This window comes from Anolis sagrei, chromosome 3, assembly GCF_037176765.1.
Source record: "Anolis sagrei isolate rAnoSag1 chromosome 3, rAnoSag1.mat, whole genome shotgun sequence".
NCBI lineage: Eukaryota > Metazoa > Chordata > Lepidosauria > Squamata > Dactyloidae > Anolis > Anolis sagrei.
In genome coordinates, this window is record NC_090023.1 from 207691646 (window position 1) to 207943662 (window position 252017).

Here is a 252017-nt window from a genome sequence, read left to right on the forward strand (position 1 = left end):
CCTTGAGTGGGCATGCTTCAACCTCCTTTCTGCTTTGAGTTTAATGCTTTCTTAAAGGTGTTTCTGCTTTCTGTTCTAGAGGAGAGGTAACCAGATGTGAGTAGTTTTCAGAAAATGTGGGTTTTTGTTTTGTTTGCTGGGATTATTGTTGTTGTTGTTGTTGTTGTTTAAAAATATTTGAAGGAGAGGAAGGGAAGGAGAAAAAAAGCTAAAAAGCTGATTCTCCCAAGCCCCCCACCCACCCGTCCTGCATGTCCTCAACACCCAGTCACTCCCACTAAATAAAAAGAATCAAGAAAATAAAGGACAATAAAAAAAGATTAAACTGTGATGCCGAATATGGGAGGAGGCACCGAAATCGGCTGCCACATGGTCACGTTTTAGACGGCTGGGCCCTTGCCATTTGGGCATCCAAACAAACTGAAGAAGCTGGATTGACCAAAGAAAATGGCTAAAAATGAATCTACACTTTCAAAGTATGCACTAACCACTACCTCCTCAAATCCATATGGATCATGTATTCAATCTCTGTTAATAAAGACCAAATATGTATAAATTCTTCTTCTGGTGCAAAGTAGTTTTTCCTAACTTTTAAAAATCAAATCGCATTGTCTTACATGTATTTCTTGATTCTTCACCTGACACGGTCAGAAGTAATGACTTAAAGTCACCAATCTTTCTTGACAGCCATATTTGGGATGCCTTAGATTACAGTTTTTGTCATGAGTGCTGCACAGTCCCTACTCTCTAGGCAGCTAGTCCAAGAATACTTTGATTCATAGAATAATTAACATACTCACATTACATACATGTTCCTATTTTAAATGGGAGATTGGAAGCGAAAAACTGGTATTTAATTTGGCAGCTATGGAGGGGGCATGAGCCATTTTCTCAGATATCTGCCACTCCCCAGGAGAGCAGGCAATACTGTTCCCTTTTGGTACATAAGAGGCTGCCATTTTGGCACTGCATTTTTGGCATTTTTGGCCTTGAATTTTGTTTCTTATCAGTGGTGCGGACTCAGATGGTGGGAGATGTAAATGGCTGTGCTTATGGATGAGAGCATCTACAATCCAAACCTTTGCATGTAATGATGGTTATGATTAGTATTTATTTATTTATTTATTTATTTATTTCCAATATTTCTATTTTGTTCCTTCACAACCCCCAAAGGGGGACTCAGGACGGCTTACATTGGCAGCAATTTGATGCCACTACATATGACAGAGCAATATAATAACAATTAAAACACATTAGTAAAACAGTCATTAAAACAATAAAAACAGTATTAAAAGCCATATCACCATTCCAGTAAATTCCATATCCAAAGGATATGAAGAAATGGGATAGTTTCCAATTGGCAAGATCAGGCAAGGCTGTATTTAATCAACCTATCTGTTTCACTTGTATTATTATTTTAAAGTTTATGTTTATGATGTTTATTTATACCTCACTTTCTGTCTCTGCAAAAGAGATTCAAAGCAGCTTACAGGAAAACCAGATGCAATACAATTTAAAACCTAAAAATATACAAACATTAAAATAGAATTAAATATTAATGGTATTAAAAATAAACAGTTTAAATCTTTAAAAATGATCCATGATTGTACACTACATCATACATAAAGCTGAATTAGACTTTAAGGAAGGAGGCGTGAAAATTGAAGGGAGGAATATCAATAGTTTAAGATGTGCAGATGACACTACACTATTAGCAGAAAATAATAAAGACTTGGAACAACTACTGAAGAAAGTCAAGGAATAAAATGCAAAAACAGGTTTACAGTTGAATACTAAGAAAACAGAAATTATGGCCACAAATTATGTATGGGGATGTTGAGTTAGCCAAAGATTTCCCATGTCTTAGCTTTGTTGCTCACCAAAATTGTGTTCAAGATATCAGTGGGCTAGGATTGGGAAGGGCAGTTATGAATGAAGTAGACAAGAGATATATCATTGAATACCAAAGTCAGTATTGCCCATAGTAATGTGTTTTTAATTTCTATTTATGTTTGTGTTTGGTGGACAGTGAAAAAAACTGGTAAGAAGAGAACCATCTAATCTGAAATGTAATTCTGAAGAAGAGTTCTGCGGCAACCACAACAAATAAATGGATCCTAGAGCAATTCTAGACTGAACTCTCCTTAGAAGCCAAGTCAACTAAGCTATGACTGCCATACCTTGGACATATCACAGGAGATATGACTCAGTAGACAAAAAGGTAGAAAGCAGTAGGAAAAGAGGGAAATGCCATTGCAGCTAGGTAGTCTCAGTCAAGTAAGCCACAGCCCCGACTTTCCAAGACTGAGGCAGAGCTGGTGTTTTGTCATTCATAGAGGTGGCAGCAAGTGACTTTATAGCAGTTAATAATAACAATTGGCTGTAGTTAAAGGATCTGCTTTTACTGACCTGTTGTAAATGTCATCAAAACGTAGCCCAATCATTTCTATCATCCTCTTCCCCAAATATCAGACTAACCCAGTGGTTCTCAATCTGTGAGTCCACAGGTGTTTTGGCCTACAATTCCCAGAAATCCCAGACAGTTTACCAACGGTCAGGATTTCTGAGAGTTAAAGGCCAACACATTTGGGCACTCACAGGTTGGGAACCACTGGACTAACCTTTAAGCCAGGAAAATGGTTGGAAAATGAAATGATGGCTGTCATTCCAGTTAATGCTAGCAAGGAAAATTTAGTGGCTTAAACAAACTCAACTATGAGGTGAAAAATGTCCTTGTACTGTTTTTAGTTAAACAATTTAAAAATAAGTTTACTAGTGCATCACTTATCAGACAATAATGAGAAGCTCATTAACTTGTTTTTTGGTAGTGGTATAAGGGGTGGGAAAGGCTACAACCAGTAGCAACAGAAAAAAAAACAAAACAACAGAAGACCTGAAGGGCAAAAACTCTCTCACCTCTCAATCTCAGTTGTGAGACTGAACTTGTACTGCAACTAGTAGCATCATACCCTTGCAGGCCTTATAATTCAGAAAGCTAGGTGGAGAGATTTTAATCTCACCTTTATATGTTGTGCACTCGCAGCAAGATTGTATGTTTTTAATGTGTTGCCACAAACACTCCCCATATGCCACATACCAGATAGGTTGTCCTGCCATGAAATGAATGTGTTTATTCTATTTGTAATGTGCCTTTCTGGCCAGGATTGACAGCATGAGAGCTCATTGCAACACAGTTGCTTCTGTCTGGCTCAGATCCTGGCCACCAACTACTCCTTACTTTCTGAACAAACACTGTTTTCTAGTTCCTACTGCAATTGACAAATCCTGCTGAAAAAAAAAGAACAAAATTACTGTCTGCTTCCCAACTGAACATTAGACAGGAATTTGAGCCACTGAATGCACTTTTTAAAAACCCACTAAATGTTATGAGTAAGCTACTATGTTGGCAAATGTGACATCGCCTCCACATTCCAGGAATTAAGACATGAGACAGTAAATGAGCTGATCTCTAGAATCATATAACAATACCAATTTACATGTCTCCTCTGCAATATTATTGATGCGTTTAACCTGACCTCACCAAACTCAATGTGGTTGGGCTTCCTACCAAAGTGAAAGCAAGGAGAGACTATCATCTTCTCTTGGTTTGTATGCAGAATATCAGCCTGGAGTCAGGCTGTTACTGTTGTCTGTCATTGCCTACAATCTAGAAGGCAGTCCATTCAGTAACATCATCCCCAAATCAGGAAACCTCAGAAGACAAATAGACCTTCAATGCCTCAAAATCTCAGAGCCAGGTCTGACTCCCTTCTGACTCGTAAACTGGGAGCAGTTGTTTGGAAATACAGTAAGACCTACCCACCCCCAACCACAGAATTACTACTTTACCATACCAGTGATGAATTAATTCTCCAATGAACAAGACCGACATGAGAGTAGTGAGTGCTACCATGAGTGGGAATGATGTTTTGAGGAGATGAGAGGAAAGAAGCTACATGACAAGAAACTATAGACAATGAAGGTAAATGAAGAATGCAAAGTAACAAATAGATAACGCAATAAACTTGAAGAGAGGATACATTAGTTGAAGGATTACAAAGAAAGGCAAGAGTGTACAGTGCAGGCCAAAAGACCACTAAATGTTGGAGTTATATAAACTATGGATTTTTTAAAGTAGGAGTAAAGCAGAAGATATCATACTTCAAAATAGGATTTTGAAAAAGGCAAAAGAAGTTAGGGAAATGGGCAACAAAATGAAAAATCAAGGAAAATATGGAGTCAAGATAAAACCCCATACTGGTTAGCCATATACCATTCTTTTCCAGGATATATCTTTTTCAGAACTATAATTTCCATTTGGATGGTTTTTCAAAACGCCTGGGGATTTGCCTCCTGCCTGCCAACATTGCCTTCTCATTACTATATTGCCAGCTCCCGCAAGAGTTCTGGTAGGGATGGAGGCTGGTCTGGTGGGGCACTCGGAAATAGATAACAAGACAGCTACAAAAGGGTGACGAGTGGGAGAAGGCGACTTGTAGGTGAAAAGCAAGCTAACCAAGCCTACAATTACATGTGAATGAAGAAATATGGAGTCTTGGTGAAGCGGATGAGACTGCTTTCAGAAGGCTAGGGCTATTTCGAGTAGCAATTTTCACAACTTTTTTAGCTATGGCATTTAAAGTGAGATTCGTTATTTGATGTAGTTGGTTGGTAAATCTGTCTTCTTTTTCCTTTCAAAACATGATGACCTTATATATAAGCAGATAGAGAAGCAAGTAGAGAAGTAAATAGGAAGGGTGTTCGAACAAAAATAGGGGATAGCAAGCCAATGGAGAAAAGGGTAGTTGTATCATTACTCTCAGGACTGTTGAATCTTTAATACTTGTGGAAAATAAAGAGTAATTTTTCTAGTTATGGCTTTTGCTATCACACTGCCCTATGATAAGAACAAAGGCCTATATAGTCCCCCCAAATGGACAACTATATAACTTGGGGAAACCCATAAAAGAACACTTGAGTATAAGAGATGCTTCTGCGTGTGTTCCCAACAGCTGATAATCATGTTTCTGGAACATAACATGGAAGGCCTAACCGCTTTTAAAGTATGAGCATCAGATGCTGAATTTCACATATGTTGAGTGAATTAACAACTTCATTCCTTCCATTTTTGCTTTTTAAATTGTTTACAGCTAACACATAACAAAATGTTTGTTATAATTTCCTTTTACTTTTATTTCATGTCAAAAGCATTGCATAAGTAAGTATAAAACTGATAAAATGGAGGGAGCACAAGCAGCTAAATAATCCTTGACCAAAAACAGGCCATGGTGACTGCATTGTCTCTAGGAGGTGACACTGAAAGAGCCTCCTTGAAGATTGAGTAAATACAGTCGGACGTCCCCTGGGCAACGTTTCTTGTAAATAATCTTTCCAATCCAAAGGCATTACTTTAAAACATTGTAATTTCCTGGCAAATTCCCTGTGCGCAGTACAAATGTTCGCCAAGCAGCTTTTATCACATGGGAATGGGATGTAGGCACAAATATTTCTGTCAGTCATATCTGTTTCTATTCTGCCAAGAAAGAAGTGATATTTCTGATTCTATACAAACCCGCAAATTCATTGTATATATCAGGTTGCAGTGTTCTTACCTCTCTTATAACTAGAAAAATCAAAACCGAATTTTCTTCAAATTCAAGGAAAATGACACAAACTTGTGCCCCATTGACACTCTCATTTGAGTTTATGTAGTGTTTTGGGACAGGTATGTGTTTCGGGATTTTTTTTTTAAGGTCACGTCAAATATCAGGGTGGAGACATTGTTTATACAGTATATTATAACTTTTCAGGAGTTTTCAAAACAGTAAGAAAATAATATGTGACATAATTCATTTTTTAAGTTTCCAAAAATTTGTTTTGGAATGCCCCTATTTCTTTAGCATTTACTCATCATGACTCCAGATTATTTTGCTACTGACCTGTAGGTGGACTGATACTACAATCCTATACCCAGGCACCTAAAGGGAAATCTTAATAAACTCAGTGTATTATTGTTCTGACATAGTTTCAATTTTTCCCCCGAAGCAAGTCTATTAAGTGGGACTTGCTTCAGAGTAAACTGTGCATAAAATGACAAAGAAGGTTCTCAAAGAAAAATCTTCTCCATGACAATTTCTTCCAATTTTCTTTTTTCTGCAAGAGCCCTGAAGATTTTTCTCTCTCTCTTGCAGAGTAACTCTAATGTTTGTACCAACATCCTTCTAAGTTCATATATTGTGTTCACACATGGCTACAAGTCCCTAAAAAGTACAGTGAATATCTTTATTGAGCAAATAATGTAATGCAAATAACATAAAGAATAAAACAAAAACAAATCACACGTTCATGATCTGTACATCCATGGATTTTGTGCAGTGCAGAGTCTGAAGCTGGAAAACTCTCAGAACAGATACATAGTTGATAGACAAGCATGTGCTGGAAGCATTAAAATGCTGAATTTTAGTTAGCAAATAACCGTAAATTTCTGTATACATTAGATTCTAGCATTTTGTGTGTTGCAGAGGCATTACATTTTGCAGCAATGGGTAGCTGATGAATTGATTTATATGGTTTTCCAAAGAACCAACTCAAATAATGACATTAACACAACTCTTGACATAGTCTTATCTGCAAATTAAGGATCTAAGATGGGAAATTGATAATGGTGGCTTCCAAATTTTGACAATGGGGTTTTGTTTTGTTTTTTTGCAGATTTTGCTGGGAAAAGTACTAGGGATCAAATGCTAATTTCCTAAACAGCCAGAATCCTGAAGATTTTTTCAGTATTGTGGAATATCTGAACTGAATGCCAAACTGAAATAAATATTCAGTATGTACTTTCACTTCTTCCTGCTGCTCAGTGCACTGTGAGGAAAGGGAGGTCATACTGTATCTACCCAAGAAGGAATATACATGTCTTTCACCTGCATCTGAAACTGTCTCCCATGTGAGAAGGATTTGGAAATATTTCAGTTTTGCATGTCCTAAAAGCTATGAGAAGTATAAGCATGAGTCTGCTTGTACTTCTTCAAACCTGGTATTTGAACCTTCGTATATTTTATTGGGCTTTTCTTACAAGTATCGTGTGTACAGTTGAAAGTGGAGAATTAGAATTTGGTAACTGAGATTTGGATTCGTGTGTGCAATTTTGGGGACCCATAATCTCCAGATGCATTTGTCTCCCTGGAATTAGTGAATAAATACAACAGCCTATTGGTCTTTGTTTTGTTTCACACCATTCAGATTTGAAATATTTCAAAATATCTTCAGGGTTAGGCAGGTATTTACCACTGAACAATTAACCCAACTGACTGGCCTAAATCAATTTGTTGGTTCCAACTAAAGTAGGTCCATTAAATCAATGGGAATTTGGTCATACATCATTGATACTGTGGGTCTTACTCTACACCTGGCAGTTTATGTTCTAATTGATAAGTGATTATTCTAAGCAGCAATTCTACTGAGACAGATGTAAAACATGCCATGTTGAACACCACCTGCACTAGGGATTAGGGAAAATTAAATAAACCCTACAGGTAAATGAGCTGCAAGTCTTCATCTGCACATACTAAGTTGCTTTTATTAATCCAGAACTGCATGCTACAGATACTGTACAGCATGGACATTTATTCATTACAAAAAATGGCTTCCAAACCATTAGAAATGAAAAATTGGAATAAGAGCAATAAAACGGAACAGTAACATCACAACTGTTAGGAAACATTCAAAGGATTCACAAAAAAATGTCATAGTTAGCATCTTAATAAACCAGAGAAGAAAACTGGAGACAGTTTTACAATCGCTTCATGTCAACTACAATGGCACTGGATGAACAGATGAACATTTTTTCAGCTTTATACAGCATTTTATCTTTTTAAAAAAGTTTTGCAACATCAACATGCCTAGGTTTTTTTTAAAGTTTGCTACCTACCTGTATGTAGTAAGTTTACATAAAAGTGGCAGTCTGACTTTTTTCCTTTTATGAATAATCTAATATACAGAATTTGGCCCTTTAGGGTTTATACCTCTTCATTTTTATATGCTTTCTGGACAATCTGCTACCAAACACGTCTGTAATAGGTGACATTAAAAACTACATACATATCTACCTATGTAACATCACAGCAAAACAGGATGAACAAAAAAAAATACATCATAAAAAAGTTGTTGGGAAAAGAGAAAATCACTGAGAATTTTGGCACATAAAAAGTTTTGCTCACAGCCTACAAGTGTCGGGGGAAATCATTGCAGTTCTGAATGGAGACACTGCTGCTCTTCCAACAGCATTGCGAAAAAGTCCCATGCTAAATTTTCAAGTCTTATTTCATGTAATGGCTTTTAAAGCATTTTTTTACACTATTGATCCATCTGCAAATGTCCATTTGGTGGCAACGATGTGACAAGAAAAATAATAATAAAAGAAATTAAAACAAACAAAAGAAGCCAACAAAAATATATATATACACTTTTTTATATAAACTTAAAAACCTTGTACAAATGAGTTGTTATATATATGATGCTTACACTAAGGAGGGGAAAAACTTTACACAACGTTTCAAGGGGAGTGGGGGGAAAGGAAAACATTTTTTAAAAAAGGGACAACGTACAAGTACAACAAGCAATCTCTAAAGCAATAAATACTACTGGTCCAATAGCGTTGTGATACTTTTTAATTGTTGAGTAGCATTCCCTCCCCCAGAAAAGAACAACACCATGGAACAAGGTATATTAACACATTTTAACCCTTTGTTTCTGTACATTTAAACAATAACAAGGAACATCACAAGAAAAGTTATATCACACAAAGAAAAAAAAGGAAAGAAAAAAAATAGCGGCACTGCATTCATTGTGCCCTTAAAATGTTTTAAAAACCAGATGTAAAATGATTGGTTCGCAAGCTCGTATTTAATACAAATAATAAAGAACCAACGCCTTCAGCAAGGGCTGCTTCAAAATTGCTTCTTTTTTCATTTTTAAAATCAGTCTTTGAAACTAAGCTATTGGAACTACATAACAGTTGTGTATATATATATTTATATATATATATATAATATTTTAAACGCTACAAAGACTTTAAACAGCTGTTGATAAAAATTTTGGCAGAATCATGAGGCTTTTTTCTTGATCTACATATTTAAAAAGGAAAAAAAATGAAATAACAATGGGTCAAATATTGACCAATGAACTCGATAGACATCAACTAATGTAGCCAGCCATATGGCACAATTTGTTTAAAAAAATACAAACAAAAGGGGGAAAAACTCTTGACACACATACACACGCAAAATAAAAATAAGGAGGTCTACAAGAGGCTAAAGCTATTCTAAAGACTTGGTTACAAGTGAAAGGGGTTGGGGCTGTGTCCCAGCCAAAGAATTATGGGAATGCAAAGAGGATGTTGACGGTTGTACTAACGAAGAGGAGGACGGTGCTGACTGCTGTAAAGTGGCAGACTGATGGTCCAGTGCCCCGTTCTGGCAATTACTAGCAGGCAGCCCCCTCGGTTTGCTAGTGGAGCTTTCAGTCAGAACTACGGAGGAGGAGGATGCGGGCGGCATCAGTGGGAGGTGTGCCAGCGGGTCGGGTTTCAATGTGAGTGAGAGAGGTTGGGTTTGTTCAGTCTGTGATTTTGAGTCTCTTGTGGGGGAGGCTAGCATGTTAGGAGAAGACGGAGGAGAGTCTAGTAGGCTTCCATCTGAAGAGGGTGGGCTGACGCAGCTGCCTTCACCTTGTATGTAGCGAACGCACTTTTTTTTTCTCCTAGAAACAGGGAGAGAGTCATCTGTGAATAGAGGGGCAGAAATGCTATTGGAAAAAAACAAACAAACAAAATAAACCCCCGAGTCACCAGAAACTATGCTGGGCTCTCTTTGACCACACCCAATGTGCTTAAAATGATGGTGCTGGTTAACTGTAGATAGCATATCTTTGAGGAATCACCCTCTCTTCCCCTAACTAGACACATTTGATGATATACTCATTTGTGAGTTTTTTAGAAAAACAACAATTAATTCCTTCCCACCCTAAATTTACCATGTGATATTTTATATTCTCATCACCCCCTGAACATTTAACATATACCAAATAATCTGAAAGACTGACTCAGGAGCCTCCCTGGAATGACACTCTGCCTGCCTTGGATGGAATTCCACCTTTGCAATAAGCTGCAGCCGATGACCTACCACTCTTGCTTGTTTCTGTTTAGAACCACACCATATGGAGAAAAAAAGTAAATCAATTCACACACAAAAGAGAAGAGAAAGTAACAGGAAGAATAAAAGTGGGGAATCAAGAAAAAGGAAGATGAACAGAAATATCACCCAAAATTAACAAGAATAACTGGTTGTATAACCTGCAGGTTGTGGATTACCACACATCGGGGTTTGTTTGTTTTTTTAAAGGATGGGAGTGGGAAAAGGAACTGCCTATTTTAATTTATATAGGAATGTTGTCTGAATTCATTCCTGTAACTTCAGTTAAAATTCAACACTTGGTTAGATGCAGTGCACAAACAACATGTATCTTCATAAAACAATGAGAATTTCATTTAAAAATCAATTCTATTAAAACAATCCACAATCAACCCCCGCATATCAAACTTGCATAAAGCAGAACACCTATCAATTGCACCTAATGCATAGAATACACCTCCCATAGTAGTATAAAAATCTTAAGCATGCACCATCTTGTACAGCAGAGGTTCAATAGCAAAATGATTTTAAGGGAAAAATGGTCCAAAGCAAATGCAGATATTTCTGCCCAAAACATCCACATCAATGTAACACAGTTTAGCTAGGACTCTTGCAACAGCAAATGTGTTAAGTGAAATTGAGTTAAGGTTTGCAAAAAGGTGAAAGGTATGGAAGCTCAAGTAGCCAGTGGAAGTGGACCATGAGTTTGAAGCTCAACCACACTGCTGTAAGACTACAGTACAGAAGGCAATGGCTCTAGACTGACCCATATCTAGAATTAGAAAGGTCACCTGAGAGCATTTTCTGTTATAATACCATACAAAAGCAAATAAAACAACAATATCAACAAATTGTATATGTGGTTCAAGAGTTCCCACTAATCCAAGGGAAACAAATCCAAGGGAAAACAATATGCCCACTTTAAAAGTGCAGCACACCCACCATAAGTTATTTAACTATCTCCTTTCAACTTGATTAATTTCTGCATATGTCCAGCCTTCTGGAATTGCATCTTCAGATACTCAGGGTCTGTCCCTAACACATTCCCATCTAAAACCCTGGAAAGAATCCATGGTTTGACTTGGCATTGGACAGCTTCCTCATCACTCACATTGAGAAGATGCTATCTTCTGCAGTGTTAGGAATCCCTGCAAGCTTTTCTACATATAACCTCTGTAAGTAAGGGCTTAACATTTCTCCCCTTCAAAAGGAAGACGAAGCTTATGACCAAAATTTCACACAGAAGAGTCAATTATTAGGGCAATGGAGAATTTTTTTTACCACTGTAGCCTGCTGATCAATACATGCTAGAAACTAAGATAGCCATGCACTTAAAAACCTTCAGAATTAAAGCAACAAAAGCACAGAGCAGAAAATGATAGGAACAAAGAGCAGAAAGTAATAGAAAGGAGGAAGTGCAAGATAGCAGGCAATAGCAAATCATGCTTTATTAAGGTAAGTTAAAAGGTGAAGAAAAAACCCAACAGTAATTTGGTGGGCTCTAAACAGAACCTTGCTAGAAAGTCTCCTATTCCTCAGTACTAAAAATTGGAAATCTATTAGCAAGAAATTAATGTAATCCACTGGCCCAAACTATTTCATGTTCTTTATGCCTTACTCGTTAATTAATCCCATCAGGCAGAAAGGAGGCAATGTTACCGTATCAACAGTTCAAAGCAGCATTTTTTTAGCAACCCATGGGAAATGAGCAAGATTATATTAACAGAATGGTGCTAATATTGAGGGGGATCCCATTATATGAAGACATTCAACATCTGGCATGCAAAATACTTCTGCCCCTGGCTGAACAAAGCAGGGTTTTAAAAATGGTACAGAAAGCTCTACCAGTCAATGTCACAGAGACTTCGTGAATAAGTCACCATGCTGCTGGTAGGAAGCTCTGCCAGGCCATGCAGCACAGAAGGTAGAGGGAGCAATGTGTGTGCATGCATACACTTGATGGTTCAATGGACACAACATCTAGATGCAACCCCCCTCCTCCAAATCCAACTGCACAGATACATCTCTTGCTAAAAGACTTGGTAACTATAGGCATAACCACAATGGGAAGCCCATAGGAAGCCAACAAAAGCTACACATTTCTGCACTATGAATTTGACTCTTGATTGGACTGGGAACAGTGCTCGGATTCAGTTTCCTCCACCTCCCTGCCCCTTGCTCTTCTTGACAAGCTAAGGATTGCATTGCAATGTTAGGCCAAGAAAAGGCAGAACACACTACCACACAATGTAGCTTGATCAAGGCATATTTATTGCAAGAATGTTGGCTTGGTTGCTTCATTCCTTTCTACAAGTCCTTGCAAAATAAGAATCTCTAATTCAATGTCATTGAAGCAAATCGGTTTTTATGCAGTGAAATCAACAAGAACTGATGTGTCTTAAGACGTGCCTGTTATTATTGTGCACCCCAGTGTAATAGACTAGGGATAGACTTATTGCTGGGCAAATGCACCAGATCTCAAAGGTAGTGAGTGTTTTCGTTGATAGAAAATAAGCAGGTAGCCAAGAAAAGTCAAGATCTATGAGAGATGCTTAGTTTTCACTGTCATCTTAGTTATGGGACAAGGGACAGTTAGCTAGCTAGGATCCTAGGACTTGATACTTGGTCTTATCACCAAGCCCATTTCTCACAGCCTTAAAGATAAGAAACTACCTTATTTTAAAAATATATAAAAGTGGAGATCTAATCTCAGGGTGTTTTACAATAGCCAAGATCTGCTTAAATAGAGCAAAAATGGCTGCAAAATGTTAACACAGTTCTGGGTAAGCCCTTGAGAACACCAACCTGCATTTCCCTCACTTCAGAATTGGTAGATTGTGAGCAAAACATTTAACACAGGAGCATTTGTAAAGACACAAATAAAGTGCCTCTGAGTGTAGTGGTAAATGCTTGCTAAATACTTTTTAACCTTATGTTAAAAATGATTTAATGAGTTTGAGGGTGGGTCTGAAATTGCTGACGACACTTTGTAGTTTCTGTATAGTGATTGGTCTAATTGTAGAAGGAGCAGTAACAACTTCAGAAAACCCAGTGTTAAGAATTAAAAGTCCAGCTAAATTTAGGAAGGATGGACAACTCTAGCAACTCTCATAGTGAGCTACACTAATGAATTTTCAAGCAAAAAGTAGCTGAAAATGAAATCCAGTCCCTTCTGGTTTAAACTTTTAGAATTCTTCCCACAGCAGAGGGTGATTTTTGAAATTGTAAATTTTGGGGAAAATGGTAGCTTAATACATACCACAACTCCATGTAGTGTTTGGGACCTTTTGTGAGTGATTTTTCATTCATTAAAAAAGGAACTTTGGGGGAGAAGTCTGAGAAACTTTGGAGTGCAATAGCTGCACACTACCCTAAAGTACTGAATTCTATGTTCAAGATGCTCATGTCTTCATATTCCCATGAAATATGGACCATGAAATCACACATCTCCAGAGATTAATACATATTTGGAATGCAAAGCTGTTAATAGTGATAATGACACCTGTGTTACTGCCTTGTTGTACTATTTACAAAATCCAATTCTTATTGGATTAACTTGTGTATTATGTTTCAAGCTCTTGGCTTGATTCCTTTTCAGTTGAGATCCTACATTTAATAAAGCATGTGAAAATAAACGGAAGGCTAAAATGTGAGGACAAGAAATAATTCCGTTCTTTATTGTTGAAAATGTAAGAATTGTTTAAGGGAAAGTGTCACAAATATTATAGATCAAATAGAAAATCTTTATCAAATCTGATTTTAAACAGCAAATGCTACCTTTTATGAATTAAACCATTTGTTCCAGTAGGTGGTTAAGAAATGATGCTGGAATAGGTTTAGAATAGGGATAGGTAGGGAGGCTTGAAGCCAAATTCGAATCCAAAGGAATCCTATTTGGTTCAACTTTTTCCAATACCAGGTTACATGGAGATGGCTCTTGTATCTTCCCTATTCTTAGTTTGAAGCAGAGCTGCAGTTTATGTATCCCAGTCATATTGAACTTATGGCAGCGAACAGATGAGGTGTTCAAAAGAAGGCATCTGCCATAGCCTTTATTAGTGTGTATGCTGTAAGAAAGAGGGCCGTTGATGTTATCTGCCACCAAGTCAACTTTGACTTGTGGCAACAGCTATGAATGAATGACCTTTGTAAGTCTGTCATCAACAGCCCTGCTAAAGTCTAGCACATGGCTACATAATAAACCAATCCACCTGTAGTGTGTGATTTCTTTTTTCCTACAGTATTCCACCTTACCAATCATATTGCCCTATTTTCTGTGTTTTGATAGTGAGTCAAATGTTTACAAGTGAATCTACATGATAGGGCAAATATGCCATTCTGCTTCCTAAGACTTTAATGTTCACCTTTTACATTAACCCATTATTCTAACATTAATAATGATGGCTACCAATAAATAACATGGAGTACTCAATGGATAACCCTAACTACACAAAGTCTAGGACATAACAGTGCATCTTCTCATTCTTAAAGCTTATATAGTCTAACTGCTCGGATTATTGTTCTCCTTAAATCTTCTTGATATTGGATAATTTTCTATAGGTACTATTTAGGACCTCTTGTCATACAAATCACAGTGTGAAACGCATGCATCTGATGGGAAGTCACAGGGAATGCTGCCCTTGAAGGACAATGCATGAACTTTATCTAACAATTTGATGTAAAATACATTTTCAACCCAAGTGTATAGCTTAGCATCACAAAACTAATAGGATCAGCATGCATAATATGAATAACTGCTCTACATTCTAAAAAACAAAAAGGAATGAAGCACATAGTATGGATGTGAACCAGAGGGAAAGGTGAGGAGGGAAGCACTACATACAGAAAAGAGTGTGTGTTGGATTGAAATACCTACCATCATAATATTCCAAATTCAAAGACTGCTTGGATCAGAACAGAGAAACAACAAATTTAACCATATTAAGGGAAAAGGTATGCAAAAAGAAAGCGAGAGAGTTTGTTTCTCTTCACAGGAAACAATTGCCTACATATATTTTTTTCATGAAGTTTTAGGTTTCACCTAAATCTGCAGTAGAACATGAGGTGTATCAAATGCTTAGGTGTCCGCTAAGATAAAGCCATACTTTGAGCAATGCAGAACAATGGCCTACCATTTGGATAAAAATCATAAATTACTCATCGAGGAGATGAGAATTTAACAGATCAGTAATGAGTGTATCACTGTTAAGAGTTCCTTCAAGTGCCTTGCAAATCTGCCAAATACAGATTTTTATTTTTGTAGGAATAAGATAAGTTTGTGGAAGTACACAAAATTGAATTAATTTCTCTTTGTGTGTATGTGTGTGTGTGAGAGAGAGAGTGAGTAAGTGGATAGGCTTAAGTATATAATGCTCTGGATCTAAATGGAGTGTCCTGGTGGTTATCCTGCCATCGTTCATAACTAGTTGATTCTTATAGCCATAATTTCCATTCTAAAGGAGCCAGAAAACAGCTATACTGTGATAGGCTCCAGATTATGAGCTGTAAAAGTCTCATTTCTATCCTGTCTTGTCACAGTAAAATGCCAAAGAAGTAAGGTCACTGCTTTCAAACTCTGTGATTATTGCAGGAATACACATACTAACTTGTGAAAAACCCCACTTTAAATAACTTTAGACTAAGAATAACTCAGTGGTGTGTGTATGTGTAATGATTCCCAGTTCTACTATCAAAAGAGAGATTGCTGATTAAGGAAGAAAGGAATTTGCATTGGATTAGCAAAGAACTTTTAAGATAAAAATTTATTAGCACGTAATGTAGAAGCAAGGAGGTCAGGAGGTGGAAGGAGGGGAAGTGGTTAAAAATAATCCACACATGTAACACTAAGATGACAGAATGCTTTTAGTTTTCCCAAAGGCCTAACGGGTAGTATACCTGCATGGTTTGCACCATAAACTCTGTTGGTCAAGCCCGAACAATGCCCGACACTTCTTTGGAGTATTTGCATCTGTTAGCACAAGGTAAACACAAAAATACAACACAATGGTGGATAGAGCTCAGTTGGATGTGAAATCTTAGCTACAGCTAATGTTTCATTCGGTTCATTGGCAATCTCTCAGACCTAAGGGCATGAAAGAAAGACAATCTCTGCCAGGCAACACACACCTACAATGTCTAAGCCTGCTGTGCATTCCCTCAACTCAGTCCTGTGTCTTCTCTGCAGACCTCGGCGTTGTGATATCAAAAGGCACTTTGGCAATGTTTTATATAAAAAAATAGGTATATATGTAACTTTCCAGAGAAGGTGAGTTTGTGTGCAGGCCTAGGCTGATACTGTCTTACAGTGGGAATTTTTCCAGCTAGCGGCAGTGAGGAGGTGGGTGGAGGAAACAAAAATGAGTGGGAAGGGAGGGAGAAGAGCAAAATCCTTTAAAAAGAAAGAGATGATCATTCACAGCAGCGTCCCACTCCCTTGTGTCTTCCAGAGCACAACACAGAGCTACAAAGCAACAAAGCAGGAGAAGAGGGAGGGGCAGGGGGAGTACCAAATAAACCAGCTGCAAAACCAGCCATAGCAAGTCGGGGGGAAGACTATACACACCTGCAGGGACCGCACCAGTTATTCTGTTGATCAAGGCCAAAGCGCGCTCGGCATTTCTTAGGAGCGCTCAGGTCTGAATGAGGTCAAGAAAGAAGCGAGCAGAAAAAGAGAGAAAGTGGAGAAAGAGAGAGAGAGAGAGAAGGAAAAAAGGAGAAAGAGGAAAAAATAAAAATAAATAAAAATAAAAAGGAAATAAAATCAATGACCTCATTATTAACTGCAAAATATCAACTTGATTGTTTAATTTTCAAAGTAGTGATTACCATATCTATCAAACTTTTGAAATCAGCTGTTGCAATTAAAGCTGCAGTATCCCTTTGTAAAGGACTGTCTCTTTGTCCGTCCCCCCAAAAAAGTACAATAGAGGAAGTTGTAATTGATTCAAGAGTTATTGAAGGTGCAAGTGATCAACTGTTCCTACACAAGTCCTAAACAGGCTTGTGTGGGAACAAGGCTTGGTGGACTGCATTGCTGGAATGGATACTTGGTTCTTTAAAGGGAAAGGGGAAAAGGAAGGGAAGAAGCTCAGTATGGAGACCTCAAACATGCTTTTCTACAGACTTAAAATAAAAAGTGAAAGAAAACTATATTGAGGATAATGCAGCTTTTGGAATAAACATTCCATTCATTTTTTAATTAAAAAAAAAAAAGAATAATTGGCTCAGAATAAGCAGATAGCAAATGGATATGTTAGTTTCAGCCAGAAATAAAATGATCAAAAGCATGGAAAGCAAGCAGTATGCAAGTAAAGCAGGTGAATAGCCATGGGTATGTCTGAGTAGATATGCAAAACAAGAGTTGTTGTCTTTTTAAAAATGTGATTGCATGCTGGCATGAAAAGACTTAGTGAGTGCCGCATAAAATGCCATTAGATTAAGGAGGTTCATTAAGTTTCTTCCAGTTTGTATCAGTCTCTTTAAAGAAATACTGCATATTCAATTTGCACAGTTAGTACAACTGAGTTATTTTTTACTGCATTATTGTTTAATTGCAATTGCAATGAATAACAAATCATAAACAAAACCAAAAAAAAGGTACTAGCCAAAGAACATTATGAATATATAGATACAGATGTATGCTGCACACGTGTGAATGGTAGGATTATTTTTAATGTCAGCATTTAAATGTTAATAAAATCTAAAATGGCAGGATAAAAAAAACTAAAAGCAGTTTACAAAAGTATTTTAAACGGCTGAAAATGACATTAGCACCTGTAATCGGAGGAAGTGAAAGGCAAGGATTTAGGAAACATTCGCTGTGTTCTGAAAAAAAAGAACAAATTATACAAAGGCTTCAAAGAAAAAATTAATCAGGGTTTTTTTCTCTTTCAAAATTGACTATGATATTGCCTATGCAGTATTTCTAATTTTCTAGAGAAAATGGCAAACCTCCTTAATTTAAATATTTATATATATATATATATATATATTTATATATATGGCTGCAATTTACCACTGTAAAGGCATGCACCAGAACACACAGACCCATCTCAAAGTATTATCAAATTCACACACATGCTGGGACACTCACACATACACACTCACACAGCAAACACCCTTGATAAAAAATGGCATAGGCATTAACAAACTATGGCTCTACGGTGAATTACTTAGGAATTATTAAGGACCAACATGACTACCATTATAGTATGTTTTTCATGCATTTATTTGGTAACTAATTTTAACAGACAAACAAATAAGAAATTGAACTTAGTGTATTTAAAATCCAACAGGCAAATGCCGGGCACAGTAGTGGCCCTATGCAAGCAAAGGTTAGGGATTTATTCTTAAATAAATCACCTTTCTCCTTAATAAAGAATTGTAGGAAGCCAAGGCCTCCTTTGTTCCACTACAGAATAAATAAAACATTTTACTTACCATTGGTCTCTCCTGGCTGCTTGTCCCTTTTCCTCTTCTTCTTCTTGCCCTGAATGAAACAGAAAGACATGAAAGGATAGTTACAAAACCTTCTTTCAAAAGGAGACAAGGAGGAAAGACTGTTCGGCAAAACTTACTAGAACTGGGCACATCTTTTAAAAAACGAAATTACGAGTGTGTGGCGATATAATACTTTCCACAGATAGAATAGCACAGCTTCCTACTATTTCACACCAAGTCATTGGGATCCTTCAGCATCTCAGTACCATAACAGACATCATATACAGAGAGGAAAATATAAAAGTCGGGATTCATGAGGCAGTGACAATAAGAAACAGAAACATCCTAACCAAACTTTTTAATCTAATATTGATATTTCTAGTTGACTATACATGCATACAAATAGGAAGTGCTGGACTTTTTTAAATCTAAAAATGTCTGTTTTAATACTATTCCTACTTATGTTCCTCTGGTAAAAATGGAAGAACGAGGCAGAGGAAAGATACAGAAGCCATGCTGTAAGGTACATGTTATATGGACAGTTCCTAGCTAGAACAGTTGTCAGAAAACCGGAAGATTGCTTATCTGTTTTTGCTTTTGGCCCACGTTAGATTTTTTAAAAATTCTTAAGTTCTTTGTGTTTAATTTATATGTTTCTTGTGGAAGATTATTTCAACTTTTAGTATGGACCAATTGTATAAGCGAAGAAAGGACCATGTGGTATCTGCCGTTTTTTTTTAAAGATGAGATGTCTACCAGAAAAAAAGATAAATGACAACTGTAATTCAGCATTATAAACATGGCTGATACTCAGGGATTCAAATTTAAATGAAAGCTTAACACTGTTAGTCTGGATGGATGAATCTATAATTTTTACCTTCCCTCATATTTCATTTTTTTTTAAAAAAAATCTTTTAAATACTTTCTGTGACACTTATAAAGAAATGATTAAAATGTATTAATTTTAAATAAAAATAGCAGTGAAATTCTCTATTAAAATGGCATGAAAAGGAAGTATTAAAAATGTGTATTTGTATTAAACAGAAACCAGTTCTAAGGTCCACCAAAAATACAAGGAGAGGAAAGGGCTTCAACAATGTGTGTTTGTCTAGAAATCTTTCCTTTTTTGTGTTACCATCAAGAAAAAAAAGACAAAAGTATAAATGTAAAAACAACCGTTATTCTTTCCTCTTCCCTGAAACAACAGAACTAACAAAAACCAGCTAACATTAAAGACCTCCTTGGCTTCTTCTGGCTTTATCATTTCTGGGTTGACAGACTAGAAACAGCATGGTGGTCACTCACACCTTTTGTCTCAAGTTAAGGGTTTTTTTAAAATGGAACTTGCCAGGGGAGTAACAGACACCAGATATTCTGTTCATCCAAGTGTAAACAGAAACCATGTTCTCAGAATTTAGTGAAGATTGGGCTATAATCCTAAAGAAGATGGAGGGGGGGGGGGGCTTTCCTAGATCTGTGATGTCTTCTCTCCAGCAGCCTGGTCTAGTTCCCACTTCAACTATTCATTTTGGGTTTCAACTCAGCATGTCCACTATGATGTTTATGTTCCCTGGAATGTACCAGTAAGAAGGGGAGATGTGAATGCTCTTTTTGAAGATGCAGTTCCTGCAAGTCTCCAGGAATAAGGCCTTTGAACTTGTTCCTCCTTGCTCATTCTGGCTGTAAACTGCTACCCTGCCGTTTGGGATGTGACAAGTAAAGTCTTGTTCAGGAGAACCTCTGGTGATAGAAGGAAGGCTGTGTTTGTGTCTGCTTGTTTTGTTAAGATTTAATGCACTTGCTGGGAATTTGGTGGCAATACTACAGCAACTGAATAATTACCCACCCGAGTTAAGGCCCCAATTCATCTCTACCTCACATAAAGTGCTTTGCAGAATGGAGCTGGTGTCTCGGTTACACTTCTGTACCCAACCACCAGAAATGACTGATTTCTCAGGGGTTCTTGCACTAACTAATAATTTCAAAGAAAGGGATCATGCAACACAGACGGTTGCATAAATAAGGAGCTACATTTTGGATTTCTGTTTACAAATGCTAGTAAAACACTTAGAGGTTTATGATGTAAAATATGAAACAGGATTATTTATCACACTTAACAAACCTGAAATTTATGCCATGCATAACATATTGAAAAACAATGTATTTCATCAAGGCAAACAGTCTTTTGGCAGAAGGAATTGAGGATAGATAAGTATAATTGAATGCATTATTCCAGAAGTGGGAGTGGAAAAATCAAGAGCTTTTTTACCCAGAAAAACAAGCACAAATACATTTATATTGCCCCAAATTCATTCCCTATCAAATAATTAGAGTTTGCAGGGAAGGAAAGCCATATAACATTGTCTTAAGTATGATAAAATAACTGTATGGCAAAAATATTTGAGGTTCATTTTCTTCCATTTGTTTTTACTTTTGGGTAAAAAAGTAGGCAACTGTGCTAATACTGAAAAGGGATAAAGGCATTTTGTTTACATTGACATTCTGACATCCTGGAAAAGATGCATAGATTTCACTAGAAAATATGCAGAATTCACGTATGCAAGGTCCCACAGTGCATTCCTTTGTTTCCAGAACATTGTGCTTATGCAGCCAAAGTGGCAACACAAAGAAAAACGAGCAGGTTCAAAGAAACCCTCAAGGTTTCCATGTGAAAGAGTATTTAGAAGAAGAAATACTATGAAGAGAAACTCAAAAACCAGCAGGGTCAGACTTAATTAATACTATGTATCTTGAGGTAGAGGTATGAAAGAATCCAGTCTGAAACCCCATCAAAGCCATTGCTAGTCACATTTGACAACACCAGCCTAGTTGGGTTTCTTGTATTCTTATGGTATATTTACTTTTGCCAACTGTAAGAAAGAAAAACACAAACAATTTTGTATTCTAGGGCTGATTTCCTATTTTAGCTAGTTGCCTAAAGACATGCCCTCATATGTCAGCACTGTTAAGATATTTTAGAAGCTTCTAAACCCTAACAAGTCGTTAGTTTTCCTTTTATTAATTTCTGGGAGTATAAAACAGCAATTTAAAAAATCAGACACCAATGAGCAAGTATACTGGATGTTAACCTTGGATGACATTGAAGTGAAATTAAATCTTGAAGTGAAATTAAAATAAACATTTTGTTTTGTGTTTTTTGTCCTAAAACCAACAATTTTAACTATGTATAGTATATCATATTTTATGATGCATTCCAGTATTCAGTTTCTTACTGGCTGACAGATTTTAGACTGTAAAATAAAAATGCAAAATTTAATGTTTGAATTTTTTAGAGTGAAGCCCATTTCAAATACTTCATTTGTAAATACATAATTTTCCCAGACTTGTTAAAAAGAAAAAAATCAGAATTGCACATAAAAGATTTCAGTGCATCATTAAGGTATCACAAATGTCTTTATGTGTGCGGTAAAACAGAAGGAGATGCAAAGGGTCTTCTATTTTTAATATGCATCCCATTCCCCTTACCCACAGTTCTACATACTCCTAGGAATGCTGTTGTCCAAAGAAAGCCTGTGGAAAGGAGAAAACTCCAAGAATTCCGACTGTATGGAGAGAAAAGTAAAGTCCTTGTAGATGATGCGCTTGTGTGATCCACAGCTATTGAGCTCTCCTACTAAAGTAAGGTTCCCCCTGAAGGTCAGGTGGGGATAGAGCCTCAAGCTGCTGGGTATGCATCATCTTTCTTATCCTGTCCTTTTAGCTTGAGAAGAAAGGGATTTTCAGTGCTCACATGCTGAGGACAAATGTAAAGGTCCTAAACATTTAAGACACCATACATGCCCATCTGTCAGTGACACAGTCACACTAAAGCAGAGAGAAAGCCTTTCCTGAAAATCTTTTAAGCATTATGGCACATCCCAATACTACTCCCTTGTGAACTCCCCAGAGAAAATTAGCCTGCGGAGTAACATGAATGAATTGGCCCTGTGGTCTGATGGCCTTATTCCAGCCCATTTCAGCCACCAGTTGTGGGCGGTGAATTGGTTGAGGACAACAATAGAAAGAGATAACTCTTGGATACTAAAATAAAGGTTTCAATCAAAGAAAGAAATTGAAGGCAGTTGGATTAAAAGAAATTAAGGAGGAGGAGGAGGAGGAGGAGGAGGAGGAGGAGGAGGAGGAGGAGGAAGAAGAAAAGAAAAGATATGGTAAAGTATTTGATACCGTAGCAGATTTTTAATCAACACTTCAACTTCATTTGACTTCAGGAATGAAATGATATATGTTGCTCGATAACACATTCCTCTGCCTCTGTCCATAGCAACATTTTTATCTAACCCTAAGTTCCGTAACAATAGAATTGAGAAAAAGAATGCAATTATCCACTCATGAAAACATTTTAAACATATTAAAGGGGAGAAACCAAGAGAGTACAACCCAAAAGAATTGATAAATTTATGTATCTAATTTTATCTCTAAATAATAGAGACTTAGCAGTATGGGAAGTAAGAATGAAAAGATATAATAGAATGACCCAATGCAAAAGAAGGTTAGGGATTCTGTGCCTATTGTGACTGTACAGAAGAAAGAATTTCAGAGGTGCGTCTTCTTATGTAAGCTTGAAAAGAGCAGCACCTCCTGAAATTTCCTCTCCTACATCATTCGTAAAGGATTTCCTTTGCATCTGGTCAGCCTGAAAGACATAAAATAGCTCTCTCTTGATTACTACTCTCTGAAGGACTAGCTGCCCAGGAGACTCATCAAAGTCTACTTGTACTAACTTTTCTGAACACTTGGAAGTCATTTCAATTTAAACCTCAAACTGATAGCTCTGATATATGGAGACATTGTATATGTCCTCCCTTTTATGTTATTATCATTTCTGTATTTATGCAAGTTTGAATTTTAATGTTGATGCATTTTAGAATTAATTACTTTATGCAAATGTTAATTATTTGTGTTACAAACAGGCAAGCAAAATTTATGAATGAGTGGTTGATGCCCTCATCATCTTATCATAGCTATGTTTGTACAACTTGAATATCCCTTAACCTCCATGCCTGGAATTAGAAATGTTTTGGATTTTTTTGGGGGGAGGGGGCGTTGGAATTCCTGTATTTTGATATACATACATCATGATATATCTTAAGAGAAACAAGAGATTAATTTTTGTTTCTTAGTCACTTTATACTGATTGCCAGGAGACAATTTTACGCATAACATTTTAATAATGTTGTGGCTGAAACAAAGGTTGTGTACACTCAGAAAGCAAAGGAGTTGCTACCTCAGTCATGTGTAGTATGGGTTCTGACTTAAGTGTACATGACTTGTAATCATTTAACTGTCTTTGGTAAGACCTATGGAGTTTGTTTATTTATGCCAAGTACAAAATATTTAATCCTGGAATGCATCTTCTCAGTGATAGGTGCATGCCACTTGAAAATTGGAAAAATATACCTTTTTAGACCTCAATTTTCCAATCCTGCTGTCTAACCATGGTGATCGGTGGTCTAGAAACTGTAGTTCAAGAAGTGACATTTCCAAATTCCTTCTCCAAGTACCACATCTATTTAATGTATACATAGTTTGATTCCCGATGCAGCTATGGATATAGGCAAGAAGTCATGCATTTCAGGTGGTGATTTCACATGCAGGTCTGCTTTGCCTTCATATCAAAAGATGCACCCAGCTATTTCAAGACTGCTCAGATGAACCTGGTGACATGCATGTTTGTTTTGAATTCATCCATGTAGACTGTCAAAGATATTTTGTGTACGCGGAGGCCTGTTCTTACACACAACACTCTCTTGCTCTCTTGTCAGGGACACTAATCTCTAAAACCAGAGTATCCAACTTCAGAATCTCTCAAAGGGATGAATCACTGCAACTGGATATATGACATGACGAGATAAACAGATAGCTATCCCAAGGTATAGTGAAAAGAGACCATCAATTAGCAGCATTCTTTAAAAAATTGTGACAGACAATAGTGCAACAACGTAAAATATCAAAGAGTAGAGGGTGGAATAATTTATTTAGCCCCACTTGAGAGCAAGTCTTTGCCAGTCCTTCTCTGAAGCCAGGGTAAGCCATTCTTCCACTTTCCACTATACTCTCACACAGGTTTACAACAAGGCACTAATTTGGAGGGTTGGGGAAGCAGATGAGAATAAGAATAGAGAGGGATCTCTTTTTTCTTTTCTTTTTTTCTTTTTGGTAAACTATGCAAAAGCTGGTGTCCTGATGGAGACACACTGCAAGACTTTTGCTCTCACACAAGCTCTAGTGATACATCTCAAATGAATCAGTGCCAATTGTATCCAATTCAGTTGGTGAAAAAACCAAAACATCCGCTAGAATTACCGGATTGGTAGTGCTTGTCTTCCGTGTGTGGGTGTACTTCAGCAGATTACAGCAGTACTTGTCTACAAGCTCTACTACTGAAAAAAATTCCACCTACATAGCCACCTACATAGTTATCCCGTGCGGACCAGCCGGGGTAAAGCTGCATGTGGAGCTGTCGTTCCTTTCTGGCTAGTTCATAATATTTAGCTTGCTCTTCCCTGGATAATGCATGCCACTAAAGAGAGAAAGAAAACAAAACCAAAAGCAAAACAGCAGGTCAGTCATATAAGGTGTATATGAACTGTATTTATATTCCGATTTCAGAAAAGTAAAACCAATTATAGGAGTTATAATAATGATAGTCAACTTACTTATTATTAACAACTCTGCTCCACCCAAATTAACAAGGGCAATACTCAATTATATACACCTTAACATTTCATTTCTGAAAAGGGAAAGCTATAGCACTTCTAAGAGGGTACACCCTTAAACAATATGCATGAAGGAAATGACAATAATGTAGATTACACCTTAAATTTGCCTTTTATTTACTTGTAAATTTTTGTAACTCTGGTGTACCTCCCTCTTACAGCAAAATATATAAATCAAAAGACACAAACTCATGGTGTGTAGAATGTAGCACAGTATTCACCCGCTCCAACCCTCCAAAAAGAAACTATCATTTCCCAAATGCATAGAATGACCTATGCAACTCAAACTTCATTCAAATGTTTACAGAATGGCTAAATTATCTTCAGCAACAGATTTTATTGTTTTTTGTGTAAATTATTCCTATATTCAGAGTTCAAAAATGTGTTTGTGTTCCTCAAGCTGATGCCCTCCAGGTGTGCTGCATCACCCAAAACACATTTGTCTAGGATGTTGGGAGTTGTAGGCCAGGTCACCTAGAGATGCCAGATTGAGAAAATCAATATGCTGGGATAGTTGAGATATGTCTCAGAGGAGAGATAATTTAAATAAATCAATCAATACAAGAAACCATCGGGGCATGGCTAAGGAGTAAGACTATGTTATTGAGAGGCAGGTCATAGGCAAAGACACCAAATGCAAGGAAAATAGAGAAATATACCTTTTAGCACTTTCTGATGATGTACTATACAATTATACTGTAGACAATCACACAGGTAAAACCTTTATCCACATCCCACTATTCATTTTGGTTGAAACAAGAAAGTTTCAAAGCCCAGCCTGCTACAGCAAAAAACTGGTACTACTCCTAGTTCAAAAGTTCCACAAGTCAGGCTAATACTTTCCTCACAACTAAGGTAACATTTGTGTACTGTGTCCTTTCATTTTAGATGTATTCACTAGGGCTGGGCGGTTTCGTTTCGTTAATTCGTAATTCGTTAAAAAATTCGTTAATTTTTCAATTACAAAACGATAACGAACCAGTCTGGAGCAATTTTTTAAAAAAACGAATTTTTAAATAGTTTCGTAAATGTTTTGTATTTCGTTATTGTATTCGTTTCGTTATCATTTTGAGGTCATTTCGTTATTATTTCCGCATGTCTGGGGCAAGTTTTATAGTTGTTTTTGGTTTTCTAAGGGTTTTTATAGTTGTTTTTGGTTTAATTAAGCTTCAGAAGTTCCCCCTGTCCCATTTGGAGGTTTTTTAGCGTATTGCACAGTCGCGTCCGCCATTAACGAATCGATTTGTTATTGTTTCGGAAATTGATTCGTTATTGTTTTGTAATTTTTTTCACATTTACGGAATTTCGTAAATATCGAACTTTTTTAAAGGAAAATTTTGTAATTATTTTAAATAACGAAACGCAAAACCCCCCAAAAAACGAATCGATTTTAGAAACAAATCTTTCCGTTGTTACCCAGGCCTAGTATTCACATAAGCTTGCACAGACATTCCCTGATTAGTTACCTACCCTTCGACCGAGAATTTGATTGATGGCTGCGCTCTCTTTCAATGTGCATTCTGCTACAACTTTTGCTCTCATTTCCTTCATATACAACATAAATGCGTTAAGAGGTTTCTTTATGTGTGGCTTCTTTTTCTCCTCTTCTTTTTTGGAGTCCTGATGTTTTCTGGATGGTTGACAGGAACAGACAAAAGGTACTTGTACAACACTGAGAACATTTCAACCTCTACCATGCACTTAGTCCTAGACATGTTACAAATGTTGAAATCTGAATTGTTGGTTTGAGATATAGCTCCCTGGATCAATGCAGTAGTGAGTCATTACATGGGTTCTTTCAGGAAATGCTTATTTGTAAGTCTCATTGGAAGCATCAGGATTGCAGATATGAACTGCAACCTCAGTTTTGGGGAACTGTTTTGTAACGATTCCCAAGTCTGATTCAGTGGCTGTAAACTTTGTTGTCATCAAACCACAAATACACAAATACTTAATTTTACATTATGATCATTAAATAGTGTGAAAGATATTTTTCTGGAAGAAGTGGTATTCTTCAAAATGCATTTAGTATAAAATCATGCAGAAGAATTGGAGGCCATAATCTAAGAGAAAGTCCTGATAAAAGCAATTCTAAAACACCCACCACACAGAACTCTTTTTCTGCAGTTAAGCATGCAGAAGGTATTAGATTCTATTCAGTAACTTAAATCCAATGCTACTGGCATTGTAATTCTGACATAACAAATGTTTCTTTCCCTCCTATCCTCCCTGCATCCCGTAGGAGATCTTGAAACCTGGCTACAGATGAACCTGCTGGACCAGGTTCCACAAGTCAGGCTAATACTTGCTAATAGTGGCTAATAGTGTGAAATATCTTTCACACTATTTGTGGGTGCATAGTTGCACAAACTACCCTCAATCCATTTCCCTGGTGGAAACAAGTCCATCAGCAGACATCCCCCTTTGAATATTAACCTATCTGCCCAGTAAGGACAGGAAATAGTTAGATGATCTGTCCTGATAGCTGAAAGATTCTGATATTCTGAATCTGCGGTCATAAATATGAATGCAAAACAGGCTAACAAATGTTAAATTAATATTTTAAAGTTAGTTTTGAAATTAAAAAAGAAAAATGAACTTACGAGCTGTGGAGTGAGCCAACATCATTCTGGGAAGATTCTTGTTTGACTGTTGGGGTGACTATGGCTGGATGAGGAATCCCAGTCGTATGTAAACTATGATGTGGAGGGACCATGTGTGGAGGGAACCTAGAGGAGAGAAAACTGTGTAAATCGTCAGAATAAAAATAAATGAATGGGGAGGGGTGTGTACACACATATAATAACAGCCATATAATAATCTCATATAATCTAGACAAGCATACAAAGGCTCACAGCAATAATTAGTGATAAATTAAACAACACACTTCTTCTTTTTTTTAATCAATAATTCATTTGTTGGTAATGCTAGGACAATACTTTAGAATTTCTAAACCCCTCTTTAAATACAACAGTTTGGTTCATGGACATGTTGAATACAATGAACATTTTAAGACATCTACCTAAAAGTAAAGCATATCATTGCTCATAGCAAATTGTGAAAAACCAATCTCTGATTTGAACCTTAAATATGACTGAGTGGATGTTTAGTTCCTAAGCTTTATCAGTTAAGCTTTATCAGTTAAATAAAACATTGGTGTCACTACCATTTATGTGCAGTTCTTCATCTTATTAACTATATTCTCTTTACATTTCAACCTGTGGCTTATAATATTTCATCAAGGTATAGAAAATCAAACTTTAAATTAATTTGATGGTATTAGGATTAAAAGTGGGGTTAGGATGGAAAAGATCATTAAAAAAGAGGTTCATTATCATAAAATGTGTGTGCCTACCCACTTTAAGTATATTGCACGGGACTTGATCTACAGGGACTCTGGATATTAGTTGGCAGAAATTAAGAGAGGGAAAATGATAGAGAGGAAAAGTAGGAAAGGTTTAGAGGGAAAGTGGCATGCTTGTAGATGTTCACTTCCCATTATAAACAAAGGCACAGCAAAATGATATTCCTTACATAAATGGTACAATCAAGGTTTACTTTGGGAATTATTAATTTTTGGGGAATATTTTTCAAGCCATGGATGAATTGAATTCATAGATACTAAACATTAAACACAATTTTTAATCTGAACTAATCACAAATACAAATGGCTTGACACAGAGTAACAGTAAAAATATTCATCTTCTATGATTTCAAAAGAGCCTTTACTCTAAAAAAAACCAGGTATATATGTGAATGCAGATGTGTAGGGGGAATGGTGGTGTGGGTTGGCAGCAAATGCAACATATTCAGAGGGTAAACTGCCACTCATAGGCATTTCTAGGAGAGGCAGTTCATATTCCTTATGGAAAGAAAAAGAGCAAGTAGGGGGTGGGACTCGGAACAGGCAGAATCAGTTTCTGCTGGCAGAAAGGATGATCTCAGAAAAATGTTGGCAGTGATCTACCAATAGTGTGCTGGCTAAAAATCTGCCAGATAAATACCCCCCCCCCCCCAAAAAAAAAGGATGTGAGTGGAGAAAGAGCTGGGTGAGAAAGGAGGTGAATTTCGCCAGAAACAAATTTCCTCCAACTCAGAAACACAGCCACAATTCCACCAAAAGGTTTGGCCATGACAAGGATAATTTCTAGCACTAATTTGTAGCACATCCACCCTGCTGGGAGTTTTTAGGGATTTAGCCTTTCTTCGCCAAGTCTGATTAAATGGTATAAAACATATGAGTTCTAATAGTATCCATATTTTCCTTTCTTTCTATTAAATGCTATCCTTTCACATAATAGGAAATTCAAACCAATGAAAGGGTCAGACCAGTGAAAGGGAGCAGAGTCCTACCCCTGCACAAGTGGCAAAAATGTTGCAGCCCTTGAGATATTTGCTGGACTTCAAGTCTCAGCAGTCCTACATGGCATAACCTATGGTAAAAAAAAAATCTGGAAGGATCCATGATTCCCACCCCAAGGTGAGGTTCTATGAGTACAGCGTATTTCTTGGTTCTTTTGGTACCCCTTATCCCAGGTTGAAAAGTTTGTTTACAGATGTGTTTAATTTTAAAACACATTTTCCAGGTCTACAGCCTATAATAGGTATGGGAGAAAATGGGATGGGGGCAGGAGAATTAGATGGGAAAGTGAAAGGGTAAAGGAAAGGAAAACAGAGCCCTGCTCCTGAGTTCTACCAATCCTAGTGTTCCAGATGACAGGGTGCTACTTTATTGTAATTTTGGACCCTTGTTTAATAGAGTTAAGCATTCTTGAAGTCTGTTTTGTATGTTAGCTATGAAGAATGGGGTAAAATTTGCAACAGGCTTTTTAACCCCTGGCTGACTGCATTCTTTCAGCAGTATTTATATTAGAACAATACTTGAACTGAGTGCAAAGACTCAGAGCGCAGGCAAGAAGCTAAAATAAAAGGGCCACCAAGAAATCTAAATAAGAATGTCTCTGCTGGAAAAATGTACACTTTTGATCCAGGGGACATTCTTCTTGGCTTTGTTTTTAAAAAGCCTAGTAGATAAATATATATGCCAGTTGTATTCACTCTCAACACAAGATTGCAAATTGTCACCAAGCAAAACATGTGGTGGTCAATTGACACCAAAGCCCCCCAGAACTGGAGTAGCAGCAGGGAAAGAAAATGATTGAATTGGCTTTAATTTGATTTTGTGTTGAGAAGGAAAAAGGGGAGTGAGAAACCAGAGGTGCTATTGTCTCAAAAATGTGTTTACTAATGAACTCCTGCCTTGTTGAAATGTCATTGTCAGGACGAATTTTACAATGCTTTTGATGTAGTAAAGCATCAGGTGTCTTGATCATATTTATAATGTTTGTATGAAGGAGCATCTTCCAATGTTGAACAAAATGGAAAGTTCTCACATCACAGAGATAACATGACAGCCAACATTTTCCCCAGTAGATAATTTTTTCCAGCACAGAATCTTTTTTACACAAACCCTGAATCATGAGATGGTCTCATATTTAAAAATAGCAATACTTATGGATATATACTTTGTCATTGAATAACATAAATAACAATCTAAAAACAGTGTAATGAATGCTAGGAATAAAATACAGATATTACACTAACAAAAAGTCATGTCTACTGAAATGCCTGTAATTGAGTGGCAAGTTACATTTAAGTGGAATGCAATGAGGAAAAGTACACAGAACTTCCTGCATCTAACTAGGGAGGGTGAAATATTCCAATTTATTTTATCAACTTACACTGGGATCTTGATCCAGCTGTTACAGAATTTAATTTTATGTTCTATTGTAAAACAAAAGGTTTGCTATGCTTACAGGATGGGGCAAAGTACAAATGAAGTAAATACAGTTAAGAGAGGAATAGGGCAGTGGTAGCAACAATGGGATGTTTCCCCAATAAGAATTTTAAAATGAAGTATTACTTGGCTCTTAGAAACTATCTGTGAAAAGACAGGGAGGGATTTCTGCCATAGTATTTACATCCAGATGAGAAGGCACAGTTAAAAAATTATTAAATATTAATCATCCTTCCTATATAATTCAATACAACAGGGCATGATCATAAAAGTCACATATCCTATACATGTCAAAGGAGGACAAGCCTAAATCTCAGAGGGTAATAGTGTCATGAATTCAATTACATATGCAGGTTCTTGGTTGTGTATTCATACACATAGTCATACTAATTTTCTTTTTGAAGATGTTCACATAACAAGTAAAAGAAAAATTAAAAATACAGATGCATAAAACAAATGGAGATGCACCTATTTTGGTGCATTTCTGAATGTTCATGCCTCTATATTTTTATAGCTGTTTTTAAAAGCTACAGGTCTATTTGTGTGTGTGTGTGTGTGTGTACACAGCAGCATTATATTATATAACAACACAGACCTCTTTGAGAAATTCCTTTCCACAGAACAGTATTATAGGAATGGCAATAAACACCCTAAAAATTCTAAGCAGCTCATTATATACCCCTGTCTGCTTTTATGGCTCCAAGCCAGAATATAATGATGAGCCGTAACTTGTTAAGGACAACTAATTTTTTGTTCCTGGCTGTCTCAGGGGCTTCTCTCTTACTCACTCTCACTTTACTTCACTGTTGACATGTTTCTGTTAACTGGATGTCATCTGCCTGCCTTGATTTTAAGCACAAGCAGTGGGATGCATTTTTCCATGCAACAATTCTTCTTTAAGTTGCATTAGATTTGTCATTATTCTCTCATTTTCCCCTTGCACTTGTAACATTTCATCTATTCCTACCTTCTTTTTTTCCTGGTTTTTTTTTTTTGAGCCACGGTGCACCCACATTATGGTTTATACATGATCTTGCTCCCTTTGAAGCCGGCAGATTTCAGAGCCAGCCCTCGTCAGGAGAAGTGCCTGCTACCAATTTAGCAGGCTGAGGGCCCCGAGCTCCAACATCTCAATCTAAAGGGGGTCACAGAGTGGCACAAGCGAGTGTCAGCAAGTGCTGTTTAATTGCCAATCTAGGCTTCTCCATGGTGTTTAAAGTATAATGACCCATCACTTAATTCTGAGAAGTCCTGGCCCTGCTGCTGAATAGAATGAATATCAAAGGATGTGCTAGAACAGGGCAAGGAGCATACAATTCCTATAACTGCTGTAAGTATAATAGACTTGTACTTCTGTCATCCCATTATCACAATAATGTATTTAATTTGCTGTATACCCTTTTTAACTAGATCCCTTTCATAAAGATATATCTGAGGAATATAATTTATATCTCCCCATTCTCTCACACTTTCCTATCCTTAGCAAAATAAAATAAAACATACTCCTAAAACAAAGGAATAAGACAGCCTTACAAATAATATATATTTTAAAAGGTATTTTGAAATGGCCTTTTCAGCTGTCCTACCCTTTCTACATAGGTAAAAAGCAATTAACACAAAGGAATCCAGGTTTTAATTACATTTGTATAAGAAGAACCAATTTCTTCCCCACTTTGACTCCCTAAGAGAGGCATCTATAAGGTAAGAAGTTCCTTTTTTGTCTCTTTCTTGTCCTTTGGATCTTCAAGGCCTTCCTCCTCTGTAATCTAACCTCACATATTAATTACAGGGACTGGATAGGTGCAGGGTGGAGGGATTGAGGGATGTGGGAAGCTTGCTATGTAATGCATGCTAATTTAATTATGTGCCATCATCAAAATAGATTAGCTGTTTCAGCCCATCAGGAAAGTCTAAACCTCCACCGATTTAATTAACTAGACTGAAAATCAGATGAACAGAGAATAAAACTATCATTAGGAGCAATTAGTGATTACTTAAACATAGTGCTGCCAAGCAGTTTGTAAATAAAACTAGCAGCCCTTGGAAAATTATCTGGAATTAATTGGAGGTTGGGGAAGAGAGAGAAAATATATACTTCTAAACCTTGGGAGGATCTGGTGGGTCTTTTTATGTCAACTAAAAATGTTTTGAGCTCGGGAATGAGACAAAAATGTCACACCCCTCCTTCTAATAATAATAAAAGTCTGATGCCTCAGTTCTCAAATGAGAGCCAGCAAAAGGGGAAAGGGGTGATTACTTGAGAGCAAATGAGAGCAAAATCCATAGGAGCATAATCTTCTGGCTTCTCAATATCATAGGATTACTATTATGCTCCCCACCCCCCGCCCAAGTTAGTTAGCAATTAAAATAAATGAAAGGGCTTTGTTACTCTAAACGAAGGACAAGGGGGTGTTTTCTTTTTTCCTCAAACCAAAAGTAAGATCATTGCATAACTAAGTCAAGGCATACTCTAGCAAGACCTTTTGGGTCAACAGAGAATAGTAAAGGAAAGTAACAGATGACCTCAATTCTGCAAGCATGTACTTTGAGCTCACCTTGACATAGAAGCATTGACAGTCAAAGCGGTTGGGTAGGGATGCCGGAATCCCCCTGTTGTGATTGGATAGACGGGTTGACCTTGCCTAGAAAAATGGGGGACAGAATGAGTAAAAGAACAACAACAGGATATGCATTTTTTTGGATTTAAACATTTTCTCTCTCTCTCTGCACAGTAAGCTTTATTCTCATTTGATCAGAACAAAAATCTTGGGGATTGTACAGCACGGATCAAAGGGAAGAAACACAGAACAATTTGAATGCCATAAATCTGATACGAATGGCTAATTAAATTTTATAACCTCTGCTTATGTCAATAGAGACCCTCTCCCCAAGCTGAAACTAGGTGTTTTGTTGTAATAATTAAAGGCGAAGTCTTGCTTGCTTTAATGGAGCCATCACACTAATTGAGGGCTACACATCCAAAGGAAAACAATAATGAATGTAAATTTATACCAAAATAAAGTACAGTGAATCAAAGGACTTCAGTTGCGCTTTGGGCCTCTTTCGGTATTTAGATCTCGGTGAGAAAACATTAAATTAACAGAGCTTAATTTGTAGCCTTTTGTCAGATTAACAAGTGTTGACAAGAGTTACCGGGGGAGAGTCCCCAAGAAGTATTGTGGGTAACCAATAGACAATCATACCTCATTACAATAATTAAAAAATACAGCAACATGCAAAACAGCATCCTCATGAAAGCTACACAACTTTTTCTGATTGAGGTTTGTCTATACTGGCTATTCCTTTTCATCTGTCATTCAAATGTGTCAAATGAATGGCTACGTTTTTATTTGGGGAATGTGCATGTATGTTTTAAGGATATTCTCATCAACATTACAATGGAACAGGTCCATGATGGTTTAATGGAGAATGGTCAAAATTATTACTGGCTGCATGACTGAATCCTTTAAAGGAAATTGATCTTTATATTCTTTTGCCTTTCAAAAAGCAGCATAAATGTTACAATAGAAATATATACACAAGGAGAACAAGGAGGAGGGGGAAAACCCTTGATAGCCATTAATTTTAAAATTCAGAAATATCCAAGAAATTATTACTTCATAATTCTGTGGAATCTACTTGTGGTCACAGATGCCATGGAGGAAGCCAACTGAAGGACAAAACATTGTGAAAGTTTCACTGTTATATGAAAACTAATGCCATCGTCCTGTTTCATTTAATGACTGTAATGAGGGGTCATAAGGGGATAATGTTGCATTTCAAGCTTTTTCCCCATCCAAGTATGGCCCTAAACCGGGGCAAACGGCATTTGTTTTTTAAACAATAAGGTTTCCCAATGCTCTTAGAGAACAACCCTGTTCATTCATAAAATAAACAGGAATCCAGTGGGCTGTGAAAATCTTAAATACAGCATTACCCCCATGTTCATGGGACCAGTATCTGGGATTTCATTTATCCATGTCTGATTCATTAGGCCAGTGATTTTCAATCTATGGATCCCCACATGTTTTGGCCTACAACTCCCAAAAATCCCAGCCAGTTTACCAGCTGTTTGGATTTCTGAAAGTTGAAGGCCAAAAATATCTGGGTACCCACAGGTTGAGAACCAGTGCATTAGGTCCTCTTTAGACATTTTCTCAGGACTCTAGGTCAACTCTAGCATATTCTTGAGCCAGCAGTCCTTCATTTTAATAGGATTCACTATTATTATTATTATTATTATTATTATTATTATTATTATTATTATCTTTATTTGTACCCCGCTAACATCTCCCGAAGGACTCTGTGCGGCTTACAAAGGCCAAGGCCCTCAATAAAACAACAGCATAACAAATACAACAATAAAACTCAGAAAGCAAACCAATAAACATTAAAATAATAACAGTAAAACAATAAAACAATAACAACATGACACATTTAAAAACTAAGGGCCGCACTATGATCCATAGTTTGGTGTAAAATGTATTCCCCACAGATATGGGGGTTGCACAGTAATCCAAATCCAACCATTCATTTGGACATTGAGTATGTCACAGGCCAGGCATTTTTTCCACGTTTTCCTCATAAGCACAGTGTTTCCTCTTGTCCTCCAGACAATAAGATCAATACTGTGTGGCATCTGTAGTCATAGGTTGCATCTACACAGGCCAAATAAAGTGGACTAATTTTTCAAGGAATCCAGACTGACATCAGGGGAACCTTAATTTACTCCAGAGCTTCCAGAAAGCTCTAGAGTTATCCCAGTGTTTTTGAGATGCGGAAAGCTGGACTGGGCTGGAACTGGCCCACTCCAGTGTCCACATATAACTGAATAGACACTATCTGGTAAAGCCTTGATGGTAAAGTTGCTTCTTCTGGTCAAAAGGCTATGTACTGAATTGTGGCTTCATCAAAAGCAATGTTGCTAGCAAGATTCTGCCAAGGAGTTGCTTTTGTCCAGCGAAACAGAGTTGGCAGAGGCTCCGGTGTACTCTTGGCCTGTCCATTTGTCTGGACACCAAAGATCTCTGGGGATGCTCCAGAGAAGGGTACTCCAAATTATTTCAGTAGGTGTACCTGCAGCCACAGATGTAAATGGTCATCACCAATCAACTAATAGTCAACACTACAGTGCCACCTGTTTCCTATCCATGGATAGGATGGTTGCTTAAAAATGTATACTGGTTATAATTCTCAAGGCCTACATCATCTAAAGATAGACTTGTTAGCTTTATTACTATGAGAAAAATGTTGACGTCAAAGTAAGACTTGTTTCCCTGCTCCTATATTGATATCATGCATTTTATATTCAGCTTGGCTTTCCATAAAAGTTCTTATCTGCTTAATTAGTGCCCTCTTTCCCTAACTATGTTTCAGTACTTAAAGAATTTGACAAATAAACATTGATCTAAAGCCTTGAAAAAGAGTTAAAGTGGTTTCATGTAAATGTAGTCTTTCTAAAACTAATACCATGACCTAAAAACATCTGGTCAATTGAAACAATTGAACTAAAAATGAGTCTATGCAATTAATTTTATCCTTCTCCTCTTCAAATTCTTGTGATACTGTCTGAAAATTAAGCTTCAGGAATCTCCAGAAGTTATGACAAGTGGAACGATGCCCACAAGCTTCACTCTCATTTAACACTCTGTGACCCATTCACTTTGTTCATTTAATCTTTATTGAGCAAATTATTGATCTCTCCATACCATAAACTGGCAGCTGACAAACATGCTTATCTCAATATACACATTTCAGGAAAGGGAAATAAGCATGATTTAAACCCACCACACACACATTACACACACTACACAGAGACATATATAAAAATGAAAAATAAAAAATAAAATGTAAAAAAAATGGAACTCCTTACTGTGGTACTAACCATCCTAGCGGATGGGGGATTTGTCCTACAGCACCCGGTGATAGTGGATAATAAGGAGATATATCTGGAGGGTGCGGAGGCCGTGGAATTCCTAGGAAAGAGGAAACAGAAGCATCATAAAGTTGGGTCAAGGCAGGAGAGAAAAGGAATTTTAAAAAGAAAAAGGAGGCTGGAAAGTCATACAAATTTCGACACCATAAGTGCCACGTTTCGCCTTTTATGAGTCTACTTTCTGTTCTCAAGGCATGGCCTGCTGCCTTCACCTATCCTCCCCAGAGCGGCCTACTTAAGTACAGTAAGCAAATGAGACACAGAGAAGTAGGACATTTGATCTGTTTTCTTCCCCACAGTCAAAGACCATACAGGACTTTGTTCTCCCAAAGTCTTAAAAGGATGGAGGCTCCCAGCGTACTTTCATTTTTTAGCAGCATGTGTGTCGTCTCCTTGTGCGGCCACCTTCAGGTCATTGAAACGGTGCTTTCTAAACCAAAGCATTTTATGGCTGCAGTGACTTTCTATTTCTGAAAGATTCCTTTCTCAAATCAATATCAGCCATAGTTTTTCCTCCAATTTGGCTTTATTTGGGATTGAAGTTATTTATTTCATTTGCATTGATACTCTTTAACATTCTTCAGCTGTTATCTACAACTAATGACATTCTGTGTACAAGATGGCAAAACCATTTTTACAGTTCCAAATTGTAATAATGACTAAGGGCCCTTCCACACAGCCCTATATCCCAGGATATCAAGGCAGAAAATCCCACATTATCTGAGTGCGGAGTCAGATAACCCAGTTCCAAGTAGATAATGTGTTATTTTCCGCCTTGATATTCTGGGATATAGGGCAGTGTGGAAGGGCCCTGAGTAAAAGCTCAAACAGACAATTTTATCCTCATCTTTAAACTGATTGCTGGAAAGTGTTAGAGCAGTGTGCTGCCCTTCCCTTCCACTAGGTTGCTGGCAAAGTTGAGTGGATCTAGGCATGATCCGCTGTAACTTGTCTAGTGGTGAAAGGTTCTGACACAGGATATTCTGTAAGAGGATGCCATAGAGAGCAACTGGCTTTCAATTCTTAGGGTGAGATAACTTATGCCCATTTGCATAGTATGTTCTTGCTCCTTTCAAAGCCCTAGGTAACACAAAGCAGCCTAAATACAGTGACAAATCTGTTCATGTCCAGCCCCATGTTGGATTATTCTGTCCATTATTAGATCTACAAATAAACTCTTGAAATAAGTATCTTACCAGGAATCTATATTTACGAGAGACTTAAGATGTAGGAAATGTTAAATTAACTCACACTGGCTATTTCAATATAACATAGCCATTAACACAATCATGCAGAAGGGTCCTTTAGTTGTCAGTGTGGTTTCAATACCCCCCCCCCCACTGCAATTTGCATATGAAAAAGATCCCATTCAATTCAATAGTTTTTCTCCTATGTAAGTTGCAGGTATGGAAGAAGTGGGACAGATTTGGCTCAAGCTCAAAGTGAGAGCTGCCTTTCCCTTAATAAATAGGTCCTATCAGGTTCTCTGTTTTTAATTCTAAATATGTGAGTGGAAAGCAGAGGTAGCAGCACAGTACACACTAAGAGTAAATCAGTCACTAAAATTGTTTAAATGAGAAGTATGTAATGAATTGACGTATCAGAAGAGGAGGACAACCAGGGGAATGCAGTGTTTGTCTCCAAATCTCGGGCCCCATCTATACTGATCATTTAATCCAGTTTTAAATGTGTATTAAATAAAGTGTTTTCACAGTGCAGATGATTACATAGAGGCAATGGGTGGTGCAATGAGTTAAAGCCTTGTGCTGCTGAACTGCTGACCTGAAGGTTGGAAGTTCGAAGCCATGGGTTGAGGTAAACTCCTGCTGTTAGCCCTAGCTCCTGCTAACCTAGCAGTTCGAAAACATGCAAATGTGAGTACATCAATAGGTCATGCTTTGGCAGGAAGTTAATAAAGGCACCCAGGCAGACATGCTGGCAACATGACCAATTCTTGTCTACAGACAACAGGCTTCTTGAATAAAAAGAGCACATCCCCATGATCACAGTTGAGCATTGCCTCCAGAAATCAGAGATGAAAAGGGAAGCCTTTACCTTTGTTCTGTGTATTTGTGTGTCATTATTTCACTGTATTAAAGGCATTGAATGTTTGCCTATCTGTGTATGTTATAATCTGCTCTGAGTGATATATTATTATTATTATTATTATTATTATTATTATTTGAAACACAACAAGATGAGTCCACAGCAGACACTCTGCTGGCTGTTGTATTGGATCACACGTCAGACTCTTCCCAAGTGTCTAGGATTGTGTGATGTATCGACGAATAATGCATGCAGATCCCAGTAAAGTGGCCTTTTGCAGCTGGCAGATGGTAATTTTGTCAGCACCTGTTGTTATTACTGTTATTATTGTTGTTATTATTGTTATTATTATTATTTTACTGACACAAAAACACAGTATGTCACAGCAAACGAGATATATTTGCTGGATTTCATATCACAAATTCACAAGTCGAACATTATTATTGGAAATCCTGGAACCAGTTTGAGGCCCAGATGGTCATTGCAGCACAGAGCACTGATACACATTTAGGGATTTCTTTTCTATGTTTTTGTGGGAGTTTGTCTGGTCACCGCAGTTTGAAGCTAGCTTTCAACTGCATTCCATAGCAATGTAGATGGAGCCTCACTTTCTATTTTGTATTACAAACTAAAAATTAGGAGCATTCTATCTTCATCAGAATAAAGTACTGATTGTTATATCTATCAGTGCTGCTCAAAGTGACAGTCCGTGGACTGATACTGCTCTACAAGGAACTGTCTACTAGTCTCTCGTGAGTTTCCAGGAAAAAAAGAAACAACTGTTGGAAATGGACACAAATATGATACCAGTCCATAGCACACTGGTGGGCTTGGGGATTGCAAGTCTCTCACAGTGGCTCCTTGAGAAGCACTGATTGACAGAAATATATGTGAGATTTGGCGCAATAAAAATAAGGGATAGCGTATAAACCAACTCAGTGCAGATATCCAAGATTCAGACTTTAACACCCCTAATAAGCAACAATGCCATTTAACAATAAATTCTATCTACAGGTTTGTCACTAAGGGTACAGTCAGGAGACAGAATGGGCCATCTTGACTGCTGGTCTGAATGTATGAAATACATCTTTCAAAACATGTTTGCCATATGTTAACTTGATAGGCCAGTGGGTTGGGATTTTTGTTTAATTGTTTGTTTTTGTTTTACTTGAGTGCTTTTAGCCTGAAAACTACTCAAGAAACAATGGACAGTTAAAGCAACTATCTGAAGATGGTATTTATTAAATGCCATTTAACTGAAGATTATTTTGCACTATTGATTTTGAGCAAAATCTGTTGTTTTTTTTATTAAAAAAAATGGCTTCGTTAAGTTGTCCGATAAAGACAATGCTATGTTTTCACAGGAAAGAAATGTAAAGAATTTAAATCACCAAAACATTTGTTCAGAGCTGCCCTTATAGCATCTCTAGAGATTCCAATGGTTAAACAGAATGTAGATGTACAAATTGCATTGTTCATATCCCCGAACCTTCTCAACCAAGTACATTTTACAAGGTTGATTTCACAAAGGTCTTGACAATACAGCAAAAAAAAAAAATTAAGAACATTTAAAAAGACACTGTATTTAAAACTAAAAAACTGTTGTTGTTTTTTTCAAAAACAGGCATTCAGGGAGCTTTTAATCTCTAAATGAAATCTTCCTGTGTGATATTTCTGGGCAGATGCAGCTTTTTCTCCATTACAAAAACCAAACAGATTAACTGGGATTTAACCATACAGTGGGCTGTTTGCACACTTGAAAGAATGTTCACAGAAGAAAAGTAAACAGTCTACAGACACTAATCATATGTTTTACGATAACCATTTAAAGACTATTCCCTGAACTACCATTATTTGAATGGGTGTCAGACTTTGCTGCCATGGGCAGGCAATACTCAAAGATGGATGGATGAGGCTCCTTTTAAACGTATGCAAAGTTAGCATTAAATGCTACCCAAAAGAAGCCCAATTGTGGCAGGCAGGAGGCAAAATTGATGTGCTACTTCATTCATTCACACAGTGAGTTTGGATACATTATCTAAATATGTTAATCACAACTGCAGCGGTTCTTTAACAAGCTTTGACATGTATTCACAGTTTCAAATTTACTTTTTAATTAACTTGCAGGGATTTGGACTAACTAAAAAAAAGTAACACATGCTCTCTGTGAGCTCTGTGCAGTCTGAAGAACAAAGACTGACACTATTACATTCTCTAGGGCAACAAGCTAACAAGAGTTTTTTTAGTTAACAAAATAAGTCAAGCTTAGTCTTTAACACTAATACATTTAACCAGGGTTTAGAGCAGCATGGATGCAATAATCAACCATCAGGCTAGAGTACAAAAATCCCAGAAAGCAACAGAGGATCTCAATCCTATAGAACAGTGTCCCAACCTGTGACATGTACACAATTCGAACTTGAGAGTTCATTTAACATGAGATTCAAAGTTATGAACAGTCCCAGAGATAAAACTGACAAACTAACCCAGGGACAGCACACAAAAATTTAGTTCCCCACCCCCCAAACTAGAATTATTAAAATATTATGTGCAGAAATAATTGGAGCAGACTTATTTTGTACAAGAAAAAAGTCAGAACATAAGAGAATGCTTCATTACCATAATTTTAAAATCAAGCATCAAGAAATGGCTCTGAAATGGAGAAAACTGCACAGACTTTTCAAAAACAGAATTAATCTCTGCTTAGAATCTGTCCAAAATAAATTGATAAGATTGTTGGCATTGTTTGCCCTACAATGGAAACTTAATTTATTTCCTTTCTAGGAAGAGTTTTTAATGGTTTCAAAGTAATCAGTTATCTAAGAAGCACCATTGTAGTCAAAACAGCAGCTCTTTGGACTAGTGAGTACTTGCATTTTATATGTGATTTTAAGAAAAGAGTGTAACTCTGGGGACTATGAGGTTTTCCTTTTTTGGCTTTAGTCAATATATCCCCACCCAGTCATGAATGTTAAAAATGGAGAACACTGTAGTTATCTCTGTTTACTTGTTATCATTCAAATGAAATTGAGGCCTAAATGATAGGGCTCATATCCTGAGGTCAATTTTGCAGACAATTATGTCAAACGTTATAACCAACATGCTTATTTTTCATCATTTGAAATGGTTGTTTTTATTATACATAGCCCTAAGGAAATATCCTTCTTCTTGCTCCCCATGCAAACTTTCCTCAGTTGATTTAACTCTGCTATATTCCAGGAAACTTACTTCTCCAAAGCCCTAACCTTTTTTCATACACATTTCTCCACAACAACCTTTTCAACCTACCTGTTTTTGGATCTACATCAGCTGGTAAGTGTGGAGGAGGATTCCCTGGTGTGAAGTGCTCATTGCTGTACGTAATAAGCGGCGTAAGAGGATGTACATGGTGTGGGTGCTGCACAACTGGGACTTTGTTAGACTGAAAAAACAAAAATGAAAAGAGAATTGGAAAAGGGCTGCATTAAGAAAGCTATCCAGCACATGTGTTACGGAGCAAGTTTAGAAACACACACCAAGACATACTACTTTAGAAATAGTTGCAAATATCCACAGTACACACAGCACAATCATAAATCAAAAACATCTTCAGTTATGGTTTTTCTTTTCTTATATAATGCGCAGTTGATATGTTTCCTAATCTTCTCTAAATTCATTCAAAAGTTCATATTAGATTGTAAGCCATGCCTTGTAAAATGAAGACTCTTTAGTTCTTTCTGATATATTGCTCCATTTCTGCAGATTTTCTTTTCATAACATATGCAGTGCACATCTACTGCTAGGAGAAAAATCTTCCCTTATGGAGCAGAGGGGTGGTTTGTAGTATCTGTGTTTTAAATGGGCTTAAATTAAGGCCTGATGCTCCCTTGTGCTCTGAAATTTTGATGGGCTTTAACATCATGAAATAATCAAGCCTAAGGGAGCAATTGATTGTTGACCATTATCAGGTACAGGAGATCACACACATTCACTTTCAGCTAGGAGCAGTTGCCAATGATGTAACATCCAAACTGCTGACACAGGAATCTCATCCACAGTCAGATGTGTGAACTGCAGAGTTCATTCCAGGACACACAAGACTGGCCACAAGTAAGACCTGTGTGTCAGCAGTTCAAAAGTTATATTATTAGCAGGCATGAAGAGGCCGGAGCCAATCGTCCACCTACTATACCCAGTAACAAGTCAACTTTCCTCGTGACTGAAGGATAATTAAAGGACAGACCTTTAAATAAGGCAAACTGGACTCCAGGAAACTCAAACCTGATCCCAGAAAGAGCAACAAATATACTTTTCAATTTCATCTTCAAGGTATGAGTACATTCAGCTCTACCTTTTTACACTGAAACATGTTTACATACATCCATATTCCATATATATCATTTTGTGTTTTTAACAAAGATATAAATGGCCTGAAGGAAAAGAAATTACATAATTTTGGAGTACTTAAGTCTATTAAAAAGGACCAAACACCCAGACAGTCTCTGTCATATCACATAGCAGATCTGACCAAGCTTGAAATCTTATACTTGCTTACCTGCAATTTATGCCCCACTGAACTCTAGGGGACTTACTATGGGCAGATATGTAAAAGATTGTGCTAAAGAATTTCAAATTCACCTGAGCACATAAATATATAACTTTAGATGAAATGGTGAATATAATTTTAAGTGAAAAAATCTTTACTAGAAGCTGACACTTAAAATCATATCTCTATTTGCAAAGAAATCAAGCTAATGAAATAGTTTCAAAACAATGGAAAACTATTATTCATTCAAAGGGGGGGGGGTTAGAAAGAAGAAATAATGCAAAAAGGAAATGCAACTGTCAGGGGGGAGGGGGCAGGGAACAACCTGCTATAGTGTGTATTCACAAGTTCACAAAAAATTCTCAACAGAAACAAGCAAACCGCTGAGCCATTTTACTGCAAGTAATCCAATTGCAACAAGGGATAGGGGAGGAGGGAAAATGAATCCTATTCCCTATAGAGGATTTACACTAAAATCCTACAACAGGGACATTTAACCAGATTAGGTAGCAGCAAAGATAAAGAGGCTAGTATTAGATGACGAATGGATTAGAGTCAACTTTCATTTTCAAATGTGTCTTCATTTCCTTTTATTACTTTAAGTAAGGAACAATTTGCATTAACATCAAGTAAAAGGAATTACATTAAAAGAATCAGGGACATGAGCGCCACCTCAGTCCAGGAGCTGTCAGAATCTTCACTACTTGGATTAGAAATAGCAATTCCCAAAAATGGAATGGACTCTTTACATCAGATTTTGTAAAAGATTTTGTTTTATTTTTAAGAGTCTTGTCAATAAGTTGAGAGGCACTTTAATTGCTTTAAAAAGATTTAAAAAGCAAAGCAAAACATGTACTTGGGGAGTCATATATGTATATCAAACACTAGGATAGTTTACAGTATAGATACATAGCATCACTCTTAAAGGTGGACTCCTAACAACACTTTAGTAGGGAATAAGTGTCACTGAATGCACTAATATGTATGTAATCTTGGTAAAGTCATGCTCTCAAAGACTGAGTTTTCACTCTATATAAACAGGAAGACAGCTCACTGCCTGTAACAACAATTCACCAAGATCAATTGATCAATTTTCACTCTTATGCATTATTTTACATTCTTCTTCTTGGTTTGTTTTTAAAAGAAGAGCTTTGCTATATGCTTATGCAGTTTTTACTCCATAAGCCATTCAAAAAGCGCCAATCTCCACTCAATAATGGAAACTCACTAGGTGACCTTGGACAAGTCACTATCTGTGTGTCTCAAAAAAAAAAAAAGCAATGGCAATCCATGTGACCATATCATGCCAAGAAAACCCTGCGATAGGTTCATCTTAGAGTTGCCACACATTGGAAATGACTTGAAGTCATACAACAAAATGAGAAGTGAATTAAAAAAATGTAGAGTGAATGAGCAAATAAAATAAAATCAGCTATAGGATTGAACTGGTTGTGTGTTTCTAGAAAATTTCAAAATTGAGTAGCTTGGTTACCATCTAGGGGATTATTGTAAATGTTTAACCCAGTGAAATATTCTAAGGATGCATCACCTATCCATAAAAAGTCATTTTACATGCCTACCAGTCTATTGCACAAAAGACAAAGAGAGAAGTCACACCAAAAAGAGCATCATGTAGAATGAATCATTCAGTGTTAATTCATTTTTTACTTGTTCAACTGCTATCTATATAAAATATATGTTCTTCTCACTTCCATGTTATTTTTGCTCTCCTACTATTTTCAGACAAACTGGATGCTTACCATTTTCATATTATAAGGTTATAATATGTAATGGTAAACCACATAGTTTTAAAGGCTAACCAAAGATCCACCTACAGAAAATATCACATGAACACTTCCTGTGAAACATAGACAAGATTCTAGTTCACAGGCCACACCCTTTTTCACATGTATGGCTTCCAGAAGATATGATCCATGAAAACATATGCAAGAACTAGAATTTGGGATCCAGAAGTACTAAATGATGTTGTGGCAACCCCTTGAAATCATTGCTATCATATTTCATACTCTGTATGATACACTGACACCACTCTCAACATAAACAACCATTTCAACATCCTTTTTGAGTTCTATAGGACATCTAACTTCCCAAGAGCATAGAATGCTTTGGCAGCACCCAGATAAACAAAAATAAAATTACTTTTAAAAAAAGATGAGTTTGGAGACTGATTTTGAAACTATTTACTTGGAAGAAAAAAAAACCCCTATTTTATTTAAGAAACTGCCTTAGACGTCGTATGACTTGAGAGTTTATCTTGCCTACAGCCCTTCCTTGCTGCTCTTATCAAATAAGGATTTAGAATTGGCCACGCCGATTTTCCTGCCGGCACATCAAACAATAACCTTATGTCAGAATTTCAAGATGATGCACCCTCATAGCAGTTTCTGAGTTACCATCAGACTCTCAATAACCACAGTAAGAAGGAACAGACCCCTTTGTTTCTTTTTCACAATTGTGATACTGTGAAGTGTTCAATGCCTGTAGAGGCCACACCTAGTATGGACATTGGAGGAGTTTGTTCTTGCAGGTTGTTCTTCCAGTTTCACACCTTCACTAAAGGTAACCTCCACCACCTCAGTTTTTCTGAATCATTTTTATGGTTTACTCCCTTCTCATGCCATATTCTCATTAATCCTCCACATGCTGCCCGCTACTCTTTCGCCTTTGTCCGTTTTATCTAAAGCAAGTGATATTCTTGAGTGCAGTCCAATATAACTTCAGTGTTCAGCACGCTTTTGGCATTAATGTGCATATGAAATGGTAGCAATATTGTCATACAATCTATACATCATTATCTTACTCATATTTCTATGTAGATACACAACACAAATACAACCAAAGAGAGAGAGAGAGGGATCAAGTTTTGTTTCTAAATTACAATTAGCTTTGTCACTGAAACAAGGGGGAGAAATGGTAAGGTGCATCCATTGGAAAACCAATGATGGGAGAAGAAAATCTATATTCAGTTTTAAAATAGCGAACAATTGCCAAGAGAAAGGCACTGCAAATTTTGGAAGTACTTCTGATTGTGTTATAAACCAGTTTGGCTGTAAAAATAGGATTATGGGTTATATTAAATAAGCTTTTTTGCAGGGGGGGGGCACAAGCACAGGGAGAGACTATTAGTAATGTGAGCGATGAGAAGAAAATTAATCCTGCATTTGCTTCTCTCTTTGAAGTGAACAGGGGGTTTTGCCTGATGAAGAAGAGCAGTCGCTAGCAGTATCCAATGGCTATAAAAGGTAAGTCACAGACATCAGATAAAAAGGACTATTAGATCATCTTGGTCCATTCTCTCTTTCAGATGTATTATTGTCCCCTAGAGTATATTTCCCTTTTACTTTGTTCATGCTTATTTTATAATAAAAGCTAATAGCTATTTTGAGAAAATTGAAGTTCTTTGGAAGAAGTATTTTTTTTAAAAATGGCATTAATGGATAACACAATGATCCTTATTTTTAAGTCAGTTATCGAAGTAAATAGAGTTTAAAATAAATGGAAATGGAAAAATCAGTGAATAAGGAAGTAAAGCTCTCTTTTTGTTTTAAACTTGGTAATTAGTGCTCTGGACTGAAAAAGCAAATCAAAACACCAACAATAGGAAAAGTTTGTTCTTTTTCTTGATTGCATATGCCTGAAGCAAAACAGATTAAATTTCAGTCACGAAATCAACAATGAAGTTACCAAACAAGAATTAGGAATGGTTTAGCTGTTGTATACACAAACATAAAATAAACCATAGACATTCCAATTAGAAATGTGTAGCTGAATTGTATTTGAACGCCTAACTGTAGATTCCTATATGGGTTTTCCTAAGGTTATTAGGTCAACCCCTTAACTCTTTTATTGAATCATCCACTCCGGCTAATGGACCATAAGTAGAAATAGGTGGTTTTTCCTCCATTTGCAGTACTCCCATACACCCTCAAATCTATTTTAGATTACTTCCAGAGGATATTTGGGAGATTTATTTTAAGAGGGTTTATGAAGAAAGTCCCATTGTGTAGGCATCTTTCTTCTTGAAGCCACTGGTCATGCAAAGGTTTTCTAGTACTGAAAGGAAAGATAATTAACCACCACAAAAAATACGATGCACTACAATTTTATATGCTAAATATTCAAGAGCTCAGAGAGCATTCAACAGGACAACAATAGACCCATGCAACAGTGCAGGAGGCTGCAACCTGAAAAGAACCCCATACTTTGTAAGTGTACTAGTCTATAGAAGAAATTCTGTCTGCGCCTTCAGCCCACTGCCTCCATTATTCACATTTTGGAGTGTGGCAAGTTCAAGATTTGATTTGAAACTCTCTTCTAGGCCTATATTTAACCCATCCTTTGGAATTTAGGTGAGTAGTATATCAAGAGAAACAGATCACAGTTCATCTCTAAACGTGATCATTGCCACATACCGAAAACAAACGGAAATATAGCCCCCCTGCCCCCCTTCCTGGTGCCCTCCTCGTCAAGACTCCCCAGTGTTCTCTATTTCTGAGGGATAAAAACTAGAGTGGAAATTTGATACTGCCCCTAGAAGTTTAATACACTAAAACAAATGTACAGAAGTAGGTTTTGCAAGGTTTTTTTTTTTCTTTTTTTAGTTTTGGGAAGTTGCATTATACCAAAGTAGAGTTGAATTATTGGCCCTTTCCAGGAGCAGTTATGTGAACAAACTAGCACCAGTAACTCCGTTATATCACAAAATAGTATCCACACATTTTATGCATATTTCTGTTAATGTATCTATTCTGTTCCAGCTTTTGGGGTGGGGGGGGGGGTTAGTGGTCAAAACAAAATAAGTAGTAGATAATATGTGCCAATAGTATTCACTAACATTCATTTTTAAGACAAATGGTCTCATATGACCTGATCTCGCTTATCTACACTATAATTACCTGCTTAATTTTAGCAAGACAAAATAATCCAAGAAATACTTCAGAGCGTTTTAGCCTCTATTCACATATTTGGAAAATGTATCTCTAGCTAGGCATTTCTAGATGAGCCTTCTGTTGAAGCACTTTATATTACTAAAAAAGGATCATTCATACTCTAGAATGTTGAATCTTGTGACATAGTAAATTTTATTTCCACATAGCTAACACTATGATTCTGCTAATTTTATTTTTAATTATAAATCTGCCCATCCGATTCCTGTACCCATAGTTAGTTCTCAAAAACACGTTAACAATGTTTGATTGTGTATTGTTAATTTGAATAAGTTCTATTTTTTCAAAATTTTTGAAAGTACTGTTTTTTCCTTAAAGACCAAGGAATGCAAATAAACCCTTTGTTTTGTCCCTGTACAAAATTTTGATGGACATTTGCCTTTCAGGAATTAGGGACTTAAAGATCACTCTGTTTACCTACCCAACATGCAGTTTATTGACAAAAAGAATGCTTTCACACCTGACTAAGCATTCTCCAACTTCTTCTTAGCCTATTATCATTGATACAGTGCTCTGAACCCTTTCAAAGTTTAATGTAGCTCATTTCTGCCTAAGGTCTTGCCCTAAGCTCTATCCCTATTGTAACAGAAGACAAGGCCACCATTGATAACCATAGTTCCCCATGCTAAAAAGGGGGCTCATTTTCTTCCTTCACACAGACAATGATATGAACTCTGACAGTCATGTATAGGAACAATACTTCCTTAGCCGTAACCACTAGAGGAATGGGTGACTTGTATACTTTTTCTTTCCTTCTCTATTACTTTCAGTGGCTGTTTCCTAGTTGGACACTTGTTCTATCAGTTAGGGCCTACCTGCTTCAGTAAAAATCCATCAATTTCTATGTAATAACTGATTAGCTGAAATTAGAACAATGCCAGTTTCTTTCCTCCACAGCGCCTGATGGTTCATTTCATTAAAACTTTGGGGAAAATGTCTACAGATCCAAAGTCCTCTTATCTACTTCAGTTGACATGTTTAAATATGTTCTTTTGCATAGTGAGATTCACGAAATCAAACTGAAAGATTCTAAGATATTTCCACTTAATTGCACGTAGACAACAACAAAAACAGAAGCGACAGTCCTAAAAGTATCTTTCAGGGAACAATATCTATCACTTCTAGTAAACCCAAGAAAATACACATCCAAGAAAATAGAGCTAGGATTATGCTGTCAATGAAATCATGAGCATTCATCATTTTCTGTGGAAAAAGAAGACTGCACAGAGTTCCAGCAACAGGAAGATGACAAAGTATCCTAAGAAAACCCCATGAAATTCCTGGGAACGCCAGTCGGCAACTTGAAGGCACACACATACACACAAACACTTTGAACAGTCTATCTTTTTCTATAACAGTATATGAAAGATTTCCAGACAAAATAAGACTACATTTAAATATACTTTGAAATACACTGTGTTGTATGCGTATATGTGCCTCCAAGTTGTCCGACTTATGGCAACCCCATGATTTCAATGATTTTCTTTGGGAAGGAATACTTAGAGGTGGTTTTGTCAGTTCCTTTCACTGAAATATAGCCTGTTATTCATTGGTTGACTCCCATTCGTGTACTAACCAAGACTGACCCTGCTTAACTTCCAAGATGAAATATACACAATGGTTTTGTTTTGTTGTCATTTTCGGTTTTATTTTGTTTAGCTTTGATGGGGCCAACAGGACAAAATCCATATCTTCAGGCAAGATGATATTTAAAATAATTAGGAAAATTATCACTGAGATATGGGTAATGTGTTTAATTATGATGAGCTTATTAAAACCACATTTTCCTATTCATTTGTGCTAATTTCCTTATCACAATAAAACAATGCTACTGTTGTTGACCTTGTTCTTTATATCACCTGAAGTAAATCACTAGGCATTTAAATCATTGGAGAATTTATAAAAATCTGGATCGATTTTGTTAGTACTATAAAGAGTACTAACAAGTGTATATCAAACACAGGAAGTTTACTGGCAAATTCATTGTCTTCTCCACATAGCTGTTGGGACTACTGAAGCAAACACTCTTTTTTATCCACACGAATACTTTCCATTTGCTTATTGTAACACTGAATATGACAGATGTGATCAAAATTGAGAAAAGAAAGACCAGAACACCAGTACAGTTTTTACCAGGGAAAGTATTTCCCCTTCTAAAGTGATCTTCAATATTACATGCAAAACTCCCTGTAAATTATTAAAGCAAGTCAAAGTAATTGCTGAAAAAGTAACAGTACACAAAAGAGCAGATAGCTGTGCTTTGGAAATCACATTCTGCTTTGTTCCACAATGTTTAGATTGACTTCCCCTTTAACTTGAATACTTGTTATTTGAAGAAAAAAATATTTTTCCGTTTGTTTCTTTGATTTTCCAGAAAGCATTAACTGAATTGTGGTATGGTGTGCTCCAATTCATGTGGTCCTTAATATTTGTACACAGAACAACATTTCCAAACTATATGGAAAATCATATTGTCTTAGAACAGGGGGAAGTCCAGAACTAAAGTCTATTTCGATATGGATATTTGACATTGAATGTAAGTTCTATATAAACTAAAGAGTAGTATGAGAACTCCAGATTTACTACAAGTTACATAATGTCAGCATTTCCAGGAGATATGAATGGTATTTAAAAATTCAATACAATTAATCCTGTAAAATTAGTTATATATACACATAGTACATATGTACTTTGCAATCATATAGTAAATGATATGCTACTTCCATCTTATGTTGTGTTATGTAATATTATAATAACAAAGAAAAAAGATAGATATTAAAACTAGTGACTGATTTTTTCCCCAATGTTTTCGCTTATTAAAAGCTAGTAAAATTGAGTCCTTTGCACATTTATCTGGAAATATACCCTATTGAACGCAATGCCTCTTGCTTCTGAGCAGATTTGCTGTTAAGGGTAAAATCCCATGACAGCAGCTACAATCCTAAACATTTCTAGACAGCAGGCTCGATTCAGCACTATGTTCAGTTCTAAGTGGATACGTTTAGGAATGACTATCATAAAAAATCCCCAGAGTCAGGATAAATAATATATATATTAGCATTTCAGCAGATCTTGAAGTCTTCAGGAATGGAAGGCTCTCTATAATAAGGCCTACAACGACATAGCTTGGTGATTAAGGTAAAACAAAAATTATAACTCCACAAAATATCTTCTAAAGTTGTCTAGATGTATTTGGGGACAAGATTTAAAATGCTTCATTCCCTTACACATTTTAAAAATTACTCACAGAGCCTATATATTTACAGGATTTCTTTGAATGTGAATATGTAACTCCTTCTTTACCTCCTTTCAATCACATTTATTTACATAGGAAATCCTGCAATGGCAAAAGCACGTGGCGATAAATCTGTACTAATTAGCGGGGGGGGGGGGGGGGGTAGCATTAAACCAATAATACTTAATCAAAACACCATCAAAAAGTGAAATATTACACAAAGTATTTTAAAGTACACATTTAGCAACATAGACACTCAAAATCAGCAAGATTGCAATCTTATATGGTTGAGAGTATGTGGGTGCTGAAGGCGACAGGAGTTACATTCATGTAGACTTTTATATGACTGGCCTGTTACTTTATCAAGCTGAAAAATCATATTTGCCAAGTTAAAAGCTGACCAGTTCTAAAGTAGTAAATTTTGCTGATAAATCTTGAAAAGATAAAATACCTGCACCACTACAAGTGCTATGTATGAAGCATAAAATAAATAAAAGGGGGAAGGTTCTGTTACAGCATATGCCATTATGATACATATCATATACAAAGCATATGTGCATGCATATGCTTTTTTTGCTGCAATACATTTAACAGCTTTAATTCAATAAATGCAACCAGCTGTGTATTTTTAAATACTTCTTCCTTATGATAACACTCCCAAAAGAAAATAACCTTTGTGAAAAACAAAATGAGGAGAGGAAGATGGGAGGAGAAATCCTCTCCAACAAATGTCTTTAAAATTGTCCCCTGCTTTTGCATGCGATGAAAATACATGCTTTCTGTTGTTTTGTAACTATTATAGCATGTTGAGAACTGTCAGTGAGAAGTCATGCTATTCTCCTCCCCTAAACCAACTTGCACTGTATTTTTTTAAAAAGGTATTTCATAAATGTCAAAGCTTGAATTGACTATTCTACCTTTTAAAAAATAAAATAAAATTGTGTCCACAGACACAAATGAAAACAGGTCACACAACTAGTTCAGTGGTCAAGACTGAAAACCATGCATGCACTTTCTCCCTCTCGCTCTCTTTTTTGCACACACACACACACTACTCACCCAGCAATTCAAATTGAGATGCCAAGAGCCAAACTGCTGGAATAGAGAGAACCCAGAGGCGACGGCTCCTCCTTTACTACTCAAATCTTCCATTCCCTCTAAAATTGCATCCCTCGGGTACATAACGGCTTTGGCTTTCCCACTCTTAATCTCAAAAACTTTTTTCCCCTTTTCACTGTCTAGATGCCAATTGTGCTGGCTTTGTATTATTTCCCTTGCAGCTTTTCACTTTCTGTCTCCCTCCCGTCCCCTGCCCGCATTCTCACTTAAAGTACGGCCCTAAAAGATCAAGATGTTGCCAGTTTTGGGGCCTGGCATTCTCTGACTGCTCAGCATCCATCGTGACACGGGATGTCGGCTGAGAGAAGTGTCTTATTTTCTAAGAGTCTGTGGTAGATATCAAACTCAGAATAATCACTTCTATTTTCTAATACAAAAATTCTTCCCCAGCCACCCCCACCCATTTGAATGCCTGCAAAGGCTAGCTAAAAAAACCCAGTTACCTTGGAAATCAATGACAACACGACAACAATTCAGATAATACAGGTAACACTAAGAGTAGTGAGGGAACAACAGATAGCCACGAGGGAGCAGGGGCATTGGAGTACAACAATAGTCATTTTTTCTGAGCTACTGTCAGATTCTAGCAAACAAATTTCTTAGCAAGAGACCTACAAGAAGTTGATTTCCTTTTCACTCTGATAAAAAATGTCATTTAACAGTTCTTTAATTTTCTAGATCCCCTATCCATGCATTTTTCCCAGCAATAAAAGCTACCCCCCCCCCCCCCATTTTAAACTGGTCGCTCTGTTTGGAAGCTGTACAAGTAAACTCCTTATGTTTGCAGACTTCTAACTGATGGTATTTTGCTGTGATTTTATTTTAAAGTTTCAAGAAGTAAAGAGAGATGGAATGTTTCATTTTCCTCCATGAATTTGTGACCAGTTTTTTTCAAACAACTTATCAAAGTTTTTTTTTCTCCCCAATGGGTATTGAGTTTAGAAAAAGAAGTTGCAAAGGGAGTCTTCAGTTTTAATACTGCAATGTGAACAAATCTACAGTGATCAGCATTCAAAGAAGACTATACAGATAAAAACAAAACAGTAGGAAGAGCGCTAATGACAACAGAAAGTTAAAAACGAACAATTTCTCATACAAAGGCACCACTAAATACAATATACAAGTTAATTCTGCCAGAACAAAGTTACTGAATTTTCCCAAATGCAAAGATGCATATACATCTGGAAAATGCACAAAGAGCTATCGGAGATATTGGCACTCTTGTATGTAGTAGCTGAACACACACGGAAATCTTTTTAAAAATGAAAACTTCTGTTGCACAAAATCCCACAGAAATCTTTCCAACTGTTTTCATATTATATTACTATTTTACAGATGTATAGATTGATTTGCAATTCAAAAGTGGCTGCAGAATCCTAAGAACCCCTAGAGTCTTGCCAAGGCACAATCAACTGAGATAGAAAGAGTTCCTCTGTTTGCTTTTCTTACCACCATCCTTTTTCGGCACTTATCTGGCCTTCACACGTAAAGTGTCAGCCAGCAACCGTTAAGGCCCTTAATACCAAAACAAAACCCTGCAATTTCCCTTTACATGGCAATAACAAAAGCAATGAGGCTCCAGTTTGACAAGTAAAAAGCTCCAACAACACGGCAACTAATTGCCTTCCCTCCCTCTATTCACAGCGGCCACCACACTCCAGCGGCTGCTTTTGTCACACGTGCAATTTCTTAAGTAAACTGCAAGTTCTCTTGCTGGTGATGGACAGTTCCCAATCATTTAGCAACAATAACTTATTAAGTGCAGCAAATAGGATGGGCAGGTTTTAAACCAAAGCTTTGCTTCTCATCTGTCCCAAAAGTGGGGGGAGAAGGAAGCAAAATTGAAGGTGAAGTGGGAGCAGAGAGAGAGAGGAATAATTCAACAATATGTTGCCCATTTTTTTTCTCTCTCTTTTAAGTAATCCAGACATCTACTAAGTTTCTCCAAAAATAGCTCCCCAGGAGAACTGATCTGAACAATCCAAACATAACAGAGCCCTGAAATTAATGTCTTGCAATGAAAATTTCCAAAAATATTTGGGTTTGTGTGGAGCAGGGATAGGGGTAGGAATGTTAGAGAAAGAAATACAGCCTAATAACAAAAATTCCACTAATTACAAATCAAGTATTTGAGAGGAGCAAATTAAGACAGCTGTGATACTACCGCTGAAAATGTATGGAACTTGGATAAAGTTACAATTACACATAGGAATGACCAAATGAAACTCCTGTTCCTATTACAGGATCTTCTTATGTCCCGTTTACAGATCTTAAGAAAAAACTTTATTATTTATGAGAATGTAAGGCAGGTGGATGCCACTAGATTTCCTACAAGGGGAAGGGACTCATCTAAAACAATCTGCCTTTTTAAAAAACGTCACGTTAATTAAGAGAAAACGGTGGCCTTCCTTAATCTAGCCTTAAGAAGCAAAGCACTGGAAAGAAATATTGTGCACTTCCAAAAGAACCCAAGCAAAAATGAAAAGAAAAGTCCCTCTGAGTAAATGATGATAGCGAAAACTTTCATGCTAAACTTCCTAAACTCCAAAGCAAATTATTTTTGAAAAATTGAAAAAAGTCTGGTGCTTTCAATTCATCTGCCCTAAAACATTCTGAACTGACAAAAATTAAGATGCAACAGAAACATGCAACAGAAATTAACACATTAGTACCAATACAGTAAATGCAATGTCTCATTTGTGTGAAAGGAGAAAAAGGTATAGCTTACCATTTACAACAGTTTTAATCAGGATGCTTCACGCTGCCTGGTTTCAAGCATGCTGCCGCTTGTTATATTAACATACCTACATGATGTGTATTAAGATGGCTGTTGGTTGATCCACTGGAGGGCAGCACCCTACCTAAACCATTCACCACTGAGCTGCACTGAATAGATAAACACACGGGGAACCAGCTCTACAATGCCAGCTCTTCAGAAAGGATGCTCAAGTCCAGTTCCATTCATAGAATTATCTCGCTTGGTAGAGAAATGAACAATACTCGTATCTCCCCCGATTCAACACCAATCCACCAAAAAAAAAGTGAGGGGAGAAGCTCTCATTTCTTCTTTCTCCCCCTCTCCTCCAAAGCCCGTATATTCAGTGAAAAGAACAAAAGCTGATATTTTGTTTGCCGACTTGGCAAATATAAAAGAAATCTCAGTTCTCCGAAGTTCACCTAACTTGGTGAAAGCACTGCTTGGCTGTTTCCTCAGTGAAATTAAGCTTTAATAGCTATTTGATGCCACTCAATGGGGGGAAACCTGTGGTTCAATTTCAGTAAAAAGTAGAAAATTGTTCCGCTCTTTTTTTTCTTTGCTTACAAAAATTCTCCCATCCCCCAAAAAAGACATGTCAACATAAATAATTCAATTATATATGTTTGCAAAGATGTTTTAAAAAGTAGAGCATAAATGCCTAAAAAGAAAACAAAAGTCAAATCATTTAGTATATACATTTTCCCATGGTTTAAGTAAAAATCACACAAACTTGCGGATGTCTTCCTTTAAAGCGAATGGTCCTAACACATATTAAACCACCGCTGCGCATCTTCTAAGCATAGTAGGAAAAAATGACTATTGATCTTCAAATAGCGATAATTGAAAAGATCAAAAAGATTAAACAAAATCACGAATGTGCTGACTTACCATGCTATGCTTTTTTTGTTGCAACTTTGTAGAAATTTCACTCAAAGAAACTGCATCAGAGGTGTCAAATTTTTTAGCGGAGTGTGATCGTATTACTTCCGCCGCCCTGCCTTCCAATGCTTCAGAACTTTTTTCCCTTTCTCTTTTTTGTTTGTGGTACCTAGCTTTTGCTATAGACTTTAAAAGCCTTCAGCTCAGCAAACCAGCACAAATTATCTTGCCACCTTGCGTAGCTCTGATGCTTTGGCCGCTAACTTTGGAAGGCCCTTTACTACTGCATCAAAATTAGCATTGTCAAAGCAGTTAATGAATATTAATATTGTATTTGTCATTGGAGCTGGCCCGTTGCTGAACTCCGAGTCATCCATCAGGGACAAGATTAAGAACACAATTATTTCTGACTGACAGGGACCAAATCTGCTAGAATTTTTTTTAAACAATTCGGGGGGAACCCCCCCACCACAATATCATCATCTTAAGGTGTCTCCCAAGAGACCGGGAACCAGATTAATACTCTTTTAATGAAGTACAGATCATTATGGGGAGGGGAAGGAGATACACTATTCAAGCTATTTAGTTATGGTTACTGTTAAGGTTTTTTTAATCCAAACTGTATATTTTTTTCAACAGCTGTTCAGATTTTTATTCAGATTGTTCTAAGGAAAAGATGACTTTTTCTGAAATCTCTCCCCCCCCCCCCCTTTAAAAAAAGAACAGAGAAGAAGCCATTCATCCCATCTGGGATAATTTTCCATGTCTTCACTTCTACTACAGCAGCTCAGAAAAGACAGCACAGTAAATAATTCCTACACAAATTTGACAAGAGACACCTTCATCAGCCACAATTCCTTCTACTCCAATTCCCTAGTTCCCCAGAACTGTCTCACTCACTTTATTCTGGATGAACCATTACATTTACAGAAACTCTTAAATTCCCTTTTAATCGTGACATCTTTTTATAATAAACACATCGGAAACAACATTTGAAGAAACCAAGAACAACCATCAACTAACCAGCAAGCACAGTGGTCTCCTTTGCACTCAGAAAAGATCAAACTTGTTAGTTTGAATTGAACTAGATTGCAACTTTTGAACATAAAAAGTTATGCTTTATGCTTAATGATAATTAATTTATACAATCATGAAATCAAAAAGACTGAATGGATAATGGAGGAAATGTTGCATGATTTCCAGAAAAGACCACACAGAATACAGCTGCAAGACCAGTTCAATATTCATTACTTTGAAAAGAAATGTCTGAAAATTTATCTCTTACCTGTTATGAACAACTTATCTGTATCCACCTCGTTCACTTCACACACATGTGCATGCATAAACATCGATCGATCGGTCAATCAATCACTTATTTTATATACCTGAGTATAAGTATTTTTACAGACGCATTTTGGAACATACCTTCGGTGGCTTCTTTCATAGAAATTGCTTCTGAGATTATATTTCTTAATCTTTCCCCCTCCCATGATTTTTGGGATAAATTTCTCATTTTAAATGTGGCAAAAAGAGGGAGAGAACTAAAGGGGATAAAAATGACAGATGTGATAGCTAATCTGTCCAATGAATCATGGGGGTCTAGGTAAAGCTGATGTGGCTACTGCGCTAATCTACAGCTCCCACTGACCAGCCAACTGGCCCCCTAATACCATTATCAACCCTTAGATGAACATTCTAAATTAGAGTTTTGTTTCAAAAGGGTGTGAAGTTGACCTCTGGTGCCAGGAAACCTCTGCCGTACATACAGATGGAAAACTTCTTATGAATTTTGAAAAGAAAATTCTTTTTTAAAGAGGGATTTTGCATTTGCGTATGTATGTGTCCCTCTTTACCAGTGGACTTTTTATAGTTGCTCTCAACTGCATCTCCTTAATGCTTCACTGATATAACAATACTAGTAGTAGCAAAGATAGTAAAATAATAATAATAAAATGTACTACTTTTGTGTATTTTTCCCCTACAAATAAAACATTACCTATCGCAAGGAGACCCCTCCCCCCCGCTTTGCGACAAATGGATGAGCTATCACACAAAAGTGGTATCTTCTTTAATTGAAGTTTATCTATCATACATTTCTATTTTGTGTCTTTGGTTGTATTTAAAAGTATTCAATATATAAATATCATTTTCCTTACCTATAAATTCCGCTTAGAGAATAAACAATATATGGGAATGAGCATCAAATATTGATTTTAAGCACAAAAACTATGACAAAATGGTAGAATAAAAGCAAATGCATATATTTCATTTCCTACTGTTTCTATTTATATTAGCCAGTTTAGTCCCATCAAAAAAAAATTAGTCAGTACCAAGAAAGCTTTGGCAGGAAAAAAACAACATAATAATAAAGGGGAAAGAAATAAATATCTTTGCTCATGTGAATGCCTCTTTGGGGCTGATAAGAGACATAATGCCTTTGAAAGGGCTTTGTTCAAACCTATTTATTCTACAATAAGTGAAAATTTACTTCGATGCCTGTGTTTATGAATTCGGCATTGGTCACAACAGAAAGCACTAGTCTCCTTCAATAAAGCAAAAAGCTCATAGCTCCCTTAATAATATGTTTGAGGTGGGATATTTAAAGGTCAATATTTACAATTTGGGATTTTGTGGATACCAATCAAGACTATCCCCATACCAGTTCTTAATAGGCTGATTTCTCTGCCTCTCTCTGCTTCCCCAGCACGACTGCATCAGCACTAGTATCAAATTAACTCTCCGACTTTGAAACTTATTGATCTGCTATTAAGACACCAGTGAACCTGATGAAATGAGTGCTGTAGGTGCAGTCAAGACTTCAAAGTCTCACACAGCCACATAAAACAAGCGCCTTTGATCCTAACTCCGATCTGCTGAGGGTTTAAAGCCCAATTCTCCCTAAGCTGCCCTTCTCACTCGTCATGTCTGATGTCTTACCAACCAGCGACTTGATAATGTTAATAATGCAAATTTTAGCAAATGATTTTTACAGTGACAAAATTAATTATATGAATTTATGCTCCTTTCAATTTGGGCATCTGAAGTACAACAAAAAAAATCATGGTAGCAATTACAGTTGCAATAAAGAAATCCTCGTCTCCCATTTTTCAAATATTACTATTTGTAACCATTTGGGGGGGGGGGGGGTATTTGACCTGGCAAAATGAAACAGAAATGCCTAATATTTGTTGAAAATTTAATGAGGCTCTGAGCTAAAAGCTGCACAGTAATTTTACCCATCTATAGTTGAATAGGTATTGGAAACAAACTGCAATTTGTAAGCTTTACATTTTGCATTTTGTGCCTGCCTGACACTTGTGTAAACAATAATGCCGTGCTGCTCTCCATGAGAATTTTGCCTATTTTGTTGCAATATGCTTACCTTAGATAATATTTATTTTTAACATATCTGTGAATCTTGAAATGTGCATAGATATGCATAATTAGATACAAAAAACACATCTTTGTTAAAGCATTACATTTCATGGAAAAAGGCAGACTTCTTCAATGCTAAAATCCTAAAGATTAAACACTGAGGATCTTAAATATGCATATCTAGAAGATTTCACATAGATTTTATTCCAATTAAATCAAAATATCCATTTACTAATTAATAATCCTTTTCTTGATCATATTCAAGACACAAATGTAATGGAATTATAAAAGTAAATAGTTCTCTCTGTGAATATGTGTTCTAAGCCTTTTCTCCTACGTACGGATACATTATTCACACAACCACTTCCGTACGGCACTAAAGCAATGTTGCTTAATATTTAAGCAACAGTACAATATCAGATGTAAATATCAGAAAATATTCAAGCAAAGCTTGATTAAAATTATATTACAATGGAACAGCTCTATACTAAGTACAAGTTGTTGCAATACTATATGGTTTCTGTTTCTTGAATATATCTTTTTAAGGGCAAAAAGAAAAAATCATACATTTAAGCTTTCCAGCATATTGCATTTGGGGGAAATGACAGAATTACATGTAAAAAAATGAAAATGGTTTATTTAATTTCATGCTTAATAATAAAATGCTATTTTTGAAAACTTAGTATGCTATTTAGAATTCTTTTTTAAATAAAAAAAATTAGATGAAGGATGAGGTGGGGTGGGGGAGAAGTCCTAAAAGATACTGCTATGTTGATACTCACTTAACCTACTTGCAATTCTAAAGAAGTCAACACTTGATTGTGACAATGTTCAAAAGAATTTCCTATGCCACAAGCACAGTAAAAACTTTCACCAATTAGTGCAGGAAAAAAGGAGGGAAAAGCCACAGCGCTGGTGCTCAAAGAGCCAGGCCTTGCGGCAAAGCTGTCATGTCGAGTGGATTGATCAACAAGACCACAATTTCTAATGGCATGTTGTCATGAAAAGTCAGCCACGGGGAGCCACCTGCTTTCCTGCTCATAGACAGCTAGGGAAAGGAAGGGGGAGCCTTTCATACCTAGCTTCAGTAGACCCCTTTACTAGCAATTTTGGAAAGGGTCTCCTGATTTTTATTCAGTAGGAATATGTCACGTCTCCAAACGCATTACCCAGCCTCTAAGATTACAGTTACAGGAAGAATGAAATTCAATTCTACCCATACTCTTTCTTTCTCTCCCTCTCTCCCTCCTACACATACAGACATAATAAACCTTTTTTTTAAAAAGGTAGACTATTATCTTCACTATCACACATCTACTCAGATCTGAAACATTATTTTTGGTTGTACTTCTAAGCCAATCATGCTTACTGATACCATATAAGAAATGGCTCAAGACAATGAAGACCACCTTCCTTTGTTCTCTACTGACACCTTATACTTGATTTGACAGAGAATGTGGTATTTGCATTGTTTCAGTTTATGGTACCACTATGTTTCTTTCTAAATATACAGGGTTTTATAGTATGTTGATATATTTTTATTTTTAAAGTGAGCATGGGATTTAGTGTGAGAAAAAAAAGCACACAGTATTTGTGGTACTCCTTAATGGAGCGCAATTAAAATCTGAAGGACCTTCAGCCAACATGCCACAAAAATGGATACCATACAGTCTTATTTATAAAGGAAATACATTTACTTGTATTGGCAGTCTTACAATTGATGATGTATGTATATTTGATATACATGCAGCATCATTTGTAAGATGTAACAAGGATAAATATTATATTGTCTAATTTGATACAAGGGAAACTATTGCAGTAATTATGGCTCAGTTGACCAGCAAAAAGCAGTAGTGTATGACAGAACAGAAACTTCAACAAAGTTGAAAATATTTGTGATTTTTTTTAAAAAAACTATGTTTATAAACTTAGAACTTCTTTCATACAGATTTGCTGTTGACCCGCCATATTCTTTTTCCACAAGATTTTAAACATTTTCTACCTGTTTATTTGAAGGCGTCTCAAAACAAGATAAAAATAGTAATGATGTGCAGTGTATACCAATTAATGATTTTTTTACCAACACAAATCATCTATGTACAGAAGAAAAAAGTCAAATAAAAGTTAAAGAACTTTCAAGTTCGGGTAAGCAACCCCCAATTGGCATGCAAATCACGTACTGTAACCTTTTATCGGTGCAGCCTCTGGTCTCATCAGTCGATGAAATTCTCAGCCCGCGGCAACAGCTTAGCCGAGGGACGCAGACCAATGAGAAAATATTCATTGTGTTAGCATTTCAAATGGCGAGAAAGGAAGAAGAAGCGCTAACTGATCACTGCCCATGGAATTAATTGGATATTCCAAGAATAATGCCTCTCACTGAAGATCCTTGGAGGCCAAGTACGAGTAGAGACCACATTTTGTGCAGTGCCTTCAAAAAAAGACCGCTTGGGGGTAGTGGACATATTAGGGGTTTAACGCATTTCCCTAAAGGCCAGAAAATAATCAGATGCACTGAACCAAACTCAGCTAATCCACTTCATAATTATACACACAAAATCCAATAAACTTTGTCACATTACTGGAAAATTAAACTACAATATCAAAGACCGCCATTGTGCATAAGTTTGAGACTTAATTTTGGTTCAAGAAAATTGTGGGTAAAACATTTTTGTTGAAGGAATATTGTGTTTTAGAGTTTGGAAGAAGAAGATTGGGTAGCCGTGAATCTTCCGTTTTCTGCTGGAACTTCCCTGGGTGCCATACAGCTCACTTTCCTTATCTGGAAGAGATTTGCCTTTCAGCGTTGTTGCCCAAAGTCCAACTATGTACAATGACTCAGTGAGATATAAGTATATAGTTCCTTACAAGACATCTTAATTTAACCTTTTCAAGACTAATTTTCTTTCAAACTCAAAACAGCATGAAAATTAGTATTGTTGGGGGGAGCTAGAAGCTTGAACTAAGACGTTGGCTTGGTCCAAAGCGGTAGCCCTCTGGATAAACAGCTGCTTGTGCAACTAAATAAGCGCCAAAAGGCAAAAAGAGGTAAAAAAAAGGAGAAATGAGATTAAGAACCTTCCCAAATGTTCCATCTTTCCTATCGACCGCTGGCCTAGCGTGAGGTGTCAATTTTGACTCCAAAGAGAGCACACGAATTCGCAGCGGTCCCATTATGCGGTCTCTGCGCTCATTGTAAATTCTGTCAACGAAGTCAATCTTATTAACTTCCGCACTGGTTCACACATGACATTTTCTTCAATTTTCTTGCTGACATCAAAAACATCAATTAGCAGCCCGAAAATAGGAAGGAACGAATGACAGAGCCTGATAACGTCAACTATTTGAAGCCAAGGGTAAATCTATTCTCCAGTTCTGAATGCGTTCATTACAATTGCATTTTCAAAGAAGACCTCCAAATAGCAAAGAAAATTAAATTTATCATCTAGAAATGCCTAGAAATTGTTTTTTTAATCCTATGTCTATCTCTCAATCCCAGAGTGTAATACAAAGTATCGCAATTCATTTTTATGATAACATGCCACAAGTTTAATAGAAAGTTTATAAAATATGCAGCCCCTGCCATACTTCCTATCACACAAAAGTAAAAGGGATGAGAAATTTGTCCACCAGATTGGAGCAACAACTTGTCTACTCATCAGTTCCTATAGGCTAGCATAGCACTGAAGAAGTTCTGAGGGGGGAGGAAAGGACACACACCAACATGTACAGAAATAAAGGCTTCATGAGAAAGACAGCTTTAGACTAACTAGTATCTTTAAAACAGTAGCAAGCACTAAAACACTGGGGGGGGGGAGCCCTATATTTGCATTTTCCCCCATCTCAGATAAAGCAAAACCAACTCCTCTTCCATTAAAGCAAAATGAGAAGTCCACTCAAAGACTTTACACTACCTGTCAAAGCCTGAAAGGACAAGTCTTCAATCGTTTCCTTGAACTTACACTAAGTGAAGTATTAAACCCATTTCGTTTTATTGATGTTTTCAAGAAAAAGAACTTTAAAATATCTTCCCTGCACTTTAAATACCTATACAGAAAATAGTATGTTTGCAATATACCACAATATATCTGTGAAGAAGATAGTTGTCTAAACTCGTCTGTGTGTGTGTGTGTAATGCCAAGCTGCTGGTTTAACGAATTTTTTTCTCATCTGCCCGCTTTGTGAGATGTCGTAACTTTCATGCTTGTATTACATCTCCTAGGGAGTGAATGAAAGCAGCTTCAGTGGCTACCAAAGACACTCACTCGGACTTAATGCAAACAGAAAGAGCAGCTACACCCTGATAAACAGATCACATTCCTTCAGCCCATTGATTTTTTGATCTTTTGACATTTTTTAGTTGCTTCCATTCCCTTCCTTGTCTTTTTCTCAATGTCACAAAAGACAAAAATGTCTAAACAATTGACGGTGGGGATATCTATTAACTGTCAACCCGACTTTTTTTCCCGGCACTGACTAACAAATTCCCAAATAGAATGATGAGAACCAGCACGATCATGCTGATCAACACCTAACGTTTCGTCTTTATCAAGAAAAACCTACATGGGAACAAGTCAGGTGTGGGGAGTCTGGAAAAAAAGAAAATCGTCATCATGTGAACATTTGGTAGACACGCAAAACAAGAAAGAAATGGTAAGAGAGTTATATATAGTTAGTTCATAGAGCTCCAGTAAGCTACTTCCAGTATGACACATGTCCCTATCTTGCCTTTTTTCCTAATAGAATAGAGATAATTTATAGATGAATTATTGAATAATATTTGGAAACTGCTGTCAAATGTTTCAAAAGCCTCAGAATAATTTTAAAGGCACAAATTGATGACCAACTTACTATCCTACTCAAAAGTTATTAATTACATATTATATGTAATAAAATTAATTCACAACACATTGTTGGAATATGCTCATTTTCAGATTTCTCGTACTTAAAATCTGATGAAGAACAAAAATGAAGAAAAAAAACCTTCAAACATACATGCATTTTAAATCCCTTACTTTAAAAAGCTTATGCATTTTAAGGGAATAAATAAATCTACATTCCGTTTATGGACAAGTAAACATGCCTAAATTAGACCCTTGAATAATATGTAGGCTATAATCATTTTGACTTTGTATATATTCTTCAACAGAGTGGAAGGATCAGTTGAAAGAATTAAGAAGTATAACCCTTCCCTCGCCTCCTTGCTACAATATTCGGCGGATTCTTTTGCTTTTTTGTATTGTCCTAAACGTAGACTTTTACTTTCAGTTGAGTGACTGCAAATCTTCCTCTTAATCTTCTGTTTGAATTGAAATAGTTGTTTTGAATCTAGCAAGAAAATCCACTGGGAGGCTTTCTTGTCACAATGCAAAAACATGTATTCTCCAACATAGATGTTTTTGCATTGTTCCTGTTGATTTCCTTGGAAATTGTGCAAGAAAACTATGCCCTAATGCTTAAAACATTGTTGTATTTCTTAAACTCGAAGTTGAGCTCCAAATGTCATAAGGGGAAAAAGAGACCTGTTGGATTTTTTAATGAAGCTTGGAGTAAAAAAATATATGCTTGATATAGAGGGAATTAGGGCGGTCTGGTGCATGCACTTATATATTCTCTCTTTCAGCATGTTCAGTTATTGTCTGATGACCAACTTACTATCACTGATAGTACATCAGCACACATACATCAGCACACAATTACACATACCCTGGGTACGCTTAGTAGATTTTTCACGAAACCAAGATGAGCTATCTGTTTGCTTTCATTATGAGGAAACTTTGTCATACAAGTGATTTGTTTTTATCACCATAACATTTTTTTTAAAAAAATAAGATTTTTGAAAACTTTAATACTTTCTGCCCTCCATATGAAACTAAACTTGTATTATCCTTCCCTCCCATGTGAAAATTAAATAGAATTTCATAGTGTGCATGCACATAAGTATGTGCGCATGAACACAGGTATTTTTTAAAAAGAGTCTTCAACATTATAATATTTTACTGACAGTGGCAAAAAACTGACCACAGGTTACAGACAGAATGAACTGCGGTTATGTTTTTTCAACCACGCGCTGTCCTTGAAACAGAGACTGCATACAGCTCCATTAGATAGAGCTCCGGTCCTCTTGATCTATTATTTACACAGAATAACCCTTCACTGCTTAAGTGGTGACTTCTACTTCATACTTCCATTTCAGGTGCATCAAACAATTTGGGACAGGGAGGGGGAAAATAAGTTTATACTATAATTTTATGCAAGCATTTTAAAAATCAGAAATAAAAATATTCTTGTCTTGCACATGTACACAGAGATGCAGATAATATGATTAATTTGATTGCAAATTCTATGTAATAAAGCTATCTGAGGTTTCAGAACTAAAATAGTTCCCGGGGCAATGGGAATTTTATTGAAGCATTAAATAAACTAAAGATTCCTGTGGAAATGTTTTTCATGAAAATGTTTTTTCTTTATGTTCTGTATAATGAATAAAACTATTCTTTAACTATTCTATCTAATTAGAAGTCTTAGATCTCACCTTTGAATTGAACTTTCAACTCTCTGATGCCAATTATAAACTATTTAAATTTATTTTCCAATTGAATTATTCCCTGTGATCATTTCTGACATGAAATAAAGGATGAGGTTTTAAGCAAAATATTGTTTTGGGTAAGAGATGTGAAATTTCTAAATAGTCTAAATATGTAGATTGTGTTTGTTTCATTCTATACACAAAGACTGTTTCCTCAGGTTAACATTTTATCTCAACTACACCTGATAATGTGATAACACACCTTACATTTAAAATATAACAATTCCCATTAATAACAAGCCATTATACTGTGTGTTCAGCTATAAATGGTGTTATATACTTTGATACTGGTATTTTTTTTAAAAAAAATATTACACACAAGAAACACTTGCACACACCTCAGTTATATGTTACATATTTTGTCCTATGGCATTTGTTGCCTATGAGATGCAAAGTCAAAGCCAAATATTAGTAAATGTATTAACCCATATGCAGTATATAGCTGTAGAGGCAGAACCATGGAAACAACAGAACGTGCATTCAATGTAACTCTGCAGCTCATCCAACCACCACAAGCTGTATCAAGGAGCAATTTCTCATTGGCCTCTCCATTTATATATTACATAAGTTGGTTATATAAGCCTGAGTTTTTAAATCTTTGAGGGAAAGCTGTTTCTGAGTCCCAACCCCATTGCAGGTGTGTCTGATGAAGATGCCATAAAAAGAACCCTACATAGTAACTTGTTTTGGGTTCCATATTGCTACTCTGGAGGAAGGCGTGCTATTAATTTAAAATATAAACTAAAATTTTCTGATCCACGAATGAAATATCTAAGGCAAATAACAGCAATATTGGTAACCATATCAGAAAACCATCTACTATGACATCACTAGCAAAAGATGAATAGCAAGAGACACAAGACTAAACAGTTCTATTATCTGAACTGAACATATGACAGAATAATACCACTTTTAAATGAAACTAAAACTTCATTAAAAAGATCTTCTTCCCATAAGGTATTCCATAAACTATATCAAAATGGATAAAATTCTCTCCCATATATCAAACAAACCATGGCACATGGAGGAGACCCTGAGACAAATATCTACATATGCAGACAAGATGCATGCAGAAAATGGCAGTCCTTCCATTATCATGGTTCTATCATTTAGGACAACCTGTGTCCTTCCAGGTGTTTTAGACTTCAGCTTCTAGAATTCCTGACCATTGGGCAAGCTGGCTAGGGCTTCTGGGAGTTGAAATCCCAAACACCTTGAGGGTCACAGGTTGTGCAGTCCTGAATTAGGACTTCAAAGAAAATAACGAGAACTTTTAACTGATCTTGGAAATGAATCTGGTGCATCATCAAGATGAAAAGATGATCTCCACTTAAGTTTTCAAAAATACATTATAATCACATACATAGTTGTATATCTTGCAGTAATAAAATTTGTTTTGTGTGACAGCGGCTAAATGTGCCTTGTGCACTGAAGAGTATAGTTCACACAATAGCCAACTGATACTATCTGATTAAGATCAGGGCTAGGTTGCAGAGTGCTTGAGCCTTACTCTTGAAGGGAGCTCTATCCAAAACAGATTATATATCTATCTCTAAACCAGTTTTATAAATAACTGAAAGTCACTTTTCTTGGTTCAATCTCAATCTGTCCCATCAATCAGTTTTTCACTGATTTCAGAAACTGGTCCAGGATGGGCACTACTTACCTGCTATCACATGACAAAAGATACAGTGCTGGCTGTCAATAGAATATTGCTTCAATAAATGTTAAAACTCTAGACAATCCCTCCAGGTAGTTTCAGGTAGATATTGACTAACATATGGCAGTAGCCAAAGCTGGCAGAATTTAACTTGGAGTGAAACTACAAGTCTTTGCATATTGTGTGTGTTCTCAATTCATATTAATAGTTGTATTGTGTGCCTTGCTCTTTATATTTATTACTAATGGTCCAATGAGCCCCCTAGTGGCAGATCAGGTTAAACTGCTGAGCTGCTGAACTTGCTGGCCGCAAGATTGATGGTTCAAATCCAGGGAGTGGGATGAGCTCCTGCTGTTAGCCTCAGTTTCTGCCAATTTAGCAGTTTGAAAACATGCAAATGTGAGTAGATCAATAGGTAGGTATCTCTTCTGTGGGAAGGTAACAGTGCTCCGTGCAGTTATGCTGGCCACAGGTTCTATGGACAACACCGGCTCTTTGGCTTAGAAATGGAGATGAGCACCACTCCTCAGAATTGGACACGACTACACTAAATGTCAGGGGAAACCTTTACCTTTACCTTAATGAGTCGCCTAAGGGCTGAGAAAAGTGGTATACAAATAAAGTAAATAAATAAAGTAAATTAATGGTCCAATATTTTGTAAAATTACTTTTATTTCAAGTCTTCTGCTTAATATACAAAAAGATAAATCCACCTATCACCCACCACTTTATTTTTTCTAAACTGTAACTCAAGCCAGTTTACAAAGGTGAAAAGATTATACATGTCATTAAACACTTACGGTTAAAGATTGTCAATAAAACAGTTTTAATTAAAACAGTATTCAACTAATAACAAAATTAAAATCATTTCAAACTTTGATGTAAAACAATTAAAGAAGCTCTTTTCTTATAAAACAATTTCCCCAAAGTCTGCTGAACTAAATAAAAAAAGACAGCAAAGAAGAAACCATCCCAACCTCCTTAGGAAAGGAGTTCCTAAGATTGGGAGAAGTCCTGGAGAAGGTCCTCTCCTCTGTTTCCACCAAAGGTGCTTGCAAAGATGGTAGGGCAGAGACAGGGACCTTCCCACAAAGACATTAGAGCTCAAGCAAATTTTAATATGAAAATAAAATAACACTTGACTTCCTTTAGAAAATGTGTTATTTTGTGATCTTTAGCTTACACTTGAAAAAAGCATTATTGTATATAACACCATACTGCAAAAAAGTGCAAGACTGCATAGCTCTACTTTTAGAATTGTTTGGCACCATTAAATATTATATACCTGGCAAAAACTCTTTGTATAGATATACGATCTCAATGGCTATGTTGATTTATAATTTATCACATCCTTCACCAAACATTGACCAGAATATTATTTCGGATCAGTTTGCATATTAATTATTTTTAAAAAAACAGACTTGTATTACGGCAAAAAGTAATAGTACTATGTTGGAACTGAATTACCATGTGTGATTATCACATTATTGTTGATTTTATATCAAGTACAAAAGAACATAAGGACATTTTCCATAGAAGGAAGAGAATTGCTGAGATAACTGCAGTTGGATTAAGGACAACTTTTGATGCAAGGCAATGATTCAGTAGGCAAATACATTAACCAAAAGTGCAGGCTTGGAGGTTAAGAGCAGTGAGGTGAAGATAAACATGTCATTAAAGGCCAAGTAGTAGACTTGAATTTTCATTACAAATTCTAATCCTCCCAATTCTTAGAATTATAGTTAATCATAGTTTTTAGAGCGTATCAGCTGTCTAAACGAAGTGCTTAAAGGCTATTGTAGCAGAACAGGGTGAACCTGATTATGCATGATGATGTTTATGGGAAGAAAAAAATGGACATTGCCATATTTAGTACTTTGCTGCTTTCAGGTTTATCTAAACTAGATTATGGTACATATATATGTAGCCACTGTCTTTTATAGAGCGGGAACACAACATTACTCTTATTACTTTATAGATTGGTATTCAGAAATTACTGCTCTATTTTCTTAAGGGTGGTGTTTTTATTCCTCTAATCCTGTATTGCACAAATAAGAATCATCTAAGTCTTAAAAACCAGTTCTGTACCTGTCTTCTTTAGTTCTTAGCATCCGCAAATTCATCTATTAAAAATACCATTAGGGAGTCACTATTCAGAGATATGTATTTATGTTATCTACAAAGCATGAATTCACATTAGAATGGCATAAAATTGTGGATTTGGGATGTTTGGGTGTGCTTTGTTCTATTTACGTATTCTGTATACATTTTATTTCATTACAGTATATCCATGTCAACAAACTGATGATAGTTTCACATTATTAGTAAATCACCCACCGTTTAATTATCACATTCATGCTGCGTATAGTGGTATTGCATACATATGCAGAACATGCGTATGAATAAATATGGGGAGCATACACTTCTTACACTTACAAGTTATGATTTGTTTTGAAGTTGCTGAAACACTTCATGAATAGGCAGGAAACTTGAACTGCAAATATGATAAGGACAATTTTAAGAATTGGGTGATATTCCTACTACTATAAGCATGACTGATTACCATTCTAAAAGAACCCTCTAATAATTAATGCGCAGAGGGCATGAACCAGCACTTCGAAGTCAATAATTATTTCAATAGTAAACAGCTAAGTATATTTGCATCTCTGCCACTGAAACCAGTGTCACTTTCAGAAGTTATTGACTTTGGCCAAATTACTCTAGGACAGTTTAAAGAAATTATTCAAATTTAATACTAGGAAGAAACAACAGCAAGTATGTTTTTTCCCATTAATCTCTATTTTTAATGAGAAGACTAATTTTAAAACTGACAAAAGTATGGCTATGGATGTATTCCATACAACTGGTTTGTATGTATGTATGTATGTATCCAGTCTAATAACAGATTTAGTGAGACAAATTTCACCGCAAAAGTAATTTCCTCTTTGTAATTATTACCACAAGAACGGTTAAATCAAATCAGACTCAACTGTTACCTCAAGCAAATCCAAACACACACAAGAAATCAAGTGAAGCTAAAATGTTTTATACCACAATTTCACTAATGTTTACAAGGGAACAAATCTTACTAGCCCTTTATATGTTTGCATAGGACTGTTCCTTTATATCAGCATTTCTCTACCTGGGGGTCAGCGGGTCATGAAGGGGTGTCAGAGGGGTCACCAAAGACCATCAGAAAACACAGTACTTTCTGTTGGTCATGGGGGTTCTGTGTGGAAAGTTTGGCCCAATTCTATCATTGGTGGGGTTCAGAATGCTCTTTGATTGTTGGTAAACTATAAATCCCAGCAACTGCAACTCCCAAATGTCAAGGTCTATTTCTCCCAAGCTCAAAAAGTATTCACATTTGGGCATATTGAATATTCATGCCAAGTTTGGTCCAGATCCATCATTGTTTGAGTCCACAGTGCTGTTAGGAATTTTGGGAGTTGCAGTCCAAAATACCTGGAGGGCCTAAGTGTGCCCATGCCAGGTATAGAGGAACTGTTTGACTGAATCAAAAATATGCATTTTGACTGGTAGCAAAAAAACAACAATGAGACACATAATTTCTTCAAAGCATCAGCTAGTTTAACACTATATCATACCATTTTGCTATCTTGGTACTTTAAAAATTTAATCACAGATGCCTTTAGTTTCCAAAACTTTTATCATATTTTCCATGTTATACTAAGATAAACATTATTGTGACACTTTCCATGGCTTTGTAGCAGAGATGTGCACTACCATTAAACTGTGATCCACAGAAAATGTAACATATATGACACTATAATGCTTTACAGCAAAGGAACACCACTGATAAAAATAAGAAAACACAATGCTACGTTTAGAGTTAAGGTCCAAGCCCAAGAACAGCAAAGAATATCATTGTAGATTTCTGAAACTTCCTCAGAACTCTTTTCTTTTTTGCCATATCATGGGACATATTATATTTTTATATATATATATATATATATATATATATATATATATAATATTTTAGAAAATGAATATAAAATACAATTTATGAAATAAACAAAGGTTGACCATTAAACTAAGACCATTGAAAAGCAGTAATACCATGTATCGTATAAAATCTGGTTTCCAGATACAGACGTAAGTGCTTGGGGCTTTGAAGTTAAAACAATGTGGCTTGTCTCATGATAAGCAATCCAAAATGAACAATGGGCATTGGAGGATCATCTAGTACCCCAAAACACAGAAACTGGACCTGATAAATACTATACAGTTCAACAGCTTCTTTTTACTTTAACTTCTGTGTTTGAAGAAATAATGCAAAATATAGTTTGTCCTTCACTGAGCTTCTGTTTTCAAAGGAACCTGAATCCTTCTAAAGAAGTTTCATTCAATGTCAATGATATGGATGTAGATAGCTTTTCCAGTGCTCCCAATTTTACTGTTGCTATTAATAGTTATGTAGCTCCTTCCAGGGCACAAAGTACTTTGAAATTTTCAATCTTGCTAGCATTGTCATTTCTAATACTGTGTGACAACATGCAAAGTTTTCACCTTCCAAATGACCCTGTTCCTAAAAATGATGGTAGCAAACCCAGAGGAGTTGACTTGGCAACCCTCCCACGTTCATTTGGAACTTGAGATATAGAGACCACGAGAGACCTTGGATTGATAAAACACTAATGAAGAATTGAGCCTGAGGAGCAAATCACAAAGACTGAAGTAAAAGGAGAAACATTCAACCATGTTGATATGGTAGAACTCTTGCATTTGGAGAGTCAGCATTTTACAAACAACAAGCAAAAACTTGACTTTCAGCTCAGTTTTTGGTGTACATTAGTACTACAACCTACCTAGCATATTTTCAATTGGTTACTGGGTAACCTTGGGCAAATCACACAGTCTTGGCCTCAGAGGAAGCTCCCCATGACAGGTTCACCTTAAGAGTTGTCATAAATCAGGAATGACTTGAAAACACACAACAACAGATACTTCCGGGCATTAAGAACCAATTTTTCACTCTCTGGCTTCTATATATTTCTGCGCTGCTTGTTAAATTACTAAGATGACAACTGTCCAAGTTTAGTTTTATCTGTTAACTTGATTTGTTATCTGTCCAAAACTTTGAAGTAAAGCGTCAAAATTAATTACATTGCCTGAAATATGTTAATTTGAGATGCATCAAGGGCATAACAATGGTTCTTTCAAAATAACATAAAAGGCTTTTAATTTTCCCCATGTAGCAAGTAATGTTTACTTATTACTGTTTTATTAGGACTGAAACATACTTAGCAGAGCATTTTGGAGGAAATTGCATTCCCTAACTTTTAGACTATTTTCTACATTTTTAAAAACTGTTTTTGAAAAGAAAAAAACAAGTAAAATCACTTCAGTTTTTTGCACTGAAATCTAGATTCATGGCGATCGGTTACTCGGGTTACTTTGCAATGTTATGGAAGTATGTTTTTAAATCCATTTTACATGGTTTTACATAGCAAATGGCATTTCATACTTTTTAATTCATTGGATACTACCATGGAGAATGTAGTATCCAAGTAATGTAATTCCCCACCCGGGCACTAAAAAAATGACAAACTATTTTCTCCATGGTGGTGCAATGGGTTAAACCCCTGTGCTACTGAACTGCTGAACTGAAGGTTGGCTGAAGTGCTCTCCTGAAGGTCAAATCCATGAGACGGAGTGAGCTCCCATCTGTCAGCTCCAGCTTCTGCCAACCTAGCAGTTTGAAAACATGCAAACGTGAGTATATAAATAGGTACCGCTTTGGCGGGAAAAGGCAAAGAGACATTTCAACAATCTTGCTGGCCACACAACCAGGAGGTGACAATGCAGGGTGATCTGTTTGAGAATGGAGAAAAACACCTCCCCAGAGCCTGTGATGAGCACCATCTCCAGAAGCCAGAAATGAAAGGAGAAGCCTCTGCCTTTGTTTGTGTTTGTGTGTCTCATTGTATATTATTGTAAAAGCATTGAATATTTGCCTATGTATGTTGTAATCTACTCTGAGTCCCTTGGGGGAGAAGAGCAGAATATAAATAAAGATGATGATGATGATTCCCATTAACATATTCCCAAAGTGAATAAATAGTTTTTACTCTGTAGCCCTTGATAAGAAAATGTGTCTCAGTGCTTCAAGACAGTCCTCAATGATGTTCACACACTATTAGATTTTTGAGAAATTCAATTCACAAAAGGCTTTTTGCAAAATTTTCATCCCCAAAGTTCCAAAATCCAAAAAGGAACAGCAAAGTGCAGATAATTTCACCCACAGAGACAATTAATTTTGCAATTCTTTGTTCCTGCACATGAAAATAAGTGAGGCTTTGCAGTCCGTGTGTGTGTGCATGTGTGCAACTGAGCAATGTAGAGGTATATACCCTGCATGCACGCACACACCACACACCCCACATGGGTAGAACCAATGATATAAAGGCAGTCCCCAAGTTACAAACAAAACAGGTTCTGTAGGTTTGTTCTTAAGTTGAATTTGTATGTAAGTTGGATTTTGAAAAAATTGGCTTGTTGTGGAAACAACTATTGGTGATAAAGCTTTCGTTGAGACTTCTTTGCCCCATAATAACTCCCCATATTATACACACACACACACACACATATATATATATATACACACACACACACACATACACACACACACACACACACACCCCTGTTCCGACTTACATACAAATTCAACTTCACCACTTTTGGAAAGTCTCTATATTGGGAAGGTTTAAAACAAGTTGAAGATCTCAAAAATTGTTTCTAGACAGATTTTTTTCTGCAGGCAGAGTATTATTATAAAAACCAACTTTCCTCCAGGGTTGTTCTCTAATTACACTATCCTTGCTCTGTTAGAAGCAATTGCTTGCAAACATGGCTCATTCTACATTAGGAAGTTTGCTTCAGAAACAAGTATTGGTGGAATGCTCATTCAGTGGTAGCTGGTACCCAGTGGGACTAGATAAATGGTAAGCCAGATGGCTAACAGTAGCTGGAGCCAGAGCCAGCAGGAGGAGTAGCTGCTGGCCATTTCGGTTTTGGTCCCTTTCAAAGAGACTCAAATATTGCCATATAAAAATTTGAGTTTAACAATAGCTCAAAGGCTCAAAACCCCACTTAGCCCTCTTGTATATCCATGATTTTTATTTTTACAGGAGCTTTCCCCAAAGCATTGACTAAATCTGTCTTCATGTCTTTACTTTTAAAATCACATCCTGTACGCTGCAGCACTACTATGGTGGAAAACCTCCTACATAGACTGTAGAGTCTAAAAAAATCAAAACTTACCAACTTTACAATTCTTAGAAACTGTGTAAAAATGTAAATTTATTACTGATTGTTCCTCCCTCAACACTGGCAGCCATATATAGAACTGAACTGTAAGTGCTATCAGTACTGAGTGTTATAAATAGAGAATTAACTAAATTTTTAGTTAAAGAAATCAAGTTCTCAGTCAGATTTATATATGGTCTTTTATTTTATCTATGTATTGTGTGTGTTTACAATGTTTATTTATTTATATTATTATAGGTAGATTTTGTATTGTGTTTTAAAGTATCAGCAGTTGCTTTGAGTCCCCATTGTAGGGAAAAAAGCAGCATATAAATAAAAATGTATTATTATTATTATTATTTTATAGTTAAATATATATAAAATACATATAATATATATAAAAGGAATCGCCAAGTTATAAATATCCAACTTACAAATGTAGGGTGAAACAAATGGGGGTGAAACAAAAAAAAAGTGAGATAAATCTATCTCTAGGAAGGGAAATTCACACCTGAAAGGGTTAGCAAGGGGAAAACAAACACCACAAAGATTAGATATAGATATATAGATATAGATATGGCTGCTGTTACATTTCAAAAAGGTACCTTTTTCCACTTACAAACACATTCAACTTAAAAACAAACCTACAGAACCTGTGTTGTTCATAACTTGGGGACTGCCTGTATATAAACATATACATTAAAACATGTATATATGTGTGTATTTTACTTTATCTATGTATTTTAACTATATTGTACCCCATTTCAAGCCTTAAGTAGAGGTGGGTAACAAACAAACAAACAAACAAATAATGGTCTAAGGTTGAGTGCATGACAATCATGTAGAGTAGATCATTGTTGCTATCGTAATTCTTGGTGTTCTGTTGTTTTTAAGGAAACACAGTCAATATAGTTGTTTCCCAGATTGTAGAAACAAGTGGAAAAAGAAGGCAGCTTGATTGCTTTCTCACCCATGGGGAAAAATAGAAGGGCTCTTGTGAATGAGTTGTCTGTGCCCTACATATATTTATATCAAGGGCTCAAATGGAAAATAGAAAACAAAGAAAAGGATGCCTGACCTTGTGTGGTTAATAACAATGTTCTGGGGTACAAATAAACAACCACTGCACAATAGAATACACTGCTTTTCAGTTAAATAGTTTAATCTTGGATGCACCTAAGCATGGACATTTGAACTTTCATTGCTACAAAGCTTATAGCTGTTTTGACCCCATATGGAAAAAATCTGCCTCTAAATCAGGTATAGGCAAACTTCACACATACACACACACAGCAAGTGTTTTGGACTTCAATTCTAACAATTCCTAACAGGCTGTTAGGAATTATGGAAGTTGAAGTCCAAAACACCTTGCGGACCGAAGTTTGCTCATGCCTGCTCTAAATGTAGAATGGCCAGACTGATATTAATGGAAATACTATATTAACATATAGTTTATGGAGCTTAAATTTTTATGTGGCTTAATTTTGGCATTGGAGGAGAGTAGACTTTTGTAATATTTATAGCTATGTAGCAAGAAGCAATTCAACAGGTTACAATTTTTTACTTCGAAAGTATAATCCTACAAAAGTTTTTTCTTTCTAACATCCTCTCAAATATCTTAGATGTTTTTGTGGCTCTTGATTGTTTTGGTGTTGTTGTTGTTTTCTAGGGGAGTCATGGCACTTTGTAATTTTTACTTCTGCCCATCTTTCATTATATGCATCAGAAAAAAACCCAATGAAGGGATAATATATAAACTCACCTGACAGTCACACTACACAAATACAGTTCTATTTTATTTTAACAGTAATTAAAATATTGTTGTTGTTGTTGTTATTATTATTATTATTACCATGTATTTATATAGTAACATACATGACAACTCACAAGAAAAAGAACAGGGAAAATGTTCCTTGCCCTCCTGTTTACAAGACACAATGTATAAGGAAAGAAGGTGGCAGCAAAAGTATAAGTGGAACTGTATGAGCACTATAATGTAGTTCCAGTTCCTTTGTCTGAATTATAGCTTAGCAGTCTCCCATCCAAGCAATAACCATGGCTGACCATACTTAGCTTTCCAAGATCAAATGGGATCTGGTGCCTTTGGGATGTTTGTGTTGTTGTTGTGTGCTTTCAGGTTGATTCTGACTTATGGTGACGCTAGGAAATCTCAGAGTTTGCTCGACAATTTTTTTTTCATTAGGAGTTTACATTTGCTTTCCTTGGAGACTAGAAGATTGTGGTTTGTCCAAGATCACTCACAACTGAGTGAGGATTTGAACCCTGTTTTCCAGAGATGTAGTCCAATGCTCAAGCTGGTAAACCACATTTCTTATAGTATTTAGGTGTATCTATTTATTTAGCCATGGTTTTCTCCATAGTCACCTACGAATGTGAGAGCTGGACCATAGGGAAGGCTGAGCGAAGGAAGATAGATGCTTTTGAATTGTGGTGAAGGTGGAAAGTTCTGAGAGTGCCTTGGACAGCAAGATGATCCAACCAGTCCATACTTCAGGAAATAAAGCCCGGCTGCTCATTGGAGGGAAGGATAGTAGAGGTAAAGATGAAGCATTTTGGCCACATAATGAGAAGACAAAAAAGCTTAGAGAAAACAATTATGAAGTGGAACATGTAAGGAAAAAGGAAGAGGGGCCGACCAAGGGCAAGATGGATGGATGGCATCCTTGAAGTGACTGGCTTGACCTTGAAGGAGCTGGGGTTGGTGACAGCCGACAGGCAGCTCTGGCATGGGCTGGTCCATGAGGTCATGAAGAGTCGGAAGCAACTGAATGAATGAACAATATTTATTTAGGTTATTTAGGGATTCATAGCCATAAATACTTTGACGATGTCACAGGAGGAAAATATCCTTTCCCTTTTGCAGTCTGGCAATGTGTTTATTGATATTTTTAAGGAAGGCAATACAATTGGTGTTTTTAATTACTATTTCTGGCACGACTGAGGTGATTAACAGTGTGATTATAAGTGAAAGGAGTAGTTCTAAGACCATTTCATTCTCCAACTGTGATTATTTTTATACATATATAAGAAAAATAAGATCTTCCAAAGGGCTGTTCCAACACTCGTGTTGAGTACTGTAATATAAGAAGAAAACTGCAAAAAAGTTATGGACAGAACCTTTTAGAAAACATATGTGAGTCCCTGAAGACTTGAATTTAAGATGAAAGCCATCCATTTATGGTTTGACTGGATGGCCTTTGAAGTTTCTCCCAGCTCTATGAATCTAACTCTATAGTCTGGTAATGAAGTTCAAACCAGCTCAGCTGGTCTTCAGTGTTAGTAGTCATATATTACATTGCAACTGTATGATATGATGCTCCATGAAGAGAAAAGGATAGGTTCCAGAATATGAATCACAGAATCATAGAGTTGGAAGAGACCTCGTGGGCCATCCAGACCAACCCCCTGCCAAGAAGCAGGAAAATTACATTCAGAGCACCCCCGACATATGGCCATTCAGCCTCTGTTTAAAAGCCTCCAAAGAAGGAGCCCCCACCACACTCAGAGCAGAGAGTTCCACTGCTGAACTGCTCTCACAGTTAGAAAGTTCTTCCTAATTTTCAGGTGGCATCTCCTTTCCTGTAGTTTAAAGCCATTGTTCTGCATCCTAGTCTCCTGAGACACAAGTAGTATTATTTAAGTCATGTTCTGCCTCTTGTCTTATCCATAAATTTTGTATCCACATATCCAAGCATCCACAGCTTGAAAATATTCCAAAAATAAAATTCCAAAAAGCAACATTTGAGTTTGTCATGTTATATAATGGCATATTACTAAACCCCAATGGATAACAGGAACCCACTGTAATTGCTATCATTGCAATCTTATATATGGACTGTGGAAAGTACTACTATTTATCTTATCTGTTTGCCAACATCTGAAGTACTTAGCAATTAGGATTTTGTTGGTTTACCTGCCCCATTCCACCCCAGCCAAAAAATAAAATTTCTGAATTATCAGTCTGGGGAGTATCTGAAAAGCTCACTGTTCTGACTTCACACAGATGCCCAGATGAGTGAATCTGGAGTGTTATCTTTAAAAAACCAGTTAACACTTATATAAGTTGGTAATTCAGTAATACTTAGCTAGGAGGCATTACACACCATTCTACAAAGGACCCTCATTCCAGAATATTATGATGAATTCAAACATTAGCCACCCTGCCCTGAATTAGCTCTTTACTACCCCTCCTCCCTACTGTAAAAAGAAAAAAAGGATCTTAATGATGCCCAGGGGGTGCCAATAAGTTTAAGTAGAAAGAGTCATTTTTGTTAATGGAATTCTAGCTGATTCAGTTTGAGTTAGAAGGATGAGAAAAATCTTTCACTTTGGCTTTCTAAAGCAAATATTTGGCACTTTCATCTTCCAGTGCTTATCTGTCACCCCCAATGCATTCATGTATGCGTTTATAGGGAAAAATTAAGATGTTTCTGATGACAATCAGGTAGCAATAAATTGTATGGGTCTCAAAAATGCACCCTGTGCATCCGCTTCTTGCATTAGCCTCATTGTCCTAAGCCATGGGTAATCAATTGCAGAGGGCCCAGGACAATTTCCCACCAAACACACATCTGCTGTACTTTCCCCTTCCTGCCAAATCAAATGTTTTTTAAAGGGGGAGGGGTGTCTAATAAAACAATGTGAACAATATGAGGATTGTTGTTATTGTTGTGTACCTTCAATAATTTTTTATTTATGGTGACCCTCACAGTAAGCTATCTTGGAGTTTTGTTGGGCTGAAAGTGTGTGATTTGCCCAAGGTCACCGCATGGGTTTCCATGGCTGAAATGTAAGAATATGTGCCTTGTGTTATAGACTACCACACATGCTTGCTGATTTCTGGGGTTGAAATTTGGGGGATGGCAAATCAGGCAATTGCATGTGGCCTGCAGCTTGGCTTAAGCATGACTAATAAACTTACCTTCCCCCTGCAACTATGTGCAGTTGAAATTACTGGAGGGCAAGAGCAAGGTGCAATTCTGTCACGACCAAACTTCTCATAAAAATCTATGGTTGTCACAGAGATTTAAAATGTTCCACTATGTTGTCAATTCAGCTGTAAAACATCAAGTACGCAGACTCCTTGCCCCATTTGATGGATCTGTGCCTGATTTGTCCTTCCCTGACGTTACTCTGCTTGGTATCTCCATTGACCAAGTAGTTCCATTACACTGCTCAGCTTTCAAACCATCTGAGACAAAGTTGACGGAATTAAGCAAGACCAAGAATTAAAAACATGAAATTTAGTTTCATGCTGCAGAATGTGGCCTTTGTAAAAAAAAAAAAAAAAAAAAAGGGGGGGGGGAGGAGGCATTCTGCAATGAGTAGAAAGAGAGGTGCAAGTACCAAGTCATCCTTGGACTTGTTTTGAAGCTTTAATGCACCTTACTTCTATACTATCCAAAGCTGTCATGATTGCTTTTATCCTTATGCTGCTATATGACCTATGCACTTTATTAACTAGCCCTACCTTAGCAACAAAAGATACCTAGAACCTACCAGAAAGCCACATAAGCCTCTCCATGTGACCATTCAGTGTCTGGTGGAGAAGGTTCTGTCAATATGACACATGCAAATTCCCATGTGACACATGCAAACTTGCTTGATTTTCTAGTTCTTTCTTCCTGCTCAGAATTCTACTGAATATTACTTCTGAAGCTCTTACCTCCCTCTCCATATGAAGACACAAAACAATTACACCATCTGCTGAGATTTCTGGGGGGAAACAGCAGACTTCAGTGGATTATGTAACACTATGCAACAAAATCTGAAAAAAAATGTTCCTGGCTTGAAAGTGTTATTCCTGTTTAACTGTGTGGTAGTTATATTGAAAATAATTGTTACAGAAACTTGGTTTTTGTGGCTGCCACAAACTATGTTGAATTGGTTGAGACTCGATGAGATAGTAATTAAAAAACGCTAACAAAATGTGCAGCAGGATGTTTCGCAAAAATAAAGTTTTTGTATTTTAATAAACTTTTTCCATATTTTTATGATAGAACCCATTAGAAAATTACATTTATAACTCAGGAACAAAAGTCATGTTACATAGAGTAATCATTTCACATCTGGCTATGGGGACATATCCAGATACTTCTGTGATCCTCTCTGCTCTCCACCAGACATTTAATGCTGCAGAGCTAAGGCAGATCAAGGAGGGAAATAATTCAACATAGAGTAGTTCCACATGCAATCCTTTGCTGAGCTACACATATACCTTTGCAGTAAATCTATAAAGGTTTTCTTGACAGTCATTCTGAGGCTTTGCAACTGCCCTGTCTTTGATGTCCTTCCATCAGAAGATTTTTAAAGCAATTTTAAGTGTATGCTTTAAATTATGTTAATATTATTAACAATTTCACTCTAATTTTATGTCTTTTGTGTTTGTTTCAGCTATGTTGCTTTAAACCGTAGGCTGATCTGAATCCCAATTTTGGGGGGGAAAAGAAGACAATTATGAGAATTCTCTATTACATGGATAGATGGGCAGATATAGGATTATGAATCCATGGATAATGTTCATTCAGACTATGTGTAATATAATCATTTCACATACTATTTTTATATGTAATGTGTAATCAAGAATGTTTTACTTAGTTGCATCACATTATGTGAAGCAGGAGCTTATTACTGCCTCCAACCTCCATAAAGAATTCACTCTCAAACATCAAATCACCTTTTTAGAAACAAGAATAGTTTAGCATCATTTCTCTAGAACTATTTTTAGGTCATATAAAAGTAATTAAACAATTCCTTATTGTTATTCCATCATAATGATTGGAAACAGCAAGCCGATTGCTTCAGATACACAGCATAGCCACCATCCTATCATTCACATGCCAAATACTTTTGGTAATAATGGGCAATTAATGATACAAAATCTGCCTGTAAGAACAGCTGAGACGCGCTTGCGCCACCTAGCCCTCACCAAGGAGTATAGCAGTTCTTTTTCCTCCTCTCCCCAAAAGTTATGCAACACAAATGCTGGAGCTTTATAGCTTCCTCAGTTGTCTGGAGACCTGCTGATATTCTCATATGGGATATAACCTGATTGCTTCTTCCTTGCCCAGCCTTGCTGCAACTCTCATTCTATTCCACATTCTTTCTCTGGCACTAAAGAAAGGGATTTTTTTTAAAAAGGTATTAACCACCCATCCACTTTTTTCGGCTTTGTGCTTAAGCCAAACTCCTGTCTCCTATCCTCCCTATTCATAAGGAATAGGAAAGTGGGTTACCAAGTATTTAGCTGTTTCTTTTTGTAAGAACTGCTGTGCAGGGGGGGGGGGGGGGACATGAACTTTCTGAATGTAACATGTTGGGGGCAGCAATGGATTTATAAAGGTAAAAGCTGCACTTTAGCTATGCTACCTAAAGAGCATCTCTCTCTCTCTCTCTCTCTCTCTCTCTCTCTCTCTCTCACACACACACACACACATATGAGAGAGAGAGAGAGAAGCAGGAGGAGGAGGTGGAGGAAGATAATGACTGCTCTTTTTACCCTACCACCAGATTTTTACTCTTTCCTCTGTAAAGGACGTATTTTTAGTTTTAGAATTTACAAACAATAACAATGTATCTGACCTAAAGCAACATCACTTATTCATGCATATACACTTTATGCAAATATTAATACGCAAATTTTGCTCCTTCTCCTTTTGCAAAGCCACTTACACTCAAGGCTTAAGATGAGCAAGGGATTGTAATCAAAAAACTGTTTTCAATGCCATTGTTGTGTTGAACAAACTAAACAGTGAAGAGAATGCTTCTGAGTACGCTTTCTCTCTCTCTCTCACTCACTCACACACACACACTTAGTTAACTATAAATACACTGCTACAGAGGTTCCCAAACTAAGGCCATATGCAGCCCTCCAAAGTAATTTACCTGCCCCCTACCCTAAACTTTAGGGTTGACCTAAGTCTGAAACAACTTGAAGGCATACAACAACAAAAATCCTAATTCACTTGACTATCTCATCAGCCAAAAGCAAAGCCACACTTCCAATTGAAATACTTGTAAGTTTTGTTCTTCTTTTTAAATATATAGCCCCCCCCCCCCAAACAGTTTGTTGGATCATGAACTGGCCCTCTGATTAAAATGTTTGAGAACTATATCTGGAAATCCGAAAGGACTTCTGAAAGAAACAGAATAATGTCTAGGAAATATTAACCTTTGTCATTTATGTCTGTTTGTGAATCTAAGTACTGATCCTATGCTATCTCATGAAAAGCCTATTTATTTATTTATTTACTGTATTTGTATGCTGCTTTTCTCAGCCGAAAGGCGACTCAAGGCGGTTCAGAGTCAGCAACTAATTGATGCCCCCACAGATATAAAATACAATTAAAACATTTAGCATATAATATAAAAACCATACAAAACCAATAAAAGCATAAAATCAGTGTCTCCTTACTAAAATGATTTTCCAATTGCATCGTCCAATCTATAGAAACACTTATTACAATATTTATCATGTTCCAGTGATGACTTGATTTGCTCTGCATCGGGTCCATAAGTTTCACATAATGACTGAAAACTTGGAACAAGTTAACTTCTGTTAATTTCTGGACCTCTGGAAGAAGAAATACATCACGGGGCAAGTTCTCATATGGCCTTATTAGAAATAAACCAAGTGTACAACAGATAACTAAAGCAAAAGACTTTGAGAGGTATATGTAGTCCAAAGGTGAAAGACACTATCAAATTCACCAAAGCAGTTTACTTCAATTTGCATAATACTGTACATCGAAGTTTTCACATAGACTCAGCATACTTTCATGCTTAACCCATATGAAATGTGAAATGGAAGAGTCTCTGTGAGAAGATTACACCAAGAAGCCAGTATTTAAGCTACTCCTAAGTGATAGCAAATGTAAACAATGTCTTCATGTTCATACAATGAAGTCTTCACAGAGTCAGGTGGTCCATTGTTTTGCTAAATGCATCATTAGTCAGAAGAAAGTCCTTGTACTCTTGACACTACTAATGTACTTGCTTCTAATATGACCGTTTTACGAGAAAGGTATCATTTATACTATAACAGAAGCAAAAACAAGCAAAGAGGCAGGCTACCAGTTGGTCTACCTGAGGTTAATATACACTTACTCCATTTCACACAATAAAGGACAGAAAGGATCAGGCTAGAAGGTACCACAGCAGTTAGTAGCAGCAATAGTGGTTTGGCCGGGAAAGTTAGTAATGGGCAGAAATTCATTATCCTGACAATCTCCCTCTGCTGTTATTGCCATGTTTCAAACTGTTTACATTGAAAAAAGAAATTAACTAGGCTGAGAAACTATGCCCTTGTACAGTGTAAAGCACAATATACGTAATAAAGAAGCAGATTTTAAAGCATTTAAAACTTCCATGAAAGGTGTCTAATTAAAGCTGAGTCAAAAGGGAGCTTGGAGTTCCGCTGGTCACAACAAATAATTTCTATGTAAAGGCACGTGTCCCTCCCAAAGTATAAAAAGGGAAGCAAACATGTTGAAATACGTAACGGATATAGATGGCAGAAAGTAATATTTGGTTATACATAAGCACAGGAAAGGTGAATACATATCACATATGAAATGGTCCTCCAAAAGTATCTTATTACAATTATTTTTGATAATTAATTGTTTGCTGCAGTACTTGTTATTTGTGAATTGGTTTATAGTACCTTTTCAGTGGCATAGGGATCAGTCTACTGAAGTAAGGAAAGGGCCTAAGTTTTAGGGACAGGGGATCCTTTCCAAATCCTTCATAGATATTTCTCCCCCTCCCCAAATTATGAGAAAGAGTAATAAGTATTATTTAATACACAAAAAGAATATTTATGTTACTGGCCCCCATATTCTGAGAAGCTACCCATCCCATTCCCTGCAACAACAAAAATCCCTCTCCTGTCATATATTTCCACATTTGCAGTTGTGACTTTTTCAGGTTTGATTATTCAAAGATTTAATTAAACTCTTCTCTCTAGGAATTTCTAAGTCCTCCATTTTTTTTTGCAGGAAATTGACCATAGAGATTCCTAGAGAAGTGTACTCTTGGATAACAAAAATAGCCAATTTTAATTTGCAATTTTTCACCTTTGTGGGAAACCTCAGCCCCTAACCCCAGCATATGTAGAGGCCTCACTGTATGTCAAAAATGGAGAAGAAAGCAATGCCTAAGGCATATGGAAGTACTGTAGAATAGAATCTTAATTTACACTTGCGTGCCTTGAACATGTCTAATTGTGTTGCAATAGAAAGAATCTTTGACTTTTCTATGTAGAGCAGCTGAAAAGTGTACTGGTCATTTTTTATGTTGCTTATCTCTGTCACTGACAACAGAGACCTGCAATAGTGCCTACCTCTGAGACAAGGATTAAGTACTAACACTATTCTTACAAAAGTGACATTAATTCATTTTTAAAAACCCAATATTATATTATATTATATTATATATATATATATATATATATATATATATATATATGTCCATCAAGAATAAAAAAATACAGGATGGTCTTCACAGAAAACAAAGCTAAGCAAAGCAATGACACAAGAAAACTGGAGTGAAATGTGGCTATCTAGATAATATATTGGAACTCTCACATTCCTCGCTCTTACCTAGGCCTATTGAGAATTGCAGTCCAACTGTATCACGTGTGCTGCACTTCGCCCACACATGTACTAATGTAAATTCCAGATTCCCAAGGATTAGCTCCAATAAATAAGGAAGCAACTGTAAAGATAGCAATGATGTACTTAGATACTCTAAATATAGAGATAAAATTATGTATTGCCTAATGTGAAACAGAGAATTTAAAAGGTGTCCATTCTCCCATTCAAAAGGTTCTTGAGTGGAACCTTTGCAACTACGTAACAACTCTGACATTCAGATTGTGTTCAAAGTGATTTCAATACAAGTCAATACAAAGCTGCATTCATATTTAAACACATTAATCTAGCATTACTTGAATTAAAATGACAATATCCATAGAACTCTTATCAAACATCTGAAAAATTGGTTTTGCTAAAGATATAGATTTAGGGATTATTTTTACTTTTGGTTTGCAGTAACTTGCAAAAGGCAAGGGATGGATATCACACAGTTCCCTGATTAAATTGTATTAATGTATATGTTCTATTGGCGCCCGAAAGCCAGAATATGGTGTATTTTTGGACAAAGGGCTATTTATTAAAAATGCCTTCATATGCTATGAATCCCTGAGATGTACAGTAACAATCGTTAAAATTTATTATAGCTTAAACTAAACACAACTATAGATTTAAAATTGTCACAAATCAAGAAATGGCAAGGCAGAAGAGGTAAATTCCCAATGTATACTGAAACTGCAACTGAAGGGATTGGGCTCTGGAGTGAAGTCCAACTTTCTTTTCTTCCTGTTGCCATGACCAGCCAGAAAGCACCAGGTGTTTAGGAAGTGACAAAGTGGCTCAGTGTCAACACCTTGGCCAGACCTGAGACTGGTCACTACAGTGCTTTACTTTTGCGATTTTTAAAAAAAGAATTTTATTAGATTTTCCATAATACAACGAAAGAGTGGGAACAATAACAGTATAGAAAGAGAGAGAGAGAGAGAGATAGAAGTATATAAAGAGAAGAAAAAAGAGGAAAAAATATTTGAAAAGTGAAAAATAAAAAAATTGCGATTATTTTTAAAACATTTTATACCAGCATCCTCAAACTGTGGTCATCCAGCTGTTTGGGGCTCCAACTCCCACACCATTGAAAAATCTGGCTAGAGCTTCTGGGAGTCTCACAGTTTGAGAGTACCTGTTTTATACAATTCAGTCAACCAAGCTTGCACGTTGTTGCAGTTATTAGTGTTACTAGAATTTGCTTTGGCTACCTTAATGCTGAGCTTGTTCACATCACTCTGTTGTAGAAAAGGATATGTAAATCTAGAAATTCTGTCCTTTTCTACAAGTGAATGAACTGAACAAGCCTAGCATCATGCCAGCAGAAGCAAACTCATCTTTATATGTGGAAACATTATGGTTCCATTTGGCTTGAAAATGCAAAACTGCACATGCTTAAGAGCTTGTTTTTAGTAGGACTGTCAAACACTTTTCTCCTTTGGCTGCAATTTATTAGGAATGGAAAAGCAATTTGTATAATAAGGAATGGTGATCGTGAGGAGAAATATGGATTGGGTTGGGCATCATATATTATCAGTGGCAGCCCTTGGTTTCCATTTCGCTGGGCTGGTGAATCTGTAGCAAATGTTAGTGGATACCTCTTTAAAGACCAAGTTCAGACTAAAACCCAGAGTGGGTTTATTACCCGATTCATCTCAGGTGTCACTGCATCTCATATAATATATGTGGGTGCTCTAAAGGGATCCCCTGTAAGAACTGGAATCCAGGGTCTGAAATTTACCAAACTGTTTGCTTTTCAATGGCAACTGTCCATTGACATTCTAAATAGATACTGACTTGTTTTTGAATTGCGTAATGTTTGTCTTCTCTTTGGACTCTGACCAACCGAACTGAAGAACTTTTTAAAGCATTAAATTATCAGGATTATAAAATAATAAATAAATATAAGTTTACAGAGGGCACATAAGGTACCATATGCCTTCCAAGAAAGAAACAACCAACCCTGATTCAGAAGGTGATAATGGGAATATCTGTAGCTATAGTAGTGCTATAAATTCAGAGCTTTACTTTTGCTATCATTCCAGATAGTAGGAAACCTTTAAAATTATTTGCAGGAATCGGATAGAGAAAGAGAGTGGTGATAGACAGGAAGCAAAGTAATAAATAATATAAAAGACTAAATGTAATAATAATACAAAGCCTCCTTTTCCTTCATGGTTAACAGTGGCAACTGATTTAACATGTGCTTGGAGTCGTATTTATTTTTCCTTGGCAGCTCCGAGCCTACACTTTCTCAATGCTGTTAAAAGCAAGCTCCTTACCTGTCACTTTAGCTTGTTGTAAATGTAACCCTGATCTGAAAACTGTTGGTACTGATGTCACACTAAAACAAATGTCTACTGATTGAAGGCCCTTGTGATCACCCTTGACCCCAATTCTGTAGATCATGTTAAACCTAACATTATCTCCCTGCCAGTGTTGTTTTCCTAAGAGGCAATAGCTTGGTGCTGAGCTGTGAGCCTGGGGCAGCAAGCTGAAAAACTGTCAAGAAAAAAAATGTTGGAAGGTGGAGCTCTAAGGCAGCTATTGCCACTCAGTGCTTCTCTTTCATTAGTCTCTCTCCTTTCATTTTCCCCCACTGATAGCCTTGATGAAAGAGTTTTTTAAAAAATGCTTCAGCTGCCATAGGAAAGCCAAACCAAGGCATATATTTAATTAACATATATTTTGATATGGCTTAAAATAGGATATATTTGCAGATGTGTTTTGTTTAAAAGCAATTCCCAATTAATGAATTCTTAGTTGGGAATGTAAGGAAAAAGCAGAGACAGTTCTAAAACTAAATGAAACACAAAAACAGCTTCTAACTTTTGGAATTATTAACTCTGTAGGGAAATACTTCGTCACCCGCCTCTACAGAGTTTGGAGACACTACCAGACTTAATTGGATGTATCAGTAGTTTGAACCACAGTACTAGCATATGTTGCTTTTGGGTTCTTCTCTGAAAGTAAATATCACTCTGCATCAGTAATTGCCAAAAGCCCATGGAAAACATCCAGTCAAGAAAACTGAGCCACATATTGGCAGCTATTCAGTCAAGAGTTTTTTGAAAAGAAACTCCACAAGATTTATTTTTATTTTTATTCATTTTTCAAATTTTAAAACTGTCTTTCATTTACAAAGAATCCCAGGGGAGCATACATAATATTTTAAAATGCCAAATTTTATAAGACATACAGTTGCTGATAAGCAGGTATAAAACTCTCCTATCAGCAATTAAGTAAAAATTGAAAATGTCAACTTGAAATGTAAAAATACCAATGTATTTTAAAATAAACTAGGATGTTATAATTTGGTGCCAAAAAGGAAAAAAAAAAACAATGATATGTGTATCTTTTTAAGGAAAGCAAAAGTCACAGCATATCTTGTTTCTCTCACTGATGATACTCAGAAATTGTGCTGATGGAGATATGTTAAGATTTAAAAGGTGATATATGGTCCCTTCAATTTGACTCGGTAGAGCAGTGGTTCTCAACCTGTGGTTTCCCAAAAGTTTTGGCCTTCAACTCCCAGAAACCCTAACATTTGGTAAACTGGCTGGGATTTCTGGGAGTTGTAGGCCAAAACACCTGGGGACCCACAAGTTGAAAACCACTGCAGTAGAGAATAGGAAGGCAATGTCAGGCCCTAAAATCAGTGTACTCCTTGAATTAAAAAGTTTGAAGCTGCCAAGCCAAGTTACCATTGAGTCCACTTGACTTTCTACTGCCCATCAGACTTCATACTTGTTCCTTCTATGGGAGAACACAATCTAAACCAGAATTTTCCATATGCAAGAACCATCTCCCAGATTTCAATTGTAGTTCATTTACCCTCAACCATGCCATCATTACATCCAAACAGCATTTCAGCATTCCCATAGCCCCAACAATTGAATTTCACTCCAAATCCCTGGATTGCTTTAGTGAGTTTGTATAGATTTTGAAAGACATGGGAGTTAAAGTGGAACCCAATGGGTCTACATAGCAAGAATATTGTGAAACTGGGCACGAACCACACATTTCTGAAACTGATATTGCATGTATAAGTGAAATCACTGAATTACTCTCATCCACAGAAGTAGTTCAGCAAATACTGGTGGTAAGAAATGATATTAAGAGGTCAAAGAAAATTAGCAAGGTGGCACTTTCCTTTTCACAAGGGTGAAGCAGGCCATTTCAGTGCCAAACCTTGGCTGAAGCCCCTTCGACACAGCTAAATAAAATCCCACATTATCTGCTTTGAACTGGAATATATGGATGGCAGTGTGGATTCAGATAACCCAGTTCAAAGAAGATATTGTGGTATTTTCTGCCTTAATATTCTGTGTTATATGGCTGTGTGGAAAGACCCAGAATGAAACAGGTCTGAATAATCAACTTCATCCAAATGTCACTGAAGGTGAATTGCTATCACCTTCTTGAACAACTTGTTTGGAAAAAATGACCATGTTAATTACTATAATCTTCATAGTCAAGTGAAGGTTTTTTAAAGAAGCAATCCCACAAGACACGCATCTCACAATGCATTAATAGCTTCCTAGAACCATATTGCATACAATAGGTATTAATATGGTACATTATAATATAAATGTTCTGGTAGTCTTAGCTATAAAAGCATGTCCAATACATATAACCCCCTAAATACTTTGTGCATCATTCCAATTAGTTCAGAACTCAATTTAATTGATACTAGTAAATGTTTTCTAAAAAGCACTTTTGGATATATGCACATCTTACACAGTTATACCTATTCCTGAGCACCAGCTACTGAAAGCAATGAGAATTTTTTGAGACCTGCGCATTACATTGGACACCGTCTTCAACTACCATTAACAACCTCGCTAATTATGTATTTTTTAACCATGTTAGTCTACCAAAACAAAAAAAGTTCTAAAAACATGAATACCACAAACATTTTGGTTTTAGTAACAGTGTCATGAAACCTGAAAAGCTAATAGAGTTATAAGTTTTTGTGGACCAAAGTTCATGCCATCAAATTGCAAACTTATGATACAATAACTATAATAAATTGTAAAAACATCACAAGCCTTTTTTTCACATAACAGACTGGCAGGATTGTTGTTCTGGAAATTGTATCTTTATAAAGACTTTATAATGTACTATTAAAATTCTGAAAGTGCAAACAGTGGGGCCTCAGTATCTGCTGGAGTTTTGTTTCAGAAACCCCTATGGATATCAAAAACCATGGATGCTCAAGTCCCATTATATATGATGGGACAATAAAATGGTGTCCCTCATATAAAATGACAAAATCAAAGTTTGCTTTTTTAGGGGGGAGAGGAGGAAAAGCAATATTTTCAAGTTCTGGTGGTTGAATCCGTGGACACTGAGTAGGTGGATATGGCAGGCTGAAGAACATTTCCGAAGAGATTGTAAAGGATTAAAATTAAATCCATTCATTTCCAGCTCCTGAACTTTGTTTCAAGTATCATAAATAAGCACTTCAACCTTCAAAGCTGAAGTTTTCAGTTGCAAAATTACAAGTGGGAAACTTGTAATTGGAAAAAAGTTATCATTCACCTTTAACAATGACTGAAAAGTCAGAGATTCTCTTTAACAGACATAATACATTCCAAGAGAGTAAATAGGTGTTTGAAGCTTATAGCTTCAATTAACATTTTCGGAAACAAAGGCTCAACCACTGCTGCCTTCTTTGCTCCCATCATTTCAGGGGATTATGGAAGGTGAACCCTAATAAGTATCAAATCACCTACTAGAGCCTCTTCTAAACAACTGCATTCGTCCTCCATTCTTTCATCTGATTACATCATTCAGATAAGCATCTTCCTTGCCTTTTGCCCAATAGCAAATCTAGAGATCTCACACTTTACACACTATTCCCCTCTCCCCCCCCCCCCCCACCACCACCACCACCACCACTCCTGCCCTTTTGGTTGTCATAATAAAGAGTATTATGAAATAACATCAATTTTGGAATTGTTGTCATGGAAAACAGTGCTACTTTTTACTATTGTTATTTTTTGTATTTAAAAATGGTCAAGTATCAGATAAAAATCCAAAAACTGAAAATTCTGCACAGCTATTTTATTATAACTGAACTTAAAGAGGTACCTGCCATTGGCCTAAACAGAAGAATGAAAGTACACAATGTTTAGGAGGTAGACAGTACACACAATACTACCACACACATCTCTATTTAAATGTTGCTAATTTAGTAAATGGTGATTACCAAAACGGAAGACCAGAACATCATCAGGATAGAGTAGGCATGTCAGGCCACTTTTCTAGTAACAAACTATAACTTCTGTGGTGTGGAAAATATCTAATTTCAATGAAACAGATATAAAGGTGCAGAAAAGATGCTTGACTCCCCACGATAATATTTTGGGAAATATCATGATGATCTTGAAAGGCCCCAAGGACTAAAGGCTTTGCATAGGAATGATACAGAAGATAAAGGCCTAGGGCAAATATAAAGGGTCAGCTTCTAATCATGGGAGTTGCCAATAGTGAAATCAGGGGATTGAAGCTTTCAGTTTAAAACATGCAAAAGGTTTTCCATTAATCTATCCTCTGTCCACTAATCCTAATGAGAAAGGACATGTTGTTTTGCTATCAGTAATAACCTTGCTCTTAGAGCAATTATAGGTGCACAGTTTCACCTTTTGCCTGAGTACACACCCGGTTATTGTCATTATTAAACCTTGTTTAATGACCTAAACGCAATTACTTAGGGTGGTTTACTTTCAAATATCTATTGATAACTAAACAAAAGGAAGTGAATGATCCATTTTCTACAATATTTACTTACTTAGCAATATTTACACTACTGATCTACCAATCTAAATGCCAGGTGGCAAGGGGGGCTTATTTACTATCCGTGTGGTGAGCAATTTGGGGGTGGAAGAAATTCTGAGTGGAGGCAACATGGATCCATAAGCATACAAATCTTAGATCATTACTTTAGTAGTTCAGGAAGGTTTCCATGGGCCATGTTAATACCATTTATTTATTCTCTCTCTTGCTATATATATATATATATATAGAGAGAGAGAGAGAGAGAGAGAGAGAGAGAGAGAACACTATGTAGTATGAAAAAATAAAGTAGTACTATACCATGACACTAAACACCTATTCAGCTAGTTATTTTCAGTGGAAATGTAGCTGGGGATGCACATTCCAGCCCTGCCTTCTCTCCATACAGTTTTCTTAGTATTGGCAGAGAATGTCTGAAAAGGAACTATAACCACATTTACTTCAACCTGGTTTTCACCCACACTGCAGAATTATAGCATTTTGACTCCACTTTAACTTCCACATCTCCATCCTATGAAATTCTGGCCAGAGTCCTCTAGTAGAGGAAGGTAAATAATTCACAAAATGACCAATTCCAGAATTTCATAGCTTTGAGCCATGGTAGTTAAAAGTGGTGACAAACTGCTATAATTCTGTAGCAAAGTTGCAACTTTGGTTACAGAGCTCCATGTGATCAAAAGTCTTGCTTAAACTGGGTTTCCCGTTGCATGGAGCAATGAGTAATTGTGTTCATTTACATGAAGCTTATATTGAGTACAGGTCCTCTTCATTAAAAGAACAGAAAGTAGGAAGCTGATGTAGTAGAATGCACATCAATCGTTTTCCATACTCATGTAGAAGATAACTGCATAAATAGGGCTGAAATAATCCATACAACAATATAGCAACTATGTGCCATATAAGTAAAAAAGTAATGTTTAAAATAATACTTCCAAAAAACCCTGTCAAAACAAGCATCTAAATAAGCTTCAATGGAAATGCCCACCTGATGAGGCCAAGAAAGGAATCCTGCAACATTAAGTACTTTCCCCCTGGTGTTTAATATGCAGAAAACATGAGATACCCTTAAAAGTATCTTGCTTGATAAAAGTGGAGTGGGGTAGAGAGAAAGATGGTCCTAGCCAAAGCTCAAACCCCATCTAATTGCCGCCCACATTATCCTCTTCCTTGAAGTAGAAGTGCTCATTTTCACTCAAACTCAAAGGTTGCCTTGCACATCATCTGACCTATGGCCATCAAAGAGGAGAAAGTATGTTGATATGAAAGAGCTATCAATGTAGGCGAGCTTAATGATAGATTGGCTGCCATACTTTAAGTAAAGTATCAAAAAAGGTAAAGGGCGATCAAGTCCATATATTTCACAGTTATTAATTTAGCTAGCTTATGGGATGACAAAAAGTTCTGTCTCTTTCAACATATCCAAAACACTGATAGTGCAAACGTGACTTTACTGAATGGCACAAACTTTGTCTTCTAAAGAGGACTTTTCAGACAGCAAATAAGACTTTCGAGAGCATGGAAAGTTGATTCTATCTTAATCGTCAGTGAAATGGTCAACCTGTTGTTGAGACTCAGCGTCTGTCTCATGCACCTACTACCAGTAGTAGAAGGAAACGTGGCTTAGAGAATGATGAAGCTCAGCGGCAGCTGAAAAGGATCAGGGACTTGTTTCTAGAGAGTACCGATGAGGAGGATTTTGCAGGTTTTACTCGCGAGGAGATGGAGCTGGACGATTACAGAGGTGTAAAAAGAGCAGCCAGCAGCTCAAATAGCGATGTAGGATCTGTTGCTAAGCGCCCGAGAGATGTAGCAGATTGTGGGGACTTTGACAGCGAAGAGGAAGATCTGGATTGGACTAAAGTGCAGGAAGTCATGGATGTCCTTAATGCCCCTTCCTCAAGTGATGAATTCCAGGGTTTTCAGGATGATTGGGCTGTAGATAATTCTTTGCAGGATGGAGCACGGAGTGCTGACTGGCAACAATGGCGCAGCCTGGATTCACCTGAGGAATTGGACCCAGCTGACAGTAACTCCAGCGATTCGGATGAGATTTAAGCAGCAGCTTGGGGACAGACTAATCGCAGAGTTCAAAGTGTCGCATGCCGTGTGCTTTGTGTTAACTCCTGCCCTGAGTTCTTGTTGCAGCTTCGTGTTACCTGATCCTGTGAACAACCCTGCTGGTTCCTGACTCGTGAGTCTTCCGTGCTTTGACCCTCGGACTGTCTGACTACGCCTCTGCCTGTTCCTGTTAACTTCATTGGACCGCTCCTCATGAGGATTGCCGTATGCTGTTTCGTTGGCTTTTGGAACGGACTATGTTTTCTTGCTGAATTCAAGCTGTTTGTTTTGGTTTAAAGACTGACTTTCCTTTTCGTCAGCCAAGGCTGACTGAGACTGGTTTGTTTACTTTTCTGCTGACTGCAAGCCTCCTTAGTTTACATCTCTGAAGTGAAGAGTCTCCTTTTGTTTTGCTAATAGACATTAAACACCTTACTTTAACTCCAAAGGTGCCGTTTGTGTTTCTGCCTGGCCTGGGTCTTGACACCTGTGGCATTGCTGTGTTATTTAGATCTGCAGGATAGGGTTGATCAGATGAATACTTTAGTTTGATGTGGTGGCAGAGGTAAGGGGAACCCCTGAACACAGATAGTGGGGCGGGGTGATAAATATCAGGAACCTAGACTTCTGGGGCACAATTAACCTTTCTTTGATGCAGCAACGGATACAGTGCAGTCTATGAACCACATGTGGCATCTAGAGTCTACTTTTATTAAATGCACTGCCAGTCTGTCAAAGCTCCCAATATCCAAAACTTGTAAGTAAATTTTTGATGCAAAACATGCAGAAAGCACCTCAAACAGCTTATTAACATGAGATGAAAACACAAAAAGCCCTAACACAAAACACCATGAGAACTCCAGAACCCAGCACTGTCCCAAATGCCTTTGCAGTTCTTCTCAAAATGGAAACAGGAAGTGACACAACTTCACTTATCTGTTAGCATTTTAAAAAGTATAGACATATTTGGTAGGCCTGTTTGATCAAGAAAAAATTTGTTTCTAAATTCGATTCTTAATTGGGGTGTTTTTTTGTTTCGATATTTAAAATATTTACAAAACTTTCCAAAAAAATGTTTTGTTATTTACGAATTTTCGTTATTATTTACAAAACATTTTAGAAAAAAAAATTTTCTTGATCAAACAGGCTAAGTGTGAATGTTGCAGTAATGGTCACCTTGATTAGCATTGAATGGCTTTCTCCCACCCTGGACATTCCATAGATATAATATTAGATGATATATAACTCACCATTTGCCTAGTTTCCAACAGACCTCTGAGGATGCCTGCCATAGATGTGGGCAAAATGTCAGGAGAGAATGCTTCTGGAACATGGTCATACAGCCCTGAAAAGTCACACAAGCCGGATGGCGCGCGGAGGCCGCTTGTGAGCCCGCGCGCGCCATCCAATGGGCTCCAGAGGAAGAGGAGGAGCCAGAGCCGGATGGCGCGCGGAGGCCGCTTGTGAGCCCGCGCGCGCCATCCAACGGGCTCCCTCCGGCTCCTGCGCCCCCCTCCTCCTCCTCCTCCTCCTCCTCTTCCTCCAGCTGGGAGGAAGAGGAGGAGGAGGAGGAGGAGGAGGGGGGCGCAGGAGCCAGAGCCGGATGGCGCGCGGAGGCCGCTTGTGAGCCCGCGCGCGCCATCCAACGGGCTCCCTCCGGCTCCTGCGCCCCCCTCCTCCTCCTCCTCCTCCTCCTCTTCCTCCAGCTGGGAGGAAGAGGAGGAGGAGGAGGAGGAGGAGGGGGGCGCAGGAGCCAGAGCCGGATGGCGCGCGGAGGCCGCTTGTGAGCCCGCGCGCGCCATCCAACGGGCTCCCTCCGGCTCCTGCGCCCCCCTCCTCCTCCTCCTCCTCCTCCTCCTCTTCCTCCAGCTGGGAGGAAGAGGAGGAGGAGGAGGAGGAGGGGGGGTGCAGGAGCCAGAGCCGGATGGCGCGCGGAGGCCGCTTGTGAGCGCGCGCGCGCTATCCAATGGGCTCCGGAGGAAGAGGAGGAGCCAGAGCCGGATGGCGCGCTCAGCAGCAGCCTCCATGCCATTAACGAGCGGAGCTTCAGCTCGTAAAATACATGGGGCTGCTGCTTCGATATTTTTAAACCCTTCCGGGTTTAAAAATATGTTTTGATATCGCTTCGGATATGCAAAAAATAACGATTTTAATACGAAATAACGAATTAACGAAACGAAACCGACAGGCCTAATATTTGGGCTTGCTATGATGGGACTGTGGTCTGTGAAAAAGTGTGAAAAGGAATTAACTCATACCTGGCAGTTTATTCTAATTGGAAATCACTATCATAGCAGTAAATTTGGTAGCAGTAAAAAATTAGAGAAGGTTCTGGGGATATGTGAACTACATGCAACTTTTTTTAAAAAACAGATATGGTTGTAACCAGTGGTTGTACTGCTAATTTCATTATGCCTCCTGCTTAGTGCAGCTTGACCCAAAAAAACTGCTTCTGATGTTTTTGTAAATTTCTGTAACAATATGGAATTGGGTGAAAAGACCTATAGTGAATAAGATGGGCAGTGAATACTGGATGCCCCATCTTTTCATATGCAAAAGTTCCTTATATCAACACAGAGCCATCTTTAGATACAACCCTATGAGAATTAACTAGGAATCAATAATTGCAGTATGAGCAAATTCTGATTGTACCAGGCTATCTACAGCAAATCTAATAGTGAGATAAACACTTTTCCTCTCAAAAGTAATCATTAAGCACCTTGGAATATGAGATTAATTGGTAAAACAAACAAACAGAACCAGAGTTTATTATATGTGTTCTAACTCTTTTTAAAAATAGTGAGTTCAATCCAAATCCTTAAACACAGAGTAGATTCAATCATTGATCTAAGTCTCACTGATTTCAAAGTGTTTAATCTTAGAAGTAAAACTGGATCCAACGCAGTGTTTGTGCACATGATCCCATTTTAAAAGAAGTGTCCCAAAGACATCAGTAATAGAAACATGCCATTTTAAAATGAAAGTTAAAGCATTCAGGCTTATAACATGAACAAGCAGATTGTACTTATTTGCCAAGTTTCAAGAGCCGTGTTTGGTTTGGCCTGAAGTACGCAATACTTTATTTGTGTTTTCTTAACAGCAATTATAAGGCCATTTCAAATCTGGATATGTTCCTGTGATTTTGCAAGAACAAAATTAATCAGCTTGATTGTAGGCAAAGGTGTTAGCAGATTATAGGTAGAATTATAGCAGATTTGTTATGCCAAGCTCTCAAAGAAAAGCCTCCTTCTAATAGCAGAGATATATAACAAACTTACAAACTTCTTATGAATACATACTGTGCAAATGGGGTGGAGTCATAAAGCCAAAATGTTTACACATATAATTCTTGCACTTTATCCTTTTCTACCACAAGTGCACTTTCCAAATACAACATTCATCTGTATTTCTCAATACTCTTCCATCAACTCTCCCCATGCTGAACCTCAATCACTGCTCACATTAATCCTCTATTTATTCGATAAATGGGGTTTGTGGCACTGCAGCAGCTGCCAACTCCACTGCTGGAACAGCATACCACTTCGAATTTCCAGAAATGAACAGAAGTCGAATATTATAAGAAGCAGCCTTCTGTGCCTAAGGATGTACACACTAAAAGTCATACATTTAAGGAAAAATCCTAATTGGGAAGGGAATGGATCCAATGAGATCCGGTCGGTCCCCTCCCTCCTGACCTTTAGGAGACAGCTAAAGACCTGGCTGTGGAATCAAGTGTCTGACCCATCATAGGAATATTTAAAGTTAAAGTTGAAAGTGCAATGACTCAAGCGCAATGTTTACAGACAATAGCTATGTCTCCTTGTGATATGTGATGTCTTTAATAATGTTTAATGTTTTATTAGGGGAGGGTCAATTTTAATGTTTTATACTATTTTTATCGAGGGCATTGAATTGTTACCAACACTATGAACCCCCCCCCCCCCCCGAGTCCCCTTCAGGGTTGAGAAGGGCAGTATACAAATATAACAAATAAGAAATAAAAGCATGGAAAACAGCAGATATTCATTGGGATGCGGAGGCAGCATATGGCTGTGGAGGTGGCAGAGGCCAGCTCACTAGACCTGATAAAGCCTTTCATAGGTTTAGTGAAATATATATATAAAAAAGTTAGTGTGTTAATCTCTTCTGGGTCTCTGAATTCTCTTTTCCCACTGTCTCTCATTCTGCAGCCCTAGCTAATTAAGGTCCTGTTTGCTTCTGACCTAAATATCAATGAGAAAATGAAATTGGGTAACCGGTCAGATCAGAGATTTAGTATTTGTTTTCAAATGTGCTGCTGTAACTGAACAGCACCAGTGTGAGATAGTGTCAGATTATCAGTATTCAAGAGAACAGTGCTTACTGAAGACAAAGATTATTCCTAAACATCACATGTGAACAAAGTAGTAATGAGTGGTGAAAACTGGGATTTTTGACCCACCTGGTGAATTTTCTATCAGCAATTATTTTATATGAGGAGTGGGAAAAGTGCACCCTTGGGCATGTTTAGACTTCAACAGAGAAGACTGAGCGGAGACATGATGGCCATGTAAAAATATGTGAGGGGAAATCATAGGGAGGAGGAAGCAAGCTTGTTTTCTGCTTCTCTGGAGACTAGGACGTGGAACAATGGCTTCGAACTCTAGGAAATTCCACCTGAACATTAGGAAGACCTTTCTGACTGTGAGAGCTGTTCAGCAACGGAACTCTCTGCCCCAATGTGTAGTGGAGGCTCCTTCTTTGGAGGTTTTAAAACAGAGGCTGGATGGCCATCTGTCGGGGGTGCTTTGAATGCGATTTTCCTGTTTTTGGCAGGGGTTGCACTGGATGGCCCACGAGGTCTCTTCTAACTCAATGATTCTATTATTCTACTATTCTATGGGGACTGATGAATAGCCCAACACTACTTTGGTGCCTGAATTAAGGATTGGAGAGACAATTAACCCCTTAAATACTTGCAGTCACGCCTGCATTCTTTCACTTAAAAATGGCTGTCATCTTATTTGTCAGTTACAATACCTTAAATTAAATTGTAACTGACAAAGCTTGTAAAAGCTTTGGATTTTCATGTATGATCATGGCACTATTGTCACAAGCAGAAATTATTTTCAATGCCACCTTAAAAGTTACTCAGCTATTACTCTGAATGGTTGTCTGGCTTTCAAGGTGGGTTTTAGGGGTCAGATGAGAGGGAAGCTTAAAGCATAGGTACAACACATGGTTATGTATTTGATGTAGCATCTTGGCCAATGTTTTCAAAACCAGAATTCAATTGGATTTTGGTAATCTATGTGACTATGGCGACAATACCAGAGGTAGAGAAATTCAGTCTGGATCAGCCTGCTTTAGACACGGTGACCCACAAATAAGGCTCTGTAGTCTTGGATCACATCAAGGACAAAGTGGTTCAAATGATGCTAAAAACAAATCATACTTCCCTACATAGCAGAAAATTAAAGAAAATCATTAGGACAGTAACATATAATAGCTTGCCAACATCTGGAGAATGACTCACTCTTAAATAACTTCAAATTAGCATAGAACTACAAAATAGTCCTGCTCTGATAAACCACTGAACTAGATGATTTCCAACGTTTACTTCTCCATATCTATGTAGAAGCAACCCTCCAACTGTGCTGTATGTAAGCTGCCCCCAAGTCCCTTCAGGGAGATGGTGGCTGGATACAATAATAAAATAATAATAATGATGATGATGATGATAATAATAATAATAATAATAATTATTATTATTATTATTAAGTTGTATCCCAGGTACCCGGATATAGCTTTGCACTTTTGGCTTGGTTGGTTTTTTTGGTCACATTTATATTTCTGGATAAAATTACGGTAATTAACAACTTAAATCATGACATGTCTTCTATTTACACAATTTAATGAAATAATATTTTTGTACAAGTCTTCTACAACATTTTAACATATTTTTAAACTATCCACATCTTTAAAAATATGTGTATATTTTTATAAACACCTGCACATACATTTTAGTGTTTTTATTAATTGGATACAAAGTGAAATAAAAAATACACTGATGCTGCTCAAAGCATAGTGGTGTTTGCACTGAATAATTTGTCACATCGTTGTTTAAGCCTAGTTGTCAGACTCCCACTTTCAAAAATTATGCATCTGCATTGAGCTCTGTCTTTCCAAAGATAAAAGCATGTCCTGAATATTCTCTAGTCTTCAGGGCTACTAATTTGAACAAGCTTGTCACTCTTAGGTCTAGGGAGTAGTGGGATATTGACATTATATTGAATTATTTAAGGGAAATTAGCAGTGTTTCTCATCCTATGAGATCGCGATTTGCAAGCAAAGCACAGTGTTCTTATGTTCATGTTGTTGGCACCAGCTTCGTTTTCACAACAAATGTGGAAAGCAAAGGAAAGGAAGAGAGAAAGCCTTGCTTTTGATCCCACAGTCAAAATGAATCTTTCTGCTTTATTGTAAGATATAAAGTCTTACATGCAAACATATTCTGCCTTAGTTTGAACACCTAGTGCTCCAAAAGACCTCAATCAGATATTTCTACAATATTAACTTCACTGCTTGTCTTGATGAGGTTCTCACTTACTCCAACACATATACATTTCAAACCTAATGCATCAGGGTGGTGGGTCACTGACAGTTAGCTAAACCCCCTAGTCTCTTTCTATCTAGCAAACATAGGAAAGGGTTCCATGTGTGAACAAATGTATGTGTCTACAGAATATCCATATGAGGGAGATGGAAAGCCCAGGTTAAACCATCCTTCCTCACATGGGGCAGGTCAGCTTGGCTCATACATTGCCAAGCTGAACCATTTATCCTACCAAAAATGCACACACTGAAGGCAAACATTACAGTTATGATTCCTAGGGTCATGCCTCGCATCAGCTTTCTTTCCATTATTACATAATAATTGGGTGTCCCATCAGTGAGTAGGATGGCATCAAAATATGTACTTATGTTTTTATTACTTTTGTTTGGTTTTTTACTATGTATTAATGTTTTAAATGTTTTATGATGTTCTTGGGCATCAAATCGTTGCCTCTGTAAACCGCCCTGAACCACCTAAGGGGTGAGAAGGGCGGTATACAAATATAGTAAATAAATAAATAAATAAATATCAAAACTTTGCAACATACTCAATATAAGGAGAAGAAGCTAATCTCCATACTATGGCACAAACATTACACATGATAATACCTACTTCTCTGAGGGATGTGTTAGTCTTCAAGGAAGAACGAAGGTGGGAAGAAAAACATATAAAACTCATTCTGTAATCTAGCCACTTTTACCAGAAGAAATAGCACTGAGAATTAAGTTTCTTGGGTTGGAAGATTAACAGAATGATAACAGAACCCTTGGAATTTTGTTAATTTATCATGTTGATGAATTTCCTCAAGGAAATGCACTAAACGGCACATACAGACAACCAGATGTGTACACCTTTGCTTCTTTCATTCTTGAACATAATCAGGAGAAATTTCAAAAACTATATTATGAATTTCAATAATTTTTCTAGTTCAGACTTTTTTTCAAAATTTTACAAACAACAAGTTTTGTGCAGAAACCCGTTTTTTTTAAAAAAAAATCCATAATCTTTGCAAAATTATAGCATTTCTGAAAAAAATATTTTGTACAAAAATAGGGGGAAATTTCAACAAATATGCACAAATTGGAAAAATCTGGCGGTAGCTGACTTATTTTTCCCCAGTGAGTTATCTGGCATGTTGGTACACCTTTTTGTGTCAAGGATGAAGAAATTTGCTACTGCTTTTCAACTGTTCTTTCTTCAGCCCACAAAGCACTGGGGTGGTCCCTTCAATTTCCCCAATGCCCAGTGATCAATCATTAACTGAGTTGCAAAGCTTGGATATCTATTTCTCAACTACATTCCATATTAGCAGCAAAGGAACAATCACTCCAAACAGAATAACTGAGTAGGGAGAGATTTAATATCACAAATTTGCCCCACCCAAAAATCCCGGTAGAAAATTGTGTGTATCTGTTATCTGTATGCCTCTCTGTGAAAGACATAAGTGGTATTTATGATATGTATGTGTGTATCTATTCTGGCCCTATTTCCTGTTGTATAATGCAACACCAGGCCTATTCACTTATGTCCCACACATGTACTACATATTTAGTCCACTGGAACCTACAATCCTAGTAGTCAGACTTTTTTATTTGTAACTACCACTGGGCAGCACGGGCTATTTCCCAGAACTAATTCACACTAAAAAAAAAGTACACTACCCTTGACCTTAACCAAAAGACGTGCAAAGATAACCTGTATCACAGATATATTTTGAGGATAAAATGGGAACTCATTGAAACTATGATGGACTAGATATTATATGAAATCACAGTAGTAATGTGATAATTGCAATGGAATTAACAATCCACACATTATTTTATTAAGTCCTAATAGATGGGTAGATTTCAGAAATTGATGTGCGCATACATGTGTATTTATTGCTTAAAGACTAAACAGTGGTTGTAGAAAGCCAGTATATTGTGTGGTTTGAGTGATGCATTACAACTCCAGATGCCAGGGTTTGAGTCACCAGTCATGGTAACATGAGTCGCCTGGGGGCTGAGAAAGGTGGTATACAAATACAGTAAATAAATAAATAAATAAACTCAGTAGGTGCCCTTGGGAGACTCATACTCCCTCTGCCTTGGAGGAAAATATAAACCAGGGGTCCCCAGACTAAGGCCCATGGGCCTGATGCAGCCCTCCATGGTCATTTGTCTGAACCCAACCCTAAACCTTAGACTTAGGGTTGTCCTAAGTCTGAAATGATTTAAAGGCACACAACAACAATAATCCTAATTAACTTGACTCTCATCATCCAAAAGCAGGCCCAGCACTTCCCACTGAAATACTGGAAAGTTTATGTTGATTACAATTGTGCTTCATTTTAAATATTATATTGTTTCTTTTTTTCCACTACAAATATGAGACTGTAGTGTGCATAATAATCCGTTCATATTTTTTTCAAACTATAATCTGGGCCCCCAACAGCTTGAGGGACCATGAACCGGCCTTCTGCTTAAAATGTTTGAGGACCCCTGGTATAGACAAAGTCGCTTTGAACAAATCTGATCAAGAATGCCCTGTGACAGGTTTGCTTTAAGATTGCTCTAAGTCAGACATGACTTCAAGGCACACAAAAACAAAATATGGAGGTATAACGGGCTACCAGAAAAGAAAAACACTAAGTAAAAAAGGTGGCAAAAAGGTTTATACCCTAGACTCCAGAATGGTGACAGTTGTAATGCCTCCATTTAAGTCCAGTGGGTTCAAAGGTGTGTCACGACATTCCTTTTGCAAACACTATCAGTGTAATGTGGATTGAGAAGTAAGAGATTACTGGTTATTTGTGACTTAAGTCTCTTGGCCTTTGCTACTTGCAGAAATGATTCATCCTTTATGACAGTGGTGATTGGGTGGGGGGCACTCCCATTGTTCACACCGAATGACTGCTAAAAATGGAATTCTCTTTTATATTTGCTTTGAAGACAAAAGCAAAGGCAACAATGAAGTGGGCTTTTTATGATCACGCAATAAGACCATGGAAAGTCACTTGAAATTCAATGGGGGAAATGCTCTCCAAACATAGAATTATCAGCATTTGTTAGACTATTTGCTGTTTAACTTATCAATGGCACTTATGGTACCTAAAACATACTGTGTCTGCTCTTTCCCAGGACTTAAGACATCTGTAGGCTATCCTTCTTTTTCCTCATATTCCCTTTCCACATACTGAAAGTACAGCCAATTTAATGCAGTCGAGCAATTACTACTTAACAGTTTACATTGTTACAATAAACTATGCATCTTTGCAACACATGAGTTTTACTTTACAGTAAGATTCATTCATGCTAAAAGTTTAATAATTAAGAAACTCAGACCATGTTTTCCTTTAATTCAGTAATGGTTAAAATTGTTTGTAAACTGTTTACTTCCCAATAATTCTTCTCGAAAATAAATAATCATTTCCCCTTTCTGCCAAGTCTGGAAACTGACATACACAACATCAGTTGCATTCAGTTTTCATTAAATCTGAAAAGTGCCATAAGTCTACGGTCAGATATAACACCCAATCATGCCACACGTCTTATGTTCTTGTATTCCCGGCCTGTTACGGTTTCCAGTCACATGGTAACCTGGTTTTTAGTAAAAACAAAAACAAAACCCTTTGTTTGCCATGACATATCAATTAGAAAATTATGGTTTGCACCTGCCTTCCATACTAGGGCTATGGCATATTTACAAAATATGATTTAAAACTAAGGGTTTTATTCTATCCAAAGTCAAATATAATTTCAGTTTTGCACTTCAATTATATGAGTCAATTGTGATGCACATTGATAAGTTAAATTCCTGTTAAATAACAAGAGTGAGAAACTCTGGGGTGGGGGGGAGGAGGACTCAGAGAGACTCATCCATGCAGCACCAACAAACTTTGGCATTATAGCTAAACCATTTCACTGAAATAACATTAAAAGAGACCCAAAAGAAACATATCATTTGATAGAGGCAAGAATTAGTTTTCTAAGTTACTGCCAGCATTTTCCCTGCAGAGATAGAGATCCAACTAAACATCTCCATCCTAATATACCTGGCTAGGGATAACATGGTATCAATATACCTCCCAGCAGTTCATTTATTCTGCAGTCTTTGTTTTGGGACTGTGTTTAACTACAGACGCCACTGCTACAACATCTGGCCAGCTGCTAGGATGTCTCTGCTTTTTACTCCAGCATCTATTTTTATATCAGATATCATTTAATGGATAAGTGAGATAAAAATGAAATAAAATCCAAATATTTACCCCTCATAAGGTACCAAATAGCCCACAGATCTCATATAAAACATGGAGGATTAGGGACAATGACAAAATGTAGACACCCCTTTTTAAAAATGAGCACTGTTACCTGGAAAGGCCTCAAGAGTCCAATCTAGGATTTTAGGGGTGGGATAAGGGGGAAATCTGATCAAAATAGAAGCACACTCTCAACAGGTGTAATTATAAGATGAACAAAGCAGGCCAGTTAATATTTTAAAATCATACTGAAAATGATACCTCTATAGGGACACAGCACAGCTGTTGTCAATGTTTGAAAAGATGTCTGAAAGAGAGTTTAATATAAAACTACATATTATTGGAAAAATTAGAGATGAGTGTAAATGGAAAAGGGGCGACAAGAGTTTGCTTTTGGAAAAAATGTAGCAACATTAAAACTTTGAAACCTAAGGCCTCCATTTAGGTCATGCTGATCTGAGTCTCTTTAGTTCTCATCAATTTTACCCGTCACTGAAGATGGTGTACCTTTGATGTGAACTAATTACATTCGAAACATTTTGTCAAACAGCTTAATGTGGATGCCAAATAAGCTCTGTCTGTCTAAACAGGGCTTTAGACAACTTATCACTTTCACTGTTAACTAAGAGCTATGTTCCACTTCAAATAGATCTTTATGCTGAACTCAGAGGCAATCTACATATAAAAATATCTTGCGACAAGAAAGAGTTAAAAATGAGAGGGCTGCCAACTTCTCCCTCTTTCTTTCCTGTATTTGTACTGCACGGAACAGAAAAGGCGATCTCCTTTATACACATTTATATAATATATAGAATAAAACATACAATGCCCAAAGCATGGCTTCTTTTATCTGATAAAACTACCTACATGACAAGAGAAAGTGTTTTAGGACAAGGCTTTCTGTCTGCTGTCTGTAGCATCATTTCAAGACTCTCTCTAAAGAATCTTGTTTATTAAAAATGCATTAAAAAGAATGATTATTGCAAAACAAAGAACAACAACAATAGGGGGAAACCACATACAGTGTGTTAGAACCTTGCTACTGGAGGTGAGAGAATGCTGGCGTTTAGCCCTGTGAGCAAAAATTGTTCTTGTTCAAAGATTTGACACAAATAGTTTTCCTTCTTTGCTTTTTAGTTCTTGTTGTTGTTGTTGTTGTTTTTTTTTGGGGGGGGGGAACAGAAGATTGTATAGATATCTGAAACAAATGAAGTCAGGTAGTTGCAAAGTAGTTATTATTCATATAACTTTCTCAGAGATTTGGGATTATGGAGGGGTATTGTGAGGAGAAAATCATACATATAATGTAGTTCTCATTCAAACAAAAAAGTGAAGGGATATTACTATTACATTTGTAACAAACTTACATGGTGCAAAAATAATCCTAATTTGTCAATGTGACAATAGAGATTTATTATATGATCATTTCTTCTCAACAAGTAGGCTTAAGTGGGGACCCTCTTATTCAATTGGCTTTCTATTTCACTCTCCTTAGGTGATGTTGGACATAGTAAAGAGCTGTAGACATCACTAGAAGAGATGTTAATTTGAGGAAAATTAAGTGGATCCACTGGTACTCTGTAGAATATTGTCTCTGTATGGTTGAACCATGCTGTCAATACAGGGGTTCATGTTACGAGTAAAGGCACCCTACTTTCTGATACGGTACCAAACTGAACACAGAAAACAATATTTTTCCCCAGAATGACACAAGGTGAATTTGGGATTGCATCTCTTCCTGTCATTTTGCTTTAGATTCATATTTCTTTCTTTATCTTTCTCATTAGGACTGTTTTGGGGGAAGAAAATCAAGAAGATGCAGAACATTTTTGCTCAATGACTAGATTTTACCAGAGCTTTGGCTTCTTGATGTTTTTTCAGGAATTCCAGATACAGGGTGAGGCATAATCACTTCCTTTTTTAAAATGCGTGCCATTCAGTCGGTTGAAGACGTAGCGGAGTGCTAGTGGTCTCGTTTGAGAGGTGGGAGTATAAAGTTTTGTCTTGACACAGTTCAGTCGCCATCATGTGTTGGAACAGTGAGGACTGTGCTTTTGCCATTGAGGCCTACTTTTCGAGCGGATTTGGAGTGGCAGGCCCGCTCTCCAGATTTGGGCCCTTGTGATTTTTTCTATGGGGTTTTTTGAAATCCCATGTTTATGTGAACCGTCCAAGGAGTCTACAAGATTTGAAGACCAACATCCAGGAAGAAATTGCCAACATAACACCTGCTATGCTGACAAGAGTAATGACAAACACCAGAAATCGGTTTACTCAGTGTATGGAGAATGGGGGACGTCACCTACCTAATTTGATCTTCAAAACTACGTAATACAAAACTTTAGGCATGCACCTACATTATAAAAAAATCTGATTCATACAATGGGTTTTATTAAGTTTTGAAAAAAGGAAGTTATGCTGCCTCACCCTGTATTTCACACTAAGAAAAATACAAGGTAGCAAATTAAATTATCCAACTATCGATTCAGTACAAATGCTAACCCCCAGTAGACATCGATTCATCCACTGATTGGTAAATAAACACTTATCCATGAATACAATGGATGTACTCTAGTTGGGTCTAGCATTGGATTTAGCCCACATTTTCTCATTGACTGAACTGCTTGTATCAGCAGAAGATCAGGGGCACTCCTCCCATGATCCTTTGGAATCAGCTCTAAAGGCTTACTAACGTGTACTTCATAAGATGGAGGAGATTGTTCGGTCACACAAGAAATACTGGATTTCCCCCTTGGACTTGGACCAGTGAGACATGTGTATGAATCTCTGCTCAGCCATAAAACTGACTCGGTGTCTCAAAAGTCATGAAAAACCATTCAGAATCATGTAACTGGGATAATCTGTCAACATCTATGTAGGAAAGAATACCTCACAAGTACTTGTTTAAGCCCCAGAGTCCTAAGATGGTCAACGAATTAAAGTCATTGGTCTTGTAACCAATATTATTTCCTCATCCTTATTGTTGAAAGTCATATTCATTTCTTCTCTTATTATTTTAGTTGCAATAAAACAACATGTGAGACACTGCAGTTTAAAAAGTCAAATACTGTGGGTGGATGTCATAAAAAGGCAATTTATGATTACTTAACTGCAGTTTTAGTTATGCATGATAAGATAATACAAGGGAATCAAGTGCTATGTGGCTCCAAGCTGCTGGCAAACTGATATTGGGGACATCTACACACAGCTCCAACTGGACATGACTGAACAGAATTCCCAGGATGTTTTCTTAGAAGCCCACATCCATGGAGCCAACTCCCTAGTCAGTGTACTTAGAATTTCAATGTCATTCACTGCCTTTTCAAACAATGAAACAGCAGAGTTTCTGAGAGCTATTAATCCACATAATACTGAGTGGTGAGAAAGAAGTTAAAAAGCAGGTTTCCACATTCAGTTTATATCAGGGGTGAAAAACCTGCAAGTGAAAATGTCAAAAAGAAGCACATCTGGGCTTCCCCACTACCGGATGTAAGAGTAAAAGCTGTAGAAAAGTAGAAGGGAAAGTACTCTTTCTATACCAGGTCCTCCAAAAAAACACAACAACAACAACAACCTGGCTTTCCAGCTATTGTTGGATTCCAATGACAAGCATCACATATTGTTGGAATATCTCTTTGTTACACTTTTTATTTTTTATAAAGCATATTGGCAGATATAACTATCATAAGACATACAAGTGCAGACGAACAACTTCTGCTGATTGCCAATGGACGCTGACATTTTCCTTTGCATGACATTTGCCTTTAAAAAACATAATTGCTGCTATGCCAAAAGGACACTGGGCTGTAAAATTCAATAGCGTGGCCTGAAATCGCATATTATGGATTTCCAGTAGTCATCCAGTAAATATTACAACAAAAGGATTGGCTCCTCTATTATATTTTCCAATCTATGCATATAACTGTACAATGGTATGTGCATTTTGTAAATGGACCAAAATGATGAGCTCCTCCATTCGTGTAACATTCTGGCTATAGAGTTCATGTCACCATAGCCTGGAGGGAATACAAAATAATGGGACATTCACTGATGAAGTGCAATCTCCTAAGAACTCAGAGCATCCAGATCTTCAGTGTCTGAACTGCTTTGCCCCTCCTACACAGCACTTGTACTAACCCCTCCCAGGGCTCCTCAGATGTTGGGGAAAAGTACTGGATAAAAAATAGGGTGATACCCATTCTCTCCTATAACAGCCTTTCATGAAAATGTATATCTTGAGAGACTGGTTGAAAATCAGAAGCTTTGCATGTTTATTGAGATAATTTAGGCCCCAATATCCCTGAAAACACCAGATCCTATCTGACTTTAGAACTGGGCATGACCAGGTCTGATTAGTATTTTTATATGGGAAACACCAAGAAATACCAGGTACCATAAGCTGAATTTCAGACTAATGCAATTACAAACCATCTCTGAGTATTCCTTGTCTAAGAAAACCTTATGAAATTCATGGTGTAGTCATAAGTGAGCAGGCCACTTGAAGACACATATACAACATATACAACACACACATTGGAATAAACACAACATTCACAGATCTTCTGATAAAGAACACTGGTTGTTGTCTGATGCAACTACCAGCATTCTTTATGATTGGCTATTTTTGCTAGCTTTCGAGGCTCCTCAAAGCCAGCATGGCAGCAACAGGCCCAGGCAGCCTCCCTATCGCCTTTCTCGAGGCTGCCGTGGCACCGTTGTTTGATGTTTGTTTGTTTTGGCAATGAATCATTCTTTTGTCTGTAAATTGCCCTGAGTCTCTTTGGGGAGATAGGGTGGTATATAAAATAAATTATTATTATTATTATTATTATTATTATTATTAGTGGATTCACGTATAAAGGATAATATAGAAACTGGCTAAAAAGGATATACGGTGGTCCACGCTCTTGTCACATCCTGAATAGACTACTGCAACGCGCTCTACGTGGGGTTGCCCTTGAAGACTGTTCGGAAACTTCAATTAGTCCAACGAGCAGCAGCCAGATTGCTCACCGGAGCGACATACAGGGAGCATACCACCCCCCTGTTATGTCAGCTCCACTGGCTGCTGGTTCAGTTCCGAGCACAATTCAAGGTGCTGGTTTTGACCTACAAAACCCTGTACGGTTCCGGTCCAGTGTATCTGTCCAAACGTATCTCCCTCTACGTCCCACCCCGAAATATAAGATCATCTGGGGAGGCCCTGCTCTCAACCCCACCACTGTCACAAGTGAGGCTGGTGGGGACGAGGAGCAGGGCTTTCTCAGTGGTAGCCCCTCACCTGTGGAACTCACTCCCGGGGGAAATCAGGGCATCATCATCCCTCCTCTCCTTCAGGAGGAGGGTGAAGACGTGGTTATGGGACCAGGCCTTTGGGCAATCTGGCAATTAAATAAGACAATCAGGCGAATAAGACCAACAGGATTGATGAAGTGGAACGGAAAACTAGAACTATGAGTTAGCGATCGCTGACCATGTAAGAGAGGAATTGAGTTTGTATTGGTTTTATTGATTTTATTGATATAATGCATGAACTAATGTGATGTAATTGTGTAATTTTGTGTCTTGATTGTTTTGTACTGCTGGCATCGAATTGTGCCTTGCTTCTGTAAGCCGCCCTGAGTCCCCTTCGGGGTGAGAAGGGCAGGGTAAAAGAACCCCAAATAAATAAATAAAATAAATTTGGCATCTCCATGTAATGGTCAATTAAGGTGAAAATCATGAAATATTCACTTCCCTGGATCTTTCATTTGAAAATGACGTTGCTAAAAACTTAATATAAAACAAAAATATAATCACATAGATGCATATAATAATTGGCCCTTTTGTCTCCTCTGTTTGTTGTAATCCCAAATAAATTATATCTTAATAAACTATAACAAACATAAATGGATGATAAAACACAAGCAGACCCTGGACATGAATTTGGGTTATAGCACAAATGCCCTGCCAATAAAAATGTTGACAAGATTGGACTAAATTATGCAAACTATATATACCACCAAATGATTACACATTTCCACTGTTTTAATAAGTCAGATAGAAGCCATGATGGAAGTATATGCGCACATGCAAACACATTTTTGAAGTGGCTAACATATTTGGTTTCTGCATAGTTGATCTCTCAGTTAAAATAATTTAAAATTATATTCAAAAGACAGTGTTTTAAGAAGGAAAAACATGCATTAACATTAGGGAAACCAGACTTCTACGAATTATCCTGTATACTGAACAAAAACGAAGGACTTCTATCACTTTAGATGCGAAATCCCTAAAGAAATGATGATTGCAACCATCACACATTAGAATGCAATGAAGTAAAGAGAAGGGGCTCAATGTAATGAATTAAAAAATAACCCTCAGAAATAGTGAATAAGAATTAATGTCAGTTCAGCTGACTACCACTGTGGTGGAAATATGCCCAATTAGATGTTTCCATATAATTTTCACATCAAACATTATGAGATCCATTTCCACCTCCTAAAGCAGTTAATTGCATGACTGGCAGACAAGTTTCCCAAGTTTTTGAACACACTGGCAGCTCTTTTCAGTAAAGCCATTTCTCTGAACATAAGGTTAAAGCAGCAAATACAAACACTTAATTTTTTCCAATTTGCACCTTTAATTTATTTCCACAGAATAACCAGGGAAGGTTTAAAATGTGCATTAGGATACTAACATTGTAAGCGTTAAAAAAAGAAGATTGGCCTTCATTATTTTTTAAAGAGCGGAAATTTAGGAGAATGTAATCAAGATCTATACAATGCTTTTAAGACAAATAGGGCCACTTGTGGTCTTGCTCATTCTTTCTTTTCAGTAAAGGAATGCCCTTGTCTTGCAAATCTAATGAAAGAAGGTGAAACAGGTGGTGGGAAAATCTGTGCCTCTAATGACTTTAGGTGATCTTTACTAATGATCAGGTAGAAGTTGATTTTAGCACAAAGATGAAGCTAGCAGAATGCAGCTCATGAGGGAGTAACTCTGTGTGTAAGAAAAACTCTTCTTCAGCAAGGAAGGATATAAGCTTTCATATCATTATGTTTGTGCAGTTTTAATCACTATTTTTCTTTGTATTTAAAGGGATGTCCTTGGTGAACTGCTAAGCTATGCAAAAAAAATGTAAGGAAGGTTGCAACCAGTAAAAACCATAGATTTTGGAACATGAATTTATTTAATACACAATTGATAATTGTATATTTTGCAAAAAGGAGGAAGTGGGAAAAAAGGTATTTTGATTCTCATTACAGAAGCATTTGATTAATCTTCTGAAGCAATGTTTAAAACCTAAATCTGTATTTGTTTGAAAATTATTTTCTTTTCTCCCCAACAGTAATATTACAGTAATATTAACATTAAACAAAAAGGATGGAAATAATAAACAACTATATTAACACTGATGCACAGGATCAGAACATGCTGAGTACTGCAGGCTGTACAGAAGCTATCCTTGTGGCATATTAATAAAGTTTAGGTCTAGCCTCATGATAGGCAAGATTCTTCTGGAGTGGCAGGTAGGGATAAAATCCACAACATTTACAATCCTCCTAGCACTTACAAAATATGCTATAGGTCTTTGTCTTCAAGATGCCTCTTAACCTATAGTTAGACCCCTTTGATTTTCATAGGGTTTTCTTAGGTAAGGAATCCTCAGAGGTAGTTTCCTTCCTGTGAAACAGTTTATGGGATTCATTGGCAGTCTCCGATATGGTGACTTTAAGATATTTAGGCCACAATCTTATGGTTTGATCTTATTTTTTAAATAAAAAAGTAAAACAAAAACAGTCATCTTTACCAAATATTTGCATGTACTGGGCAGACAAGGAGAGCAACAGCAGGCAGGACTTAGTTGAAAAACATCAAATGTCTAAAACAGCAGTTCTTCATCCGTGCTCTGCAGACTACCAGGGGACTATAATGTACAAATCAGGGTGAAGTGCACAAAGACTTGAAAGCAGATGGTGATGGTGGTGACTTAAATGGAATCGTTCCAATAAAATATTGTAATACATGTGTGCATTTATTTATTTATTTATTTATTCTCTCCAAATCTGAAGACCCTTAATGAACAATGTTAAATAAATATTTGATGAGCTTTACTTTTTAAATGTTGAGTTGAGTCTTGTGGGTCTGTGGCAACAAAAGATATTTAAAAGGGGTCTGTTAAGAACTTCTGGGCTAAAAGATTTTATGGAATGCTAGATAAGTAATGTTATAGTAAATGTGTTGATCTTGTCCAGAATTCAGTATTGTACTTTTTTAAGCAGGAGGGTGTACAGTCCTTATTCTCTCATGCCGGCCGCAGCCCTCCAACATGCCTTAAAAACCTGCTCTGGGAAGCATTGGAAGCTGGGATTGCCCTCCAGAACAAGAGGGAGTGTTCTTTCTGAAGCTGTGGCCAGCAACACATGACTGTGGCATCAGATTTCACCCTTACCATTTCTCAAAATCTTCTGAAATGTGATCTTACCCCCTAAGAAAATCACAAGACCCACTCTAAGCAGTTTCAGTTATATTTCAAGCAAAGAGTAACGTGAAATGTTTTATTGCCAACCTGAAAATGACTCTTATTTTGATCTGCCACCCATTCAGTCTTCTGCTGATCCATAAAACCAGCAGAAATGGGCTGGAGGAGGTTCCACTCATAGAAGTGTCTTAGTAACAGTACTTTGATTGAAGCCAGCATAAACAGCTACACAACAAATACTGACTTGGTTGATACGCTATCATAAATTGCCCAGAAACTTTATTTATTCATTTTGAATGTTCTTTCAAAAATTCTGGATGATGGGAAAGCACTGAGAGAGAGATGCAAATGTGCTCCTTTATGATTTACAAGATATGAAGTTTATCATTTCAATCAGCTTTGTGTAAGGCAAGGGAAGTACTAGTGCATCACAAGCTAACTTATTTATGGTTAAGTAGGAAACTGAAATGGAGCTGCCAAAGCCAGCATCAAAAACAAGAAGAAATCTGACAAACTCTTAGCAAAATCCAAATGAGAAATGTTGTTGGGCCTACCGCTTTCTATGTCAAGCAACAACAACACTGGCAAAATGTGCCAGCAAATGCCAAAGTTATAGATGTCTGCTATTTCCTTATTTATGGATGTTTTACTCACATAGCTAAATGACAGATTTGGAGCTTACAGTGAAGTTTTATTGCCTAGCTGTCTTTCAAGCAAATATAACTAGTGAGTTGAACCATTTGCTACTTACTACCTGCATCTCATTAATACAGATGGGTAGAGTTGGATCTCACTTACGCTAAAGTATTACATTTATTTAACTCTTGCATATCATTAGAATTATTTATTCCCAAGCAGAATGGCTGAATAGATGGTCTGCCTTTTCATATCCTTCACAAGACTACAGCTCCAGTCAGGAGAAAGTAATGGTATGCCAACAAAGCAATAAAGACATTCAGATGTAAGCCGAGGGACAAAAGTAAATATATGAACAATCCTAGAATTTGGTGTAATATCCAATAGTACTCTTCAGTGAATATGACGCATGTATAACACGAAGATCATTTTGTTCTTCTTTCCTAAATTCTAGTGTTGATACAAACCACAATTGTAAAATGAGACTTGCTTTCAAAATATATGTCATTATATGCCTTCTTCCTTGGTATTGTCTCCAGTTATTTCAAACATCAAATTTGCCTTTGGCCTGATAGATTTTCACCCTTGATGTTTATCACTATTGCAGGATAAAATGCTCCTGCTTTTTGTACAACATTTAGTGTATCCAGATTGGGAAAGTTACTTTTTAAACATTAGTCATCCTTCTTACCTTTTACAGTGATTAAAAATTCTTTTTATTACATATTACTTTTACTATAGCAAAAATCTCATAAGAACTCATTGTATTACATTGGGCCTTTGATACCCAATGGAGTTTGATTTCATAAACACCACCATGGATACAAAAATACCAAAATCCATGGATGTTCAAGTTTCCATATATAAAATGACAGAGTAAAATGGTGTCCCTTGTATAAAATGGAAACATCAAAGTTTGGTTTTGGATTTTTTTAAAAATCAAGTTATGGATGGGTAAATCTGTGAATGTAGATTCCGTGAACGTGAAGGGCCAACTATACTTGCTGTTTTCCATTTATTTATTTATTTATTTAACTAAAGGAAACCATTTAAAATTTCAAATGACATTTCTGAATAATCTTTACAAAGTAACTAGAACAGTTCTCAACCCGTGGGTCCCCAGATGTTTTGGCCTTCAATTCCCAGAAATCCTAACAGCTGGTAAAGTGGCTGGGATTTCTGGGAGTCATAGGCCAAAACACCTGGGGACACAGGTTGAGAACCACTGAACTAGAAGACATTATACCAATACAGTGGCTCTTTATGTTACTTAAGGGTTGTAACTTCCTTTCAAACTTTAATTGAGAAAAGTAACTTTTTTTGGTCCAGGTCTATCCAATTATCTTTTAAAAAATACTTGTATTAAAAAACTACTAGCCGAAAGAACATGGAAGCATCACAAATTAGCCATCACAATTATAACTATAAACCTTACCAGAAAAATCAAATGTATTAAACAGTAAAACAATGTACTATAAACTAAAATATGTGAGACGTTCATAATCATGTGCATTCATGTTCTCATAAAAGAAATTCTCATTGGTGTACATAAAAGCAAACGTGATTCCATCAAGCCCACACTATTCAGTAGTCTTGTGCATTTGTACAGAATCCCTATTCATTTTGGTTTGTTTCATTTGTAAGGCACCATTTTCATTTGTAAGGCATCCCTTACTGAGCACCAAGTAAGGGGCGCTCAGTGCTCAGCTGTAGGCCCTGCTAGGGCCTGCCAGGGCCTACAGTCGAGTACACTGAGCATGTCGAGTATCTGGCATACTCGGATGTAGGCCCTGGCAGGCCCTGGCTGTGCCTACAATTGAGTACTGAGCACCTGGTGTGCTTGGATGTAGGCTCTGGCTGGGCCTACAGTTGAGCACACCAAGCGCCAAGTAAGAGGCACTTGGTGCTCAGCTGTAGGTCTTGCTAGGTCCTACAGCCGAGTGCCAAGCACTAAAAAGCAGCCAGCCAAATGGTTACAGTTCCCACTTACCTTTCATTTCACTAATTTTTCTGAACAGGAAGGGGGTATACCATTTCGTGCCATCCAAATGAATGGTACAAAACAAAAACATGAAAGAAACAAATGAGACAAATATTGGGCCCACTGAATACTATTCACCAAAAGAAGTAGCAATAATCGTTTATAGGAAATATTCAAAATAAGATCAAAAGTGAAGTAGCCAAATGGAAAACCTTTTAACAGGCCAACTTTTCTTAACATTTGAAAAATTAAGGACTTTATCATGTAGAAGCAGCGCACCAGCACAGTAACATGATGCCACAGTTTTTATCACACAATGCCATCGTCGATTTGCAATTTCAGCACAATTAACCCATTAGATGCTACTGATGGTTAAAGCCAGAAAATACCTTGTGTGATGAGATCCCCCAGGGAGAATTGACACAGCAGAAGGATGGATTTACGCTGCCCACCCAGAAGTGTGGTCTTGCACAGCTGAGGTGTCACAACTGAACCAATAGCTGTGTGAAGCTCCCTAGCATCATAATGATAGGTTGCCACTATCATGGATCATGAGGAAGCATGCAGTAATGTCCTTATTACTGGAATCAGAAAAAAATAGCTGATAGTGATGTTCTGCCCAAATACAAGCCATTGCCAATCCTATTTAGCTAAGAATTAGCCTCACTGAATTCAAAGAATTCCCTTCACCTCCTCTGGAGGGCAGTTACACACTCCTGATCTAGCAATACAATCATGTGATCCTGTGCTTGATGGAGAAAAATGATGACTATGGAGCTGATCAGATCATTCTCCTTGATTTCATATCATTCATTACTTCCTCTCTTCTATTTTTACTAGATCTCTTATTACAGTGGCTCACTTATGCTAGTGATTTCTTAGCATGCTGCACTACAAAGAGTCCTGGAAGTTTACTTTATGAAATAGTGAACATTTATTTTGTCCAACCAGAGGAAGAACATTGTGACATAATATATCTTGATCTTGAGAGAAAATATATCATATTTTCTACTTTTTCTATTCCAATGCATCCTATGACTAACTGAATACAGTCACAAGAGAAATCTGAATTCCCTTTCTCTAAATCTAATGTGAATTCCTTATTTAAAAGGTAGGGTTGTGCTAGTCCTTCTTGATGTTATGTAACCCTAAAATGAACCCATTAAAGGGTCTTCTGGGGCTGGGATTATGAGGTTTTGCCAAAAGTCATCTAGTGGGTTTCCATGGCCAAGCGGGGAGTCAAATCCTGATCTCCCAAGTCATATTCCAGCACTCAAACCATGATACCACACCGGCTCTCCTACTATGCTGGTCACACTGTGCTAATCCTACTACTCAGAAATTATTTCTTTTTTAAAAAAAACCCTCTAGAATGATATCTTTCAAATTCATCTGTTTCCCATTCCTGTTAGTATTTTGCTGTTTTTTGAACCTCACCCCTCTCCAACCTATTATTAAATGAAAGTGAGATTCTTGCAGTATGGTTTTTTTTTCTTCCTAAGATGAACCACTTTTGTCTCTAGGGATTTGGGGGGTAGCTATGAGATTGCTTCTAATCACATACAGTCACAGTAGCAGAAAGACAGCAAACAGGTTCCACATATCCATTTCTCCCAAAACACAGGGATAACTAAGTGAGATCCCACTGTGAATGCAATGGACTTGTGAAATCAAATAGCCTTGAATGGCAGCTGTTTCATTCCAATGTGTTCAGAACATAAGCTAGCCATATGAGAAGAGAGTGTCCCAGACTTGACCTGATGGATGAACCCTTCTGGAAAAAGACAGTCCTGTGTAGGAGAAGCAAGTGTATCAGTACAGAGGCATTGCTTATTGTCTATAGATAATAAAATGAATGAAAAGTTGGAGCTGAACAGCTACACGTAGGCATAAATCAAAATCAGTTTCATGCTTCCCTGGTGGCCTTGTGTCTGCCATTAGATGCTAGCCAGAATTTTCAAATTATTATTTTTTTCAAAAAGGTGAATTGCCTTTCTGAGCAGTTACAATTGCAGTAGGAGTCATGCAGTTCTCCAAATGTTGCTGGATTGTAACTTCCAGCATGCCTGATCATTGGTTATGATTGTTAAGATTGCTGAAGTCTATGACAACATAATTCCCAGTCCTCAGTTGGGTTGGGACAAAGAGAAAACTATTAAAGAAATGAATTTGTTATGTCCCACTGAGGTTCTACATTCTATTAGAACTAATCCTAAACTTAAACATAGTTGAAATAAATGCATTTTCCCCAACTTCTATTTCCATATCTTTCTAATTTCACCCCTGTGCTTACAATATAAATAATGATCTGTGCTTTTGTAATAGGCAATGGGGTATGCCAATGATCATATTCTTTCTTTCAATATCTGTTTCATGCATTAGACAATCACACACTTTGGGTCGATCACTTTGTCCTTTTCTCCTGGCTCTGTCTGCACATTGTGCCTTAAGCAAACTGTACACATTCTTTTGCTGAACAACCTTCAATTGCAAAAAGGATAAATTATTATGTATCAGTCAGCTTCATATTACCTATGCAATACTCAAATTCATTCGACTATATACTCTTCCAGTTGTCTGAACATTTTAAGTGAGCATATAGAACATATATAAATTTGTCCAGTACCATTCAGTTCTATTAGGGATGCCAAGCCCTCCTGATGACAAGTTTTATATACAACGTATAAAGAGCAAGCTTAAAAAACTAACTGGGCAGCTAATACACACTAACGACAGAACAATTTACAGAACAGGCCAACTGATATCAATTGCCTAACAATAAAATAATGGATAGGGAATAAGTAGCAATTTAGCACTGCAGTTCATCTTGGAGATCCAGGGTAAAATTATCAAAAGTAGTACAGTAAACATACTAATAAAAAGGAACATAGTGAAACTTCATCTCTTTCCCGCTCTGTGTGATATGGTTTGTGTGTGTGGTAAGATTAATATTTTCTATGCCTAGTTCACAATGGACCAGTATTGTGCTGGTGTATCCAGGTCATTCTTCATCGTAACATACAAACAGGTAGAATAACCAGGAAGTTTTTGATTACTGGGATATCTGAACAAGCTTCACAACAAAAGATGGTTTGTTGTGGTTTATGATCCTGGGATTCGTTGTCACAATAAGCTATGTCTTCTGGCTACCACCTTGTGTGAAAGGAAAACAAATGAGCCCCATCATGTTAGGTGTTCATAATGAACTAGAATACACCAGGAAACCTCATTATAGCATTATCCTGATGGGTTGACTGGGCCCAATTCTTGAAGTTTAACTTGCTTATTTTTTGCAAAACAAAATGCTACAAACCTCCATTGTTTATTAAATGTTTTATCATCTAAAGAACCCAGACTGGAGGGACATTGTAAATAATTTGTTTTTTTAAGGATTGCAGTAGTCCTCTGTATCCAAGGATTCCACATCCAATAATTCAATCATCCTTGGTTTGAAAATATAGGGGAGAAAACTCAAATGCAAATCTTGGTTCCATTTTATATAAGGGACCATTTTACTATGCCATTGTATATAATGAAACTTGAACATGCATGGATTTTGATATACATGGTGGTCTTGTAACCAAACCCCAACGGTACCAAGGTTCTATTGTATATTCATGTTGCTCCAGGACCTTTCTTTGGCTGAGAAACAAGAAAATGCTTTTTAAAAATCTGAACTGCAGAGTGAGACATATTTACATGGACAAAACAAAAAGAAAGCACCTACATGTTATGTTCACTCAAAAAAGAAATACTCCAGATAAAACAATCTCTATAAATCCAGTCTTAGTGAGCATGTAACAAGATTTGGAAGCCTAAAGGGCTCTGGATGCAAGATTCTAATGTTTTTACTCTTGAACTTTGTTGACTGGATCATGTGAAGGATGCAAAACATTCTAAAAAAAAGGACTACAATAAGTTCTCTCAAAATGAAATAAAGCAAAGAACACTAGAAGACCATCACATGATATAAGAAAGAATGTCGAAGAGTTGAGACTGTTGTATAAGCTGTGGAGATACACTCAATATCAGCCGATGACATCTACAGGCAATTCTCCATGCTCTGAGAGGAAGTGGCAAGTCATGGCTTCAATATCAGCGGGGCTGTGAATCTTTTTAAAAAAATAAAAATAAAATACAAAACAAAGTTCAGAACCAATGTTGGGATTTAGATCCAGAATTTCCATGTTCATAATAAAACTTAGAGCAGGTTCTCCATCCCAATAGCACAGAACCCACCAACTGAGTTGTCAACGTACTTCCTAACCATTTTCCATGTTTTTCCTTTTGAGTATTTTTTTATTTATATTATTTTGCATACATAAAAGTCAGTGCAATTAATTAATTAATCATGGGGGGATACCCTTGGACATGAATCAAATGCCCTTTCAAGTACATCCGTAACATTCTTATTAATAACTAAATGAAATGCAGATTGACATGTATAACCAAACCCTGTGTAGATAAAGTTTACTTGGACACATCCTGTGTATGTTGTATTGCAATAAAAATAAATTTACAAGAACATATTTTGAGCAAAGGAAGCTTCCAGTATATTGTACTTCAAGGAAAAGCTGTATGCTTGAGTTCCCCCAGTTTCTGCATGTTCAGGGCTTATTTAATCTGCATGTGGTCAACCTCCAGATACAGACATTTGAAATCATTTATTGGTGTTTGACTGTTATCAAAGAAAGACTTTACAGCACACTCTGAATCTACCACATTAGAAAGTCCCCAATTCACCAAATAAATTAATCTGATTTTAAGCAGATGCAGACTGCAGCCTTCAGCTAAGAGAAACAGTTCAAGGTCTTCAAATTATACTGTTCTTCTGACCCGATTCACATCTTCTGTTAATAATCAGCACACAATTGCATTGAATGTATTCAACAAACCATTAGCTGTAGAAATACATATTTTGGAGTTCTTCTTCAAATGTACATTATATTACACTTATATTAGGGGTTAATGCATAAATGCCAGTTCTTTTGTAATAGATCATACAAGAACGGCGATGTACTCAATACAATCTCTCTCTCTATCATTCTCTCTTTCTCTCTCTCTCTCCCTCCCCAAGGTGTCTGGGTTTGAATGCTTATTGTTTCTCCTCAGTGAGCCCTACTCACACCATTCTCGGTGACAGGAAAACTGGATTGAAAAAACGACAGAAAAACATGAAAGCAAATACATGTGTATTAAATGAAATATTAAGAGACATTGGCTGTACATTGTGCTTCCATTGCTAGGGACTTTCTTTTATCTACTCGGTGAGATATAAGGTTCCACATCATTTTAAACACCACTTTATAAAGTATCATTTTGGAAAAGCTACTATGGCATCTTTAGAGAGCTGGTTGCCACTGAAAAATGGATGAGAGTCTGTGGGAGGAGTTAGAAGTAAGAGCCCAGAAAGCCTGGGACCACAAAGAAGAATGTTTCAGACAAGGGAACCTCACTGAAATCCTGGGGCATGTGGGTGTTTTTAGAGAGAAAGAATACATACAGACTTTATTTTTGTTATTAAAACATTGCAGGTAGGCAAGGGTGGTGTAATTTCTCTAATGCTTTTTTTTATATTTATGCTTCCTTAGGTTTCATGCCATTTATTAAGTTTTCAGCCTTGCCTGCAGCAAAAGGATAAACAAAAGCAGATGTGAGGCTCTCCTGTTTAAAAGCCCTGCCAGCCTCCTGCAATGCATAGAACCAGCTGGGAAAGACTGATTATCATCATTCCAACATTTGCTGTTCAACTCGGCTCTCTCTTGCTCTAATAAGCCCTGGGTCCCTAGCCATACTTTGGAGTGCTGTGTCCTGTTAACCTCTGCATGAGCAGGACTTTTGAAATAAAACATGCGAGCCTCTAGCACGATATGCACTGAACAGCTTGAAGACCATCCAGCCTGCTACACCAAGGCATAGACAATCATGTTAAAATTATTGGTGCCGCAAAGGAAATATAGGGTCTGAATCTGTAAAAGGAAATCCTATGTCAAAACCTGTTTCTTTCTCCAGAATACAGCACCTGCTGAAAATTTGGTCTCTGGGATTGTGGGACTATCCAAAATAAATATAACCTTTTGTCGAAGGGGTACATAAATCAGTACAAGTCAAAGAGCTGAATTCTTGTAGGTAGATGTTGCTCCTGGTTTTTTTTTAAAGACGACCAAATATCAATTTCTAGGATTATATGGTGTTTCAAAAAGAAACAGGTACCACCATGAACCACCCATAAATGGAACTTTTACTACTTGAAAAGGTGGGGAATAGAGTTTCAAAGGATTGCTGCTAGATGCCTCTCCTGGCGCACAAATAGCCGCTAGCTTCAGTCATTCACAAAATGGCAACTCCCCAACATGGGGCCTAACAAAATATTCTCCATTTGCAAAGTTTTTTTTAGATTTTGTTTTGGATTCAAAATGGCTACTAAAACTTGACAACTTAATACCTCATTAAACTGTTAATAACTTTTTGTGTAATTGTAACATGTTGCCATCATGAGATGTATTGCTTTGAAGTTGGGTCTATCATTTTGGAACAACCTAAACTATACATGTTCACTGTATCTTTTCCCTATGTCCTGTGAAGCAGCGCTTAAAATTCACTGGGTGATGACTGGTACCACAAGTTAGCATTCTAGTTTATCAGAAAATAGTAACTATAGATGTTTATTGCTCCCACCTCTGGTCCTCTAGACTTGTGCCTGACTGTACCACTCCCTCCTTATGGTCCCTCATATTCTTGAATGCTCCTACCCCTCCCTCCAGATTCTCTTCCCATTTTATTTTCGTCTATTTTTAAAAACTATGTTAGCTTTTAGTCTAGATTAACATTATTTGAATGTATAATGCTTTTATGAGACTGTACCACACTCTCCTTCTGCTGGTCAACGGCTCTAATAAAGATTTAATTTGATTCCCTGTATTCTTTATAACTGCAACAAAGGAAGTACTCCATGAGGATCTTTTCAAATTTGGGGAATAGACATTAAAATTGCAGAAGTAACCAAAGTAAAGTTATCCCAACTAGAGCAAAATGATTTTAATTTCACATACAGTAGGCTCACTTATTATGGAAGTTTGTTGATTGTGATTTCAATTATACACAAAGAGCTTTGAATCCCATAGAATCACAGATTGGATTCATAGGACCTAGAGACATTTTCTCTCTAAGCATGATTCGATGGTCAAGTTCTACTGGAGATTTCACTGAAAGCTGGGTATAGAAATATGCCGGAAGCCTAGAGAAAACACTTTCCTAGGCATCATTAGGTCCTTCTGGATGATCTTATAGCATTTTTTCAGAAAAGAAAAGTAATGTTCCAGATTACACAAAAAAATATTACAGAAAGAGACTTGGAATCACATATGTGAACTTACTGGCCTCTGTGGGTTCTCAGCTGACATCAACTAATCAAGAAAGAGATGAAGGGTGTGGTAGATAGTTCAAAGTTAATGTCAACCCAGTGAGGCTGGAGTAAGAAAGAAAGGCAAATTTCATCACAGAACCAATTAGGAAAGAAATGTAAAAAAGAAACTTGAAAATAACAAAAACCTGTTATTCATATCCACAGTTGGCAATATCTAGTCAATACCCCAAAAGGGTATTGTAGAGATCAATAAGCCATAGAAAAGAGGGGAAAATGAGCCGACACCTATAAATCGTTACAAGGAAATATGAGACAGAGGAGAGCTGTTACAGTCATGCCCTGCTAGTAAGGTTTAAGGTGGAATTCTGACAGATTACCCAATGCATAAACAAAATGTCAGAAAGGGTCTTAGTCCAACTTAAAAAAAAACAACCTTTCCCCATCTCTGATTCAGCAGAAAGTAAGAATAGTTAAAATTAGAGTGAAAACTTATACATGCTTACTGCTAGTATGCATATTTAGGATTGCTATTTTAATATAACTAGTTGTGCAACAGGTATAGAGGGAAAATTCTAAAATATCTGAAAAATGGGTTTGTTGAATATCAGAAAATACTATTGGGGAATCCTAGACAGCCAAGTTTTAGCAATTTAGAATTTATTTTGCATAAAAATGCCCTTTTGAAAAGTTATAGTATTTCTATGCAGAAAATGCTGTTTTCTGTGTGGAAAATATGTTTTCTGCACAGTAATTTTGTTTTCTGACTTTTGGGGGCACAAAATAGTTTCCAAATTTCAGTTTTTGAAAAAACTGCAATTTCCAAGTGTCTCAGAATGAGTAATAAAATAGTAAAATGACTTCATCCACTGTCACCACAGGCCTCTAAAACTAGAACTTTGACTTATTCTTGTAGATAGACCTGTCAAACATTTACCTGGTTGAAACTATATCCAATTAAAATAATTTCTCGTGGACATATACAACGTAAACACCAATTTTTAAACCGAAATTTGAATATTTTGAAAACGTGATTGATTTCTAATACTCACTTACAGATTGCTAGGAAACAATAGGATAACCACCCATAAAGAACTGGAGAGAGGAATAGAAAGTAGAAATATGGTTGTTACTACTTATTTAAGGCTACTGTGGGGCAGGTAGAAGGGAGAGCACAGCTCAGGTTAGAAGTTGAGCTTCAAGCGCCAATTATCCAAGTGTTCTAGTCACTGCATTCCCATTCCTCAGCAAAGCTATGAGTTCATTAAAACAAAAATCTAACAATTTTAATTGAATATTTCTTCAAAGCAAGAAAGCTACGGCTACCTTATTAAGATGCAACTTCGAAAAACACTAAGACCTACATCTGAAACACAGTCAAGGAACACCATCTTAACTGAAATAGCACTAGAGAGCTCAGTTATTACAACAAATTGGGAATTCCCTGTGTCATCGCAGGACCAGATTGCGAATTGTAAAATTCCAGAGAGGATCAATAACTGTCAGAGTAAGAAGAAAGTGAGCACTAAATTCATTCGCCTTTCATCTGCAACAAATGGAACAGAAAAATCTGATGGATAACAGAACCTTCCATTTCTATAGCATACTTGTTGAACTAGACTAGCAGCACAGAGATGATTCTTGACACATGCCTCCAGAGATCCAAAAGCAATTACTAAACTCTTCACGAATAACGGGAACACAGATAGAAATCCACCTATTTCTAAAAGGTAAAACTAATGGACCCTTCTCCTATCCTAAAATAGATGTTACAAACAAGTAAAAACATCTAAGAACATGAATAATCAATAAGGTATAATGAGTGCTGATTAGGACTTCCTATTTGGCACAATACAGCTATTTCTTCTATTCCCATTTCTATTTAATTCCATTAAAATAAATTACACTCACAAGACTGAAGAAAAATGGTACAGACTGAATTCAACTAAATATATTTCCGTGCATCCATTTGATGCAAATATCCAAACACTGTTGGGTTTTTGTTTTGATTTCTGCACAATTCAGATGGCTTTAGTACCTTGGCTTTTGTGCTGATATTTATCTTGGCTTGAGAAAGGAAAAAGAGGCGAGGGCAAGTTTTCATTACATGCCTTACTCTGTGACATATTTTCATCATGTTGTAATAGTTCAAGGCTTGTATACTTCCCTTCAACTGTTGACCTAGAATACCAAAAGTACACCATGTAATAATCTGCAGGGTTTTACCTTGCCTTGTTTTCATGGTACTGTGTGCTGTAAATAATCACTAGATGTTGAAAAGGAAACCCCGAAAGCCCTTCACCACCACCCCCTTGCAAAATGCAAGCAGATAGCATTCAACTTTAGTGTATCCCAATTAGCCTAAGAGCTACAGCACTGACGGTGTAGTTATGTGGGCTGACAGGCCCTTTCACAGAACAACACCAGCATGCATTTGCATATTGCTTAGAGTGTTCTTGTTGTAATTCTTACAACAAATCTTTAAACTAGGTCAGTGCTGTTATCACCAAACTAAAGACTAAGTTGTGTGCATATGTGGTGTAGTGACTTGAGCACTGGACTACAACTCTGGAGATCAAGGGTAAAATCCCCGCTCAGCCAAGGAAAACCACTAGGTGACCTTGGGCAAGTTTCTGTCTCAGAAGACACAAAGAGAACCCCTTTTGAACAAATCTTGCCAAGAAACACAAATGCTTATTGTAACACCAAGTTTGAATTTGTGCTATCATAAGTCAGAAACAACTTCAATAAAAACAACAACAACAACAACAACAACAACAACATGCATGCATGCATGCAAGCAAGCATATTCAAGTGTATCCGTGTGTTTGGGTGCTCATACATGTTTGTATATACATTGTTGCTGTTGTTGATGTTGACAAGCCAGGACTTGTCTAGAGGACAGTAATAAAGATGGTACAACCATCCTACATTTGTGGTTTCCACTTTTTCTGGATTCAATTATTCATCTATTTGATTGAAATAGTCTGAGAATCTTGTTCTTCAGTGTGTCTTGATGGTAGTCTTACTCCAGGCATAATTGGACCTAGAGATTTATAGAGATGCCCAGCTATTTTATGGCCACCTTCCAGTGGAAGTTGACCACAGAAGTGGGCCGGAAGACCTAGAAATTCCTAGAGAGGATTCTCTTGGCTAATAAACGTCCCTCAAATACATAGATAGAGGATTATTAAGACCAACGGTCATGTTGATTTTTTTTAAAAAAAAAAAACAACTTCAGGAGATAAAATTTGAAGCTTTAAAAATAAGAAAACTCTGTCCATGTGAAGGCTTTAAATACCTTTTGTTGCTATTTGGTATTTCAAGATAATGTATAATTACAGTAGATAATGGATTTGTACCATGTTTTAGGCTGTAGTAGTCACTTAGGTAGTGATTTCCTGTCTGACATGAAAAAGGCAGTACTGCAGACATTAGCTGGCTACAGATTGCAAGTAGATTTGAAAGAAAAGACAAGGCACAGGGAGTGGGAAGGACACATTGATATGAACAAAACATTGCAAAAATGCAAGAAAACTGGAAATGGGTATACAGTAAAATAAGCCTCCCTCTCCCTATAAGTCAGTCTTTGTCAGAAAGACTGACTTATAGCCCTGAGGATTATTAAATTTTAAGACATGGGGGTGTTGCGGAAACAGGCTTTATCTCCAAGCTGTAATGCTTCACATTTTTGTACCAAGGGGAAGGGGGAAATGTCTGTCTGTTTTCTTCCCCATCTCACCTTTTCCCTCTTGCAAGACAATACATGTTTAAAAGATGCTGACAAAAAAAGGTTTTGAAATTTGCATCTCTTGAAACACATTCAGCAACATCTGGAATGCTATAGACTCTCCTTGCATGGTTTTGTTCAGAAGAAAGTGCAAGCACGAGGAGGGCTACATCACTAGACTCTTCTCTCTTTCTATATATGTATCTGATACTGCTTACTTTTTTGTCACAAAACAGTTAAATAGCTAAAACATGGTGAGGCAACATGCTGCTCCTCAAATTTCACCCAATTTCAAAACTGTCTTGTCAACACTAGATTGCCTTCTCAATTAAAGAACAAATCCCCTGCAGGCTTGATGCTATCTTTCAAGAGAACAATACCTTTTTAAAAAAGAGAAAGCCTTCCCTTGACCAGTCCCATTAACCCCCCCCCCCTTCTATTCTGTCAATCTCTCCTTTAAACAACCCACTGCAGAACGTAAAAGGAAAGTTGCAAGAAGAAAGCAAACTTTTCAACACATGGAACATTCAGCCTGAACGCTAGTCAAATATGTAGAGAACAGGGTGACCTTTTCCTTATCTCTCATGGACATGTTTAATCGCTGCTACACTGAAAACACTATTTTCTGCCACCTCTTCCTGCAAATGCGTCCAGAGACTATATGGATGGCAAATAGTTAAACTCCCAGTATCCCCTGCTGCCTGCGAAAAATCAAGGAAACAATTGAGACATTGTCCAGCGAACAAGACTCCCAGGGACTGACATTTTTGTTTATGTCCCAGTTCTCAGCCTGTCAATTTTCACTACTAATGGTAGAGTCTGACTTGCACCAACATAGTCCACCCACGGCTCAACAGGCTTCACTTCATTTATTTTATTAAAAGTATGGTGTCTGTCTGTGATTCAAAGTCACTCCCTCCATCTCTTTTACTTTTTTGGACTATCACCTACTAGGGCTAATGTTGCAACTCCTTCTTCCCAAAGGCTGCCAAGAAAAGTAACAAAATATTTTTTAATACCAATGTTTGCTGGGTTTGCCAAGTTTAGGAAGAAAAAAATAAACACCATGTTTTTCGTGTGTGTGTGTGTGTGTGTGTGTTTGTTTGTTCGTTTGTTTGTTTTTAAACCACACAAACATTTATAAATAAGCCTTGTGCAATTTTTTTGGAACCAAAATCAAAGATGCATGTGTGGAAAACACTGGTGAAAAAAATTAAAGCCACCCACATGTGGGTAAGGGAGCACTACGTTGAAATATAGAGACAGCACATCTTTCAGACTGGAATAACCCTTTCACCTGTTGCTGACTGTTCCAACAGTTGTTTCATTTTATGCCTGAATTTTCACATCGATCAGTTGTTTAGGACTGAAATGTGTCTCACACTCTTTATTTTACCTCCGGCTCCCTCCCTTCCCTCCCTCCTTCTCTTTGCCAAGCCTGCAGTATTTTTAAAACTTTCTCCCATTACTTTATCTCCATGAAAAGCACACGTAGTGGTTACCAGCATTTCCTGTTTGCAGAATGTGTTTTAACTATATCACACCCTACACTGCTGTGCTGGAATGCACAGCATATGGTATTGTGAAAGGGTTTACTGTTGAATAATGGCAGAAATGCAGTCCTGCTGGTTTATATCAAACCCTGTCATTCTCTTCGCGGAGGTCTCCCTGTCTCTCTTTCTCTCCCCTCACCCCCACCCCCTCTCTCTCGGCAGAGAGAAGTACAACACATGCATAGAAGCATTCTGCAAGCTTTATGAAGGCGATATTCCATACAGAGTTCCTAGACTTTCAGTCTATGGGCAAGTTCCACTTTCATATACCCCATCAGATAAGATTAAATGGACAAAAACAGTGTATGTTACTTTTTATACTAACGCATTGCTCTACTATAGTAATACTAATGCGTTGGACTACAGTATAGCCCACATTTTGTAGCACAAATCATCTAATAACAACATACCACTAGTGTCAATGAGGCAGGGCCTGAGATATGTTGCATCCACCATCTAACTGCTCCCAGAACTATTATTTAAAATGAAAATTACCAGAGTTCATGGCAGCCTTGGAATCCACTCTTGGATCTCTTCCATCTCTATTCCAGATGTACTGAACACTTCGTAATTTATAAATGATTACAAAAACAATATGAGCATGCTAACTTTGGTATTATCCATGTTTTCCAATGAAAACAGGATTGAGGGCTAGATTGTCAAGAGTCCACACTCACATTAAACTTCAAATATCTACATTAAGACTCTGGTTTGAGTGACAGATCAATAAGCATAACCAACCTGCAAAAATATAGGTCAATCTTCCCCCATTTAAACAATTTTGCTTAATGTTGTGTCAATCCTGGTATTGAGAAAGAATTTGAAAACTTGCTCAATTTATTTATGACTAGATATCCAAAGTCTAGGAAATAAATGTGAACTCAAATACATCTTAATACTCTATCAGCAAAAAAAGGAAGCCTTACTTGAACAGGCTTTTATACTGATGAACTCTGGTTGAAAGTTCAAGAGCCCTGCAGTTTGCATCAAGATTTTGGAGTTTGCAGACAATACCCAAGTGCTAATGAGCTATTGCACCCTGTTAAGGAAGAAGCCTAACAATTTCCTTCTGGGTGGCCCACTTAATAACCCCAACTAATGTGCCATGGGCCATTAAAATTGTGGTAATAAAATACAGACCCAATGTGTCCAGCTTGTAGATGTACCAACATGCACCAGAAACATGGCAGGTTGAGGATCACAGTATAATGTATAATTGTATTGGAATTATATGAGAGAGCGAGTGTCAATATGTGAAACTGTATGGAACTCTATTATTTTTCCACCTTCCTGGGTCTGCACCTATAAATCATACTTGCTTGAATTATTCTGAGAATTAAGATTATATGAATTTATTACTTAAAAAGTATCTGGGTTAAGGTATTTCATGGCCATCGAGTCAAAGTTGCTTTCAGGAGGCGCTAACCAAAAACCATGACATTCACTAACAATCTCTGTAAACCTGTCATGTATCATATATATATTCAACAGCATTTCCAAACTTCTTCCAGAAAAAAAATGTGAATGGTCCAAAAGCCTAGCTTTTATCTTGTTTGTCACTTTCTGAACAGAATGTTTCTATTTCTTATTATCGCATTTCTTTTTTAATCCAAAAAATAAGATTCATTTCTGATTTGTTTTTAAATGAAATCTTCTGGACACAAAATGTGTTTTTTCTTCCTACAAATCAAATGGAGACTACATGAAAACATCAAATAAATAAAACAAGCATGATACATCAGTGCCATTCATCACTTATCCATCACTTTATATATACCTGGTCATTCTCCCAAGCTGGTACTCAAGGTGGCTGCCAGGACCTCAAATTCAGCAGGATGATCTGACCCTCTTTCCCAATTGGAAGGATGAACTGAGAGACCATAGGGTCACTCTGGGGACAGTTCAAGGGGCTATGAAGGAAGGACAGCCAATTCTGTTCTCATCACCAGTACTATATGCAGTTATTCCAAAGAACAGAATATCTTTTAAAAACACAATGCCCATCCAACTTTACCAAATTGTGATCACCAAAGCAATGTTATAAATTCCTAGGAGTTTAGGCAACATTATTTTAACTTCATTATGATATACATCAGGGCTGATAGAGTGAATCTAGTTCTGAAAGAACACAGAAATGTTATTGCATCCCAATCCTTGAAAGGGGCCATCCTCTTTTCATTACAAAGCTATTAATCCAGTATGTCTCTTTGACATAAGTGCTATGCCTCTTCTCTGTATTATGTCGAGAAAAGGACTGTCCCCTTTCTAAAATGCCAATGTATAATTACTTAATTACAGCTTCAGACAGCACTGGGTTTTAACTTTAGTTACAGCTTGTCTGCCGAAGTGCTGCACCAGACAGCACAGACCCACATTGATTGGGTAACATTTGGAATGGAAGAAAGTCACACAACAACCACAAACCACAGATCTTTATTCTGAGCAGTGCAAGAACCTACTAGTAATGCATCCTAATGTTACAGAATCCAGCAGCTTTTAAAACTTGGTAACATTTAACAATGTTCCATGATTACAATGAAACCCTATAAAATCTATTAATTCTTTCTGCTAACCAGCAAACAACAAGGGCAGGTAGTGACTCTGGAATTTGTCAAGGCCACTGTGATGTTGTTTATGTTCAGTCGCTTCCAACTCTTCATGACCTCATGGATCAGCGCACGCCAGAGCTCCCTGTCGGCAGTCACCATCCTCAGCTCCTTCATGGTCAAGCCAGTCACTGTATTTCACTAATATTTTTACTTCTCCATAACATAACTTTTTTCCAAATGCCAAATTCCCCTTCTCCTTTTACAAAAAAAAAAAAATGAAAAGAAAGTACAAACAACTTACAGTCAAATAAAATAACCTAAAGCAAAATAATTAGTACATCTGATTTGTGTAATTTATCTACAGATTTAAGATAAAAGGAAATCTCATTATCCATAATTATTATTGGATGATTTTTAAGATATCCCTTTGAGGTTGCTAAAATGTTTTGAGTCACATTTTCTTGACTCAGGGACACAGGGACAATGTCTCTGAAGCAAATCGCTTCTCCCAAGGAAATCCTCTTTCTATGATCCATTTCCTTAAACACCGGAAAAAAGTTACAAAATAGTTTGCCAACCATCTCCCCATTCCAGAGGTTCATGTATGCTTCCCAACTTTTGAAGCCATCATGGTCTCAAATGTCTTAATAGAAGAATCTGGCTCATATAGTAAAGTAATACATAAACAACTATTCATTTAAAATGATCCCTATTTCCACAGGTGGATGTGTTCCAAGACCCTACATAGATACATGAAACCCTGGATAATAGTAAATTCTAAATTTTGACTAGAAGCATATCATAGAATGGCACAGGCGGACAAAAAGGGTGACACACATTTCTAGGGGATTTTTTTTTTGTAGTGGGCAAGTGAAATTATAGATATCTAATCTGTGGTGCAGAGGATCATACTATAATGAGAGGTGTTTTTTTTCCTTTGTGCAGAAGATGATAATGATTAGACAAATATGCTTGATCTGAGTTTCAATCTATCTTGTGTTGCTTCCACTGTGTTTTTCATTTTTCTGATAACTCATTTCTCCACTACATGTTGGTCACTATGAAAATCTAATTTTATTGGAATCCATTTATATAATGTTTTGTTTATTGCATGTAATTTTTCTGATGCATTTACGTTCAAGTTATAATATTCCAATGCTCCTGCACCATTGACTAAAGTCAAGAACTGAAAATGTCAATATAGACAAATGGTTTTAGGAATATTCCATTTATCATCTGGTCTAAAAGAAATTGAACTGAAATTACTGAACTGAAAACTCTTGTATACATTGTCCTAATTTAAGGTTTTCCACCTTATCCTACTTTTTAGAAGTAGAATATGAATGAAGACTACCAAAATACCAAGTTTCTGGAATGCCCAAGACCATGCCTTCTAAGGCAATGCAATGGCACTCAATAACAGTGTAATATGATAGAAGATGTGATCTCTCAACAGATGGTAGGATGCATACATTCAACAGCTGTACTTGGTCTGTTTTTTTCCCCAAGATTTTACATGGCAGTGTCTATTCTCTGTAATACACCCTGATATCCTACACTTATCCTTCAACAGACGATTACGGAACTATGCAGTGTATTAGAAAAGAATTAGGTGATTATTGTTGTGTGCCTTCTAAGGCAAAACTCACAATGCTTCTTGTTCACAAAGGATTTTGCTTTTGCCTTTACTTTCTTCTGAGGCCGAGAGAGCTGGATTTGTCCAAGGTTACCTAGTGGGCTTTCATGGTCAAATCCATGGGGGTTGGACCTTGTTCTTCATAGTTATATATGTATAATAATGAATATTCTAAGAATATGGATTTGTTTTTTTCAACTTTTCTCACTGAATTGAACAATAATATATAGCTCAAGTACTATGCTATAAGAAGCACAACTGAACTACATGGAATGAAATATTTCCCTATACACTGTGGGCTAGGCTAGAGAAAACAGTGAACAAGGATCTGACTATATAATACTACCTACAATATACAGATGTACTATCAGCAGTACAGTGCTTGTAATGTCAATATTGTTATTGACAATGCACATAATCTCATTGTTGTCAATAAGATTATGTGAATACATTCCATGGGAGCCTATCAATATTATAAGTATATTGCCTGTCATTGTCATTACTGTCAACTTGTTTCAAGTTATAGCTGTTTTGTGTATAACATTGGTAGGCTTCAATGGGTAAAACTCAACATGTTATTAATGGCATTGCTCAGATCTTGCAAACTCAGGTCCATGGTTTCATTGATGGAATCAATCTGTATTGTGAGTCTCCTCTTTTGCTACCATTCCTATAAGATGAAGGTGCAGCTATGGGACTCAAAATGTTTCTTATTATTTAACTATGCTAGCAAGAGTTGATGAGAGTTACAGTCTAACAACATCTGTAAGGTGACATAACTACCATCCTACTCAGTGAATGACACTGCCAACAAACACTGTCTTGGTTCACTGTCAAATTTGCTGATTTGGAAGCCAAAATTCCACCTGAGTCCATAAAATGCATGATTACACAACAGGAATGTAATATACTCTACATAACACTCACTGTTATTCCATCAATGGAATATCACATAAGTGAAATATCATAATGAAAACAGTAGTTGCAACATCAATGGAATTTCATTGGGTCTGTACTAGCCCAGTTCAGAAACCTAGTTGTCATCCTGCTAGACTTTAACAGCCAAGAATGACTGACAAGACCTCTTCGTTATTCTCCCATTCATCCTTCCTTGGTAGTTACATCATAATTTAAGGAAATCATAGCTGTCAAGCATTCAAAACAGAATTGTGGTAGAATAACAGTTTGCTAACACATCGCCGAAAAACTGTGGTTAGTATATATCGTCCATGTAAAAACTGTGGCTTGAATAAACTATATTTTTGTTTCTCCAGTGGCCAGGAATAATGTCTTCCAATGCCACTCACACTGGTGATGCTACAGTAAACATGTTGTCATACATATAAGCTCTTCATTGGTAAGCAAGCCTCACCATTTGGGGATGTCAGGTAGTCCAACAAAGCTTTTACTACTATTGTAAGAAAACTCACAAATAAAAAATAACAAATTGAATGTATGGTACAGAATAAGAACTAACATTAAAACTCTGTGAAGGGGAAAGGAGTGCATTGTATACACAAAAATATTCTAAAACTGAATTGAGAACTTTTTGAATTAATTCCTTCATGTTGAGAAAAGTAGTACTGCTCAACAAATGCTTCAATTAACATATAAGGGATGTGTGGCCTACTACATGTTGAACAGCACTTCCATAATTCCTCACCATTGGCTATGATCAATAAGTTGGATAGGATTTGAATCCTATGAATACTGGAAGGGATGACCATATGTTTATCTGTCTTTAAATATATTGTATCTAAGTCATGCCTAATGCAAAAAAGTAGTGGAGTCACTTCAGGAAATACTACAAGGACATATCTACAGGCCCACATAAAAATGCAGTAATGGAAAAGTTTGTGTGAACAAGCCCCCTGTACACAAATGTTTGCTGTTCCTTGCTGGGAAACAAATTCTTTGCTTTACAGGAGTTATTTACTACTGGGACTGAGCTCAGGGGAACAACCTGTGCAACAATGCTCACTACTTATTTCAGCCTGAGCATTTTTTTAGCTTTATGTACACATTTCAATTGAAACACCAGGCAAAATTGTGATCCCATTTTAAAACTAATAACACAGAATGGGATGAGGTTACAAAGTGAAGTACCATGTGAAGCATCCATTTCCTCCCCTGAGAGGATGTCTGCGAAATAAAATGCTGAACAGCAACATGGTTCTTCCCTTTCTGCTCATGTAGACTCATACTGAAAGATAAGAATTATGCTGAAAGACCTGCATGTACTGTATTTCACATTTACCCTAGCCTTGCCCCCTCTATGTGTCCTGATGCCATCTGCATATTCAGAGGGCATAAACATGCATCCCATTAACATCTACTTAAGAAATATTGTGTGAGGCTTATAATTCACATGGATTAATTTGGGCCAAACTGCTTAGAAGAACAGTTCTTTTGTGATATCACATGGAAGCAATAACTGTCATCCCATCCAGTATTCATAAAGGGGCTACAATGCTCTCTGCATTGTCTGTATGCCAAAACCTGCCCTTTTGCAATGCATACTAATACCCAGCCCTTCTTGACCTTATATTATGCAGCATTCTTCAGTGTGAGGAATGAAATGAACATGCACCATCCTTCTCTTTTGTAATATTACAGAATTCTGATGTTTTTCAACATGCAGACTGTGGGTAAAGATGGCAGAACTTGGGAAGTAGAAAGAGAAGTGACACAAGTACATATCCTGAATGTAATTCAAAACAGTTTGCATAGGAGAAGCTAGATGGATTCCTGTTATATGGATGGCTACAAAATGTCAGAGCACAAAATAAATGAGTATTAAAGTGTTCTGCATGGTGACACCTCTCTTACCTCAATAATATCCCATGTTGCCCATTTTTTCTATGAATTCATAAGCTCATATGTACAAAGCTCTACTGTAATTCACAACACAATACACTGGACTCGAGGGAGTATCCAATTACATGTTTGCAACATATTTATTTTAAAAATTATTGTGTAATCTTTGTCATAACACAATCAACCTTTGACAAAATATTAAAATCAAGATAAAATCACCTAATCATAAAACCTATCCAATATGGAACATACATACTACACTAATTACAAAATCCTAAGAAAATATTCCATTCCATTTTGGAACGTTTTCTTTCACTTTTGAAAATATTCTTTACTATTAAATAAATTTGAGTTAATTTCTTTCCACATCCTGATCTATACTTTATTACTATGCAAGTAATCAGATATAATAGCTTTGTCAGCCAAATTCAGCCTCGTATTTTGAAAATGATGGAAAACACTTATGCTGAGGTTTAACTGGTTCATATATTGCAAAAGAGGTTTCAGGGGGTTTTGTCCTCAGTTACTCCTATCCTTTTGTATTTTGAAGTCAGCATTTTCTTTTCCTTGAGCAAAAAACATACATGTAATTATATATCCATTACAGCACCCGGTACTTTCCCCCGTAAGGTTCTAACCTAGTTTTACAATATACTCATTACACAACAGAAAGGAAGGGCAGTCATATACTAAAAAATCAGAGTTGTGCATAAACCAGAGGAATTGTGACTAACTTGGCTCTGACCATTTGGAGCCCTGCTGATTTGAGTCAAGACTGAATGTGAATCTCTTGGTTCAGTTTGGAACCAAGTCTTCATGACTCTTAATGTATATAACTGAAAGGAAACAAATGGCTGGCTTTTGTTCGACTGGAATAAAATTTCCAGACACTGTAGCAAGGGGAGCATTGAATAGAACATTTGAGACACATTGGTATTACACAAAATGTTCAAAAATCTTGGCAAGATTGAGGGGGATTGTCAAGACAGTTTGCCATCCTAAAGGATAGCCATAGTTTAGGGTCCAGGGAGCTCTGAGAAAGTAGGGTGGCATCTCCTTCTCTGGAGGTTTTTAAACTGAGTCTAGAACAGTGGTTCTCAACCTGTGGGTCTGCAAGTCTACAAATCCCAGCCAGTTTACCAGCTGTTAGGATTTCTGGGAGTTGAAGGCCAAAACATCTGATGATCCATAGGTTGAGAAACATTGGTCACTGTTGGGAATGCCTAGATCATGTGTTTCTGCATGACAGAATGGGGTTGGACCTGATGGCCCTTGTGGTTTCTTCCCACTCTATGATTCTAAGAGAATGCTTTAATATATGGGGAGAGAAGTTGTTTTTCTAGTCTTCCTGGTGTTTTGGATATCAGCTCCCAGCATCCTTGATCATTGGGCGAAGGCAGCTGAGTTTGGGAATCACTGCTCTAGGATGTCCATAGCTGGAGGTAATTTTTAACTAAATAGCACTGGAAACTAATCAAGGTCTGGCCTGCTTAATATTTGGTTGCAGGTCTGCCAAGAATTAGCAAAGGCTATGAGCTATATTTTAGAGGACTACATACAATATTACCTCCCTATATCTATTAGATATCCTTTTTAGAAATTTGCTAGGTCCTCCAGTACTTCTGGAGGATGCACACTATAGAATCACCTGGAGGATCTTAAAATTTCTAGAGACAACATATTTTGTTGGATGCAGTTAGGTGAAGCCATGGTACCAAGTATGCATGTAGGCACACAAAGACCCTGCAATAACAGTATGATTATAAGTTACCAGGTTTCTGTCCAAGGAGAATTTCCAAGAAAAGGGGGCATCATATTTTTAAAAATATCAAGTGCCTTGATTGTTGTAAATTAAAATTTCTTTTTTTAAAAAAAAACCATACTTTCAAGTATGTTGATTTTGTTTCGAAAATCTCTGAAATCTGTGTAAAGTACTCCAGCTTGTTTCTGGTTTTAAGTGCACCCAATATACTTCTACTATAAACACACCCTAAGATAAATTTTACATAGGTTTCAAAAGCCTTATCTAGCATTGTGAAATCAGAGGAATAACTGGGGTTTTATAGGTTGGGTGTGGGAATTACCCAACACCAATATTTTGGTCTCGCATGATTTTAATCATGCACAGAGACACTTAAAACATGATTTAGTGCATTTAGAAAATGTTCTGCAAAATATATTGGTAACACTCATGTTTTTCTAATTTTTGGAATATTGTACAATCTTTTTCATTCAGAATACTTACTTGTAAGACAATTTCAGCTCTTATCAAAAGAGTAAATAGAAGATTGTTCATTATTCATTCCATAAAAACATACAGACTTGTGAAAAACAGCAAGATTTCTTACATTCATTCAGTGTTATCAATTAACAAATAAAATACTAGCGCTTGTACCAAAAGACACAGGCACCACAATAATAGATCTTGTTTCAAATTTAAATTCTGAAGTCCTATTTATACCTTATATTTCTAACAAGGGAATCTTTTATATATACACACAATGCAGAAATGGAGAATGATGTACAAAACTGGGATTAAATATTTGTAAAGGAAAGAACAGCACTGGAAGTCTTTGCACAATTTTGTCATTAAGAAATAAAATTTACTTCAATCACATAAGCTTTTGTTTCACTGAGATAGGCTTCTCTTCCATTTTCGTTTAATGACAATAAAGCTAATGTAAAAGATTCCAACAAGGTGAATATCATATTACTGAGACATATCTTGAAGCTTTCTTGAAGATATCAATAACGTATTCCATATAAGTAACGTATGGCCTCTCTCAGACTGAGATTTATATTGGACACATTAAAATAACTCTTATCTCAATAGTTATTTGAAAGTAGATCTGTATGGGGTTTTCCAGGACAAAGCTGCTTTCTGATTATTGTAGGAAATGATAAAATTTATTTTATTATTTTATTTATATTTATAGCATGCCTTCTCTCCAAGTGACTTACTGTTATCAAGACCTTTCTTTGATAGATCATAGTTATCAAATGATGGGAATTGCCTTGGAAATGTGAACTTCTCCTCTCTGAAACACTGGTTCACACAAGCTTTATCAGTCTATCTGCATTTCTTCCTGTGCTTGCAGTTATCTTTCTACTATTGCCAGCTTCCTGTTTACTTAAAACTCTGCTTTCCAGGTGAAGAACTCCAGGAAATGGAGATACCAATAGATCAGTACAATTACTGACATATTGTCCTGGTAGAGCTGGAGTATCAATATGTTGTTAGTTAAATGGTTGGAGAACTTCATTTCTATGAAACAAATTTGACTCACCAGGTCACCCCCCCCCCTCGCTTTACCTTCTTAGACAAGAAATGGGAATGTTACAAAGGCTATAAAAGTGGCCCTCTCTTCCCTCCCATCATGCCACTATTAGCTCTATTCCTAAACCAAATATCAAAGGCCTTTCTATATGCAGAGTTCACTCATAGGAGGAGAAGCATGATTATGGTGAGTTCATATTGATGAAAAACCAAGTGTGGAAAGAAGATGACCTCAGGTTGCTATGCTGCAAAACAGCACTCATGTACATCTCTTTATCCTGTTTGCCATGAGGAGACCAAAGTATTTAATTGATCTGGAACAAATCAACTATTTTTCTATTAAATCCAGAACTATTGTTGTTTTCTACTGTTTTTACTTTATGATGCTATGTTCATTATAAAAGTAAAACAAGTAAAATATAGTGATAGAAATATATAGAAAAAGTACACAATAAAGCCACAGAAGTAGAGCAAATTAAACATAATCACTTGCTTCAACAAGCAAGTTTATTTTCATTTGAACAAGCACTGGTTTTAAACATACCTTTCTTCTCCTCCCAACTTTCCTCTTCCCTTGTCCACACTGACTATAGAAGAAACCCTGGTTTTCTAAACTACAGTCTCTTGTGATGTTTGAGCCAGGAACTATATTCCAGAGATTATATTTATCAGCATGGTTGAACAATGGAAAAACAACTGCTCAAAAGAGGTTAACCCTTTCAAAATCTCAGTTGCTTTCAACTGGACATTCTTCCATTGAAATCAGTTTAACTTGAAAGTGCTTAACTTTAGATGTTGTGTGGCCAATGTTCTTACAGTGTCCTTGTTAAACAGAGTGGATACAAATATGGTATCATTGCTGTTTAAACAAGTTGATTTGTGTTTTTTAGATATTTCTAAAACAACTGTTCCCATAGATGACTTTTATATTATAATAACTCGGGTAACTACTTGTTGTTTTCTACTGTTTTTACTTTATGATGCTATGTTCATTATAAAAGTAAAACAAGTAAAATATAGTGATAGAAATATATAGAAAAAGTATATAACCCCATAAATCAAGTATTTATACTTTAGATCTGATTGAGAATTTTTAAAATGGTTATTCTGTACACCCAACTCATATGAAGATGTATATATGGATATATCCTTGCACACGCATACATAAAAACTGTTCTAAAATTTAAAATCCTTATTTTTTCAGACTGAAAGCCCATACAGATAAAATATATCATGAAATTTTCTCTCACAGAAAGATCCAAACTCACAATTTCCTATGAATCACAAAAAAGCAAATTATCCGTTAGGAAAATAACATTCACTAGAGTTCCAACATCTTGGAATAAAACTATGAATAAGAAGGCTCTTGCTTACGAGAGGTTGCTATTTTCTCTCAAGCTTTTTTTAAAGATTAGTTTGGATGACAACACTCATAATTAAACTTAATAAGAAAAGAAAACGTTTGCACTTCTACAACACAATAGGGAAAGTATTGACATAATGGATAATGCTCAGAACTTATAAGCTCAGAACTTATACCCAAAATTTCATCAGAGGTACCCTATATATTCATGTATAAGTCTAGAAATTTTAGTTAAGAAATCAACCCAAAAACCCTGAGTGAACTTATCCACAGCTCAATATGAGTATTGTACCTTAACTCTTATATAAAAAGAGAACCATCTCTTTTTCTGGGAAGAGTGGTAAAATGCAAGAGCTTAGTCCATCTTGGGAGAATTTAAAACAATCACTAATCCCCTGTTCCCGCTCTACCATGGTGTCACTTCTGGTCATTTTTAATGCTTGGGCAGGAAAATGGTGGCGGAGGCCAGGGGTGACTGGCCCCCTGAATCGGCACTGGTGCATTCTCCTGTCTGCAGAATAACGCTCAAGTTATCTACAGGTCATATCAAAATCTATAATTTTGACCCCAAAATCTGCTGTTGACTTATACATGAACATATATGGTATAACAGAAGTAGGAAAAACCAGTACCCATATCCTCTCCCCCAAGAAATCATCATACATACATACATACATACATACATACATACATAAAGAAATGTTTCTTCAGTTACTTACAACAATGTGTGCTGGAGATGGAGACCTAGCATCCTTGAGAGCTTGCCTACTCTGTAGGCTCCCTGCCTGAACATCAAGCAGTGGCCATTTCATCTGGAGATACTGGATGAAGGGAACAAAAATGGGAAAAAAGAAAAATGAGTTCATAAAATAAAGGCAAAAGTTTTTGAAAATTAAACAAACATTAAGCAGCATAGTGAAGGAGGTGAAACTCTGATGTATGCAACAAACTCAAGCGAAAAACCAAACAAATCCAGCAGAAGAATTTTCATTTGGTGATTGGATTTAACAAAAGCACAAGGAAACAATTTCATACAATTTATTACAAAGGGGGATAAAAGGGCAATGTTATCTTCCACATAGGGAATGTTATAGTAAATCTCCTCTGCAGAAATACTGCACAGAAATAACATGGGAAGGAATAAAATATTACCATAAATGAAGAAGCAGAAATAATCAGAACAGAACAATCCACCTAACAGTATACTTTCTTATTAAAGGCACTTGCTAATTTAGTATTAAGCCTAGTAATTATTTGTTCTAGTGAAAAATGGCTTAAAAATGATTGTGCTACTATTTCCTCATAAAATTGATGTTTCATAGCTGGTGGACATTATTACCACCGTTTTTTCTTTAAGGACCATGCTGCTTGAAATGGGGTGGCTCCGGTGTTCAGTTTCAGTTTCTGAAACCTGTAACTACAACTCTGCCATTTAACATACCATGAATAAATCAGCCATCACTTGCTACAGTGTACATCCTCAACAGGAAGCTGCAGTTAATTCTGCTTCCCTGACAGAGATGGGTTGTATCCACATATTTATCTCTCTTTTTTTAAAAAAAAAAATGTGCATCTGAACTAATCTATGTTAAAATTAAAAAAATGTGAGAGGCAGGTAGCGAGACTTGTCAGGGGACCAGAATTAGCTGCAGCTTGGTGTCAAACATATCACTGCTGGCAAACTCAGGCTTGCTATCATCAAATGTAAGACATCTTCCTGCATAATACTTATCTCCAAGCATTTCTCTATTGCATTTAAATCTGACTTTCCAGGATTCATATAAAATAGAGTATTATAGCCAGACACTTAAATGAGTGAAGTGGCCATCAACTATAAAGTACAATACGTACTAATGAGGGAAATCGTTCCTACATTTTTTGCTTTTAGGTTACAACTTTACTTGAAATAAGGACTAAAATTAAATGAATACAGGTTAGACAAAAGTAGATGTAAGTATTGACATTTCAATAGTTTGTCCGTTTAAACAATAATAAACATAAGCAGTTATATCAGGATGCTGCTCTCAAATACTGTTGTTATAATCTGAGTTCCAACACTCTAACAGAATCATTTCCTCCTTGTCCATCAACACGAGTTATAAAAGGGTCGGAGAACATGTGGCCCCATGACACCCAAGCAACCTCCCAGCCTTAAATGACTTTGCAGAAGTCCCTGGCTGGATTGCCCATGAAACTGAGACTCAGTAAACAATCCTGCTCATGATACACAAGCAGGAATAGGGTACAGCTCACTGCCTCCAACAATAGCAGCCAAGGGTTATTCTGGTTTCTGAGGTCAGTAGGCAGGTTTCAGAATTAACACAGGAAACAGGTCCTACCAAGAAAGAATGTGTCCAATTTACCCAGCCCCTTTTCAGTCCAAATACCAGGGAAGATTTTATATCAGTCTTTACTGGGTGAATAGTAGCTATCTCTGTCAAGCACACACAAATATATCCCAACACATGCACAAAACACACACACAAACGCAAACACAACATTAGCAGACCAGAGAGATGGCAAGGCTAAAATGATTTCATACATGCTAGACTTGCATCTGCCAGTTTTGTTGCTATAAGAAGGAGCATTCAAATTTTTAATTTACACTCTAAAGGAATATAGCCTACAAAAAATGCATAAATATGAGCAAGGCTTGGGAAAGTAACTTCAGGGGCTGAATCTCCTGGCTGGAAAAAATGAGGATGTTGAAGTCTGCAGCAGTTACTTTCCCAAGCTCTGAATGTGAACCCGTTCATCACATGTTTGACCTCTCAAGTAGAACGGCTGCTGCTAAAATGAGGCAGAAGTGACTATGAACTCCAGGGTTAAGGTGGGTGCAAAAAGTCTCGTTACTAAATAGAATGACATTTTATGCAGCTCACTAAACAGAATTTAAATGCGGAAGTACTTCAGTAAATGTCACACAATGGAATACATATTTACCAAGAAATGTAGCAAAGCATGCCAGGTTAGCAAAAATCGAAATTTGGTTGCCCCTCTTGCTTCTCAGAGACAAACTAATCAGATATGAGTCTAAATGTAACTTCAGCTGCCAAAACAATCTTACATTCATCCGTCTCAGAATCATTTTACATGAATAAGCACCAGGTTCTCTATTTGCTTTTCCAACACTATTTTTTAAAATAATCCCTTAAAAGGTGCAATTTTTCTTGCTTTCAACCCAATGCATTGGAATGAACAGAAATTATGGTATACCAATAAAGAAGCAATAACACAACTTACACATTGTGTCAGCTTTATTCTAGTTTTGTCCATTATTTGGCATGGGAGGAGATGACAATTTTCTGCACACGCACATGTAACCCCCCCCCCATACACACACACACACACACACACACACACACGGTTCTCCTCCTCCTTCTTTACTAATTAATAAACTGGAGAGTAGTGGTGGTGACAATGACAATGCAGGCAAGGGACATTTCATTTACACCCAGCCTGATGTCCCAAACTCCCCTAGAAGGCAGTCTTCCCTCCCATAACTGGAATGGACAACTCTGGAAAGAAAAATTGGAAGTGGGGGGGAGGGGGCTGTGGAAAGAGGTGGCAGCAGGTGAAGGACTGCTCAATAGCCTTTCCTCATCACCAGATCAGACTAGTCTAACCCAGCTGCCTGGTGTGCTGTTGTCCACCTTACCCTCCCTTCCCTCTTGCTGCTCTGCTCTGGACTTCTTTCTGGGAGAAAAGGAGGTGTCCATGACTGCCACTGCAGCCCCCTTTCTTTGCTTACCCAGCAGTCTTGCCAGACCGAGCACCAACAGGCACCACCAAACATCACATTCCACCAGTGACTACAGAGAATGGACACCAAAGAGAACTGCTCTGCCTGCCTCCTCTTCACTGCAGTGGCCATGTGTCAGACTATGTGTATGCCCATTAAGCCTTCACAGCCCCCCATGAAGACACTGCAGTCCCTCCAGGAGCCTGCAGACCACTGGCTTAAACTGCAAAAAAATGACCCTTAAAAAAGAATAAAAGCTGAGGTGTTCAAAATATATTTTGAATTTGGAATTCCAATCCATTCTCACACTAAACAATGTAACGCCGATATGATAACAACATAAAAGTTCATTATGTCAAAGACCAAGACTATGCTCAGAGATGTCTGTTAATCCTTTGTCATACTTTACTGTTACTCTTTAAGATCTGACAGGGGCTGAGTTCCGTGAAGGCTTCTGAAGGGAAGGGGAGGTGCCAGAACCAAGGGCAGGCAGGGAAAAATATAGCATTATATCAGGTGATGGAAGAAGCGGGTTTGTTTAAAACTAGATCCGAACTGTGCAATTCTAAAATAACTAAGCCAATAATAGCAATGGAGAGGATGTGTTATGAAGGGCAGGAGGCTAGTTCCGAGGTTGGAGGGAAGCCTATAATGGTGTTCCTGGGCAGAAGTGTAGGCAACTGCAGAGAATGCAGTTAATCAGGTTGAAACTGCTGCTGTTCACCACTATCTCGGTAAATGGCAAAAGAACTACCATCCAGGATTTGACCTGGGATGAGCATGCTGACCTGGCCTGTATCACAGAAACCTGCTTGGATGAAGCAGGGGGAGGGGGATGTCAACCTAACTCAACTCTGCCCACCACCTGCGTTGGTGGAAATCTTACAGCAAATCTCACTGAGCATGATCTAGAGCTTATTTAAGAACCTATTCTAAGGCAATGAAGGCAAACACAGAAATCTTTCGCAGCTGTCAACATCGCATTTGCAAAGGACTGCCCAGCTAAGCTGTTCTGAGTGGTCAGAGGCATGTTACACCCTGTCCCTTAAGGCAGGGAACCCAGACTGCTGGAAAGCTCATTGTGAAAATTTTGCAAGGTTTTCTGCAGATAAAGTCAATCAGATGAGTTCCGAATTAGATTCCAGTGTTGATGCAGACTCCAATGATGTAATCTGGGCACCTGCTTGTCCTATTTTATTGCATGCTTTTCAATCTATCTTGCCTGATGACATGGACAAGATCTTGGAAGAAATGAGGGTGACCACTTGCATTCTTGACCCTTGCCCATTTTGGCAGGCCAGAGGCAGACTAGCAGAGTGGGTGAAGATGCAGGTGAATGTCTCCTTAGCCCAAGGCAAAATTCCACCTAGCCTTAAGGAGGCATTACTTAAAAAAAACAGCACTGGATCCCACTGAACCAATCAATTATCGGCCAGTTTTGAATCTCCCCCTTTTGGGTAAGGTTTTGGGGAAGGCAATGGCTTCTCAGCTCCAGAGTTTCTTGGAAGAACCAATTATCTAGATCCATTTCAATCTGGTTTCAGATCTGGTTATGGAACTGAAACAGCATTGGTCACCTTGGTAGGTGATCTACGAAGAGAGCTAGATGGGAGAGTGTGACCCTGTTGGTTCTCATGGACTTCTCAGCAGCGTTGGATACCATTGACCATGGTATCCTTCTGGGTCATCTTGCTGAGATGGGATTAGGAGGCACTGTTCTACAGTGGCTCCGTTCCATTGTAGAGGATTGTATCCAGAAGGTGGTGCTGGGTGACTCCAGTTCAACCCCCTAGCCATTGGCCTGTGGGGTCCCTCAGAGTTCTATTCTGTCACCCATGCTATTTAACATTTACATGAAACTGCTGGGAGAGATCATCTGGAGTTTTGGAGTTCGATGCCATATTTATGAAGATGACACCTATCTCTATTACTTCTTTCCACCAAAAGCCAAGGATGCCATTCTGATCCTCAACCGGTGCCTGTCATCAGTAATGGACTAGATGAGGACAAATAGATTGAAGCTAAATCCTGACAAGCAGAGGTCAGTCATAACGCAGATCAGGGTATGGGGATACAACCCATGTTGGATGGAGTTAAATTCCCCCTGAAGACATGGCTATTTGAGAAGGCATTTAACTGAGTGCTACATTAACTGGTAATGACAACTGGAACGGAATATGTTTTACGAGATTGGTTATGATTCTACGATAAGACGGAGCGGATTATTTTAGTGTAATTATATGATTGTGTATTAGTGATATGTTGGTTTTTTTTCGTTATGGCTTTATTGTAAATTGTCTTTTATATGTTGTAAACCGCCGTGAGTCGCCCTAGGGCTGAGAACAGCGGTGAACAAATGCAGCAAATAAATAAATAAATAAATAAATAAGACACAGGTTTGCAGTCTGGGGGTAATCCTGGATTCATCACTGACCCTGGAGCCCTAGGTGTCAGTGGTAATCAGGAGCACCTTCGCAGAATTAAAATTTTATGTGGCATACCTTGATACACCAGATCTGGTTATGGTAATACATGTCTTAGTGACATCTCGTTTGGACTACTGCAATGTACTCTACGTGGGGATGCCTTTAAAGAGCACTCAGAAGCTTCAGTTGGCTCAGTGATCAGCAGCCAGGTTATGAACTAGAGCACCGTACAGGGAGAGAACAACTTTCATGTTACAGCAGCTCCACTGGCTGCCAGTTTGGTACCAGGCAATATTTAAAGTGTTGATCGTTACCTTTAAAGCCCAAATTGGTTTGGGTCCAGACTACCTGACAAACTCCTTCTTCTCATATGAACTTGCCTGGGTGCTTCGGTCATCACAGGAGGATCTCCTCTCAATCCCACCCCTGTCTCAAACCTGGTTAGTGGAGAGAGATGAGGCCTTCTCTGCAGTTGCTCCCCACCTCTGGAATTCTCTCCCAAAGGAAATTAGAATGGTCCCTTTGCTGCCCTCTTCAAAAAGCTATTAAAATGCACCTATGCATCCAGGCATATGAAGAGCCTAACATCTGAAGATCTGGCTTGTCAAATAAGGACTGCTTTACTGGATATGGCTTTTAACTCTGCATGTGGCTTTTAACTTTGGAAATGACTTTTAACCTTGATTGATTGATTTATTAATGTTATGCTATATAAGTGATAAAATTTTTAGGTCCTATATGTTTTAATGTAATTTTTCTATTTACTAGTTACTAGTTTACTAAATATTGATAAACTAGAACATCTAAACAAAAAGAGAAATCGATGGAGAAAGAGACCTTTTTGAGCTTCAAAAAATCAGGTTTTGGAAACTAAAATAGGTAAGAACGAAGAGAAATTTCCCAAAATCCTAAAACTAGAATCCCACAGTGGCCAAGCTGTTGGCAGATTCTGGGAATGACAGTCCAGAAAGGAAGCTTTCCAAGCTCTATCCTCCCCACACCCACTTTAAAAAAACTCACAATGTAGAACTGCCACCATTATTGAGTGAATGCCAGGTATGAGTCAACTTAATATGTCTGAAGGGTGATCTCTTCTCTACATCAAACCACTGGCAAACAAAAAAGACCTTTTAAAATGGGAGCCCAAATAATGCAGGGGGTTCATTTTGTGAGTAGGAAATGTTCACGAGTCCCTCAGAACTCCACCCATACCTCATTTAAGTTCATCCCTGGTAAAAAGATCCCGCTCTATTGATAAAGAATAAAACATTTGCTTTGTTCAACAGCTTCAAGCATGCCTCAAAGTCTTTCAGATCAAGAATGATCATTGCCATAATACAATATTAATGTGGTGGCTTATAATTCTTATTTTACATAAAAGCTTCATTGTGTGCCAATCTCCACAGGCTACCTGAGCCCCAGATTTTTATGAGTCTACATTTCAGTGCTGCAAGTCTACAATACACATAATTTTCAATTATGTTAGGGCAGGCCAGGATCACTGCCTATATAACATTACTGGTTGGAGGAAATGAGACTCAGTCCTACTGCCGAGTGAGTTAACTCAATCCAGATGGTGAGACGGTGAGAAAGAGAAAGCAGTATGATGGAATTACGTAGCAGAAGCACAGCAGCAGCCATCCACTCCACAACAAGGCTTGCACAATGGAATGAACTGCCAAGTAATTGCCCCAACGTCCACGCACAATACTTTAGCTGTTAGTTTGGAAACTGAAGAAGGGAAGATTCTTTTGGCAGAGGAAGGGTTACATCACAGCCCTTACACAGCATATATTAGAAGGAGAATGTGTAATTGCCTTCTCAGGTTTACTGCTGCAAGAGAATGCATCTATTCATTTTTTAAGAGTCTGTTGTCCTGTTACTGGAGAGAGGTAAATCCTTTCCTTCCTCCTATGTGAAATAGCAGGAAATTCTATTCTTTCAGTCCCAAACATAAATGTTAGGTGGGAACCCCTCCAACTTGTAAATGCCTGCAGAGACAAAAGTAGAAACAGGGAAATAGTAACAATAATCAGCCTTAATTTTTCTCCCAGGATTCCAACTTTGGTACAACATGAAGAGTAAAAGAGAATGGAAATGATAGTTCTATAAAAATCTTAAATCCCTTGGGTTTTTCTTAAACAATCTGCAAGCAGGCTATCCAAGAAATTAACATGAAGTAAATGCCAACAAATTTGATTTTTTTAATAAAAGAGATTTTAATTAGGTTCCACACATTGCCAAAAATCAGTTTTGATCATAAATCACTTGTTAAGAAAACAGCTCAATTTGGCTCACTGAATTCAAATCCAAACTTCAATTCAGAAATCACATTTTTTTAAACAAATAGTTAGTTTTCTTTGTGGTATGCAATTTTACATTTTGATATATGGCATACTTTTTTGAGAAGGAAGTTTTACATTTTTTTAATCGTTTGGCAGACTTGAATGGAATCTGCACAGATAGTTTCCCCTTCTAATCGGATCACACGTGCCAAATTCCAGATGAACACAGGATGAAAAATGTATTGCAAGAAGAGATTTTTAAAGTTGGAGAGAAGGGTGCACTTATTTTCCCTATATTTTGAGGGTGGCAATATTATGAAAATGAACAATAGCATAATGGTGCCACTCGTAAATATTGCTGTAGTTTTTTATAGGAGTGTTCAAACTGAGGGCAGATTTATTTGCTTTCCTTTTTCCCTTTTCATTCTTTTTCTTTTGTTTTACAATTGGTAAGAAAATGACATATATCACAAATATATGAAGCCTACAGTATTTCAGAAGCATGCATTAAAAGTGCTATAGAGTTAAGATGAGTGGGAGGGCAATAATATATTTTCTGGTCAGTTGGCACCACAGTCACAGAACTGCAATAGTATAAATAAGCATAATAATAATAATAGTCTGGAGAGATAAAAAGAACCAGCAAAGAATGCTTAAAACTATTTACAATCCTGCAATATATTACTGTAATGCTCATGTCCCAAAACACTGGGGGAGACCACCTAGAACAAATAGAAGCTAACTTACTCAGGGGCTTTCCAGGCTGGCCCTACATCCCAGAATCTGATCCAGGTATTCTGCTTTAATCTGGATTATATGAGTCCGCACTGCCAGATAATCTGGGTTAAACAGAAAACCTGGGATCAGATCCTGGGATATATGGCCTGTCTGGAAGGGCTCTCAGTCATAAACTATTTGTACTGCTTGTCCATTGGTTTCTTCATTATATTAAGACCTTGGAGAAGAATAATTCAGTTTCTACACATATGTTTTCTAGGACTCTTGGGATCCATTTCATTGTAGATAGAACACAGTTTGGTATGGAATCAGGGAGCTATACTTTTATGAGGTCTTGAGCCTCTTCTCCTAAAGAATGCTTGTGTCTCACAAAACTGCAATTCTCAGGATTCCATTACATTGAGCCATGTCCGCTAAAATGGTATCAAACAGCATTTATTCTAATGAAGATGCCCCCTCCGAATTATTATTCAAATTGGACCCCCCCCCCCAAATTTGAATAATAATAAAAAATTAAGAAGGTTCTGATTCGGATACAGTTGCCTTTAAATGATTCCCAGTTCACTTTTGACAATTTCCATTGTTATGCAAATCAGTAGAGTATGTTTAGGCTCAGCAAAAATACAACCTGTTATAATACCAATAATGATATAGCGATCACTGTCATTTTCACATCTCCTGGCATGAGAAGCTGGAGCTGACAGATGGGAGCTCAACCCGCTCCTTGGATTTGAATCGACGACCTTTTGGTCAGCAGTCCTGCTAGCACAAAGGATTAACCCATTGCGCCATCAGAGGCTCCTTTTAAATCGGCTGGTTTTCTGTAATTTATTTATTTATTTATTTATATTTATTTATTATTTAAACTTATATGCTGCCACTCCCCTGGGGCTCGGAGCGCCTTACAAAATCTAACAAAATTTAAAAGCAGTTTAAAACAATTTAAAAACAACAATATCAAACATTAAAAGCCTGTCAGAACAGGTATGTCTTACATGCCCTGCGGAAAGCTGGTAAGTCCCGCAAGGCACGAGTATTGCAGAGTGATGGTGCCATTGCTGTGAAAGCTCTTCATCTGGTTGCTGTTAGACACAAGGTCTTGACACTGGGGACTTCCAATAGATCTTGGTCCTCAGAACGGAGGGATCTCTGGGGTTGGTAGGGGGTGAGGCGGTCCCTCAGATACATCGACAAATTTAGAATTTGTCATTCTAAATTTTAAAACAACTTCAGATTTGTTCATATTTCTATTGTTTTTGTGAATTCAGCACCAAAATACACTAAAACAATTATAATATTGAAAAATTAATCATAGGCCTGTGAATTATTGCTGCTGTTTAAATAATCTGTTAGTTCCTTGATCCTCCAAATTTTTGGATATCAGTCCCCAAACAGCATTGCCAGTGGTCAGAGTATTTTAAGTACAAAGCAACTGAAAGCCTATTTTTCTTATTTTCTATATTCCAGGGAGCATCACTACATTTGTGCCCATTTTTCATTTCCTGAAATCTTGCCAGGGACTGACAGCCAATGGCCCAGGGACCAGAATCAGTCCAAAGACTTCCACTTTGAGTAGCATTGATATCACCATGGAATTATTTTTAATTCCAAGAATGTGGACAATTTTTGTTGTTACTGATATTGGTATAAAATCTGTTGCAATAATACAGAGGTATTTAAATAGTTATTTCATCTTTTTATAGTATACTACTAAACGCATTGATCAGAGATTATTTTAAACAAAGGTAATCCAGTTTTCTTAAGATCCTGAACAAATTGTATTAACTTCTGCCATGTACCCATTTCTGCTGAATGAGCCATTTTTATACAATCACTAAAAGATACTCCCAAGTAAACCCAGAAAATTTCATACTGAACTTCCTGTCACATTTTTTGTGGCTTCCTCAACAACTGGGCCTTCATTGTAACAAGGGGTTACTTCAAAACTCTTGGCTCCAAAGGTTGCATATCTTGCTCACACACTAAAAAAGAAAAGCTCAGGAACTTGCAAAAGTCTTGCAAAATTCTCTCTTCCCCAGGGTCAGAAGCACAATTTTACTACATAGAAAAGAAAGAAATGTAAGCACGTAAGTCACTCTAACACAAAAAATGTCATCTCAGTAAAACAGGGGAGAGGAGAAAGTGTGGAAATTGCTGAGCTAATATTAAAAAGCCAAAAACATTCTGGTCTCACAGGAGAAGGTGGGAATAGTTCTCAAGTCCCAGCAGAAAACTTAAACTTTTCACTGTGCTCTCATTCTTGTGCACATTCTTTGTTGTAGGTTTTTTTAACAAGAGAGCTAGCAAAGGGAGGGAAGGAGGGAGGATCTGTGTGCACAGATGCCCTAAATTGATGCAAAAAGGTCAACCGCCCTTTTGGTTAATTTTGTCGGTTGTGAAACAAAACTTGGAGAGAGGGGGGGGTTTATGTCAGACTGACCTTCGGAGGAGACTAGCAACTCCCCTGGAAAGAAAAAAATTCTTGCTGCCTCAGCCAGAAACCTCCTGCCACTCAAGTATCATCTTGCTGTAACAAATTACTCCTAACCCAGGATTACAGCCCTTTCCAAATCCCTCCTAGAGAGCAGAGAAATAAACATTCCCTCCCAGGATTCAGGACCAGTTGTTTTCCCCATCAATAATCCATCTCTCTATTTGCTTCTTCTACAGCATTAGCTTAGAAGGCCAGCAAAACCACTTGCACCCATTTTTTTCTTTCAACCCATAAGCTTGAATGTCTCAATTGTCCATTAGAAAAGTAAAAGATGAAGGTTGAAATCCTCACACAATGGTTAACTATCTCTGCACACTTGTCATTTGATAGAACACTACAAATGTCTAATCCAAGTCATTCAGCACAGGCCATTAGGGTCCTCACCTACACACCACAATCCAAACTATTCCACAATGTATTCAAATGAAAAACAATTGCAAGGAAAGAAGAATGATCCAGTGGTGGGAAAGGGTAAGAGAAAAGCATACGAATCCAAGAATGCAAAATCTTTTGGTTTGGGAGGCACAGAAGGGCAGAGATAATATATGTCCTATCCTTTGTTCCCAACAAAGCACAAAGAAAAGGGACTAGGTTTCAATACAATATTACAATAATTTAAACTCTTTAGACAGTTTCACTTCACTGACTAGGCAGGTTAATGGGTACTTTTTAAGGAACCCTAAGCAACATGTCCCTAATCGCACTTTACTAATGATCTAGGATTGTCTGATCGCTCCATTTCTCTCCAAATACCCATCCTAGTTATATGTCACCTTGTCATGCCCAGTATTTTAAAATTTTAATTATTACATTTGGCCCTGCCATAGGTTTTTAATGCGTCGTGGTGTTACTGATATTGTTTATTGCTTTGTTTATGAGTTTATTTATTGTCTGTGTTGTTTTTATTGATATATTTGGGCTCAGCCTCTTGTAAGACGCACCGAGTCCTCGGGGAGATGGTAGCGGGGTATAAATAAAGGTTTATTATTATTATTATTATTATTATTATTATTATTTCCCTCCAAAATTATTTTGTCCACAATGATAAAAATCAGAAAGAATTTTGACATCGGCATACTGTTTACGCTATGATTATACTGAAAGCAAGTAATCTGGAATTAGTGATATAATTATGATTGATTTTTAAATACAAGAGCAGTGAAAATGTCAATTGGAATATGGGGCAAAAAAGCAAGCTGGCATAGTCCTTTTGCTCCCAGGAAGATTAGGAACCAAAAGATATAAAAGATACAAGACAATTTCGATTTGCTCCCATTCTATTAAAATGGAAGAATTACAAAACGATGCATAAATGGGTTGCAAACATGAAATGTAAAGAACACGCAGGCTTAAAACATAGCCTTTAATTTCCCTGGGTCCCACCTGTGCTTCAAAAAAAAAAAAGATGCTATGTCCAAAATACTGAGGGCAGGATGTTAAGAAGCATAATTTGGGACTCCTTAATATTTTACTTCCTGTGGACATTTCCCTCCCCGTGCCAAATTCTTGTGGTACTTTATGAGATAAATTCTTTCAGGGTGTGGGTGGGTGGGGGAAGGAGACAGCAATGTGAATAACTCTTTTCTAGTAACCAGACTGAAGAATGCCAAGCACACTGACTCTGAGAATCTCTGACCGCATTTCCCCCAGTAGACAAAACAGCACCACAGGCATTTCAACCACTAAGTCTTTCCCACCAACTCCACTATCCCACAGTCTTCATCTCTGGTCCAAATAGTCCTAAACCTCAGGCTGTGACAAAGAGGCAATCTAAGGAGCCACTGGACTTTTAAAATCTTAAAATAAGCTAAAATGATACACTTGTTACTAAGTATAGTTTGGTTTTAAACAGTTGATTCACAAGGCTTGTCTTGATATTGATTTTATTTTATTTTAAATTTAAGGGGACTGTGGTTTTTGGGAGTAGGAAATGTGACAAGGGACTGTTCACATTTTGTCATTAAACAAATACATGAGTGCAAATACAAACACACACAATTAAAACAGGAATGGAATTGTAGTGTTCCTGTTTATTTTTAAAGCAACTTTCCCTCAAAATAGCTTTACTACATTAAAGTTAAAATGAAAACTATTCAGCGATGAGTAGCAGAGCAGTCAACTCTCAACAGTAATAAACTGCTGAAGAGTGTACATGTTAAATAAAATAAACACTACTCCCAGATTAAAGAAAAAGAATCTGTAAATCCAAACATGTTACCAGTGATTTAGCAAAGGTCTGGAACCTTTTATGAAAGGTGAAAAGCCTAATGCTGGAGGAAGTTCTGATAAAAAATAAAGTCAAATTCCTCCAAATAGGTTGCTGGCACGGGCATGACTGCTGTTCATTAACTGTTCCTATCAGCTTCCTATCCTAGACTGATCTACATCAGCTCCATACTATTAACACAGTCTTACTAACGATTTCACCAACACAAGCAAGGAATCTGAGTAAGGACCTTCATCTATGTCATTCTTCAGTTGCACTTCACTTGTGCTACATGGGACATGAACAGTATGAGACAAAGAACCAGTACCCACAGTTTCACCTACCTGCAGCAGACAAAAATGATTTTTTTAGACCTTCTCGGTGGTTCAATAATATGCTTCCACCAGAAGTTAACATAGTGTTCTGGAAGGCCTAGAAAATATTTTAAGCCCTCCAGCCATCACTGTACTACATTGACACCCAAATAAATAGTAACAGCAACAATAACGCCACCACAAAGATATGGCAATACTTACTACAGGTGTGGGAAACCTGTGGCCCTCCAACTGCTAATGAACTGCTAATCCCACTGTCTCTAACCACTGACAAAGCAGATAGGGAGGGTGAGAACTGAAGTCCTGCCAATGGTTATCTGGCTGCTTATCGTAGAACCAGAATGAAGCAGAAATGCTCCAGACTGAGCCTGGAGGTCTTGGAGTTGACTATACACTCCATCCCTGACTATACTGGTGTTGTGGGGCGACATGTCATGGTCCATCCAGGCTAGGCCCAGTTCCTGTTACAGCACTGGACCCAGTCATGATGTTCACTGTGCCCAAATTGTGGAGTTGCTTTTGAATTTTGGCCAAACTCCAGGGTATTTCCCAATTCTCCTTAACACAGGGCCAAAATGGCTTAACTTAGTTTACCCTGCAATAAGGACCAGAAGTCCCTGGATAACATGAAGACAGTCAGGAGAGTTTTCATGGTCAGTGTGGGCAATTAAGTCCATGTGGAAAATCCCCAACCGGAGACTTTATTATTCTCATAGTGAAACATAAAGCATGTTTCTTCATAGGTAAGCTTGGGAGAAAAATAAAGGCTGACCAAAGGACAGCATGTGATTCCAGCTGGTACACTTTTGATTCATAGATCAGGTACTCAGCTATGATTGATCTCTCATATTCATAAATATTCATCATACAAAACTATAGTTGCATTCTCAATGCTGCATTCATTGTCTTTTTATGCTACCATTGGGGAGTCTGAGTTATTCACAACAATATTTATTTAAAATATTGACATTATACACTGTAAGTGTGTTGTCAGAGCAGCTTGCAACAACAGTCCACCATTGAATTTCATTAACTATCCTCACAATTGACATTAACATAGTAAAATTATCAGGCTACTTTATCGATCATTAGCCAAGGGATACTAACAAACAGAAGATAGAAACAGAATAACTGTCATCCACAGTAACTTACTACCAGCAACTTAACCTAAAGCTTCCTTGTCCTGCCATATGTAACTTACAAAGTAAAGTTTTAGAGGAGGAAACGAAGTTCACAGATGCATACATTAAGCAACCCTGAAAAATCAACTTGCACACCCAAGTATTTGTGAAATCCCAGAGATCATGCAGCACAGAGAAGAAGGGATAGGGATTTTTAAATGTGTGAGCTATTCAATCCATGTGGACAAGCCCCCACAAAGTTGCTGAGATGGCTGCAGGGTGTACTGAAGGAAATGGCTCATACTTTGGCAACACTCCTCCCCATGTATCCCTGTAATTTCCCATCTCTAGACCTATTTTTAAAGGACCTGATATTTGATGGTATATGCAATCCCCACTTCCTTATCCCACACCACATCTTTCTGGACTGCAACTTCTAAAATCTGTAACCTTTGCTCATAGTAGCTGGACTGAATGTCCAAAATATCTGAATGTCTAAGACTGAAAACCACTGCTTGGGCAGCACCTAGTATTTGCCACTAGGTAAATCTAGAGAAGTGGGAGTAAATGCTGAAAATTGATTCCCCACCTGCTTTATGTGCTATAACATATACCAGTTCTCCCATCCCTTTGGGAATCCAGGTATGATTTCCAGTAACTATTAACTGCTTAGAAGAGAAAACGAATGACCAATTAAAACTGTTTATTATTATTATTATTATTATTATTATTATTACTACTACTACTATTATTATTTTGCCAGTTCAAGTCTTACTTGATAACAATAGTAGACATATAAGATGAAATGGAGTGGACAAATTTGCCAGTCAGTTTGTATCTCTTGGCAGCCATTTGTAATAGCATCAGCATCTGCTTTATTAAAAGGTGGCAAGGAAAAAGAATCTGCAAGTCTAGTTCCTTCTGCACTTAGATTTCTGCCTTCCAGAATTTAGATTCTGTGTACACTAGGAACACATCTGTTTGCGCTACACTTAATATGTGTGTCTGTCAACTATCCAAGCTTTAAAATATTTGTCAAATGAAATATTTTGGTTTTCAGCAACATTTGTAACTGGAAAAAAACTGTGGATTAGTCATTACAGCTGTTTAACATTTCTAAATTTAAGCAGCCACAATAACAACAACAAGAAAAGCTTTTTATTAGCAGGCAAGAAGAAAGGAAAAGGAAGGGAGGAAATCGACTGCACTGCTAGCCAGAGGCAGTTTGCAAGCAGGAAAGTAGAACTCAAGATGTGGGCAGGCCTCAGGTTTCAGCGCCTCGGGGCATATCCAAGAGACACCAATGTATTTACTGAACAGACAGTAAAGCAGCAGCTCCAGTCTTATAACGAGTTATAATCTTATATATTACAAGAGCCCATAGTATGTTTTCAGGGGGTGCAATTGGTTAGGTGGAACACAGTGAAGAGTTATTATCCATCCATCAGAAGAGTAAATAACTTACAATTGTGGAACTGCAAAGAAAGATAATTTAATCTCTACCCTACACTATTTCATAATAATTAGATACTTGATCCCAAACTGAAAGATCTATTCCAGAGACAAGATGTGTAAGAATCAACTCAGTCTGTAGTACACACACAGAGAGAAGGAGGGAGTATTTAGTTATATGTTTTATACTATCTGCATAGGGCCATTTCTACTCAAACATTTGCTTGCGTGGCACAGGCAGTGACCTTAGGGACCTTTCGACTTACAAGACCTTTGAACACAAGGTCCTGACAACATGCTCTGCAGTCTTGTACATAAGAAGCTTACTATTCAAAACTATGTAATGCCGACTTTGGGAAATAATATTCAAAGATCTAATGGTTGCTAATTTACTGGGGGAAGGGGACTCCCTTTGGAAATGTCATGGGAATTTTACAGCAAACTGTTTACAGAATGTTACCTGTAGGGGGGAAAGACATCTGACTGCCTCACCTCCACAAATAGCACTGCCGTGAGAGGTACCTGCGATCTGAACTAAGTCAACTGATTGCATTCAGCAAAACATCTGGCTTCCTCTAGTCATCTACATACATAAATAAAGGAACAAAGTGCTGTAGCTCTGCTGGCCTTCATTTAGAAGACAAAGAAACCAAGGAAATGTGAACACTTTGAGAATGCCAGCATTTCATGCACAACGGTGAACATTTTCCAACCCACACACCTACTGTTCAGATGTTATCTATACATAATAACATGCATATGTAGGTGACTGGTGCCCTTTACCAGCTTTGCCTAGATTTCCTAACAAAGACAGTTCTAAGTGTTATTCAACCAGCATTTCCCATATTCTCATTCTTTATTGCAACAGATTATGACACTGCACACCTTATTTCAGAACACAGGAAAGTGACATGCGAGCAGAATATGGGCCGATGACTCTAACATCATTACAATTTTTCTCCTGTATTATTTTGAACATCCTTGACTGATGAAGATGCCAGTGAAGCTTTTAAAGCTTGTATAATTTATTTTACGTTTTGCACAAGAAATGGATGACTGTTTGTGGATTTTGGTTTTTGTTGTATTTCGCCACATGGCCAAGACTGCAACCCCAAAATTATTTTCCTGGGATTTCAAGATACCAAATTTAGCCCCAACAGGTGCATCCTAAACAAGAGGGAACCAAAATGCTAGGACTTAATTCTTTGAGGATTTCTATCTCCAACAAATTTTAAACTCTTTTATTGGACTACAATTTGGGATGTTTTATCTTTACATCACCTACAGGTTTTTCCAGATATATCAGTACAGAAGATCCTTGAGAAAGTCAATTTTCTCTGCCTAAGGAGCAGTTAGTTTCATTTCTGGATCTCAGGAGGGGTTACTTTTCTATTAATAATGGAATTGAAATTATATTACCTATCTCTTATTGCCCTTTGTGTCTATTTTTCACATTTCCAATAAGGAGAGTGACCTCTGCCTGCACTGAAATCCCTCAATATCATTTTGACTGACAATAAAACATAGGATCGTAACTCTAATATCATCACCTGTAATTGTTTTAGCATTTTTGCCTGATGAAGAAGCCAGTGAAGCTTTGAAAGCTTGCATAACGCATTTGATACTTTGATTAGCCCAATAATGTTATCATTACTTGTGCATTTTCTATTTTCTTATATTTTGCAACACAGCCCATAGGGCTACTATCAAATTTGGTGTCTTGTACCAGGTGAGACCCACTGGTGGGTGCAGAAGGTTAAACCGCTGAGCTGCTGAACTTGCTGACTGAAAAGTTGTTGGTTCAAATCAGGGGAGCAGAGTGAGCTCCCCCTGTTAGGCCCAGCTTCTGCTAACCTAGTAATTCAAAAACATGCAAATGTGAGTAGATCAATAGATACCATTCTGCGGGAATGTAAAGGCGCTCCATGCAGTCATACCGGCCACATGATCTTGGAGGCGTCTACAGACAACGCCAACTCGCCAGGTTAGAAATGGAGATGAGCACCACCCCGCATAGTCGGACATGACTAGACTTAATGTCAGGGGAAACCTTTACTTTTACCAAGTGAGATAATTTGTCTACTTAACTAAGCATTATACATTGCTATTTACTCTTGCTGGTTATAACTCCCTGTCAGATACTTTTTATATCACTGTTAACCCTAGCAATTTTCCTTTTCTTTAATTGGGAATTGCAATGATAGAATCTGCGACTATATGAATGCAGAATATGTGCACTGCCACACAACCAGCATCACAGCCATGTGCATTTGGTCTATAAACAACACAACGTATTGGAAGTACAACACTATCATTTAAGTACAATACATAGGTAAAAGAAAGAAAGACTTTCTCCCAGAACATAGAAAAAGATGAAATCAGGGTGAAGATTCTCTTCTGGTTTCTGTGTTTCTCCCATTCTTACTCCCACCATTGATATGTATGAGGTCTAAAAAAAGTGTTTAAAAATCAGGAAAATTCTCAGAAATCCAAAAACTAGGCTGTGTGTATTCTTTCTCCGATGTAGATTGGATACGTGCAGGAGCCTTCTGACTACTATCTTCTGCATCTGACTACTTTCAACTACTGTGATCATATTGATGAGGGAGAGGAAATATCAAAAGTGACAACCAATCTGTGTAAATAGGAGGGCCTGGCTCAGAAGCACAATATCTAGACAAGGCAGGTTGCTATGATCACTAAATACCATGCCTACAATACCACATGAATCATCTGAGTTCTTTATTGCCTACTGCTAAAGGCTGTAGAAATTTTATTTTCTTTTTTTGAAAAAAAACCCTGTCATTCATCCAAATGCAAATGAAGGCTCCTTTTTAATACACAACATTTGGGTCAATTTTCAGGGAAATATTGCTGAATTGCCCATGTTTACTACAGCTCTAGCAATGCAGCGCAACCTTCAGTCAAGCTATTAACTTGAATGTTGAACTTCACAGCCTGGCTGTCTTTCTCAGCCATCCTTTTGATGTTACCTCCAAAGCAAAAGATCAAAGCCTCCAAGTGTGGTGAGGGGAAGTCCCAAGCTCTTAGCCTACCAGCCTGTGATATATGTTAAAATCCTGGCCAAAAGAGAGCACAAGGGTGGGGAGGAGGGAATAAAAAACGAAGGAACGAAAGAAAGCGGAAAAAAGCCAGCGAAAGAAAGCATCCAAGCACGGCTGCTATCTGTGGCACTAGCACAACAAAGCTCCTGTTTAAATAAAAATATTAACACAGAGCTGAGTGTTTACTGGAAAAACAGAATCTCCCTGTATTCCATCTTAAAGTACATTTCTAATTGTATGTCCAATTTGATAACTTATCCATCTACAGCTGGCAGTATCAAATTATTTCTGGTTGCATCACTAGCAGGCCAGATTTTAAAATCAGGATTTTGGTACACTGATGTCAAACATACATAGGCTTTATTCAGGCTCTTGGAATCTGAATAGCACATGCATTTCAGAAGCAAGAATGTGGAAACCAGCCTTCCATCACTGTCCTCTATATATAGACTCTGAGTAATTGTTTATAGGGAAGAGAGATATCTCTGTCTATAGTGCTGATTCAGGTAGTCTGGAACCTGAGAAAATCAAGGCTCCAAGATGCAGGAGGAATATCCACGGGCATAAGGCTACCTTGCCACTTGGAATGTCATCCAACACATATACTGAAGGGGAAAAGGCAGCAATGGGGTAGACTGGTATAGCTTCCCCTCCCCTCCCTTCCTTTCACATTTGTTTTACTCCAATTTCTAAATCCAAGGCATTGTAAAGAAAAATTGACATGCACCTGCAAAAATCTTCCTTTTAGTTTCACCTTAAGTGATTCCTTCCTCTCATTCCCATACCATGTAATTTATTATTTTTTGCATTTAGAACCTAAGACAATTGAAAAAATGGTTGTGTTTTAAGTGCAGAAATCTGAATGCCAGTTGGCATCCTATGAACATGCAATATCAATTATTATGAGTTGCATAATATTAAAAGATCCTACCACTGTTATAATTATTGCAAGATTTTGAGATAGCAAGCATCTCAGTCTGTGAAACAGACTCTGTGCCCCAGGCATTGTCGCATGTTTAAATGTTATTTACTATATGACTTGAGAGAAATTTGGAATTGTGACAAATGTCATTTAGAATGGATGAAGTCATTGGAGAATGGCACCACAGATCAAGTTTACAACATGTCAGTTATTCCAGTTCCTCAGCAAAAGGCACTCCCATACACCTGACTTTCCATCTAGCGTCTTACAACCAGCAACCCCTTCACCTCTGTTTATAGCTTCCCACCCTAAGTTGCCTAAGTGGGAGCGCTCCTCTCATTGTTTTATTGCATATTGCCTTGAGCATTCATTGAGTAGGAGTGATCCAAAATATGTTAATTAAATTAAATTACATAAATAGCCTAAGAAACAAAAATCAGGAGATATGTTCTGGCATACAGAATACTTTCAATTACTAGTCTAACAAGTGGTACAGGAAGAAAAGCTAGCTTATTAATAAAGATCTTTTTTCTAAATTAGGGTTCTGGCATCTGCTATAAATTTATGAAGTCCAACTGGCCCCCAAAACTTGGAGTAATCCAAAACAAAGTTGGCAGCCACCTGATTTGGAATCCAATGTTACATTCCATTCCTATAATAATATAGAAATGGTCAAATTTTGTTTGTTTCAAATAAATTTCCGCCAGTAATAAAATAAACTACTATTCAGGATTACATATAGAAAAGGCAGGGGAAATTAACAGTTGCCAACCATGTCCCAATTTGTCAAGACAAAAATAGCACCACAAAATAACAGAGAACAAAAATAGACAATGCTCCCATACAAATTTAGCTTGTAATACATTACTAGACACAGTCATGTATTTCTTTTAAATGGGAGAAGAACTGGGTATGTTAAACAAAATATTAAACCTTGCATGGAATCGTTGAGCTACGGACCAAGTAAGATTTGCTTTAAAACCATCTTCTTCCCATAAGGTGCTATTTCCACCAATAACAACAAAGAGCAAATCCAAGTTATGGGGTTTCAAAATTATAGACCCAATTTTAAAGCAGTATATTTCATGATGGCAGGAAAAGTTACAAACAATTTAATGAATTATCATTATTATGTTTTCATGTTTTACTAACCATTTTGAGCCAGAAAAAAATCAAAAATATAACTCCACAAATGGAGAATATCTCATTAGGCTTTATGTTGTATGGTCACCATACTTTGAATGACTGAAGCTAGAGGTCAGGCCAGAAGCTGACTGAGACTAGAGCAGTGGTTCTCAACCTGGAGTTCCCAGATGTTTTTGACCTACAACTACCAGAAATTCCTGTTAGTTTAACAGCTGTTAGGATTTCTGGGAGTTGAAGGCCAAAAACATCTGGGGACCCCAGGCTAAGAACCACTGGACTAGAGGGTGTTTGTACATTGGAAAAGACATCTAGCAGTAATCAACTGAAATCTATGCAGTACCCTTTCAAGGGGTAAGAGTTTCATTCATCGGCGGTTCATGGCTGCAGAAATATAGTGATTTTAAATTGGGTCCATCTTTTTGAAACAACCCTGGCAGAAACAAACTAAGAATGGAGTCTGTATGACATATCCATGTCAAACATTCAATGTTAATATCTGTTTATTTAACACAGGTTAGGTTACTTCCCCAAAGAACAATAGTACTGATGGACTGTCCCTTGACAGTCATGTGCCAGAAAGAAACTTGTGCCATCTTCCTCTTTTATTTGTAACTATGGATCACAATATACTCTGTTTTAAGGATAAACCAAACTCCAATTGGGTTATCCTCCTCATACATTAGCCCTCCTTCTTTTAAAAGCACAGAAAAAATACAAGTTATAATGCAAAAAAATCTGATGTGAATGTGATGAGGATATCACATTCCATCCCCTTTTCCCACCTAAAAGAGATGTGAAAAGTTGCCTCCATCAACATGTAAAATTTCTCACAGAATTAAATCCTATAATCCCATTTAACACAAAGGAGGTAGAGCAGCACATTTGTGCTTAAGACATTTTAGTCTTTTAAGGAAGTGACTTTTTTAATTGCTTCTCTTGAAGAGTGTTTGGGAAAAGATTAAGATTCTTTCTATTTCATCTCTGTTGTTGGTATAGCAGAGAAAGGGTAGAGTCAGGCTTCTACATTACCTAATCTTTCAAACCTTCAGTTAAATTATTCCTCGAAGAAGAATATCTATTATTTATTTACTTGCTTACAGACACACACACACACTTACACACCGACTTAAAATCAATCCTGTGTTTGAAGTTGTTGCTTAGATCTTAAAATTCAACAATATTGATTAATGATTAAGTTGACAATTAAAAAATCATCCGTTTCTTCTTTAATATGGCCGCACTGAATGACAAGTAAGTGATAACGCCTCTCCGAAAAATAAATAAGAGCAACCGCTATTGGAAGAAATGGAATCCAATCCATTCAGCTCCCCCTTCGGCAAATGACCTATCAACAACAGTACAAGCTTTTTGCTCAATTCAGCCAACTGGGTTTTCTGCTTAACCCACAGGCATTTTTCCTATTTCAAAGTTTCTATTAACTCCCTACTGATGTACCCTAAAAGAATTTTTAAGGGCTTGGAAGCACATAAATAAAATACTTTGTTGGACCGGCACAGCCAAATGAAAGTCTTTCTCCTGCAGTGGTGGTGATAAAAGTTTCAGCTGCAGCGATGTATGCAGACCTCCACAGATTTCTGATAGCTGCTATTGCTGACCAATCAGCGCTGCTGAGGAGCTAAGATATCACAGTAGATGTTTAAGATCAGTGTCAAGGCAGAACAACTGGGTCTGTTCTCTTTCATTGTCTCTCTTTTGCCTTCTTTAGCTGCCAGGCGAGAAGAATATGCCCCTGCAATGGTGACTTGTTAAAAGATGATAAGAAATCTGGAAGGGAAAAGGAATATAGGAGAAAAGAACAAGGGGAGTTGGGGAAAGCAAGAAATCCTAACACAGAAAGATGATACAAGAAGGACTCTTTCGAAGCCAAAGGAGTTCACAGCACCTTCTTGCTCTTGCTTAGATTTCACCATATGCAAGATGACAACCAGCTGTTACTTCCTGGCTCTATTTTTTTTTTTGACAGCAAACCTAAATTTAAAAAAAATGCAAAACCAAAAAACAATTGGGTAAGTATTAAACATTTTCAGGCCACGATGAGTGTTCCTTTTTCTAGCCTTCAAAACAAAAAACTCATTGCAAGCTCAATCTAGTACCATGACATCTACAAAACTATGGTCTCTTTAGGAAGATGTAGAACATACCTGTAAAACAGAGCAGAATGTAGAAAGGGCACAAATGCTGTAGTGGGGCCTATATAATATGTAAGATTATCTATTTTAAACCATATTTGGTTGATGATACTATGTATGAATCTGTATCTGCACAAGATAGTCCAAATGTCATACAATTTACATTTATAGCCATCTCAAATCTAGAATCCTCCAAGGGTCACAGACACTATCTAAGTCTAGCCTGTTCATACCTTTACCTAGCAAAGAGGACAGGATGAAATTGGTTTAATTAACACTATCTTCCTTGAGAAGAAACAAATTTAGCATCATGATAAAAAGTGCTTCATTTCCCCAGGAGATTTTAATTCCATGTTAAAAAACAACAACAAAATCTCAAATACTCTTCTGGAGTTTTCAGATCAATTGGACATATACTGTGCCAAACTATCTTAGTATAGTCTCCCTGCTAATGCATCATTAGCAATTTTCACATTATATGTTCTGGACAATATTTGTATCAACAGGTACTGGAGAAAGAGGGTGGACACTTACCTTCCAAATAAGGATTATTGAAAGGATAAACAAATGGGAGGCAGATGTGGGCTCCTAAATAATGAGGCATTGCTGTAGAACAGCTACATCAAATACTGCTTCACCCTTACCGCTTTCTCCCATAACATGTCTTGGAAAATATTAGAAAAAAAGTATAGAAGTATAGTAGTTAATATTCTGGATTTGGGCCTTTGAAAAAATGAAGCAAGTGATAAATTCCTTATCTAGTTCTTTCTGTAAAAGTTCTAAATTTAACCCTAAAGAATACGGTATAACAACATGAAGTTGTACTGGAGTTAATGAGTATACATGATCATATGGACCAAAGCTCAATGATATGCATGTTGTGCCAGATATTTATGTATGTGCAACTAACTTTCCCTATACCAGTATGCATGTATATATTCATGAACACGTAACCTTCTCTATACCTAAAGATTTCAGTGAAATGTATAAACTATGAAATCAGTTTTTTAATATTTCGAAGTGTCAAAACATTTAAAATTTTGAAAAATTAAAACACCTCAGTGACCAAATAAACAATGCAATACACTGAAAAACAAGCCAGTTTCTACTAAGCTCCAAAAGCAAGTGTAAACAAACAAGTTTTAACTTGGCACTAATATCTCAATGCATATCAGGACATTCCCCAATTGAGGTATTATAGCTGAGAAAGTCCTCTCACATAACCCGAAATGGTACAGTGTCCCCAGTGATACAACACTGAGGGATACAGAGAGAGGTGCTTCTTTTCATACCCAAAAGCATTTAGGATCTCAAAGCATTCATGGCATCATCAACATCTTAAACTCTGACTGGAGCTCATTCATTGGCCAAAACAATCTACATATTTAAAACTAATATAGTATATGATTTCATTCCCAGCACTGCCATGTAAAAATTAGCATATGGAATGCCCAGAGCAAATGTTTGCCATAAGAACACTTAGCCTGACCTAGTGTTTAACACTGTTTTAAATAGAATTCACATGTACTAAAACATCAGTGATCCAAGCAAGGCAAGATATAGCTTCTTGTGTGTAAAACAAGCCCTCAATACCCGGCTCCAAGTAGAATCTAAAAGCTAACAAATTTGGTATTTCCTCCCTGTAAATGTGTGTATGCTATACAATCTGACCCACAAAAGCAGACTTTTCCCTTTATTTATTTTTTTGTTATATCAATTGTTATGTCAGAAAAACAGGTAAGGACACCCAGATATACATAGTAAGCAGCAGCTCCATAACAGAAATATGAGGCTAAATTAGTTAGTGTGATTAATTAAGTAGTAAGCAATGTGATTAAATAGTGATAAGGCAACTCCCATGTCCACTATTGACACCCAACTTGAACAAAAAAGTGCTTTCCTACACTTTTGTGAGGACCCAGAAGAATGGTTATAGCCTTGGGCTCTTTTTTCACAAAGCTAGAGGAAGATTTTCTCAGAACTCATTCTTCAGCACAAGTTTGTAATAATCCACACTCATAAACTCTCAGAAGAAACTGACAGTAAAGGGTTATATTATATTAAACATTCAGTAAATGAGCTGAGATGGCATTTCACTGTTTTCTTACTATTTCTGAATAGTTTCTTTGCTTAATAAGTCTTACGATTTAGTCCCCAAAAGACATGTTGAAAATATTTCCAGATGTGAAAATTGTGGGTATACCTATAAACACTTTCTCTCTTGCGTATGTCTGAAGTATTTAGTGCTGGTAGGACTAAGTTTAGTGACAGCCCATCCACGCTATAAAAAAGCATAACATTCATTTGTAGTCCAGATAATCAAAATTGATGATGTTTCTAATTCATAAACAAATTTATTTGACCAAAAAGGCATCTATTCTGTAATATATATGATGCAGTTTATGTTTCAAGCTTCTTCTAGTGTGTATTCTAGAACAAAACTATTTTTAAATGGGAACAGTTCAAATTTCTTCTACGCTTCATTCAGAGCTAAAGAGTGAACAACTGCCCTCTGGGTGTATGGACTACAATGATGGAATGGTAGGAACTGGTGGTTTAACATATCTGAAGGTTAGGGAACACTCCAGGTTTATGTCATACTCCAACACTACACAGAAAGTACATCCAGGAAGGCAATGAATCAGCTGTCACAGTTCTTAACAACAGATACAGAGTGGGGATACACTGGAGGCAAACAGAATGTTTTGAAATCAAAATATTACTAGCGATTTGTACTGTATTGACTTTGCATCTTAGGCTATTTTTGAAAAAAAATCAAGGTTTTGCCGTTCCTTCTCTATGTACATGCATACATATGCAGACACACAGTTACTTAGTAAGAACTCTAATAAAGCATTTACAGCATGTCATATAAACACAGCATAAACAATGTTTATTTGTTTTAAATAAGTCCTGCATATGGTTTCGGGAGACAACTCAAGCCATTATCATCAGCTAAATCAATTGGCAGAAGCCAATTTGGATAACAGTGTTATGTTGTTTGGAGTGAACGCAAGAAAAGAAAATCTCTTTATGCACTCAACATAAACTGAAGGCCTCTACAACATTTGTATTTTGTTCTCCAACCATGCAACTCATGCCCTGGACTTGCACTCATAAGCAGATGCTGCCAACTGACTTAATTAACCATTACTGCAACCAACACAGCTGGCAAGTTCAGTTAAAGGTAACAACTACACAAGATAAATCTTCAATATGCTCTCAATGAAATAAATTCAATACCAAAATTCAGTTATTCATCCCAATCTACCTTTATGCCATAAGGGGAAGTTGTGTTATAAGATACCAACTGGCAAAGGACGCACGAGTCTTCATGGGTCACATGCAAACAGCTAAGGAACAACAGCTGGCCCTCTACATTTGAAGGTTTAACTTTTGTGGATTTGATTATTTGCAGATTTAATTAATATGTGTATTCTAGGAATCTCTGTTTAACTGAAGTCAGAAATTGGCCATAGTCATTATAGAGAACATAGAAATTTCTAAAGAGAGTAAAAACAACAGCACATTTTTATTGTGATTTTCCCCCTTTTGTGGAGAACCTATACTTGTAAAACTCTCGTGAAAGTTGACTGCCTATTGTATTACAAAATAAAGCTTTGCTGCTATGGGTAATTCCACCTTTTCCAGTAAATCTCCTTTCTTTCCTTCATTTTCCTTTTGTAGTGGTTTTTAGTTCTTCAGCTTTATAGTAGAGTAGACAAGTAGGAAGGACGTTGAATACATATGCTGCCTCTATGCAATACATAATACATATGGAGTTGGTAGTACAAAATATGGTAAATAAGGGGTTTCTTGCTAACAGAGCTTACAGTTTACTTTTCAACAGTGGCAGTAAGGGATGGAGGAACAGGAAGGGAGGGTGAAGGCAGATTGGGGTAGGGAACCTTTCTTCAGCTGAGGTATCTTTCACACTGCACAACTGTATTACTTTGGTCCTATTTTAATTGTTGTGACTATATTCTCCTGAATCCTGGGATTTGTAATTTGAGAAATTACTAGTGTGCTCAGGGGGAGAATTCTAAACACATCATGAAATTACAACTTCCAGGATTTATTTAAAAATAAAAAAATAAATAAATAACTCCCAGAATTTCCCATGATGGAGTCATTGTAGTTAGAGTGGTATGAAATTATATACTCTCCAAGAATAAGACCTTTTCCATCTATAAAATTCTAGTATAAATCAGCCTCATCAAAACTGAAACATGATGATCCTAACATCCGACAATGCTGCATACTTCCTCATAAATCAGGAAAGTGGCACACATGATACTACAGAATTGAGTCATAGGATACAAGACTATTGCAACAGTCGAGGTTATCAGCAAAGGACCAATGACACATGTGAAACTTTACCTTTAACACCTAGGTCTAAATCCTATTTTCTATTATCAACTACAGCACAACCAGTAAATCAGTAGGGGTTTTTTCCCCTACATGTTGTCTCACCACTGAGCAACTGATTCATTAGTTTGGAAATTTCCAGGTTCTTGAAAGTATAAGGTGCTGAATTCATCTTACTTTGGCAAGTAAACTCTTGTCATTTGCTTCTTGCCAGATGCAACGGCCAGAGGCACTCATTTAATATAATGGAAAGTAAATGTACAAACAGCTAGAAGGGACAGACACTGCCAAACAATTTGTATGATGCATAATATTCTAGGCCTATTTAGTTTTTTAAAAAAATGAATGAGAAAAATAGAATATTGTTGCTAAGTAATACATCACATCTTCAGGTCAACTTCTTAAAAAAGAAAAGTGACTACTAAATCTGTCAAATATGTGACCAAGAGAAGTGACATACATTACATGTCTACAAATATTGACTAATACATAGTACATCTTCTCAGGTAGAAGTCAGAAGAAAAGCGAAAGTAGGTGAGATGTAACTACAAATCTCTTCCATTTTTAAAATAAACCATGATTAATGGTTCCATTAACAAATGTACTAAAACAACCAATGACAACTTATGATAAAGAAAAACATAGGGAACATAATATGGGATCTTCCAGTTTTATCCCCATTTCTTAACACTATGTATTCCTTTCTGAATACTGAATGTTTCTATGATAATCCCTGACTATGATTTAATTTTCATTTATTATTGATGACTAGTGCCAATGGCAAGTCAATTAAAACATTCCTCGAATAAATGCTTACAAACGACATCTACCATTTGGCTCATAATTATGTTATTTAAATATTATTTAACACCCTAATATCTGTGAGTTATACTTAATGTTTGCCCTATCAGATCTAATATTGAAGGAATCGTAGTACAAAAATTAAATTCCTTTATATGTTGCTTCATTCATTCATCCATCCATTCACTCATTTGTTGTGTTGTGCTACAAAAGCCGATCATGGGAAAAGTTTTATGCAGCTGTATTTCACACAGAAAACAGTTATGAGTCAAATAATGGGATCAGAGTTACTGTCGACGAACTCACAGCCATGTCAGCTACAGTGTCTGCCAAGGCATCCATTGTTTTGGAATAATTCCATTGACTTCACTAGTAATTTATCAAGGGATTCCAGACACTTGAGTGGGTAGCAAATGTTTGGGATTTAGAGCTTGACATTTTACACATGTAAACATAACTGCCAGAATATTCATATTTCTAAATGTTAGAATGAGGCTGAAATACTTAATAGATTTACTTGTCAAATATGCCTATAGCCATGCTGTACAATATAAAAAAGAACTATCAGATTCTGCTACTGTTATTGTGTCCTCTGTCCAACCAAAAAGCTATGAAATTTCAACTCAATCACAGTAAGACTCTTGTCTGCACCATTATTATGATGTAGCTTCATTTAATGTATGTATTAATTTATTAAAGCCCAAATGCAATGGTTACTGTGTTTGTTACCAAGTTTTGTTTTTAATAAAATATTTATAATGAGACTTTTGATTAAAACTCTACAAGGCAGCTAGCAAAACCTACCCATCCGAACACATCTATGTCTATGAACCACCACAGAAATTAAGATCTTCCGGAGAAGCCCTGCTCTCCATCCCCCCAGTCACAGGCGTGATTAGCTGGGATGAAAGAGAGGGCTTTCTCAGTGATCGCTCCTCGACTATGGAACTCCCTTCCTGGTGAGATTAGATCTGCTCCCTCCTTTCCTTCAGAAAGGTAGTAAAAACTTGGCTGTGGGACCAAGCCTTTGGGACAGTGCGATAAGGTGGCAACAGGAGACCTTATTATGCTGACCGGATGCAGATGATTGAAACTCTTTTAAACATTGGATTTTAACATCGAGATAATTTATTTTAATGTTTATGTATATGTATAGTTTATTTATGCCCCGGCATTGAATGTTTGCTGTTTATATGTAGCCTCCGCCTTGAGTCCCCTTCGAAGTGAGAAGGGTGGAATATAAATGCTTTAAATAAATACTGCATATATTTGAGGAAGCAGACTACATTGCATCTACACTGTAGAATTAATGCAGTTTGACACCATTTGAATTGAAAGAGCTCTATGCTATTGAATCCTGGGGTTGGTAGTTTAGTGAGGCTTAAGTATGCTTCGCCAGAGAAGACCTTATAAAACAGTGGTTCTCAACCTATGGGTCTCCAGATGCTTTGGCCTTCAACTCCCAGAAATCCTAACAGATGGTAAATTGACTGGGATTTCTGGGAGTTGTAGGCCAAAGCACCTGGGGATCCACAGATTGAGAACCACTGTTATAAAACCACAACCCCCCTGGTTCCATAGCACTGAGTCACTGGGCAAAAAAGGAGTTGTTGCATAACCTGAGCTAATGGATCAATGGGGGGCTAGAAAGCACACATTCAGAGGTTCCCTCTACACCAGGTACAATAGAAGGCAATACATGAGCAGGTAATCTTAGGCCCGTCGCAAACTAGGTTCCTGCTGGAGGAAAATTGCTAGCATGTCCCTGACGTCACGAGACTCCGCCTCTCGCCCCGCCCCTTTCTCCGCCCCTTTCTCTTTGCGAGCGTGGTTTTTCCTGTGCTAGGGCAGCATTGCCCGCATTTTCTCTCAGTTGGCAGAATTCAACTGAGAGAAAATGCGGGCAATGCTGCCCTAGCAAAGGAAAAACCACGCTCGCAAAGAGAAAGGGGCGGAGAAAGGGGCGGGGAGAGAGGCGCAGGCTCATGACGTCAGGGACTTGCTAGCAAGGTTTTCTCCAGCAGGAACCTAGTTTGCGACGGGCCTTACAACTGATAGCAGAAGGATGTATGCATCCTTTCTCTCAATATGTGCTCCCAGATGTAACTCAGTCTCAAGTCTCAAATTTGTATTGCTTTTACTGATGTATTGTGGGCTTGGCCTCATGTAAGCCGCACCGAGTCCCTTGGGGAGATGGTAACGAGGTATAAATAAAGTATTATTATTATTATTATTATTAAAGCAGTTAGCATGAATGTAGTTACATGAATTGTGAACAGCTTGATCTTCATTAGCATGAGTTGTAGCTGAATGTATCTTATGTTATTGTTTGATATTAAAATGATATGGGGTGGGGGGCTGAGGTGGGGGGGGATACTTTTACATTCAGCCAATAAGCCACCTATTATATTCTGATAATGTTTTCCCATTAATATTATTAAACCAATTCCAGTGAGAGAGAAGACAGCTGATGTAATGCTGCTTTTATGTAGAAATTGCAACAAAGTAAAGGCTTTTTCCAGCTTCAGATGAGTGTCTGTGGGCTCCCAAACACTTCATTGGTGCAAGACAGCTTTCTGGCTGCCAGGCATGTGTGTGTGTTTGTGTGTTTTCTCCCAGCAAGTGAAACAAGCCAAGCACAAACAACAGTCTCCTTGTTCAGGCACGCTTTTTTAGCCCAGTGAGGTTGCCCTCTAGACTTGCTTCTAAGTAAATACCTAAGCCAGCCCATCATGAGGTCTATATACAACCCTGCTAAGGATACAGTATCTGCCACTGTAACATTTCATCTGTCAGCTGCCCTTACAGCTACCTCTATTGTAACATATTGGGGGATTTCAGAAGGAATCAGAGGTAAAATCCAAGGAGCTACAGGAGAATGGATAGAAAGAAAAACAGCCCATTTTCCTCCTTTAAAAAAGAAGCAAAATGAGTGAGAGAAAACTTGAAATGCCAAGAAAAGCATTTTTACAAAATCAGAATTCATAACCGAGGCACCTGAATTAACATGGTTGTCAGTTTATTTACAGAAATCCAAAATAATATGAAGACAAAATACTAAAATATAGAATCCTACAAATTCCAGGGAAGATTTTGAAAAAAATCTTAACTTTAACATTATCCAATAGGAGATAACCAACAACTTCTAAACATCAGCATGTATACATACTATATCTCCATCTACACAGCAGCAGCTGGTTGCTAGCTTCCACATCAGTGGACTATCCAAGGTATTGAATGTTTTTGAAATGGGTTTCAAAAACTTGGATATCTCCTTCAAAATTTAGACTAAACTCCATATTAGATTCAATGCCCTTCTGACACTTAAGCCATCAGCTGCCATTATATCTCTATCTCTATCTTTATCTTTACCTGCCTGCATTTGGGATTGCAGGTGTTCAAAGGAGTGCAGACTTTTCATGTCTGATAGAATTCAAACAGACCACCTCCCACCTGAAATCTTCAACACTACAGCTCTATGAGGATTGTACCACGTGCACTTTCAGTGCTGCTGCTGTCAGCACTTTGAGGTAACCACAGAAGATGGCAAGAGTTAAGCAACCCTTGTGAATAAGAATGCACCACCTCTGAAAAAAATGCATACTTTTAAAAAGTCATGAAATAAAGTGTTGGAAGAGGCAGTAATACTCTTTCTTTTGCCATATAAAGAAGAAGGAAGATAACAATTAATTTTGTAACTTAGACATATACCAGGCTAGAGGAAGAGCCGGGAAACCATATCTACCTCCTTTATTATTCCAGTTTGTTTATCTACTTAGAACACTGGGAGAGGTTTTTACATCCCGGTGACAAAGTCCTTCTTCCCTGATATCCATGTTGGGTGTAAAACAGTTTGAATTTCTGGCTAATGTGGGAATGAGGGAACAAGCCACCAGCAGCATCTTGCTTTTTTCTGCTGAGTGCTCTCTGAGATTCTGTGCTCTCTGAAATTGGGGGAAAGGGGAAATTCCATACTTCATACGACATAGAAGGAGTGCCTGAATATTCATCCCTCCCCACACTTTGTGGCACCCCAGTCACTTACTTAGCCATTGATGGTCATCCAAAATGAGTGCTAGATTTGGAAAATTCCCAAATCTGGAAAGATCAACAATGGTACATTGTTAAGAAAAAAACAGTGTGTGCATGTATGAATGATTGACCTGTGATATACGAAGTGCATACGTGTAGTATGAGATGTGATCAGAAAGCTTGTCCAACAAATAAAAGAGATATCCAACTACTGCAACTGGAAGTACAGAGGACCGCCATCCATTAATACAGGTAGTCTTCACAAACAAGCCACATTTCTTTGGTCCAACCATTTTCAAGTATAATCATTTTTAATTAATAATATAGTCTGTAATAAAGAAACTGAGGTTGAGAAATCTTCTCAAGAGTTTAGAATTATATGAGAAGTGCACTTCAAATGAGATGCCCTTCCATTCCCAGGAAAAACAACATGGCATATAGTGTAGATGAATGAACATCATGTTGATAATTTTAGCCAGGACATGAAACACAAAGAATGAATTAAGTACTTAAAAAACACAGTGAATGGTAATCCCAAGGCCCAACCACAAATGTATATCAGGAATGGTGAATAATGGGAGCCTTCTCAATACAAAAGAAGAATACCATAGATACATTTTGAGTAGATGCATCTTGCCTTTGTGCAAATATTGCAAAATTCTACACTATCACTACACTACAATCTGCACTTCATCTTGGATTGTTATTCTATATAATATCCTTGCAATTTGATTTTTTTTGTGTATCTTATATAATGATACATCTTATCAACATATAGAGCCAACCACAGAGAAGGTCAGTTTTGTCACTCAGTAGTATACCACCCTTTCTATTAAAAGTAACTCCATATTAGTTTCCTTTCAAACCTGCCAACCTGAGTTAGTTGTGTCCCAATAGCCATCCCACACCTTGCAATAGTACAGCCATCTCTAATCTTCATCACCCAATATGTTGCCTTTCTCCTTGCATTTGTTTCATTAACAGCTCTAAAAGTATACTCAGCTGGCCATTTTGTTCATTCTGGAGTTAGTTTCCCAAACCATCTACCTGCAGATTGACTTAAATGCCTAGTTAAACCCAAGATGAAACATAAAGAACTGAATGCAGCTATAGTGAGGACAGTTTCCAAATCTAAAATTCTGTGTGTTCTGTGGACAGGACTACCTTGTCTTTATCACAGTCAGTACTTCCTAGCATTCCTCTGAAGTTTCAGCCAATTTTCGTCTCATCTCTTGCCAACATAATACTATAAAGATAAGAGTGTGTAGTAATTGAGACCTGAGTTTTAAAAAAATGAGTATATCAGGCTCAATAGTTTTTACCAGATCTGCAGTGCTTCCCTGAGAGACGGGCTATGCAATGACAGGTTCTTCTCAAGCCATTTATAGCTGCAATAGGGTGGCCTGCAGGAAGCCTAACTGATGGTTCGGCTGATTGCACACAGGTAAAACTTTATTATTCTAGTAAATTCTATCTATAATGTACATGGGTCTTTCAGATATTTCCATTTTTAATATAAACACTTCTTTTCTTGGAGTCTAGTATTACAGCTTCTAGGAGATTCTAGTATCACCACCCTATGCCCTAATGCTCTGCCATGTTTCTAGTCTCCAGCTGGGCTGTATGTTTCCTGTCTCCTACCTATAGTAAATCTTGGTCTTCAAGGTATCCTGCTTTTCCAGTAACTATCAACACGCTTTACAACATAGCTCAGCACTTTTATCACTCTGCATGGTACTGTTTTTATGATGTTATGGTTTATTGTGATGTTTTTATTTGGTTTTGTTTTGATTTTATCTTATAGCATTATGTCTTTAACTCTGTGCTCTCTGGGCTTGTCCTTTTGTAAGCCGCCCCGAGTCCCTTCGGGGAGAAGGAGGCGGGATATAAAAATAAAGTTGTTGTTGCTTGGCAACAAGCTCCTGTGATATTGTAGTTTTCTGTACTGAACAAAAAATCTCAGTCCAGATTCCAATTGGCAACCAAAAACAGGCACACAAGTTTTGGGATATATCTGTATGAATAGATGGGAATACCAGATCTTTCCTCCATGACTGCAGTAATGTCAAAAAGTGAAACCTAATGACAAGTGCACAGCTGATTGACATGAATAGAAACACCTTTCATTTTAAAATATATTTCTAGTACTGGTTCTCAATGCTGGGGAGCAAAGCTAATTAACATGGAGGTAGCATGATGATCATAGTAGATCCTAAAAGCTATAACCTTCACTGATTCAGTTCAGAGAAAATTTAAAACTTTGTTCAATACTATTTTGAATGGCCCGTGGTAGGGCCTTGGTTTTGTGCTCTCTCATCCTCTTTTGTGAGAGAGAAGCATCCATTTCCACTCTTGAACAAAGCCTAAATCCCTCTGATGTCTGGACTTGGGGCAATATGGTTGAAATCTCTACCTATAGTGAGAAGACACAAGGATCAAATAACATATATATGTGTGTTAAATAAATCACAACAGCTACAAAATATTGAGATTTTAAAAATAGAAATCTTTAAAGCATAGCCAATAGTTATATGTATGTAATGTGGTCAGACACTGTAATTCAAAATAAACACTGTTGGTAGTCAGTTAAAGGTGGTCTAGCTAGAAGCAAAGGTAGCTGACAAAGAAGCAGAGTACATGAAATATTAAGGGATACAAAGAATTTCCTACACTAGTAGATGAAAAGTGACAGTGCCTGCTGATTCATACTGCCTTTATTCCCGTTTTAAATAATCCAGTGTCTTTTCTTCTCCTCTTACACTTAGGCAAACTAAATAAAACACAGTATTGTAGAGAAACAATGGTTTGTATAGCTTAATGAGCAGTGTCTCACAAAGTACAGTGAAGAGTCTTCATCCAGCTACCAAAGTCATTGAGACCAAAATAAACTCCCAAGTCCTTGGAATCCGAAGATAGCTACATGATGAGCACGTTAATCAGCTGTTCCCAACAGGCTCCTTAGCTGGCCCAGCACAGTCTTTCACCATTGCACCAGCCTGAACTATTTGTCTGAGGATGAATTGACCTTGCAGCCTCATACAATCAATGATCTAAGATGGTACAATGATTTTTTTCTACCAAAAAAGCCCTGGAGTCCTTCTCAGGGTTGCTGAATCATCCTGTTTAAAAGACTTTGAATTAGATTTTCATGGGGGGTGGGGTGTATTTGTGTGATTTAAGATCTATGTACCAAACTCATCTTTAAAAAGTAGATGAGATTCTATTTAACTGTTCTATATTGAACACTATATCTATCACTAGTAAACACACACACACATATTATTACACACGCTCTGCCTCCATAATGTCCCGAAAGATAGGAAAGGTTGCACAGAACAGACAAGGACTCTGACTTTCACCATGGCAACCAGTTTATTTGTAATGGGGCCTACCTTCATCAAAGGACAGAAACAAGAAGGTAAATGCATGTGTAGTGTACATTCAAGTACTGAGATGAACAAGCTTGCACAAGCATGTAAATGAACCGCTTCCATTACATTACATGCACAATTATTAGCATTTACTCTTGGAGATACTTTTTTCCCTTTCAGGCAAGGTAAAAGTAATAGGGAGGAGAATTAATTATTAAAGGTTCAAGTACACACCATCATCAAAGGCAGCAGACCTTCTTAGCACTCTTGCTTTTAAAGGGCAACCTCAGCAATGGAAGAAGAGACAGAGCAGTGGAAGGATAGGCAGCAGGAAGACAGAATGATAGAGAAACATATTCTTGAAATTATCTATAGGATGAAAAGGAATCAAAAATAAAAACTGAGTTGCTTGTGCATGTTTAGATGGTAAGAAAACTCATACCTGTCAACACTCACTGAAGTTACTCAGCTCTCCAAGAGTTCCAATCGCCAAACATTAATTGGAATGGGTTGTTGTAGGTCTTTTGGGCTGTATGGCCATGTTATAGAAGCATTCCCTCCTGACGTTTCGCCTGCATCTGTGGCAGGCATCCTCAGAAGTTGTGAGGTCTGACCTCACAACCTCTAAGGATGCCTGACAGAGATGTAGGCAAAATGTCAGGAGGGAATGCTTCTAGAACATGGCCATACAGCCCAAAAAACCAACAACAACCCAGTGATTCCAGCCATGAAAGCCTTCGACAATAAATTAATTGGAATCTTTGGTTGCATTTCCCAATGAAACTATGACTTTGCTCATGGCACCTAAGAATTTATGAACAGCCATTATGGAATATATTTCAGTATGGTTTAACTGATTATTGATAGCAAATATACATTATGAGTCATTGTGAATCAGCTGATTGTTTTTCTCATGGAGCAATAAACTATAAGCAGACTTAATGTCTGAACGCCTATGAGTGAACACTTGAAGAAAGCACAAGGTTTCCTGGATATAATCATCATCAGCTTTATCTCAAAAAAGGTGCATGAATCATCCTTCTGTATCTGAACTTGAAGCAACAAGTCCAGGAAAAATATCTACCAGGATTTCTCTACATTCAAATATTAAAAGTGATAATGTGAGGTATGGTGGAGGTATGCTCTTAATCTGTCTCTTTCCTATCAGGTAAGAAACTGCATAACTTCATTATCTACTTGTTCCTAATGTTGGATAAGCAGACTATGGACATGTCAAATGTTAAAGAAAACTAATAAATTAGTTAAGAAAGGTGGGGATGAACATATGTGCAGGCTAGAAGTTCCGATTCAGATTTATTTATTTTTAAACACCCCCCCCCAAAAAAAACAAAACCCAAACCTCAACTTTTCCCAGCAGAGATTTCCTATTAAGGCAGGGGTGAGACCAGGATGATCCAATGGTAGAAGTCTTAGGGTGCACCTAGACAGCAGAATTAATATAGTTTGATACTTCATCAATTGGCATGGTTCAAAGCATGGTCAACCCATACTGGCCTCATATGGTATTTCAGAATTATCAGCTGCCAACTAGTAAGGGGCCCACATGTGAGGTCTAGCTCAATCTGTCACATGTAGACCTAGCTGCTAGGCTCTAGCACAATGTTGGCACTGTGTGAATGTTAATTAGTGGGAGTTGTAGCAGGATAGATCTTGTATGCTCTAATTTTGTGAACTGGCCTTATTCCACCATGGAAGTTGAAAGTTGGCAGCAGCCAAATAACAGGGTCAACCATTTGTGTGGTGCTGCAATGTGAACCCTGTGTTTAGGAGTTTTCACAGTATAGTTTCACAAAACCACAGAATTGTAGGGTTACAGTGAAGAAGGAGGTCAGATTTTCCAGTTTCCTTCTTACAGACAAATATTGCCACAGCATAGTATCAGATTAGCCAGATGCAAGTAAGGACATAATTCATACTATATCTTTTGGTTCAAACTAGCTATTGTGGTCGTATTCCTTCTTGATAGAGGAAATTTGGCCCTTGTTAACTTTTAGTCACTCAATATGAGCAAAATCATCTTTTGGTGTTGAATGTTTCTTGGATAGAAAAGAATGGAAGTACACCACATCATAGGCTTTGCTTTCCATATGTAATGTTTGAAATCATGGTCTTTAGTGCAAATGAAAGTTAAGAAATGCTTACACGTAACATTCCTATATGTCTCATAAATCCCCTGCATTCTGATACTAAATGCAATATTTGCTATTATTAAGGACACCAATACAGGCAGTCCCCGAGTTACAAACATCCGACTTACAAATGAGTTATAGTCAAGAACATGGGTAAAACAACAGGAAGTGAGAGAAATCTACCCCTCAGAAGGGAAATTCACTCCTGGAAAAGGTATCATGGAGAAAAGGTGTCTCCACTGAAGCTTTCTAACCAAACCTTGTTTCCACAACAAGCCAAATTTTTCAAAATCCAATTATCACAAGGGCAGAAAGTGAGATTAAATCTTCTGAACAGGGGCAAAGACAGCAAAACAAACACCCCAGGCATGCTAAGCCTTCCTTATGTTATCTAAAACACACTCACTCTTCTCTCTCTCTCTCTCTCTCTCTCTCTCTCTCTCTGTGTGTGTGTGTGTGTGTGTGTGTATAGGGCTGGAGTTACACTTGAAAAATGCACCTGTTCCAACTTATACACGAATTCAACTTAAGAACAAACCTACAGAACCTATCTTGTTTGTAATTTGGGTACTGCCTGTATCAGAGCTGGCTAAGGCTAACGATGTTTTAGCCAGCTTTAAACCCTGCTTTTAAAGAGTGTTCAAACAGGACTCCTGGGATAACATCAGTACAAAACTATACCTAAGAGGAAGGCCTGCAGAAAGGAGTCTGCAGTACATTTCCAATCTATTTATTTATTTATTTATTTATTGACTTACCATATTTATAACCTCACCTTTCTCACCCCTTAGGGGACACAGAGCGGCTTACGTATACAGGTAGGGATTCGATGCCACATGAACATACATCAAGTTAAGCATTTGGCTCTTGTACATGTTCGGTGGCCTTTATCAGTTATCTGAGAGCAATTAACTCTATGAGTTCATCTCTACACATTTATTGGTTAAGGGAGTTTAAACCCACATTTGCAATCCTAAGGGGCACCATCGTAAGTACAATGCATTAGGAACTTGCACTAGCAAGTACAATGCATGAGAATTAGTACTAAGGCTATAAAATGAAAGAGTATCCAAATTAAAATTTAAAAAGAAATGGCAACAAATTGTTTGGTGTACATACATTACATACACTAGACAGAAATTCAGGCCATTGAAAAACACATTAAAATAGAACTGTTTTCAACCTATGGATAATCTGAAATTCAGATTTTCATAAAATAAGTAAAATGTTTTAGAATTGCAATATGGACTGCAACAGTTCACAAAACAAAGGGAAACTTTCAAAACCCAACCGTGTGTGAAACAGTCTCTCTCACACATAAATACCAATATCTACTTAGCCCCAGACTGAACCTTTTCTTTTTCACTGGAGAAGCAAATTAGTACAACAGAAGTGACATCTAAGTACACAGGCTGATTACAGCTTTACTTTCAAAAGAGTCTTGATTGATCTTTTTTTGATAGAAATGAAATAAATTAAAGTAGACCAACTCACTTGAGAATGGCTATAATCCCTCAGACAGATCCCAAAGAACTCTAACCAAACTGGCTGTTAATTTAAGCTTTATCAGATAAAACATGAGAAATCCAACCACTCATACCTTAAATCAACACTATAAGAAACAACTACGAAATACATTGAAGTTGCACAAAATATAGACAGAACAGTTTATTGTCTGTTACCAAGTAGCCTCAGGAAATGCCAGGTTTGCCTCGGTAGAATAACAAACAAACAAATGAAAAAGAAAGAGTTAACCCTTAGTCTGCCAATCCTTTCCATTGAAACAATCCAGACTAAGTACTCCAAATTTAGTTTGGAATCTAAAAATGGCACCATAATACTGTGGAGTGTTTTCTTTTTTCATGTTAGGAGCAACTTGAGAAACTACAAGTCGGTTCTGGTGTGAGAGAATTGGCTGTCTGCAAGGACATTGTCCAGGGGAAGCCCAGATGTTTTGATGTTTACCATCCTTGTGGGAGGCTTATCTCATGTCCCTTCATGGGGAGCTGGAGCTGAAAAGGGGAGCTCAACCCACTGTCCCCGGATTCAAACCACTGACCTATCAATTAGCAGTCCTGCTAGCACAAGGGTGAACCCATTGCACCACCAGGGAGTAAAATGGTGGAGTAAAACCATGAGAGGAAAACAAATTAGGAAGGAAATCCTGGTGAATGAAACAATGTACGTACTTTGCATCTGCTATTTCTTTCTATTCTTTCTTTGATATTTTCCCAGAAGAATAAGAGAGGACATAAAGTATGCAAGACAAATTAGAAACCTGCAAGATTTCTAGTGTCTAGGATATTTTTCTTGTAGGAATCTTAATGTAATGACTGCTCCTCTAGCATTCCTCTGAGTTAGAATGTTATTTTGACTGACTAGATCTGATTCACTATGCCCTACATTGCAAGGCCTACAGTAATTAAGTCAAAGTGTCTGCAATTGACCTCAGAGGAAGGCAAAATCAAACCCGCTCTGAACAAATCTTGCCAAGAAAAACTTGTGATAAGTTCGCTGTAGGGTCACCATATGCCAGTATGGGCTTGAAGGCATACTACAACAAACCTGCAAATGAAACAACACGTATTTATTTTCTTGTTTAACTTATCTCCTTTTTGTTTCCTTTTCTTTTATGTTTGTTCCCTATACTGAATTACAGTCAGCCCTTTGTATCCATGGATTCTGCATCCACACATTCCACAATGTAAGGCTTGAAATTATTCCACTACCCCCACCCCAAAAAAACAAACCCTGATTTTGTCATTTTATATTAAGGATAGCATTTTACTGTGTCATTGTATACAATGGAACTTGAGCATCATGGATTTTGATATCTGCCGGAAATCTTGGAACCAAACCTAATGGATACTAAAGGACCGCTGTATTGACTTTAAATATCTTGGTCCATGAATCTATTCACTTGTACTACACTGCCACAAACAGAAATTGTGAGATACACACACACACACACACACAAGATCCAAGGCGTGCCAGACAAAAGTACCAGCTCTGCGGCAGTAATACATTTCTAAAGTATCTCAATTATGATCTCACACATGAGATCTTTTCATACTATGGAGCCCTGCCAAAGGTTTCATCTATGTCAAACATTCTATCTAAATATTTTCCCAAACTGTTGTAATTTTATGTTGGCTTTGGTCAGAATGCCTTATGTTGAAGCCACTGAAGCAATAATTCAAACTGCAATGTTTCCCACTTCAGTGTTTGAATTAGTATTTTGTAACTAATTTGATAGATGAACCCTCCATATATTTCACATTGTTCAATTTAAAATAGGTTCTCATTAGAAATTATTTCAGGTGTCACACTTACTCCTTGACAGTAGCCATCACAAATAAGTAGGTCTTGCCCACTAAATCTCAGAAAACATCCAAGAAATACCAACTGGTTCTGCTACATTCCTTCCAGCCCTCTAGGTATTTACCAGCAACAAACTCATCTACATAGATTACACTGAACTCTCATTCCTGGTTCTTCAAATGAGTTTCCATCCATTTTTAGTTCAAAACTGTAGAAGATATTGTAAAACAACAGTTGTGAGTTTACAGGGCTATAGACCATCTGAAAAAAATCTTGAAAATTATTGTCTCACTTTATTCAAAGCCACTTTGAGTCCCTTCGAGGGAGATAAAGCGTGGTATTAATAATGGTGATGATGATGATGATGATGATTCATTAACAAATGCCATGACTAGTCACTTAGGAGGGAAAATGTTCCTCCAGTCTTCTGCCACACATAGCTGCTATCATTATGTCTACTCAGGAGGTATCAGATACTTTTATAATAAAGTTTACTTTATATATTTCTATATATTGTGTGAAAGACAGTGTGGTGCAATGGTTTTGGTATTGAACTACTAGTCTGGGATACCCAGGTTCAAATCCCTTCTCAACAGTGAAAACTCACTGGGTGATGTTGGGTAAGTCATACTCTCTCAACTTCAGAAAAAAGCAAAGACCCCCCCCCCCCCCCGAAAACGTATTGCCAAGAAAACTTTGTAATAGATTCACCTTAAGATTATCATAAGTCAGAAACAACTTGAAGACAAACATCAACAAAAACAACAACATATGTTGTGTAGATGTACCTATCTAGAACAAACATATTTTTTAAGATTGTAAATTTTGGAGTTTTGATACATCATGAACTGTGGCAGGCATTCAGTATTGCCCCACTAACTGGCAGGAAAGGATGGAAACATCACCTTCTTTGCACTTCAGAACAGAAGTTGAATTGACCTCTTTTGCTCAATCTGGCCCCTGGATCACATGTTTCACTACACAGAGATAGATCAAGGCAAAACTAAGTAGTTGATGTAGAATCTCGGTGCATCTGTTTAGTATGGTTCTAACTTAAAAAGGATGCCCCTGAACTGTTGTTTCAGAAGAAATTGAAATTACATTATAGTTAACTTTTTTCATTTTTGTTTTGATGATAACATCTCAATTACACAATTTGAATAACTATTGCTATATTACCATGGAGGGTATATTTGAAAAACAACCCATGAAGGACATCACCTATAAAATCCACAAATAACTCCACAATTAAGTTAATATAACAAACAGATATATTCCACAGAAACAGGAAACACCCTCTCAGCTCTAAACACACCCATTGTGCTTGACTACTGGTTGTTGGTTGTTGATGGTTTATATTTTTATGTTTTGTATAGTTTTTGTTTTAATTTATTGTAATGCAATGTATTTTACTGTGCTATATTTTAATTCTGTTGACTGAGCCTGGTCCCCATATAAGCCACTCTGAGTCCCTTCGGGGAGATGGTGGCGGATAAACACACATACTCTTCGGTTCAGGGGCATGTTATATGGCCAGACACTGGTGGGGGAGGGGGGTCTTCCTTACTTTACCTCATATACTCGTATATAAGCTAGAAATTTCAGTCAAAAATCAACTCCAAAAAAATGAGTTGACTTATCCATGAGTTAATGTGGGTATTCTACCTTAACTCTTATTAACAAAGGCGTCATCCCCTTCTCTAAGTAGAGTTGTGAAAGGCAAGAACCTTAGTAACATCAATCCCTTTTACTCTCTGCACCATAGTCCCACTTCTGGCCTTTTTAATGCCTCAACAGGGAAATAGCAATAGCTAGAGGGGACTGCCCCCAAGATAACATTAGTGATTTCCTGTTTCTGTGGAATGACCCTCAAATTATCCAAAGGACATATCAGAATCCATAATTTTTTGCTTCAAATCCTGCAGGCAACTCATATATGATGTTGACTTATACATGAGTATTTTTATATATATATATATATATATATATATATATATATATATATATATATAGCAAGTTCACAGCTTTAAGGGAAGAAAGCATTCTTATATCCAGAAACAAGAAAACACCAAAAATAAGAGAGAGAAACAAGGAAAAAAGGAAAACTTTGTCTTCACAATATCTAAATACAAATGACATACAAAAGCTTTCTTTTGCAAAAATTGGAAGGAGTAGATGCATCTATACCAGAGAAAGAAATAATCCTGTTTTCGCTAGTTTCCCTGCCCCTATTTCTTTTGTTTCTAGTTGTGTTTAATTGAGATATACCAGAGCTCTAGCCTATCTAAAATTCACAGGCCATAATTTACAAGCAATCTCCAGTGAGACACTTCTGGTTTCCATACCATTTTGGTGCTAACATTTCTACAAAGAATCTTGCATTTTCTCCATCGGTGATAACATCCAAGATATATCACTTACATGTTCCGCTTAATAATGTTTATTTACAATTCCACTGACCAACTGTTACTCACAAAACAACTGCACTCAAAGATATCATTGGGCTTGCTATTAAAAAAAACAATGAGGTTTCATGAAATGCTCTGTTTACAGAATGTAAGGGGATCAGAATTAAAATCCAATTTAAGGAATTATGGAGCCTTCAGATTGCTTTTGCTCAGATGAAAAAAGACAGGGATGTTGTTACTGGAATGAAGCCAGAAGAAACTGAACACTGTAGTAATAATTATACCTCTATGTAAGTAAAGGATTGAAGGAGGGAGACAGATTGAAAAAGAAACCAATACTGAATTACTAACAAGTCAAAACTTGACAGTCAAATTTGTTTATGACCATGGGTAAAAATTAGTTGAAGAAATGTTTGACACCATGTTGGTTATACACATTCAACACAGAATATAAATTTGTTTCCATCCCCATTTGGGAGCAGAAACAGTCTTGACTACTCTGATGGAATGGAGAGAATTACACAATTGTAGTTCTCTTGGAATAATTGCCATTCTTTTCTTACCATCAGCAATAGTATATTTCTGGGCTTTCTTTCCAGAGTAGACCAGAAGGAAGAATTATACTATAGTGACTTACAGTTTACCTGGAAGGAAAGAATCAAAAGTGGTACAACAAGACTTCATTGAAGAACTCCTATTCCAGCCAATGCTCTTCTATTGTTAGGGTGCTTTAGGGTCCTATCATATCTCTGTTCATTTATCCATCTATCCACCTTTCAAAAACAAGGCTGTTTACAGCTTAGGATACTCTTGGATCTGCTCTGCTGCTCAGTTATAAATCAACAGCTATTGGGAAATCTAGGTATAACCATAACGATATTTCATCTGTTAAACTCTACATTAAATTAGTGCAACACTCTGTAGGGAGCTAACTTCTAAAAGCAAAATAGAATAGTCACTTCTGTATGTTACCAATTCTCACTCAACTTCACTGGTTACAAAAATATTTGTGGGCCAGATAGTTAAAGCAATGACTCAATCAATATGTTCTTCTCAGTATATCATAAATTCCTTTATGTCCCCTAAAGTGTGATAAAGATTTCGTTACGGGTCAGCCTTCTGAAGTGTCAAGAATAGCAACTGGGCAGAGAGATACCTCTGTTATGGCATCTTACCCTGGAAAATATTCAATTGGTTCCCTCTCTCCCTATATTGACCGAAATTCTTGTAAGGTTACTTTGATGAGGCTTTATTCATTTCAGTCATTTCTTTAGTCTGTGCTTTGGCTAAATATTATCATTTCTATTATATGTATTTTGGGCTGTTGTAAATTGCCTCAGGGACCTTGTGAGGCTGAGAAGTGGATAAAAATATGTGTAATAAATAATAAATAAAAGCCATCATCCCAGCCTAATTTATTATTTATTCCACTAAACAATAAATACATGTTACCCAAGTCTTCTGAGTTAAGAGTCCATTGATTAGGAATGCTTTTCAGTTTCTCAAATTACAACTGAGTTCTTTTTTAACATTGGGCATTTGTAACCCAAGTCAAGACGAACAAGAGCTTCTGGATGCAGTGGTGTTTTAATTTACATTTCCTCAAGTACTGAATAAAAGAGAGGGAAGAAGAGTATAGATCCAAGCAAGACATGTACTACACAACGATGATGAACAGCACGGCAAATATTCTGTTACAAAAAAAGCCTTATTTCATAGAATCATAGAATCAAAGTTGGAAGAGACCTCATGGGTCATCCAGTCCAACCCCCTGCCAAGAAGCAGGAATATTGCATTCAAATCACCCCTGACAGATGGCCATCCAGCCTCATCTTTTTGCAAATGAAATCTAATTGTTCATTTAGGGCAGTGGTTCTCAACCTGGGGTCCCCAGATGTTTTTGGCCTTCAACTCCCAGAAGTCCTAACAGCTGGTAAACTGACTGGGATTTCTGGGAATTGTAGGCTAGGGGACCCCAGGTTGAGAACCACTGATTTAGGGCAAAGCACCACACCAGAACATAAAATTAAAAAGGATTCTGTTCTAGTAAGACAAGAATGTATTAAACACAATATTTAGTTTACAGCAATAAGAAACTGTGGAGCCACAATGGTTGCAAAGTTTTACAGCATGACAAAAACCCAATAAAGAAAGCTCTTCATCACATCCAGTTTCTACTTCCAGTGTTCCTTTATCAATATTCACATAATTCCCAGCAAATACAATTCCTTCCCTCACACCACAAAGCCACCTTGTTGTTTCCTAGGAACATAAGAAATCCAAATATTTCAAATTAACACTTATTTAGTTTTTGCTTAATGTTCTGAACTGTCTGCTTCTACATATTTTACCCTTTGGCACAATAACACAGCCTATCTCCATAAAGAGGGGAAAAAGAATACATGTTTGTCACTATGTAAACAATGACCACTCTGATTGTAGCATCAAAAATATTACTTCATCTTACAGGGGAAATCAGTATTCACACAATATTTCAAAACCTGGGATGTATTGAATAGTCTGACCAAAGTTCACAACACTGGCAGATTACAACTCCCGATAAGATCATTTATACCATGATCTGCATTGCTTGGTCTAATTCTCAAATTATTATTTAAATATATGCAATAGCCTAAATTCAGCAAGAAGCAATCTTGAGATTATGACTTCTGAAGAACCCATCAAATAAATGCCCCCTCATACCTTCCAGCAACATAAAAGCTGGTTGTGTCCACCATTTTTACATCAACATGCAATGCACCAATGGTTGACAGAGAATTTTGTCTACAGTGAGACACCAAAGATAACCATAAGATACTGCATGAGAATTAAAATGCAATACTAACTGATAAAATATATAGAGAGGGCACTGTTGGTATCTGCTTCCACAATAAAAGAGAAACCTGTAGTCTATCACATGTAATAGTGTTGAACATCTACCAGGGAAGCTTTGTTGCTGCCAAAGGTCCCACCTAGAAAGGGTATAGAGATCTATATAGGCATTTTCAGAGAACATTTTCTACAAATAAAGGTTTGGGTGAATCTCATTTCTCAAGCAGTCCCACTACTACTAATGAATCCTCTTTTTTTTCTTTTAGGAAAGGAAAAAAAATCATTGCTTTCTACATTAAGAGAAATGCACATTTTGTACTAACCAGTGTTATAAAACACTTTAGAATCCTAAACCAAAGCATATGAAATACCCCAAGCACAATTGTGTAATTCAATCATCTTGGTTTGAGGGGGAGAATTTACTTTATTTATTTATTTGTTAAAACAGCATAAGTCTAAAGGGCTTGTGATGAGCGTGTAGGATGTGAAAAGGAAAGACGAGCAGATGAATCGATAGTATGAAGTATTCCTTAGAGTTAACTTGGAGTTATATAGAGGAAGCACAAGGCTTCTCACCAATGGTAGCACAGCAATATTATTTTAATCAACTTTTATAAACAACAAGATGGGTATTACATATGTATTAATTGGGACAGGCAATTTTCGGATGTTTATTGGGCCTATAAAAACATGTTCCTGCACTTAATGAAGGAAACCTTCTAGCCTCAAAAGGCCAAAGTCTAGCATTCTAACAAGTAGGCTGAAGGCTGTAAAATGGAAATAAAGTCTTCCGTGACAGGAATTTTGTGAGCATAAAAGAAGCTGACATGGAACAAAATAGCGCAACTGGCAACAGATTTCTCTTCTCACTGATGCTAATTTCATGCCTATCAATTGAGCTGGAGAATTCCAAAAACCTTCTCCTCTGGAACCTTTTGTCCAAGCGCCCCAGGGAGATCCGTTAGGTCATATGTTATGCCCTTTTCCTTTCCAGTTCTTGTTAACTGAATATTGGCCACATGGATCACACAAACTAATATCCCAAATATGAACTTCCTTTTATTTGAGGAGAAAAAAGAGAGCAGAGAGTGTATATGTAAAATTTAATGCAGAGGGAAGGGGGAGAACTCCCAAATAACCAAGAAGTTTAATGATAATATAAATACATCAAGGACAAATGTGTGCAAAAATAAATAATTTAATGCTCACAATTAATACCAAAGCAAATGTAGAGATGATTTAAGAGGATGATTTTTACTGTTGCCTATGGAAGCTGAACTGCAAAGGGTAAACATGATTAGTGCCTCAGCAACGCTCATCAGCACTTTTATAGCTTTAGGTTTAATTAAAACAACAATGGTGCTATGATGTGAAGAAATTAAAAGAGACGTAGTTGAAATGATGCCTTTCTAGCATGACATTCTTCTTAGGCAGGCAAGGCAAAAAGCCAAGGAAGAGAGAATGGATGGCAAAATCCAACATTCTACCACTTCAGTTATGAAAATATTAGGGAAAAGTACACATGGAAGATATATCTGAGAGAAATCATTGGGGCTCTCCCCCCCCCCCCCCCCCCCCCAGTAAATATGTTTAGGTTGGCCATCTTATTTGGCATAACTGCGGTCACCCTTTCTCAACAAACAAGCAAAAAACCAAGCAAATAAACCATAAACTGTTCAGCTAAGCATGTTTCTTAAAAGAAAGCATTTTCATTAAAATAAATGGAGCTTACGCTCAAGTTATGAACAGATTTCACAAATATTAAAGCACTGACCTAGATTATTTAGTTAATGATCTCGTAGGATATTAACTAAGCTAATTTCTTTTGGTTAAATGAGATTATTTACTGATGTTGCCATATCTTCACACATGTTTTGAAATCTCATGCCATTATTCCCCTGCCTTTATTCCCAGGGGAGAATTTTATTGTCTATCTCCTTATACCAGTGGTTCTCAACCTGTGGGTCCCCGGGTGTTTTGGTCTACAACTTCCAGAAATCCCAGCCAGTTTACCAGCTGTTAAGATTTCTGCAAGTTGAAGGCCAAAGCATCTGGGGACCCATACGTTGAGAACTACTGCTATAGACAGTTGTATCTATGCATCCACAGTTGTTACGGACCAATCTATGGAAGGGTAACTAATTACTTAAGAAACATCCTGATAATGGTTTTGAACAGGTAATTAAACAAACAAAGCAACTCTTAAATAAAGCATGCACCTTGGTGTAGACTTGTTTAGGGTGCTTCCCATTTGCAAAGAGCAGCCATGTTGACTGGGACCGCAATATACAATTTCCAATATTAATACTGTACTATGTTTTGCTAACAATATACAGATATTATCAATACTGGATAAAATCTTATCCCCTCCAGACACTAGAATAATGATCTTAAATTCACATAAGACGAGTGAAGAGCTCTTGATTTCTTGACCTCAGAATAGGAGTACACTTGTATGCTTATTGGATGGATTACATTTTCTGGTATTGCAGACAATGAAGCTTTGATTTATATCAATTTGCAATTTCACTATAGGCTGCCAGATCTTCTGTGCCATCACTGTAGACTAAACATCCTGTGCACTGGTGTCCAGATAACTGGAATTCCATTTAGTTTAGAATGTATTTGTATAAATAAAAACAACAAATTCTGGCTTGGATGAAAGAACACCAACAAATTTCAGGTAATGCAGGCTACACTTCATAGAAAGAAACTGGCAAAAACACCTCTGAGTATTTCCTGCATTAGAAAATTCTGTAAAATTTAAGGGGTTTCCACAAGTTGACAGGTGATTTGAAGGCATAAACACAGATTAGATATATTGCAGTGATTTCTACCAAATTAGCAAGGTGTCTGTTTGAGCCTGACAGTAGTGTTTATGCTGGTAGAAGAAACTGATGGAAGAAAGAGAGAAAAGGTAAAGTACAGTGTTCACTACTAACTCTAAACATGAATGAAAGTTATATTAAAATCAGAACCTCAGAAGCATTATACATGTGTTGTAAATGAAAACCACAAACCATAAACTTTATAGAAACTAGTTAGAAAGATCACAAAATCCTTGAGATAAAAAGCCACTCTCTCTATAAATGATAACTGAACCGCTGATGCAGAAATCAAAACCATATATGTTTTGCATGTGGTTTGCTGAAAAACAAGCCCATGAATTTGGTTCCTTTGTAGATTCTTAAATCATAACTCTCTGCATAGCTCTTGAAGGAAAATGACAGCATAAATATACTCTGTAAAGTAAGGGTAAAGATTTCCCTTTAACATTAACTCTAGTAGTGCCCGACTCTGGGTGGAGGTGCTCGTCTCAATTTCTAAGCCAAAGAGCCTGCATTGTCCACAGACAGCTCCAAGGTCATGTGGCTGGCATGACTGCATGGAGCATCATTACCTTTCCAGTGGTACCTACTGATCTACTCACATTTGCACATTTTCGAACAGAAGCTGGGGCTAACAGTGGGAGCTCACCCCGTTCCCCAGATTTGAACTGCTGATCTTTTGGTCAGCAAGTTCAGCAGCTCAGCGGTTTAACCCACTGCACAACTGGGTTAATCACTAGATAAATTGTTAATCTTTTCAAATGGGTTATCAGCTAAAAATTCTTTCATTTCCAGAACTAAATTTCAAGGTTATTCATTTATAGAATAACTTCAAAAACAATTCAACCAAAATCCTAGTTTAAATCAGCAGTTCCAGGAATCCAAGTTTAATTTCTCAGTTAAAGTCTTGAATATTCTTTCTTTCTTTCTTTCTTTGATTTATATGTCACTTTTCCCCAACCAGGACCCAAAACAGCTCACACATTAATTTTAAAAGGATACATGAATGAAAAAAGGAGTAACAAGAAGTTACAAAAATGATTAATAAATGCTATATTAAAACATCAATACTTTAAAACAATTTAATACCATGGCAATAACCATAAAACATGAGCACATATTCTTTTAAAGACCTTTCCACAAAGTACACAAGATTCCATATATACATATACTTCATCATTAGGCTAAACCTAATTCTATTCCTTGTGCTGGATTGGAAGCTGTTGTGGGTACTGCACTAAAATACCTTAAACATAAATAGATGTACAACAGTGTAAACATGGGTGCATGAGGTTTTTACAGGATGGCACTGAATGCATCTGATGAAGTGGACTGTCATCAACAGAAGCTGATAGCATAACACATTTGCAAGCATTTGAGATATCAAAATGCTGCTCTTATGACTACATTGCAGAACCTGTTTCATTATAGATAAGGTTTCTTCCACTGGAGTAAATATACACTTGTCAAAAATGAAGGTTTTAGAAGCTAAAACTGTGGTTCTAAGAAAGCTTAATAGAGAACTGCTAAATTCTATGTTCGGTCAGTACCAATCTCTGTGTTTATGTGCTGGTATTGCAAAGCATACCTGTGCAGCACTATAAAAATATTGGAAGACACAACAGGGATTGACAAAAAGATTTCACAGAAACAGACTATATGTCTTGTTTATCATGCTAAATAAAAGCAAAGACTAAAATAATTTACAAAGTACACCAAGTACTTTCAAGTATTTAAGAGAAAAGCAAGTCGGTTTTAAGAAGGAGAAGTGGGAGGAGAAGCACCAGAAGTGGTATTTTTGAGTTCATGAGAGTAGATTTTTGTTTTGAAAGTGGAGCTCTACAGCAAAGAAATCCATTGACACATGAGCCAGCTAGCTTCATGGCAATTTCTCTTATTATGTTATTTTATGACAACATTTTAAAAGCACATACTCTGTTGAATAAAAAGGCTCTTCACATGTTAAATGAGTTAATGTGCACAGCAGCACAAACATGCAGCATCTGACAGGTGATAATAGACCTTTCAAATTATGAAAAAGATAGAATATAATAAAAATAAAACTATTAGAAGTTCATTTCTTTGATTGCCATTCAAAAGCAAAAGTCTTAGATTGCCAATTGCGGAGTTTGTTTCCAAAAGGTACCAAATGTCCCCCACCAAAAAATGAAATATGAGTTATAGGGGACAGCACATTGTTGACTAGTAAAGGTAAATGTTTCCCCTGACATTAAGTCTAGTCGTGTCCAACTCTGGGGGGTGGTGCTCATCTCCATTTCTAAGCTGAAGAGCCGGCGTTGTCTGTAAACGCCTCCAAGATCATGTGGCCAGCATCACTGCATGGAGCACCACTGCCTTCCCACCAAGGCAGTACCTATTGATCTACTCATACTTGAATGTTTTCAAACTGCTAGGTTGGCAGAAGCTGGGTCTAGAACCAGGAGTTCACCTTGCTCCTCAGATTTGAACTGCTGACCTATCAGTCTGCATGTTCAGCAGCTCAACGGTTTAACTCCCTGCACCACCAGAGGTAATCAGTTTTTAGCTAGGAGCAGAATATTATATATAGATCAAAACTATTAAAAATGTATCAAATCATTTTAATACAGGGCTTGGAGAATTGCTTGTTTTAAGCAAAGGAATATATATTCTCAGCATGTTTTTTCATTTCTTGTAATATTTGTTCACATGAACTTGGTGCCTTTTGGAAACAAACTCCACAATTGCTTTCTGTTCATACTACAGCTTAAGACTGATCATAAGACCCCAAAATGCTTGGCGAAATGAGTGTACTCCAGGGAACCAGAGGATAATTTGCAATGTATAAACAAGACATCAATCATGAAGACAAACAAAAACATATGAGATTATTCATGCCTTTAACTGACAAACTTAGGTAAACATAAACAATTCAGTGGGCCTACTTTAACAAAATCATCTGCTAACAGATGCAAACACTTCTCCAATGTTAGACTTGGAAAGAATTATAATTCAGAACTCTACACAATGCTACACATCCTGAATACAAGTAAAGGGCACAAATGCTTCTTTGCAAAGCAATAGAGATAAAATAAACACAAGTCACTCATTAATATCACTCCTGTGCCCTACCTGCAATAAAACATAGTTTGCCTAGTTTACTGTTAATCTTTGCTACTGTTAATCTTTGCGGTTCTAAATTCTTCCCAGGATTGTTCTGGTTTCTGAAACTGACTATTCATATAGGATCCTGCTGCTAGCAAAAACGACATCTATTTTTTCTTGCTGACCCCTGTGACATGCTCATGCTGGGTGTGAGAGAACACTGTCTCCCTTTACCCTGCAAAGTAGTCTACAATCCAGCCTGAGTGACACCCACTGTGGTCTTCCACTAAGACACTAGACAAGATTTGTTCAGACCAGATTTTCCATTGTCTTCCTCTGAGGTTGAGAGACTGTGACATTTTAGGGATATAGACAAATTGGAGTGGGTTCACAGAAGGGCCACAATGATAAGAGGTATGGAAAACAAAACATATGAGGAAAAGGCTGAAGGATCTGGGCATGTTCAGCTTGGGGTGACATGATTTTTCCTCTTTAAATACCTCAAGCACAGTCACAGAGAGGAAGAAGCAGGTTTATTCTCTGCTGCTCCAGAGGGTGGAACCACATCTATTTGTCTGGTGATCCAAGAGAGCATATTTCAATTGAACATTTGAAAGAATTTATTGACAGTAAATCTTTGGTGGAAAACCAGCCAACAAAGATAATGGAGATAAAGAACATCCATAGGGTTTCTTCTGAACCTCACTCAAGCAATCAGATAATTAATACTGATTGAGTTACCATACATGCAACATATAGATCCTTATTAACGTTACCACTGTTTGGTAACACAGAGATAAGCAGATTCTTGTTGTACAATATCATTCTCTTGACTATACTTATCCTTTTATCCAAGTAAATGCTAATGTAGTCAAAAGGAACTATAAAAATTATAAATGTTTCCAGTAGTAATGCCACTAATTTAAAATGATATGCTAGTATGTTCATGTTATCCTACATTTCACAAACTGTATATTCTTTTTCAGTTTTTCTTATTCATTGAGCTTCTGATTTCTGTGGTCCAAGTCAATGAAAAACAATAATATATTGCATTTTTGTTGTTTAATCCTAATTCAATGTGGTTACCACAGACAAATAAAGCAAGAATTTTTTTTCCTAAAACTGTTTGATAGCTCAATAATTCCAAGCAACAAAAAAAGGGGAGGGAACCCCACAGCCTTTCCACGGCATACACAAATCAGTTATCCACTATTTTTCTCCAGTTGGCTCATTTGCACAACACTGCTCTCACAATAGCTGTTAGTACATCTTTTTGTCATTTCGGCTTTCCAGAGTCATTAGTGTTAGGCACTGAAATGGCACAGCACTTGGTTGTGGCCTGCCATTCTGACTTCATGCTGCTGTAGCCTATAGAACATCTTTTTCCTATGTTGTTTCCTCCGTTGACTAATGTTCACCAAGACTCATACATCATTCCCAAATTGGCCCAAATGAATTAAACACAGCTCTGCTTAACATTACGAGATTTAAATGGATTTTCTCTCTACAGGTCTGCCCCATAATTGGGTTTATCCATCTTGTTGAAGTACAGTTTACACTTGCTAACATCACGACAATTCAAGCTACATTTTCTGCTCCAGTGGCAAGAGTGAAGGAGATTTGTCATCGGATCATAACAGGTAATTCAAACAACAATTAGTTTGATGACGGACCGTATGTCAATGTCTGGCCCCAGTCAGCATTACTCACACCCAGTGTTCACTAAGATGAATTGTGCTTACAATTCTTCATTTTCAATCATCAACAATACTTTCGGAAACAACTTCATCTCTGTTGATACAGAAATGTCCTACCTTTTCTGCAGAAGACGGCTATAAAAGGAACTTATTGACAAGCGCCTATATCATTCATCTTTTAAAATACTAGATAGCATTAAAGTGCAGCTATTGAAATATGCTCCCCTCACTCAAAGGGAAAATGACATACTGTCATCTCCTTGTTATACAAACTTGTTCCTGGGTGTCACACCTCTTAAAGCAGGGGTACTCAAACTTTTTAAACAGAGGGCCAGGTCACAGTCCCTCAAACTGTTGGAGGGCTAGATTATAATTTGAAAAAAAACATGAATGAAATCCTATGCACACTGACTTAGATCTTTTCAGACTTAGATCTTATTTGTAGTGCAAAAAAACCCACTTAAAACAATACAATAATTAAAATGAAGACCAATTTCAAAAAAAATATAAAATTATTAGTATTTCAATGGGAAGTGTGGGCCTACTTTTGGCTGATAAGATAGGATTGTTGATGTTGTTGTGTGCTTTCAAGTCGTTTCAGACTTAGATTGACCCTAAGCGAGGGCCGGGTAAATGACCTTGGAGGGCCACATCCGGCCCCTGGGCCATAGTTTGAGGACCCCTGTCTTAAAGGGTTCCTCCAATAAATTACATGTACCCACAGGACAGTTTGGGAATGATTTCAAAGAAAATCTGTATTGTACATAAAACCTTTCGTGGTTGACCATGTGAGCTGAATCTTAGATTATTAACTCTTAGTGGTGTTTTTTTTTAAAAAAAAAATCAGCTTCTTTGGGGACCAGGACAAGATTATTTTGCAGACTCCTGGGGTCCCTTTGCACAATATAATATAACGTTATTATTCTACTTGGTTCCATCTTATGGAATCCTGGGATTTGAAGTCCAGAGAACCAATGCAGTGCCTCACCAAATTACAAACCCCAGAATGCCATAGAATGGAACCATGACAATTAAAGTGAAAGAATAGTGGTAGAATTATGCAGTGTGAATGGGCCCCTGTCTATAAAAATTAATTCTCATGTCCCTCTGACTTTTTGCTGTGTAGTGTTTCAGCTGTGATTAACTAACTGATGTTGATCTGTGTTGGCTTCGTTTGTTATAATCACTGTATTTCTCGTATCAAATTCTCTGTAATTAAATTAATTGAAAAAAGATTTTGTTGGAAATAATTGTAAAACCACTCTCATATGCCCATGAATACACTACACATGAGACACATTGTGGTAACATACTTTTCTGTTTATACAACCACAGGAATCAAAAAGCCAACCCAAAGCATTAAAATAAAACTTGCAGGCACAATGAGATGACCCTACAAACATTAAAAGAGATTCAGAGTAGGACGATGTTATGCTTTATATGGTTTTGACCACCCCTAAATCTGAATAGTTAGATTAGATATATATGTAATTTATATAAAGTATGTAATTTTACTATTCCATCTATGGATTTGGTATCCTTTGGGGTTTCTGGAACCAAAACCCAGCTGATGCCAATAACCATGTTATCACCCAATCACTGTACCTTTCTTAGCAGTTCACAAGACTGTAATAAATAGTCATGGAAAAAATAGTTAAATAATCTCCAATGAAGTACATGCTGATTACAAAAACAAAAGAAACTTTAAAAGGTTCTCAATCACTTTAATTCCTCACACATACTGTTTTTTCTCTCTCTTCATAAATAATATTTCAAGGTTTCTGCGGTGAACATACTTGAGTGCTGTTCAACTATGGTTATAAAAATTGTCAATGATAGAGATGTATGACTAACTTCTAGGCTAAATATTTTAATTACATTTATTTTTCCTTCTTTCAAGAATAAGGAAAAATGCTTTACAATTCCCACATTTTCAATATCCTGCACCTGAAAACTGATATTTCCAATCCCAGAAAGCCACACTTGACTGCTGAAATACTAATACTGAGCTTATAAAATAAAGTCCTGCTTTGAAATTATACATCTGAAGAACTGATTTTCCACATTCAAATGCATCCACATTGAACTAGCTGCGTGTCTATGTGTTTGTCTTGTGTTTAGAAAACTGTACAAATAACACACATAATAACTGATTCGTTAATAGCAAGGTTAAAGTAAAGACTTCAACATAAAGCCGGATAGATACAATAAAAAGTTTTACAGGCTGCAATGCTGTCAAGGCCATTGAGATGGAGACAGGTGTTTGTCTATAGCTCTTTGAATGAGTCATCACCATTTGTGAAAATTACATCTCATGAAATGGGGCAAAACTCTATTAGTTATTGTAAAATTACTTTCATTTGAAACAAATATGAACCTTAAAGAAGCAAGAAAACCAAAGTTCACTTCTTCCAATTAGTAACATTCTCTTGGTATTCACTGTTCTGATCATTTAAAGAGACAGATGAGATCAAAGTAAATATAATATTAACTAGGGAGAGAACACAGATCTTTTAACAAAACAGAGGCCTTGTATAAATAGTCTTTTGGATGAGAAAAGAGCCAAATCAGAACTAATCATGCTCACGATGAACAGCACTTCACATAATTTTGGGATTCAAAGGATGTTTCTCAAGCAAAAGTCCAATTCCAAATCTATTGAAGTGAATCGCAATAATTCCGTAGGTCTGCTCATTTGTACAGTGTTAAGTAATCTAGATTGAGAAAGATTCTTTATTCCATCTTAACCAAGTTAAAACTAGAATTCCCCATCCAGCCTGGCTGTCCTCCAAGTTCTCCTTAGAAGACTGAAGTAACAACCTTTGGGTGAAAGCTTTTCCTAGCAGCTAGCTACTTGGGCTCTCCCTTCCAGCCAGTACTGAACAATAAAAATGTTTTATAGACTGGGATGCTGTCATATTTGTCTGTTGCTCACTGAGTCATCACCTTTTGTGGCAATTGTGGCCCATAAAATCGGGCAAAAATCTGTAAGTTGGTATTGTCAAAACTGGCCAAACCAGGAAGTGTCAGAAAACAATGCAGATATAGAAGTAAGTGCTTGATCCAATCCAGATAACATTGCTGGCTTGTATTTTAAAGGACAAAAAGTTCCTTTACAAGAGGTTTTCTACAAAGTTTATGATGTTTTATAATGACCCTCCTTGCTTCCATCCAGTTATCCTCTCAAGCAGGCTATGGCATGCCATTTTCTTCCTGCCCTGCTCCCTCCACATCCATTCAGTTCTTTCTTTTCTCCAGCTATGAACGTTTCCCTCAAGTTTTCCTGTGTCTCCTAAATGTAACTGAGTCCCAGGGCAACTTTTGGTTCCTTAGGAGTTTGGAGGGAGGCAGAGAAAGGGATTTGTTGTACTTCCCTGGAGCAAGCTGATACTTCTCCTCTTGTTTCTTAATTATCTTGTTTTTGGCTACAGTCCTGGCAGCACTTACCAGCTGACTTTGCTATTAGGATGCTGCCCAACAGAGTTGATGGTCAGCCAGGTAACTCTGATGCAATTAAGCTGTAATCTAGAAGCCAATTCGTGTTTCCAAATTTGGCCTGCAGAAATCTGCCAAGAGCCTCTGTACAGGGTTATGCAAAATGGGCATCTGAAGGAACTACTCTGCTGTCTCTCTTTCTGACTCAATTGAGTATTTTACTTCCATTGACAAAAGCTAGTCTCGATCTCCTCAACTGCCTTGATTCTACTTCATGCCCAATGAACCTCAGAATATATCTGTACCTGAAAGTTACCAGAATCATGCCACATTAATTGCCATGGGCCCATCTTATGCAATTTTCAGATAATATTTCAAGTGAAGTATTTTGTATTCTGCACTCTAAACTATAGATCTTAGTATCTCAGCTCTAACAAAGTGGTCTGAAAGTAATATAACTATGTATTAGATACATTTGCAGTTTTTGCATATATCCTCCCTCTAGAAATATGACTGGATCTTTAGTTACTCTTCGGATTCTTCACAAAATACACATAAATCTATCCCCTCTAAAAAGAAAAAAATAATAAAAAAGAGTAAAAGAGGCCCTTCTCAAAGTAGAGGCTAGTTTTGTCCATTCCACATAGCTCTTCCCTAAATTGCAAAGCTTTTTTAAAAAAAATCAGACAATGCTTTGGCAACTGACTGCTACTGAAAAAAAACGTTGAAATACAGTTGATGTTTCACTTTTTATTGATGAATTTTACACTGATTTATGCAATTGTGTCTTAACACAATAATTTCTCTAATTGTGTTTTCATATTATAACCTCATTATTTTTATTCATTCATTCCTTAATTTTGTTACAGATTACCCTGAATCCCAGATTTGGAAGAATGGAAGAATACAAATTGATAGCTAGACAGAATAAATATTTCCTTTTCTTGCCCTTTTTATTCATTAGCTGCCAGTTCTCTGCATTTGCAAGAAATTCTCACTTGTGTTGTAATTCAAACATGATGATTCCTGCCTTTTTTCTATTCAAGAATAAATTCTGTGGCTTCAATCCAACTGTCAGTTACAACTAGGATATATCCACTGAATCAACAGAACTCAGGTGAGTGTTGAAATAACAAACTCCAATAAAATTAAATTCTGAGAGTAACAATCGGATTTAGCTCAACACTTGGATTTAACCTTCAACGTCACATATGCAATCATTCACATTACAGCAGGAATATCATCAGCCTTACAATAGAGCCCACCAATAGGCCTCTTGGCAAGCAACACAACAGACTGCCCCCATTTCTTGGTTTAAAAAATTTGCAGAATCTGATTAACACAAGAAGTCAAAGGGTGGCTCTCATATCAATGGGATTCTGAATCATCATTAACTATTAATATTGGTTTAAAACACTGAAAACACATCAGAAGGGACTTAAACAGCCAAAAAAATAAAAAATACATTATAACACATGTGCAAAACCACATATATACATGCAAACACACATATATATAGTCACACACACATATATATACATACACAAAAAACCAAAATGCATATACACAGATTGGGCCACAGCAACGCGTGGCAGGGGACAGCTAGTGTTTCATAAACTCTGGGCCCTTCCACACAGCCCTATATCCCAGAATATCAAGGCAGAAAATCCCACAATATCTGCTTTGAACTAGGTTATCTGAGTCCACACTGCCATATATTCCAGTTCAAAGCAGTTTTGGGTTGTTTTTTGTTTTTTTGTTTTTTTGTCGTGTCAGGAGCGAATTGAGAAACTGCAAGTCACTTCTGGTGTGAGAGAATTGGCCATCTGCAAGGACGTTGCCCAGGGGATGCCCGGATGTTTTGATGTTTTATCATCCTTGTGGGAGGCTTCTCTCATGTCCCCGCATGAGGAGCTGGGGCTAATAGAGGGAGCTCATCCGCGCTCTCCCCGGATTCGAACCTGCGACCTGTCGGTCTTCAGTCCTGCCGGCACATGGGTTTAACCCACTGTGCCACCGGCGGATCCAGATCAAAGCAGATAATCTGGGATTTGATTCAGTTGTGTGGAAGGGGCCTCAGTTTACTTCATCAAATACAACATTAATGCTGCTACTGGAAACCAATTTGGATATTACAAATATTATTTAGATATAGTTATCTTAAATGCGGGCTTGCACACTGAAAGAAAAATTAAATAAATAATAAAGCAAAGATGTGCACTTTTCACAATATTTTAGCAGAATTTCAAATTTGAATGTATGTATAAAGTGCTATGTCTGCTGCTCTGGTATTAAGATTTGTGCATTATATCAATCTGAAGAAAAAGTGAGATTTTGTCACTACCACCAGCATTTTGTGCTTTTTCACAATAAATTCCTAAGGCTACTTAGTGTGAAGCTACTAGGTGCAGTCTTGTTAAACATTAACTTGGAAATCAATAAAATGAAATAATGACAGTTGTAGCACTTAAGTGCATTGCAACAATCTGAAACGGAGAAACATTTCACTTCTCTTCCCCAATCCCAATGTATTTGTGTGCACGCGCATGAACACCACACTTGTGTAGAAAAACACAACTTATTTCAGCCATCTGAAACTAAATCCAGCAGAAAGATCCATTTAGTAAACTGGCAAACAGATCAAATTTAAAAGTAAAGAAGGGACTATGGAAAAATTGATTTTGAAAGTATCTAGAGAAGATTTTTATAAAAAGTATTGTAAAAAGAAGATGGGGATTTCCCTCAACATGAAGAACTGAACTTTTGGTGGGGTTTTATAAGAAGAGATGACTCTGGAGAAGAGGACCATGAGGATGAGAGAAAATAAAGAATGAGTGGGGAGGGGGGAATGTATCATCATAAATTATATAAAAATGGCTTAGTTAATTTTAACTGTTTTTAAACTGATTAATTGCTACTTCATTGGTTTAATTTAACTCACATGTTTTATTTAATTATTTAAATTTATGAAGTAGCTATTATAATTGTTATAGATGTTTTATTCTCGAGGGTTTCGTTTATTTTTTGTATTGTTTTATGGCATTGAATGTTTGCCATCCATTGCTAGAAACCACCATAAGTCCTCTTGGGAATATAGGATGGGTTACAAATAAAGTTTTATTGTTGCTTATTATTATTATTATTATTATTATTTATTATTATTATTATATTGGTGAACTAATGATTGTGTGTGTGTGTGTGTGTGTGTGTGTGTGTAACTGTAAAAAAAAGGTAAAAAGTAAACTGGAGAACAAAACTATGTTGCCCCAGTTATCTTCCAACAAAAGCCAAAGTTCAGGGTTTTGGGGGTTTTTTTCCTTTCCAGAATGACATAATTAAACCTTAGGATAAAGTGTCAGAGGAAAGCCTGCTTTAATGAATTGTGTGCCATAACAAAAGCATTTCACTTATTTTGAAAAGGTGTTTGTGGGGGCTTTTTAACAAAATAAAAAATAAAATATATTGAACGATTCTATCTGTATTTCTCCTCCCACTTCTTTTTAAGCACATTTACCTTTGATGATGAATCTGGATTAGAACTGGACAACAAGAGGCTTTTCCAGGACTATAGTACGGCATATCAGCGATTCAAAGCAAATCAATAATAGAAGCACTCTGGTTCTTAGTATATAGTTAAAGCATGACTGTTTACCCTCATGGGAAGCAAGCCTTAGCAAACACAGGCCAAGAGAACAATGCTGCTTGTCCACAGACAAATATTAATGGGATTAGATTTCTCAGCTATGTGTATTGTAATGTGCCCCACCCTCCAGTGAAATGACTTGTCTTCAAATGGCTTCTACAAGATCAAGTGGGTTTAGGATGGCAATTTTCAACTATAGGAAGACATGGGAAGCCTTGATACAAACACAATGTTTCTAGCATATACAAGGTTCTCTGATTTAGTGATATCCTCTGGACTGTGAACACTAGACATAAGCAGACTCCCTACCCTGGGGCATAAGGGCAAAACCCTCTGCTGGGGCTGTCAACTCCATACAAAGAACTGATATTTATAGCTCTTTACAGATTGAGGTAATATTGTTTTTATTGCATACAGTGAGCCAGGAATATGTATTATTCTTGATACTGAAAAGAAAGCAAAAGAAACCTCGATCTTATTGGTTCTTAAGTGTAAAGTTCCTTCTCACAGTTGTCAAACAAATGTCAGAACCCTCAAACATGCTTGGGAGTACTCTGAATCTAATTTATTATATACACAAGTTATATTATAAACAAATTGTGAGGCATGCAAGACTAATTTCAAGACATGTTATATGGATTGCTGAAATTACAAATTGCAATAAATACAATCCTGGTGATATCATGACTAGAATCTGTTTGGCCAGACAGAAATCACTGCCTCCTGCTAAGACTTAATTATCAACTATTCCAGAGTAACTTTGTATCTAGTAATCTCTGCAAAGCTTCAGTCTTTATCAGTGTTACTCAAAGTGGTGGTTCCTGGATTAGTGCCAAACCATGGGCCATGAAGGGTTTCCAGGAACGAATGAAACAATTGTATCCAAAACCAATTACTGTCCCTGGTATAGGCTCCTTCTTTGGATGCTTTTAAGCAGAGGCTGGATGGCCACTTGTCAGGGGTGCTTTGAATGTGATTTTCCTGCTTCTTGGCAGGGGTTGGACTGGATGGCCCACGAGGTCTCTTCCAACTCTATGATTCTATTATTCTTAGGCAAGGAATACTCAGATATGCCTTGCCATTTCCTTCCTCTGAAATATGGGCTGCACATTGTATTCTTGGTAGCCTCCCATCCAAATAGTAACCAGGTTAAGGAAAAAATGTATTTAGGATATTTGGAGTACCTTGTGAATAAGTAACTGCCACATCAGATAGCCCATCAAGGACCAATCAGGCATGTAGCTGGGGGGGATTCTCCCCCCCCCCCCGAAATTCTCAGGGTGGTCCACGAGGAGGCCTTACTGGTACATTATTTAAACTGTTATGTTTATTCATATCATGATCTGATCACCATGCTCAATATATCCCATATGCATGGGGTTACTGGGATAACAATATAAATGGTTTGCAAGGGTAGATCCTCAGCCCCTCCCCTTGAATCAAACTCACCCCCCCCCCCCCCCCGGAATCAAAATCCTGGCTACAGGCCTGGGACCAATCGATATAGTAAAGTTGGGGAATATGTGGCTTCTCAGATGATGATGCAGGGCAAATTCCATAGTCCTAGTCTCCAAAAGCCCATGGTGAGGGATTGCATGAACTACAGTCTGACAATATAAGGAAAGTCAGACATTTCCCATCCTTGTTATGGAATGTTGAACAAGCCATTCAGAATTAAAAGAAAGGGGCAGTCCACAACATGAAGCTTTGCAGAGCACAGCATGTTGTTTAATTTTAGGCATTGACACTTGCCGATTGAATCATCTGCAGAATCATCTATAGTAAGTTTTAAACATTCACTCAGAAGTGGGTTTTATCACTGTGAGCCTTATATTAAATAATTCTGGTTTTCAGCATTTACCTTTATTTACAAAGGGCATCAGCAATGAATTCAACTTACTATGCTATTAAATCCTTGTTCTTATAGTGAAAACTGAAGTACCAAATTTATCAACCTGTTATTAAAAGGGCATTATTATATTATATTATTATTAATATACTTCACCAATACCATTTTCTTTATTTAAAGAGAATCATTTTTCATAATCTGTAAGAAGTATCACTTATGCCATAGACATATGTGGGAAGTGGAAATATATTAAGGGTGGGCCACTGGGTTTGGAGGTGAAACCCACAGCAATGGGAATGACATGGAACACTAGGATATTAATTACTAAAGCACTTGTTGTTAAGATCATAGTTATATAAGTAATAAAAAACAATTTAATATATTGAAGGCATCTGATAGCCATCACAAGTAAGTAGCATAGGACGTACACACACATACAGATATATGCTACATTGGTACCAGATCATATTGCTTGATCTAGAATAGCTGTTTTCTCCAGCTCTCCTATAATGGCCCACAATACACAAAACGTGCTTCATGGAGCCAGAAAACCCTTAAGGAACACATTTTGGGTTGTATAGTAGAAGAAAATCCCATTTCAACCATTATTCAATATTAAAGTTCATTGTTGGATCTTGGCCTAGGAATTAAGGGTGTGACCACACATGTGCTGAGACAGCATGAAGTTAGCATTTCCACGATATCATGTGATATTCACACATGATAAAAATATAATAACCACCAGAAAATAGTTCTGAACAATCAATATTAGAGCCAATGTTAGAGTGGCTTTATAACAAAGAAAATGTTATATACTCAAAATATATGCAGTACTTCTCCATGTAAACAAAAGCTATAAAGTACCAGAAGAAGAAAAAATGCAATGTGAAATAAGTTACATCAGCATAAATATGGATCATTTGTAGAAGCAATGTAATTATTCTAGGTGGAGGAAAATACTAATGGAAAAGGTAAATACAAATGTATACAGATATCTTAAACACATGCTATTTTATAAGGTTTATGGCATTTGCAAAACATGCTGCTTTATAAATGATAGATAATAAGTTTGCTTTATCCAATACACGATCCATCTTTAAATTCTATTTCAACTATTCCCAGCCTGGTTCTCTCCCATCAATCCTGTCCATTAGCCATGCTGAATGGGTCTTATGGGAACTATAGTACCCATCTTAAGGGACCCAGTTTGAAAAGACTGCTTGTTCCGTGTATTTATAGATTTATAGACCTATAAAACATATATGCTGGGTTCACATGTTCTTAGGCCACTGATTTCAGTAAGCATACTTAAAATCTCTACTGAATTTTAAGACATTTGCTGATGTCTGTGTTTAGGATTTAGTTGTTTACTTGCAATTGTTAATACAAAATATGGATCCAAATGCAGCATTCTCACTAATGGTCTCCTTTAGATAAGATGTGCACAGAAAAGAGCAGAATCAGAGAAGTATATAAACTGGATGGCAGAGTTTGGAATACTTAATTATTTTGGAGTAAGGCTCTGAACATATTTAAAATTATAGATAGGAGGGAATATGCCTTTCCATATTTGAAGAACCTCACTAGCTTCCAGATATGTGAGAGGGACTCCAAGACCCTTCTTACTGGTTGCACTTCATTCATAGAAGTTCATCTCTACATCATTTGGTCTGGTGTCTATATAGAAGGAAGCTGCTCTTATTCAAATAACCATTTAATGTTTCTGAATGCTAAACTGCTCATTTGATTTTGCTGCTGTCCTTATTTGTGGTGAAAATGACTATATTTTAACAGTGTTTTAAACAGATTTTAACACGTTTCATGATTTTTAGAAGATAGGCTGATATTTTTTTAAAAGATGAAAAGCATTCTCAGCACTGCTATAGCTCCTACATTAAGAAATACTCGTTCCTTCATTATTCACTGGAGCCAACTGGTTGAGTTTGTCTAGAAAACTGGAAGACTCTTCTTGTGAATACCTCCATTTGCATGTAAACAAGTCCAGGGTGAACAAAAAAGAGGATCTTTTCTAAAAAGGAGTTTCAGTTATATTAAGAGGGAGGAGAAGCAAGTATTTACAATTTTAATGAGGCTATGAATGATGGCAAACAATTAAAAAACAATCTTTTCAGTGGCAAGCCTGTGCATTTGTGAGAAAGTCCCATGAAATTCACTGGGGTGGTCATCTTCTGAGTAGAAGCTTTACACTATTGAAGAATAATTTGAGAATGGGACCGATTTTTAATTTATGACCAAAATCAGCAAAACAACTGAGTAACATTACTGAGCTAATCAACTAACTGCTCATAAGGAATTAAGTCGGCAGTCAAATTACCTAGCAATAAGCTCCACTGAACTCAGTTCAGCTTACTTTTGAATAAAGAACCTGCTCCAAAACTAAGTACTATTAATACGGAGTCTCCGTTTTATATGAACATTCTGCCTATGTTAAATGTTTAACTTAAGCATGGCATGTAATGAAGAAAATGGTAGGATTTTATGATTAGTAAAGGTTAATAAAGATTTTCCCCTGACATTAAGTCCAGTAGTGTCCAACTCTGGGGGTTGGTGCTCATCTCCATTTCTAAGCCAAAGAGCCGGTGTTGTCCGCAGACACCTCCAAGGTCATGTGGCCGGCATGACTGCATGGAGTGGCGTTACCTTCCCGCTGGAGCGGTACCTATTTGCATATTTTCTAACTGCTAGGGTGACAGAAGCTGGGGCTGACAGCAGGAGCTCACACTGCTCCCCGGATTCTAACCTGTGACTTTTCGGTCAACAAGTTCAGCAGCTCAGTGCTTTAACCCACTGTGCTATTGGGGGTTCAATATTTTTATAAATTGTTTTACATTTCCTTTGCTTTCCAGTATAAAAATACTTCCTTCTCAGTGATCCTTGTGGTCTCCTTCAGCTCTATGATTCTATAATTTCTATAATTTCTATATATAAAAACGAGATGCATTGATGTGGGAAACCTGAATGTTCAGTATGAGCAATATAGTGGTGTACAGTCTTCCCAATTGCTCCTGTGTGCAACAGAAGTGACCCAGGAAACCATGCACCTTTGCTTAGAGGTGGTGTCCTTAAGTCATCTGGAAGAAGTTAGCTCCAATTTGTCCCCACACTCCCCCTCCCCCAAATCCCAGGGAAATAACCCAAAAGCATAAGCCCGGTTTGTTCTTCTGGTTTGTTGGAAGAAAACAAGCCACACAATGCATGCTATTCCTTTCTCAACCCTATTTCTGTCTCCCAGAATTTTTGAAAACTAAAAATTGCTATTTCCCACTGAAATCTGAGTAGTAAATTACTCAATGCATTACAGTCTGGGACATAACATATTAATAAACAATGGGGCAGTCAATATCACCACATACTGAGTCCCTTTTAGTTAGATGTATTAGTAACCAATGCCATAGTTAATCAGAAATGGGTAATTAATGAGTGGGGATATTGTTTCCTAACAAAGAGTGGGGAAATGTAATTAACTGAATAGTATTTGATGGAGATTTGGGGATTAAAAATTGACTCAGATTAATCTGCTTTACATATATGTAGCTAATTTTGATGTTATTCATTCACTTATGAGAAAATGGTGCTCAAAGACTAACCTAAAAAGTGTAAAGGTCCAGAGAAGAAAACAGAAATCTGGGAAAAAATGGTAACCCCTTCACAGAAGGCTTTCTTCCAGAATAATGAATAAGCTATTTATATTAAAATATATTCTCATATTATTCTTACCCACTGCTAAAAACTATAACCAGGTTAGATTACATGTGTACCCAACATCATTGAAATTCTTGGTCTTGGTTTGATGAGGGGAAACACAATACTTTACTTTTTTCTCTATCTCTCTAATGCTGATAGTCTCTTCAGTTACGTGTGTGTTATGTGGATGATAATTGTCTTTACCTGGGTATGAATGTTTCTTACAGCTTAGCCTCTGGTTAATTACAGGTGTGTTTTTTTTGTCATGTCAGAAGCAACTTGAGAAACTGCAAGTCACTTCTGATGTGAGAGAATTGGCCGCCTGCAAGGACATTGCCCAGGGGATGTCCGGATGTTTTTTTTTTAATGTTTTTACCACCCTTTTGAGAGGCTTCTCTCATGTCCCCGCATGAGGAGCTGGAGCTGATAGAGGGAGCTCATCTGCACTCTCCCCGGATTCGAACCTGCGACCTGTCGGTCTTCAGTCCTGCTGGCACAGGGGTTTAACCCACTGCGCCACCGGGGGTGGTGTTTTAATTACAGTTAAAACTAAACAAAATGTTTTTAAAAATCCATTTTTCCACTTAGGGATGTAAGGTATCTTACAACAGATGAAACAAAGCATTAAAAAGTTGTTTTTGTTTTCTGAAAAACCCCACTTCAACTATGACATTTTGACTTCAGGCCAAGTTTACATAAAAATTATTTTCAATCTGTAAATGTGCTAGTGAGAGTCAGTGTTTTGGATTTAGGACTATATGAGACCAGAGCTGAACACCTTACTTGACCATTTGAGAGAGTTCAACTCCCCACTTGACCATGGGTTACCTCGATGAAGTCACACATTCACATCATTAGACAAAGACAATGACAAACCTCCTCTGAACAAAGATTACCAAGAAAATCCCATAAGTTGTCCATTTTCGAGTCTTCATAAGTGATAAATGACTTGAAAACACACAATTACAAAAAAAAAAACCCCATGGTGTTTCAAACGATGGATCTGGTTTCAAATACTGGTGCTCTTCCCCTTACATAAGCAACCTGTTTCCTCAAAGTGCCAGTATCAATGACAAATCTTCTTTGATATTGAGGGAACAATGCCAAAATACCACTTTTTATTTTTATTTTTTTGTTGTGTCAGGAGTGACTTGAGAAACTGCACGTCGCTTCTGGTGTGAGAGAATTGGCCGTCTGCAAGGACATTGCCCAGGGGACGCCTGGATGATTTGATGTTTTATCATCCTTGTGGGAGGCTTCTCTCATGTTCCCACATGAGGAGCTGGAGCTGATAGAGGGAGCTCATCCGCCTCTCTCTGGATTCGAACCTGCGACCTGTCGGTCTTCAGTCCTGCCGGCACAGGGGTTTAACCCACTGTGCCACCGGGGGCTCCACTGAAACGCATATTGTACTGCAATTATGGAATGACAGAGACTAGGAGTTGTTTGTTCACTGCGATGGACACATAGCAGTAATCATTTGAAATTCTATGCTCCACTTTTTCAAGTGTTAAGAGTTTCATTCATGGTTGAAGATATACAGCCATTTAAAATCAGGTTCATCTTTTTCAGACACCCTGTAGTGCTAATAATGCATTTCCCCCAATATTTCTGAAAGTATCAATTTATCTCGTGAAAATTACTGGGAAAGGGTAGCGGGGGGGGGGGGTGTCTTCCCTTCATGGATTCAAAATTTATGGACATTTCTATCCCTGGCACTGCAAGATGTGCCTACCCTTTGAGTACCCGATCAGAGTACAAGCAGGATTGATCAAGCTGTGCTTAGGAGTCCACTACATATTCGCAATTGTTATTATTATTATTATTAATAATAATAATAATAATACCCTGCTTTATCTCACACAAGGGGGACTCAAAGTGGTTTAACTTAAAAAAAATATTAGCATGCAATTTAAAATATACCAATATGCAAACATTAAAACAGGATTAAATATAGCAGCATTTTTAAATCCCAGTTAAAAACCATTAAAATATATTCAAAGTTAAAAACCAGCCTACCAGAGTTGCTTAAATTCCCTGAAAACAGAACCCTTAGGTTGATGTACCAATTCATTTATAGTGTCATGAAATAATATGCAGACGTTCAGTACATTCAGACCTCCACATTTTTAAATTTAACTTTTGTGTATTTGATTATTCAGCTAAATTACAGTCAACTTGACCACAGAATCATACTGGAGAACCTAGAGATTCCCAGAGAAGTGTTTTTTCAAGTTAAAAATAACACAACAGTTTTTAATTTTTTTTTCATTTTCACACCAGTCCTAAACCCCTAACCTTCACAAAACAGAGGGTAACTTTAGTGTTTAACTATAACCATCAGATAATTTAAGATACAGAATGCCGTGCAAAACCTCCCTTTTTGTATGGAACACAACTCTTACAACTTCCTGTATAATAGTCACATAAACACATACTTGCTGCTTTTTCAGCAAGTTGCTTTAGAACACACAAACTATGAGCACATGGATTCTAGATCCTGCAAAAAAAGTAACTGAAAAACTGTAAAAAAAAAAAACTAGCTGTCCAAACATGGTGCCCTGTAATCAAATGCAGAAATGCCTCTACATTTTGATTTTGTTGGTCACCAAGCCCAGTCCAAAGTTTAACTTTATAGCAGGAAATCCTAGCAGGGTAGTACACAACACACAGGCTGAGGAATAGTGACTAGAACAGATGCTGATAAGCCAACATAGCACGCTTTGTATCTTGAAATGTTTTTCTAGTGCTATCACATTGTTTTATTGGTTTTGGGGAAATCATCCAAATTATTCAAGAGGTCCATAGTGGATACTTGTCACAGCAGCATGCCATTGCCTAGTGTTGACTGCAATGAACCCATCACATTTACTCTAAGAGTGGGGGCAGGGAAGGAGGCAGATGAATTACCCCCTACAGGTTTGGCTGCCTACCAAGATCAACCCAAATCAATGGAATCCTGATAATGATCAGACACTCAGAATCCTCTTCACACCGTTACAAATTACATAGTGCTACTAAATTACATAGTGCTGCAATTTAGATGAATATGGTGCAACTAATCCCCTTTTACTAATACTGTGAGAGCACACTGGTTCAATATAATTTCACTAGTGTGGAAACAATTCATGCAATCACTGCAAATGACATCCCTGTAAGATATGCCTCATACAAGATGTATTATTCAGTCTTGGATTTGAAAGGGACTGGAAAAACCTGTGTGTGTTTGTACACCCAAGGCAATGTCCTCAGCATATCATATATCACATATCATCATGCATAATCCAGGCCACACTGTGCCACAACTAGAGAGAAAGGACAGGGATGGAATAACAAGAAACCAAGTGACCCAAGCAGCATAGCAAAATTGATCTTCCTTGCCCATAAGAACGGAAAGCCCTAGTTAACAGTTTCATTGCAGAAAGACACACAAAAAAGTGTATCAGCAAGTACTATTATAGACTATGCATTCCCGTGTGACAAAACTGCAATCTATTATAAAGGAGATAATAAATACAATCCTCAGAAATGGAAATGGGAGAGGAGGAGGATGGGGAAGGAGCATCTCAACCCAAGCTAAAATACATTTGTGGCCCTTGGTATCTGCTGGTGTTTGTTCCCAGGCCATGCCTTGGATACCAAAATCTGTGGCTGTTCAAGTCCCATTATATACAATGGTAGAGTAAAGTGAAGTTCCTTATATAAAAAGTCAAAATCAAGGCTTGTTTTCTGGATTTCTTTTGGGGGTATATTTTCAAACCATGGATTGATAAACCCTTGGACACAGAATCCATGGATATGAATGTGTAGAGCTAAAGCTGTGGATACCAAATCCATGCACACAGCAGGCAATGTATCACACATTAATTCTTTTTTCACATTACACAAAATTCCTGTTATTGATTATAATTTTCCATTTTATTTTTTCATATATTTATAACAAAATTTTATAGAAGTCTAGCATTTTCACCCCTGAAGTTCTTGGTACCTCCTAAAACCTTACTTTGAACAATGTTTTCCACTGGATACCAGTGATTGCCTTTCTGATTCAACTGAGAGAAGCGGTTCGAACAGTAGACATTCCCCATTCCATTCTGTCCTGGTTTTAGACCACTAATTATTAAATAGAACAGCAAAATAGTGTGTATTTTTCACTTGAGTGTGTGAACACTCACACAGAGTGAAGATCTTTGGGTTGGATGGAGAATCTTTACACCTTCCATACACCCATCTAGTCTTCTCTCTTCTACATGGGTTTCTGGCACTTATAGGTGGAAGGCTGTGGTTGGATCTACACTAACATATAATGCAGTTTTGAACTGCATTTGTATGGTCAGAGTAGACCCTATATAATGCATTATATGGATCTACACTGACTACATAATGCAGTTTCAAAGTGCATTATATAGCACTGCAGATCCAGACAAAGTGTCTGTCCTTTAGTACATAGGAAGAATTACTGCAATGAAAGGGATTTTATTCAGGTGGGTACAATTTCTATGTACAGATGGATTTTAATTTGGTTTTCAAGTTGTTGGTGTGTTTTAATTAATCTCTTTTATGTTTTTAATTCACGTTATCTTATTTTATATAGCCACCTTGAGTCCAATTTTGAAGGGAAAAGATGAAGGGAAAACCCATTAAAGAAATAATATATTTCTGGCCTCCCTTTTATTCAAATGATAGAAATGATATTTTATTACACTTATGAAACATTTTTTATAATAATAACACAACCACGTCTACTTAATCATGGGGCCAAACACTACCAAAGCAAGATTATCTCCAACTGGTTTTCACACATGCAACCTATCCCATTGAGCATTCCCACACAAGTTATAAAAAGATGGAAATTCACTGTAAGGAGTAAATAGACTCCCACCACCCACTGTGGAAAAAAACAATCTGTTATTTGCAAATGCTGAAATTCCAACATAGTATTACAATTTGCAAAAGTAACCAGTGGTTTCAATAGGAAATATCTCAGAGTTGAAAGCGAGAGATGTTTATTTTGTCAAAAGAAAAGGGGGAATATACTGTATATACTCATGTATAAGTACAGAACTTTTAGCCAAAAAAATCAACCCCCAAATACTGGGTTTATTTATCTACAGGTTAATGTGACTATAACACATAAAGAGAAAAAGGCAAGAAATTGTCATTCTGGGAAAACATTTAAAAAGCATCAACGCCCTCCATTCTGTTTACTATGGTGTTGTTTTTGAAAGCTTGGGTGGGTAAATGGCAATGGCAACTAGGGTCAACTGGCCCCCTGAGACAGTATTGGTTCTTCATGGAATTACCCTAGGCTTATCCCTAGGTAATATCAAAATCCATAATTTTGACCCCCAAATTTGCCCTCGATTTATATGTGAGGTCAATTTATTCATAACTATATACGGTAAATTTGATAAACAAATCAATAATGTAAATGAATAATGACAATAATATGGATACTACTTGGCCTTTTTAGATACATGTATGTTGATTGTATGAAGAACTCTCTTGAATGCTAGAGACAAGAAATCTCTTGATTATTTGTGCTTCTTAATTTGTTGGATCAAGAGTAACCTGCAGTATCCTTACCATGCAAAGATAAAATTTAAATAAAGCTAAATTAGAAAGTTCCATCTCTATTGCAGGCACAGCAATTGGATCATAATGCCTAGACACACTAAATGGTTTATTTCATGTGAGCATTTTCAGGAAACAACCAACTGATAAAAGATGTCTTTGCCACAGACATTTGGGTAATTAGACAGGGAAAAATGACATCCAATGCAAACGATAGAATATGTTTCCTCAGAACTCTCAACACCTTTTCCTCTCACCACAAGGCAATTACTAAACTGAAATTGAGTTGGATTGACTCTACAGGGTGTGTTTTGCAAATTAATCTTAGTTTAATTAACGTAATGACAGATTTTGTTTTGCCTTATCTGCGTTTTTTGGTCCTGAAGGAGTTCTATCTTTCCAGTCATCTACCCAATCTTGCTAAGATAGAGGACTACATTTGCCTCAGAAACACTCATGTCTCAAATCAAACGGTCAGCTTATGTTCAGACTATGAGCTTATTAAAGAATAGTACTGAAGAAAGGAGAGGGAGAAGGAACAAAAAATTATCTAGTGAAAAAAAATAGCCATAGTTTTTGAAAGCACAGCAACATATAAATTTCACATAGCCCTGAAACTTGTTCCAAGTATTTCACACACCTCTACCTGAAGGTGTGTCTCAGTCTTGGAATGCAATAAGCTTATGATTCATGAGACAAATTCTACCAGCACTTATTTATTTAAATAATACTTCCAACAACCAATCAGATTAATATAAAGATTAACAAAAGGCATTCCTTATCTCTGATCCTCAAAAGGCTTCCCACAATACAATGTAAGTAGTAACATACTCTGTGTAAAGACTTTCTCAAACTGCTGAGGAAGTTATTGATAGAATACATTCCCTACTATGTAGGAAATGAGGAAAATATGTATAACTACACCAGGAGCAAAACCTAGGGATGGATTTTTTTGCTTGTTTATTTGCAATGACAGACACAAAAGGAGTACTGAAAATGGCCCATAAAACATATGGGAGAGAGACAGGTATAAACAGGATCAGCTTTAACATAAAAGAGTGACACGTTCTACCCAGTTAAATAAATCTTTTAACTCAGTTTGATATGTGTTTTATATACAAAAAACACATATTTATAACATGAGTACATTATAATAATCAGACTTCAGCAAGATGCTTTTACAAAGAAATTACAGTTTATATTCATCTGATAAATCTATAATTTAGCAGAATTAACAGCAATTTAATATAACACTGAGCATGGCATTTTGCCATGAGCATTAACTGTTCCCATGTAATTGCAGTTTTTTTAAAAAAAAAACAACAATGCTATAATGCTATGATTTCAATTTTTTCAAAAGTTGTTAGAATATTTGATTTTAGTTCCTTTTCAAGAAACTGATGTTTGGATGCTACAAGCTTTAGGTACAAACCATGCTCTTCTACTGCACACCTCTTCACTGATATAGCAACCAGAACAGAGCAATAGCTAGCTCTTGAACTATGTAGTATTCTTTCTCTACCACTTAGTAAGACCAAGCTCTCCTAACTATAATGGTAACTGAAAGCAAGCTATGCCACCAAAAGTACCCCCATAAAATTGCAATTATGTTAAGTAGTTATATCTTAAAAAAATATGTATATGTAACTAAGACCTTCTAAGCTTCAATAACAATCATTGTTCCCATCATGATGAACAATGTACATAAGGAGGGGTGACTTTTATACTGCAGGGCCTTTTGACAAGAATTCATGTATCTCTGATGGTAAGAGAGGTCAATAGATCTCTGAACATCTGGCACAAAAAAAAACACAATGCATCTCTATGGAAGACCCTTATCAGCCAAAGCTGGGGCACTCTGTGTCAGGGGCAGAAGACACACTTGTACTCAGCATCTGAAAATGCAGTGTATTTATAATACTGAATGGCAATCAGTTCACTTACACCACAGAAAATTAGAAATTGAACTCAGATGCCAACAGAATTGAAGTTAACTATCCTTTCTTCAATCTGAAGACTTTAGTCACAAAGAAGCAAATCTAGATACTAACACTAGTATGAACAGAGATAAATAATATGTGTTAGCATAGACAGGACACTATTTAAAAACAGAGTTGTCAGTCACTGAATTTTCCTGTATAATAAGTCAACGAGTTTGAGCAAATATATATTTAGCACATAACGAACTCAGCAGTATGCCATGAGACTACTTTCTAGCTCCCTAGACATAAGAAAACAGACCTAGAATAATCATGCTATTACTCTTCCACCTTCTGTATTCTGCTGACTTCTTTCTAGCCTCATTAATTTTGAAAAGCCGATTTTCATACAAACATCGGCTTAGATCCAAAGATGTCAACTATAGCAAGTTCATGTCAGAAAATTTTCCCATCTTTTCCTGGACATTTCTGGAAGGTCAATCCAAACCTCAGCCTACCCAATGCAAAATGGTATGTAGGGATGAGGGGCTCCCTGTTCGAGACAATTCCCCATCCCCATCAACACCCTATATTGTTCAGGAGTCTCCCCACAATTGTCCAGAAAGGTCTGAAGGTAGATGTGGCTGCAAGATGGAAAGAGGGAACAAAAAAAACTGTACTTCAGTGAACTTATTTTAGGCTTTCTGCCTTTGCAAATGGCAGAATTCCAAGTGAATCACAAGCAAAAAAAAGTTATTCTGGAAATGGGTGATAAAAGCCAATTTTCTTTACCAAGTTGCCTGTTTTTCTCTCCCTGCTATGAATCCCATGTCTTTGGCACAAATTAAACAGCTAAAGTTCTCCCAATCCTGTTAGCAAGGAAACGTTTACAATCTTGGAGTTTAGCTTCTCAAGGCATAGAAACGATGGGAAATGAATTATAATCCTACATTTAAAAAAAACACAGATATGCTTATTATTGAGCAGAAATGAACTCCTTACGAGCATCAACTAACTAAACCTAAAAATACACTTAAGGCAAGAAACATTAAACTTTACCCCACAAGCCCTTTCTTATTAGAGTAACATTTCTATAGCCTTAGACTCAGTCAAAGACCATATTTCTTTCCATAACCACATTATTGAAAAGAAACAAATTAAGTCCTTTCAAAGCTGAGCTAAAAATACAATTCATACTCAGTTGCCTTGACTGCCAACAACATGCACCACTTACACACACACTGGGAGTGGGGGGGGATGCCAAAATAATTGAACTTGTCACTTGGAGAGGGGGAGAATCAACTCTAGGTTCATCAAAACCAGGGAAAGTTAATGATGAGTAAGCAGCTCCAAACATGCTTGCCCTCTTTTATCCCATCCTCCCCTTCATTTGTACATACCCACAGAAACAGCAGTTGCTCAGGATTGAATCACAGAGAGGAAGGCAGGGGGGAAAGGGGGATGATTCTGAACGCTTTATCCTCTGGCCTTTATAAAAGCTGCCACTCAGTTAGCAGAGATTGCTCGAATTACTATGACAATCCTGCACCCCGTTCAAACAACTTGTGTGTTCTGGACACTGTTTCTCTACAAGTTTGAAATTCTTGGCCTGAGAACCACTCTGGCCTAAAAGACATTTCTCTTTGGAGCACAGAGTGCTACACTAACAACTTGTCCTCCTTTATTCCCTTTATTCTCTCCCTTTCCAATTGCCAGATTTAGAGCTTAATGAAAACTTGTCTAGGCTTTTCTTCCCATAAGCCGCGCAGACTCCCTGGTCAATCAGAACACATGGCAGCCACCAGAACTCCATATTGTCAGTATCCACTCATTGGATGGCTAAGTGCAATTATCCAAATTATAAATATCAAACTTAGATCCACATATACTACAGAAATTGATTACTGAAATGGTGCACATGTTACAAATTTCACTTTATTTGTTCGTGCACCATAGAAAAATGTTAGACAGTTGAAATTAGACATCAAAAGAATCTTTAAAAATGGCCAAATTTGAAGTGCAATGCAAAATAGATTTATTATGTATGTGTACACCCACACGCTCTGATGCTATCCTGGCTATTGGATAATTTACAGATGATGCAGAGATGCAAGCAAATACTCTCTGTGGGAGAGGTGTTTTTCTTTATGTAGTTGCTTTCAGGTTCTCGCAAAGGAAGAAAAAAGTTAGGTTCTTGATGAGTTCCCCTTAGATAAAATTCATCAGTATCTCCTTAGTGCAGATGCTTATTTATACATGATGCCTTTATACTCAGATATACAGCTGTGTCAATAAATAAGGAAAAAGGCCTAGTAATTAAAAGGAAGTAGTGTAAATCTTCATGAAAGGTTGAATAAGCCACACCTCCTTAGAAAAACTGTGCACTAAAATATATATTACAAAAACACTAGCCAGCATGCTGCCATCATATTCTTTTGATTTTACATTCAAGGTCATAGCTTCTAATGGGATTGTTTGTACCACTGAGTATGACAGAAATAACATATATATTCAACAACAAAAGAATAATGAAGCCACCTCTGAATGAAGTTCTCTACATATTCCTGTTCCCAGCAATGAAAGTAGCACTTATTTTCATTCAGTCAAATGAAACTGCTTTGGTTGAAACATCCAAATGTTAAAACATTTAACATATGTTAAAATCTTTTTTGTTTAACTTAGGCTGCAATCCTATACGTACTTGCAAACACTTTTAATGGCCCTTCCACACAGCCATATAACTCAGAATATCAAGACAGAAATTCCACAAACTGCTTTGAATCTGAGTCCACACTGCCATATATTCCAGTTTAAAGCAGATAATCTGGGATTCTATTCAGCTGTGTGAAAGGGGCCTATGTTCCAGTGAGTTCAGTGAACCTTTCTTATCAGTAACATTGATGGGACTGAGCTGTATAGTAGCAACATAAATTAGACTACTTTAAAACATCATTTCCGTGACCAACACAGTTGGGCAAAGCACACAAAACACAATTAAGATTACATTAGTCCATTTGTTGTTTAAATAAAAGAAAACTCTTTCTGTCTATCATCTGTATATGTCCTTGAGATCCTCTGCTTAACGTTGTTGTGTCACAAAAATGTGAAAACCTTTCTTTACAATACAAGAAAAAGAAACCCTTATGTTCATACATTACCTCTTGTTTTCAAATTGTATTGTTTTTAGTGTTGTTACCCACTTTGGGTTTCATCTTAAAGAGATAAAGTGGGATATAAATAAAATGAATAATTAAATTCCCTTGATTCAGCAGCTTAAGCTTTTCATTTGCCACACAAACTAATACTGAAAACAAGTTTTAAGCCAGTGCTGGTTTGGATCAAACATAAATTATGGTTTGTACTAAAGTTGTAATTTTAAAAAATTAAAACAAGTCTCTCCAATATCTGATGTGGGTGGGATCATGTTGCTGACCCTCCCCTGAGATCCATGTGTTGATCACCAAAGCCAAGAAAAGGAGGAAAGTATAAGGTTTGTTCTTATATTTTTAGAAAAGGTTTTCACATGTGCAGAGCTCTGTGCAACACAACTTGTAAAATTCAATAAAACTCACATCCAGGTTATTTGAAGGACTGTATTCTACCACATACCGGGGGAAATCAGGGCATCATCATCCCTCCTCTCCTTCAGGAGGAGGGTGAAGACGTGGTTATGGGACCAGGCCTTTGGGCAATCTGACAATTAAATAACACAATCAGACGAGTAAGACCAACAGGACTGATGAAGTGGAATTGAAAAATAGAACTATGAGACAGTGAACGCTGACCGTGTAGGAGGACGAATTGGGTTTGTATTGGTTTTATTGATTTTATTGATTTTATTGGTATAATGCATTAATTGTTGTTAACTGTGAATTTGATGTAATTTTGTGTTCTGATTGTTCTGTGATGCGGGCATCAAATTGTGCCTTTGCTTTTGTAAGCCGCCCTGAGTCCCCTTCAGGGTGAGAAGGGCAGGGTAAAAAGAAACCGAAATAATAATAATAATAATAATAATAATAATCCATCTGAGTCTTCAGATCAACTAAGAAGGCCACTTTCTCTGTCCCGCCACCCTCACTGATACATTTGATGGAAATACATCAGATGGCCTTTCCATGGCTATTCCCAAGCTCTGTAACTTCCTTCTAAGGGTGGTTCCACACAGCCCTTTAACCCAAGAGCAATTGTGTTTTAAAGACATGGTTGTGCCAAGATTCTAGTCCACACACATACCCCAAAAAGTGTGTGCTTTTCTAGGAAGCAGGGTGCCCACATGCCCTGTAGGGCTTTCCAGTAGAGCATTGGGACAGAAAACACCCCCCCCCCCCACACACACACACACACAAGCACTAAAAAGTAAACATAACTTATCAAGAGTCATTAAGCTTTGCAGCATACTTCCTGGAATATACCATTACCCACAAGATAGTGAGGGAGAGGCAGGACGATTTGGCTCTCCCTCGCTTTCTCAGCATAATTGGTACATCCCAGGAAGAAAATGCAAGGCTTTTTGGAGGGTTTTGGGAATGGGGTGGGAGCAATCTTGCACCTTCTGGGCTCCAGGAGCCCAGAAGATGTGAGATGGGTATATGGACAGACCGCTGGGAAGTCCCAGGACTCTCCGCAGGCCTGTCCACACAGGGCCATAGCCCATTAGACTCAGGCCTTTCACAAAGGTGCAGATCTAATGTGGTATCTAATTAATTTGGGATAAAGCAATGCTTTCCTGCTTGTCTCAAATTAATCATCTTTTATTGGAGACATCGTTCTGACACCCTTCATTTTGAACTGGGAGCTCCTGGGATAAAGGTACTGTCTGAACGGGCCCTTAAAGCAGTTAGACTGGAACAATACATACCTTTCTGCACACTAATGAAAACATTTTTATTCCAGAAGGCTTTTGAGAATTTAGTTTGTATAATGTTCTGGATTTTTATCTGCTATTTCAAAAAATATTTTTTTAATTTTAAATTTTGATAGTCCAATTACTTTTTATCTATGTTTATTTTATGAGTTGGAAGCTGCCTTGAATCCTGAACTGTGAAAACAATAACAACAACATATTCTGAATTGTCTAGAACTAGTATCATTAAGGGTTTTTGATCAAACCAATGCTTAGAAAATTATAGCTTTATGGACATAGACTGTTCTTTTTTCAAATTCCATGCTTCCAATATCCAATGACCAATATCAGGGAAGAGTACAATCCCACTTCCCTTCTATCCTTGAAGCCTTCTTCACGTATGCAATCTGTGTACACACCACTTGTGAAGAAATCTATAAACTGTAACAGGAAGGAAGACAAAGCACGTACAAAAGGATCATACTGTAAAACCATAAAACGATAAACCATGAACCACATCAATAAAATTTAACAAACATCAATAACATCGTAACACTTGCAAACAGAACAAAAGAAGAAATGAATTCACAAAGACAAATTTGGTAGTATTAAGATTTTGAAATACAGTACTGCATGGTTCCAAATGATAAATAAGTTTGAATTAACTTGCATTCAGGTTTTGCAGAAATTAACGGGTACAGCTCACTTTATGAGTTCTGAAATGCAAATAGTTTATATATAACTTGTATTAGAAAGTGGGTCTGACTTAGGCACAATCTACACTAAAAAGTTTATTTCAAATCCATAATATTTTGGTTAATATAAAAACGATCATGTTTCTATTGTTTTCCAGTTAAAACACTTCTTTGTGTCTTATTTCTCAAATTTTGCAAAATGGGATCCAAATTGTAACACTTTAAAGAATAGCCTAATGCATGGTTATCATGTCACTGAATGGCTGGATCTACACTGCCAAAACATGCCATTTGAACCACATTATATGGTCAGTGTAAACCCACTGACCATATAATGCAGTTCAAATGGCCACAATGCACTATATGGCTCTACATTGACTATATACACCACAATGCATTATTTGGCATTGTAGATCCATGTTAACACAATATGTCTATGTTAACACAATATCAATTCACTTTCAGGAACTGGCTGAAATAGAAACATTGTCCACTTGTTTTGCACCAGTTTTGATACATTCCTATAAAACTTTCTTTCCAGTGAGGTCTACCTTGGTCCCTATTTACTAACAGTCTAGTGTTCCTGTTCTTCTTCCTGAAAGCCTGATAATTTAATATTACACCAATTCATTCTGGAAATGAATTAAAAAGCAAGCATAAACACAGTCACAATTCTCCAAACATTTTACCATTCACTAAAGAATTTGAAACATGTAATCTCTCAAAAATCAGCCATTTGTCATCAGTCAGCAAAATTAGTATTACATAATTTTTCACTGTTCTACCCAAAGGCTACAACAAATCTTAATTTTAAGACAATGACCCTGTTCTGAGATCACAAACCCAACATTTCACATCATGCTTTGGAACCACTGTTAACCATTGTTAGCAATGGTTGGAAAGGAATAACAAGGAAACCTGACCACAAAAAAGGCAGATGTGAGACTGCAGGATGCCCCCAGCATTCAGTTAAATGGTCTGAACTCGGCCACTGGCTGTAGCAACTATAAGAACAACACACCTTGGGATCTTCTTCTCTGCATTTCTGAAGAAGCCTTGGTCTTACTAAAATTATGAACCTCTCTAACTGGACTCGCCTACTCTCGGACCTTGCTGAGCCTTCTTTAAGTAATGTGCATTCTCTATATACAGGGTGCTGTTTATTTTGGTATGAAGAAATATTCAGTTGCATGTATAATTTTCAGACAAGCTATATAATTTTTGCATTTCCAAGAAATCCCCGTGCAATTCAAGCCATATGAGTTACTGGAGAATGGCTAGTGATTGGATTACCCAAATACCACGTGGGATCCAGGTTTAATCATGCTTGCAGTATACCCCCCTGAAAACAAGGGGAAAGGTAATCCAATGTATCTTAATGGCTCAGTGTTAGCATGCCTATGTCAAGCTCCAACTTTTTATTTATTTATCTATTTACTATATTTGTATACCGCTCTTCTCAGCCCTCGGGCGACTCAGAGCAGTTAGCAATAGCAAAATTCAATGCTCAAAAACATCATAAAACAGTTAAAAACAATTAAAACAGTAGCATATTCAGCATTATACAATAATGCAGAATAAAAAGCAGAGTGATATAAATGGTTCTTATCGGGTAATATTGATTGTACCTAGTAGAACTAATACTAGTTATTCAAAACAGACGTTATATTATATCTTCAACATTTTGTCATAACATCTAAATCAGAACGACTTATGTTTGGGGTAAACTAAGGGTGCATCTACACTGTAGAATTAATGTAGTTTGACAGCAAGTTAACTGCCATGGTCTTTAGGCATCTCCAACAATTAATGTAGTTTGTCATCATGTTAATTGCCATGGTCTTTAGCCTTCTCCACCGAAGAGTGCTAGTGTCTCACCATTCAACAACTCCCATGGTTCCATAGTATTAAGCCATGGCAGTGAAAGTGGTGGCAAACTGCATTCATTTTACAGTGTAGATCAGTAGTTCCCAACCTTTGGTCCTCCAGGTGTTTTAGACTTCAGCTCCTACAATTCCTAACAGCTGGTAAGGTGGCTGGGATTTCTGGGACTTGAAGTCCAAAACAACTGGAGGCCCAAATGTTGGGAAACACTAGTGTACAGCATAGACTCAAAGTTGGAAGAGAACACAATGACCATCCAGTCCAACCCCCTAGTTTTCACTAACCCAAATGAATTCTGAATAAAATATCTGAAAATAACCAGAGTGATGCAGAAAACAATATTGGGAGCCTAGGTTCAAATTCCTGCTTAAGAATGAATGCTTTATATAAAAGAAATATGATAAAAATATAACAAATAAAAGTCATATCAATTGTAACAACAAAATATTGTGGAAATGTGTAATGTTCAAGGGAGGCGGTAGACAATGCATGTAAGCCCTGGTCTAAAAACATATTTAATGTTAAGTCTGGATTAAGCCAATATTGTTATCTTCAGCTATGTACAAATGCAGCTTTAAACTCATGCAACCCACTTTTACATGACCAAAGGCGCTTAAGTATTACAAAATGTTTTAACATTCAGGCGTGCTAAAATACTACCAAGATCCATGTAAAGATACAGGGACAAGAGAATAGCACAATATTTCCAACTAAATTGCCACTGATTCTATGTGGTATTTTGAATAAACCATACTGCAGAACAGCAATGTAGTGCTTCCTATTACAACCAGTATGTTACAAATGATTTTTTTTTACTGCATGTCAAGAAGAATGATTTCTTTCTGACTTGAGGTATCCGGATATGTCCATGTAATCAAGCCAGAAGGGCGGAGGGACGAGGAGGGGGGAATAGCACTGGTGCTACTTGGGCTGTGTAAATGGGGCCTAAATCAAACTAACAAGTAGCTCTGGATAACTGAGAAGCAAACAATGGGGTCATTGAGCATTCCCAACATGCTAAAAATGAACGACATGCTCTTTATGCTTCCCTTATTCAAGCAGGAAGTCTCCGTGAAGTTGATGAGACTTCTGGGTGTGAAAGGAATGCAGAAACAGATCCCTTATAGAACTTGGGAGTATATTCTCTAAGAAAGACATAACTTTGGTGCATCTCTTTATGGAAGGTTTCATAACCTTCTTGTATCTTTTACTGAACTGTTCTGCAAAGCTCTTCTCTTATTAATTTACTTAGGCACAAGTAATAGTAATGAGCTGATTTCTCCTAATCTGATTATGTGTGTTTTAATATAGGAAAGCCGGTGTTTGTCAAGGATTAACAGTGCTCATCAAGAGCAGTAGTGTCCCTGCCCTTGACTTAATTTATTCAAGCTAAAGTAAATGGTTAAAAACAAAATTGCTAATATATGTGGGGCTTTATAATTGGCCCAGCAAGTTAAAGCTCAGTTATCTTCTCAGTAAATATTTATCCTGTTCCTCTTTCCCATTCATTCTGCTTTTTCCACACACACAATCTGACTGTAGCCTACATCTGCAATTCATTGACTTTACAATTTACCACATGTTGAGATGGAGAGGTCTCAGCTCCATTTGAATCATTGCACAAATATGCAAGTGATTTATCGTTTTAAAGCTAAAGACTGCAAAAGAACGACTCCAGTTTTCCTGCATTACCCCTCCTAGCAGACCATGAACAATTACAGTTCGTACTAATTAAGCTCTGTAAAATGTGCTGTAGCCTGTTAATGCCAACCAGGCTCCCAAATTTCTTTTCATCACTCCAAACTTTAGCTAGCAATTTAACTCATTCATTGCTGCCTGCTCACTGTGTCCAGCTTCGAGAAGAATGAGGAACATTTTGGAGCACTTAAACAAAAAGAACACAACAGAACAGACAAAATGAGATGGGAGAGTTGCAAATGAATGAACTCTCTTGGGAAACAGACAAACAACACTACCGATAACCTGCTAAAAGGTCCTACCACATCACCTCTGTAATGTGGTGTTAAGGGATTCAGATTTATCCCTAGAGGCTAATAACTTACAGTACTCAAACCAGTTAGGAAAATGTATAAAAACTGCTCTAGGCTTCTTTAACATTTATTAGCAGAAAGAGGTGCATTTATGGAAGATTTGAAACATCTTTTTCATTTGTTTAAGATTTTGGATTTCAAACTGAAGATTACAAATCCATTGATTCCATATGTATAGTCAAATGGACTACCATTTTTGTTGACACCAACACACTTTCTCTCTCTTAGGACTTTCTCTGAAACTCAGAATGATCCCTTGGATACTTTTTATCTTTTTTTCTTTAGATCTTTTGAAAAGAATAACAGCATCAACATAGCATATAAAGCCAGTTTAAGCATTAAATAATTCACTTGTTTAATCCAGGATAATTAAATATCAAACAGCATCATCAAGGGTGCTTTAAATAATGTGCTTTAAGTAATGCCTTTTCTTTGGCCTCAAGACTTTCCAAACACTAAGACTAATCAATACCTAGGTTCCCAACTTCCCTTTCAGTAGCTGAACTCAAAATATTTGTTCCAATGCCTCTCCACATTAGCTCTTGTCCTTTGACAATGAGCTGTTTTCTTTTGGCCACCAATAAATTTTATCATCAGATCCTTACTCTGTGGATTCAGGTTTTACTCTGTTCTCTAAAACATGTAGTTTAAAACGAGACTTTCTTCTAAATGAGATTTGAAATGAAACATGTTTATTGGTTCCTTCTCCAGACATTGTTATTGTAACTGTTTGCCTGTTTTTCCTCTTCCTTTTGTTCTTGGTTGGGGGGTGGTGGTAATAATTTAGCATAAATTCTGTTAAAATCCAGATTTTTAACTTTGGTATTGATCCAGGAATTCAGTGATTTCCCCCTTCCAGCTACATAGTATATATTGATAGGTATGTCATGTTTCTTTGCAAGTATTCTGGGAAATATTTTTACGTGCTTCCCTTTCTAGATATTCCCAACATGACACTGTGAGCATGAAGAATGTAGGTTGTGCAAAAAAAATATCTTAGTGCTTCCTTTGCTCCTTTTGGAACTGCAAGTGTTAATTTTGAATCATAGGAAAACACCAGCCCTGAAGGAGCACCAAGCACCCCCTCCCCAAAAAACAATCTAAGCTTTTCATGGGTTTATTTCCCCAATTTCCCCCACCTCCCCATCTCTCATTGCTTATAATTAGTGAAAGAAACCTGACCCACTGCTAGTGTCTGTGGACCTTGGATATTATAAGGCCAGCGTGGCGTCAAATATCTTAACATTCATAAGTGTTATAGGCTGTAAATAAACCCTGTAGATTTATGACCCTTCAGTGCTTGCCAGCAAATGACTGTGGCACATTTCTTTCAGCAGACCTGTTGAGGTGCAAGTTTGCCTTAGGTTGTAAAATTAACCATTTCCTTCACAAACGTGGCAAGTTACAAGTCGAGGGGCGAGGCTCTGCTTGCATATTTGCCATAGCTCAGTACAAAGAGAACATAGAGATACAAAAAGATGGGGGTGCATGAGGGGCAGGCTGGCTTGGAGGAATACAAACTCTTGTACTGCACAAACAATAAAGCAGCTGCAGTGACAAGGAACAAAAAAGTTCCCACAACAGGTAAGGTGTGGGAAGAAGAACATTCTAATTCCACCTACAACCCTGAACACACAAAAAACAAAAACACCACAGCCTCTTTTCTTCATAAGTGCTCTTTTGTTAGCATCTATATGCACTTTGGCCCAAAGAATGTCTTTTTTTTAATGTCACTATGTATGCTTCAAGAGCAAGAGCTGCTGTCCTAATGCTTCCTCCCTACCCTCACCCCCACAACCGTCACCTATTCCCTGTTTCGGAAAGCATTTGCTAAATCCAGGTTGTCTCACACTTAACAGCCATAATCCAACTTCCACATAACTGCCAGACAGCTGGAAATGGGGGCCCGCACAGTTTTTAGTCATGCTGCAGGAACACACACATCCATGCAAAGAAAGAAAAGAAAAAGAAAGCCGCAGCTGTCCTTCTTCTGTCCTGCCTTTCTTTTCTTTTTTAGCAAAAGAAAGAAAATGAGTTTTCATATGAAAGCATGTCACCTTAGGCTTTCAGGCCAAAGAATTGATCTTGGTATCCGACTGAATACATGAAAATGTAAAAGTTATTAAGTGCTACCTTTAGGATATTTGGGGTGGGAGGATGGATGCACATTTTGCCTTAACGTAGAGACATGGAAACTTTATTTCTAGAGCTTCCAGGAGCACCTCAAACCTTTCCCTGTCCCTTCTACTCCTTTCAAGTCAGGACTTCATAAATGTTCCACTTCAGCCTCTTTTAAAATAACTCGAGAAGTTTAAATGAAGTTTACAAAGCTAATGCTGTTTTCTATTTGTGGCATGCAACAAGAGCTATGTTTGAATCGGAAACAACATTCTAACCTAGCTAAGAACCGAAAGATTCCCAGGGTATGTGCTTAAGTTGATTAGTGTCACAAGATCATGTGCTGAAAATAGCTTATTTCTTCACAGTTTCAGAGGTTACTCTTTTAAAGCCATGGACAAAGTGAACAGTGCAATTCAATGAGCAGCTTATCCATCCCATGAAGTACAAACATAGTGACAGGCGAAAACGGTGCGTACATTATGAACATCTGTCTAGTTTAACACCACAGCCCTTGTTTCGGAAATCAAGGGAGCCTTCAACCTTAAAGATTAGTAATGAATCAAACCCTCATGTTGGAAGCAGAAATTTCAACAATGCCGAGCCATAAATATTTCTAAAGGAGATGAAAAACAAATTAGCATAAATACCAAAGAAGGGCAAGAACACCTGTTCTTTTTTTCTCAGTGTGATAAGCATTTCATTGTTCCCTATTTAAAATGTAATGACCTATGTAATTACAGTAATATTACATTGTATTGCAGGGGCTCAGAATGTCACACTTTTGAAAAGTGTTGTCAAAACAATTCAAGGCAGGGAAAGGAAAGGAGGGGAGAGAAAGATGCCATTAACTCTTCACATACCGGCATCTACATTCTTGCACAGGCTACTATGGTCGTGGCTTCTTTCAAGAGATAAGTGGGCGCACCACAGATTTCTGAAAGCATGGTTTCCCAATATTTCCAGTAATAAGCAATGCATCCACCGTATCACAGAAATTGCTTTCATCCTAACCATTTTAGAGCTGGACAAAAATGCTTATATTTCCATTGGATGTAATGAAACTCCTCCGCAGAAAGAAAATAATACAAAACGTATGTACATGAAATGACACTCATCAAAATAATAATAATCTTAATCATATGTTAAAATTAAGTAATTCCAATTTTATATATAAATGTCTTTTACTGTTAAATTATGGAACAAGATTCCTATGCACGGATCCCTACAAAAGTATATACTTTAAATGCATCGTTTTGTTGCTAATAAAGCCTTCCTTGATACCTATTGGTCCTTTTCAGAGCCATACATGACTTTCTCAAAGGCAAAAATTAGCATTATGCAGTCAAAGCTTTGTCATTTTAAAACAGAATTAGTGCTATCAAGCTTCGGCAATTAAAGCCTTATTCCTGAATTAATGCATTATTTATCATAAGCAGATTTACAGTGCAAGCCTATACATGTCTACTCAGAATTACGTACCATTGATTTGAATGAGGCTTACTCCCAGGTAATTGAATATAATGAACACAAGTCTTAGGTCTGCATTCCTATACACACACTTACCTGGTAGTCGGGGATACATCTGAGTAAACATGTATAGGGTTGATTTATGAGTCTTCTAAATCTTTACCATTTTTGAAACAGAAAATAAGAAAACACAATTTCCAAAAATCATTTGTGATGATTAGAGAATGGAAAAAAATATTTTAGAATAGCAAAGATCCTCCAAATTAAAAAATGAAGTAAAGATGTATACTGGAAAAGGAAATATTTCTGCTAAAACTGAAATTAACAATGTGTTTCAAGCCTGTGAGATATTTCTACCCACACAGAAAAATAAATAGCACGTTGATTATTTACTTGTACCTTACATGTCAAAAATAATATTTCAGTTCTAGGCTGCACCTTCAAAAAGGTAAAAAGAAAAAAAAACACTAACTCTTTAAATACAAAATTATTCTGCTTTGTGTCATGATCAAATAATGGATTTCCTTTAAAAATCATTAATTCTAAGTGCATTCACAAATCTATGAGAATAGAAGAAAAGATCTGAAATATACAACTGGCTGATGTACAAATAATAAAATTGCTAACTGAATATGGAAAATGCCTTTGAATCCATGTGATGCCAAAGAACAAGGTCACCTGTTATGCTAGCAATAAAAACCTGATTTTATACAATGCATTGAATTAATTGAGACAGTCCATTATTACAGAGATGTTGCATTGTGGAGGATAATTGATAACTACTGAGTGCCTGATCCAAAAACATATTCAAACATATATAGTTCTCTCTCTTCTTAAAAGGTGATGGAAGTGATCCAGAACAATCTGATACATATCAAGCACTGGTGGCTAAAGATGTAAATGGATATACAAAAGACGCAGCACTCCTTCTGGCAAAAGCTGACCTAAATTTCTAAAAGTATTTTTAAAATCCACTTTGAAAAATAAATAAATAAATAATGCTTATATTTTTGTCTTGAAGAGCCACAAAATATTCTTTCTGTCGTATAACACGGTTTACCTGTCCCATCCTCCCATCCTCTCTCTAGTTTCAAAAATTCAGTCACATTTCCTTTCCATTATGCTAAAACTGTGGTCACCAAAGTGTCTGCTTGCTGTGACCAAGGGCCCCCCAAAATAAAGTGAAAATTATAAAATACCTTCACTAGGTTAACCTCATCCTCGGAAACATTTTAAAATACATAAGTCAACAGTATTTTGGCATCCTTTCCCCTCTACAAATTGTAATCTGAATTTAGACTTTTAAGTCAAAACAAACCTGAGCTGATATTTTAAAACACTTGTAGAAGAGACACCCATACACACGACAGATACCACCACAAATTCCACATCGACTTAACAGTGCATCTACTGTTTCAAATTAAGGTCTCACATTACCACCATAAAAGAAAACAGGTAAGCATAGTCATTTGAAGAATAGTCATTTGAAGAAGAGAAAGGTGGGTAAGTGGGGGGGGGGGGGAAGGAACTCCAATTGAAACATTACATTTCCTTTAAAAAAATGGCAACAGTTCAAGTTGCACACAAATTCTGCATCCCCCTGGGGCAAATAAGTAGCACTCATGCTATTCGTATATTTTAGTACACTTTCTTAAAACAAGATGAATGAAGGATATATTACTTCTGGGCAGAGGAAGCAGAGTTGGTACCCATCCATGAGGCAGAGAGGAGAGAGTACCCAATGCTTTATATCACTCCAAAGTTTACTAAAGACAGAGGGTTACAGCAACTTATTCCTTCCATTTCTGCTGCCACACCTTCTGACCCTTCTGACACACCCATAAAAGTGTGCATGTCCTTCATGGAGTGTGTGTGTGTGAGTGAATGTAAATATGTGTGCACATATATGTGCATTTCCCTCAAGAGAAGACTTGGTATGTCCTTCTGGGAGAGTGCATGTGTGTGTGTGTGAATGTAACTATGTCTGCGCATATATACACATATTCCCACAAGAGAAGACTGGAGAGGGGGGGGGGGGGCTTCCACACCGCCCTATATCCCAGAATATCAAGGCAGAAAATCCCACAATATCTGCTTTGAACTGGGTTATCTGAATCCACACTCCGATAATGTAGGATTTTCTGTCTTGATATTCGGGGGATATGGGGCTGTGTGGAAGGGCCCTTGGTATGTCCTTCAGGGATTGTGTGTGAATGTAAATAATATGTGTGGGCATATATACATATATGTGTATTTCCCTCAAGAGAAGACTTGTTTCTGATGTTTAATTGGTTTTATTCTGTTTCCGAAAGGAAAGGGCCCTTTCTGTGTTTACATCTGGCTTTTCATGCAGCATCCTGGGCCTTAAGGAAGGCTTAGGCCCTTCCACACAGCTGAATAAAATCCCACATTTTCTGCTGTGAACAGGAATATATGGCAGGGTAGACTCAGATAACCCAGTTCAAAGCATATATTGTGGGATTTTCTGCCTTGATAATCTGGGTTATATAGCTATGTGGAAGGGCCCTCAGTAAAGCAAACAGGCAACTAAAAAATTAAAAAGAGGGAGCTTTCCTTCAAACTTTATTTTCCAGTCAAAAATATGAAAAGAAACATTGAAAGGGGAGGCTTTATATCCAGCTTCCTTTTTGGAGGGACATATCCATTAGAAGTTGAGCCCTTTCACACAGCCATATAACTCAGAATATCAAGGCAGAAAATCCCACAATATCTACTTTGAATTGGGTTATCTGAGTCCACACTGTCATAAATCTCTGTTCGAAGAAGAAAATGTGAGATTTTATTCAGCTTTGTGGAAGGGGCCTGTTTCTTCTCTCCCTTTAGAGAAGAAGAATCCTGTCTTTGCAAAAGGCAGGCATCAAGGAATGCAAATCAGAGCTGTTCCCGCCTTTCCCAAAGATGCCACAAAAGATGCCACAAAAGTGGCAAAACTAGGCGCATTTTTAAAAAAAAAAACATTGCCTAAAGTTGCCTACAGGAAAGGCCTTATGTATTCACCAAAGTTCAGGTGTCTAGAAGGAAGCTATTACGTATTTTTAAAAAGGAGAACAATACTGATGGAAAGGGGAGATACAATGTGGTCATAATCCCTCCCTGGCAACCCTTGCTGCGAAGGAGGACCTCAGGGAGGGAGGGAGGTGGCAGAGAAAGGGTTAAGTGGGAGGCAAGCCAGAGGGGAGGGAGGGCAGAGGCAGGAAAGCAGCAGAGGGCAAAGGAGAAAACACAGCCCTGTGGATGGAAAGAAAGCGCCTGGGCTTGTGGAAAGGAGAGCCCAGGGCTGGAGGGAGAGGGGGAAACACACACAGAGAGAGGCCCCTTCCACACAGATGAATACAATCCCACATTATCTGCTTTGAACTGGGATATATGGCAGTGTGGACTTAGGGCCTGGCCACACAGCCATATAACCCAGGGCTCTTCCAGGCAGCCATATATTCCAGAATTTCAAGACAGATAATTGACAATATCCACTTTGAACTGGATTATCTGAGTCCACACTGCCATATATCCCCACTCAAAGCAGAAAATGTGGGATTTTATTCAGCTGTGTGGAAGGGGCCTTCTGATTATCAAGACAGAAAATCCCACAATATCTCCTTTGAACTGAGTTATCTGAGTCCACACTGTCATATATCCCAGTTCAAAACAGAAAATGTGGGATTTTATTCAGCTGTGTGGAAGGGCCACTCTGAATATCAAGGCAGAAAATCCCACGATATCTGCTTTGAACTGAGTTATCTGAGTCCATACTGCCATATATCCCAGTGCAACACGGAAAACGTGGGATTTTATTCAGGTGTGTAAGGGCCCTCAGATATCCCAGAATATCAAGGCAAAAAATCCCACAATATCTGCTTTGAAGTGGGTTATCTGAGTACACACTGCCATATATTTTATTCAGCTGTGTGGAAGGGGCCTCCTGAATTGATATTCAGGAGGCCCCTTCCACACAGCTGAATAAAATATATGGCAGTGTGTACTCAGATAACCCACTTCAAAGCAGATATTGTGGGATTTTTTGCCTTGATATTCTGGGATATCTGAGGGCCCTTACACACCTGAATAAAATCCCACGTTTTCCGTGTTGCACTGGGATATATGGCAGTATGGACTCAGATAACTCAGTTCAAAGCAGATATCGTGGGATTTTAGGCAGAATATCCCACAATATCTCCTTGGAACTGAGTCATCTGGGTCCACACTGCCATATATTCCAGTTCAAAGCAGAACATGTAGGATTTTATTCAGCTGTGTGGAAAGGGCCTCAGATAACCCGGTTCAAAGCAGATATTGTGGGGTTTTCTGCCTTGATATTCTGGAATATAGGGCTGTGTGGAAAGGGCCTCAGATAACCCGGTTCAAAGCAAATATTGTGGGGTTTTCTGCCTTGATATTCTGCAATATAGGGCAGAATATAGAAGGGCCCGGAGAGAGAGAGAGCAGAAGCGCTTCTGAATCAGAGTTAATTCAAAACATAGAGGGGGGGGGCGGGGGCGGTTGTACCCACGCACACACAAACAACCCCCCTTCGGACTAAACTGAAAGTAAAGGAAGCAACATGGCGAAAGCGTAAACAAGAGCGCGCCATGCAAAGGAAGGAAGGAGGGAGGGAGAGAGGGAAGCCCGTCCCTCCCCTTCCTTTGCCAAAGTCACCAAAAGTTTTGGGAAAGTTTCTGAGGAGGGACAGAAAGGGGAGGGGGACGAAGAGGGTTCGGGATTGAGAGAGGGGAGGAGGAGGAAGGGACTGAGAGGGGGAAAGAGTCCTAAAAGAAAGGGCGAACCCCACCAAAGGAAAACAAAATAAACCAAACCCCCGAGCCAAGCCGCGCGATCAGCTTACCGTCCTTGCCGTGGGCGAGAGCGATCCATTGGGGAGGTAGGGCCCGGTCAGGTCGGGAATCATGATGAAGGGATACCCTGGGTAGGGTGGGCCCTTAAACAACCCTCCATCTTGCCTTTTCGCTGCTAATATGGCGGGGGGGGGGGGGGGTTGGGAGAGAGAGAAAGAATACAAGAAGGAACAAGGGTTAGAAAGAGGAATGGCACAGAGAGAGAGAGATGTGGGGAGAAGAAAGCCCCTTTTGTACCCAACGCACAGCCATATTACGGGGTGGAAGGCATGCAAGCAAGGCATGGACTTACCTTCCTCTAAACTTTCCCGGGATTTGTCTCGGAAACTTTCGGAGCGAGGCGGAGGCCTCCTCTCCGCCTTGGGGGCCGGGAAAAGTGGGAGAGAAAAAGAAGAGAAGTTACTCAAAGTTGTTGCCAAACTTGATACAAAGGGGGAGAAACGAGAGCGGCGATAGATAGCAAGCCACGCAACAGAGTTGCAGCTTCGGAAAGTCACAATTTCCATTTCTTTTATGAGATATACACCCAAAGACATCCAGGATCCCTTGGATCTCTCTCCTTTTGGATCCCCTGCGACTGTTAGTCGGGGCCCAAAGTGATCTTTGGGGGGTCTGGAGTAGCCAAGCACCCCGACTTCCTGACTTACCTCCGAGTCGGAGGAGCTGTTTTGATTCGTTTCGGACTCATTGACGAGCGAGGACTTGACGTCGGCTAAATCCCTCTCGGCCGAGGAGTTCTCGGAGATCTTGTCTTCTTGCTCGCCTTCGTCTTTGAAAGAGATCAGCTCGTCGTTGGCCCCCAAATCGTCCCCTCCACCGCCATTGAGTTGCGGCATTTTCCTCCTGACTTTCCCCGCCAGCAAGCAATTTTGCAAGGAGGGAAAGGGGAGGGAAAAAAAGAAAAAGAGGGGAGGGAAAGAGGAAAAGGGAGAGGGGGAGAGAGGGAAAAATATATATAGAAAGGATTGTACGAAACGAGAAAAGGAGGGAAGTTTGCACACACACACTAACAAAAAAAGAAAAAAAGAAGAGAGAGTCCAAGTTGAAAGTTTCTTCTTCTTTTCCCTTCTTTTTCTTTCTTTCTTTCCTTCTCCTCTCTCTCCCTTTTTCTTTCCTCCTGGGGAGGGGAAAAGAGGGAGGAGGAAGAGAGGAAAAGGAGGAGGAGGAGGAGGAGGGCAATGTCCCTGCTCTCCTTTGCCTTTGGCACCAGTGACTTTGGGTGTCTTCTCTCTCTCTTTTGCTTCTTCTTCTTCTCGCTTTCCTCTCTCTCTTTCTTGTCTTTCCGAAGGATCAGATCAGCGCGCACAGGCACCAAATTAGTAATAATAAAAATTATATAAGAAGGGAAAGGGGAGGAAAAAGGGGGGGATTTGATTCCCCCCAAAAAGGGGGAAAAATCGCAGGCAAACAAACCAAAACAAGTCAGCTGGAAGAAAAAGGGGGGAAAACAGAAGGAGGGGAGGGGGGGCCCTCTGAAGCCGCAGATACAGGGAGCCTGTGCCGCTCGGATTTGAGTGAGTTGAAGTTAGACTGAGAAGCTTTTTTTTCAGTTCAAAGGCGGCGCTGATTGACAGATCGAAAAAGGGGGAAATCGAAATCCGGAGGAGCGGAGAAGTCTGGGATCCGGGATTATTGACAGGGAAAAAGAAACACACTCGGCACTTAATGAGATGCAGGAGGGGGCGGGGGCTTCCCCGGTGACGTGTGCATAAATAAACAGCAGAGAAGGGAGGAGGAAAGGGGGGGGGGAAAGGGGCAGAAACTAACAATGCTCCTTTTTGGAGAGAGAGAGAGAGAGAGAGATTGGGAGAGAGGAGGAGGGAAAGGGAAAGGGGGAGTGAGTGAGTGAGTGGGGACGGAGAGACAATGCAGGAGGAGGAGGAGGGAGAGGAGGCGAGGGAAAGGGGGAGGGATGACCCAAAGGAAACAAAACACAGGTTGCCTCTCCCCAAAATTGCAAGAGGGAAACGAGGCGGTGCCTGCGCCTCAGGAGCGGATTTGTCACCCAAAGTGGGACGGGGAAGTGAGGAGGGGCAGCCCTGGCGCCTTTGGGCCAGCCGCGCGCAACTTTTCCCGCGAGCTTTGCGTGGGGTTGAGCCGAGGAAAGAGAGGGGCTTGCTTACAGCGTGGGCTTGAGTACAGGAGGGAGAGAGGCTTGCTTTCAGGCTCAAGCCAAGTCCTGGCAGGGTTCGCAGCAGGGTCAAAAGCCCTCCCTTAGGCTCCTTCTCTCCCCCCCCCCTTTTCTTCCTTCCCTACCCACTCGTGAGGGTGGAATTGTTGATAGAAAGGGGGCAGGAAAAAAGGAACGCCCGATTTAGTTTCTTTGCGCGCCTCAGTGTTGTCTCGTCACTAGTTCGAACCTGCCAGGCGTCCAAAGGGAGCTTGAACGTCCCCTCAAACTCTTTTATTTCCCTGACGCCCAGGTAAAGGTGGCCAGGCTGAGAAAAAACCACGCTCGACACCCGAGTTTGATTTCCTCGCCAGGCACGCCTCTTCTCCAAACAAGCCCGCGAAGAGAGAGAGAGAGAGAGCAGTGGGTTGCTGTGAGTTTGCATGGGCATGTTCCAGAAGCACTCTCTCCTGACGTTTCGCCCCCATCTATGGCAGGCATCCTCAGAGGTTGTGAGGTCTGTTGCAAACTGGTCAAGTGGGGTTTATATATCTGTGGGAGAAAGAACTCTTGTCTCTAGAGAATAAATCCACTTCTAATCCGGATTCGGCTTCCTGCAGAATTCTGGATCTTGTAGTTTAGTGAGGCTGTTAAAAGCTCCTCCCTAAACTACAAATCCCAGAATTCTGGAGGAGGCAGTAACCGGATTTAAAATGAATTTATTCTCTACTGTGACGAAGTCCTAGGAGTCAAATGTGGATGTTGCAATTGATCACCTTTAATAGCATTGAATAGCCTTTCAGCTTCAAAGCCTGGCTGCTTCCTGCCTGAGGGAATAATAGAATTGGAAGAGACCTCATGGGCCATCCAGTCCAACCCCCTGCCAAGAAGCAGGAAAATTACATTCAAAGCACCCCTGACAGATGGCCATCCAGCCTCTGTTTATAAGCTTCCAAAGAATCCTTTGTTGAGATGTTAGCTGACCCTGATTGTTTCTTGTTTAGAATTCCCCGTTGTTGTTTTGTTTTTTTTAGTGTTGCTCTTTATTTACTGTCCTGGTTTTAGATTTTTTTAAAAGAAATACCAGTAGTCAGATTTTGTTCATTTCTTTGGTTTCCTCCTTTCTGTTGAAATTGTCCACAGGCTTGTGGATTTCAATGGCTTCTCTGTACTTCATCACACTAGAGAAGTAATCCACTTTAAATCTGATTTCCGTCTCCTGCAGAATTCTGGGGTTTATAGTTTAATTAGGGTGTTAAAAGCTCCTCCCTAAAATAAAAAAAAAATCTGAAAAAAAGAAAGAAAAGCTCCTCCCTAAACTACAAACCCCAGAATTCTGCAGGAGACAGAAACCAGATTCTCTAGTGTGATGAGGTAGTCAGTAGGCTGATATGTTGGTTGTTCGAGTGGTCCAGCATTTCAGGACAGTAATTAATGAACTCAAAAAACAGGGGAATTCCAGACAAGAAACAATCAGGGCCAGCTAATCATCTCCCAACAAAGGATTCCCCCAGGCAGGAAGCAACCAAGTTTTGAAGCTGCAAGGCTATTAAATGCTAATCAAGGTGATTAACTGCAACATTCACACTTGCCTCAAACAAACAAGAGTTCTTTCTCCCACCTTAGACATTCCACAGATATATAAACCCCACTTGATTATTTTCCAACAAGCCTCACAACCTCAGAGGGTGCCTGCCATAGATGTGGGTGAAACATCAGGAGAGAATGCTTCTGGAACATGGCCATACAGTCCAGAAAACTCACAGCACCCAGTGATTCTGGCCATGAAAGCCTTAGACAAAACCGAGAGAAGTGGCTTTAGGGGGTGAAAGTTTTGTGGCTTTAGGGGGTGAAAGTTTTGTGGCTTTATGGGAGGGGAGACGCGCCTGTCTGTAACAAAGCCTTTGGGGTCTGTGTGTGTGTGTGTGTGGTCCCCAAAACAGGCTGGTTAATCTATGCCCATATATAGATTATTGAGAGGGGCGCAGTTGAGGAATGTGCGACATCCCTTATAGAGTAACAGGCATCAACTGGACCGTAGGGGAAGAATGTGGGCATCTTTTTTCCCCTTCTCCTCCATCCTTTTTATAAATGACATCTGGCGCCCGATTCTCCCGTGCTGATGAGAGGGGTAAAACAAATTGATCTTCCAGCAGTGACAAATTGTCACAATGGAGGAGTCAATTGGGAACTTTTTACACGGGCAAAGGGACAAAAGTGGCGATGGAGGGGGACCAAGGAGGAGGAGGAAAAGGGGAGAGGAAGCAAGACACACGCGGAGGACATTCCAGGGAGATGAGCAGCATAGAAATAGGGTCAGAAAAACAACAACAACAAAAAAGAAGGAGCTGTATTTAAACCAGCCCTTCCCCAAGATGCCTAAATCTGTTTGTCTAACTAGGGACCTACTCCAGCTTTCCAAAACAAAGCCAAACCATCCTGAAATATTTAGAGAGTTCAGAAGGCAAGAGAGACACTCAAAGGGAAGTAATAAGAATACAGAGAACTGGCATCGCTCACAATGCTCGCACCAATTCTCAGGCATCATGTATATTAAAAAAAAGTCCACCTCGAAATTTACATACTAAAGGAAAAGAGGTAGGCAAAATAGGTTTTTTAAAAAAAGAAATATATATCACAGCAACTTACAATCAGGAAACAGAAGTCGAGTGAGAAAAGGACATGAAAAGAAGTAAAACAAATGTGTACATTTAATCAGACAGGATTGCATAGGACACAAAGAACCGGGCTAATTACTCTCAGCAGGTAGGAACTAACCTTCAGACTTCATAAATAAGTAAGGCTGTGAACAATGTCTAAGTGGGAGGACGGAGACAGAAAAAGGATTATTTCAAGACATCCAGGAAAGGAAGAAAAATGAATGAAATACTTCTCTGTTAAATCAATGTACAAATGGATTTAACAGGGTGTTGTTTGGTTTTTTTCTGCTTGGCTTTTGACTAACTCTCTTTAACATATCCTGAAAAACAGCCATGATTTGGATTAGTGTTATCTGGTTATCCCTGATTATTGTATTGGATCTAAAATAGTAAAAATATCCCCTCTTGTCAGTATGTTGACATAATGCTTTCTTTAAAAATCAAGTGTTGAAATAGAATTAAATGTTGAATATTTTATTGGTTGTATCAAACCATGGGTTCCCAGCACAAGAAGGGGGTTGGATCATTTATGTGTGTGTACAAGGTGTGTAGCCCACTTTTTTGTGAAAATGTTCAAGCTAAAGTAGATAATTTAAGATGCAATATGAATGCATGAATTCAATACTAAAAAAAAACATAACTAAGGCAGGTAAAAATTCATGGAGGTAAACATTGAAAAACACTTCCAGAGCTGTTCAGGACACAATAGTTGTTGAACTACAAATCCCAGCCATTGTAGTCATTATAACTAGTGGTGAAAAATATTTAGAGCTGCAGCCTAACAGCATTTGAAGGCCTACACGATTCCCTCCTTTGCTGTGTATTGGGCACATTTGTATAAATGCATAAATTCAATAGAGTATTGTGGGATTTATTTCTGAGTAGAAATGTAGGAATCGCACTCTTATTATAATCCATTTTAAAACACCTGCTTAAAACAGACAGGCTTCTAGATCTGCCATATTGGATACCATATTGGTTTCCATGGTTTAACATATGATAGCACTAGCCACTACTAGGGGATTCTGGTAGTTGTAGTGCAATCAAATGTTCCAAGACAAGCTCTAAATACAACCACAATAGAATCAGTTAAAAAATCCATGGAATCAATATAGCCCATTGTATGGAGCTACACAGTGATAATAATATCAAAGCATTTTCCCTGAGAAGACCTACGGAATTGAGCAGAAGAAGAAGCGGACCTTCCAGAAGTTCATGTACTGGGGTGTTGATCTGGATCAGCTCCTCGACATGTCCTATGAGCAGCTGATGCAGCTCTACAGTGCCCGGAAGCGCTGGCGACTCACCCGGGGCCTGCGCTGCAAGCAGCATTCCCTGGTGAAGCCCCTGCGCAAGGCCAAGAAGGAGGCCCCACCAATGGAGAAACCCAAGTTGGTCAAGACCCACCTGTGAGACATGATCATCATCCCTGAGATGGTGGGCAGCATGGTTGGCGTCTACAATGGAAGACCTTCATCCAGGTGGAGATCAAGCCTGAGATGATTGACCACTACCTGGGGGAGTTCTCTATCACCTACAAGCCGGTGAAGCATGGTCAGCCAGAATTGCTTCATCCCTCTTAAGCCAGAATTGCTTCATGACCTTTGGGAAGAACATGGATATGTATCAATAAAGCCCCCCCCCCCCCCCCCAAATAATGGTATCAAAGCACAACAATTATGTAGTGTGGATATAGATCAGCTCTGTAAGACAACTGATCTCTTTGAACAGTTTTCATCCCATTTGAATGTTGTAAGAATTCTGTAACTTTCACAAATGGTGTCTGACTTTGCTTGTTCCCCTCCTTATCCTTTCGCCTGTCCCTGTTTCTTCCCTTGGAACATATGGTTCAATACCTCTTTTGATACCGTGTCCATTAAAATGTAAACCTAAGACTAGTCATTCCCTTGTGTTCTTTTTAAATAACTGATCTCTTAGCTTTGTGGATGAAGAGTGTATGAATACGTTTTAGTAGTTCAATAAAAATTATTCACATAGGACTGCTTGGGTTGGATCCAAACTAGGTTTAGTCCTGTTGAAATTTCCTTAGTCATGAGTTAGTCATCTCACTTTGTCTAATAGTAGGCTCAACACTTTTCTGAAAACATGTTTACACTGTGAGGCTGTGAAACCAAAACAACATTTGTAAATATTTCTTGTAGGAACTTTATTCCTTCTATAAATTGACCATGCAATGCTATATGTCTATGGAATGCATCTGACCATTTCACATCCTTTTTCCTGACCTCATTTATTACTGCATTTATCCTAACCCCATTTACTTTGCCATAAATCTTACATATTTCGGTGAACCTTGCCTCCAAATAAATGGACTCATAATTACAGAACAAGAATTTGCCAAAGAACAAGAACACCTGTTTGCACAAGCATTCTCAGGTTGTGCCCTAGATAAAAACAAATGCATAACTTGCTATAGCCAAAGTAATACAATATTCAAGGGAAAATGCAGCCTAATCCGTTATGTGAGCGATGTGATTTATGGTCCAATACCAAATGTTAACCAACAGCTGCTTTGTCAAAAACAAGTGCTTGGCGCATAGGCTTCTTCAAGTATGTCTTGTACAAGCAGGATTTAGGTCTTCTGTAACAGAGGAAGTACTTTTGGTTTGGATCCCTAGAGTGCTTTTCCAAGCAAATTAGCCATACAGGATGATTGTTGATGCATCATATTACAATTTCTAGTAAACAATAGACTATAGGTGTAAGTATTATTTGTCATTTTCCAGTTAAGAAAGCTGCTTGGGAAGAATAGATGCAGCTGTGAGAGTCTTTACACATAGGTAAAGTAGTTATCTGTGCAGACAGACATGTTTTTTACCGCTTAGAAAACAACATTTTGTGCAGAAAACAAGTTTCCCTTGAAGACAGTAGTGTATTTTGAGCAAAAAAAAAAACAACCCTCCACCATTCTCTGCAGAAAAACTCTGTATATTTCTGTACAGGCAAACCTTGTCTATTTCAGCACAGTAAATAATGACCAAAAACTACACAGAAAATATTGTATTCTGCAGCAGGGAGAATACTATAGGAATTATTGCTCTTGTTTGTGAGGGTAAAGAATGTAGAACAGTTTGATCCTGGCGTTGCTGTCTCGGAAATACATTCCATCAAGTTCAGTTGGGATAAGCATGGCTAAGTGTGCAACACTAGTGTTTATAAACAGTGTCAACTCAGAGGTGGGCAATGGAGCAGGACAACCCAGATTAGTAGATATGATAGAAGGCTTTTATGTATTTTGTAGTGAGGGATAGATGGTTGAGTACATAGCATATGTACATAAAAGCTGGATTTATTATTATCATCACCATCATTGTCATCATCATAATCATAATTTAAACCTTGTCTCTTCTCCAAATCCTGGACTCAAAGCCTCTTAGAAATTAAAATACAAAGCAGTTAAAATATACAAAAAACATCAGCAGTAAAATGGAATTAAACTACCAACAATGTTTAGAAATTATTTCAAACATACCATTGGAATGAAAAAAGGAGTTTAGAAGAACAGCATAGTTCAAACAATAGAAACACTGTAGTATCTTTCCAGTTCCCATTTCTAAAAGCCTGGCAAGGAGGGGGCCGTTCTAACCTGTCTAAGAGTGTATCTGCACTGCAGAATTAATGCTGCTTGACACTGCTTTAACTGCCATGACTCAGGACACTATCATATTAGCATTTTAAAGCAAGAGCTCCCACTTACATTTGCAGAATTCTGGGAAATGCAATTTATGCCAGGACCTTTGAAACTCAGCCAGAGGGGTCCTCAACTTCCCTAAACTACAAGCCCCAGAATTCTGCAGAAGGCAGCCACATGATAGGAAATTGGGAACCCCACATTAAAACATGAATGTGATAAGACACTCAGACCCCAGCAACACGGACCATTTAATGGAGTTTCTAAATGATATTGAAGAAAGTATTTTGCTGTGCAAAGGCTTCAAACTAAAATGGCCAAACAACAATCTCCCAAAAAGTGTGCAAAAGAAAGCCCTAAAGCAGTTTGTCTAATCCCCATCCGGGCCTCAAAATAGGTCCAGGATTTTCGATGTGAATATCTGCCTTGCCCTAATCTTTGGGTTGGATCTCCAGCACTTTATTCCCTGCCCCGGCCCTACAGTTTTGTATTTATACAAGCCTTTGCCTTGCCTGATTAGTCTCAAATCTGCACATGCCCACTTTTTCAGCTACTGTTTGTTTGATGTCTGGTTTATGTTTTATGATGTTTTGCATTTCATTGGTTTTACTGTTTCATATATATTTCTGTTATATGTTTTTAATTGTGTTATTTGTAACCTTTGTATTATATTGGGCTTGGTCCCCATGTAAGCCGCCCCAAGTCCCTTCGGGGAGATGGAGGTGGGATATAAGAATAAAGTTGTTGTTGTTGTTGTTGTTGTTGTTGTTGTTGTTGTTGTTATCTGCATAGCAAAATCACTTTCTTCAATACCGGTTCAAAATAGCATTGAATGGTCCATGTACCTAAGTCAGAAATAGAGATTTACCTCACTGTTCCCACTACAGTGCTAATTTTCAGAAATTCTTTTACAAAGAGCAACATCTCAAGATTCAAGCACACATTCTCAGCCACCAAGCATGAAGAAATCCAGGGATGTGTGCACTTGTGTGAATTTTAATGTACATAAAAAGCACCTTTAAGCACTCAAAAGTATAACATAAACTCTGTATAATTAATTTATATAATACATTTATTCCATGTTGCTTAAGGTAGTGTACATTTTTATCTCAACGGCAAGTTGGGCTGAGAGGTAATGACTGGTCAAAAGTCACCAAGTAGTAAAGTGGATACTATCTCCGATGCCATATGTTGCCCTCAGAAAAGCTGAGATTTAAGGGTAGTATTAATTCACACGAAACACACATTTCTTTACATATAATTGTGTTTTGCTGCATTAACATGAAAGTATCTGAACAGAATAGTTAGATAATGATACCAAGGTAAGTTCTCTCAGAGTCCAGTGAAAAGTAACACAGCAGGTAAAACCAGACTCCTTTGAAATCACTTGGAGTTTTGCCACTGACCTCTGCATAACTGAGATCGCTGCCAGAATTCTTTATGTGTGCTTAAAATGCTCTGTCAAATTTGCTTTGGATCTTCTAGCATTCCTGACGGGCGACCTTTGCTTTTTTATAGAATTGCTTGGTAAAGTGTGCAAAGACTATCTCTCACAGCAAGATTAAGAGCCTTGAGCTGATCCTATAGCTTGCCATAATCTTCCTTATAAACCTAGTTAAGGCCTTTTGCATGGGACACGGAAATTACTTTCACATACATGACCTTACAGCCACATGCTTACAGAGGTAAAGCAAAATTTTCTTTGGTTCTCAGACTGTTTGCTCCAAAGCATCAATAGGACATTTTTACAATGAGGATGGGAATAAGTCAACCATTCAGATATTGCTGGGCCATTTGCATACTCTGAACTCTTCCACACAGCCATATAACCCAGAATATCCAGGCAGATATTCCACAATATCTTCTTTGAACTGGAATATCTGAGTCCACAATACCACATAATCCAGTTCAATGTGGATTGTATATAGCTGTGTGGAAGCGGCCCTGGTCTAGGGCTATTCAGACTTGCAATTTTGGCAATGTGAAAAAACTACATTATTTCCACCCCTGTATTAGGCTAATTATCCTTGAAGTGTCTGGGCCTTTACTTCATTCACTCAGGGCCCTTCCACACTTCCCTATATCCCAGAATAGCAAGACAGAAAATGCCACATTTCTGCTTTGAACTGGAATATATGGCAGTGTGGACTCAGATAACCTAGTTCAAAGAAGATATTGTGGGATTTCCTGTCTTGATATTCTGGGATATAGGCCTGTGTGGAAGGGCCCTCAACATGCTGTTGTCAGTTTTCGATTCCAAAGAGAGCTGTCCAGAATAAGGGCTTTGACTATGGTTACATATGGAAATATATAATATTTTACAACATAAAAATAAATCTGCTTGGGTTTGGAAGTAAAATTTGCAAAGGGGGGAGGAGGAGGGGACTCTTAAGTATTTCTACAACTTCCAACTCCAAGATGTATCTCTTCTTGTAGACTGACAGCCAACAAGCTTGGACCAGTTCATCTGGCACTGGATGTTGTTTATTGCCAGGATGATTTTATCTACATTTAAATGAATGTTAGCGTAAGTTTGTGTCTGGGTTTTCTTTCTCTCCCCACTTTGAAAACATACATACATCTGGCTGTCTGATGACTTGCCTCTGAGACTGGTTTCCCACTTTTTCCATTCAAAGCCTGTCTTGGGCTGAATTTGTGAGGGTGCATTGCCAATGACTAGGGAGCTTTTGGTGTCTTCGTGGTGAGCATTGTACTATCATTAGAGAAGGGTGAAAAAAAGATCCACTATCTTCCTGGCAAGAAAGGCTTGGCTTATTTGTTTGCTTCCCATGCCTCCATTAAAATAATATACAGGGTTGTGGTGCACAGATCTTGGTAGGGACAAGAACATCATGAAGCAGCAATGAATGAGTTTCTATTCCCCTCAGGTGGAGTTCAGAGCTTTATCAATCTGTAAGCTGTCAGGAAAAGTAAAAGAGGTGATGCTGATCTGCCAGTGGTTGGGCAAGCACTAGTGTTACAACTAGCACGGGAAGCACAAATGACCTAACGAAGTTGGAATGACTTCACTACAATTGTCCAACAGCTTGAGAGAACTAGATGCAGGATAGCTTGCATGAGCAAAATCAAAGCGTTGGGTTTGACAATTCACGCAAGTATGTAATTGGGGTTTCCAGAAGCAGTGGATGCAACCTGTTGAGAAAGTACAGCACTCGGCCTTTGCTGATGATGCATGTGGAGAGGTTGGTGCAAAGAAAATATTGTGTTCTTGCTGTTTGTTTATTCTTGACTGGTCATTTATTCCTGAATGTCCCTTCCACCCCAGTGCTCTTTCTATCTGAGTTTGCTGCTGTTCTTTTGTGTACCCTTCAAAAACTTCTCTGGAAGATTGGTGAATTTTCTAGAAAAGTGGCAGAGGTGTGGATGGAGATTTCAATATGTGAAAGGAACAGGGTGAAATCCTTGTTACTTTTCTGACAATGGAAGGATTCTGAGGTGCATAATTCTTCTTAGTACATTCTCATTACAAGAAACTGGGAATTTCCAGATCCAATACATTATGAGTCAATCAATAAGTTAGAGAACATTACTAGCTGGGCTTAATTATAGGGAGCACACAATGCCCCTATTAAAGCAGCTCCACTGGATGTCGACAAGTTTCCAGATTCAATTCAAAGTGCAGGTTATCACCTATAAAGCCCTATATGGTTCGGGTCCAACCTATCTTCGAGACCACTTCTCCGTCAATGAACCAATGCAGGCTCTGAGATCTGCCAGGGAGACCCTCCTCTCGGTCCCATCTCCATCTCAAGCGCGGTTGGTGGGGACAAGAGAGAAGGCCTTCTTGGTGGTAGCCCCTCAGCTTTGCAATGCCCTTCCTAGAGAGATTAGATTAGCCCCCACTCTCCAAGCTTTTCAAATAAAGCTGAAAACATTGTTCTCCAAACAGGCCTTTGACCTTGTTTACGAATCTTTAATTATGATACCAGAGGACCTAGTGATTGTTTTATTATAGCACTTTATGGGATTGATGTTAATTACAGTTTCTTTTATATCTGCAGTCATTGTTGCATTTTATTGAATTTTTAATTGTTAGGATTTTATGATGTTATATTATCTTTTATTGCTATTGTGTTATTGTTTATGCACCTGTTGTATTTGAGTGTTTGCACTATTGAGTGGTTTTGTGAGCCGCCCCGAGTCCCTTTGGGGAGATGGTGGCAGGGTATTATTATTATTATTATTATTATTATTATTATTATTATTAATCTGTGTACACATTCAAAATGGACACAAAGGCTGCTCTCCCCTCAAGTTATTTTCTCTCTCTGCAAATCAAACAGGGTAAATAGTTTGAAACTCCCCCTCCCCGCAAAGTATGTTAAAAACATCGTCTATTCACATTTGCTTTTATGAATGTTGTCAAAGGAACACTACAATTAAAAAAAGGTTTGGTCAGTTTTGATGTTTAAATTCTCAAAAATGAAGCTCTGTTTCACTGCCAGGGTAGAAATAGTTAAATCCTTTGTACTCTTATTCCCCTAGGTTTTGGTGACCATTTTTACGAGATGGCAAAAACATTAATAGTGATCAGAGAGCAGCCTGATGAAATCATGAGATGATACAAACTCTTATACATGTATATGATAAGGCTCTGTAAAGTCAAACCATCAATACATTTACCGTTTTTATTGACAGCTTGTCTTTTAAACCTAACAGCATTGGAAGATGCCCAATAAATGAAACATTTACTGCATAGCATGCCTTATTTTCAAGTGGTATATGATTCCTTTCTAGCTGTCTCTAGAAGATGTTTTTAGCCTAATTTGCTCCCTAGAAATTTCACTCACTAGAGTTCTACATCTATGACGTTTCATTGCCTGGAGCCAAGTCTGAATAAGAACTTTCTTAAGATACACTTATCCTAATGCCAGTCTACAAGCATTGAGCTGCTTTAGTTTGATTTATTTGTACTATGCTGATAGATGGTTTGCATGCACGCTGACATCAAGTTTTATAATATAGCTCAAAGATTTCCATATATTTAATTCTTACACACACACACACATTTGGGTGCCATATTTCCTAACAATAAAATGGTGTCTGAAGCAGTGTGCAACTACAACAAAAGAATAGCAAAACAATTAAGCACAAATCTATACATCTAAAAAACACACACACATTTTTTAAAAATCTGGAAGCATCCAGTGGAGTAATACTAAATCACATCCAGATAAAAATTCCCTATAGATAAGAATAAAAGAGCCTCCTTCATCAGGAAGTAGAAAATACTTATCTTGACAGCCAGCAAAGATGAGCTGAGGTGTGCAGGTAAAGCATTCTGGCTAATTTAAAACAGAAATGGTTGCTTCCAATACACTCCTTACAGCCACACTGTGAGTAAAGGAAGCAAAAAGGAAGCTCGTGGGTAGAGGCGGCCCTAGGTAATTTTCAAGTGTAAGCAAACAATATTTTGCTCCCCCCCCCCCCCAACCAATCACTGATATATATTTTCTGTTCGTCGTGGGAGTTCTGTGTGCCATATTTGGTTCAATTCCATCATTGGTGAAGTTCAGAATGCTCTTTGATTGTAAGTGAACTATACATCTCAGTAACTACAACTCACATATGTCAAGGTCTATTTTCCCCCAAGAGTGCCTCAAGAGCGCCCCTGGGCAAAATCAACTATACTGCAAATGCTTACTTTGCGTAATAGGTTGAGACGCCCCTGCTCGTGGGCATAATGCTCGATGCTGGTCTAAATCAGGTTACAAGTTCAGCCTCCTTTATCTGGAATTCTAAAATCCAAAATACTCCAAAATCCAAAATTGTCCAAATGGGTAATGGAGACAGTGAAACCTGTGCTTTCTGCTGGTTCAATGTACACAAACTTTATTTCATATTCAAAATTATTGAAATATTGTACATAAAATCACCTTCAAGCTTTGCATACTCTCTCTCTCTCTCATATATATATATATATATATATATATATATATAAGAGAGAGAAACATAAACAAATTATATGTTTAGACTTGGATCCCATTTCCAAGATATGAAAACAATAAAAAATACAGGAATTTCAAAATTCAGAGAAACTCAGAATCCAAAACTCCATCTTGTCTCATGCATTTTTAGATAAGGGATCTTCAACCTGTAGTAGCTCAAAAGATTTATTTCTATTACAACAGAGTTGGGACACTGTAGTGTGCCTTGGGCGCAATTTGGTGTTTTTGCCCTTCTAGGGTATGTGTGGACTTCTAAAAAGTACCAAAAAATACACAGAACTAAACAGGGGCCCCTGGTAGCACAGCGGGTTAAACCTCAAAGCTGCTAAACTTGCTGACCAAAAGGTCGGCAGTTCAAATCTAGAGAGAGAGGTGAGCTCCTGCTGTTAGCCCCAGCTTCTGCCAACCCAACAGTTCAAAAACATGCAAAATGTGAGATCAATAAGTACCACTCCAGTGGGAAGGTAACAATGCTTTATGCAGCCATGCTGCCCACATGACCTAAGAGGTGTCTATGGACAACACTGGCTCTTTGACTTGGAAATGGAGATGAGCATCACCCCCCAGAGTCAGACACGACTGGATTTAATGTCAAGGGGAAACCTTTACCTTTACCTCAACAACATTGAAAGTAGCCAAAAGTCTACTTCTGGTTTTGAAAAACTGATGAGTATGTGTGTTTTAATGTTAAACCATACAAGGGCAGTTCTGCAACCAATGCAAAAAGTGAATTGCTGCTCCAGTAGCTTCCAAAAGCTTCCATAGCTTCCATCCAGCTTTTATCAAAGAAGGGACAGCTGTCAAAATCTGGATTGCTTGAAGGGCACAGAAATGGCTGGTGGATGCAATTTGACCTCACTACTGGGTGTAGTGAAGCAACTTTTAGAGAGAAATCAGTAAAAATAATTGTCCGCTTCCATCTTTCAAAGGAAATAAAATATTATTAACTTTCACTGCACTCTTTGTCTTCTAGTGACAATTAATAATAATTAACTACATCTAAATATCATCTTTGTATGAATTGCACCTAACTAATATTAACGTATGTAAAATGCAGACATATACCAGAAATATATACACAATACATTTTTAACCTCAATATGATAACACAAACATAGGATGGTATCATGTCAGGCAGTGCATATTCACACATAGAAATATATAATATACAGAATTCTGCTATACCTATTGAGCAACTTCTTGTTTTCATAAAGGAGACTGTCATCAGCATGTTCGGATACATTATTCCCTTTGCAGCTGGGAAATGAAGCTCCTGCATACCAAAAAGAAGTGGCAAGGGAAACGTTTCTCTGGTTTCTGCTGTTGTCTCAGGCACAATCTGTCTGTATGTAGCCTCAGGGCATAAGTAAGCAGCGGAGGTAGAATGGACAGGCCTTCCTGTAGTATAGTTAAGTGTCAATCTGCTATCCCAGTAATATGTACAGTAAGAACATCTAGAGTATTCCCAGGGAGATCAATATCAAGAGTACCATTGAGAATTACTATCATTTTATATTTATATCATGGGAGAATAGAGAGGCCTGAATCAGGAGCAGGGGCTCAGCATGCCTTCGTTTCAAATGATACAGATGAACCCCATAGTAAAGGAAACAGAAGTTTTTGTGTCAAAAATATCTATCGCCTTTGTAGATTTAATACCACAGCTTTTAACAAAAGAAAGTGATGATCCCATAATGTAAGAGACGAGGCATCTCTACAACAATATCATCAGAGATTGAACAAGCAACTTTGATTACAACTCCCAACAATGTTTCCAAGCAATAGATATTGTTATTGTATGATTTCAAGTCATTTCATGCCTGGTGAACACATTTTGCCCTCGCTATACTGGATGCTGATACTCGCAGGAACACCTCAGCAAGCAAGAGTCCAAAAGTGGCAGGCTAAAACCCAGAATGTCAATCCATGGCTGATACCAGATGAGAAACACCTTCCTGGGCACACAGAAGATTGGGTGACTTGGAAGGCGCTGAACAGACTGCGCTCTGGTACCACAAGATGCAGAGCCAATCTTAAGAAATGGAGCTTCAAAGTGGAGTCCATGACATGTGAGTATGGAGAAGAACAAACCACAGACAACCTACTACAATGCAGTCAGAGCCGTGCCATATGCACAATGGAAGACCTTCTTGCAGCAACACCAGAGGCACTTGACGTGGCCAGCTTCTGGTCAAAAGAAATTTAGCATAATGTTAAGATTTAAAACTTTGTTTATGTTTTTATACATTGTAGCTGTATTCTCAATTCTCTTCTGACACTAAATAAATAAATAAGTAATTTCAGACTTATGGTGACCCAAAAAGTGAACATATCATAGGGTTTTCTGGGCAAGATTTGTTCGGAGGGGGTTGCCCTTGCCTTTCTGAAGCTGCAATATGATTTCCTAAAGTGGGTTTCCATGCCCAATCAGGGATCTTCCACTGCCCCAGTGCAACACTCAAACCACTACACTATGCTGTTGGTATCTAGTTATGTTGTTCATTCGTTCAGTCATCTCCGACTCTTCATGACCTCATGGACCAGCCCACACCAGAGCTCCCTGTCGGCCGTCACCACCCCCAGCTCCTTCAAGGTCAGTCCAGTCACTTCAAGGATGCCATCCATCCATCTTGCCCTTGGTCGGCCCCTCTTCCTTTTACCTTCCGCTTTCCCCAGCATAATTGTCTTCTCTAGGCTTTGCTGTCTCCTCATGATGTGGCCAAAGTACTTCAACTTTGTCTCTAGTATCCTTCCCTCCAATGAGCAGTCGGGCTTTATTTCCTGGAGGATGGACTGGTTGGATCTTCTCGCAGTCCAAGGCACTTTCAGAACTTTCCTCCAACACCACAGTTCAAAAGCATCTATCTTCCTTCGCTCAGCCTTCCCTAAGGTCCAGCTCTCACATCCGTAGGTTACTACAGGAAATACCATGGCTTTGACTAGGCGGATCTTTGTTGCCAGTGTGATGTCTCTACTCTTTACTATTTTATCAAGATTGGACATTGCTTTCCTCCCAAGAAGTAAGCGTCTTCTGATTTCCCGGCCACAGTCTGCATCTGCAGTAATCTTTGCACCTAGAAATACAAAGTCTGTCACGGCCTCCACATTTTCTCCCTCTATTTTCCAGTTCTCAATAATTCTTGTTGCCATAATCTTGGGTTTTTTTTTTTATGTTTAGCTGCAACCCGGCTTTTGCGCTTTCTTCTTTCACCTTGATTAGAAGGCTCCTCAGCTCCTAGTTATACTCCATAGTAAAAGATGGTATGAGGCCACAGGGTATCTTGACAAGGGGATCAAACCCCTTACCTTAGGCGCCACATTTTCAGAGATATGCATGGAGGAAATGCTAGGAAGTGTAGT

General features: G+C 37.6%; 1 protein-coding gene across 28 annotated transcripts; it reads right to left on the reverse strand.

Moving 5' to 3' along the window:
- Positions 1–7559: 7559 nt before the first annotated feature.
- On the reverse strand, positions 7560–235937 carry TCF7L2 (transcription factor 7 like 2). Of its 28 annotated transcripts, none has more exons than XM_067465828.1 (15): positions 234914–235937; positions 234559–234625; positions 234257–234381; positions 141955–142056; positions 42433–42565; positions 37036–37138; positions 33719–33805; positions 27970–28110; positions 26837–26996; positions 25063–25170; positions 18630–18678; positions 17964–18014; positions 16753–16825; positions 16086–16158; positions 9643–9759 (listed from the first exon to the last, which is right to left on the reverse strand). In XM_067465828.1, the coding sequence occupies exons 1-14, from the start codon at positions 235100–235102 to the stop codon at positions 16116–16118; spliced, it is 1431 nt and encodes a 476-aa protein (XP_067321929.1). In that variant the 5' UTR covers positions 235103–235937; the 3' UTR covers positions 9643–9759; positions 16086–16115. The 28 variants fall into 28 exon arrangements, with proteins under 28 accessions (XP_067321923.1, XP_067321922.1, XP_067321921.1 ...); XM_067465826.1 differs by having other exon boundaries at positions 25051–25170; XM_067465833.1 differs by lacking the exon at positions 16753–16825 and adding an exon at positions 15067–15091 and having other exon boundaries at positions 9673–9759; positions 25051–25170.
- Positions 235938–252017: the final 16080 nt, after the last annotated feature.

Bases quoted from the DNA above. Each gene is read 5' to 3' on its own strand.
- TCF7L2 (XM_067465820.1), bottom strand. From the start codon at position 235,102: ATGCCGCAACTCAATGGCGGTGGAGGGGACGATTTGGGGGCCAACGAC. The intron at 142,057-234,256 runs GTAAGCTGATCG...CCCTTCATCCAG, and splicing joins TCTCGCCCACGGCAAGGACG to TATCTCCAGATGAAATGGCC. The intron at 25,171-26,836 runs GTAGGTAACTAA...TTCTCTCTTTAG, and splicing joins ATCAAATTCTCGGTCGAAGG to TGGCATGCATTATCCAGGGA.